This window comes from Homo sapiens, chromosome 14, assembly GCF_000001405.40.
Source record: "Homo sapiens chromosome 14, GRCh38.p14 Primary Assembly".
Classification (NCBI taxonomy): domain Eukaryota; kingdom Metazoa; phylum Chordata; class Mammalia; order Primates; family Hominidae; genus Homo; species Homo sapiens.
In genome coordinates, this window is record NC_000014.9 from 56074220 (window position 1) to 56304940 (window position 230721).

Genomic DNA, 230721 nt, shown 5'->3' on the forward strand with positions numbered 1-230721 from the left:
AAGGCCTTCTGAAATCTTGCCCCTACCATGTTTGTGTCCCGGTCACTTGATGCCCTCACCAACACTCCAGATTCCAACCGTCAAGACCACGACACACTCCCTCCTTCACCCTGCTGTCCCAGTCAGTGCCGACTCATCTTGCAAGACTCCATTCAAGGGCCACGTTTTCCCTGAACCCTTTCTTATTGATCTACATCCCCAACCCTATCTTGCATGTATGAGAGCACATGCGCGCACGTGCACGCACACACACACACACAGAGTTAATTGACCATTTTCTCCTTTTTTTTTTTTACCACATCCAGTAAATATAAATATTTCCAGCAGTAGCAATTGCATGTCTTTATTTTGCTTGTTTGTTAATGTGACAATCTTTTTCCACTAGACACTAAGAGTCCTTCAAGGGCTGGTACCATGTTTTTGTTTTTGTTTGTTTTCCTTTGATTCTCTAACATCTAGCACAGTATCTAACACACAGAAAATTCTTCTTATGTGTTTGGGTTTTTAAAAAATGACAACCAAAGAATGAATAAATTAATGAGGAGAGAGAAGTACACCTATAATTTATTTAAATAAAGTTTCGATTGTAGCACAGAATCATATTAAAGAGTATTGTGGAGATAAAAACACAGCCCCTCTGCAATGTAATTTATTCTTCAACCATTCTGTTGGGCATGCTCCTCAGAGATGAAAGAACTAAACGATGGAGGAGGTCTATATCCTGCTTCGTGTCTGAAGTTTGTTAGAGAGAATCTAGAACTCCATCCTCGGTACCACTGCTGATTTGCTGTGAAATATGTTCTGGGAAATATAAGGCATTGCTGACCCCAGGAACAAATGTTTTTCTGCCAGTAAGTAAGAATTCTAATCCTGTTTGAAACCAATTCCAGGTTTGGAGAGTCAAGGAGATCATTGAGTCAAAGTCTCATTATGTCTAACAGAACAAAATCATATTTTTAGCCTTCTACTTCATCACATCTGTGTTTTCTATCTTCTGACATTCTTACTTCACCTCTAGTCTCTCTTGTTGGCTCAGTATTTCTTCTTAAAGAAATATTCTTCCCACTCACTACATTAATTTGTAAGCAGCCACTGGACAGGACTAAGCTATCCATGCAATTATCCACTGGTAACTGCAGAACTTCTACCCAAATGAAGCATGGTAGGAATGGAATGATGACCATTCTCGTTTTCTAGAATTCTTCCAAATGAGGAGGAAAATTTGATATTTTTTCTTTAGTCAGTTCCATGCTCAGTATAGTATTAGGTTGGTGCAAAAGTAATTGCGGTTTTTGCCACTACTTTCAATGGCAAAAACTGCAATTTCATTTGCACCAACCTAATATTATTCTATGGGCTAACAGTGTTTGTGAGTTTTTATGATCACTATTTGGGGACTACTATCTTCAGAAATATTGTTGCATTAAGATCCCTTGCTGTGTGCCTCTGGCCAGCAGGACTTTCCTTTGGCTGTGAACTGTATGTGAAGTAGCTGGGCAGATGCAACGGCTTTCACTAACTCACTAGAGCAGTTGGCTCCCTTGTTAGGAAGACCCTCATTATCACTAACTTGAGAACTGCTGCCAGGTATAAGACAAATGTGTTGGTGCCATAGTCATTCATCAAATGAAGGGAAAGAGTGACCTTTGCCATCTATTAGGATGAGATGGAATGCTTTGGTGTCAGCTCAGCTAAAGTGGTATATGTGCCCATACCTATCCATTCAAACCCAGAGTCAGGGAATTGTTAGGAGTCATTTGACTGAGCTTTCTGCTCCTGCACAGATGAGTGTTTTATACAATTCAGACTCTAGTTCTAATAGTCCAAAGCCTTTCATTATTGCCTGGCCTGAGAGAGACTTCTCATTCAGTGCCTTCCATTCTTTTAAGGACAAGGGACGTCTTTTGCTAAATGTTGGAATACATTTAGTTGCAGCTTCTCAAAGAAAAAACATCTCTCACCAGAGCTAGCTATCTTTAGCGAGGTCTTCCCTATGTCTTTTTTTGGAAACATGAAGCATATATTTCTCTGGCTAATTGGTATTTCAAAAGCAAGCTCAGAAACAAGGCAAGGACTCCAGAAAGTTTTTGTAGAAATGTTTATTTTTGATGTAGCCAAGGCAATTTAAACACACACTTAATCAGAAGCAGGGATAGGTTGGAAAATAGATCTGAGGTCTCAAGAATTATCGGACGAGCAGACTAGAGAAGTCCTAGGAATATTTTCTGGACATGGGATTGTGGGCTAAGCAAGTGAATTCAGCAAAGGAGGTCACAGGAGTGGATCCTGTCAACTCACCTTCCCGCACCTCCACCTCCACATTTACCTGCTTTGCTCCTTTCCTGCCAACCGGCCCACTAATCCTGAAACCCACCCCATTGCAGGAGCTGGTTTCCTTAGAGACAAAACTAGGGCCAGAGAAAGTAAGTGTGCCGACAGGGCCAGGGTATTGGATGCTCCAAAGTAAGAAATGGTGCTGAGCCATAGGCTGAGGCTCCATGGGGCAAAGCCACTGCCAGAGCCTTGTGCCAGGGAGAAAGTCAAGGAGTACCAGGTTCCAGGAGTGAGAACCAAGCACAAAGACCTGTGCCCAGAGATGCCAGGCCGAAGGGTAAGGGAGAGCAGATCCCAGGTCACTAGCTCCAAAGTCCACGGATGCAACGGCTTATTCAAGAAAGGCTCAGCACTCATAGAGCATGGGCTGAGATGAAATTGGAAGCACTTACTATTTTTCAGCTGTACCTTTCATATATGAGTCAAAGAAATTCATGAGTAGACACTAATTCCCTTCCTTGTATTAGAAACAGGCATCTCTCTATCCTCTATTTCAAAGCTGAGGCCTTCCTCAGCACGCTGGATTCCATGTCCCTCTGCCTTCCCTATTACTGTGCACTAAATCACTCTCTCTGGCTCTGCTATCCTCAATCTTTCTCCCTTGGATCTTTCATATCATCCTATAAACCTATCCCATTTCCCCACACCGGGAAAACCAATGATTTCTTAAATGCTGCCTTCTCCCTTAAGTGACTTAGAGAAAGAGAGAGAGAGAGAGAGAGAGAGAGAGAAAACTCTGCAATGATGCACGTATACATAGGTCATAAAATTGATTTTTCTAATCCAGAAAATTATGACAAAGGTCCAGATGAAGAGGAGCGAGATAGTATACAGTTGGCTTCTGGGCAATTGATATTCTATATCTTAACCTGAGCAGTGAGCATTCAGTATTTATTTTTTAATTTGTTAACTGAACACATAGGTTATATGGAATTTTCTATGGGTAGGTTGCATTTGTAAAATTTAGGAAGTTTTTGAAAACTGAAAGAACAAAACAGCAACAAATCCTGTGCTGGGGGTTCTGTCTCTTCTCCCTCTGGCGACCTTCCCTCTGTATTGTCTGTTCTTTCTCAGGCAGGTTTTCTACACAGCAAGAAAGTTTGCCATGAGCACACCTCACAGTTTGCAATGAGAGTGAAAAAGGGCACGTTTTCCCTGAGATTTGTATATCAGATCTCTGGGAAGACATTCATTGGTCTGCATGTGTTTATGCCCACATTCAGTCGTGTGCCGGTAACCTGGCTCTCGGCAAGGAGGGAGGGACTAATTTTTAGTGTTTGCTAATTTCTGTGGTGTAAATACCTCCACCATGGCTAATTTCAAGCTACTGATGTAATGCCACTTGTGAAGTGGAAGGAGCCCATTCTAGCACGTCACTGCCACATCGCCGATCAAGTCACTGTGGCCAGGGTGATGAGACACATACTCTGTCCATCCTGGAGCAGGAAGCATAGCATAGTTTGGACAGGACACCATGAAGGTTTACTTCAACAGAATTACATGCAGCAGGGAGGTGTGGCTGGCCAAAGGAAATAAAGAACTAACACCAGAAAAAAGGAATGAATGCTGTGCAGCTGAAAAAGCACATGCCCATTGGACTTTAATTTTTTCCTTTTCCCTTCCCTCTTCCCATTCTCTGTGTTTGGTCTGCATGATCTCATCCATCTCCATGGCATCAATTCTCATGAAGTAATGATATCCAAAATCTTCAGTCCTCTCCTGGCTTCTGAGCTCCATCTTCACATTTCACCTGTCAATTGGATATCTCCATCTGCACGGTCCCAGCAACCACAAACCATGCATATTGTTAAGTGAATTCATTCTCCCTCCCCACAAGCATGTTGCTCTGGTTCACTAGTTAAAGACTTCAGAGTCATCTCTGTCTCACTTCACTCTCCCTCACTCCTATCTCCCCACGAACAGCCCGAGTCCTATTGATTTGTGCCTCTACAATATCTGTGAGATATATCCTTCTTCTCCCCTTTCCAGTGCCATTGCCCGAATTTAAACCTGCACTGTCTTGCACCTTGATTTTTAGAGTGACCCCCTTCCTGCTTTCCAAGCCTCCTCCCATCCATCCAAACTTTAAACAACACAACTTTTAAAAAATACAAGTGTGATTATGCCCTATCCCTGGGTCAAGACTGTAAAGGCTCCCTGTGTCCATAGGATGAAATTCAGATCCTAACCCAGCACACCAGGCCTTTGACACCTGCTCAATCTTCATCACCTGGTCACACCAGGCATTCTCATGCTCCTTGGCTTTTACACGTGCTGTTCTTTCTGCCCGGAATTCCTTCCCCATCCATTGTTTTTACTGGACTCTTGCTCATCTTTCAAGTCCCAACATAAAATTGGATCCCCTCTCATTACCCACCCTCAACCATAGAACTATCTAGGCTCCAACATCTTGTGATCCAAACCTTAATAATAATACTTACATTGTGTTATAGTTAGCCATTTATTAATAAATGTTTTGGATGAATGGAATGAATGGGTGGATGGATGAATGAATGAATAAATGAATGAATTCTGGATGAGTAATGAACAGGAAAGGCAAATGGATAATACCCACCAAGCTCTGCAGTCCTGGAGGTTTCTGTTCAGTGATCAAAACCCCTGTTCTCCCTTATAAGCAGTAAAAGTTTTATTTAAGTGTTAAAAATTAAAAAAAAAAAACAGTAAATTATCTACGCAGAGTCTTGACAGTTAGGACCATAAGCTCATCAAATAATTGGGTGAAAGATGCTGAAAGTTCAAGAAGAACACATTTCCTTTTGAAAAAGCATCTGCATTTACACCTTATGTTCAGATAAACACATTTTTCTCCATTTCACTTATAATCAATATGTTTTAATATTAAAGAATTATTTTTGAGATATACCTTCTGCATCCGTCTGCTAGGAGGTACAGTGCTCCATGATGTAACAATAAAACCTTTTTGTAGTAAAGCTGGGATCACCATGAATCCTGAGGCATTGTCAGCTTTTTGTGTGATTCAGTCTACTAAAGTGAAGGGGTATTAACTTCATTTTCTCTCACTGTGCCAAAAGACAAATTTAGGCACAAGAAAAGGCAAGTTTGACTCAAAGGAACATAATTTGATCAGCGTGCTCCTGTTTCTTACTCTAGCTTCTAGGACACACTTGCCTTCTTAAGAAGGATTAAATAACTTCAAGTGGAAAATTAAGTAAAGAGAACTGATTACCACAGAAATAAGGATCTTGTTATTATGTAAATGGTAAGACTGAAGGAGAAAAACTAAAACACAAAACCAAGGATAGACTGTGGAAGGAAAATTGAATCCAACTACAGTGTTTATCAAAATTTCATCTGCCAGTTTTAAGTTCTATAGGATAATATGGTTTTAAATTTTCAGGTCATCTTTGGCTGGGCACGGTGGCTAGCACTTTGGGAGGCCGAGGCAGGCAGATCACAAAGTCAGGAGATCGAGACCATCCTGGCTAACACGGTGAAATCGTGTCTCTACTAAAGATACAAAAAATTAGCTGGGCATAGTGGTGGGTGCCTATAGTCCCAGCTACTTGGGAGGCTGAGGCAGGAGAATGGCGTGAACCTGGGAGGTGGAGCTTGCAGTGAGCCAAGATCGCGCAACTGCACTCTAGCCTGGGAGACAGAGTGAGACTCTGTTTCAAAAAAACAAAAAAAATTTCAGGTCATCCTCTAGTTATAATTTCCTTCTTCATATTCATATTAACATTTGGGTATCTTAAACATGTAAATGAAAATCATCAATAAGCCTCAACTAAATTATAAGAGCAAATACTTGATCCTAGATTGAAGTTCCTTATGGCCCAATCTTTATCTACTGCAATAAAGGTCTGTGGCAGGAATAGGAAATATATGGGAGTTTTGCCATTTTTCTCTTCCTCCCATGCCCAAGGTCAACAACAAAGAATCATAGCAGCACTTTGGGAGGCTGAGGCAGGCAGATCACCTGAGGTCAGGAGTTCAAGACCGGCCTGGCCAACATAGTGAAACCCCATCTCTACTAAAAATACAAAAATTAGCTGGCTGTGGGGCTCACGCCTATAATCTCAGCTTCTGGGGAGGCTGAGGCAGGAGAATTGCTTGAACCTGGGAGGTGGAGGTTGCAGTGAGCCGATATCGCACCACTGCATTCCAGCCTGGGTGACAGAGCAAGACACTGTCTCAAAAAAAAAAAAAAAAAAAAAAAAAAAGAATCATAGCATTTGTTATTGTGATCTGTATGCCAGTCTTCGAATCTTCAATACAACATTATCCGTGGCGGTCACCAGTAATGTATCACTGTTAGCCCACATTTCAGTCAGGGATGAGCAGGAAGCAGCTGGTAGATTCAAACTAGTAATTTTAAGGGTGCTTAATACAGGGACTATTGTTAACCTTTATCACTCTTAGGCCTGAAGGGACAAGTGGTTACAAGAATCTAGAAGGAGTGGCTACATGGAGAAGGCGTTTGACAGGAGCCTTTGGTGGAGAGAAGCAGTCTTTGCAATCAGACAAGGAGGGAGCTGGGGAATCCATACCCAGACCTCACTCTCCTCCCTCCTCCAGTCTCCTGCCAGAGTGTTCCATTAACCAAGCACAGTTGGTTCTGTTGCATGAAGCAGGGTGGAGAGTAGATTTGGAAAGGACAGTGGCAGACATCTGATTGAGATAGGGTTGAAAACATGCTGCCATTTATAATTTCCCTCATTGTGCTGTCTTTGCATGTGAGCACAAAGACAAAACAGATGCCGATGCTAGGATGTCATTGACTTTTCATGTCTTCATTTCCCAGTGGTTAGGCAGGAGTGAGCCTGCAGACCTCTAAGACAGATGATGCAATTCTCCAAGCTTAGCATTCTAAACCAATTGAATTGTTGGCAAAAGACTACCAGCCGATGCTTTTAGAAAGATGTGATAGACTATTTTGTTTCTAACATGTCTCAAGCAAAGCACCCAAGAAAAATTTCCTCCTCTTTTTCATCTGTCTGCAGATGGGATCCTTGTTTCTCCGGAGTCATCTGCAAGTGTTACTGATCTCCCCATCTGAAACCCCAGTCAGTGGAAGAGAGTGAGATTTCAGGGGAGTTTATTCATATCCAGTCTATATATTTTTGATTGAAACCTGATATCTTGACTCCAAGTGTCTCGTGATCTGCCGTCACCCAAATGTGTTTTTGAGGCTTCATCCCAGTGGTGTTTTCTTGTGCTGCAAATAGAAAGCTGATGCTTTCTTTCCTGTTGTGGAAAATGTTTGTATGTCAGTTTTCAGAAATAAATATTCTAAAACTGTCCATGGAACATTCTAGGGTGAATCTTAAGAGTGGAGAAGGCCTTGTTTAAGTAGGGTTTGGTTAGCATCTGGCCTGGATTTAAATGATCACATTAGGAGAGCAGCCTGTGAAATTTCAGCTTAATTAACTATAATATTAACTATTAGTGCAAAGAAAAATGGGAGAAAGAGAGGAACACAGTGGGGAAAGGAAAAGGGAGAGGCAGAAGCTGGGAGACTGACTAGATTCGAGGAAGAGAAGAGGAAAAGTTCAATGCAGGTGCTTAGAGAAAACCATCAAAGATTGGAAGAGAACTAAGGGTTCAGTGACAGGGAGGCTAAGGGATGAAAAATTCCCAAAGGAAGGCATCCAAAGTGAGAGATTTCAATAGAATAATTAGGCTAGATTGCCATAAAAAGACATAAAGGTATTGAGTTTTAGCATCTCGTCCAAAAAGTTTGACACAGTGAAACTTAAGAAATGCAGCAGTGGCTTAATGGATAGCAGGCATTTTTTAAAATTTGAGGCATGAGGCTAAATATGAGCTTGAACATGTGAGAAGAGGTTCCCATTAAAGACATGGGAGGAAGTGGCATCGTGGACACACACAGAAAGGTTATCTTGGAAAGATAAGGGACACAGCTTCCTGCCTCTGAGATCAGAGGAAGGAGGGTGGAATAAACATGAAGCAAATCTGATGCAAAGGGTAGAGGAGTTGAGGAAGTTTACCTAGGATGGCCTCCCTCTTCTCACTAAAGATTGCTAATGAAAGGAGCTAGGAGCTCTGAAAGTAGAGGAGTGCCACTTTAGATCATGTACTTGGAAAAGCTGATCTGTAAAAAGTCGTAAATGTCCACTTGGAATGCCTAAGAAGTATATTTGAGACACAGAATGAAGAGCAAGAAAACAATGCTGCTATGGAGGTGGGGGGAAATGGAAGCTTGTTTTGAAAGCAAGCAATCCCAAAGACCAAAAAAAAAAAAAAAAAAAAAAAAAAAAGCAGCTTCACATTCACACTCTAGTTGTGTGCCTAAACTTCCTTCCTTACTGATTTTTGCAATAAAATAGTAGACCAATGGTTTGGACATGTGTATACCAAAGAGAGCTCTGATAAATTAAAAGTCACCTTGGCAGAAAGCAGTGTTCTGGATCTGGAATGCCCATGGTATATCAAAAGGTTCTTTGCAGAACAACCCCACAGATCAAGGGTCTGAGGTAGGAGTTTCTGAGTTATCTAGAGAGCTAGGCTATGGACAGGGCAGGAAATTCCTTCATAAATTACCGACGTAGTATTTGCCTTTCCTAAATGATCATAGAGCAAAGTACAATGAAAATAGCACAGTGCTGGGCTCTGAGAGTCCAGAGTTCAAGTCTGGGACCCCTACTTACTATATGGGCAAGTTACTTAATCTCTCTGAATCTGATCTATAAGATCTAGATAATCATACCTACCTCATAGAACTGTCAGAATTGGATGACATAATAAATTCCCCTTCTTCTTTCCCTACCTGCCTGAACACTTCGAAAATTTCAAATTCTAAATTGTGGAAAAGAGTGTATTTGTTATATCCATCATGATTCTATAAACATCTCTCTTAAAGATTTAAGGATGAGTTTTTTAAAGTCATGAAAGTAGAGAAAGGAATTATCAGGGACAATCTCAATGTAAATCTGGAAAAACCAGTAAGATACAGGACCTCCCTGAAGTTTCCCTGGGGTTTCCTTCGGTCTACTGTTTGCTGCGACTGCTTCCAGAGCATGCTCTCCTGAATGTCTGAAAAGAGATATGACAGGGAGGGGGAACCTTGAGAAAGAGAAAAAAGGCAGGCACTCAACGAAATCAAGATAATGGAAGGTTTATGTCTCTTCCCCTAGGAATGACAGAATTGGGTATGTGAGACTTCCTCAGAACTGTCTAATCTGGGTGTCAGGAATTTGTTTCTAGAAAGACAAGCCCAGTCCTAGGATAGCAGAGCCATCTATTCTGAAAAGTATGATAAGTTAGGCACAAAACTAACAATAGCTGCACAACTCATTAGGTTTCCTAGTCACAAAATTCTCAACATTGACATTCCTTAGCTTTGTAAAAATGTTGAAAGCAACCTCTTTGCATGAAAAGCACACTACTTCAGCAAGAAAATGGAAGTGATGAGAGAAGAACTGTCATGAGGTTTCTACCTTGCATCTGCCAGCCTACCTGCTGCTGGCCTAGCCTCTACCTTCCCCTATCACTGTGATGACCTAGCCTTGCTCCTGCCCTCAGCCAAAGTCTCCACCTGGGTGCTGGTTCCACTGTCCATTGTACCCAAGGACATTTGCTCCAGCAATTCCCTGCCGCCTCCATCCCCAACCCTGCACCTTCAAGTTCTTCTCTACAGTGGCAGTCCTATCAACTTATAAACATGCTGTTCTTTCCTAAAAATAATTCTCTTCTCTCCCTACTTCCTCTTCCAGTTATATCCCATTTCCTCCTGTCTTTAAGAAGAAAACCCCTTGAAGGAAACATCTGTTCTTGCAACCTCCAGTTGCTTCTCTCTCTTTCTCTCTCTCGTGAACCCAGTTTGGGACCCCCACCTCTCCACTCACACTACTCAAGGTCACCAATGGTCAAGAACACTGCTAACTCTAATGTAACTTCTCAGACCTCCTCTTAATTGACCTATGGGCAGCATTTGGCAAAGTTGGATGCTTTATGCCTTGAAACACTTTTCTCTCTTGCCTCCCAGTTTCTCCCGGTGTTCCCCCAACCTCACTGGCAGTGTCTTCCTCATCCCTCCAAACTCTAAATGTTGGACTTGCCCAGGGCTCATCTCTTGATACTTCGCTTTTGTAATTGCATTTACTGTCTTGGCAAACATTTCCAGTCTTACAACTTTAACACCACCTCTGTGCTGATGACTCCCAAAATTGTATCTTCACTCTGGACCTCTCCATTAAACTCACAACCATCTACCCACTTGACTCTCCAATTGGATATCTAATTGATGTCTCAAACTTAACATGTCTGAAACCGAGATCCTCGCATTCTTCTTGAAACTATCTTTGCCTGCAGTCTCCGGTTGTTGGCTACTCCATTCTTCCAGTTGTTTCAGCCCAAAGATCCTGAGGGCATCCTTGACTCTTTCCTCTCTCACACTCCCTATATATGATCTGTAGGCAAATACTGTTGGATCATATATATATATATATCTATATCTATCTATCTATCTATCTATCTATCTATCTATCTATCTGTCATTCCTAGGGGAAGAGACACCAGGGTCTTTGCACTTGCTGTTCCCTCTGGATTGCTCCTCTGCCAGGTATTCTTATGGCAAGATCCCTCACTTCCTTAGTTACTCCATCTTAGTTACTAGTTTTTTTATATATATAATAAATTATATATATATTTTTAAATTATATATTATATAATATATAAATTATATATATTTATAAATTATAAATAAAGTATATAAAATATATATATATATGTCCTTCACATTCTTCACATCACCCTCTTGCTACCATTCTGTTTCAACTCTTCATCATCTCTCACTGCTGTGGCAGTCTCTAGTCTCTCTGCTTCTATCCTTGCCCTCTGAGGTTTCTTCTCAACCTAGCAGCCAGGGCTATTCTGTTAAAAAACATAAAGTTCAATCATGAGACTCCTCTGCTCAAAACCTTCCAAGGATTCCCATCTCATCCAGAATAAAAGTCAAGTCTACATGATGATGCCCTCTTATCCCTTGACCCCGTTTCCTACTGCTTTCCCCTCAATTATGCCAATGTAACCACACTGGCCTCTTTCCTGTTCTTCAAACAACTGAGGTGTGCTTCTGCCCCAGCGTCTTTGCACTTGCTGGTCCCTCTGGATTGCTCCCTCTGCCGGGTATTCTTATGACAAGATCCCTCACTTCCTTAGTTACTCCATCTCAGTTCCTAGTTTCTTCTAAGGGCTTGATTAGGCTTGGACATCACCAAATGCTAGTTACTCTTCTTTCATCAGATCGGCTTCCTCCATATCAGTTCTGTTCTCATGCCTTTTGTAGTCATTCAGATGTTTGCCAGCAGCTTCCAAGATTATATCCTTCCAAGCTTGAATACAAGAGGAATTGGCAAAGCCTTTGTCCCTTCATTATTAGCAAGCATCTAGCAATTTAGAAGCACAAATCCTTTCCATCTTAGGAAAGCCTATCCTGCTTTTCTGCTTCATTTTTCCCCTCATTATTGTTTATCACTACGTAACTATACATTTTACTTACCTTGTTTGTCGGCTTCCTCACTAGAACATATGTCCCACAGGGTCAGACATTTTTCTCTGTTTTGTTCACAACTTTATTCGAGCACCTAGAACAGGACCACTCATGTAGTATTTGTTGAAAATTTGAAGAAATTGATTTTATTAATTGAATATATTTGAGTAACCAAACATATTGCCATCCAATATTTTTAAAGGTATTTGGGGAGAAATATGGCAGAAATCTAGTTTAAACTTATGCCAGACCTGGGAAAGATACCATGCAGTAGTAACCTTACCCATTATACTCAAGAATGAGATCTCCAAGAATAGCGTTTTCTTCGTTGCAGGCCACTGGCCAGCATCCAGCCAGACGCCTCATTGCCAATGAAAAGCCAGCTTCATGACCCTAAGGATAAGAAAACCAGTGCTCACAACTACCAAGCGAGGCATCACAGACAGGGTGGAATCACTTCTTACCGATTGATAACATCACAGTGATGGGATAATATCTCGGGGCAGTGAGGAAAGGTGCCGTGTTATGGTCTTGGTTATAGTTATGGTTATGGATAGGAAATTTGGCTCTGTCCAGTTTGTGACCCAGTCACATTTCAAGAGCTCAGGTACCTTACTTGAATTAGATTTAATGTTCCTTTTGTATGAGTGAATCATGTCTTCTTTTTTGTTTTTGTTTTTGTTTTATTTGTTTAAAGAAGGAAGCTGTACTTCAAACACCCAGGTATAAGAGATTAGTGGATAATAAATATGTGGTAGCATTTGAACTTACAAAGAAATTCAAAAAAGTTTTTTTCCCCTAAAATATTAATTAAGTGACTAGTTGTGCGATGTTAGGTAAGTCTCCTGATTTTTCGGAACTGTAATGTCCTCATCTGTAATATAGTAGGGCAGGACATATGATCACTAAGGTCAGTTTCTGCCCTTTTGTTCTTTTGTTGTGACACCAATTAACCCTTATAAGAATAAAATAATAATCTTTGTCTTATATATCTCATGTTTTGCTAATGAGGATCAAATGAAATAATGTTTCTGAAAGCTTTTGGTAAACTAAACACTTTGCCTATGCAAAACATTATTACTATTCTCTATAAGTTTGGTAAGATATGTTTACTGTCCCTAAAATATTTTTGGAAAAATATACAACTCTAATGAAGAGCAATTGTGACAATCCTAATACATAAAGTACTTGGATAACTGTCATTTAAATTTCTTAAAAGCTTCAGGTGTGGCTTGATCAGCTTTAAATGACATCACCAGAAACATTACTCTTCTTTCTTCGGGTCAGCTTCCTCCATAGCAGTTCTATTCCCATGCCTTTTGTAGTCCTAAGATGTCTGCCAGCAGCTTCCAAGGCTACATCCTTTCAAGTTTGAATACAACAAGAACTATCAGAGCCTCTGTCCCTTCTGTATAAGTAAACATCTAGCAATTTAGATGCAAACCTCCTGCAGTGTCTGTGACCTAGAGAAATGCAATATGTTTATTGGCTTAGACCTGGGCATGAGCGCTATCTGAAAGCTGGGCAGATCCCTGTCCAGCCCCGCTGGATGAGGAGTGAGTAAGGAGTGGATCCCCCAACAAAAAAAATGGTCCATTGAGAGTGTCCTTGCTGAAGAGGCAGGCCACATGTACACATTTCATACGAAAAATGTGAGCATTAACTTTTGTCATAGCTGTTGGATAACCCCTCCAATTGCCAAGAAATCTGCACGTCGTTTTTACTGTGCAAACGAGCAGGCTGTTGGGAGACTTTTGTTAGTAGAAAGCTCTGAGTTTGCAGAGTAGAGCCAAATCTCCCTCAAGAGCCCATGCAGTCTGCTGTGTTTATTTTGTTCTTGCTTTCAGGTAAGGCTGGCTGGAACAGATCAGCCATGCCGTTAACAGCCATGAGAAGTGCTGTATCATTCACAAGCTTTGGTACAGACAATTTCCAGGCACCACATTTTCCAGGGCACCTCAGTGAGGCATCACTCTCGCACAGTTCAGGGAGGAGAACTCAGTCTATCCTCCGAGAGCACATTAAACACAAGTTTGTGGGTTTGGTGGTTAGCTGCCAACAAGAAGACTGATCTCTGAATAAATAGTTCATGACAGGAGGACTCCAGAGTTCTTGGCAGAAAGAGGTGTTTCCAATACTAATGCTCCTTATGGCCGGCAAGGCGCATATGCTAAGTGGTCCATGTTTACTGGTAGTATTTGCATAAAGGATCAGCTCTCTTATTTTATTCAATGCCAAGATTTCCCAAGATGAAGGAGATGGTGGATCCTCAGCACGAATATGGTAATGTGGCTGGTGCCACTACAAACCCTGTAAACAGTGTAACTGTGGAGGCTGTACCATCAACGTGACAGGTTTTCACATGAGATTACACTGCTATGAATATGAATTTTCCTCTGTGGCATGTGAGAACTGAATCTTACAATGGAAGCTCTGCTACAAGGAGATTTGGTTAAGCTGTCAGACTGTTAAATAAGTGGTCTCTTACAATTTGTTTATACCTCTACTGAGCACAACGTTTCAATAAAGAAGGAGAATTTTAACTGCCTGAAGGGAAATGGGAAAGAGATTAGAGAGTCTCTGTTGGTGGCTGACCTTTATCTCATTTCAGGGACTTTATTTTTCTAAGCATTGAGGAGCAAATAGTAAGAAAGTTGCTTCTAAAGATTCTGAGGAAAACCCCACATCTGTTAAAATAACTAAATGAGCCCCTGTTAGCCAAATCAGGGGCTTTCTCACACTAATTTGTAATGGGAAATAGGAATTAAGGTCCACAGTGGCAAAACGATTTTACCTTTTTCCTACTTTCACTGTGATGCCTTGTGATTTAATATGACTCTAAACTAGTCTCTCGTGTGAAGGCAAGGTTAAAGAACGAGAAAGAATGAAAACTCCTAAGGTCTGGGGTTCACAGGATGTCCCTTGCAAACTATTTGCCTGCCTAAATATTTTGGTTCTTTTGGTTTTTGTGATTGCTAAATTCTGTCCCAGAGTATTTGTCACCAGAACGACTACAGAAAAATTTGGTTAACAATGAAGTGCCAAAAGCAACTGCTGCAGCTAATTCTGATGCTCCCAACAGTCAGAACCAGCTGCTCTCCATAAGGGATTCATCTGTGGCCATGTCTAAACTCCTGTATACAAAACGGTGGGAAGGGATCAGCTGAAGCATGCCAATGTAGCCTTTATTTATTCATGATGGGATTGGAAAAAACACATTGAAGGCAGTTTTTTCTCGAAAAGTTTTAGAGAGACAATTATTTGCCACTTGGCAAAGGCAGGTAGGCAAGTGTCATGGTTAAGTGTTCAGATGCCAGGAAGAGATGGACCTACTCAAGCCACCTACTAGCTGTGTGACCTTAGGAAAATTACTCAATCTCTCTGGTACCTGGTTTTGTCATCTCTAACATGAGGATAATATTAGTTTCTAATGCAGTATTGTCTTGAGAATTAAATGAGATAATGGGCATAAAGTTCTTAGCATAGTTTCAGGCCCATTTGAAGTGCTAGATAAATGTTAGCTATTATTATTATTACCTGATTTACCTTAAATATTAGCTCTTGCTCCTGCTAATTAGAGACTATAAAGGCAGAAAAGAACTACAATAATGTTGGAAGATGCTTGCTTTCATGTTTTCAGAGATGAACATCCAATATGTTCTACTTAAAATATAAGATATTAGGAATCCAAGGTTTCCATTTCAAAAGCCAATTAGAAGTGGTAAGAGATTTTAATTTGGGAGGTAACACAAGGCTCATTCTAGGATTACCCTAATGAACATCTCGTTACTTTTGCTTTGAATGTGCTGTTGCAGAAAGAGCTTGGAGAAAGTGCTGGACAAGCTGTGAAGATAAAGTGTAAGTATAAAAATTTTCCATACATAACACACACACACACACACAATCTGAAGAATTGAATTTTCTGTCTGCTCGGAACAGTTACCTCTTTGTGCTACCCCTAAATTTGCTGAAATGTTTCCCTTAATGGTGGTGCATTTGAAAAGGAGATTTAAAAACATGTAATTTTTGTCTTCATGAACATGACAGAGCCAGTCATGTACTGGAGGCCACAGGGAGAGTCCAGGGGCCTTTGTGGCTGGGATGAAATCCTGAAGGCCCCAATTCCTGCTGAGAATCCATCAGTGCCAAAGGCCCATGGAGAAGGCGAGGAGAGAAAAAGCATAGGGCAGCTGCTGCCATCCACATGTTCATTTTGCCTGGCAGAAGGGTTGACCAGAAAGCCTTTCCTCCAAATGGTATAAAGCAAGTGAAAAGCAAGTTACAAATACATGCACTTTTGAAAATTACCATGTGGGCACAGAAAAGAAAAAGATTCTCCTTGTTCTTATTTTAAGAGAAAAATACTCTTCACATTTCCTTTCTGTGAGAAAGATAAATAAGAAACATTAAGTAGGGAAAATAGGTGGTGAGACAAAAATTATTATTTTTTCCTTAGCCAATGACCTTTGAGAAATTGAAATTTCCTTTGAAGGAATTAAAAAGGAAAAATAAGTAAAAACTAAAGCAGCCTTCTGGCTTTCTTTGTTACCCTACACATTGAGCACAACTGACAGGGTGGCTGCTGCAGGACAATTCATAGGCCTTCATTGTTGAGTCGTGGTCTCAGGTGGTGCATTGGAGGTCGCCGAGGCCTTGGCCTGCAAATGGACTGAGAAGGTCATTGAACAGTGTGGCGCATTGCTAATTAGTGGCAAATTTGGCCAGTTTCTGCGTGTGAGGAAGCTTGAGCTGAATATGGCCCCATCTGCTCTGAAAATAATGATAACCAAATTTTAAGCAAAGGCTTTTCTTTCACAGGGAACTCCTATCTACAGTAATTTTTATTTTCGTCTTTGCATTTTTTTATTTTTTTATTTTTTGGTTTAATGCACAAAGACTGTTTTTTCAGGATGTTGTTGTCACGGGATGGGCTAACAGGCCCCCTAAATTTGAGGAGGTGTTCTTCATTTCTTTTGTTGCTTTCATTGAGCTTTCATTGTTGCTTTCATTGAGAATTATCTCCTTCAACTTCCGAACCCTGCAGAACACATTTTAGAAAACTGGATTTAAACTTAGCTCTGCAAGGTAAAGTAGCTTCCCTTCATTCCATCTGCCTCTGTTCATTTTTCACTGCTGTGCAAAGGCCATGTCTCCAAAAGTTGATTTACTGGAGGCTGACTTTTCCTGGAAAAAAGTGTCAGAAGACTCTTCCCATTCCTATAATGGTTTCTGAACTGGGAAACTCATGTCTTCTTGTTTCTGTGTGTGCTTATTTATTTTTTAGTCAGGCAATAATAATTGCTCATTTTTTCCCTAATTTACTCATATTTACCTGGGGTTTAAAACCAGAAAAAAAAGTAAATAAAAAGAAAACAAGTACCAAGAAAAACACCAAAACAGAGTATGACTTTTCTCAGATCCCACATATGGATTCCAAAAATAAGTAAGTAAGCAAAGGTACAGAACTTTTGCATTTTTCCTCCCTCTCCTAAAGGCCTGACCAGAGAAGGGTCCCCTACCTTTTTGTTGTCTCATCTAATCTTCATGCATTTTCTTTTTTTGCTTTTTTGTTTTTTTGAGGTGAAGTCTTGCACTGTCACCCAGGCTGGAGTGCAGTGGTGCTTTCTCAGCTTGCTGCAACCTCCGCCTCCCAGGTTCAAGCAATTCTCCTTGCCTCAGCCTCCCAAGTAGCTGGGATTACAGGCGCCCGCCACCACGCCCAACTAATTGTTTTGTATTTTTAGTAGAGATGGGGGTTTCACCATGTTGGCCAGGTTGGTCTTGAACTCCTGACCTCGTGATCCGCCTGCCTCAGCCTCCTGAAGTGTTGAGATTACAGGCGTGAGCCACCTTCTTCCTGCATTTCCTAGGAGCTTGCACAAATAACCCTCATTAGCTGAATGGTCCTAATAACTCCCCAAAACTAATTTTCAGCAACTTTAAAAAAATCCACTAAGAATGGAAGTCTTGTACCACTTGCAGCAGATAACCATTTTTCTGTTAATTAAGTTGTTATAATCTTATTGCTATGAGAGGGACTTTGCCTGTATATCCATCTACTCTATGGCCCAGAATAATGAAAATTCTGCAAGAACCTTTGCTGATGGGTGCACCTTTGAGTTTACAATGACAAATGATTTTAAAATGGACTCTATAGACCACTAGTAATGAAATTGACCATATCCAATTTTGAAAGCCCTAAGACCTAGGAGAAACTGCAAATTAGTGGAAGGTAGTATGTTTCTGGTGATGTGAAGCCCAAGCTGATATTGGTCCAGTGAAGTGTTGCAGGATTTGATAGAGTAGGTTAATATTGTCCCACCAGGTTAAAGGTCGACCCAGACATGAAATGTGTAGGCAGCTTTAGGCCTAGTACATTTGCAATTTCTGAAGAACTGAAGTAGTAACAGAAGAGTGGCTGGTATGATTATACTGGTACTCTACGGGCATGTGATACAAATTAAAAGAAGAAGTAGCTTAGGCTATTATCTTTCTTATGTAGAAGTAGTAATGACGGTAGCAACAATAGGAGCTGATATTTATTGAATATCTACTGTGTTCTAGACATGAGGCTTAGCAATTAGTATTCATTACTCCACTTAGTTCTCACTGGAGCCCAAGTGGGAAACACTTATCGTCCCCCATTGTATAATTGAAGAAACTAAAACACAGAGAGGCTAAATAACTTGCTTGGCTTAATCAGCGGTCAAGTAGTCGAGCTGAGACTTGAACCTCCATCTGATTCCAGAGGGAAATCACTTAGTCACTATCCTCCATTACCTTTCTGCTACATTACTCTGCCGCTATAGTTTATAGAATTATGTGACTGGGCAGGGGTTGCCAGGATGGTGCCTACAGCCAAGACTTTCATCATCTGAAAGTCTTTTGAATAACATTTCCAGTTTCTTGTGAAACCTTCTCTTTGTTTAACAATCAACTTAAATTCCTCATACTTCCCTTTCAAACTCTTAGCTGTCACTTCCTCTTGTGCAATTACAAGATCAATCATATGATCATCCTTTTTCTTCAAAGAAAATGGAAGCAAAGATAAGTGTTATGGTCTCTATACCTCCTTAGTTAACATCTCCAGGCCCCAAACTCTCAGAGAGTCCCTGCACATTGTAATATTTGGGCACTGTCCTTGCTGAGGTAGGTAACCTTGGGTATCTAAATCCTGGACCCATAAACGTAAGGTGCAAATGCTAAGGTGCAAAGCACTGAGAGGTAATGTGATGTATAAGTCCTGTTTTACTGTTCTCATGTAAATCAATTTCTCCTTCAAACATTGCAACACAGCATTTGAAATTCAGCTGAAGAAAGATTCATTCAAGTGTTTTCTTAAGTGCACGTTTCTAAGTTGTTTTGGTGTAAGGGGAAAACGCCATTTTAAAGACTTACTTTTATGAGACCTAAAACTTTTTATGTTCTCCTGTTTTTTTTTTTTCTCTTCCCTCTCTCCTCATCCTATTTAGCCTTTCTCAATGGCTTTATTTTCAGCAATACCACTTTTACATTGAACGTATGCTTTACAGTAACAAAAGGTAAAGAGTAGTCTGTGTACTGGATTGATTTTCAATTTCTTTTCAAGAAAGGCTTTTTTAGCTCAAAAGAAGGGCAATCAGAAATAGAGCATTTTCCCTCTTTCTTTCACAATACTCAGTGCTTGGTTGTGGTTCCCTAATTTTTTCTTCTTCGAATCTTGGTACACATTTCGAACTACCCTCACCTGTACTATCTCTCAGGCTTCGCAGTCTCAGTCTTGGCCAATCTCCAAGTAGATTCTCTTTATGTGATATAATTTTAAAAAACAGAAGCAGTTTGTCATCTCAAACACTAGAAGAATGTGCCATGTCACTCTGCTGTAACTCCCTCTCTTCTGTCTTTCTCTCCCACTCCATTAAGTTTCAAGGGAGCAAAAGTACCCAGGAAGTTTTCGCTATAAATGAAGCTCCCTCGAGCTGGACGATAATAAAATGGAACAGATAAATGACCTCCTTTGTCTTTCCATGACTGCTTTATCAGTTTAAGGAGCCAAATGATGTGGCAGATTTGCATTTCTATCTCATGGAAGCTGGCATATTTTTTTTTGTAGCCACGTCATAGTTCATCTAAATTTGAATACGTGAGACACAAGAATCCAGAGTTAGATGCTTTAACTTATTTCTATAGCAACTGGAGTACAGTGCTCTATAGAGGGGAGCCACTCAATACGTATGTGCCAACTTCAGCACCTCTCAGCCTTACAAAGATACTGGAACGCTTGAGCAATTCCCAAGACAGGAAGCAAAAAAGTGATAGGTTGTTGCTGATAGCTTAGCTGCCTGGAGCCTCAGTAAATTATTAATATGAGGGGATCAGCTGATCAGCTTCTGATTTCTATGGAAAAATGCAAGGGGGGACTCCCCCCAATGAATCTACCAGAAAGAAAATGTTTCTGGAACATATTGAAATATATAACCAGAAGGATAATTGCTATTGAAAATTAGAGGACGGGGAGCTGTGACCAAAATTTGGTGATATCATTTAATTAAAAATATTAGTAAGCACAGATGATGATGATGGAATTAGTGCTGCCAAAGTGTTTGTTCACAAATTAGAGAAGGGCTGGGACGTGGTATGAGTTGAGCCCTCACAAAGGGGCATGCAAAAGAAGTAGAAAAACTGTAAATATTTACTTTTTCATATTTGATATTACTTCATGCAGCCTTGCCTCCTTCCCCCTTCTCTCTGAAGTCAGCAAAGGTGGAAAAGCTGAGACTTTAGGGCCTTCAGCTCTGGAAACAAAGTAACAGAGTAAGGGAAGGAGGAGGAATGAGAAAAAAGTTCTTTACCAGTTAAATATGCATTTGGGACTATAGGATCCTCTTTAAAAATAAAAGCAACAACAGTAATTCCTTAGAGAAACTGGCAGAAGAGAAAGGCAGAGAACTGTTTTGAGTCTTAGCTCTGTGTCAGGGGGAAGTGACTGAACCTTTCTGAACTTCAGGCTCTCCATTGGTCAAGATGAGATCAGGAATCTACTTCTGCCCTTCTTAGAAAGTGGCATTGAAATAATGTATGGGAAAGTCCATTTTGGAGTGAGGGGCTGGGGTTGTGGTGGTTGGGATTTCTGAGTGTATTTATGTCCTGTGGCTGCCCTGACAAATTATCACAAACTGGGTGGTTTTGAACAACAGAAATGTATTCTCTCACAATTCTAGAGGCCAGATGTCCATAATCAAGATGTTGGCGGGGCCATGCTCTCTCCAAAGTCTCTAGAGGAGAGTCCTTCCTTGCCTCTTCCAGCCTCTGGTGGCTCCAGCATTTCCTTAGCTTGTGGCTGCATCACTCCAATCCCTGTCTTCTCCTCTTCTTATAAGGACACTTGTCATTTGATTTAGGGCTCACCCAACTAATCCAGAATGATCTCAAGATCCTTCACTTAATTATATCTGCAGAAATTCTTTTTCCAAATAAGATCACATGCATAGGTACTGAGGGCTAGAACTTTAACACATTTTGTGAGGGGGGGCACAACCAACCCACTGCACTGGATTTCTAAGCCTCAAGACATATGGATCATCATAGCTTACTATGAATTAGTCTAACCTAATAACAGATTTGTACAAAGCATAGCAAGGGTGATGCTCTGCTAACTAAAGGAGAGCTGTCTTGGAGCTTAGGATATTTGGAGGAGGGGAGATGAAAGTGGAGTACCCCTGGTGATACATTCAGGATCCTGAGAGAAGTTGGGACCACTGTCCTGGCACTGAAAGAGAGGTTGGGCAGGGGGAATGAAAAGTTAAAAACAAACTTCACCTTCCTTACCTTCATTCCCAAGGATCTGATAATTGCTCCTGTCATGGCAACAGAAAGTCACTTGAGTGCCTCTTTGTCACACTTCTGCCACCTGTACCATAAGGTTGATCTGTTACTTAAATGTAAAATGAGAGACACTGGTCTCCCTGAAGAACAAGCGTACATTTGAATCAGGTAGCCAACCCCTGTGGCAGGTGGGACTGCATCTTCACATAATTTATATATTGTCAGGGGAGTTCCTCACTGTGATGAACAGAAAGCAAGGGTGTGTCTGGTTCTTGAGCCTGTAGTAGGATGCTCTCTAATAGACCACCCGTTCTCATGCCATAATCCTGTTAGGAGCTGCAATGAACACAAAGCACTATTGAACCAGGAATGCACGATCCCATTAGGAGCCTGCCCCCTGCAAAGTTCGTCAGCAGAGCCTTAGGTGCCCTCTGGAGTTGTTTTTATTGGCTTTGACACCTCTGCCTATTTCTAACACTCCTAGAATAACTTTGAAGTCCAAAGGGCATTTGATTGATTGATTGATTGAGAGACAGGGTCTCACTCTGTCACCCAGGCTGGAGTGCAGTGGCACAATCTTGGCTCACTGCAGCCTCAGCAGCCTGGGCTCAAGCAGATCCTGATCTTCCCACCTCAGCTTCCTGAGTAGCTGGGGTTACAGGCATGTACCACCATGACCGGCTAATTTTTATTATTTTTTTGTAGAGATGGGGTTTCACCATATTGCTCAGGCTGGTCTTGAACTCCTAGCCTCAAGTGATCTGTCTGCCTTGGCCTCCCAAAATGCTGGGATTACAGGAGTGAATCACTGTGCCTGGCCCCAGAGGTCATTTTAGAAAGCGGGGCCTGGACTCTAAAGCTCTTGCCTGTTCTAAGATCTATGCTATACATTCATTTATTCTAAAGAATAGCTAATGGGTAGTGAACATTCTAAGCACTGTTCTAGGTGCTGAGGAGGCATTATTTCTTTAATTCTCACAAGAATCTTGCAAGTTAGGGAGATCATTGCCTCCTCTGTTCAGGTTAAGAAATGATGATCAGAGAATTTAGGCAATTTGCCCAAAGGCATATTGCTGGTACGTAGAGAATCCAAGAATTAAATAAATCCAGGTGTCTAACTGCAAAGCCCGTGCTGTAGAACGCCTGGAGGGTGACAGGGGTAAGCTGTTTGCACAGGAGAGAGAAGTGGAGAGGGAACCTGGTAAAAAGAAGTCTTTTTCTAAGAAAGAAGGGCTCAAAAACCTAAAAACTGAGACCAGGGAATTTTCAGACCATGTGACAGGGACAATCTGTCACTGCTTAGCACCGTTGCTCCCGTGTCCTCTAAAACACTGATCAGACAGAATAGATCTGCCCGTGAGAAGGTAGTGAAAGCTGACATATGGAAATGTTTCAGGTCAGCTTTTACTAGAACTTCTGGTTTGAAATCAGGATCGCTTAAAACACACACACACACACACACACACACACACACACACACACACGACAGATGGTTGTTTTCAGGAAATCTTCCCTTATGAAATGGAATTCCGTGTTCTTAATTAACACAGAGCAAACCCTGTTTTGGGTGTCTTGCATACCTAGCCACAATTTTTCCCTTTTTATAAACATAAGATGGGTCTCTCCACAGTGATACTGTGATGAGAGTGGCCGAGCTTACTAAGAGGGATTTGAATACATATAGAAATACAAATCAGTAGAGACCCTTTTACCACTTTAATAAACTGCTATGAATAATTCTGAATCTGAGACCACTAGCTATTTAACATGCCCAGCGATAATGGAATATGGCTCTCTGAACACTTCTAAATGATTTCTATTTCAGAGTTGGGAAACACCAGAGAGACTTTTGTTGCTCCAGTTACAAAAAAAAAAAATTTCTTCTTGGGAACTCCAATTCTAGAAAAGTAATGGATAACTGTATACATGTTGGAAGAGGAGAACCATGCAAGCCTTTTTGACACGTAATATATAAACACCAGTTCTGGGCCCTGCCCATCAACTCATATAAGAAAAATATAATTTAAAATGCCTACTTTTCAAGTTATTCCCATGAATAATTATGAAGGGGGCCATATTTCTTGTTCATCAAAAAATAATTTTTTTTCACATGTTAACTCCAGGAAAGTTCAAATAATGTACCTTTCTGCTTGAAAGAAAGTGTTCCAGATACTACTGCCAACAACAAACTCTCCCAAGATATAGCAGCTTAAAACAACCACCATTTTAATAAGCTCATAGATTCTGTGGGTCAGGAATTTGGATAGGGCACAAAAAGGATGTGTTCATTCTGCTCTGGGACATCTGAGTTCTCAGATGGAAAGGCTTAAAAGCTGAGAGTGACTCAGCGGCTGGGGGCTGGAATCCTCATACCTGGAGGCTGCTTCACTCTCATACCTGGGATAAAAAGGTGGCTTGTAGAGTAGGGCTGCTGACCAGAGCACCTCCATGTGGCCTCCCCATGTGGCTCAGCCTCCTCACAAGCATGGTGGCCTCAGGGCTCCAAATGCATGTGTTCTGGTAGACCAGATAGAAGCTGAATGTTGTGTTGTAACTCATAGAGTTACTTCCACCATGCTGTATTGAACAAAGGTGTGAAAAGCCCACGCAGATTCAAGGTGAGGGGACACCACCTGTTGATGGAGAAGCGGCAGGTCACACTGTAAAAGATAAACGTGAGATGGGAGTTATTGCTTCAGGTGACACATATATATTTTACCCAGGATGCAGGTAACAACAATGGTAATAATGATAGTAACTAAATCTTACAGTGCTCACTATGTGCTGGACACTGTTCCACACCATTCACCTATATTCATTCAATTCAGCCTCGGTGGAAACTGGGATACAAACAGGCTAAGTAACTAGCCCAGTTATACAGCTAGAGAGCAGTGAAACCAGGCTTCAAGCTCAGGCAATTCAGTTCCATTTGCTGTATGCTTTAACTCCTCCATAGTGCCTCTCCAGTCCAATGAAGATACCTTAAGTATAAGGAAACACAAACTATAAAGTGACATTTACTTCTAGGCTATACTAGGGAAAGGGGACAGATCTTTATTGATTATCCACCACATGTCAGGTATTATGCATCACACATTACCTTTCTTAATTCTCCCCGTAACCCTGTGAGGTAGGTATTATTACTGTCATTTTACAGAAGACAGACTTGAGGCTCAGAGATGTTAAGTAACTTGAGCAAAGAACAGAGCTGTCAAATGTTGGCCCTGAGATCTAAAGTCAGATCCATCTGACTTCAATCTACCTGCTCTTTCCCCTTTCCATAGCTACAGTCTGCCTCCTCTTGAGGGTTTTTGTGTCAGGGTCCACTTGAATCCTAGCTCACATTAATTCACTATGGAATCTTTCGAGTCTTGATAACATGGCATTTTAGGAATGTGGCTGGATGATTCGGAGCAGCTGAAATCCCTTGTTTGATTATGGAGCTTTGGGGACTAATAGTGCAACATTTGTGTTTGTCTTCGTAAATTCCTGCTGGGCGTGAACTGTGACTTTTATCTTAGGTAATAAGCCTGAATTCTGGAAGGACTGTCTTTTTTCTCTTTCTAAGACTATGACTTACTGAATACCTGACATTTCCAAGAATGTATCCTTTGCCCTATCAGACCATTAAGTAAGCAGTAACTGCTCTGAAAAGGTCTGTGCTTTGCTTTGTCTTCAGCTATAATTTGATAGACACTCAACCATAACATTATGATTATGAAGCACTTAGGCAGGACTGTGCATCTGCAAGATGCTGTCTAAATATTTTCTGATCTCGTGCTTCTTCCTGTAAGTCTCTAATCCCAGCTGTGCTGGGTCCTTAACTGATTCTGAGAAAGTTCCTTGATCTATCATGGAAGAAAGAGACAATTTGATTTGGGAATCCAGGGATATTTGTACACTCTTTTTATTCCGTTAATGTGACTGACAGCTTCAGCTCTTGCGCCAGAGAGCTCTCTTTCAACTTGCTTCCTGGGCTGACAACTGATGTTTTAACTTGCTCATGACCTGTGGACTCAGAGGGTTATACTGCTTGTCCTTTTCTTCAACGACAAAAATGGCACCAAATCTATCATTGCTTCAAGTCTGACACTGTGCTTTCCAAGGCTAAGATTCAGTGGACTTCCCTAGACTTTGTCCAGAGAGAAAGTTGAGGGTTTTCAGTTATTTTTACTCTTAGGAAGCTATAATGACATTATTTGGAATCACATCTGTTCCTAATGGGATAGAATTTAATGACGGGAGATCAGGTAGAGTCACAAAGGTTTTAGATAGGTACAGAATTCACCAATGCAATATTCAGGCATCAATACACATAGGAAGCTAGTGAGTGAATGATATCTCTTATCAGGATTCAAAAGCCGTTTGGATGTGTTTATCTTAGTTCACTTTCTAACACAAAAACTCCTTGACAAGGTGCCAAGCCCTTTTCATCTTAGTGTAGGCTCACTGCCTAGCACATGGTAAGATTTTAGTAAATCTTTGTCGACTTGTTCAGAATTGTCTCAGAAACTTGCTTACAGGAATTTGTTTAAACTTGGAATCCATGTCAGAGAAATTTAAGGAAGAAAGGGCTGAATTTTTTATGTGTGGCTCAAACCCTTCAACTCTCCGGCCCAGTGCTTTCCTTTTGAAATCATCCTTAGCATTCAGTGGGCTGGAGTGTATTACCTAGTAGCTGTGATTTACTCATTGTCCTACTGGGAACCTTACTTAGAACTTACCTAATCTCCTTGAGGGCTGCAGAACTGCTCACGCAGTGCCTAGCACATGCAGTGGACGCTTACTATAATTTGCTGAGTGACTGCAGTTACTGAACCATCCATCTTACGAGGAAAAGCTTTTCTATTAAGTTCCATCTTGGTCACAGAAGTTACTCATCAAATCCCATTCTGGATGAAACTGCTGTTCTTTGCAAATACTTAAGATATGCATGCTTTGGTGCTTGCCTTCAATTTCCTTCAGAGAGCACCAGAGTGGGTGGAGGCCATTCCTTTCTATTTTTTGAGGCATTACTAAATGCAGTATTCATCCAGATTAAAAATATGCACATAAAAACAGAATTATCTTAATCTCATTATAAGAAAAACAAACACACAAGCTAGTTGAAGTAAAGATAAATGTATTGTAACTGTCAAAAAATCCTATGAATCTAATGATACAGCTGGGGACAGGTGGGAACTTAAATTTCTTCAGGCGGATAATTCCTCTTGGTCTTTCTCAGTTTATTGTCTTCACTTCTCTCTGCAGGTCAGCTCCATCTTCCCTATGGAAACAAACTTCTATAGGTCTTTTAGGATCTGCTTCCCTGTAGCTTCAGCTGCATTTAACTTTGGGATGCTATAAAGCCAATCCTAATATTAATTCTATTCGACCTTATGGCTCTTAAGCCTAAAATGTCAATTTACCCAATCTCTATGTTTCAATTTCTGAAATTTCTGAAAGAGGATTTGAATGGTCCTGACTGGATCATTTGCCCACTCTTGGTCCATTTACCAAGGGCATGAGTCATATTCCTTCAGAGTCCTTAGCAGGAAAAGTTCTCTAAGAAGAGAGTTTGGACAAGGGAAGATGATGGACATATCTAGAACAAGAATCTTCCAAAATTATCAAGGAAATCTGACTTTGGAGGGAGATATTTCTGATTAGATTACTTGTCATGAGAATATTGAAAATAAAAATGATAAAAATTAGCCTCACAGACTTTGTACCTAATACTTTACTTTTTATTGCTAAAATACATCTTTATCTCCAAATCTGCTATTTCCTTTCCAAAAATTATCTTTAGAGGATAATTTTGTAAACGTTGACCTTGTAGGTTCTATGTGAGAAGCCAAACAACAAGGGTAAATCCTTTGAACATTTCTTGTTGCTTCTGGTAGTTTCATTTGTAATGACTATCTGGCCTAAATTAAAGTGAGGTGCGGGCAAGTGGAAATCAAACTCCAGGGAAAAGATTGGAAAAGCTGGGGATACTTTTGAAGTTTGTGAAGATGAAAGAGATTGTAAGTAGTCTCAAACCTTTCTTTGATAATTTACTCATTTAAAATCTGCTTTCTTCAAAGGCAATACATAAATTTATTGAAGAATTAACTTTGGAAAATATGGGTAGGCTTACATCTTAAAGATTATGATATTGATTGATTGCCTAGAAATGACTATATTTGATTATTTAAAAATTTTTAAATGGTCCCATTGTAATTTAATGTAATTATGTAAAATAGACAATGTTAATACCCTAGTAACAGGGTATTAACAGGCTCAAGTTCTCAGTTCTGCCCCAAATATCCCACCTACACTAGACATGTTTACAGTGCCTGCTAGCCCAGAGCAGCTTCTAGTGAAGCAATTTCCACTTGAGAGAAGAGAGAGAGACAGAGACAGAGAGTGCACACAACAGTGCATCATTGGCGGCCACGTGCGGTGCGGTGGCTCACGCCTGTAATCCCAGCACTTTGGGAGGCTGAGGCGGGCAGATCACCTGAGGTGGTCAGTTCGAGACCAGCTTGACCAACATGGAGAAACCCTGTCTCTACCAAAAATTCAAAAGTAGCCTGGCGTGGTGGCACATGCCTGTAATCCCAGCTACTCTGGAGGCTGAGGCAGGAGGATTGCTTGAACCCAGAAGGCGGAGGTTGCGGTGAGCCAAGATCGCACCATTGCACTCCAGCCTAGGCAACAAAAGTGAAACTCTGTCTCAAAAAAAAAAAAAAAAAGAAAGAAAGAAAGAAAAAAAAAAAAAAAAGAGTGCATCATTGTCAGCCATTTTTTCTTTTCTTTTCTTTTTTCTTTTTTTTTTGAGACGGAATTCCACTTGTCACCCAGGCTGGAGTGCAACGGCATGATCTCTGCTCACTGCAACCTCCGCCTCCCAGATTCAAGCTATTCTCCTGCTTCAGCCTCCCGAGTAGCTGGGATTACAGGCAACTGCCAACACGCCCAGCTAATTTTTGTATTTTTAGTAGAGATGGGGTTTCACCATGTTGGCCAGGCTAGTCTTGAACTCCTGACCTCAGGTGATCTGCCCGCCTTGGCCTCCCAAAGTGCTGGGATTACAGGTGTGAGCCACCGCACCCGGCCGGCAGCCATTTTTTTCTACCACTTGACTCTTCCTCACCATTATAGCTGATTGAACCAGGAGGGACAACCCAGCTCAAGGCTAGCCTATAACCTCTGACTTGATGTTCCAAAAAAACGTGTTGAGCCAATCAGATTCCTTCTCTCAGGAATGTGAACTTAGAAATGTCAAGAGAAGGAATTCAGAGAGCATTATTAGGAGCAGAAGCGGAACCGTTTGTTACAACATAGAGGAATTTAATTTCCAGTGTGCTCTGCAAATATGAGCCAATAAAGCAAGTCTGACTATAGAGAGGAGGTGGAGAGCAGGAACATATTAGAAATCAAGCATCTGCTGATAACTGGACAGCCCACTGGCCCCTGGAGCTGCCCCAGTTTCTTTTTCTTTTCTTTTCTTTTTTTTTTTTTGAGACGGAGTCTCGCTGTGTCGCCAGGCTGGAATGCAGTGGTGTGATCTTGGCTCGCTGCAACCTCCGCCTCCCTGGTTCAAGCAATTCTCCTGCCTCAGCCTCGCGAGTAGCTGGGACTACAGGCGTGTGCCACGAGGCCCATAAATTTTTGTATTTTTAGTGGAGACAGGGTTTCACCATGTTGGCAAGGATGGTCTCAATCTCTTGACCTCATGATCCTCCTGCCTCGGCCTCCCAAAGTGCTGGGATTACAGGTGCGAGCCACTGCCCCTGGCCTCTTTTTGATCCAGGTGGAGACTTACAGCAAAATCTCCCTTTTCTTGAAGTATCACGAGTGACTCTCTGTTTATTGTGATTCAAAAGACGTCACACCACAACATCATCTTATCTAGAGTTCATGTAAAAAGGCTAAGGACTGCCAACTTACATTAGGCAATGGAACTTGATAATTTGATATTCAGGTTACTGACATTGATCCTTTTGATAATGAAATTTGAGCAGATTTGGAGTTAGCAGTGTTGTAAAGCATTATGTGCATGTTGGCCTGCTTTCGTGGAGCCAGAAGTTTGTATCTCTCCCTCAACCATGCTGATGTAGGCACTCTCGGCAGCTGGCTATGGACTCAGCTACAGAGGACACACTCACCAGCAGACAACAGACAAACCTGTGTTGCTCAGAGGTGACTGGACCATTCCAGTCTAGGGTCTCTTAAGAACAGATAGGATGATGATTAGGATGCCTTCCCAGTTCCTGAACAAGCAGCATGGTTCTTTGGCAAGGCCATAAACTCTTGCTTAGTGTACAGAGTCAGAAGAGCCCTGAAGTTAAAGAAGGTTTTTAGTCACCCTATGCATAATAGAATTACTCTATAGCTAGGCCAGAAGTGATCTGGTGGGGGAGTTGGATCTGCCAGTCGCTTTTGACAGTGAGGACACAGAATGCCTTTTCCACTGAGAGTGAGTGAGTGTGAGTGTGAGTGTGAGAGTGTGTGTGTGTGTGTGCACGTGCGCACACACATGCACATGGTGCTGAGGCAGCAGAGCAGTGAGCAGAGATTGAGCCTTTAAACACTGGCCCCCACCCAGAGAGAAACAGCTCTCTTGTTTGCTCAGCGAGCGCTTTGGGTACATCAACTGGCCTCAAGGGCTTGAAGTTAGCCAGGTGCAGTGGCCCATGCCTGCAATCCCAGCAGTTCAGGAGGCCAAGGGGGGCAGATCCCTTGAGTCCAGGAGTTTGAGACCAGCCTGAGCGACACGGCAAAATCCCATCTCTATAAAAAATACAAAAATCAGCCACGCCAATAGCCCCAGTTACTTGGGAGGCTGAGGCGGGAGGATTGCTTGAGCCCAGGAGATCGAGGCTGCAGTGAGCTGAGATCGTGCCACTGTACTCCAGTGCCTAGGCAACAGAGTGAGACCCTGTCTCAAAAAGCAAAACAAAACAAAAACCCAAAAAACAAAAAAGGAGCCTGGAGCTCTTACTGGAGGGTTGACTGGCACAGTCTGTGATTCCTCTGTTTATAATACCTTGTGAATAGGTATCTCTGGCCCTGTGCTTTTAGTTACTTTGGGACAGAAAGGTACATCTAGTTAGCTAAATGGTCCTCGATGCTAGAAGTGCATGTGTGACACAAACTGATGTGCATGATAGGCATATAAAAGGACATTAAGATAATATCACCAATAGGTGTAAAGTAAAATTTTAAGAAGTAGTTAATGTCATAGCATATTGTTAAAAGGTGTGGATTCTGGAACCAGGTATTTTGAGTCTAAAGCCCAGCTCCTACCACTTACTAGCTGTAGAGCTTTGAACAAGGCACTTAAATTCTCTATGCTTCAATTTCTTTATCTAGGTAATGAGGATGTGATGCTAATAGGGCCTACCTCATTCAGTTCTTGTGAGGATTAGATATATTATTTGTGTAAAGTCTGTACTATAGCACCTGGTACATAATAAACATTCAGTCAGTGTTAATGATGCTACTATTACCTACTGAACTTCAAGAATAAGGCACAGAGAACTGAAGACTTGTTGAAGGCTCTATGGTGATGAGCTGCAAAGTTAAAAGGAACACAGGTTCCTGTTTGACACTGGTTCTTTTATAACATTCTGCAATAAAACCAAGCTTTGCATTTCTCATGCCTCTGGGAAGGAAGTATAATGTTACACATACTTTATTATCAATTACAGGTGGAGAAAACTAGAGAATAAAAAGGGAAATTTACACTCAAGGTGATGTCCTCTCTGGTTTGCCTTTTTGTGGTCACTGAATTGTTCTGACTCTGTTGCCATTCCCCTTAATAGCATCCAGGAGTAGAGTCCCTTAGCAACCCTCCAGGCAGTGAAGACCCTTCAGAGGCGCTAGAGTATATGACTAAACTAATCCCAGAGCCCAGCACTAGGCCTGGCACAGAGTAGACACTCACTGAATAATTATTTTAAATGCATGAATGTCGATTTTGTTCCTGTTGTTTTGACATCATCACCTCCCATCTCAAAATCTTCAACAAGACCTCTCTCCTTCCAATTCAAATTACTCTCCTATATTTTAATCTTCTTGATCTAATCCTTCACCATTCTTTACTTCCATTAATGTGTCTTCTTTGGCTATGCTCTCCCATTTTTATCCCACACATAGTGCTAAATATAGCTCTATAACATTTTTTGTTTACACTCCATTCTTCCCACTTTCTCTCCATTGGAATGATAGTTGTAGTAGACAGTTTCAAGATGTTTCCCAGCCCACATCCTTTTTTCTCTAAAAATTGCTCCCATAGTAGCTATGTTTGAACTTCATGCCCCTGACTGACCCTTAGCCTTAGCTGATGGGACCAGGACTTGTCACCTGGCCCAAGGTACACCAATCAAATTCTTTGCCTTTAGAACTGGAATTGGGATTGCGAGTGGCTAAGCAGTTTTTGTTAGTTACATGAGCTAAGGACATGTAACTGCGGGAGCTATAGGGTGGCCCCCCTCTGACAGGTGCATAAAGAAACAAAGATGACTGCACAGAGAGAAGATAAAAGTGAAAACACAGAAAGAAGAAAAAGAGGAAGAAAAAAAAGACACAAAGAGAATCCATGCAGTCTCAGAGGAAAACAGAGATCAACTACCTTAGTTCTTGGTCAGATTTTCCATTTTCTGGTTCTGTCCTTGATGAAGCTCAAGTGCACTTCCTGTCCTTCTTTTCCATAAACTACCTACATAAACTTGTTACAAATTCCTCATCTTTAAGATAGGTTAAATGGGTTTCTGATACTTGCAACCAAGAATGCTTAATAAGACTATATTAAATAGGTCGGGTGTGGTGGCTCATGCCTGTAATCACAGCACTTTGGGAGGCCGAGGTGGGCGGATAGCCTGAGATCAGAAGGTCAGACCAACCTGGCCAACATGGTGGAAGCTCATCTCTACTAAAAATACAAAAATTAGCCAGGCGCGGTGCTGTGCACCTGTAATCCCAGCTACTTGGGAGGCTGAGGCAGGAGAATCACTTGAACCTGGGAGGTGGAAGTTGCAGTGAGCTGAGATCACTCCATTGAATTCTAGTCTGGGTGACCGAGTGAGACTGTCTCAAAAAAAAAAAAAAAAAAAAAAAAAAGACTATGTTAAATAAAGGGATAGTGTAGTTTATCTTATTTAATCTATGACTGAGTTACAAACCACCCCAAAAGTATTTTGTTTTGCAGTAATAGATAACTGATACAATCATTATCCTCAAAAGCCGCTTAATAACATCTCTAATTGTGAATGAAAATGTATGCTTAGAACTATAGACATTTCAACTTAATATCCATACTTTTTATTACAAAAGATGATTGCCAGAAAGATTATAAATTTTAAAATGCCTAGAGGAGAGGGCAAGGGATTTAATTTTTAAGACTAAAAAAAAAAAAAAAGCTAGCTTGTAGCATCTATTGGTCTAGACGTAGAAGAGGACACATTTAATAAAATGTTCATTTCATAGAGGAAATAAATTGGGTTCTTTTCTCTCATAAATGAATATTTCTTTAAATGGTAAGTGTTGGAGCTTAGTTAAGATTTCTGACTTTTCTGTTGTGTATTTGTAGCTTGCTTTTGGTCAACAGCAGATCTTTCTGGCATATTGACGTTAGCCAATCAGAACACAAGAACTGAACACAAGAGGGAAGACCTCTTTGTGTAATTGACCAGTGACTGAGCAAAGAAAAAGGTTAATAGGAACTTACATTTACCAGGCGGGTGGATGTTTTGTAAATCAACAGTTTTGATTTTGTGGGCCTTAAAGTGTTTAATTCTCCCATTGCTATGATTCAGCTGCAACCTTGGCTTTAATGCTTTTGAAATAAATGAAAAATGTCATTTTATCTTATTATTTATCTTAAGGGAATAGTTACAACTTCTGCCTCCTAGCTGGTGCACTTTCCTACCTTAATTGTTGACTGTGGGGGTCAGTTCCATCTGGGCAGAGCTGTGTGTCTACGTGCCCTTGGATTTTTCACGTGAACTAGCACGTGGTAATGGAGATTGGGTGGCTCTGCTTCATGTGTTTATTTTGCAGCTAAACACACCTGATTGCTTCACATGTGCAATGATAATGGCGGCATTTAAAAGAATAATAAAATGGTAAGAATCAAATGAGTGCCCTTATTGCACCCAAGTTAAGGTCAAATGGATACTCACGGGCTAGTTGAAGATGATTGAAACATTAGATCAAAATTTTAGAGGCAGCTTCCTGACATAAGCTGATCTTTTAGTATTCTCTCACAATCATGCTACTGTATAGTACTCTATAGTTTAGAAAGCATTCTCATTTGGATCAATTTCTTATTTCAATTCTGAGATTCTAGTTGTCACAACTAGAACATTTCACAACTAGCAGGAAAGCTACAGATTATGTGGACTTTACCAGCCAGATTTCCACACCCTCCCTATTGCATAGCTTTGCACTGTCCCTCATTCTGGGATCAGGATTTTACCTCCAAAGTGTGACCACTGGGAATTCTGGTTTCCTGCTGTCTTACTTGCTGCTGTATCACTTGCTGTATGTATCACCAGGCCTTCAAAATAATAGATACTAAATAAATATTTATCACATTGGCTTATTATTACAGGGCTGAACATACGAAGTACAGGAAGCTTTCAACACATATTTACTGATGTGTTATTTAATAGTTCTACATTCTCCCTCACACAATATTCTTCCTGTAGTTTTATTCAAAAATAATAATACTGTACACATGTTAATACTATGCAGTATGCAAATAACCATCACATGCATTACCTCATTTGATTTTCTGAAAAATGTTGTGAGATACATAGCCAGGAAGTGTTACCTCACAGGTGGGAAAACTGAGGCAGGCAAAAGGAAATTTAGTAATGTCAAACTGAGGTCTCTGACTCCTATACCAGGCCTCTCTCCACTCTATTAGAATCCCGTTCTCAGGCTTCAGGTTAACTTCTTACTTGAGTCCCTGTCTCATTATTAAACAAGTGTAGGGAGGCCCTCTTTCAGGACCATCTCACTGTTACAAGTTTGTCTCTGTTTGCAATAATTCTGGCCTTTGGCTAAGAGTGTAAAAATGAATCCTTTTATTAAGAAATCATTTATTACGCAGCTTTTAAAATGAGTATCTTGATTTCAGCCAAGCATTTTATGGTATCTCATGATATGTATGTAGGTAAAATTGTTAGATGATTTTATTTTTTACTGTTTCAACAACTATTCCCAAATCGCCAGAGAATTCCAATATTGAAGAGAAACAAATCAGATTTTCCCATCATTACCCGAAAGCCCAGTATAATCTGACTCCTATCTACCAGTATAATCTGACTCCTATCTACGTCTTCAACTTTTCTTATATGTCTTTCCTGCTCATTCAGTAAGCTCCAGTAGCATGGGTTTCTTTCTGTTCCTAATATATGCCAAGCTCATTCCCATCTTAGGGCATTTGTACTTGCTGTGCCTTCTGTATGGAATATCACCGTTCCTTCATATCTTGCACAGGTGACTCTGTCGTCATTCATTCATCTGCTCAAAGGCCTCCTTTAAGAGTCTTTTCCTGGTCTCTGTGTTAAGTGAAAAAAGTTAGCATAGTAGTATATATAGTGTGCTGCCATTTCTGTATATTTTCTTAAATATTATTTGCACAATCATATACATACACAGAGGATAATGCTGGAAAAATACACAAGAAACTGGGAATGGTGGTTTCCACCAGGGAGGAGAATAGTAGGTTTAAGACATTTTTTACCCTTTGGTACTACTGTCATTGCTTACCATCTATATGTACTACTTATTGAAATAATTAAAAGCTCTTTAGCAGAATGAGAAAAAATTCATTGAATTGACTGAAACTAACAATTTGGAAATAAGATAGAAATAAATATTTAATATTTCACTTAGATTCAGTAATTTAGTTGCACAGGTTCTGATAAGGTAGACCCTTCTTAAAAGCAATTCATCTGACAAAAATCCAAGATTTTATTAACTACGAGCTCAACCATTTTTGTTTTAAAAAGTGAATGCAGGCCGGGTGTGGTGGCTCATGCCTGTAATCCTAGCACTTTGGAAGGCTGAGGTGGGCAGCTCACCTGAGGTCAGGAGTTCAAGACCAGCCTGGCCAACATGGTGAAACTCCGTCTCTATTAAAAATACAAAAATTAGCCAGGCGTGGTGGTGTGTGCTTGTAATCCCAGCTACTTGGGAGGCTGAGGCCGGAGAATCGCTTGAATCTGGGAGGCAGAGGTTGCAGTGAGCCGAGATCGTGCCACTGCACTCCAGCTTGGGTGAAAGAACGAGACTCCATCTCAAAAAAAAAAAAAAAAAGTAAATGCATCCACCCAACAGCAGCAGAATGCACATTCTTTTCTAGGATACACAGAACTTTCTTCAGGATCAATCACCTGTTAGGTCACAAAATAAGTCAACACATTTAAGAAGATTGAAATAATACCAAGTATCTTTTTGGACCACATTGGGATGAAACTAGAAGTCAGTAGCAGAAGGCAAGTTGGAAAATTCAAATATGTGGAAATTAAACAACATGCTCTGGAACAACCAATTCGGTCAAGAAGAAATAAGGGAAATTAGAAAATAGTTTGAGACAAACAGAAATGAAAACTATCATACTAAAACTTATTGGATTTAGCAAATGCAGTACTAGGAGGGAAGTTTATAGCAATACATACCTACATTAAAAAAGAAGGAGGGGCCGGGTGCGGTGGGTCATACCTGTAGACCCAGCACTTTGGGAGGATCCACTAGGTGGGTGGATCTCTTGAGCTCAGGAGTTGGAGACCAGCCTGGTCAACATGGTGAAACCCTGTCTCTATAAAAAAATTAGCTGGGTGTGGTGGCACAGACCTATAGTCCTAGCTACTCAGGAGGCTGAGGTGGGAGGATCGCTTGAGCCTGGGAGACAGAAGTTGCAGTGAGCCAAGATTGTGCCACTGCAGTCCAGTCTGGGTAACAGAATGAGACCCTGTCTCAAAAAAAAAAAAAAAAAAAAAAAAGAAGGATCTCAGATCTCAAATAAGCAACCTGATTCTATACCTCAAGGAATCAGAAAAAGAAAAACATACTAAGCCCAAACTTGGGAAGAGGAAGAGAATAATTAAGTCAGAACAGAAATAAATGAAATGGAGAATAGGAAAACAACAGAAAAAAAATCAAAACTAAGAATTGGTTTTTTGAAAAGAACAAATGAAAAAAGATTCAGATAAAATCAGAAATGGAAGAGGAGACATTGCAACTGGTGCCACAGAAATAAAGAGGATTATAAGGGACAACTATGAACAATTATACATCAACAAAGTGGGTAACCTAGAAGAAATAGATACATTTCTAGAAATGTAAACTACCAAGACTGAATCATGAAGAAACAGAAAATCTGAACAGACCTGTCACTAGTAAGGAGATAGAATTGGTAATCAAAAAACTCCCAGCAAAGAAAAGTCCAGGATCAGATAGCTCCACACGTGAATTCTTGCAAACATTTAAAAAATAACTAATGGCAGTTCTTCTCAAACCCTTCCAAAAACAATTGAAGACAAAGGAACATTTGCAAACTCATTTTGTGAGGCCAGTGTGTACCCTATGAGATAGTCTGGATATTTGTCCCAGCCCAAATCTCGTGTTGAATTGTAATCCCCAATGCTGAGGGTGGGACCTGGTGGGAGGTGTTTGGATCATGGGGGCAGAGCCCTCATGGCTTGGTGCTGTCTTCTGGATAGTGAATTCTCGTGAGATCTGCTCATTTAAAAGTGTGTGGCACCTCGGCTGGGCGCAGTGGCTCATGCCTGTAATCCCAGCACTTTGGGAGGCCGAGGCTGGTGGATCACTTGAGGTCAGAAGTTTGAGAACAGCCTGGCCAACATGGTGAAACCCTGTCTCTACTAAAAATATAAAAATTAGTTGGGCACGGTGGTGGGTGCCTGTAGTCCCAGCTACTTGGGAGGCGGAGGCAGGAAAATCTCTTGAATCTGGGAGGTGGAGGTTGCAGTGAGCTGAGATCGCACCACTGCACTCCAGCCTGGGAGACAGAGCGAGACTCCATCTCAAAAAAAAACAAAAAAGAAAAAGAAAAAAAGAAAAAAAAAAGAAAAAAAATGTGTGTGGCACCTCCTCCCCCCCAACTCTCTCTCTCTTTTTTTCCTTTCCTTTTCTTTTTTTTTCTTTGTTTTTTGAAACAGGGTCTCACTTTGTCACCCAGGCTGGAGTGCAGTGGTGTGTGATGAAGTATGATTTGTCCCTGAGATGCAAGGATGGTTCAACATATGAAAATCAGTCAATGTGATATTAATAGAAGGATGAAAATCACATGATCATCTTAATAGATACAGAACAAGCATTTGAAAAAATCACATGATCATTTTAATAGATACAGAACAAGCATTTGAAAAAATTCAGCACCCTTTCATAGTAAATACACTCAACAAAATAGGAATAAAAGGAAATTCTCTTAACATATTAAAGGCAGCATATGGAAAGTCCACAGCTAACATAATACTCAATGATGAAAAACTACAAGCTTTTCCTCTAAGGTCATAAACAAGGCAAGGATGCCCACTCTCGCTATTTCTATTTAACATTGTACTGAAACTCTCAGCCAGAACATTTAGGCAAAAAAAAGATATAAAAGGTCTCTGTTAATAAATTAGCTCTGTTCTCAGGTAACATGATTTTATACATGGCAAACCCTAAAGACTTCAGAAAATAACTGTTACAACTAATAAATGAATTCAGTAAAGTTGCAAGACACAAAAATCAACATACAAAAATCATTTGCATTTCTCTACACTAACAACAAACAATCCAAAAAAGAAAATAGAAAAACAATCCCATTTACAATAGCATCAAAAAGGATAAAATACTTAGGAATGAACCAAGGAAGTAAAAGACTTGTACACTAAAAACCACAAAATATTGCTGAAGGGAATTGAAGATACATAAATAAATGGAAAAATATCCGATGTTCATGGATTGGAAGACTTAATATTGTTAACATGTACATACTAACCAAAGCTACATATTCAATGCAATCCCTATCAAAATCCCAACGGCAATTTTTACAGAAATAGAAAAACTGAATCAAAAATTGATATAGAACCACAAAGGAGAAGTTAAAACAATCTTGAGAAAGAAAAAGAAACCTGGAGGCCTCACACTTCCTGATTTCAAAACATATTCAAAGCTACAGTAACCAAAACAATATGATACTGGCATAAAGACAGACATGTAGATCAATGGAACAAAACAGAGAGCCCAGAAATAAACCCATTCATATATGGTCAACTGATCTTCCACAAGAGTGCCAAAATTACAAAATGGGGAAAGTATAGTCTCTTCAACAAATGGTATTGGGAAAACTGAAGATCCACATAAAAAAGAATAAAATTGGACCCCTATTTTATATCATACACAGAAATAAACTCAATAGATTAAAGACTTGAACATAAAACCTAAAATATAAATCTCTGAGAAGAAAACATAGGGGAAAGTCTTCATGCACTGGTCTTGGCAATGATTCCTTGATATGACACCAAAAGCACAGTCAATAAAAGCAAAAATAGCCAAGTGGGACTGCAGAAAACTACAAAGCTTCTGTACAACAAAGGAAACCAGCAAGAGAGGGAAAAAGCATACCAAACATAGGTATGGAATGGGAGAAAATATTTGCAAGACATATATCTGATAAGAGGTTACTACCCAAAATACATAAGAAACTCCTACAACTCAATAGCAAAACAAACAAAAACACAAATGACCCAATGAAAACATGGGCAAAGAACTTAAATAGACACTTCATTAAAGAAGATATAGAAATTGCCAACAGATATAGCAAAAGATACCCAGTGTCACTAATCATCAGGAAATGCAAATCAAAATCACAATGAAATATCATCTCATATCTATTAGGATGGCCACTATAACAAAACAAAGCAGAAAATAACAAGCGTTGGCAAGCATGTGGAGAAATTTGAATCTTTGTGTATTGTAGATGGGAATGTAAAATGGTGTAGCTGCTATGGATAACAGTATAGGGGTTCCTAAAAAAATTAAAAATAGAGCTAACGTATCATCCAGCAATTCTAATTCAATGTATTTATCCAAAACTATTAAAATCGGGAACTCAAAGAGATGTTTGTACTCTCATGTTCATTGCAGCATTATTCACAGGAGCCAATCTAAATGTCTATTAACAGATTAATGGATAAGGAAAATGTATATGCTTACAATGAAATATTATTCAGCCATTAAAAGAAGGAAATCCTGTCATATGCTATCATATGGGTAAATCTGGAGGCCATTATGCTATGTAAAATAAACTAGTCATGGAAGGACAAATGACTACATGATTTACTTATACGAAGTATCTCAAAAAATCAAACTCGTCAAAGCAGAAAGTAGTATAGTGGGTGCCAGGGGCAAGGGGAAGGAGAAATGGTGAGCTGCTGTTCAATGGGTATAAAGATTCAGTCACGTAAGATGAAAAGGTTCTAGAGATGTGCTGTAGAACAATGTTCTTACAATTAACATGCTGTACTGTGCACTTAATAATCTGTTAAGGGGGTAGGTCTCATGTTATGTGGGTTTTTTTCCCACAATAGGAAAAAGTCAATGTATCTTACAATAGCAAATCATGAAAATGCAAATAAAAAATTATCACCCATTAAATTAGTAAGGATTTTAAAATGCTGGTGGGAGTTTCCTGAGGCAGCCTCTCACATACTGCTAGTTACAGTATAAACTGGCAGTCACAACCTTCTGAAAAATGGTTTGGAAATATGCATGAAAGGGTCTTAAAAATATTTGTACCCTTTAATATAATAATTTTACCTATAGAAATATGTCTTCATGAAGTAATAACAAATGTAAACATGTTTATTATTTATAAGAGCAAAAATTAGAAACCACCTACATATTCCATAGGAGGGGAATGGTTAATAAATGTTGATACTTATAATGAAACAACAAAAATATTTTTGAAGTTTTAGTTACAAGAGAAAACTTCTGACAATACAATATTAAATTAAAAAGGCAGGATACACTTTAGAGAGGGTGATTACACATATGTCAAAAAATTAAAAATAAAAAATGAAGGAAATACACAAAAATGATAAATAGGGTTTTTTCTGGGTAATGAGATTATAGGTGATTTAAGACAATTTTTGAATCCTTTTTTTCGTATTTCTAAAACTTTTGACAAAGAGCTTATATTATTCTCAATCAGAAAACTACAAGAAGATAACAGCTTAAAAATGAAATGTAATCTAAAGTTGCATGAAAAAATATACTGTATCTTGCTCGGTTTGTCCAAACATATTCTTGAAAGTGTCTACTTGCTCTTTAGTCTTTCCAAACATAAACATGTAAGGTAGAATGTAGAATGACCAAAAATTAGATGCTTCATTCTAGAAATACTGAAAGGTATTTGACTGACTTTAGGTATGTTTAAAACAAACATACACTTTTTCACTAAATCTTTTGATTTTAACAAAACAGGAAGACACAATTGGGGAAAAGTCAAGATAAAGCCTTACATTATTTATTTGTATAGTAAGCATATGGCCTCTGGTAGCCCAAGAAATAGCACAGACTCCCTCTGGGATGATGTGGGCGGGTCATCCTCTTCAAGAGAGTGGTCTGGGGTGAGGGACATAAATGGAATGGCAAGCAGAGAGAGCAGGGAAGGGTCTGCCCTGGCAATCAAGTCAGCCAAGCCCACCCTGGCTCTTAGTGGGTTGGCAGATGGCACAGCCAGATTGTCCCACCAGCCTGGAGCAACTCACTAAAACAATTACATTCAAGAGAGGATAAATCCATGCTACAATCAGATTCTTAATATTAACTGGGGATGATGGGGTCATGTCCTAATTGGTTTAAGTTGTGAGCAAATAACTCTGATAAGAGATGCACAGAGAAAGTCACACGCTGGCTTCTTTAGGAACACAAGCCATCAACGCTCTGAGAAAATCAAGTTAACACCCCTCACCACTCTGCCATCCCCCCAGCCCTACCATTTGATACCATTTGAGAAGTGTTTTTACCTTTACTCATGTCTGTTTCCTTGAAATCAGAGAAAGCAACTGTGGGGACCTTGGGTACATAGAGTCTAGAAAAACAGACATAGTTTTGATGGGCTCATGCTGTGTTTCAAGAAAATTGAAAGTGTGAATGAGTTGCCAACAGTTAAAAATTGAGAGGTTTGGTGTAATCAGGATTTGAGGCTTTTAGAAAAATTACATCTAGCAAGAGTGAACTGTCATTGTCACATGGCAACAATCAGCTAGAGATGAGTGACAGATAAGCCCTGTAGACGGCACAGACCCTACCAATGTGCCACAGTCCTCACTCAGCCCATTTGCTCATTTGGATTTCCATGCCTGGTCCCTGTATGTATTCTTGACTGTGATCAATAGAATTGCTCTTACCAGTCAGAAGCTTTCAGGGCTCAGAGTGATTCACAGAGCTGATCTAGCCTTGAGCTGCCTAGGATAAAAAGCCTCCATTGACACAAAAACTCATTCACAACAACACTTCCTGTAAGTCAGTCTGATAAAGACAGACCTGATTAAGTACTATAAACATTCTCAAAGACATGTTGGGAGAGTAGAGAGACATGTCCCTCTGGAAGTCAGGGGTGCCACAGGCAGATAGCTAGACGGGGGGGCCTTGGAAGATTGGGATATCCTATGGGAAACTCTCAGCCTAGTGCTGGGAACTTAGTAGGAGGTTAATACATATTTCTTTCTATCTTCCTAAGAGCAGATGCGAAGCACAGCAAGGAGGAAATGCAGCCAGAACAGTATAATGCAATGCAACGCACACAGGCACAGCAGGCCAAGAGAGAAGGAAGGAGGTAATGGTAGCCTAGAGAGCAGAAGCAGCAACAGAGGAGGCCTAGAGAAGCTAGGGTGACAGAGGCAGGCATCATCGTAATCGTGACGGCGCAACTGCAGAATGATTCTGACAGATCTTTGATAGTCATACAATCTATGTGGTAAGTAGATGCACAGAGTACATGAAGACAACATTAATCCAGCAGAAATTTGAAAGAAATTTACATCAACACTGGGGAGGAGACATGATTTATCCCTTTAGTGAAGGAGTGCTGGTTAAAACTGTAACAGATTTTTTATTACATATAAAAAATATAGAGAATACGTAATATATGCAGAATAACTAATATTCATTTGAAATACAGAATTTCTATAGTTAGCTGAAATAAGTTAACTGTTTAATAAAGTTTATTTTTGGCTTACCAGTGGTGTGGCTTTAGTTACTTTGGAATAATTTATTTCTAAAACCTCAATTAAAAAAATCAGTTCCTAACTGAAGTAAAATTATCAGAAACATCATGTCACTACCGTAATAACCTGTCAGAGAATGTTACACAAGGGGTGCAGCACAGCGGAATGGAAGGTTACAGATGCAATTATTATTTTTTCTAGCCCTTTGCTTCGGGTCATAGCCAACCAGTCACTATACACAGGGTAGCTTCTGCAGTATTTATTTCTTTAAATATTTAACAGTGTTGAGAGGCAATGACTCGCAATAATATGTAGAGTTTCTAGCACATTATGAGTGCTTAATAAATGTTAGAACAATAAAATCCTGTATGATGAAAAACAGCAGTCAGTAAAACTATACAGTCTACGATATTTTAAAGCCATAGCAATAACTAGTTTAAAAAGAATAGAAAGCAAACAGTGCATTGATTAAATCACGGTCATAAAGGAACATTTACGTTCACTAAAAAGTCCACCCAGGTAATTTCCCCTTGTATGTATTAGGGGATGGAAAGAAGGCACAGGAAAAGTGGATAAAGTATGGATTAAAAAACAACTCTTCCCCCATCCCCCCGCCACCCCCCAAAAGCCAGGTGGAGCTCTATTGACCACAAGCCGGGGTAGCTACATCCAGTGCAACGGTGGGGTGCTCCAAGCGCCTTCGAAACGTCCTCTACGCCAGCACCAACTGGCAAAACCTTCTAATTTTCTAGACGCCTTTCTGCTTGGTTTTGGAAGGGGAGGCACCCAAGTGGGTGTGTGCGACACCTCTAGTTGTAAGCCGGGACACAGTGACGTCGAGAGAGCGCTATTCTACTCGGAGAGGAAGTTAATCCCATCGAACTCCAGCCAGGAAAACGTGGGCTTGGGAACCGCGGCCGCTCGTTTCCAGGATCTCCCGCGGGCCTTCGCGGCTGAAGAACCAGGCGGCGAGGGCTGAGGACCCCGCGCTCTAAGTTTGGGGAAGGAAGTGAGGAAAAAAAACAGAGCTGCTCCTTTAAGAACTTCCTTTCCCTTTTACTCTATGTTTACATAACACAGGGGCCGAGCCTCCGCCGGGCCGAGGGGGGCGGGGAGTGGGCGCGGACGGCCCCACGCGCCGGGGGAGGGGGCGCCCCGCGGGCCGGGGGCGGGCGCCTGGCTCTGCGTGGGGCGGGGCGGCTCCCACCTGCCCGCGCGCTGGCCCCCGCCTCCCCCGCGCGGCCCCAGCCTCTCGTGCGCCCGCTCCCTCCTCCTTCCCTCCCTCCCGCGGGGCTTCGGCGGCGGCGCTCAGCGCAGGCAGGTCCCCCTGCTGCCGGGTCCCATTTGTTGCCGGCTCTGACTCGGGGCGGCCGCGGCGCGCGGAGCTCCGGGGAGTCAGGCGGAGCAGCCGCGCAGCCACGACGGAGCAGCAGCGGGACTGGCCGCCCCGCGCCCCCTTCGCCGCCGTGCCCTTCCCCGGCGCGCTCACCCCGTTCTCGGGATGGGATTGTAGCGGCGGCGCGGACTCGGCGGGGATCGCGGCGGAGGCGGCGGCGTCGGCGGCGGCGTCGGCGGCCGAGCGGGGCTCCATGTTTTCCCCTGGCCAGGAGGAACACTGCGCCCCCAATAAGGAGCCAGTGAAATACGGGGAGCTGGTGGTGCTCGGGTGAGTCCTGGGGTCCCTGGTCCCGGGCAGCGGCGCGGGCGGGGAGCGCCCGCATCCTGGAGCGGGGCTGGCGGGGTGGCTCGGTGCTCTTTGGGGACCGCCGGGGCGCTCGGGGCGGCAGGAGAGGCTCTCAGGGCCCGGACGGCGGCGCGGGGGCGGGATGCGCCCCATCGGCGCGCGCTCGGGGTGCTGCGGCGGACGCCGGGCTGCGCTGTCCGCGCGGAGGACGCGGCGGAGGAAGTGGCCAGAACTCGGGCGACCCAGCGGGGGCAGCGCCGGGCACCGGGTCCGCGGCCGTATCGTGGGGGCGGGGGCAGGGGCTCCACTTCCCGCGCGCCGCGTCCGGGCCGGGGAGGGCGGGCAGGGACTCCATGTGAGGCGCCGCGGTCGCGGGCGCTTCGCGGGGTCGCTTCCCGAAGCTGAGAGGCCGGCCGGCGCGGAGCCCCGTCTTCCCACCTCCCTCGCGGACCGTGGTACCCGCGCCCCCGAACTCCGAGCGCGGCGCCGTGAGCTTGGGCCGCCGCGGGCTGTGGGATCCCCGGCTGCGCTTTGCAAATTGTTCCGATGACCGCCGCGGGCCGCCGCAGCCCGAGAGCAGTGAACTGTGTGTGACCCGGGCCGGCCGGCCCTCCGCTTCTCCCCGCTTGGAGTGCTCTGGAGGGGAGGGACAGGATGCGGCTGCTCGGGGCCTGGCACCGGGGCGCGGGCCGTATCCCCCCGGTCCCGGCCTCGCTGATGCCCTCCCGGCTGCGGGGAGCTCGCCAGCCTCGCCCGCCTCGGCTCCCTCTCTGCTGGTGAAAGCCGCATCTTGAAGATAGTAATTATGTACAATCGTTAAACGGCAGCAATTAGAGACTTCATCTACTTCCTGAGTTTCCTTGTGACATTTCTATTGTTTACCCTTAATAAGCCAGGAGAGAGGCTTTGCGGGCTTAAAACTGGATATAGTGGGCAGTGAAAGGGGAGGGGGAAGGGGGAAGTGCAGGAAACTGGGGGGAAGGAACAACTTGGGTTTAGTGTTGAAGAAAGGATTATTTTTTCCTTTGGATGTGTCGCTCTGGGAACCCGCGCTTTTGTCCTTCTGCGTTGAAAGACCTGTATTCAGAACATCCTCGGCGCTGATAGGTAGGCTTAGCACACATATGAGGAGTCATGGCTGTGGGAAGACTCAGGGAACTTTGCAAAACGTGTTTTGATAAGTGAGTGCCTTGAAGTAAGTGCTGACTTAAAAATAATTTAAAGAGAGGAGTTTTTGAGGGAAGCTTCCAGACACCGCACAACTCAAAGCTTCCCAGTCTTCCTGACTTTGTTGCTAGTGCATTAAGTGGGGGTGGTATTGGAAATCTCATTACCTATTTTGAAGCTGTTTGCAGATAAGTGTTTTTCTCACCTACATCTTAATTGCACTTCAAAGACAAATATCAGGGTTCACAGGAAGGCGGGAGGAATGACAGGAGAAAAGCCGCAGTTTAGTCTGTCTTATGTAACTTCAGCCCAACCTAATCTTGTGGAGTTTGGTTTTGTTTGTGTGGCTGGCTTCAGTGTGTTTAACACTGTGAACTTGACGCGGAAGATTAACGTATGCCAGAACTTTATTTCATTATTTCCTTTTGAGGAAATCATTGTTGAGATGTTTCAGAAAAGCAGCGAGTGGGCCTGGAGAGGTTTTGTGTTCATAGCTGGAAGTGCAGGGCATTCCGAAGCCACGGAAAGGATTGAAACCCTGGATTGTCCTAGTATCATAGTCTCACTCCACAGGAGCCCGGGATATAACGTTGCAGTTGCATATGGTCTGCCCTTTGCTAATGCTTTTCCAGGAGACCAAAGTATGACATAGTTGGCACTTAGGGGGCGAGACACTCAACCGTCGTTTGTGTACCTACTCTGTGCCTGTGCTGTTTAGGCATTGCTGATGCAGTGAGAACAGGGAACTTTCCTTTTAGAGTGGAGTGACAGGCATAAACAGAAAGAAACATGCAAATAGAGGAGTAATAAGTGACAATTTCAGGTGCAGCCAAGTTCTGAAGAGGAGTTGATAAACTTGGAGAGTGACTGCTTAGGTGGGTATTGGTTTCTTCGGCTGGAAGGTGAGGGAAGTTCTCTCTGAGGAGGTGAAATGTGAGTAGAGGATGCTAGTCTGGTTTTTGAATACTTGAATTGTGGTATTTTTCTTTTTTCGAGGGTAGGTTTCTGACTGTTTACCAATGTTGAACACATTGAAGAGTGCAGGTGAAAGAGTGACTAGGTAGGAAGATTTTTAGAGAGAACCTTATTCATATTCCACCCTTAGGATTTGAGACAGTGTACTTCATCTTAAAACAACAATAACATTCACATAGAATTAATATCATCTTTATGATATTATCTTTATGTCCTCTGGGGTATAAATATTGGAAAACAGAAAATTTCAAGTAGATTTTCTGAATAATGAGATGATTCCTGAGATCTAAAAATGCCTAATATTTGGTATTGATAGAAGCTTTGCTTGTCAAATTCAGTGCTTTTTTTTTTTTTAATGGTTATGTGACTGTCCTTTTTGCTCACTTTCGAATGTCATAGTGAAACATTACTAGGAAATCCTGGAGAGCAGAATGAAGAGCTGATAGATGTCTATATCCATATCTAAATACTTCTATATCTTTTTGTGTGTTACACAGTATTATTAAGAGATTCCACATAGCTAGGATTTTAGTGAGCTCATCACTTTCTGGGCTGATTAGTGGAATTTAATTATTTCATGATTCCAGCCAGTTAATGTATCATAGCCACAACTCTTTGTTGTGTCCACTACTTAACTGAAGGTAGAGAAAAATGACTGGTCTAACCAGCAGGTCTTTTTGCTATAATTTTAAACTTACGTTTTAAGGTTAGGGAAGTGGCTCAGGATTTGAGAGGCAGTTTGGTATAGTGGGAAGAACATGCATTTACAGGTGGGTGACCTGAATAAGCCCTTCTCTCTTGCTGACTGGCTCTGTGACTTTGGCTTAATTCCTCCTCCTCCTCTCTGTTTCTTTATCAATTTGCAAAATATGATTGGATTAGGTAGGCTTCAAGAGCCCTTCCTGGTCTGTGCTCAGTAATTCTGTTCATTGGCGCAAATGTAGAAACTATTTAGTTACATATTCTAAGTTCCCTGACAGTTGTTTTAATAGCAGAAAAGATCAATGCTGTGGTTGTTTTTTATGAAGATGTGCGTAAAAACAGAATGTTTAAAAAAGTTGTAATGATATACATCTGTTTGACTCATTGGTGTTAGGTTACCCATGGGAGCATTTAAATTGTGTAAAACTTTATGTTCCAAGTTTAAGAAAGACAGTGATGTTTTGAAATTTAGCTAAATAGACTGAAATAACCAGCATAAAGAGGAGATGATCTCATGATAAAAATTTAGAACTGAATAGCATTAGGGGAAATTCCTAATGTAGATGATGGGTTGATGGGTGCAGCAAACCACTATGGCACGTATGTACCTATGTAACAAACCTGCACATTCTGCACATGTATTCCAGCCTTAAAGTATAATAAAAAAAAATTAGGACTGGAAGGGGGCCTAATGGTCATGGTATATGTTTAGCCCTTATATTTTATTCTTGAGGACACAGGCTCCCAGAACAAGAGAGGTTCAAGTTCATAGTTGATCTGGGCTGAGCTGGGTGGCTGTACTCCCCTACTCTACCCTTTCCTCACTTTAAGACAGATTCCAGCAGCGCTGTCAGTTCCTCAAAGCATCCTTTCTGGATTCAATTTGAAGCATGTGGCTCTCTTGCTGACTAATGGCCCATGGTGGTTTTTGGAAAAATATTGCTTACTCTCTTAGTTCCTCTCACCTCACAGTTGAATGGATAATGCATTTTGCAAGACTTTTTTTTTTTCTTTTGATGCTTCACAAAATGTATTTTTATTGGCTCTCTCAACCAAGGGTTCTTAACCTAGGGTCCACAGATGGAGTTCGGGACATTCTTGAACTTAGATGGGGGAAAAACATGTCTTGATTTTCATGATATTCAAACTGCAGTTTAGCATTTTCATTCACTTATGAGTGTAGGCAACAAAAAGACTTGCTGCTAGATTTTGTTATTTAATGCATTATTACAGAAGTGCACATGTGTATAGCAATTTAAGACTTTTGATATTTAAGTATAAGTGATTCCAATTGTAATCCTTTGTATTTTATTTTGTATGTTTAAAAACATTAGTCTGAGAAGGGCTCATTACATGTCATCAAACTGCCAAAGGGATTCTTGGCACAAAAAGAGGGTAAGAACCTCTACAAATGAAAATTTATAAATATGACTAAATATGACTGAAAAATGAAGTATTTTAGTAGAAATTGATAAGCTCTACAAAAGGAGGTAGATACCTGCCTCATTTCCTTTGGATGATTCAGTGTTTTGTTAGGTAAGACAAAGAGGGGTATAGTAGCTTGTAGAGTTTATGGTCTTTTTTTTTTTTTTAAAAGCAGGTCCCACTTTCTGTATGCTTTTTGTTGTTGCTGTAACCTCAGCACTTTGCCTTGACTACTCCACCCTTTGGTGGCAATAAGAAACCTTCAAATATACCCTAACACTTTTCCTTTTCTCATCCTCCACTCTAATTTGGGCCCAAAGACATCAAACATTAGTATCTTTTATAGACTAAAAGGTCTTTGAACTTTAAAAAAATTTATAAAACAAAATCTTTACTGTAGCTCAGCATGTGGGGTGATCTGAAGAGCTCAGATCTGTTTGTGTGGATGGAGTGTCTAATTCTGTGGGCTATTAAGGGTTACGGTGTTACTGGCTTTGAGTTGCTATATTTTCCTTTACTAACTTTAGCCTTGTTTGGAATATGTGGCTGTCTGTGTTGCTGTGTGGTTTCTGGTCTGGCTTTCTCAGATTTATTTATTTCTCTCTTTAACACACCAAGACTGAAAGCTTCATTAGGTCTTTTCATTTCTGGTTGTGTTTCATCCTGTGATCAATATTTGGGGATGCTGTGTATAAATGAAAGTAAAACAGGCTTGATTCAGGTTCAGTAATTTTACCAAACATTTTATCGAAAAGATAAAATACTTATGCACAAAGGACCAAAACAAAACAAAATAGCCGTTGCTATATTTGAGGAAGACCAATATTGTCACATTGGAGCACTGGTTTTATATCTGCTGTGCAGGGCTTGCAGTGTGGCCTTCCTGAAAGTAGGTATATGGGGTTGTAGGTTGGCTTTTGAATGGAGACAACAGCAACTTGGTAGACCTCATTGGTATGGGAGAAAAATAACTGTGAAAAGGAATTTATAATGTCTTTTGATTTAATTAAACGTTTCTCCTGGGGTGTGCAGAAATCTATTTTATAAAAAGAAAAGTAAAGGTTAGAATAATTCAGTTATTAGTTCTTACTGAGCTTATTGTCACCTTCATCTTCTGGAAAATAAAATAATAAGAGCAGAAAGTGCTTCATATTTCTTAGCTTTGTCTAAATCACCTGTTCTCAACCACTGTCTCAAGTACCTCATATGTGATGATCAGTCTTGAGGGTATGTGGCCAGTAATTTATGACAAGTAATAAAGTGTGGATCTTTCAAATGATTCAGATATGTCATGTTAATAATGTCATTTTTCACCCTTTTGCATTCTGATGTGTTTTCTCAAGTGGGAGAGAAAGGGGTGGAGTTACATCAGGCAAGCCAGGAATGTATGCATTCAGCAAATATTTATTGGCTGTCTACTCTTCCAGGCATGAGGAATACAGCTAGGACAAGGCAGACACATTCCTTTTCCTGGTGAACTGCTCTCTTATTTTTGTCCCAGCCTCTTTGTGAATAACCGTTACTGATACATGGTTCATTTATTTATTCCCCAAATATTTGAGCATCTGCCACTTGTCAGATGCTGTGGATTGCACTAAGGGATACGCAGATGAACAAGACAGTCATGGTCCCTGCTGCTGCAGCACTGACAGCCTAGCTGGAAGACCTGAAGGCTGGGATGGTGGATGTGTTAGCAGGGTCCCCTAGCCATGTGCCAGGATGAGATGGGGATGACCACGATGGAGATAAGAGGGAAGGAGTGCTTTCCGAAGAAGGTTTGGAGTATTCTGCAACCTAGAGATGAAAACGTGCAGCTACTTTGAGGAACAGAGAAACACTCTTTATGGCTAGGAAAGAATGATTGAATGAAACATTGTGAGGGATGATGATGGGGGGATATCATGAAGGGCTTATAAGATATTGGAAGGGGTTTGGACTTTACCCTAAGAGCACAGGAGACTGTCTCAGGGTTTTGCTAGTATGAGATGGGAGTGAAGAAAGCCCTCTGCTCTTTGCAGAGTGGAGTTGGAAGGCACAGTGGAGTTGGAAGGAGAAACTGAGGCTGCAGCCCAACAAGGCAGAGAGAGAATGGAGTGTGAGCTAGAGGGCAGCTGTCTTGCTTCTAGTTCCTGGTTCGGGTACCTCCTGAGACCTAGTTTCGTGTGATTGACCATTCATTCAGTGACTCAAGATACTGACTGAGGACCAGCACTGCTCCCAGCCCTGGGCTACACCAGCAAACAAGACAGACAGCTGCCCTTCCTGCCTGCTTGGAGCTTACCTTTTTTTGAGAGAGGTGAGCAAGCAAAGGAGTAGATAAAAAATGGAACTTCAGAGACTGCTGGGAGGAAACTAAAGCAGGATAAGGAGGAAGAGAGTTATTGGGTGGGCAGGGGGGGGGTGAATTGGCAGGGTGAAATGCTAGGGATAAGGTAGTGGGGGATCCTTTTGGACAAAATAATCAGGAAAAGCTTTTCCGAGAAAATAGTCCTGTGTCCTTTGAGAGTCCCCACTTCTTTCGGTTTTTACTTACTTTTTTTTCTGTTTAAGCCACCTTGAGTGGGTTCTGCTCTTTCAATCAGAAGATTCCAAGTATCCCGTTAAGAGGCAACGTATATAAGCAATTTACTGAAGGGAAAAATAGAAGTGTAAACAAATACAAGGGCAGATAGTTAAGTATCCCTGGACAAAAACGTGGTTCTGCCCTCTGTGCTGCTTGCCATGTGCCCAGAGTGGCCATTGAATTCCACCAGAGCGTATTGCCCCTTGAGGGTAGGAACCTTGACTTCCCCCCTCCTTGGAATGCTGGGCTTCCCTTTCTGGTGCATGTTAGGTACTCACTGAGCCTCTTGGAGAAATGGATTTCTGTGGCACACCCTAGTTTGCCACCCCACATGGAGATGTGGCCAGGGCTTAGTGAATGTTTCTGGACTTGGAAGGAGCACTCTGCTTCTGTAGCACAACTGCAGTTTTGTAAACAATCCTACCAACCTTTAGGGCCCAAGTCAAAGTTTCCCTGAGAAACTAAACATGTGCTTTACTGACATCAGATATTCCAGTTTCAACTTTTGTTTGTTTTTCTTTTTGTCAGTCACCTAGCAGTCATGTTGTCACCTGCAGAAAGTCCTGCCTTGAAGGGAAGCAGGCCATCTGTTCTGATTCCACCAGCTGCTCGGAGCTGCATTGCAGTGCGCCACAGTGGCGTTGAAAGGCTGTGGTCATTAATGCCTATTAATGATGGCTGGAAATACTGTGGCATACAAGCCTCTTGGATGACAGACCTAATAAATATGCATCAGGGGGCATTTTCAGCAGCAGGTTTAAGGCTATTGCGAGTCATTCTCGATTGAGGTTTTCTTTCTAGCCATCCGCATAATGCTTCTCACTCTCAAACACTTCACTCTGCTTATCCCTGCTTTTCTGCTCATGCAGAATCTGTTTTTAGGATAAGAAATCATTGTTTCAAGCTTTGTACTTCCATTCTTATTAGTACTGGTTTAACAGAATTTAACCAGAGCGAGCAGTTGTGTGTTTGGCTTCTAGGCTATTGGTATAAAACGGCTGATCGTGATTACCAAGTGCCTCGGAGGACCTCGGTGGCCCCCCTCCTTTCCCATCTTGTGCTTCCTGCTCCATGATTATAGAACACTAATTATAATCAGAACTGGTGATGGGTGAGCAATTAGGCTTTTCTGGACTGATGATTGATTGATGGATTGATTGATTGATTGCGTTGGGGAAAGGCCCTTCCTGCGGAAGGATTGTAGACACAAAGGAGTGTGCTTTCACACCAGATCCCAGAAAATTATGCTGACTAGATCCTTGATGTAGTACATAAGATTACATTATGGTTTGGGTACTTTCATCACATGCTGTGGATAGAATTCAAAATGCAACCTGACAAGACTGATAGGAAATAAATTCATTAAGTTTTTATTGAGTTGTTTTTTGTCTCCTCGGGTTGTTGATCATTCTAGTGAGCACAATTTCAGCCTTTTTGATGAGTTATTCCAAACATTAAGTACTGTACGGTTTGAAAATCTTAGCTAACAAAAGCATTTTTGGAGTGGCTTTATAATTTATAAGTCATCTGCAAGTCTTTTTGCATTTGTTAATCTCCAATATTATCTGAAATTTGTTGAGAGCGTGGCAGTTGAAGAATAGCCTAGCTTACTGAGAACCATGCTTCTGGCAGACTGGAACATAAGCAGCTTTCACCCAGGAGAGCTAATGCATGACACAGATTTTCAAGCTTTTAAAGGTCACCTGACATGAAATAACAGAACTAACAGAGATTCGAGTAGGTGGGGTAATCTATACAAGCATCCTGCAGGTACAGGATGGTGGAAGGACCAGAAGAATGTTTTAACACTGCATTTGGGTGGTTAAAGGACAGGATGAAGAGCTCATTTATATTGGTTGTACCTGTCTGTGACTGTCGGCAGTAAGAAGGTAGTACAGTTCCTGAAATACTTTATGTCTCCTCCACACCATGGAGAACAGTTCTGTGTTGGTGAGAAGCAAGCCAAGGCAGAAGATGGCTCTTGTGTGGTGCAGTTTACAAAAGAGAGACAAAATTTGATAGCAGCCACTGCTGCCAGCCACCTGCACAGCACTCAGGGTTGGGAGAGCTACAGGCCTAGAATCCACTGGTTACTGCCTCCAGATTGAACACTTTGCCATAGAAAGAAAATGAAAACATTCCTCTAGTAGCTAAAGTGAACGTAACTTCTGAAATTTCCCCAGATTCTGTTTGGGGAATTTTAGCATTTTTCATTTCTAATGAGAGGGACTAAAAGATGTGAAATCAAAACTTTTGCATTCAAAATTGATCAACTGAGTGTAAAAGAAATTTAAATAATTGAACTTCCAGATGATGTTAAGTCTGTTGCTTTTATAATTTTGTTGTTTTTAAAGCTTAAAATTACACTAAGAATTTTGAGATGCATGTGTGTATGTATATATTTTATTGCATGTGTGTTCTGCATGGGTATATTAAAAATGGGATTCATTGATCCTGCACATGGACCCCTGAACTTTAAGATGAAGAAAAAAAAATGGGATTGCCTGTACATACTAGGAATTAAGCACTATCTAAACATACACACTAAACACTGATCATTCAGTTTGTGTTAGGTGATGCTGTTGTTGCTGTTTTACGAGGCTGATTTCACTTCAGAGGACTAGGGGTGGTGGAGCCTACATAAGGAAATGCCCCCCAGGGGTACACAGTCTAAGGGCAAGACAGATGACTTAGCAACAAATCATTAATTAGGGTGTAGCGGGATGGTGGGCGAGAGCTCTGGGCATACTATATGCCAGGTTCCGTTAGGTGGTTTACATTATCCTTTCCAGGAGTTCAAATTTATTATCTGGGCAATGAGGCTCCAGCTTAATGACTTGTCCAAGCTCACTCCCCTAGTTAGTGGGAATCTGATTAGAAGGTAGGTCCTTGTGGCTCTCTTGCTTGATTATTTCCACCAGGGTGAAGGTGAGAGGCATGTGTATTGCTGGGAGATTGGGAAAGATTTCCTGGGGCAGTTGGCCTTTAGCAGAGCCTTGAGAGGTGACCTGGGTTTTTTATAGAGCAGTGGTAGTAAAAGCATGGCGATTTTGGAACCTTGAGGGGTATGGCTGGAGGCTGAAGTACTTGGGGAGGGAGGTGAAGTTGGAAAGTCAGGTTGGGGTATTGTTGGGGTATTGAAATATTTGGGCTAGGGTTATAGTAGGTAATCTCAGAGTGGTCCCTGCCTTCATGGAGCTTACAGTCCATCAAGAAGGAAGCCCTTTAAGCAAACCTGGCAAGGTGCTGCCAAGGAGAAGTACAGGGTTTCGTGTACAGTAGGGGACAAAATTTGTTTTTGGGGGAGGGCAGGTTTTTGTGGGGAGGGAGGGAATTCTATGTCAGCAGAGGTAGAAAGGGTGAGTTAGCTAAGGGTTAGCAAGGGGAAAGCAGAGTACCTGAAGGCACATCGAGAGGTTGAGGGGCTGAGAGGCTGAGGGATATCCAGTGCCTTTGGAATTGAAGGGGTGAGAGGGCCTTTGTGATGAGAGAGACTTGAAAGGAAGGACCTGGGCCCAGTAAAGGCTGTGGCCTCTGGGAGGGGGAAGCCCTGCTAATAACATTTCAAGGCATTATTGCAGACTCTAGGTAGCAGGCAGTGTCAGCCTTCTGAGTAGGTTAGTGAACTAATCCTTAGGACCCAGTCTTGCTTGAAATCTCCAAATAGGCTTGTTTTCCCTTTTGTAATTCATTTCCCTCCTACCTTTGTCTCTCTTCCCCTGCCAAAGAACAGTTGCTCACAATGGGCGTAGCCCCCTTCTGTGCGATGGCAAGGGTGAGGTGAGATAACGTGATCCATTTAATTATTTGGGCACTCAGTGGTTTGATTTTGAAACTTGTGCTGGAACCAGTGAATGTTTTGGGGTTAAACTCCACTGGCAGAGCAGTTAGTGATCCAAGAACTCTTTCCTGTTACCCATTCAGACAACTGTGCCTCTGGAGCCTTGCTTTCCCTGGAGGCCCAAGGGATGGGGTCCTGAGTGCTTTGTCCCCCAAGAAACGAGGAGAAGGACCCATAGCCCTGTGCTCTTTCCTGCATGGGAGGATGCACAGTGTGCCCACCAGCTAGGGGATCGCCCTCAGGAGGCAGAATGGGCTGCTTTTCCTCCAGGCTGTTGTTTCAAGCAGGGATGGACTTGTCCCTCTGCCTTGGGGTCTTGGCTGTCTCTTGCTGAGCTATGGCAGCAATAGTGTGGAGCAGGTGAGGACTGGCATTTAGCCCCCAGACCAGCCCCTCTGAGGGTGTAATTGATCCCATTGCTGGAGAAAAGAGCAGAGCAGATTTCTGGCCTTGCAGTGTTTGCTGCAGGTGGTGGTCTTGGATCACTGAGGGGCTGCCCTGCTTGGCCTGGTCGTGTTCCCATCTCAACTTCTGCCATTTCTTCAGGGTGCTCCTTTTGAATTGAAGTGGAGGTCCCTGGCCAGAACCTGCAGTTAAAAATGATCCTTAAAGAGGAAGCATCGAGATCTGAGTTTTTTTTTTTCTTTTCCTGAGGAGATGAGGAAATTCTGGCTAGACTCTTGCTGCTTAGTGGGTTGGTTCTTCCTGCTCCTTGGGGGAGGTCCCCAGAGGGCTGGCTCCTGAGCCCTGATGGTATCTGTCCTTTATTGAGTGCTGATTCTTAGCTGGGTTCTTTGTAAAGTGCTATTCGTGTGTGGCCTCTTTAAATGTTTAGCAAGGGAGGTAGGTACCATCACTCATCATTTTATGCATGAAACTGAGTCGTGATGCTTGAGAAGCTTGTTCAGGGCCACATGTGACAGAGTGCTGATTCGAACCTAGGTCTTTCTGACTCCAAGTTGTTCAATCCTGCCTTTACTGTGTGTGTTCCAAAGCAGTTTTGTATGTTTTTATTTTGTTTTTTTTTAACCAAACCCTTGCCATACTGGGTATTCTCATTAAACATAGTGGTGTAAAACTTCACTCATTCAAAGAAGTTACCAGTAAGGTGAAATGTTTTTTCCTTGGGTTTACAACTTATATTAACTTTTTTGGGAAGTTGCCCACATATGCGCTTTGCCCACATAAGTATTGTGCTCCTAGTATGTTTTCAGAAAATTAAATGTCTGTTTTTGAGGAAATAAAAATGAATCCTTATATCTTCCCTATTTACCTGAATATATTATATATAATTATATATCATATTGAATTGATGCATCAATATGATTTGGATGTTGGATAAAGGCAGGAAAAGCTGCCTTTGTCATCCAAAGTAATAAGTTCATTTCTCTAGTTTTCAAGATGATCCATTTTGTTCCTCCTTCCAGAAAAGCTGTCTAACCTTATTAGCTGTGGCATGTACCCTTGAAATCTTTCTTCTTGCTTTTGTTGCTGTCGTTGGTAATTTAGGCTAGCATTTGTATTTCGTTTATAGTTTGGAAAAGGGGCTTCAAGTACTTTTCCTCTCTAATAAAGGTCTATCTTTGCCTGGGACTAACGTCGCTGTTATGTTGATTTTTCCTTTCTTGTCTTTTAATCTTCCTGTTAGTATTGATTAAGGGAAAAGTCCATATAGCTCCTATCTCCTCACTAACAGTACTTGGTATAACTTGTTCCAGCAGTGGCACTTGGTTTAGCTAATCCAAAAAGCATAGTCCAACAGCAGTCCAGGAAAAGTGCCTTTTATTTGCTTATTGTATTAGCTTAGACCAGGTGCCAGCTCTAAGGCTTTGATGAAACTCAGTTGATTTAGACCCTTCTGAGAGCTGGCATAGCTTTACACTGTATAGTTTGAACCTTCCTGTGAGAGCAGTTAAGCCTTTTTGGTTACATAGGTGGTGAGGTACATATGACCCAGAGTTTCTGAAAAACATTCTGAGCAAACAGGCATCTTGAGATATCAGTTGGTAAAATACCAAAGGACAAATACAGCATCTTCATAAGCAGTATTAGATGTTATATGGGAAAAACCAGAGACCTGGAAGCACTGCAGGGAAGTAATTCAATCAGCAGGTTCTGCTAATGTAATAAGCGACACAAGGGTGAAACCTGAGTAGTTTACATGTACCAGAAATGCCCTTCAGTTGAATTATTGTCTTATCATGGTTGCCTGCCTGTGCACTACTGTTATGAATATTAAAAGACAGCACAGCTCACTTTTTCCCCAGATGGAAAAGGCCCAAATCTTCATCACCTTAGTAATTTGTTTCCTCCTCTTCCCACTCCTTACCGCCTTTAGTCAAAGCTCATGCTTTGGGTTTATTACTTAGAAATCTTGTCCGGGATAATAAAGCATACAGACTTGGTGTTGTATAAAAACTACCACACTCCAGCCTGGGCGACACAGTGAAACCCTGTCTCAAAAAAATGAAATAAAACTGCTCTTTAATCGTGCCGAGTTCAGGAGAGAGTTGCTTCTCTCTTTGCGGTAGTGAGGAGGGCTGGGCGGAGGGGATTTCCCCCTCACTGAATTTTCCTTGCTCCTGTGCAATTTACTAATTATAAATTAGTAAATTGAACTGCAAGTCTCTTGCCCAGTGTGAGAGGCTTATAAAGGGGCCCAGGCTCCTGCCACATGCCATATGCTCCTTTACAGCAGCCCTGGAGGAGGAGATGCCATCCCATTGAACAAATGAGGAAATGCTGATGCCCAGACACTGAGTGACTCGTGTGACTCTGCACAGTCAGTAAAGGATTTTGAAGTTCAGGAATTTGAATCCAGGTCTCAGATTCTAAAGCTCAAGTGTATTCCACTTCTCAAAGCCTGTGTATACATCTTATGTTTGTATCAGGACTTTACAAGACTGGAGGCACTTCCCTAAGGCTGTATCATCGTCCATAATAACTTTTGATAGAGACCAGGAGGATGTAACTTAATGTTTTACATTAAGGTCCGAAGTTGTGATGATAACAGTGGAAATGCTGGAGAGTTCCCTGTGGGACTCCTGTCGTGGGGTGGATAGCTGTGTAGGCGGACAGCCCTGCTGGAGTCACCCCCGCCCTGCTGCTTGATGGCTTGGCCTGCTTATGTTCGTGTTCTGTTCTTCCCTCCCAGACCCACGGAAAGGGTCAGAGGGTGCCTGCCCCTGTTTTTCCTGTTACCTCCATTCAGATCAAATCCAGACAATAGAGCTCATCTCCCTCAGGAGAAGGGCTTTCTGTAGCCCTTTCAGCTCAGTTTAAGTGACTGTTTCTCTGATCTAATTGGGTCTTTTTATCTACTTGAACACTCACCATGTTGGTTACCATAAATCACGCCCTCTTTGATTTTGCTTGTGAAATTAATTCACCCCAGTTTTCCCTAGGTTAAGCCAGTTTTAAGTTATCTCTCATTGATTCCTACAACTTTCAGATGTGAACACTAATCATTAACACAGATCATTTAGCTTTCTTCGCTAAAAAATTTGTAAATGGGATTTTTTTCTTAAGGCAGGCCATTTATATTTAGGTAATATTGTATTAATTTAAAAGGCTGTATACTAAATGGTATATTAATGAAAATTTTGGAAGAAAAATTTTTCCAAATTTTGGAAAAATCCTCATTTTTCTTTAATCCATGATGCTAATATTATTTTCGTTTTTTTCACTTTCACTTCTAGTTATTGTCCATATACATATTTTCATACACCTCATTTTAAACATAATATATGTGCTTCTTTTTAAAGTGTTAGCCAACTGACTTTCATTTTTAGAGAATTTAATTAATGCTAAAAATCATTTAAAATAAGCCAAATATATTTTTTCTTGATCAGAGTGAGGTATATGTTAATAGGTGAATACAAGTCTGCTTTTTTTCGGCAAGTTGAGGGGGCAGCATCAGGAATTGCCATGTGATTTCTAAGGTCTCTGTATGTTTTAACAGGATATATGGGAGAAGGAGAAACAGGGTGCTGTCCTCTGAGAGCTTTAGAAGATCTCTGAAAGACTCAGTATGTATGCACAGGGCATGGCTTCTGAAAATAAGTCTATTAGGTACTTAGAGGAAAGGACACTACATTTTACACATGTCCTGCCCAGGCAAGCTCGGGATCCAGTTTTCTGCCCTTGGGGCCTTTCCCCCACCCCCGTTACATGTTCATGTAACTTTCTTCTTTTTCTTCATCTTTTGTGCTTTGGCACATGCAACTCCCTCTGCCTGCTACAACCTGCTCAACTGATAGGATTTAGCCCAGGTGTCACTTCCAGCGTGATGCCCTTCCTGAATCCTCCCCCTTTTCCCTCCAGTCAGGAGCAAGGATCTCTAGTGAGCTTTCTGTGCCCTGTAAATGTCCCCTCCTTCAAGCACCACGACAGGGCAGGATCTGGGGCTCATTCAGCTGCCATCTGTCCCAGTACCTGGTGTACCTGGCACTACATGGAGGGTCAGAATGGATTGGAAATATGAACATTCTTATAAGGATGTCTTCTTCCTTCTTTTTGCTGTACCCTGCTGTAGTTTTTAAGAATGTATTATTTACTTTAAAATAGGTACTTAGCTTATTTATATTTCTTTATAAAGAATGCTTAGTTTATTTATATTTCTTTATAAAGAATGTGTCTTCCAAGGTAAGGTAGATTGTAAAATTCTTCAGCACATAAATATAGTAAGTACTCATTGACAATTGACTGTCTGGTTATAAAGTGAGATGGTGATAAATTTTAAAGTTTCCTTTTAAACTTTAAGAAAGAGAAGGGGTTACAGTCATGAGTACAGAGATGTGGCCTGAAGCTGACAGTAATTTCAGCTTTTTGCCTTAAATGATCTTTCTTAGTATGTAGTATTAAAGTCTCCCCAGAAAAATCAACAAACTGAAACATATTTTGACAGTGATAAAGCTTTATTTTTACTCAAAATTAGTTGCTCTGGTTTCTTATCTTTTCACTCTGAAGTCACAGATAAATACTGTATTATTTTTTCCTGATAGTTATCCATCTGGCTTTTGTATTTATATGCTTGTATTTATGTTTTCACTCTGAATCTTTTGCTTTTCAACTCCTTTCCTTTGATTCTTAGAGAACTTTGTGCTTATAATCTATATGTGATATTTGCTGTTCAGCCAATTTTGATGTATTCTTTTTTCATGTCCCTACAAAAATACTTGCTATTTGTTGACTTTTTTGCCTCCACTCTGCTCCTATGTTGAGTGCAGCTTGTTGTATTTGAAGCAAGACTGCTGGAGTGATAACCGTGAAAGCCAACTTCAGTTTATTTTTTTCTCTCTTTTTTAAAAAAAATCATTATGAGGAACCAGTAATCTTGTCAGTAAACTATTTTTTTTTTTTTTTGCTGGAGAGAGTTGAATATAGCAGGAAAATATAAACCATCTTTTTTGTGTTTTTCTTTTATTACACCATCCCCCAATCCAATTTCCCAACCTGACTTCAGTTCGTAGAATTCTCAAATGAATATTCATCTCCTTTCTCCATTTCTAATCTAGTTTTTATAGGGACCATAATGGATAATGAAATTTCTAAAATTCAACTTACTGATAGGATTTATAACAAATAAAAAGGGAAATGTAATATTTTTAAAAATTACGTGTATAGTGGAGAGCAGTGTGGTGGCATAAATTATTCTGCATTAAAGTTCTTGGTCTTAATGGTGTCTCTGCAACCCCAGAGCTGTAGTATAACTGTGAAAGCTACACAGACACAAATCTGGTTCTGTGAGCATGTGTGCTGCCGCGTGAGGGCCCCGTGAGTAGAAGGGTGAGGTCTGCTGCTCAGTGTGTGTGCACACACCTTGGGAGTAAGCCACAATCCAAATGATTTGTGAATTGTGGCTTTGGGAAGTGGCTTAATGAATTTGTTCATTTAGTTTTGATTGGATTATAATAAGAGACTGTCTTATGGTGAGTATCTGGCCGATTATTTTTTGCCTTGTAGATTTTCTTAATGGTGTGTAATGGGCGCATGCTCTCAATAAAAAATGATGCAGAAATTGCAGATATTTTCTCTGATAAATAATCCTCAAGGATGGTAGCTCAGAGATTTTGAGGGCATGTTGGTGGTTGATGAATCAGTTTATTATTGAAGATCTCTCAAGTGAGATTTCTTCAAGAGGTGACATCTTTTGGCTTTCTGTTACAAATGTATCAGCTACACATGGTGACTATTATTAAATTGAAAACAGCCTTTATTTTTCTGATAGACTATTTTTCAAAATCTGGAACTGTTGTTTCTTCTGGACCAAAAGTAACTTGGTGAAAAAAAGACCAAGACTAACAGTGTAATATGCTGTATGTTTTGCTTGCTAAGAAAACTTGAGTGGTTAACAACCTTGGCTTTATGTAGTAAAGACCTCTGTTAACTGGAATGCTTCAGAAGAGGCATGCTTTTGGACTGTGGAAGTTTTAGGTTAACTGATGATTAAGCAGAAATCTTTGTAGAGGATTTTTTTTAAAATTAGAGTTTGTGATTCTGCTTTTTCTAACACATCATATGGAGTCTGCTTGCATCTTTCTTTGATGGATGAGGCTTACCTCGTTGATCTTTCTGAACATTAGTGATTGTTGAATAACACTGTAAATTTAAAAGATGTAGAAAACTGGGACCCAACAGAATTCTCTGAAAATCCCATTTATACATGTTATTCTTATAGATAAAATTAAAACTTAAAAATCAAGTGTTAAAGGATGTTTAGCTCTCTGTAAGGACAGATTGTAGGGAAGGCATTTCTGTTATCCAGGGTTCCACTGGTTCACTTAGATTCTGCGTATTTGAGTTTTTGAGTATTTTCAAGGGGGTGTGGTGGAATGTTGAGGTCCACAGTGTCTCTGGTCACACCCGGAGGTTCTGGATTTAGATAGCATGGCAACAAAATAAATATGTTTACTTGGTGCATCTGCGGTGCTTATAATTTAGAAGCATCACTGCTGTCAGATTATATTTTTAACCTTTTAAACTGGCATTTCCTTGTAATGCATTGGGCTGTTGAAAATGAGATTAAATCAGGGTTTCAACTGAGGAGAATTGGGACCAGAAAGCAAAGCTGGAGATGTCATATGTGATATATCATTCTTCAGAGCTGTTTAGTTAGAGGGCTGCCTTTTGTTTAAATAAGAATAAAAATAATAATTGGCTACCTCAGCCCACTGACCTTGGAAATTGTTACATCCTCTGATGTAATTTATTAGTGTAACTTAGTGAGTGTCAGGGGTTTTAATTGATGCATAAAGCGCAGAATTTATGTGGGACTCCTGCCATGGGTCTCACTCTAAAGTTGAATGTGTCTTTCTTTTCCTCTTTTTCTCCTCTTTCTCCTTCCCTTTCACCATCCCTCCTCTTCCTCTCCCTTCTCCACTTCTTCTCTTTGTAATTGTGCACTCTGAGATCATTACTTTCCAGGTAGACCTTGGCAGTTTGTCTTTGGCAGTTTCTTCTAGGATACATGTGGAGAAAAACCCACCAATATAGAATTAGTGTGTTTCTCAGCTTCTTGAAAAACTGCTTCACACTTCCTTGCCTTCTAGTTAGAGGTGACAGTGTTATGCCTGGCTAGTGTCTAGTCTTATGTTGACTGGACAGGTTTGCTTGGGTGTTACTGAAACAAAATGAGTTTTCACCTACCCAGTAGAAACCTGTACTGCATAAGAGGTAACAGTGTCAAGTTTACAGCTAGGAGTTAAAGATGGGATTTGTAACCTCTTTCAGAAAGTTTTATGTCTCATCATTAACACAAGCCCATAGTAACCTTTTTTTTTTGTCTTAGAAGAGAAAGGCTGTTGAGTGTGTATAGTAAGATGAATTTTTCATGTGAAATTTGAGAAGTGTCTTTCTCAGTCATTGGAATGGGTAACAGAGAAAAAAATGAGCTTTTTGGACCACATAGCATGTCATTGCTCTGCCTCTGGATTAAAGTGGAGGAAAAGAATGAAACCCTATGCTACCTAGAGCTTAGCGGGTCATTGGATCCTGTCCCATTGCCAAAACAGCAGACTTTTTTCCAGGTTCCCTTGACGGTACTCTGACCCTGGTTCCTTATCACCTCCAGAATGTTGCTGATTTGAATGTCTTAAGTTTGATTCTTCTGCTGGAGATCAGGCTCATGCATATAGAAAGGAGCAATGTAGAAAAGTGCGTCGTTTCCCCTTCTAGGGGAAATTGCTTCATAACTGAGCAATATAGTTATGAAAAAACACTCACATTCGTGTGTGGAGCTCTAATTTGACCATCAGTTGTTTAAAAAGCAAGATTGTGCGATCACATTTGAGGCTGATGGATTTAAGATGTTAAATTGTTCTGAGTTTATTTAAATTGCTGATGTGCTTTAGGGAGTCGAAAACATTGATCGTTGCAGAGAGTTCAGAAACCTTTAAGAGTAGTGCTTGGATCATTCTCGTAGAGCTATTAGTTGATGTCACATATTTCAGTTTGAGGTTGGGATGAGCTTGCTTGCTCTGGGCTGTGGTTCCTTGCCTGACATCACTTCTTTACCTGAGAAGTTATGGGAAGCTCCCAGGTGCACATTTCCCTTGGGCTGTCTTGTGGCTGCTGTCTTTGCTGCCTCTGTATCCGTGGAGGAGGGTGCTTTGTGTGCTCGATACTCCGCGATGTGGGTCAGCCAGGCTGCATGCCTTACCTCTCCCCAGCCCGCTCTCGCTGCACCGGCTTGCCACTGATGCCTGCGTCTGTTAGGTGCTCACCAGAGCGTTACAGGGCTCAGAAAATGGCTTTCTCTAAGAAATGGCTGTTTTTGTTTAAAGTAGTCATTTTCCATGAGGAGGTAAAAGTAACTTCAGGAATATTCTTTGAAAATTGTACATGTATTTGGCAAAAAGTGCCACATCTCAAAACAGATAGTGCATTTCTACATAGATTTTGACACAAATTTCCATACACTTGGAGTTAGAGTCTGATTGTGGAATTAGAAAACACATTTTCCAGGATTTGAGCATTTCCTCTCTTAGGTGTCCCCTGCAACTTTTTAATCAAAGTACAGGTGATTCTGTGGTTCTTTTTTTTTTTTAAAGACTGAAAAGTATTCATGAATTATGTTCTACAGTATCTACCTTTATTAGACTATGAAACGACAGCTGCTTAATAGGAATATTATCGTTTTGACTTTTGTAACTTCGTAAAATGTCCTGTTTAGTACACTTAAGAAAAAGTCAGATCTACGATTAGTGACGTGTGAATAATAATGGAATATTAAAATTTTAGAGGTTTCATCCACCAAGCCTGTCTTAGCATTTATTCCATTTCAGACTATAACTGACTTATGGCATAACTAAAATATATAGTAAGCACATTGTTTTCGCATATTGTCAGTCTAGTAATGTCTGTCATTCATTCACTCAGCTTGTGTGAAGTCTCAATAGTGTGATTATGGAAACGCTCAGTTCAGGTTGAAACAATGATTTCTCCTGTGTTGTTGATTTGTTTCTTTTCTCAGGTGCCTTTTCACAGCCTGACTTTTACTTCTTTCCTGCTGACAAAGTTGATGAACATGTGGGAAGGCAATGGGAAAAAATGGGGATTACATGTGATTCAAGCTGTTCCAGCCTGACAGGGTACTGGAGGGATTTTCAGAATTGTGGAGACAGCTGGGTTGAGGGGGACTCACTGAATAAGCCACAGAATCCTTAATTATCTAACAATGTGCCTTGCTTCTCGCACACCCTAAATGATAGGGCATTACATACCCAATCACTTTCCTTGGTTTGGTGCTGGCTGGAGGTGGAGATAGAACGGGAGGAAGGAAAGGAAGACAGATGGGCCAAGGAAGGTGGAGGAGGAGGGAGAGGATGGGGGAGGAGAGAGACCTTGTGGGCTGCTGAATACAGTGGGATTGAAAAATAGTGGGTTTTCTTTGTGCTTGGTAGTTCTGTGATTTAATTGTCTTAGACTAGTTATGAAACTATGAAAATTGATTGATTTTTATATATTTGCTATGAGATTGCTTATTTTCTAAGGAAAGTACCCTGAAGTTTTTTGTTGCGCTATGACAGTTCATTTCTTATTGAACTGACTTCTTTCCCCCGTTTGTTGCTGCTTATTATTGTTTACTTTTCCTTTTCATTCTTCTTCTTTGGGTACGTTTTACATTATGGTTCATTAAAAAATTTTAGATTTACTTTTGTTAAGTACCTGAAGGTCTTTTTAAAAAAATTCTTACTGCCTTCTATGTTTGCAGCTTGTTCCCCCACCACACACACCTTTTTCTGTTTTTCTATGTTGCAAACTTTATTTTTTAAAGATAATTTTCTAAAAATATGATTCTGCTATCCAGTGAGACTCTACTAGCACAGATGAAAGAAAAACTGGGCCAGAAGTCCTCACAGTAATCATGTCACACACCACTCCCAATTCGGCAGTCTTTATAGCTGGTAAAATTCAGCTCCTTTCTTTGGAAGGGGTGATGCAAACCAGCTTCTTTACTAAAAAAAAAAGGTGAGATTTTAGTATTTGAAGTTCGTCATTTGTAGGGCAGCTCATTGCTGTTAAAATTTCTGGCTTTTCTGGCTTTCATCAGAAATGAATGATTAATTTATTCTGAAAATGGACCTTTCCTCCTTCCCCCTTCTCTTTTTCCTGCCTTGTTAACGTCTTAGCACATGTCTGAATGAAATGGAAGTATAGCTCTGTTGATTATAGCTAAATCACCCGTCATGCCTCAAACATGTATAATTTAGAGCTGGGTGCTTCAATTGAGTGCTGTTACATCTGAAAGGTTTATAATTTTACAGAATTGATGCACACTTCTCATGAATGTCGTCAGGACTTGTAAAGAATAGTTAATAACAGCCTCCTCCTCCCAAAACACAAGCAAATTCCTTCTACCCCATTGTACTTATTCATTTAAAATGAATTACAACCATATCTATGGTCACTTTAAATGAAAGCCATTTGAATATATTCTTGTTAGGTGCAAATTAATCTAATTTCTTCAAAAGTAGTCAAAGCAACAGTAGATACAACAATAATGTCTCCTTAAGTTCTATTTTGCCTTCACAGTGAGGTCTAAAAAGAAAAGGACATTAAATTTAAGCAAACCTTTGAAAACAACTCCTGTTTTGAAAACAAGTTTTTGAAAGTTTCTAAGTCAAGACTACCTACATTAAAGAGTTATATGCAGATGCCATACAATCCTCAGTAGGATCATATGCCTCTTTAAGAGGATGTTTGTCAACTTCTCCTTATGGAATAACGGCAGGGAAGAAGAATATTGAAGACTTAAAAGTACTTTTAGTTTTTAACTTTATCCCAAGGACTTAATAGTGTTTTCAATTTGAAATTTTGGTTTAACCACAAGATGGAAAAATTAATGATGCAAGAACTGGTGCCCACAGGATCTAATGGGCAAGTTGGGGGGTGACTTGGTATTATGGGAGCTTTGCTGTTCATCCTGAGGTACAGGAGGGAAGGCCAAGAGAATGGGAAAGATGCATGAAGCTGGCAGGTTTGCTGGCCTGGGCATGGGGTTGCTGACATAGCAGCTGAACATTGATTTCTATCCTTTTTCCCCTCGTACTCTATTGTTTAGTTGTCCTGTCTGCTGAGGAAAGCATTAGTTCAGGAGTATAAAAATAGTCGTTTTGTCTGGTTTGGTGAGAACCCAAAGGCTATGGCAAGGCTTGGACCATCAGGGAGGGATGGCTGTTCATAGTACTGAACAGTTTCCTGGGAAGTCTGGGATTCCGTTGCATAGATGAAACTAAAACTTGTTTCATTCAACTTAAGACAAAGTTTCCATTTGATTCATAATGAAAATGCTTAACATTTTCCAGGCATTATTCTGTTTACTGTGTGTATGGGTCCGGGAAAATTAAATGTAGGAAGAGACGACATCAGACCAGAATGTTGTATGTGCGCCCCTGTGCCCTCAGGGCTTTTGTCAGGACGGACGTTAGGACTGGCAAGGCAAGATTGGCTGGCACGAGAATGGCCAGTTGGGCAACTAAACATCTTTTCGTCTTTGGTCTGTTAGGTTTTTTCTGAGGTGGAATTTGCCTCACAGTTTTTAGGAGATAACTTATTTCATAGACCAGGTGTTAGCCCATTCTCATGTGGCTATGAAGAAATACCTGAGACTGTGTAATTTATAAAGAAAAGAGGTTTAATTGACTCACAGTTCGGCATGGCTGGGGAGGCCTCAGGATACTTACAATCATGGCAGAAGGCACCTCTTCACAGGTCAGCGGGAGAGAGAGTGAGGCAAGCAGGGAAAATGCCAGATGCTTGTAAAACCATCAGATCTCATGATGCTCACTCACTGTCATGAGAACAGCATGGGGGAAACCACCCCCAAGATTCAGTTATCTCCACCTGGTCCAGCCCTTGACACGTGGGGTTTATTACGGTTCAAGGTGAGATTTGGTTGGGGACACTGAGCCAAACCGTATCAGACCCTATTCCTGGATTTGAATTATAAACATTTCATGACAAGGAAAATTCCTTGTAGCGTTGTACAAAGGCCTTGATAAACTTAAACAAATGCAAAGGGTGTTGCTTGTGGCTATTCAGTACCATATCAGTGTAGTTCTGATCTTTTCCAGCTCTAGAGAGTTCTTTTATTGGCAGTGGTCTCTAAGTTACTGTGATTTGAGTCTGCCTATCCCCCTTGGAAATAAGACGTCACTGTGGGCTCATAACTTCAGATAGCGACACTGATCTCTGCTTCATCTGTAAAATTTTGGCTCACCCTTTAAAGTTAAAACAAACTCAAGGTTTCAAGTAAATAGGCAACAAATATATTACTCATTTAGAAATCTGTTGGATAGAATCAAGACATGCCACTTCTTGAATGCTATTATCTCTAAGTGGAGGCTTGCTCCTACCCACTGCACTGTCTGAGAATATGGTGGGCTTGCGAGAGGAAACTCCCACCGAGCCATTAGGCTCCCATTTACCAGTAACTGGGTGCCTCACAGTTGCTAAATTGTCAGAGTTAGGAATTTAATACTTAGAAGTGGTGGTGAGCTCCCTGCGTGGGGACAACATAGTAGTATCCCTAACCTAGAACCTGGCAGAGGTCTAGAATATTGTGGGGGCTTAGTAGAAATGTACTAAACAAGGAATGAATGAATCAGTCTTCCACACCCTTCTCTTTGCATACGCATTTACACATAATTACATATACATTTGTCCTTTACAAAATTCTCAAGTTTGATTTTTTTCCTTCCAGGCCAGTTTAGTTCCTTTTCATTGTAAATAAATAGGATGAGGTTATGGCATAATTTTTTTTAAACACTAAAGATTGCTATTTATAATACTTATTTTTAATAAAAATAGGAGTACATAGCCTTCATGTTTCAAATAAAAAAGATGAAAAAAACTACTGCCCTATTTTTTTTAAGATTAAAAAATTATAGGACCAGATTTAGATCTTTTTAAACTACAGCTTTTTTTCTTTGCTTTTCATTTTGATCTTATGTAAAAATTGTTCAACTATACAGAGAGTTCCCATATATCCTTCATGCTTCTTCTAATATCAGTTTTCATATTCATGGAAAAATTATGGAACCTGGAAATTAGCAGTGGTACAATATTATTGCTGAAACTACGGATCTTCTATGAATTTCACCAGTTTTTCCCCAATCCTTTTTTTTTGGTTCCACAATCCAGTCTAGTATCTCACATTGCATTGGTTGTCATGTCTCCTTACTCCCTTCTAATCTGTGACAGTTCCTCAGTCTTTCATGACCATGACTCTTTTGTTGAGTACTGGTCGGTTATTTTGTAGACTGCCTCTCAATTTGGGTTAGTCAGTGTGTTCTTGTGGTTAGGCTGAGGCTATCCAGTTTTGTCTAGAAGTCCACAGAAGTAATGTGTTCTTAGTGTATCACAGCAGGATACACTGCATACAAATGATGATGAAATGTCTTACCTTGATCACTTAGTGAAGGTGATGTCTGCTTAATTCTTCTCTGTAGTTATTATTGTTCCCTTGTAATTGATAAATATCTTGGGGGAGACACGTTGAGATGAATTTTCATGTTTTCCCTTAGACTTTCACCAGCTGATTTTAGCATCCATCAGTAGATCTTGCCTGCAAGTTATTTCTGTGATGTTTGCCTAATGGTGATTTTGTATTTCCTTTATTTCTTTTTTTCTTTATTGGAATTCTTCCGTAAGGACGGTCTGTCCCTTCTCCTTCATTTAAATATTTATTCAGTTTTTTATATCAAAATGGAGTTTGGGATATTTATTTTGTCCTATGATTGTAATTCAAAGAAGTAAATTGTTATTTACTTTTTTGCTCAGACTGTTTCAGCTTTGGCCATTGTTGAGTTTCAGCATGTTGGCTCCTGTGTCCTTTTGACATGCCCCATTGGGCACTTCCTTGATTTTTAGCAGCATATGATGTTTTAGGCTCACCTTGTATTTTCCCTGTCTCAGCCTGCAATCAACCACTTTTTCACAGAGCCTCATTTCCTTTTATTGGAAGATGATATTTAGAAGTCAGGATCTGGGTGCTAATTGAACTCATTGCTACTGGATTATCATTGCTTCCAGACTATCTTGGTGGAGAGCTAGGAAAAACATGCATGTATACTAGCATATGCTTGTATATACATCTATATTTATTTCTATATACATGTATTTGTGTGTGTGCATGTGTATACTCATACTGTACTACCGCTGATTCCAGTCTAACACCCTAAGAATCATTCTAGCCTTCTCTTTTCCCTTACTTGTAACTTCTTTCGTAGACAGTGAGAAACTTGGTTCTCATTACTACAGCATATTTACTACCTTGTTCAATCCTATTGTATCATTGAGGATTCAACCAGAGAAACAGAACTAGCAAGAGATATATTAAAAAGATTTCTTGCAAGGAATTGGCTTATGTGATTATGGGGCTGGCTAGGTGAGTCCAAAATCCATAGAGCAGTCTGCCAGGAAAGACAGACTAGAACTCTTGGGCATGAGCCAAAGCTGATGTCCACAGGTGGGATTCTTCAGGGAAGCCAGAGTTCTGCTCCTAAGCCTTTTCATCTGATTCAGTTAGGTCCCCACAGGCTATCTAGGAGAATCTCCTTTATGTAAATATAACTGATTATGGACTTTAATAACATCTACAAGATACCTTCATGGCAGCATGCAGATTAGTGTTCGAATAACTAGGGACAATAGCCTGGCTGAATTGACACATAAAACTGGCCATCACACCTAATATATGCATAATATAGTTACAAAATTGCTAATATGATAGATATGATTATAAAATTTTGTAAAGATGATGTATAAAATTTTGTAAAGATGATTATAAAATTTTGTAAAGACATGATGAATGTAAAATAGCACTGTTCAGAATCTCTAATTATGCATTTTATTTATGATCTTGTTGGGCCTCTTGCCCTGTAACTCCAGCCCTGTCTTACCCTGTAATCTCAGCACTTAGTATGGGGCCTTGTACAGGAATAAAAGGAATAAGGATTTCCATCCTACTATTTCTTTATTACTGACTTTACTCTTTGCCGGTGTTTCCATTACAGGAGAAGAGGGATGTGGAAGACCCAGTTTGGAAGGGGTTAGAAAAAGACCAAAAGGTGGGTGTTAGGTTAAGTCCTGGCTTCTAGGTGTATTGCTATGAAGAACTTCCTGAGACTAGGTTCTTTATAAAGAAAAGAGGCTTAATTGGCTAACAGTTCTGCAGGCTGTGCAGGTAGTGTGGCTGGGGAGGCCTCAGGAAACTTTCAGTCATGGCAGAAAGCAAAAGGCAGGCACATCTTCACATGGCAGAGCAGGAGAGAGAGTGAAGGGGAAGGTGCCGTATACTTTTAAACAACCAGATCTCGTGAGAACTCTATCAATCATGAAACAGTGCTGGGGGATGGTGCTAAACCATTAGAAACCACCCCCATGATCCAGTCACCTCCCACCAGGCCCCACCTCCAACACTGGGGATTACAATTCAGCATGAGATTTGGGTTGGGACACAGCCAGACCGTATCTCTAGGAAAATGTTTCATAAATGTTCTTTTTGCCTCTGGTTAATTTTGAAATAGTTCAGTGAATGACAGATCTGTTTCAGTCACAGAATGCCTGCTTTCCCTCCCTTCCCCACACCTTCTTTCCACTCCTTCTACAAGTTCTGCTTAGTTAGGTTTTATACCTTTGAGAGCAGGATAACTCCCCATAGTTTAAAGCTCCAAAATAGATTAGCCGAGGGCATTATCAGACAGTAGCAGTTCACATTTTTTTCATTTGGAGTAGCAGCAGAATGCAAACTATCATTTATTCAACCATATTTTATGAGAGTTTTTCCTATGCCATGCATTTGGGCTACAGAAAGGAAAAGATACGGCCTCTGCTATGAAAGGGTATATATTCTAGTGTACTGTTTCTCTAATTTGAGTAACATATGGTTCTGTTTCAAAGGGAAAACAATTATCTGAACTCCCAATGTTGACTTACATTACTTTTGTTATAATATTACTGAAGTATGTAGAAACCTGTAACTAGGAGTAAGCACTTTATGCTTACATATTTTTTACAGCTATAAACCAAAGCCAGTTTGTAATGAAATATAAAACTATAAAGTCATTGAAATCCAAATTGACTGTATTAATGTGACAGATGACATTGTTTTGCTAAAACAGAAGGACTGTTTGCAATACAAAATATTGTATTGACTCATCCCGGCAGAGGTTTTTAAGTTCAGACTACCTCTCCTGCGTGGGATGACTCAGTGTTCCTAGTTCTGTGTCGGAAATGCTGAAGTCCTGGTTCTTGTGGAGTGCAGTATGATTTCATTTGGTCTCCTGTTGCCCCAAATGCATCATCTGTGTGGTAGGTCTGCCTCTTGGTTTTTTGTTAGTGACAGACAATGGAAATGGTAATAGTTTGCCCCATCATGACTCTAAATGCAGTACAAACTGGGACATTGAGAAAGAAGATTTAAAAATAGTCTTCTTTACATATTGTGGACCCCTAAGAATAGGTCCATGAATCTCCCTTGGCGATGCATTGGTTCAGTGGAGAGAGAGGTGCAAACATACTTTCACCATATGATGTGCTCATTACTGTACTGGAAGTTCGTATAAGATACAGTCTGATGGTAGGAGAAGGTGTGAACATTAGGTTGAAACTTGAAGGATGAGAAGGATTTTGCCAGGTTGACATGTAAAGGAGAGCATTTCCAGCAGGACTAACAGAATGTACACAGTCATAGGGTCTTGGAGGAATGGGTGGTTCTGTACTATTGGAATATAGTACAAACTTGTGAAGTTGAAAGTAACATTCTAGCACAGTCTTCATTACGGAATTATTAGGTTTGCATGATGAGAGATCAATTTTACTTGTGTTATAACATTATAAGATAAAGGTCTTCTTTTTTTTTTTCTTCTTTACTGAGGTGTTCTTTATATGCCATACCTCACCTACTTCAGTACAGTTCAGTGGTTTAGTAAATTGATACATTACTTTATATGTTCATCACCACAGTCCAGTTCAGAATACTTTCATCACCATACATTGTTCCCTCCTGCCAGTCTGTGGTTAATTCCTGTGCCCGTCTCAGCTCTAGGCAACCACTGATCTGTGCTTTGTCTCTATAATTTTGCCTTTTCTAGAAATTTCATAACGTAGGATCACACAGGATTTAGTCTTTTGAGTCTGGTTTCTTCCACTTAACATAATGTTTTCATTAGTCATCCATGTTGTAGCATGTATCAGTACTTCTTTTTATGACCAAGTGATATTCCATTGTATATCAATGGCCATGCCACATTTTGTTTATGTATTGATCAGTTAATGGACAGTTGGATTGTCTTCAAGTTTTGGCTATTATGAATGATGCTGTTATGAACATTTGCTTGCAACTCTTTGCATGGATGTATATTTTTCTTTGGTAGGTACTTAGTAGTGGAATTGCTAGGTCTTGTGATGAGATGCTGTACCATCTTACTGAGTTTATTGTATTACTGGCAACAAGCCATAGTGTTGTCATTTGCATTTATGGGGAACAGCAGCACATGTACATGGGGAAGAGGGAATGAGAAGATATGAAAATCACTGGTGGGATGGCTTCTTTCTTTGTCTCTTACTTAACATTCTGAATTCCTACACCAGCACCAAATTGCATAGAATGGCATTTTGAGGATATAACATTTTTCTTCCTGAAGTTTAATGTTTATATTAATTCTTTTTATGAGCTCTGGTTTTATGTGAACTATTTGTTGATCCATGAAATCTGGGAAAATACCCCTATAGTGATCCCCAACTGGGCTAAAACAACATCGTTATAATTCTCTGTCTTGTGATGGAATTCTCTGGCCCTAGCCTTTTAGAAAGTTAGGGGAGAGCTATAAATATGTAGGAGGAAGAGAAGATATTTTGAGGTGTGTGGTTTGGGTGTGTGTTAAAAAGGAAAACTAGAGTACTGTTATGTTATTACCCATGTGGCGTTTTGACCACAGGATTATTAGTCTGACAGGTTGTCTTGGAATCAGATTTGGTACAAGACTGCATAGTCTATGTAACTGAACCTGGGAACAGTTCAGTTTAGGTTTGGTGCTTTAATAGCATTAGATGAGAAATGTAGATTACTGAATACTTTTGGGTCATAATGTAAAGTTCAGCACCAGATCGTTATCTTTCCCTGGTAAATCCACTTCCTTGCACTGGATTCTGTCTCAGGGCAGCTGGCACTATAAGCTGTGCAAACCAGAACCTAGAGGTCAGCCTGGATCCTTCCCTTGCCCTTCATATCACATAAATCACTGAGCTTTTTTTACTTCCTTATGTCCAATCTGACTTCTCTTTTCTATCCCAGGCTTGCCTGTAGCCTCCTTATTCCTTTTCATCTTTTCTCCATTCCAGTCCATCCTTCACAGTGCTAACCACAGAGATCTAGTAACAATGAAAAGAGATGTGACCCTGTTAAGATTTATGTAAAAATGTATGCGCATGTGTGTGTTGGCTCTAGGATAAAGTGCAAATGTTCCATGGTGTAAAAGGACCTTCACAGTACAGGCCCTGCCTGCATCAGTTCCCTCTGTGTTCTCATGTACAGCCTGCAGCCTATTCTTGGGGCTTCTCAGGTGGCCCATGTGCTCTTGCTTCCAGGCCTTTGCAGATCTTGCTCTGGCTGTCTGGGACACCCTGTCCTCCCCAGCCCTTGTCTGCTCCGAACATATACATTCAGCCTTTCAAGACTCAGTGTAGGTGCCTCAGCTGCCTGAAACCTTCCCACACACCTTTTCCCTCCTCTCCTCCTTTCTTCTGTGTTCTCTGAGCACTTTTGCAAACCTTCCTATTGTCCTTTGTCCCTAGGGACTGTAGCAGTGTGTTTGCTTCTGCTCCCCTGCTGAACTGTGTTCTCCTGGTAGCAGGGACTTTTCTTACATGTTTGTGATCCTGGTATCTAGTCCTGTGCTTGGCAAGAGTGAACACTCCACAAGGATTTTCAGATGAAGAGGGAAGAGGAGTCAGGGAAAATGGGGGATGGGAGCAGCAGATACTTGTGAGAAGTGAGAGGCAGCCCATGAATATCGGAGGAGGAAGTGTGTGGGTAACTGTGTCTTTCAGGAAGGTTGAGACCCAAACCCATTCACTGATTGAAAGAGCTTCAGGAGAGAGGTCACCTCCTTAGCTTACTTGTTTCAGTAATCCAAGCTCTCATGCTAAGAAAATGTAGAATGACATTTTACCCAAATCCTTTCAACTAGGGTTTAAATCTTTTTGGCTTTAGTATGTATGGATCCTTCTGTGAAGGCAGATAAAACATTCTAACCAGGGTTTTAATAAAATTGAAACGAGTTGTGAAGTTAGATGCTAAAATGGGTGAACTTACTACATAAGCTTTAAACCTCATATCCATGGTTATTGAAAAGTGAGGGCTTTGCAAACAGTGTGCTTTTCCCTGTTTAACTTTCTTCTTATGCATCGTTCTGCTTTATGTATTCTGGTAAGATATTCCGCACACTGCAGCTCGTTCTCTGTCCTTTTTTATTTCTACAACTTGCCAAGTTTAATCACATGTGGAATTATGCCTTACAAAATAAGAATGCCTGCCTCAAGGAGCATGGGAGTCTAGGAAGAAAATGCTATGAGAAAAGAAATGTAAGAATATATCTTATCACCAAGTATTTCTCCATTTGGCTCATGGTTCAGTTTCCTTGGAGATTGGAGCCCACCTTTTACTTTTTTTTTTTCTTTTTTAAAACTACATCACAGTGTGAAATCTTTTTTGTTGCTCTGGTAGATTAATTTTTACCTGACCTTCAGGAGTTGTGTTGCCTCAGTTCATTTCCAGATTATCTCACTTTGCAGCATCTCTGAAAAATATCTTAAAATCTCTAAAATATTGTGTATGTTATATTTTTATTCTTGATCTAAAAGCTCAAGTATCTTTTAGGGATTAATACAAACATTTTGTGTTTTACTTTCGTTAAGGACGTTTAATGTCTTTCCTCCCATGTATATAGAACATGCATTTTTCCTGCCTTCTTCCTTTTTTGGTACTGTTCGGAGATTTAACAGGTCTTGCTTCCCTCTAACTCTCTATGCTAGCTCCAGCTACCTAGTGGATGGGATTAATGGTTTTTCTAGACATCTATGTTATAGACATTAGTAATACTATTATTAAGAGGAAAACGTTAATAACTTTAGTTATGCTTGCTACCTTCCCTCTCAGGCGCTTGAGATATAAGGAAAAATAAGGTAAAGTGCTTTGATCTCTTCAAAAGCAAAATAGTTTGAAGAGGAAATACTGTGGGGATTAAGTCCCTGGCAGCAAGCACGGCGTAACTGTCAAGTGTGTCTGGTGGTTAACATTAAGATGCAGTGTTAACTGCCAGCATGCCAGCTTGAAGGAAACCATTTCCCCACGTATAAGCCAAAATAAAGAAATTCATTTAGACAGAGTTTAAGAATGAAGATGTATTTTAATGAATGCTATGTATGTTAATTGGTCCAATGTAATCTCGTAACTGATCCCATTTTCTATTAGCCATATGTTTGGTTTTTTGAAAAATTATTTTTAAGTATACTCAGTAGTCACTTTAAGATAAGTGATTTTTTTTTTCAGGCTAGCCTATATCTGACACACTGCTGAGTAGTAGAGTATTTATTTATTAATGAGTTTTGGAAGTAGGTAATTAACATAACTAAGAATGTTTAAGTATCTGTTTATATATTTTTGAGGTATTTATAGTACTTGGAAAATATCTTATAACCTCTATTTCCAAGATTCTAAATATTTGAAGGGCTGTCAGCTAGAAAAGTGGCAGATTTATTTGCATTGGTTGAGAAGGCTTGATATGGACACTGAGTAAAAACGACAAAGAAGCCAAGTTTAACATAATATACAGAAAACCTTTACTAGGGATGTGAGCTGGCCTTCTGTGGCTGTGCTCCATCCACTTGGGACAGCTGGTCGGGCAACCCTTTGTCTCAGAGCTAGCAGAGTGGATTCTTGGCAGCATGGAGTGGCTGGACCAGGTGATGCACAGGATTCCTTCATCCTTGACCCTGAGAAATCTGAAGTAACTTTATGGATAAGAAGACTGAAGTTTAAGGGAATGAAATGATTTTGTCTTTTGCATGTTAAGAACTATGAAAATGAAAGATTCAGGCACCCTTGTCATCTTTGTGGCTGGAACTTAGAAATAAAAAGTGAAAAATGAGATTGAAGTAGGTGCTTCTGACCCGTGTTCTGACAGTGTTGCCTGCCCATTCCTGCCCACAGCACCCCGTGTGGCCTCTTTGCAGCATCTTTGGTGACTTGGAGCAGTTGCAGGGGTTTAATGCCACGTGGCCTTTGCCTATACCATTCTCTTATTGCTCCCTCCCTCGGCCCCCATTTACCTGGTGAATTTTTACTTCTAGCCAGTGCATTGTTGTGCAGTTATCACCTCTGTGAACTCATTTTTGATCCTCACTTATCTTTACCCCATGCTTACTGCTCATCCTTGCTGGCCCCAGGTACTTCAACTGTGATGCTTCCTTGCTATTTTACACAGACCTGTTCTAGAACAACATTACTTATTGTAAGTGTTGCAGATTTCTCAAGGGGCTGAACTTCTTCAATGCATTGTGTGACCTTAATAATACCTCAACCATTAGAATGTAGTTGTTCAGCTAGGACCTGATGTCACAGTGTTTGTTCATCCCAGCTCTGCTGCTGCGTAGCTCCGTGGTGGTGAACAAATTACTTAACCCGTGCCTGAGGTTCTCTTCTCTTAGATGAGGATATTAACAGGGCCTCCCCTATAAGTTTGAGATTAACTGAGTTATTATATGTAAAGTGCTTAGAACAGTATCAAGTAAGCATTTAGTAAGTTATAGTTACTATCTGGACTAAAGCTGAGAAACAAGTTTTATTAAGAAACAAATTATTAGTAGTTTATTTAAGAAGACAAAGTTCTGGGCCAAAAGAAAATGAGATTAAGCTGCTCTTAACAAAGATACCCCAATGACACCTAAGTCTTATAGTTGAAATTTAGTAGATGTTTCCTTTCTCATCAAATAGCCCAAAGTTGAGCAGTCCAAGGCTGCTGTAGTCCACAGGATCATTCAGGGACCCAGCTTCCATTCATGCTGTTACTCCCAGGTAGTTGGTCCCACTCACATAGTAGAAGCTGCCCTGTCTCCAGTCTGTGTTCCAGCATTCAGGGAAGAGAAAGGCCAGGGAATGTGCTTTCAACTTTAAGGAGAAGAGCCAGAAGTTGTACTTATGGTCACATCCCTTTGTCCCAAACCATTACGTGGCCACATCTAGCTGCAAGGGAAACTGAGGGAGTTTCCTTCAGATGGACAGGTTAGATTCCCAGTTCTGCCACTTAAGGCTGTAAGACTTTGGGAAAGCTTTTTAACCTCTTTGTATATCCTTTCTTATTCATAAAATGGGGGTAATAGGAGTACCTACTTCACGGGGTTATAGGGGAGGACACATGAAGGATTCTGGACAGGGCTTGACACAAAGGAAGCATTATATAGATGTTAGAAGTTGTAATTATTCTACTAAAAGGAAGATGGGAGGATGAGTATTGAGGGACAATTAACAGTCTGTTTATGAGAGGAAAACCAGAGACTGGAGCTCTGCAGCCTGCCTCATTATTTGAGGTTTCTGGGTGGCCACCAACTTACTATAATTATTGAAGGTCCCAGGAACTTTTAAGCTCTAAGTCTGTCCTGCACAGGTCTTGTTTAGACCTCCCTTGGGTCAGTCTGAGGAAGGTTTATTATCTTGTGTTTATGGTTTTGATCTCTTAATTTTTCATATATATTCTTCCTTCACTATAGCTTGTCATTAATATACCAAGGAAGTAAACATTCTATTTATAACCAAATTAGTTTATAATTAGAATGTTAATTCTTATAGTAGATATATTTGTAAAAAGATGGCTGTAAAATGAAGTTTTCACATACTGAAATTCATTTCCAGTTGATGTCAGTTAGAAAATATGGATTAGTGGGAATGTAGGCAATATGCATTCTAGTTATTTCTCACTCCTTTTTCTGCAAGACATCATCCCATGTCTTCGTCTGGTGAGGTGGGCTTTGTGGTACTGTATGTATACACACCTACCTCTGCAGTTCCAAAATTAGCTGCTTAGAGCACTATTCCAGAAATGATTCTGTGTGCCATGATAGTAGGATAGTGGGTTAAGTACACTCGGGAAATATTGCATGTTGTTTCTTCCACCTGGAGATTCATAACTCTTTGAATCTCATTACATTAGCATTTTAAAAAAAGCATGAGAAAGATCATAAGGAAAATCCTGTTTAATTTTTTTTAGATCTCTTCACAAACTCATTTGAAGATGAACTTTTTTGGCTTATTGGTTTGTTATTGGCTATAGCCATTTGGAAAAACGGGGTTTTTGTATATAATGATTTTGGCAGTATGAGAGATCCCGATCTATCTCTGAGTTGCCTGTGGTTCCTGCTCTTAATTGTCATTAGAGTCAAACTTAAAGATAAAGCTTACTACCCTGTTCAGCTAGAGAGAAAGTAGCAAGAAGATGGTCACTGGTGAGAGAAAAGGGTTTGACATTGCCTGATTCATGGTGCTGACAACTCTATTCTTTTAGGCATTGATCCAAGACAAACTTTTCAGACTGAAATGTTTTCAAAAGAGTGTCCTTAGGCCCTAGAAACCAATTTTGTATGCTAATGATAAATTACATGAGTTAAAAATTTGACTAATATTCTATATAAAAGAATTAAATATATCCATGTGAGGAATCTCTGTGGAAAAAGCAGAAAACTTGAGATTTAATTTTAAAAATAAAGTATAAGAATGATAGGTACATAGAGTTTTTTTGTAAACAGCTTCCCCAACTGTTTTGTATATTTAAAATGGAGGTCATCACCATGCATCCTGAAAAACCGAGTTCTTTTCTTGTGCTAGAGATAATGTGTGGATTAGTGGTGTTTGTGAATGTAGGTATTTAACAATTTGGGTGCATGGTAGCCTTCTACTGAGTATAAATTTAAACCCTCTTCTTATGGTAAGGGTTGATTTTGTTTCTGGCTATTGTTTCAAATCTAAATTGAGTAATACTGTACCATTAGAAATTAAAACAATGAAGACAACTTATTTAACAAAATATACACTTTAAATTCTGATTTAAATATACTCAATATAGACATTTAGAAGATAGAGAAAAATATAAATAATTAAATTACCCATTTCTAATGGCTAGCAACCACTGTTAATATTTTGGTGTGTTTATTTAGTTTTTCTTATGCATATTAAAAAGTTTCAACATGTTTAAGAGATGATGCTATATGTACATTTGTATATTTTGGTTTACATAATTTTTTCATTGGTATTAAGAATTTGTAGTAAATATAATTTCATCATGTAGAATTACACAGTCTACTTGATTCATTGTTATTTGAACATTGATGTGGTTTGGCTCTGTGTCTCCACCCAAATCTCATCTGAAATTGTAATCTCCAGGTGCTGAGGGAGGGACCTGGTGGGAGATGATTGTATTATGGGGTGGTTTCACCTATGCCTTTCCCTGATAGTGAGTGAGCTCTCACGAGATCTGTTGGTTTTATAAGTGGCAGCTCCCCCCATTCTCTCTCCTGCTGCCATGTGAAGAAGGTCCTTGCTTCCCTTTTGCCTTCAGCAACGATCGTTAGTTTCCTGAGGCCTCCTAGCCATGCGGAACTGAGTCAGTTAAACCTTTTTCCCTTATAAATTGCCCAGTCTCAGGGAAGTTCTTTATAGCGGTTTGAAAATGGACTAATACAGACATTCATGTTTACATTTTTTCCCCTTATAAACAGTGACATAATTAACATCTTTGTACATAAAACTTGACTTACATTTCAAATTTGTGTCCTTAGGATAGACCCTTCAAATTAGAATTATTAGCTCAAAGTACGTGAATACTTTTATAAGGGTGTTGATGATTGTTGCTAAATTACTTTGTGGAGAGATTGTACTAAGTAACATTCTTAACGGTAGTATGTTAGAGCACTGTGTCATTTGATCAGAGTTTGGTGATTTGATTGGCAAATAATGAAACCTTGCTTTAATTTGTGTTTTTTTGATTACTAATTGGATTTATATGTTAAAAAATGTTTGTTAGCCATTGTTATATTTTTTCTGTGGATTGTCTATTCATGTTCTTTGCCAGTTTTTCTCTTGTGTCTATGAAGATATCTGTGTCTTCCCTTTATTTGTAAAAATGTTTATTAAAGACACGAGGCTTTTGTCATGTTATTGCCAGTATTTTTTCTAGTTTTGTTGGATGTGTAATTTTATAATTTTTGATATGCAGAAGTTTCAGATTTTTATGTATTCAAGCATATCAATCTGTTGGGTTTTTTTTTTTGGTTAATTTTTCATTGCTTTTATGTTAGGAACATTATTCCTGATTCAGGGATAAGATGAATAATTAACTGTTATTTTATTTTATGACTGTTCAGATCGATCTTTTGAGTATTTTAGAATTTATTTTGTGGTGGAATGTAAGATACAGCTTGAAACAATTCTTTTCTTTCAAAGTAGCTTCAGTTTCCCTAGCACAATCGATTAGATGATCCAACTTCTTTCTCATTGGTGGTCCTCTCTTCATCATACATTACTTTTAATATATCAACAGTCTATTTCTGAAGTGTTTCTTCTGTTCTACTGGCTTTTGGTTTTTGTTCTCAAGTAATACATTTTTTTTTTTTTTTTTGAGACGGAGTCTCGCTCTGTCACCCAGGCTGGAGTGCAGTGGCGCGATCTCGGCTCACTGCAACCTCCGCCTCCCGGGTTCGCCCCATTCTCCTGCCTCAGCTTCCTGAGTAGCTGGCACTACAGGCGCTCGCCACCACGCCCGGCTAATTTTTTTTATATTTTTAGTAGAGACGGGGTTTCATCATGTTAGCCAGAATGGTCTTGATCTCTTGACCTCGTGATCCGCCCCCCCTCAGCCTCCTAAAGTGCTGGGATTACAGGCGTGAGCCACTGTGCCTGGCTTCAGGTAATACATTGTTTTAATTATTGTAGCAACAGTGTTAGTTTTCTGCCTTCTTTTTCAGCAATTAGTACCCCTTATTTCCGTTTCAATTTTATTGATTAAGCTAAAACTTTTATAACAATATTTAGGAAAATGATAATAGTGGACATCCGTGTTTTGTTTCTGATTTTTAATTTAAGTACATCTACTGTTTTATCTTTAATTACGTGAAATAAATATTGTTTTATTCTTGGTTCTTAAAAACAGTAATCTGGAATAATAAAGAATTTATCAAATGTCTTCTCAGTATCTGTAGTAAGTCTGAATTTGGAAGTTGTTTATAGATTGAGTTTTTATAGGTGAATCATACTTTGTGAGTAACTTATATTGCAAATTCCAAAATGTGTCCCTAGAAAAAATGCTTCAACCCCAAGCAAAATATATTTTTTGATGCTGAAATGTTTCCTTTCCCTTAAAAGGCAGTAGGACATTTTCTTAATTACCAGTTAGAGAGAAAAACATCTTCAAGCAGAGAGAGAGAGAGAGTTTGAGAATGTCTTCCAGCCCTCCTGGCATTATTCCAACAAACTATTTTAGAAACATAATGTCCAAAAACTGTTAAATTCTAGAAATCCTGAGGACAGAATTGAACTAGCATTCACGGTTCTTCTGCTGATTGGCTGTGTGACCTTGAGGATGCTTCACTTGACATGATTGAAAATCTATACCAGCACTGTCCAGTGTAACTTTCTGCAATGTTGGAAGTATTACATGTCTTACCTGTCCAGTATGGTAGCCACTGGCCACATGTAGCTGTTGAGCACTTGAAGTATGGCTAGTATGGAGAGCTAGATTTTAAATTTTATATAACTGCAATTAATTCAAATTAAAATTTAAATGGCTGCATATGGCTAGTGGCTACTATGTTGGACAATACGGATCTATACAATGAATCATTATACCTATAAGGTCATTTGTAGCTCTCAAACTGTGCCTCTCTGTGTAAGGCTGCAAATTACCCAAGAATCTTCTTACATTTCACGAATTTGTAAACTGGGAGATTTTGGAGAAAACTGCTGTTGTGTTCTGATTCTTGGATTTTTGATCATGTATTTATTCCCTGTATTCAGATTATGTACATGGCTGTTGACTGACTCCTAGCATCCATGTAAAATATAACATGCTATTTGTGATAATTGCCAAGTTATTGTATTCATGTATTTTCGTGGCGTACATGAAGGGCTTCCCTCTTTGCAGCCAGTGGGTTAATGTGTCAAACTAAAATTAACTTCTAGGTAATATACTTTTGTAACACTGGAGAGTTGGTTGTGGCAAACATCATTTACTACAGAGAGGCTCAGAGGTACTTTTGAGTAATTGACCTGATTCACTTACTACTTTGCAGTTAGTAAGAAAATGTACTTCTAGAGAGTGCTTCGATTTCTTAAAATAAGCTTGAATTTGTATACATTTTATTTCTAATATTTTCTAATCTCATGGTTCAGCTATTAGTTATATGTAGATATTCTAGAAATAGAAGAATCTTCTTTAGAAAAGTCTTATGAAGGGGATGAATCCATGTAGCATCAATATACACAATGTAAAGCTGTGAATGGCTTTATGCTTTGTAGCTCATTAAAAAGTGTTTATATTTCACATAAAATCACTCCCCCCCAAAAAAAATCTCTCAGGGGTAATTGAACAAAGCCAAAATGATTTGTAAAAATTATCATTTTGAGAATTTGTTTCTGTACAATAGCAATTAAGTATCTCCTTAGTAAGTAATTTGTTTGGCTGTTGTCCATTAATGTTCAAAGTTGGATTTACTCGATCTGGCATGTATGTATTTCCAGGAATTTTGAAAAATTCTCTAAGCATATTCAAAAAGTTTAAAGTAAATATATATTAGCATGATTCTTAGGAGTAGTAAGAAAGGCATGCCATGAAATGTTAAAAGGAAAAGACACTGGAAGTAATTATTTTAGTAGTTAGGTATGATACAGAGGATTCCAATGCTAGTTTCAATTTCCGGCTTTAATACCTAGTCTCAAACTTAGGGCAATAATCAGATTTCTGTGTACCATCAAGTTTCTTTATTTGAAATGTTAGATGATAGGGCCAATGTTACTATGTTACTGTTTCATTTATAGGTAGCCTTTGAGATTCTTCTTCTTCTTATTTTGAGATGTAGTCTCACTCTGTTGCCCAGGCTGGAGTGCAGTGGTGCAATCTCGGCTCACTGCAACCTCCACCTCCCAGGTTCAAGTGATTCTCCTGCCTCAGCCATCTTCCAAGTAGGGATTATAGATGTGCATCACCACGCCTGGCTAATTTTTGTATTTTTAGTAGAGACGGGGTTTCATGGTGTTGGCCAGGCTGGTCTCGAACACCTGACCTCCGGTGATTTGCCTGCCTCAGCCTCCCAAAGTGCTAGGATTACAGGTGTGAGCTGCCGTGCCTGCCCAAGATTCTTATTTTAATTTAATTTAATTTTTCGAGACAGGGTCTCACTGTGTCACCTAGGCTGGAGTGCAGTGGTATGATCTCGGCTCCCTGCAACCTTGACCTCCTGGGCTCCAGTGGTCCTCTCACCTCAGCCTCCCGAGTAACTGGGACTACAAGTGCATGCCACCACACCTGGCTAATTTTTATATTTTATTTATTTACTTTTTGTAGAGGTGGGGTTTCACCATGTTGCCTAGGCTGGTCTTGAACTCCTGGGTTCAAGCTGTCCACCTGCCTTGACCTCCCAATGTGCTGGGACTACAGGTGTGAGCCACCACACCTGGCCGAGATTATTTTTTAAGAGACTTCTTACTATAGTAGAAGTTGTATATAAACAGATTTAAAAGAGTCAGTGTTTTGCCAAATAATTAAAAATTTTCCTAATTATTTTGTATCTAAAATTGATCATTAGAGATTAAGATATTTGTGCACACACATTATTTGGCTTATTTGAGGGACCACAGATTTTAAAAGACATAGTGATTTATTGGAAAGAAAAATAAAAGACATACAATTTAATATTACCATCTGTCTTCTTTAATATATACTCATTTTTAAAAAGAATCTGATTTTCTTACAACTGATATTAAAAGGGAGACATTTGAAGTTATCCTTAATTTTAGACTTCTTTCTGAAAGAGTATTCTTTATATATAAAACGTTCAGAGGGTATATATTTGGTATTTTATGTGTATTTAGCTCACAGTCTTTAGATACAGAGGAAGCTGCTTAAGTTAATTTGCATGTGAAACACAGAGTATCAGCTAATTATTGCCATATGATGCTGTGTAACAAATCATCCCGAAACTCAGTGACTTAAAACAATTGTTTGCTCTCTCGACTCCGTGGGCTGGTTGAGGAGGCACTGCTTTAGGCTGTGGTGGAGTGGCTTTGCGCCTGCTGTGTGGATGTGGTCTGGGTCTTCTCCAAGTGTCTCTCATTCTCCTTGGCATGGCAGGCTAGCTGGACATGTTCTTCCTGTGGCCATGGCAGAGATGCCAGAGTATAATACCAACTGCCAGGCACATTTCATGCCAAAGCAAGTCACATGGTCTAACCCCAAAATTATTAATTGGTAAAATATGTAAAGTATGGAGTATAAAAATGGCTCTCATTCAGGAATAAGATATAATAACAAACCTTTACCTGGTGGTTCTTGCATTATACAAATAAGTACTATACTGATCTATTTGTTGCTACACTTTGTTTTTTTCTCTTGGTGTGATATTTTCTCTTCTTTTGGGAATCAAAAATTACTGCAGGGCAATACTTAAAAAATAATTTTTACCCATAGGGTAAAAAAAATTATTTGACATAAAGAACTAATGTTATATTAATATATACTTAAGTGGCGATATTTTGGATTGTTAGAGCCAACAGCAGCATACAAGAAACAGTCTTTAAGAGTAACATAAATAGCCTTCCTGATTCCCAGTACTTTGCCCACCTTCAAGTTGGTCAGTGAAAAGTGCTCTGCTGTTGACCCTCCAGCAATGCTCAGAAGTCAGATTCAGAACAATAAAAACATCTTGTATGATTCAATAACAGTACCTATTTGAGATGAAAAAGAAGAGGAGAAGGACTTCAAAAAGGCAAGCAGCTAAATATTAGATAATATAGTTCTTTTCATAAACAGTTTCTTTGTTTTTTTTTTTTTTAGGTAGACTGGATTTGTTTTGCATGTTCTTTTTGTGTGTGGCCTGGTTGGAGGAAGAAGTAGGGAAATTTGGCTTTCAAGAATTAATAGGGATTGGAATAAATGCAGGAAGTAACAGAGTGCTTGCCCAGGGATTAGTGTTAAGTGTGGTACTAATGAGGCTGGGGTTGGGAGTCAGTCGAGGCCTCCTGTGAGCTAGTTAACTCTGCCCTTACCTCCCCACACCACACTGTCCCAGAACCAAAACCATATGGTGTTATGCTTTTCTACTTTATGAGGCAGGAAACAGACTCTGAGAAGTTAAGGGATATGTGCAAAGTCACATTTGGCATTGGAGGCAGAGCCAGGACACAGTCCTCCTCTTCCCTTTGCACCAGGTCTTTTACTTCGGGTGAGGGTAGGGGGCTGATGAATGATGGTGTGTGGGTACATAAATACAGGAAGAACAGGTTAAAACTTAATGAACATGGGAGTGGTACTGTGTTTCTGATATTAAGAACTTTTTAATAGCCTTGGGAAGCATTTTGGCATGGGGAAGCTGGAAAACTTCAAGATAAGAAAAAGGTTACCTGAAAGTTAACTGCCACATCTCAATTGCTATAAAGATTTGGGGGTCTTCTGTAAACTGCAGCAACATATCAAAGCCAGTAGTTAACCTAGCAATGACAGCCTCCACCTTTCTTAGACGGGATGCCAGTATTTTAGTTGGATGAAACGCCTCCTGTATTGATACTGAATTGAAATGTTTGAAAGAATTTTGGGATCTTTTAAAAACTGAATTTGTAACTGTGTTACTATCTGTGTAGCTGAGGGAACTGGGGCCCATCTTAGTTATGGTTTAGGTAAGTTCACAGCATCAGCTAGGAAAAGAGGTAGAGCTGGAATCCCTCTCTCATGATCCTTAGACCCCTGCCGTTATTTTCACACAAATGTGGTGACTTTTATTGGGCCCCTCCTCTGTTTTAAGGTTCCCTGTAGAGGTAAAGGGGATTATGCAAAGAAATATGAAACCTCTCAACAGCCAGTAGAGATGTGTAAGATAATGGAAGATGAACTTACGTTGTCACACAGGTCTGGCATAGAAGACTGTTATTAAGGTTCCATGACTAGAATCACACGTGTAAGACATGCCAGGAAATAGCCCCTCAAAGACATCAGAGTAGCATCCCAATTCAAAGCTTACTATTCTGCTTTCATTTATTTCTTTTTTTCCTGTTGTGCTTTCTAAGTCCTTTTTATTAGCATTTGTCAGGGGTCTTTCATCTGTTCATCTGTTTTTTTTTTTTTGGTGGTGGTTGTTTTTGAAACAGTCTAGCTTTGGTGCCAGGCTGGAGTGCAGTGGCGTGATCTCAGCTCACTGCAAACTCCACCTCCCAAGTAGCTGGGACTACAGGTACGCGCCACCACACCCAGCTAAGTTTTGTATTTTTAGTAGAGATGGAGTTTCACCATGTTGGTCAGGATGGTCTCGATCTCTTGACCTCGCGATCCATCCGCCTTGGCCTCCCAAAGTGCTGGGATTACAGGCGTGAGCCACAGCGCCTGGCTGGGTCTTTCATATCTGTTACCTTGACTATCTTGCCTACCTGGCTGAGTCTGTCAAAAGACAGGGTGTCTTTTTGTTTCCTAAGCCCCTTAACATCCAGCCCTGGGACTAACATGCCCCATGCACATTATTTGATGCATTTTGAATGAATACATATATATATATTTTTTTTCAGTTATATCTTAAGCAGCTACTTGGAGCAAAGACCATTTCCAGCTAGGAATGGGGACTTGAATCTATTGTAAGGCCAAGCCAGGGAACATATTCTGAATGAACTGATGTTTACAAAGCTGCTGCAGGTTATCTCTAAAAAGTCTGTTGTGGCACTACCATATTAGTTCTCTGGCCAGAAATCAAACCTACGTACTTTGTAAGACTTTCCCATATGCAACATTTCTTTTTTTTCCTTTTTAAAAAAATTTTGGTGGGTGCACAGTAGGTGTATATATTTAGGGGTACATGAGATGTTTTGATACAGGCATGCAATGTGAAATAACCACATTATGGAGAACAGGGTATCCATCCCCTCAAGCATGTGAGTTACACACAATCCGATTACATTCTGTAAATTATTTTAAAATGTACAACTAAGTTATTATTGACTGTAGCCACCTTATTGTGCTATTAAATAGTAGGTCTTACTCATTTTTCTATTTTTTTTTTTAAATACCCGTTAACCATCCCTACCTTCCTCTTGGCCTTCCCAGCCACTGGTGACCATCTTTCTACTCTCTATGTCCGTGAGTTCAGTTGTTTTGGTTTTTAGATCTTACAAATAAGTGAGAACATGTGATGTTTGTTTTTCTGTGCCTGGCCCATTTCACTTAACATAGTGACTTCCAGTTCCATCCACATTGTTGCAAATAACTGGATCTTATTTCCTTTTATGGCTGAATAGTACTCCATTGCGTATATGTACATTTTCTCTATCCATTCATCTGTTGATGGATACCTAGGTTGCTTCCAAATCTTAGCTCTTGTAAACAGTGCTGCAGCAAACATAGGAATGCAGATATCTCTTTGATGTACTGATTTCCTTTCTTTTTGGTATATACCCAGTAGTGAGATTGCTGAGTCATATGGTGCTCAATTTTTAGTTTTTTGAGGAACCTCCAAACTGTTCTTATAGTGGTTGTACTAATTTACATTCCCAACAACAATGTACAAGGGTTCCCTTTTCTCCATGTCCTTGCCAGCATTTATTATTGCCTGTCGTTTGGATAAAAGCCATTTGAACTGGGGTGAAATGATATCTCATTGTAGTTTTTATTTGCATTTCTCTGATGATCAGTTATGTTGAGCACCTGTTTGTCATTTGTATGTCTTTCTTTGAGAAATGTCTATTTAAATCTTTAGCCCATGTTTTGATGGGATTGTTAGATTTTTTTTTTGTTTGAGCTCCTTATATATTCTGGTTATTAATCCCTTGTCAAAGAATAGTTTTAAAATATTTTCTCCCATTCTGTGCGTTTTCTCTTTATTGATTGTATCCTTTGCTGTGCAGAAACTTTTTAACTTGATGTGACAAATGGCGCTTTGGTTGCCTGTGCTTGTGGAGTATTATTCAGGAAATTTTTGACTAGGCCAGTGTCCTGGAGATTTTCCCCAGTGTTTGCTTGTAGTAATTTCATAGTTTGAGGTCTTAGATTTAAATCTTTAATGCATTTTGATTTGATTTTTGTATATGGTGAGAGATAGTGGTCTAGTTTCATTTTTCTGCATATGGATATCCAGTTTTCCCAGCACCATTTATTGAAGAGACTTTTTCCCAGCGTATGTTCTTAGTACATTTGTCAAAAATGAGTTCACTGTGGGTGTGTGGATTTGTTTCAGGGTTCTCTATTCTGTTCCATTGGTCTATGTGTCTATTTTTATACCAGTACCATGCTGTTTTGGTTATTGTACCTCTGTAGTGTAATTTTAAGTCAGGTAATGTGATTTCTCCGGTTTCATTCTTTATACTTAGGACAGCTTTGGCTATTCTGGGTCTTTTGTTGCTCTGTATACTTTTTAGGATTTTTTTTTTCTATTTCTGTGGAGGATGTTACTGGTATTTCAATAGGGATTTCATTGAATCTGTAGATTGCTTTGGGTAGTATGGACATTTGAATAATATTTATTTTTCCAATCCATGAACATGGGATGTCTTTTCATTTTTTGGTGTCCTCTTCAGTGTTATGCAGTTTTCATTATAGAGATCTTTCACTTGACTCGTTAATTCCTAGGTATTTAATTTTATGTGTGGCTATTGTAAATGGGATTACGTTTAAAATTTCTTTTTCATGTTGTTCAGTATTGGCACATAGAAATGCTACTGACTTTTGTATGTTGATTTTGTATTCTGCAACTTTACTGAATTTGTTGATGAATTCTAATAGTTTTCTTGTAGTCTTTACAGTTTTCCAAATATAAGATTATATTATCTGCAAACAAGGATAATTTGACTTCCTACTTTCTGGTTTGGATGCCCTTTACATCTTATCTGATTACTGTAGCTAGGACCTCCAGTACTATGTTGAGTAATGGTGGCGACAGTGGGCATCGTTGTTATGTTCCAGATCTTAAAGGAAAGGCTTTTCCCCATTCCGTATGATACTAGCTGTGGGTCTGTCATATATAGCTCTTATTATGTTGAGGTATGTTCATTCTATGCCTAGTTTTTTGAGTGCTTTTATCATGAAGGGATGTTGAATTTTGTCAAATGCTTTTTAAGCATCAATTGAAGGATAAATCCATTTTATCCTTCATTGTGTTGATACAGTGTATCATATTGATTGATTTGCATATGTTGAACCATCCTTGCATCCCAGGAATAAATCCCACTTGGTCATGGTGAATGTTCTTTCTAATGTATTGTTGAATTAGGTTTGCTAGTATTTTGTTGTGGATTTTTGCATCATTATTCACCAGAGATATTAGCCTGTAGTTTTCTTTTTTTGATGTGTCTTCATGTGGTTTTGGTATCAGGGAAATATTGGCCTCATAGAATAAGTTTGGAAAGTATTCCCTCCTCTATTTTTTGGAATAGTTTGAGTAGGATTGGTATTAGTTCTTCTTTAAATGCTTGGTAGAATTCAGCAGTGAAGTCACCAGGTTCCGGGCTTTTCTTTACTGGGAGACTTCTTGTTACAGCTTTGATCTTACTTGTTATTGGTCTGTTCAGGTTTTGGATTTCTTCCTGGTTCAATCTTTGTAAGTTGTGTGTATCTAGGAATTTTTCCATTTCTTCTAGATTTTCTAATTTATTGGCATATAGTTGCTCATGATAGCCACTAATGATCATTTGGATTTCTGCAGTAGTATCAGTTGTAATGTCTTCTTTTTCATTTCTGGTTTTATTTATTTGGGTCTTGTCTCTTTTTTCTTAGTGTGGCTAAAGGTTTGTCAATTTTGTTGGTTTTTTTTTTTCAAAAAACCAACTTTTTGTTGTATTGATCTTTTGTATTGTTTCTTTCCTTTCAATTTCTGCTCTGATCTTTATTATTTCTTCTACTAATTTTGGGTTTGGTTTGCTCTTGCTTTTCTAGTCCTTTAAGATGCATCATTAGATTGTTCATTTGAAGTTTTTTCTCTTTTGATGTAGGCCATTAACAGCTATAAACTTCCCTGTTAGTACTACTTTTGCTGTATCTGATAGGTTTTGGTATGTTGTATTTCCATCATCATTTGTTTCAAGATATTTTTCAGTTTCCTTCTTAAGTTCTTCATTGACCCACTGGTCATTCAGTAGCATATTGTTTAATTTACATGTATTTGTATAGTTTCCAAAATTTCTCGTTATTAATTTCTACTTTTATTCCATTGTGATCAGATAAGATGTTTGATATTTCAAATTTTTTGAATGTTTTAAGACTTGTTTAACATTTGTTTTCAAATAGCCTGTCTTCAAGCGCATATGTGACCTAACACATATGACCTTGGACAGACCACATAATGTGGTCTATCCTTGAGAATGATCCATGTGCTGAGGAAAAGAATGTGTATTCTGCAGCTGCTGGATGAAATATTTCGTAAATACCTATTAGATTCATTTTTTCCATAGTGCAAATGAAGTGCAATGTTTCTTTGTTGATCTTCTGTTTGGAAGATCTGTTCAGTGTTGAAAGTGGGGTGTGAAGTCTCCAGTTATTATTGTATTGGGGCTTATCTGTCTATCTAAAGGGGCTGAGTTGGCCCCTTTATCGTTATATAGTGACCGTCTTTGTCTTTTCTTACAGTTTTTTTCTCGAAATCAATTTTGTCTGACATAAGTATAGCAACTCCTGCTCTTTTTTGGTTTCCATTGGCTGGAATAACTTTTTCTATCCCTTTATTTTCAGTCCATATGTGTCTTTATAGATGAAGCTTGTTTGTTGTAGGCAACAGATCAATGGGTCAGATCAATGGGTCTTTACATTAAATGTAAATAGACTAAACTCTCATTATTAATAAGGGTTTCTGCCATTTTGTTATTTATTTTGTGGTTGTTACATGGTCTTCTCTTCCTTCTTTTCTTCTTGTCTTCCTCTAGCGAAGGTGATTTTCTCTGGTGATATGACTTAGTTTCTTGCTTTTTGTATATCTGTTGTATGTTTTTTGATTTGAGGATAACATGAGGCTTGCAAATACTATCTTATAACCGGTTATTTTAACCCAATAACAACCACTATTTGCATAAACAAACAAAAAGAAAACTAAGAAAAATGCTATGCCTTAACTTTGCCACCCCTCCACCTGCTTTTTAACTTTTTGTTGTTCTGTTTATGTCTTATTGTACTGACTATGTCTTGAAATGTTGATATAGGTATATTTTTGATTGGTTCATCTTTCTACTTAGGATAAGAGTAGTTTACACACCATAGTTAGTGTTAATAATATTCTGTGTTTTTCTGTGTACTTACTGTTAGTTGTGAATTTTGTACCTTCAGGTGATTATCTATTGCTCATTAATGTCCTTTTCTTTCTGATTGAAGTACTCCATTTAGCATTTCTTGTAGGAGGGGTCTGGTATTGATGAAATTTCTCAGCTTTTGTTTGTCTGGGAAAGTCTTTATTTCTTCTTCATCTTTGAAGGATTTTTTTTCTAAATATACTATTCTAGGGTAAAGTTTTTTTCCTTCAGCACTTTATGTCATGCTACTCTTCTCTGGCCTCTGAGGTTTCCACTGAAAAGTCTGCTGCCAGACATATTGGAGTTCCATTGTATGTGATTTGTTTGTTGATTGGTTTTTTTTTCTTTCTTTTTTTTTATTTCTTGAGACGGAGTCTCGCTCTGTCTCCCAGGATGGAGTGCAGTGGCACGATCTCAGCGCACTGCAAGCTCCATCTCCTGGGTTCACGCCATTCCCCTGCCTCAGCCTCCTGAGTAGCTAGGACTACAGGCGCCTGCCACCACGCCTGACTATTTTTTGTGTGTTTTTTAGTAGAGACAGCATTTCACCATGTTAGCCAGGATGGTCTTGATCTCCTGACCTCATGATCCGCCCGCCTCAGCCTCCCAAAATGCTGGGATTACAGGCGTGAGCCACCGCGCCTGGCCTAGGATCCTTTCTTTGTTCTTGACCTTTGGGAGTTTGATTATTAAATACCTTGAGGTATTCTTCTTTGGATTAAATCTGCTTAGTGTTCTATAATCTTCTTGTAGTTGGATATTGCTATCTTTCTTTAGATTTGGGGAGTACTCTGTTATTATCCCTTTGAATAAACTTTCTATTCCTATCTCTTTCTGTACCTTCTCTTTAAGACCAATAATTCTTAGATTTGCCCCTTTGAGGCTATTTCCAAGATCTTGTAGGCATGCTTTTTTTGTTTTTTATTCTTCTTTCTTTTGTCTCCTCTGTATATTTTCAAATATCCTGTCTTCAGGCTAACAAATTCTTCAGCTTGATCCACACTGCTATTAAAGGACTCTGATGCATTCTTCAGTACACCAATTGCACTTTTTCAGCTCCAGAATTTCTGCTAGATTTTTAATTATTTCAGTCTGTTTGTTAAATTTATCTGGTAGAATTCTGAATTCCTTCTCTGTGTTATCTTGAATTTCTTCGAGTTTCCTCATAAACAGCTATTTTGCATTCTCTGTGTGAAAGGTCACATATATTTGTTTCTCTATGTTTGGTCCCTGGTGCCTTATTTAGTTCATTTGGTGAGGTCATGTTTTCCTGGATCGTGTTGATGCTAGTAGATGTTCTTCAGTGTCTGGGCATTCAAAAATTAGGTACTTACTGTAGTCTTCACTTTCTGGGCTTATTTGTAGCCCTCCTTTTTGGGATGGCTTGCTGGATATTTGAAAGGACTTAGGTGTTGTGATCTAAGCTATATCGGCTTTAGGGGGCACTTCAGGCCCAGTAACACTGTGGTTCTTGGAGACTCAGAGAGAAACTGCCTTGATGGTGTTGCACAAAATCCAGGAGAATTCTCTGGATTGCCAGGCAGAGACTCTTTTTCTCTTCTCTTACTTTCTCCCAGCCATACAGAGTCTCTTTCTCTTCTGAGCCACCTAACGCTGGGGGTGGAGTGACACAAGCACCCCTGTGGCCAGCACCACTGTGACTGCACTGGATCAGACCTGGAGCCAGCACAGCATTGGGTCTTGCCCAAGGCCTGCTGTAACTATTCCCTGGCTACTGCCTATGTTCACTCAAGGCTCTGGGGCTCTGTAATCAGCAGGTGGCAAAACCAGCCAGGCTGTGTCCTTCCCTTCTGAGCAGCGTGCCCCCCCCCAGACCCTGGGTGGGTCCAAAAGTGCTGCCCTGATGTCAGGGACTAGAGTCAAAAACCTTAGAAGTCTACCTGGTGTTCTATTTTATTGTGGCTGAGTTGGCCCTCAAACTAGAAGGTGCAGTTCTTCCTGTTCTTGCCTTCCATTTCCAAAGGCAGAGAAGCCTTACCCCTTAGCCACTGCCACCCTAGGCCATGAGGAGTACTGCCAGACTACTGCCAATGTTCCCTTACGGCCTAGAGTCTCTTAAGTCAGCTTGTTGTGAATGCTGCCTGGCCTGGGACTCACCCTCAGGGCAGTGGGGTCCCCTTTGGTCCAGGGAAGGACCAGAAATGCCATCCAAGAGTCAAGTCCTAGAATCAGGGACCCCAAGATTCTGCTTGGTGCTCTACCCCCCTGTGGCCGTGCTGGTACGTAAGGTGCAAGACAAAGTGCCCTTTGCTTTTCCCTCTGCCTTTGTCAAGCAGAAGGAGTTTTGCCCCATAGCTACCACAGCTGGGAATGTGCTGAGTCTCAACAGAAGCCAGCAAGTCTCACCAGAAGCCACCAAGGCCCTTGATGTAGTACCTGGGTATCACTGCTGGTTATTCAGGGTTCAAGGGCTCTTCAGTTAACAGGTGATGAATTCTGGCAGGACTGGGTCCTTCCCTTCAAGGCAGTGGGTTCCCTTCTTGCCCAGGTTGTATCTAGAAATGTCATCTGGGAGTTAGGGCCTGGAATGGGGACCTCATGACTCTGACTGGTGCCCTATCCTGCTGCGGCTCAGCTGTTATCCAAGATGCAAGACAAAGTCCTCCCCACTCTACCGTCTCCTCTCTTCAGTTGGACAGAAGGAAAGGGTCTCTTTTGGAGCCACAAGCTGTGCAGCCTGAGGTTAGGGGAGGGGTGATGCCAACACTCCCTGGGCTGTTCCAGCTGGTGTCTAAGTATGTCATGTGTCCCTCCTCTCCCTGCCGCCAAGCCCACGGTCTCTGGGCCTAGCTCATCACTAGGACTCACCTAAGAGATGCAGTCCTTCTGGCCTCGACTGCCCTCCAAGTTTACATGGAGACACAGAGCACTGTATCCCTTGGTGGTGAGGTTTGCGGGGACTCAAGTTCAGACCACTGGATAGGCGATTGGCCAGGGCTGGTTTAAATGCTCCCTCCGTGGTTGGGCGTCAGCTGAGTTGGTCTGGTGTTCCTTTTGCTCTAACAGAACAGCACTTAGTTCAATGCCTCACCATTACTGTGCTCTCCCTCCTCAGCTCCCAGAGAAGCTCTTAGCACTAGGCTTGTTGCTGCTGCGTGGGGTGTGGAAGGGATGGTGTCAGTGATTCAGGACTGTTTCTTCTGTCTCTTCTAGAGCCTCTTTCAGTGATAATGAAGTTAAAACCAGGTATTATCAGTGCTTACTTGATTTTTGGTTCTCATGAAGGTGTTTTTTCTGTGTAGATAGTTGTTAACTTGGTGTCCTTGTGAGGTGGGACAATGGGTGGAGCCTTTAATTCTGCCATATTGCTCCGCCTCCTCCTATATGCAGCATTTCTTAAGCAAAGAGAAATAAACGTTGTTGCGTTTCTGGGCTTTATAGTCCATTGGGTCAGGGGAAGTCCATGCATATATGATAGGTTAAATAATAAGAGGGTTGGGACTATAATTTCATAAAACCAATGTTAGGCGCTTATTGGCATATGGGCATTTCCTTAAACGCGGTTGGAATAGTGCATTTATACAGTGAGTTAGGGTGAGCTACCTCAAGACTGGTGCCAGATTGCAGGGTTTTCTCAGAGACTGTGTGCCCTGCCTTTGAGTCTGTCTGTCTCTAGTGTCACGTCCTGTTCATCTGCAGTGTACAGTCTACTTTGATCATAGTAGTTGCTTGTGATTTGTTGGTGCAAGTGACAGAGCAGTTGCTTTGGAAGGAAGGCGGAGTCTTCAGCCTGTAATGAAGAGCTGACCACCTCTGGAATGTGATCCTGTGATGCTGATGCAACCTCCACTTCTGGAGCCCACATCGCTTCCATTCCATGTGGATGTCGCTGTAAGAGTTCAGGCTAGTTAAGATAAACCGTGACGTCTCCAAAATGTGACTGGGAGCACCTAGCATCCCCCTTCTTGCTCTGGTTTCCCTTAGAAAATTCTTATTGACAAATACATTTTTAGGTGGCAGACATCTTTTTAAGACTCCATCTTTGCACTGTATGCCAAAAAATGTCTTGAATTTAAAAACTGTCAGTGTTGTCTACTGGAAAGAGTATGAAATTTGGAGTCAGACAGAACTGATGTAGCTTTAGGTTCTGCCTGACATTTCCTAACTGTGTAAGTTCGTGTGTGATCAGCCATTCTGAGCCTTTTATCTGTCCACTAGGAGTAATAATGTCTCCTTCACAGGGTTTCTTGGCACATAGTAAGTGTACAGCAAATGTTATTAATTCCCATTAATATGTGAATTAATATATGAACTCTAAACTATAAAACAGAAAAACCCTTTATTACTTGGTTAAGTTTCTTACACAGCATTTTCATTATTCTTTGCAGCTCCCAAATACCCTTACTGTAAAGACCAACTGTTTGCTCTGCATATATGAAGAGTTAAATTTTCATCACACATTTATTAAATAACTGTTTTTAAGTCTCCAGAATAAAAAAGAAAGTTAAGCCTGAAAGGCTCTTATGGGCTCGAATTGAAACACCCCTGTTGCAGCAGCTGAAACAGGTGTGGCAGCAGCACTCGGACATTTTATTTCTACAAACTTACTGGCTGAAAAGCGTGCCAGCCCAGGGAACGTTCTGACCTTCTTTCATGGGACAGTAACTTTTTGCCTTTGTAAGCAGAATTTTGTCTTTATGACTGGGCTCTATTCTACTATACAAAAGATGGTTGCTATGGTTTGAATGTGCCCCTCAAAGTTCATGTGTTGGAAACTTAATCCCCAATGCAACAGTGTTGAGAGGCGGGACCTATAAGAGGTGATTAGGTCATGACGGCTCCACCCTTGTAAATGATTAATGGTGTTATATCAGGAATGGGTTCCTGATAAAAGGATGAGTTCAATTTCTTGCTCTCTCTGGTACACATGCTCTCTTACCCTTCCACCATGGGATGAAACATCTAGGGAGGCCAAGCAGGCCTCTCCAGATGCAGGCTCTCTGACCTTGGACGTCCCAGTCTTTAGAACTGTAAGAAAGAAATCTCTGTTCTTTATAAATTACTGAGTCTCAGGTATTCTGTTATAGCAGCACAAAACATACTAAGATAATGGTCCTCTCATCAGCCAGCCAGCTTGTAGGTTTTCATTGCCTACCGTGTGTCCCTGTTACACTGTGCCAGGTGCCAGAGATACAGAAGGCCTCACTTTTTTAGAACTCACATTCCCTAGGAGGCAGATGGGCCAGATGGGGGGTGTGAATAGGCAGGGGAAGATTTGGTGATAGTTTTCAGGAGGAGGTGACAGTGTTCCACTTAAAATAGATTGGGGACCAGCTGGGCACAGTGGCTCATGCCTGTAATCCCAGCACTTTGGGAGGCTGAGGTGGGCGGATCACTTGAGGTCAGGAGTTCGAAACCAGCCTGGCCAATATGGCGAAACCCTGTCTCTGCTAAAAATACCCAAAATAGCTGGGCATGGTGGTGTGCACCTGTCGTCCCTGTTACTCGGGAGGCTGAGGCATGAGGATCACTTGAACTCGAGAGGCGGAGGTTGTCGTGAGCCAGGATCATGCCACTGCACTCCAGCCTGGGTGACAGAGGAGACTCCATCTCAAAAAAAAAGAAAAAGAAAAAAAGATTGGCAGGGAGAGGATGACTGTGGGAAGGGTTTGGGGCTTCCTGTTCCAGGAATCTATTACTGTGTAACCACCTACCCCAAACTTAGTGGCTTAAAACATGTTACTTAATGCACAATTCTGTGGGTCAGGAGTTTGGGCAGTTCTGCCCCATATGGTATCAGCTGAGGTTACCTGGTGGTCATCAGCTGGTCTGGAGTGTCCATGATGGCTTCACTCATGTCTGCTGCCTTAGCGGGGTGGCTGGAAGGGTGGGCTCTGCTGGGACCGCTGAGCAGAGTGCCTACATGTGGCCTGCCCAGCATGGTGGTCCCAGGGTAGTCGGCTTTTCACACTGGCCTTTGGAAGTCTCAGAACATCACTTCCTTTGCATGTTGTTAGTAAGCAAACCACTAGAGCCAGCCCAGATTTAGGGAGAGGGGAGTTAGACTCCACCTCTTAGTGGGAGAAGAAGCCCTCTTTAATCTGCCACACTGGGTTCCTTGATAGGAGAGCGGCTGGGAGACTCTTAAGGAGGGGAGGTTGGTTGGTGTGCCGGCTGTATGATGAATGATCAAATGTACTTTTGGATCTGGGGGCAAAGATTGAATGATAGTGGACTGAAAAGCCAGCAAGTATTGGAAGCAGAATAATGGGTGTGGGTACTTTTCAAGATTCTTGGCTTTGTGAGGAGACAATGGAAATCAGAGTGGAGGCTCATAGTGAAGCTTAGGGTTGGAGGCATTTGCTTGTTTTTGCTTTGTTTTGAAGATGGGTGAGATCACCAATGACTCATTCTTTTCCAAATCGTGGTTGTGCATTTTCTTTCTCTTAACTGACCTCTTAACTGATTAGACACTGTTGAAATTCTTTGGTCTTTGGCGATATAACTTTTTCCTGGTCCTGGTCCTTATGCTTGTGACAAAGAAAGGGCTGTTTCCTTAAATAGTTGAATTTCCCAGGCTCTGTCCCAGCTTTCCTTGCCTCCTTATTCTGCACCTTTTTCTTGAGTAGCCTATATTATTCTCATGACTTTAACTGCCCCTGCATGGTGAAGGCCCCAGGGTTATAATTTCTCTGGAGCTCCAGACCTAACTTCAGTTGCCTCCTCCATGCCTCCCCCCGGATGTCCCTGTAATTCCTGTTCCTAACAATGCTGTCACTCTGGCCAGGCCAGAAGGCTGTATGTTGTTCCCTTTATCCCTCACCCTGTGCATCCAAACGGGTTACCAGTTACTGTGAATTTTGTCTTTAAAACCAGGGTTCTTACCTGTGGCTGCATCACTTGGGGAGCTTTGCAAAAATGCAGACCTGGAGCCTCATCTCAGGCTTATTGAACCAGACTCTCTTGGGTTTTAGGCATTCATATTTTTGTAAGGTTTTTTTTTTTCCAGGTGATTCTGATGTTCACTTTGTATTGAAAACAACTCTAAAATTTTTCTCTAATCCTCCAGTTCATCTCCACCATCGCTGCTTTGGTTCAGGCTTTTATAGTTTCCTGTGGCTGCCATAACACATTACCACAAACTTGGTAACAACAACAGATGTTCATTCTCTTACAGTTCTAGAGGCCACAAGTCTGAAATCAAGGTGTCGGCAGGGCCCTGCTGCCCCTGAAGGCTCTTAAGGGGAGAATCTTTCCTTGCCTCTTCCAGCTTCTGGGGCTCCAAATGTTCCTTGGCTTGTGGTTGCATCACCCCAGTCTCTGCCTCCATCACATGGTCGTCTCCTCTCTATCCCTGTGTACCTCCTACAAAATCACTTGCCATTGGATTTAGGACCTATCGACCTAACAGTAATCGAGGATGATCTCATCTTGAGATCCTGGGCTTAATTACATCTGCAAACACCGCTTTTCCAAAAGGTCACATTCACAAGTGACATGGATGTATCTTTTTCTTTTGAGACTGAGTCTTGCTCTGTCGCCCAGGCTGGAGTACAGTGGTACGATCTCGGCCCACTGAAACCTCTGCTTCCTGGGTTCAAGTGATTCTCCTGCCTCAGCCTCTCAAGTAGCTGGGATTACAGGCATGTGCTATCATGCCCAGCTAATTTTTTGTATTTTAAGTAGAGACAGGGTTTCACCACGTTGGCCAGGCTGGTTTCGAACTCCTGACCTCAAGTGATCCACCCGCCTCGGCCTCCCAAAGTGCCGGGATTACAGGCATGAGCCATCATGCCCAGCCTTGGATTTATCTTTTTAAGGCCACCATTCAATCCACTGTACATAGATCCCCATGGCTATGGTGCTGCTGCTGTCTGATCATCTTGCCTCTAATCTGGTCTGGTCTTGCCTCTAATTTCTTCCAGTTCCTCCTGCACTGTGCCACCCTATGTGATTACTTTATATTTCCAGTCATGTTAGCCATTTGCTTAAATCTTACCAGACTTTTCATTCCCCTTAGGGTAAAAAGCCATAACCCTTAGGGAGTACCAGTGATAGGGTTTAGCTCTGTGTCCCCACCCAAATCTCATCTTGAATTGTGATTCCTGTGTGTCAGAGGAGGGGCCTGGCAGGAGGCGATTGGATGGCGGGGTGGGGGTTGGATTTCCCCCTTGCTGTTCTCGTGATAGTGAATGAGTTCTCACAAGATCTGATGGTTTAAAAGTGTGTGTCACTTTCCCCTTCTCGAGCTTTCTCTCTCCTGTTGCCGTGAGAAGAAGGTGATTGTTTCCCCTTTGGCTTCTGTCATGATTGTAAGTTTCTTGAGGCTTCCCAGTCGAGCTTCTTGTTAAGCCTGTGGAACTTTTGAGTCAGTTAAACCTCTTTTCTTCACAGGTAGTTCTTTACAGCAGTGTGAGAATGGACTAATACAACCAGGACGTTACAGTCGGGCTCCTGCCTACCTTTTACCCTCCTTTCCCACTACTCTCTCCACTTGAACTTCATACTCTCCACAGTGCTGAACTGTGTAGTCCTCCTTGCCTTGCACATTATATCACCCCTTCATTCTCCATTTAGACTTCTTACTTAGATTTCTTTTTCTTTCTTTTCTTTTTTGACAGTCTTGCTTTGTCACCCAGGCTGGAGTACAGTGGCATGATCTTGGCTCACTGTAGTCTCCACTTTCCTGGCTCAAGTGATCTTCCCACCTCAGCCGCCCGAGTAGCCGTGACTACAGGTGCATGCCACCACACCAGGCTAATTTTCGTATTTTTTGTAGAGGTGGGGTTTTGACACATTGCCCAGGCTGGTCTCGAACTCCTGGGCTCAAGCTGTCTACCTGCCTCGGCCTCCCAAAGTGCTGGAATTACAGGCATGAGCCAACGTGCCTGGCCAAGATTTCGACAGTTCAAGCAGTGCTTCCACCATGAAGCCTTCTCTAATGCGTCCTGCCATGTGCCTTGTGCTATAAGTGCATCTTGTTACATGTGTATTTATCATATTTGTTATTGTGCCTTTCTCTCCTTCTGAGCAGAGAGCTCTGTGAAGGCAGGGAAGCTGATATACACCATTGTAGCTCTAGTACTTGGCATTATGAATATTGAATGAATGACCATGTAGCTTAACCTAATTAGAAACTTGTCTCATGGTGACACTGGTTTTTCCAGTGCTACTTTAATTATTTCCAATAGGATTTTTCATCTAGATGTATTAAGTAAGTAGGCAGTCTGTAAGTAGGCTGGCTTATTATTTGCTTAACCTGCAATATCTGTGCCTCTATGCTTAGGCAATTTAAATTAAAATGTTTCTGCATGTGTTAAGGTTGACACTTCTGGTTTTTTTCCCTCCCTTTATATTAGATATGACTTTTGGGTTGTAACTCGTGGAAATCAAATTGAGTTAGCTGAAGCTGAAGGAATTTTGTCAAGAATGGCTGGAGTACATCTGGGCCAATAGAAACCCTTAAGGATCCTCTTTCCATTGCTTTTTGTGCTTGTCTCTGTTCTGCTTCCTTCTTCACTTTGTCTGCTTTTTCAGCCATATAACACTTTATGACATCCCCACAGCTCCTGTGTTTACATTTTACAGCTCTAGCCAGCAACTGAGAATGGATGACTATCTCTCTGTCCCAATTTTGTATTTTCCAAAACTAGAATGTTATTGGCCAGGTTGAGTCAGATGTCAGCCTCTGGCCAGTCAGCCCCAGAGTGGTGGGGAAGATGTTGGCATGGCCATTTCATTCAAACGTGGTGCTGGGGTTCAACTTTTGGAGTTAAGGAATAGATGCCAGAGAAGGAGGTATAGTTGTGATCAGATAGCCAAACAAGCGTCTGCTGCACTCTTACGAGGCTGAGGCCTATTGACCTGGAGTCTATAGTTGAGGCAAGAAAGATGCAGCGCAGAGTTGTGCCAAACCCCTCTCAACTCCAGTGGGGATGGCACCAGATTCAAGAGGCTGAAGAAGAGACTCAGAGCCAGCAGATGAGACATGGAGTTTTGTTGGTGGCTTACATACAGGGGAGAAAGCCAGTGGCGGTGGGTTGAGCGGGAGAACCACAACTGCATATAAAAGGCATGCAGTTAACATAGCATTTTCATTTAACATGCTCCCCCTAACTGCCACCTGCGAACCTTCACTTGACCAAAGCAAAGGGCCGTGATATCCTGGAGAGCCTGCGTTCCATGGGACTGGATGGGCACTCAGATGTTCCTCATAGATAAGGAATGACTCTCTGGTTTGGCCACTCTTGGATACCGTAGCTTGGAACTCTGAACACACATTCAAGTGCATCTACCATACAGGGTCATTCTCAATCACATTATTGCTGTCAAGTGCACCTGCCATACACACAGAGCTGGGTAGAAGTGAAGGGCATACATAGCAAGCCTTGCCAGATCTTGTACTAATTGTGTGTAGGCTACAGTAGTGAAAATGTTCCTCTAAGTTGTTTACAATCCTGGCTGTAATTGGTTCACATATGCTTCCTTTAATATAGAGTGTTCATCTTGATTTAAGTGACATGGAAATATATTAAAACAAAACGGGTTTGTAATGGTTGTTGACTCATGGATACTTTATAGTAGTCATCACAAACACGTTTAAGAAAATAGTGTACATGATTCTGATCTGCCTGAGAAAAACTAGAGGAATAAGACTTGAAATAAATTATCTTTTTATTCTGGAGACATTTTTATATAGCTGACATTCCTTTGTGCTGGAAATGGAAACATTAAAAAGACAATGGGAATAACTTACAGTGATAATTTGAAACCATTGTCAGACTGTGACGCTGACTTGACTGGTGAAACAAACACACAAAGCCCCTTTCTTCCAACTTCTGTTTCCCAGTGGGCTTCACAAGTTCTTGCTTCCCCTGTCCGGCCACTCCCTTCTGGGTGTAGCTGGAAAAGTGGAGAAGGCCCAGGGATCTGTGGGACAGGAACAAGCCACCAGGCCTGCTGTCTCCTAACCTTGGTGTTCTGGGGGAGCCTTGGAGCTGTCATACATACCTCTGTAAATTTTAAATGTTCCTTGTTTTAGTTTTTTATTTTTTTTCTTGAAAAGAACTTCCGCCAAGGTGGAAGCAGAGAATAGTTGTGTTAATGTAGCAATATGGGTCATCAGTAAGAACATACAAGGGCCGATTAATCCAGAGTTAGAAAATACAACTGAAAATTGAAATGCTAACTGTGATCCTGCATGTCTTTTAAGCACTGGTATTAGCTAAATACAGGAAACCTGCTTAAGGACATTATATGTTTTCCAGATGACTTCTAAGTTATTTGACAATTTGTGGACTAAAACTCATGTGTATATTTTTGCAAGCTAATTTTTGCTAACAAAAATATATTTAATTTCTGCAAGCTGTCTTTTGCTAATCTGACAGCGTAGGGTTCAAACAGAAATGAGAGTGAATGTGGAGGATTCTGAACTTTTAAGAAAGCAAGTAACTAAATTGGTTGTCTTACAAATAAAGATCCTGCAGACAACATTAACATGGTTTGAAAGTGAGAGATGAGGTTTAATTAGTATGCTATTTTCTAACTAGTTCATTTAAAAATATTTCTCAAGTGTATCTCTGGGGTCTATTAGAATGGTGCTAGTTGAATTGAGCCAGCCCTAATACAGCCTCTGCAGAATACTCATTTGCTTATTTATACTCTGCCTCTTTCCAAAAAGATTTGAAGACTCTGACTTTATAAAATAGGAAACCTATAATTACTTGTACATCACTCTTAAATTAAGTTCCTAGAAGTGATTTGAATTTCATTACAGCTGAAGTCTGTATTGCAACCCTTTCCTTTTGTGGAGTGTTTAGTGGGCAATTCTTTTATGACCATTCCTGTCTTTTCCCTTATTCAATACCTCTAACTTTTATGTTTAAAGCTTGAAAAATCTGCAGATAGATGAACTCTTTCCTCTCTGTTTCTAGGTACAATGGTGCTTTACCCAATGGAGATAGAGGACGGAGGAAAAGTAGATTTGCCCTCTACAAGCGGCCCAAGGCAAATGGTGTCAAACCCAGCACCGTCCATGTGATATCCACGCCCCAGGCATCCAAGGTAGGTGGGTCTGTCAAGAGTTGGGAGGGTGCTGGCAAACAGTGACTCACAGATACTCCTTGTCCGCTGCTCTCTTTCCTTTCGTCTTTTCATGTAGGACAGTCTCTCAGACCATTTGAGGCTGGATAATGCTTTGTTGTGAGGGGCTGTGCTGTGCATTGTAGGGTGTTTAGCAGCTTCCCTGGCCTTCACCCGCTAAGTGCCAGTAGCACCCCCGCATTCTTGCTCCCCACAGTTGTTAATCACTAAAAATGTCTCAAGACATTGCAGCCCGTCTCCTGGGGAGGGCTGGGCAGGTAAAATCTGTCCTATTAGGAAGCACTGCTTTAGTATACCAAAGCAGCTAGCATTTATTGATTTGGAATAGATGTAGTTGAAATGTGATGTTCTTTATCCTAAAGAGTTTTTGTTTTAAATCTGGGTATAAACCTCATGATTTATTTTCCTTCTGTTAATTGAGTGTAGTAGGTGGTTTTACATAATCTGTATGTACATGGAATTGAATTTGTGTGGCTCATAGAAGGATGAAAAGTATACACGACCAAGTGATAAAAGAGGCCGACTATACATATTTTTTTCTCATAATTTTGAAGTGAATAAAATGCTAATTAAAAAAAACTGGTTATTTGTTTTCTGATCTATAAGTCGAGGAAAAAATCTGAGTTTTTATTCCAATTGATATATGTTACATAGTCGATTTATTACAGTGTTTCTTTAATTAAATAAATTCCTTAATATATAGTCTTATTTTCTATAAAATATATTTACATGAAGCATTTCATACGGGGCTACTGGCTGTACCTGTTGATCATGAGTTTGGACCACCTGGCATATAAATGAGAGTCTTGATTTCCATTTTTCCTGAAAACCCACTTTTGGAAGAAAAAGGAATGGCTTCATGGAAGCATGTGTGATATTTATATGCAATGTAAACATAGATCACCTTTGTTAATGTTTTTATTTTTAAAAAGCTCCTATTTCTGAAGCAGTGCCATTGAAAGAATTTGTTAGGAGGTGCCAATTGAAGCGATCTTGTATTAATGAGGGATGAGTAGATAAGAAAATATCAAACACCACGGAAACAAGAAAGATTAATATTTAGTAGATAAGCCAAAGCTAGAAAAAGAGAAATAAACTAAACATTTTTAGGTGGAAAGAACATTTTATGAGGAAAACAAAGGAAATCCAACTTTACGAAGATTCTGAGGAAAGGAAGAGGTAAAATAACAACAGAATCTTAAGAGGTCAAGGAAGTAGGAGAAACATTTTATACTCCAAAAATATGTGGTGAAGAACGATACCAAAACAGATGTTTTTAAGCATGTGATGAGCACCAGAAATGTTCTGGTATTTAGATGTGGTCCTTATAATTTTGTCTATTTGTTGACATTTCTTTTGTTTCCTTCCTCTTTTTTAAAATCTTGGGTTCGTGTTAATACAATGGCTGACATTTTAAAAAATGTATAGAAATATTGCTTTGATTACTCATGCTTCATGTTGTGATAGAATGAAAATTTGCAACTGTTGAGAGAAAAGTATCTCTTCTTTAATCTTTAGCCACTGCCATCTCCTCCCATTTTAGCCTTTTATGTTTTACTTTTATACCTAGATTTTACTTCCAAGTTATTTAGATTATTAATCTTTTGATAATTGTCATCTAAGTCTGTGTTTAAAAATATTACCCACAGTACTAAAAGTAGGGCAGATTGGGTTTAGGTCTTGACCCTCTGTATTTTATAATCTGGGAAAAATATATTCTCAGGGCCTCAGTTTACTCATTAGAAACTGAGTAAATTGGCTTCAAGCAGGAGCTCTGTTGAATTAGAAAATATACTTTGTTCATAACAATAGAAATTATTCTGGCTAAGATAAAACAGACAAAAGTAAGATAAATTATTATAGGCTAGCCCTCAGAATCAGAGAAAAGTTGAGTAACCAGGTTTTGAGAGAGAGGAGAACTGGAGTATCAACAACAGTGCACATGGATATTTTTTCAAGAGTGTTAGATAGTGACTTTCCTCCAACCAACTTCTATCTCTTTTAAAGGTTTACATTTTCAAGAGAGAGACTCTGATAGGTCTCCCCTGGGTCACCGAACTATGACCAAGGGAGATGGGCAAACTAAGAGCAGACATATTTATTGTGAGCAGATCAACCACACCATGTTGCCTTTCAGACTCTCAAACTCTCGTCCCGGCCAGCTGTACCCGGCCACTCCTGCTGCTTGGTTTGCTCTGTTGGCACCTTCTACCTTGGCGCCCCCCATCTACCTCTTCCGCCCCTTACTCCTGCTCCCTCTCAAACTCTCATCCCTGCCAGCTGTGCCAGGCCACTGCTGCTGCTGGGTCTGCTCTGTTGGCACCTTCTACCTTGGAGCTCCAGCCAGTTGTGAACTCAGCCCTTTACATATTTAACCTTTTCTTCAGATACCCCTCCCACTTCCTGGCTTTAACTGAATCTGATTTTCAATGAATGCACTCTTTTGTTATTTTTTCCATCTTATGTTTGTGGAACATATTTCAGTGACTCGGTACCTACCCCCGAGTCTCTTTCTCCCTGACTCCGTAGCATCTATAGCTTGTAGTACTTTAACTCTTTCAGTTTCTTTGCCACTTTTCCCACTGATATGGTGCTCCTTACAGCCCATTTTCACTTGGAAATGAGAATTATCTCCAGTTCATTCTATTTTTGGATATACTTCCTTATCTCTTATCAAGATATCCAACCCATTAGCCTGTCTCTGTTTGCCACGGTTATTGGCCCACTTGGCCTCTCCAGGTATATCTTAATTCCACTCCAGATTCTCTTTCTCTGGGCTCTATGGATATCCTTCTTCCTGTGTCTCTGGCTCTGGGCCCTTCCTGACCCTGGTGGACTTTTTTTTTTTTTTTTTTTTTTGGTCTTTATTACTCACCCCATGCCCCTTAAGAATGCCAGTAAATGTCATGGTACTTGGCAGACACTGGCCTGAAATGACAGTGGTTTGTGTACCCTGAGATTTTTGATGCTGCAGTATTGGTAATGAAAGTTCATCTTTGATTGTAGTTGGGAAAGTGGGACCTAGAAGGGTAGGTGTGGTTATTCATTGCTAGGATTTAAGCTCTTTGCCTTTTGGCTGTCTTGTTTCTTCCCTCCACCACAACAATCATTCTCTCTGCCCACATTCTGGGGGCAGAACAGGGATATCCCTTTGCTGGTGGTCGTGGCAGCTGGGAAACAGGACCTCTTAGTTTTCCATGCATGTCTATATCCAGGCTAAGTCAAATGAGGATGGCAAGTGCGTGCTACTGTTGTGTAATCTCTATTTGTGTAGTGTTTATTCATGTATGTATTTGCTCTTAGAATAATACTCAGAGGTATTTCTCTGATTATGTAATGTGTGTGTGTGTGTGTGTGTGTGTGTGTGTGTTTTTAAATTAAAAGTCCTGTTTTACTTCTGGCCATTCTGTTGCATAGGCATAGGGCTTTTAGCAATTTATTCACCCATCCATTTATTCAACAAATATTTATTCAGCACCTTCCATGGCCAGGCATCATGCCAGGTATTGGATATTCTGCTGTGAACAAACACATCCACATGGAGCTAAATGTCTAGTGAGTAGGCAAACGAGAAAGAATCATGGGATATACATTCAACTGCGCATTGTGGAAAGTGCTAAGAGGAAGGGGGCACAGAGTTTAGACAAGGTACAAGGAAGGACCTCTAAAAAAGTGGTGCGAGAGCTGTGAGCTGGAGAGGAGAGAGGAGTTGACCAAAAAAGCAGAGATCCAGGGGTCTTGTGGGTCTGGCTGGAAAATTTGGATTTTTAAATAAGGGGAAATATTGAAGGGTGTGAAGCAGAGGGAGTGACATGATGTGACTGAGAAATCAAGTCAGTTTATGTGTTCGTTTACTTTTTTATGATATGGGACAACTATTTTGCTCTTACTTAACCAGTAAATAGTATGATGGTGGTGGTGGTGACGGTGTGGATACTGGTGCCTAATAGGAAATATTTTGTTAGCTGCATGTTTTAAATTTAGCAACATTACTATGGAAAACTCTTCATGATGGTTTTCCCTTCTCAGATTATGCTTTATTGAAATGTCCTTTTTTGGATATTTTACTTTTAAAAAGTAACTGAAAATCACTTTATTCCAGCTGGCCTATTTCCGAATGGAAAATATTAGTGGTCTTTGATAGTTTAGAGAAACATGAGGGCCATTTAATGTCATTGCTACAACCAGGCTGCTCTTCACCGTGTTTGGGCTGCTGTGGCTCTACTGGTTGATAAAATATTGAAACACTTTCTTATCAGTTGATGAATAATACAACAGTAACCGTGAGAAGTGGTAAAACTAACAATATAATTTTCAACATAAACTCATTCACCCTAGCTGATTTTGTAGGATGTGCTGGGGTCCACTTTGGAAGCGCTCACTGTCTGTCTGCCGAGCCTGTGTCTCATGGCAGTGAGTGGCGTTGATCTCCTGCACGTTCATGATGGAGCTGGGGCCTCGGTGCTTCGGGAGAGTCATCACCTTATCATCAGCCTCAGACTTTTGCATTGCTCCTGCTTTTAATAACTGAGTTTTAAATAGGTCTTTCTTTGGTTTCTTTCATTGTTACTGCATTATAACTCTTGGATTGGTCGTGTGTGGTGTTTCATACTTAGAAGTTCAATAATTAATTTGTTGAGTATTTTATTTTAAATAAAGAGGCAATGAAGTTTGGGAAGGTTTTCTTTTTTTAGATGTCATAAACATGAATATTCTGAATCTCTGAGAGAAGAAAAAAATAACAGTAATAAAACACAGTTAAGAATATCTTTAATACTGTGCAGGAATATAAACCTGAAACAAATGATTTGTAGGTCTAGAATCAAGAACAATTTGATTATTTCAACAAAAAATAATAAACATAAATCATTTTCCAAAAAATTGAAATAACAACATCGAAAAACATTTTATCTGAGAGTTTTGACAAGGCAAAGGAAAAAAAATTTACGAAGTATCAATATAATATACTGTATAGTTTAAAATAATTTTCTGACATTAAGTATTTATTAGGACTTCAAGAATTGTTTTTATGTGAATGTAGCATGGAAGTTTGGGTTTATGGTCCTGATCGTTGCAAAACATATATCTACTGAGATGCAAAAATGCATTTTGGAGAACTTATAAATCAGGAAGGTAAAATTTCAGTCATTATTGACATGGCTCCAACAATTTCACATAGAAATGTTTTAATAATTTACTTAAAATGCAATATTCAAGACTTCAAAGACAGTGTGATGGTTTTTATTGATTTCATGAAGCTGGAAGGAACAACATCTGAAATATATTAAACTTTATTAGTCATACTCAAGAAAAATGGTTTCAATGAGAAATACTTACATGAAAACCTTGTGAATGTTTCACAGATGGTGCAAGTATAGTGTTAGGGAGAAAAAGTTGTCTTAGCTGAAATTCTAGAAAAACTTCTAGGTGTTTTCATTTGATGCTGTCTCACTTATATTTGGTTATCTCTGGATGATGCAATAGGAAGATAAGCCAAGTAAACCACTTAACTTTTTTTTTGGAAATTTTACATTTATCTTGTATCAAATAAATACTAGAGAATTAAATAACATATTTGAGACCTTGGAATTGAGATGACTGTTTGGACCTTTAACGGTCAGCCGAAGATGGGAATATTCATGTTAATGGACATTGTTAAAATAGCATTTGGACAATTTTTTTAGCAGTTTGGCTCTATTACATGATATACTAACCAATGTGAATTTTTCCATGGTTTTAGAAAAAAGAAAAATTTTAATTATTAAAATGGACAGATTTATTTGACAAATACTAAGTGATAGAATATATAAACCAAATACAGGAAACTGTGATGGAGAAGAAGGTATTAGAGGAACAAACAAATTTGAAATGAAACAAAATATTAATTCCAAGGGAAAAACTCTTACATTGCCTGGCAAATTAAAAGAAAATGCACTTATTTGGTGACAAATCTAAGGAATACAATTAAATTTTAATAACATCCTTTTAATTTATTGATTCTGAGAACTTGGCTAATTGTTGTTTTCAAAGCACCATAGATTGAAGGCAAACAAAATTTTGTATAATTAAGCCAGAAATGAAACAGAACAATCCAATAAATAAGGGATTTTCATAAGGCTTGGATGGTAATAGAAATAGTGAATATAAAATCTCAGTATTATTAGGGCTGAAAAAATAGAATTTAACTAATATTAGTTCAGTAGAAGGTAATGGAAGATTTACTATGAGCAGTATTATGTGATGGGAAAATCTGTATATATTAAGACTTGGTTTGCCCATTGTTTTAAATTAAATGGGGGAAATTATTGAAAGAATTTGGTTTCGTATATCAATCACAGCTCATATATTGCTTAGCTTGTGACAGATACATCAAATAAAAAGATCATACCAGTAATTTGTAACAATTAACAGATGACTTGGAAATGAGTCACATGATTTGATGAATGGTTGCTGTTAGAACTTACTTCACCTGGGATACGGTTTCATAAAATGTGTAATTCATATTATTTAGAGAACAAATGGAATATTTTACAATTTTTTATTTATATGGCTATTTTTTTATTAAAAGGCTGGTTGTTAAATAATATCACTCCTGACATGAATAACTTTAATAAGTATATCTGTGATTAGGTGATTATCCTATTATATGTTTTACATAGAGTGAGTTTTAGATCAAGAATTGGCTGTTACTAACCCTCTATTACATTTCCATTAATTTTGACTAATCAGTACTTTTCTGTAAAATTTGATTAATCAATACTTTTATGTTTTTATGTAGTTCTTTTGGTAATTCTGTCGTTGCAAATAATGTAAGTATAGTAATTTGTGAGCTGTTCTTTTTCCTTCTTATTTTTGGTTTAGTTTTTCACTTCTGTTACTCACAAAGCAAACATTAGGCTCTCTTATTTAAATACATTTTCTTTCAAACCACCTAAGTAAAATGTTGAGCTTTTTGCTGCTGTATTTAAGCCAGGCAGTGTTACTTTCACTGATTTAAGATCTGAAGCAGCATACCTACTTATCATCATTTCATTATACAGATTTGTGTAAGAGTGTTTAAAGTAGGTTTTAAGATACAGTATGTTTAAAATTAAAATTTGAGGTATGATTTGCAGTGTCCACTGAATACTTCAAGAAAGTAGAAGAGTTGCTTCATTATATCACAGTTTTGTTAGTTTCAGCAATTAATCTAGTTTGACATTAGCATTTTTGTTTTTCTGTAATCTTTTTTTTTCTAGCATATGTAGTTTCATCTTTTCAAGGACCAACAACTAATTTTGTGTGTATGTATTGATACTTAACATAAATTGCTGCTTTGCTGTGTGGTCTGGGTAGAATTATTCATTGTTTTCTAGCAAAAAGGGACATTTGTCTCTTTTTTCCTGCATGTATTATGTGGTTGGGAGAATAATTTCTGTCCCCATTCTCCCAAGATGCTCATACATTAATCACTGGAATCTGTGAATATATTACCTTACATGGCAAAAGGGATTTTGCAGGTGGAATTAAGGTCATGAGACTTAAAATAGGGAGATTATCCTGGATTATCTGGGTGGGCCCATTGTAATCACAAGCATCCTTAATAGTGAAAGGGGAATGGAGAAGACTCATGAGATGTGAGGGAAGAAGGAGCAGGAGAGATTTGGAGCATGAGAGGGACTCCACCTGCTGCTTCTGGATCTGAAGAAGAGGGGACTATGAGCCAAGGAGTGCAGGTGGCTTCTAGAAGCTGAGAACAGCCCTGGCAGCTGTCCAGCAAGGAAACAAGGGCTTCAGTCCTGTAATCACATGGAACTCAATCCTGCCAGGTCCCTGAATGTCCCTGAAAACAGATTATTCCCTAGAACCTCCATAGATGCTGCCCTGTCAGCCCCTTGATTTTGGCCTTGTAAGACTCAGGCAGAGAAATCAGCCAAGCCTGCTGAACTTCTGGCAAACAGATCTGTGACATAATACATTAGTGTTGTTTTTAGCTGCTAAGTTTTGTGGTAATTTGTTATAACCACAAGAGAAAACTTATACATACTATTTTATGGAAAATCAAATGCAAAATACCTCACATTACTGAGCAGCTCTTAATCTCGTGGTGGGGGAAATGAAAGGTTGGGGAAGAGATGAAAGAATTGAGAGGCAGGGAATGAGGTTTTTTGTTTCTTTTAAAATTCTTTTGGATGGAGCATTAGAGCAGGAAAGCTTGACTCTAGCACTCAGTAACTTAATTATCTGTGTAATTATCTGCATTACTGATATACAGTAATTACAATTTTGACTTGATGCATGTATTCGTTGGAAAAATAATTTAATTTGTGTTGTCCTTAAAGCATAATTTTATTAGAGTTGCTTTTAACATGTCAGTGCGGAAAGAATAGTTCTATCTGCATTTATAATTATGCTTCTACTCAAACTTATTTGAATTATGACCCTGATTCAGGCACTTGCAGCCCATCTTTTCATGGAGGAAAAGAATCTTCTGCTGCAAATTAAAAAAACAAACATGGAGCATTAAAGTTCGAAGGAACTTTATTCAAACTGACTGCTCATTCAACAAATGAAGGAGTTAAAAAGTTCAAGGAAGCTCAGTATGTTGACCTAAGTCACTAAGCCAGGTGCGCTACCCAGGACCCAAGAATGTTGGTCTGTTGCTGCAGATGGCAGGTAGAAAATATTCTGAAGGATAAGACCAAAGCTGGGTTCTGCTCCTCATTTTTCCACGTTTCTATACTGTGAATTGGGAAATTTATTCATCTCCAAACTAGAATGCTGCAACCCTAAAATAAGTGAATATGATATTTGCCAATAAAAATGGAAGTTGCCTTGTAGACCTACAAGGGACAAGTTTGTACATTATTTAAGTATCAGTGTTAGGATAAGCTGTCAGTCTAAAATCAGGTGCTCTGTAGAAAGAGCCTGTTCTACAAAAGCAAAAATAATGGAGGCTTGACTTTTAAGTAGTTTGGTTGTAGGGGTAGTTATGACCGCTTGTAGTAGAGAATATATCAGGATAAGTTCTGTATAGCTGAAAAGAAGTCACAGACTTCAAGGGAGGATCATTGAGGTACCAGTGGCTGACTTGGAATGGTTGTGGCCTGTTTTGTTACACCTTTTGCTTTTCACGTTAAAGTGCGTGATTGGCCTTAACTTTTCTGAAAAAGTACTTTATCCTCTTTGAAGTCCTCCCATTGCTGACTGATTCACAGAGATACCTATTTATAAGCTCTTTGTTGATCATAACCGTGTTCCAGGGGAGGCACGAATGAGTGGCTTCAGGAAGATTTGGTTTTGTTTTATTGAAGTTAGAGGTGATGGAGGGCAGCCTAGGTTTGGGAGCTCTCAGATAGGCAGCTCCCTTCTGGTTCACACTGTGCTCATTCTGCTGCCAGGTGAGCCCTGCAGGATCGCCGTGCTCTTCTCTGTGCTCCGCAGGTGGCCACGTTTTCTCTGGCCTGTGGACCTTCGCAGGGGGCGTTGTCGTTGCCCAGGATGATCTTCAGCCTGGTGTACTAGCCCTCAATATCAGTATTCGGAAAAGTTGGCCCAGCTGCCATTTCCTCCTTGGACGTCTCCCCTCACTCCCAGCCTCAGTGAGAAGTCTTTCTGTGAACTCCTAGAATGCCTCTTGTAAATCCCCACAAGTGCTCTGACGCTGCATTGGAATTGGCTGACTTCTCGTGTCTTCCTGGACGGCAGGCTCCTTGAAGGCAGATACTATCTTTCATTTCTGTACTCCCATTGCCAAGCACACTTTGTTGAATGAGTAACCAAATAGTGTGACCTGCTTTGGGACAGTCACTTGTTCTAATGGGTCAATAACTAATGGATTGGTATTCTGCAAACCCACAGGCACATGCATAGATAGTTTATGTATCAGGTGTGCTTGGTAAATTTTGTTCAGGTTAGTTCTGGAATCTTGGATTATACTATGAATATTGCTTTCTATCCTTTTTTCCGTCTCTTATGTTACGACATTTCCCTGTATCATAAAATGACCATTGAAAACTTGGTTTTTAGCCACTGCATAGTATTTCATTATGTTAATGTATTCAGTGTGTTAACATTAAAATTTAACCCTTCTATTGTCGTTTCTAAATTTTTCTATTATAAATAGCATCATGATAAGCAGCTTTGCATAAAAACTTGTGTGTATCTCTGGTCTTTTTTCCTTCTCATTTCAGGCATAGCATTTGTTTTTGAGAGTTTTAAGATGTAATGGTTGATTATATATTTTTTAAATTATGAAAAGCAGAACTGAGTGAAAGTGTGGGCTTTCAAATGTAGATTTTTTGAATGTTTAGTTTCCCTGTTTAATATCTGTAGGCTCTTGGGCAAAAGATGCCTTTTTGTGGCTCATCTTTCACTTTATAAAATAGGGATTTAGGCTGGTCGCAGTGGCTCATGTCTGTAATCCCAGCACTTTAGAAGGCTGAGACAGGTGGATCACCTGAGGTCAGGAGTTCGAGACCAGCCTGACCAATATGGTGAAACCCCGTCTCTACTAAAAATAGAAAAATCAGCCGGGTGTGGTGGCCTGTGCCTGTAGTCCCAGCTACTGGGGAGGCTGAGACAGGAGACAGCTTGATCCCGGGTTGTGGAGGTTGCAGTGAGTCAAGATCTCGCCACTGCACTCCAGCCTGGGTGACAGAACGAAACTCTGTCTCAAAGAAAATAAAATAAAACAGGGATTTATATCAGTCAGTTGAGACCAGGTTATTGTACAGTAACAACTCTGAAATCTCAGTGAGTTGACAGCAATAAAGCATGTTTACTACTCAGTTTTTGTCCATCATGGGTTAACTTGGGGGCTGTGTTCCTTGTGGAAATTCAGGAAGCCACACTGATGGAGGTTCCATCTTGATGTATACTTCAAAGATTATGTAGGACGAGGTAAGAGAGAGAACATAGCTCTTCAAGCTTCCGCCTGGAAGTGACATGCTTTTGTTGCACTGGCTAAAGCAACTTTCATGGCTCTCTGCCTGATTTCACAGGTTGGGAATGTATAATCCCTGCTGGTAGTAATAAAGTCTGCCTCCAGCTAGTGACTCAGGATGGGAAACACCTGGAACGCATCATATGCCTACTACGTGGTAGCAGTTGATTAATGTTAGCTAATATTAATGCTGGTTTCTCTGGGAAGTATTAATGACCTGTTATAAAAGTTATACATAGGTGTAGGATATGATGAAACCTAACATTTGTACTTACTTATTGGCAGTTTAATTATATTAAAAACTTAGCTAAAATGCATTGATAGATTAAAAATTAAAACTGCATCATCATAATTTGAATATAGATTTTCTCTATAAACTTTACAATTTAAATGTATCTTTGTTTTTGTTTTTAAATCACAGCAGTGAAGGTTTAACAATGAACAGTTTCTAAATTAGTTGAATATACTAACTTTGAAAGCCAGTGCCTTTCGTCACAGGAGAATGTACTTACCAATTACAACATTTTGATAAGGCATTCTTATGTGAAAATGCATCTGATCTAAATCAGTTTTGCATTCTCTGGTCTGCTAACATTAGTTTCATTTCTTGCATTTTGAACAAAGAGTTGTGTATTTTTTTCGAATTAGAGTTGGACCTCTAAATTGAGGTTTCATATGAATAGTTATATTTAAAAAAAATCTCTTCAAGTCATTCTGTAGTACTTGATTGAAATCATGAACATGACATACCACTTCATCAGCAGTTTTTCCCAGCATTAAATTATTTTATTATTTTACTCTAGTGTCACAAATCTAAGAATGTCATTTCTAAAAATTTCTAAAATAGCATTGATAATTAAGTCTTACAAGTTAGGTAGACTGAATGTTAAATTTGGTTCTCTTAAAATGCAGAAGAATGAGAATTCTGATAAGCAGATCTTACCCAGCATTTTTTATTTTAAGAAGATTTTCTTTAAAGTACACAAAACATACATGTAGAGTTTGATGAATTTTCATAAAGTGAACACATCCATTTCTACAGTACCCAAGTCAAGTAACAGGACATTATCAATACCCTCAAAGACCCCCTTGCTCCCAGTTACTCTCCCACCCCCAAGCAGTAACAGATAACCCCCATCCTGACCAAACACCACAGATTAGTTTTGGTACTTTGTACAGTTGGATCTATAGTATAGACTTTTTGTTGCTGACTACTTTCATGTATCATTATATTTGTGAGCGAAATAACCTCTGTTGGATATCATAATTGTTCATTGCTATATAATATTCCATTGTGTGAATATTCATTCTGTTAGCCAATATGCTTTAACATTTTGATAACACTAAGACCTGTTAAGTTTTTGCAAATTATTAAAGGTATTTTAACTTAGTTTAGGATGTAAAGTCAAAAAATATGGAAGTCAATAAAAGCTACCAGTGGTCACATTTATAACTTGCAGCAATTTGAATTGTAGTTATTTGTTGCATAAGTAAAAATGTGTCCTCACTTAGAAAATTGGTTAGTCTGCTAAAACAGTAATGATTTTACAGAATTGAATATTTGGAGGATGAACTCTATGGTAAACTCTGGATTTTATTCTGAAAGGTGAGTGACAGTCCCCGATGCCACCCCTTTTGTGAAATCTGTGGTGTTCTCTAGTGTGCCCTTTCCCTACCTTGCATTGGACTTGGTCCTGACAAGTCTCTGTTCCCAGCAGATTGTGAGGTCCTGGACAGCAGGACCCACTCTTATAGGCAGGTACCCAGAGAAGAAAGGCCACATAACTGATGGAATGAATGAGCAACACCCAGCTAGGACTCTTAGAATCTGTTGCTTTTTAGGTAATTTCATGAAGTGCAAAGCAGTTTAATAACTTTTGACCAGAGACAGATGGAAGTTTTTAGTGTTACAGTAAAATTGGTTGAAATATTTTCTTCTCATTTGTGAAAGTTCATCTTTACCTAACACTCGAGTAGAATCCTCAGGTGGGAAAATGCAGTGTGGCTGACTGGCAGCAGCAATGAACCACACAGTGATACCGGGTGGAGTCCAGGCCACAAAGACTGTAACTGCTGTGGAAGGGTTGCCTGCCTGGGCACCTCAAAAGGAGAAGGGCAGCAGGTTCAGATCAGGTTGTCTGCAGCCAGCTGCTGGAAGGGTATTTGCCCAAAGGGTGTTGCTAGTACCCATGAGGAACTCCTTCCATTCCTTGCCCACCTTCTGAGCCTGTGAGATTAGACAGAGGCAGTGTAAATTCCTCTAGTGAAGTTGCTGTGCCACTAGCAACTTCAAAATCTGGCAATCTAAACTATAATTTTGAGAACTTTGTACTTGAGCTATAATACAAAATCATTTTTAGTAAGTTTTGCTCTAGTTAACTACCTTTGTTTTTGTTTTTAAAGAAAAGATTTTATTTTTATTTTTGAGACAGAGTGTCGCTCTGTCACCCAGGCTGTACTCACACTGCACACCCAGGAGTGCAGTGGTGTGATCTCGGCTCACTGCAACCTCTGTCACCCAGGGTCAAGTGATTCTTCTGCCTCAGCCTCCCAAGTAGCTGGAATTACAGGCACATGCCACCACCCCCAGCCAATTTTTGTATTTTTAGTAGAGACCGGGTTTCGCCATGTTGGCCAGGCTGGTCTTGAACTGCTGACCTCAAGTGATCCACCTGCCTCGGCCTCCCAAAGTGCTGGGATTACAGGTGTGAGCCACCGCACTTGGCCAAGATTTTTATTTTTGATTAATGAGAAGTTACTGTTGTTTTTGAAAAATGGAATAAAGTTTTTAGCACCAATTTACTGAAATTTCTTGCATTTTGTCTTTTGTTACACTGATACCTTTCTAGTGTACATTCCCTGTTCATCATTTTCTAAAGTCGAGTCGTGTTAAACTGGGTTAAAGGAGGGAAACATGAAAAGGTTTAGGAATATTATTTCTAATTAAAGGTTGAGAGTTTCTCAACCTCAGCACCATTGGCAGTTTGGGCCAGATAATCTTTGTTGTGGGGCCCGTGCTGTGCCTTTTAGGATGTTTAGCAGCATCTATGGCCTTTACCCACTCGACACCAGTACCATCTCCTGTGCCCTCGTATGATTACCAAAAGATGTCTTCAGATGTTACTGGATGTCCCCTGGAGGGCTACTGATTTAGGCTATTAAGCTCTAATTAGTATGGAATCTGGTTAATAGTACAGGCTCTGAAGTCAAATTCCTTGGATTGAAATTCTAACTCTTCTTTGGCCAAGTGACAACCACTCTGACCCGCAGTTTTCTCATCGCTCACGTTGGGGACTATAATGTTACTCAACTCATAGATTAGAATGAATGAGTTAATACATGTAAATCTTTAAGAATGGCACCTGGTGTGTTGTAAATGCTCAACAAATGTTAACCAATATTACTGTTTTTATTTGTAAGAACATTGGGTATTATAGTACATCTTTTCTTCTTATTTTTCACCATGTCACAGAATGGAGACCTAAGGGGTAATAATAAGTGAGAAAATTTCTTAACAAATTATTCTTCATTTTAAAAAGCTGCATTGCTGTATCCTCTGGCAGGCAGTGTGGCAAAGTGAATGCATATCTGACTCTTCCGACAAGTTCCTTTGCCTTCAGTAACTCTGTGCTGCTTAGCAGAAACCATTGCTTTAAATCAGGCTTTGTGGAAATAGAGGGAGATGACTTACAAATTGACTTTCAATATGGGGTTAATCCATCTTTGTTCTGGATTAAGAAAGGCTGGTCTCAGTCCTCTGAGCCTCTGTCTTCCCAGAGTTGGAGGCACATTTCAAGACCGTCTGTCCCCAGCCCAAGACAGAGGGTAGTGAGATGCCCCCAGATGGGAGTATGGGCTGGAAGAAATGCTGATTTTCTCTATTACCTCGATCAGTTGAAGCTACCTCCTCCTTGAATTTAACCCATTATCTGATTTGACAAGAATTTATTTTGCTAAAACCCTGATTGTGGCCATGATTGCTAATTTCAAAGAATAAAAAAAATGCAGGGAAGTTGGGGAGGGAAGGGCCTACAGAAGGAATAGCAGAGATTGGACAGAAGGGAAATATTGTTTCCTAAAACCTGACAATGGGAAAGGAAAAAGAGAAGAAGCTGCAAGCAAATACTTAGTCATACATACCAAAATAGACTTGAAATAATTTAAATCAGCCAAATACCTCCACTAGTGATACATGCAACTGAATTACATTGACCAGTTTATAGGTTTAAAAAATCCATATGAGTTAATCTCAAATATGTTAATGACCAATATTTTAAAATTTTATCAAGTTTCTGACTTTTAAAACACGCTTCTGATAAAGAATTGGAATTTTTAATGTAGAAAAAATGTTTTAAGTTAATGTGAGATTTTTAAAGGGAAGTCAGCCTCCTTTTTTGCCAAAATAAAGGAGTATATAATTTGCCCCAGTTATGATGCCATTTTCCTAGAATGTTAGGAAGATTCTGATTCCTCCTGTTCACTTTTCCCAATGTGAAAACTGAGACCTAGAGTTACAGGACCTTTCTAGGATTGCTTAGCTAGCTTGAGCCTTGAGCTCTTGTTAATTTTTTCATTGTTGGGGGGTCTTAATTTGGCTTAAGAAGTTGATACAAGTCTTTTACAACGTTGTTCTTTTTTTAAATCTAGTAATTGTTTCTGAACTTTATGGACTTGTACGTCGTAGGAAGCACTGATAAAAATGCAGCTGAGTGTCAGATGCTTTTATTACCTGGAAGCTGGGGCCCTGACTATGAATACACAGTTTACTTCCCACTCGGGCAGCAAGTTTCCTGGCATGTGTCTGCCTCTCTCCCTGCAGGCTCAGGTGCCCCTGTTCCTGTCGTCAGCATCCGGCCCTGCACTGCTGTTGCCCTCTGAATCTCCTCTGTCTTTCCTGTCTTTGGCTGTGGTCTCTTCACTACCTACCCTGTCCAATCTAAGTGAGAAAGCTGCATCACGCTTAAGGTTTTCTTTCCTTAATACCAGGCCCCACTGCCCCAGTGAGTGCCCAGATCCTGCAGAATCTGCTTCTTCACCAGTCGCCATCCCTAGCATGGACATTTGCAGTGGACATTTGTGAATGGACTGATGGATGAGCCACTGATAGTGTTCCCTTCACTGCAGGCCTTAGTATATTCATGCCTGTTAGATGTGACACTTAAGTGCTAAATATACTTTGAAGGTAATGTGGAACCCTCTCTCCATCACATGAAGCATGTCTGCTCAGGGGCATCCCTTCACCCCGCTGAAAAGCTTGAATAATTCTCCATGGTAACTGGATAAGGCAGCCCTGGATAAGGCAGCCCCACGTCCAGAGACTGGCACATGAAGTCTTTCACAGAATGCCCCCCGCCCCGCCCATACCCTTCTAGCCTCCTTTCCACCAGTGCCCATTCCTCTGCCTCAAAATTCAGTCAATGGAGAATTGTAAAAGATTAGTACATTTAGGATCTTGTCTTTTATGTAAGTGAAAATAAGGACCGAGTGTTGATGCTTTGGATTCAAGAGCCAGCTGTGCAAAATTAAAGTATCCTATTATTCACTGTGTGTAATGATGACCCTAATGAATGTGGGATAATTCACTTCCCATTGATGAGAATTCAGTCTAAAACTGTAAACTAGATGCTCATTAATTTAATGCTTTTCCTTGACACATGTTTTGTTTCTACAGCTGTTAGTGAAATGTTTTTAGGCATCTGTGCAGGTGGAAGGATGCATGCAAGCTAAATAAGTCTAGAGGACGAAGAGAATCTCTTTGGTATTCCTTATAACCATCCTTCTAAAAGGGGATCCCCAACCCCCTTCAAAAGCATGCTTCTGGAAGTCTCTTGTGGCTCAGTCTCTACCCTGTTTACTTGTCATATTGTGTCTTTATGTCTGCTTCTCACCATTTTGCCATTCTCATTTTCTAGTAGGGACGTGGGCATGGAGAGACAAAACACCGGAACTGCCAGGAGAGAGCAGAGCTTCCCCTTCCTGTGAGCAGCCCTGGGTGGTCCTACCCCCTCCCCTCACAGCTGGTTTGAGGCTGAAGCAGCTTTCCACTGCATCTGTCCACCGAGGCAGTTCTGAAGCTAGTTGGGCCTTTTAATGGCCGTAAAACAGAATTGCTGTGTGGAAGGCCTTTCAGCAATTTAGCTAAAGGCTTTAGAGGCAGTGGAGATCTTTTCACTTACGAATAGTGGCACTAATGAAACAGGTGGGGATACCTTTCCTCTAAATGCTGCCATTCTCTGTGTTCAAACACTGCAAACCCCTCATCCGGAGAAACTTTCCCACCTTGGCTGTGTTAGTCCATATTAAACCGTTTGTTAAGTTTGGGAGCGGTTCTACAGAGATCTTCTGGTTGTTTAAATGTGAATCAGATGTCAAAAAGCCTAATCTGCCCAGCTGGCAGTTTGGGCCCCAGTCTCAGAGGCTGCACATGTGCGCAAGCCGTGATTGGCAGGTGTGGTTTCAGGCAGCATGTGACAGTGCTCCGGACAGGAGAGCATGGCCTCTGCAAGTGTATTCCCAGCTGGCAGGATGTGGCTTTTATTTAACTGCAAAATGTCAGTTTATCATTACTGGGCGTGGGTAGAGAAGGAGGGACTCTGTACAATTAAGTGTTTACTCAGCAGGTGACTACAATAAGTACAGAAATGGTTAAAATGTTATGACTGTGATTTTTAAGTACAATTTCTAGGATTGTGGAGGTTACATTGTATAAATAGGATTAATACCAAATGAATTTAAAGGCTACAGAGAAGAGATTCCCTAGGAGTAACTCCCCACCCCTCCTTAAAATAACGATGTCTGTTTCTTTCCAAAGCATGTTTTCGTTTTGTTTTTGTTTTGAGGGGTTTTTCGGTGAAATTGTGAACCCTGAAACTAGTGTGTCTGGCATTTATTTCTGGAGAAGGCCCTTCTAAGTCTGTGTTTACTAAGCAATTTGAGCCACAGAAAACTTTTAGTCTCTGATAATTTGATATCTGGTGATGAGACAGTAATTACATCACTATTTCTAGGTTGGTAATCTTTGCTTTGGAAAATGTGTAATCCTCTGCTTCAGACATACTCAGTGTGGATCCATCACAGATGTGGCTGAAAGAAAAAAATCTGCAACCTCTTGCTTTTGTACATTCTTTTCTCTTGCCAAAGCTGTCTTGCCCTCTGCACTGTGATTGTATTATACTGCCCATTTGAAAAATGGCCGATAGGATCATTTTAAAATCATAATCTTTAAAAAATATTTTTACTTTAGGAACGTTTGTCTTAATTTTTGCCGATATGGTGTGTTAAGATTAGAATCTGTTAATTTCCTGACATTTATTAACTACGTGATATTTAAATTCCTTGCCTATTTTTGAATTGTATTGTTTGACTTCTGTTTTTTAATTTGTAGAATCTGTTATATGTGTTGCATATATTTTGTTTATCTTTTAACTTTGTTCATGGTGTCTCATCTCATACTTGAGTTGGGTATAATCAAATCTGGAATTTTCTCACTTAAGCTTTATAAGTTTCTTGTTTTGCATAAGAAGTGCTTATCTATCTCAAGGTTTATGTAACATATTTTTTCAGATACTTTAAGTATTTTATTCTAGGTGTTTAGATTTTTCTTGCATTAGAATTTTTTGTTTATTTAATTAATATTAATTGAGCATCTGCTGTGTGCCAGGCCCTGGGCTCTGCATGGGATGAGTTAAGACAAACATGGTCCCTGCACAAATGGAGGTTGTAGGGTCAGAGGCAGGCAATAAATAAGAAATCAAACAAATAAATATATAATATTCATTGGTGCTCAGCACTGTCAAGGAAACAAACAGTGGAGAATACTGTGAGGGCCAGGGACACATATTTAAGTTTTGATGAGTTATGAAGGCATACATAGAGTTTAGTCTTGCAAACAGAGAGGGGCAGAAGTGTAACTGTCAGCATATTCTAAGACTCTGAGGCAGGCTTGAGGGCTGGTTAGTGGGGAGTTGGAGCTTGGGATGAGATGAGGGTACAGTCAAGTCTTGTTCATGGGCCTTGGCTTTAATCTGGTTGCAATAGGAAGCTGTTGGGTGTTTGGGGAGACATTTATGCATGAAGCGGGTGTTCTGGCTTTGATATGGAAGGAAAGGATGGAAGCACAGAGACCAGTTAGAGCCTGTTGCATTGGCTTAGACCAGAAATGAAGTGGCTTAGACTAGTGTAATGGTTAATTGTATGTGTTAACTTGGCTGGGCCATTGTGCCTAGATTTGTGGTCAGGTGTTATTCTCAATGTTTCTGTGAAGGTGTTTTTGGATGAGATTAACATTTAAATCTCTAGACTTTGAGTAAAGCACATCAGGTAAAAGCTTGCATAGAACGAAAAGATTAACCCAATCCAAGCAAGAGGGAATTATCAGCAGATGGCCTTCAGACTTGAACTGCAGTCTTGGTTCTTTCTGGGGTCTCCGGCCTGCCTGTGCACACACACACACATGCAGACACACACACCAGGAATGGTGACTGGTGAAGACACACACACACACACACACACACACACACACCAGGGATCATGACTGGTGAAGACACACACACACACACACACACACACACACACACACACACACACCCACCTCTTTGGTCCACTTCTCTAGAGAACCCTGACTAATACAACTAGGATGGTGGGAGTAGAAGTACAGAGAAGCGAATATATCTTTGAGGAAGAAGCAACGGGACTCTCTCAGAGGAATAATTAATTGATTGTAATGTATGGATGATGATGCCATTCAAGGCAAAAAAGAGGAGCCGGTTTAAGGAGAAACTCAAAGAGTTTGGTTTGGGTCTTGTGTAGTCTGAGATGCCAGTGAGATATGAGGGGAAGAGTTGAGGGCACAAATTGGATACATGAATCTGGAATTCAACCATGTAGAGAGGGGCAGAAGATTTAGGACTGAGCATTGGTGAATTCATCCTTTAGACAAAGGCTGAAAAGGAGTGACCAGGAAATAGGGAGGAGAACCCAGAGAGCGTGGCATCATGGAGCATGAGAGGAGTGTGCCTAAGGCAGACTGGAGTAGCTGACAACATCACATGCACTGAGTGAGTCCAGTGAGATGCGACTTAAAGGAAGGGACTTAGATTTGACCACTTGCAGGTTGGTGGCTATGGTGGCTAAGGCAAATCTGATGGAGCAGCGGGGACAGTGTCCAGCATGGAGTGGCTGAGCCATAAGCAGGAGATGAGCAAGTGCAGAGCCCACATGTGACAGCTCTTTGGAACAGATGTGCAGTGATGGGGAGTAGCAAAACTAGGGAGGGCTTGGGGGTCATGACTTTTTAATGATGGATGATAGGAGAGCATGCTTATATGCTGATGGAGATGACCCAGTATGGTGGGATATTGATGACAAGTAGAGAGAGGGTATAAATGGTTCTTGTTTTCTATCTATTCATTGGTCAATTTTGGTACTTTTATATTTTGTTAGAAAATCTTCCATCTACTCTGGATTTTTGACAAAGTGAATAATGTTCACTTTATTTTAATCATTAGTGTCTGTAATTATATCACCTTGTCTGTTCCTAATTTTGTATATTTTTTGTTCTTCTTTTCTTGCTTAAATAGCTTTTGTTTTACTCATATTTTCAAAGAGCCAGCTTATGACTTCACTTACTTTTTCTACTGTTATTTTCTTAAGTTTTATTAATTTTACCTTGTATCTTTCCCCCTTCCTCCTACAAGAATTCTGTAAACAAAAACAATTTTATTACTATCATGTGTGAGCCAAAAGTTTCTCTCTTGCTGCCCAAGGTCTTCCCCCATGAGAGTCATCATGTGATGCTTCTGGGTTGTCCTTAGTGATTGTCCTGAGTGTCTCCACATGCCCATATTTGGAAACTGAATGTAGCGGTTCTGCCTGGGCTCTAATCTCCATTTACTTCTGTTCTGTTTTTGTTTATACAAGAGACGGTCTGGCCTGGTCATTTCTCGTCTTGGTATGTTACTGCTGAGTCACAGTTCAGTTAACCAAGAACCATGAGAATGAAAGTTCTCAACTAATCACAGACGGTAGATTCCCCAATGCAATGAAAAACTCTTCTTTATATCAGGAATATTAAAATGGAAGATTACATTTAAAATAATAATTAAATCTACCCAGTGCTTCATGGTTCTTCTTGTTGATTTCTCAGGGTGTGGTTAGCAATGAACTGAGGTTTATAACTAGCAAGTATTAGTGAAAACCCCCTGATAATTCAGTTTAATGGCTACTTTGACACATTCATCCTGATTTAAACACAGACCCTACAGGTTATATAAACGGATAAGATACAAGTTGTTTTGGTAAATTAAAATCTGTAAATATGTATGATAAACCAGCCAGCTATTTCTTAAGTATTTACATGTAGTTTTCACTCAGCTTACCAGGGCCCAGGGATTTAATTAAGCTGTACTGCAAGTTCTGTTTATGGTTGTGCCATATACACAGGTGGTGCTCAATAAATCTTTGTTGACTTGATGTTGATTGAGTGTATCTGGGGTTTACCTTCACTGTAGAAATTACCTTACATGGATGGCAACGCTAGGTGTATTCACCTGGTAGACAGTGGGTCTGTATGAAGCTTAGGTTTTGCTGGCAGTCAGCAGTTTAAGTGATTAACGAAGAGTTCTTACAATACAGGGAGCAACGATTTAAAGACAGAATTCAAGGCCTCAATATAACTGTTTACATTCTTTTTAATCTGTGTCATAATTCATTTTCAAATATTTGTAGTTGTTATTGTAACAGAAGGTATTTCTTCTTTCTTTTACTGCTACTACACCACCTTGCCCTAACAATAATGAGAGTTCAAATACAGAGTGCTTATTCTGTGTCATACAGGTAATATCTATGGCCACCAGATTCTGTGCTAATAAGCACTTTGCATATTTTTTTTTACTTTCCCTCACAACAGTTTCACAAGGTAGGGCTTTTATCATTTCCATTTTCAGATGAGGCATGTGAGGCACAGAGTGTTAAGTAACCTCCCCAGGGTCACACAGCCGGTGAGAAGTGGAGTGAAGACACGCCTGGGTCTGTCTAATGCCGGAGCTTCCTTTCATAACTACCACACTCTACTGCCTTCGTTACCCTATAGGGTACCATCTAGAACTGGAAATGACGACCAAGAAGGAAGGAAATCTCACTAAAGGGCTGGTAAAATAATCAATATAACCACCATTCAGCCAAAAATACACACGCAGTTGTTGAAATATTGGCTTTTTGATTTCTGAAATGCTGATGACTGTAAGTGAACAGCCTGTACTTCAGGCAAAGGTGATTCTTTTTTAAGTAACTGAATTCCTGAATCAGGTCTCTCCTTCTTAAAGTTCCTGTTAGACTGTTTTTAATATCACAGCAGGCCTTAGCAGAAGAACTGTTGGCATTTTCATTAGTTGTCTTACATTTGCATTTCAAACAAACATTCTGATTGTTTGCCTCATAGATTTTGCCTGGTCTAATGGCCATTAGTGATCATTATTAAATGGAACTGTCTAAAGATTTCACAAGTTTGTTTGGATTTCATAGGCCTTCTTTTTAAATAAGAAAGTCACACAGTCATCTCTAATATTAAAATACATTTAATCTAGGTATAAAACACCAATTAAAAAAACATTAAACTTGGTCTTTAAATGTGAACCCAAGGAAGAGCACTGGCCTGTGCATTTGGAGGCCTGGAACATGCGCCCTGCAATGTGGCTCCAGATAAATGTTCACTGTCTCTGAGCTTTAGGGAGAAACCTGTAAAATGGAACTGTAGATAAGTACCGTTTCCATGCAGTTCTTCAAATTCAGTATTCTGTCGAAAGGATGATCCTGGATTTGCTGGTGGTTTTTCCATGAGAGTGTTACTTAGGAGAAATGCAAAAGATATAGATAAAGATAAGCTAGAACCAGTGACAGATTTTTTCACTTAAGTAGGCCTGCAAGCCTCCTTCCACATGATGTGAAATACTCACTCATCCTGGAGACTTGGACAGTAATATACCCAGTAGTGACAATTATCCAGGAAGGAGCTGGGGATTTAAACAACTGTAGTAGTGGTACTCTATTTTTAAGTTCATGTGTCTGTGTACAGAGAATTTTGCATGCATTCATCCATCGTTTTTAAGGGCCTACCACATAGATGTTATTTTTGAGGAAATATTTTTCCCTATATATTATGGATGAATTGTATTGTCAAACTCCACCTGAAACCATTTCATTCTCATAGGCTCTCATTTGGTTAATTGCAAAATATGGTGAACTGCTAAATGTCTTTTGCTTTTAGGGGGTGGCTCAGTTGCACCATAGTTTACCAAGATATAGTTAGTAGTGCTTAACCAATAATTCAGCAAGCTAACTATGTACAATAATTCCATCCATAGTCAATTAGTTCATATTCTTTATCTACAAAAGCTGAATTCTGATGGCTCAAATCATTTTAAAGTTAAAATAGGCTTCTTAACCACAGACTTACAATAATATTAATAATAACTCACTGTGATTACAAAAATCTACTGAATGTTAACTATGTGTTAGATACTATTCTAGCACTTAACATGTGTTTAACTTATCTATTCTCACAACCCGATGAGGTAAATTCTATTGCCCTGTTTGACAGATGTAGAAACTGAGGCACAGAGATGCATGAGACAACCTGCCAGTGTCACACAACTGCTAAGTGATGTTGGTCAGGTCTCCAAAGCCCACATTCTTAACCAACTTAAAATTATCCATCTGGGGCCATAGAAGGTATTTGTTGTTGTTGTTGTTGTTAAAAAATACTTCATTGTTTTCACCAAATAACAGTGGGGTTGATTGTACCATGTTTGTAAAAATGGAAGGAAAAAGCAGATAGCATCACCCCTTTAGTAAAAAAATACTTGAGGGAATGTTGTCTTAAATATCAAAATAAGCCTGCCTTTAAGAGTTGCTTTTTTTCCTTTTGGCTTCATTTTCAGTTTTTCTCTAATGGCTTTACACCTCCTCTGTCCTACAGAAGTGAAAGCCCTCCTTGGCCCATTCTGACTCATAGTTACCTGTCAGTTCTGTTCTCAGTGGAGACAGCTTTCCTGGAACCCTCCCCTCCTTCGCTACACTTGAGCCTGCTCTCCAGGTCTGCTCACAGCCGGGGTCCTGCTGGCTCTGTGTCTTTCCCATTAGAGGCTTTCCCAAGTGTCTGATGATATTTGGATGTCTGTTCACAGGGAGGGCCAGCTGGAGTCTGGGAGTGGGGAAGGGTGGGACTCAAGAAGCCTGGGCCTAGGTGTAGGATGATTGAATTGGGGCAAGGCAGGGTCTTCTGGGGATGCGTCTCCTGATGTTCTGCAGTGGTGGGAAGTACACAGCATATCATCTGTGAAGTCTTTTTGACAACATCTTTAACCAGAATCTGATTATTGAGAAACAGCTAGACAAATCCAGATCATGGAGCATTTTGCCAGATACCTGTCCTGGTCTATTCAAAAATGTCTATAACGAAAGACCAAAATTAAATAAAAATAAAAGGCAGGGAAGTTGCCCTTTATTAAAAGAGATTAAAGAGGTAGAACAACCAAATGCAGTGTGTCATCATCCCTTGGATCCTGAATTTTTCAAAAAAAAATGCTGTTAAAGTACATTTTTAAAACAATTTGGAAAGTTGAAATATGGAGTAATTATTGCACAGAAATTAATTTATTGCATGTGATAATAGTATTGTGATTATGTAGAAAATTGCCGAAAGATCTAGGGGTGACCAGCCTGGCCAACATGCTGAAATCCTGTCTCTACTAAAAATACAAAAATTAGCCAGGCATCACAGTGGCACATGCCAGTAATCCCAGCTACTCGGGAGGCTGAGGCATGAGAATTGTTTGAACCCAGGAAATGGAGGTTGCAGTGAGCCAAAATCGCACCACCTCACTCCAGCCTGGGTGACAAAGCGAGACTCTGTCAAAAATCTAGGGGTGAAGTATCGTAATGTCTGCAACTTAATGTGAATTAGTTCAGCCAAAAAAGGTATGTTTTTTGCAAATATACATATCTTTTTCTCTCTCCACACACATACTAGTGTGTGTGTGTGTATGTGTGATGTATGTATATAGATGTCTTCTGTATCTGTAGACTTTTTTTCTGGGAACTATTTGATTTATTAGGAAAACATTAATTTCTCAGAGTTGGACAGTGAAGGACAAAGCAGTGATTAAAAATGCAGTGAAACAATGAAAACATGATGTTTATGAGGCCATTTATTAGCCTGATAATTCATTAACCAAAGATTTATTGAGTACCTGCTAAGTCTGCCCTTACTGTGCCAGGTGCTCCTGAGCAAGATAGATCTCAGTCCTCATCTTGGTCAACTCTGCAGCCCAATACAAGTACAAGTAATTAGGGCTGTTGTTTTGGAAAGGGATTATGGCTATATATACAGGAGGTCTCACCCTACTCTAAATTAGAGTGGAGAAAATCGGTGACTTTTCAGCTGAGTCTCTCACCCATAAAAAGATTAGGATTTAACTGTTAAAGGGTGAGTGGATAGAAGGGGGATAGAGAAAATGACAAATGAAGGAGAAACAGCCAGTACAAAGGCCCTGCTTTAGCAAGAAAAAATAATGGCAGTTCCCTGCCTCTGGGAGGGGTCAGGAAGGGAGATCTGAGCAGTAAGCAGGGCTGAGCTCCTGGGAGGACCTGCCAGCCCAAATATCAGGCAGGCGTTAGAGGGCTTGTTCAACAGGGGCCGATTGATGGGAACGAATATCCATTTTTGAACAGTCACATTGGTGATTGCTTTGATGTTATAGAGATGATTAAAGATCTCAAAGTTGGTGAATACTTGGAGATCAGTTAGAAGCTATTGTCCAGGCAAGGTGATGTGATTTAGACTGAGTTGTTTTAGACCGAATTGGTGGCAGCAAAACTAAAGAGTAGGTGACAGCTTAGAGCGATATTCATATAGTAGGTTAATGTGGATGCTTGGATCAGTCCTTAGGTTGTCTTGATGTGGCAGCTAAGAGAGCCGGAAAAGGCTGGGGCCACTCTGAGCTTCTGACTTGAAGAAATGGAAGGATAATGTGAATTTGGAGGAGGACCATGGTCTTTTTCTTGGAGGGAGTAGAACAGGGGAGAAGATGACTGCGGTTTGCGGTATGATGAATTTGAGGCATCTGTAAGACCTGAAGTGCTGGCATTCAGAAGGCTTAAAATGTATGGGTGTGGAGCTCGGAAGTGGGGTTTGGGTAAGATTAGGGAGTTTTTCATAAAGATGGTGTTTGGAGAAAGAGGAAATGACTCCCCTGGAAAGGACTTTTAAACTGTTAAGAAGAGGGCCTGGAAAAGAGGTGGGAGTCTATGAGTTAGGGTCTGGAGGGTGGGAAGAGAATCTGAAAGTGCTTTATTAATCCCAGCACTTTGAGACGCCAAGGTGGGTGGATCATGAGGTTAGATCGAGACCATCGTGGCTAACATGGTGAAACCCTGTCTCTACTAAAAATACAAAAAAGTAGCCAGGCGTGGTGGCACGAGCCTGTAGTCCCAGCTACTTGGGAGGCTGAGGCAGGAGAATCGATTGACATGGGAGGCGGAGGGTGCAGTGAGCCGAGACCATGCCACTGCACCGCAGCCTGGGCGACAGAGCGAGACTCCCTGTCAAAAAAAAAAAAAAAAAAGAAAGAAAGTGCTTTAAAACCAGGTAGTGGGTAGCAGACTCAGGCTGCGAGAGGTCAGGAAGAGAGGACTGAGAAGCCTGCTAGCTTTGCCAGTGCAAGGGTCATGGGGACCCTGTGGGGTGCTCTTTGACTAGAACATGGAGCGCTGGAGAAGTTACGGGTACATGCTACCGTGAGTGGACTGTGAGGTGGGAGGCAGTGAAGACATGGAGACGGCAAGCCAGGAATGCATGCAATTTGGGAACAGAAGATCAAAGAGTGATACTGGTAGTATAGTGGAGTCAAGGAAGGATTTACTCATATATATTTTTTAATGTGAACGAGTCTTGCTTAAGTGAGCCTATGGGGTCATGAGCCTGTAGGGGAGGGGGAAGATTGAAAATTCAGCAGGGAAGAGTTGATTGAGCTGGATCCTAGAGAAGGCAGGAGTGACCTGAGCTTAGCTAGGACTGGACTGAAGAAGCATGAAATCCTCTTTTTTGTAATAAGGTTGTCGGGGCGTGGGGTTAAGGGGAAGCTTGGAAGCTTAGATAAAGGCAGTAATTCTATAGAAAGTTAAAATGAATGTTTGAATAGCAAAACTATTTGGTAGTTTTGAAAGTAAATAAAATGTTTTGCTGTCAGATAGTGTTTATGTGGAGCTGAAGACTTGGATGCCCCTTTCAAGAGCACAGCACCATTGCAAGGGGCTGCTGCAAGGACCTCTGATCGCTTTGAGGGCCCTTGTGCTCAGGGTTGCCTCCGTCACACACACCTGACCCTGCACTGGGTGCTGGATGTTGGAGATAGGAAGTAATTGGGAGAAGGAGGGGAGCAATTAACTAAATACAGCTGAAATAAAAGGCTGCTCTAAGTATCATGGGTATCTAAGAGGGTAATTGGAGAGTTGGATTTTTTTTTCCTGTGGACTAATCAGTAACCATTATTTTGATGCATGAAAAGAACTACAGATAACCTACCAAATAGCAGTTAGCTTTCAAACCGGCGCTCCCAGGAGGAAGTGTGGCAACTATTCAGAAGTTCACTGTCTTTTGCAAAGGCTGAGTACTGAAGTGACACACTTCATTTACTAGAGTATTTGCAGTAGGAAGGTGACCTAATTAGAACAAATGGTAACTTCAGGAGCTTTCTCATCTTCTGATTACAGGGTGGTGCTTCAGATTACTTCCCTGTACTTGATCAAAAGAGATGTGTTGTGACTTGTTAGTAGAATTAATCAGAAAAACACAAAAGTTGTATTAGAATGTGGGTCTGCATTTCTCTCTTCCATTTCCCTTTCAAGAAAAATTTTAAGTTATTCTTAATTGACAAAAGTATCTCTTCTACCTGTCCCAACTTTACAACATTCTCCTTCACCAAATGGATTATACTTTGTAAACGTTTTAAGAGGTTCTTTCCAGTTTAACCTTAGTGTTTTGGTCATACGAAGCGCTCCAGTAAGTTGTCATTTCAGAGTTCAGTAAATGACTCTTAAAAATGTGTTATTTCTATTTCCTATATTCCATTAAAAGCCACTTTGTTTTTCTAATGGTTCTACATTCCTAGAATACACAATCAGAGTGGTTTCCCTTCAGATGTTTTAAAATAACATAAAAATCCTGGACTTTATCACCAGCCCGTGCAGTATTCTATGGCTTTTTTCTTTCCTCCTTGATCGTTTTTTTTGTTTGTTTGTTTCCTGCTGTTGAGTATTTTATCAATCTAATACCAATTTTCCTCTTGGTTTATGGCTCTTATACACTGACTGTTAACCTTTGATATGGAACTCTGTCAAGTATTTTCTGAATTCCAAGATCACTGCCACTCCTTTGATTAAACTTGTCTGTATTATCCTCAGAGGGATTTGCTGCATGTTATGTGAGAATGACTTGCCATTCCTGAAAGCATGTTGGCTATGCCTAATCAAAATGTGCTCAACAAGTTATCAAATAAAGGTTCTTAGTTTTCAGTGATTACATGGGTATTCAATTGTAATTCTGCAGAGAAATCCTGGAGAGGTGGTTTAAATTAATAACAAAAATTACCACCCCAGAGCAGAGTGAACATACGACTTTAAGATTCATGAATGGTATCTTTTCTCCTCACCCTTAGACACATGCTAAGATTACTAGATTACTAGTATTAATAAATACTGTACTTTGTACATTGACCACAAAGCTGGGAGAGAAAAAAAATAACTGAATAATCTCTATATAAACCTTAATGTTCCTGTCATTGTCATCATATCAAAATCAGAACAGCTTCTGCTATTGACTGCTGTGTTCTAGTCACTATGCTAATAATTTTATATATATTATTTAATTGCTCCAACAGATATTTTTTGATCACCTACTATGTACCAGATACTATGGTAGCTACTGAGGATATTATACTCACTACCCACAAGGGATTTATAATTTAATAGGAGACTCCAGCAAGAAAATTTGAAGTCCCACTAGAACATGATATTATTGGGGTATATTAGGAACAGGAGCCAACTTTCTAGCATGTTCATTTTCCTTTAGCAAATTGTATTTACATAGAAATGAGACTTACATAGTGTGGATAAAGCACAATTCAGCTTTAACATCCCCTAGACCTACTCAGGGGAAGCAGATAGGGAGATTGCTAGGAAAAGAGGGCTGGTAAGGGTTACAGAGCCCCTCACTCCAGGTAGGATTCAGCACCAGCTAAAGGCCAAAAGGGATAGAAACTGTAAAGACAGCCGAGGCTTTTCTTGTCTGGCCAGAAGGTAAAGAGTGCCTGCATCCACAGGGTTCACCAGCAGAGAGCAGGAACTCTGAGCAGGATGGTACCTCATTATCTTTGGCTGTCCTAGGGACATGGCCATCATGCCTTCTCTCAGGACAGACTGTGGACCTTTATCCAAATGACAGGCACGTTGGAGGTTGTCAGGTATTCAGGCTGGGACTCAGAAGGCAAACATAAAACTCTAATCTTTTCCAGACATATAAGTTGTAAAAGCCAGACATCTCTTGCATGTCAGACACTGCATTGGTGCCTACATTCAAAGTGCTGTGTTATCAAGGTGCATCAGCCAGCTTTATAGCCAGAGCTTTAACAGCTTAGGAGTTGTCTGGTGAGCAAAGAAAGAGTCATTCTTGAGTGCTTGCCATGATGAGGGCAGGCGCTAATGGGGAAGGAATTGTCTCAAGAGCTCCTACTAAAGTCATTGACCATAGCATGCAGGTGCTATGGAAGTGCCCAGGGTGGCAGTCTAACTAGTTTCAGGGAGACAGAGAGGACTTTCCAGAAGAGATGTCATCTAAGACCTGAAAAATAAATTTGGATGGAGGAGTGTGAGGAGGAGATGGGAAATGACTGTTCAGACAGGCACAGCAGAATCTGCTCTAAGAACTAAAAGTATTTCTATTTCACTGGAAGGTGTAGGAGAATGGGGGTCCTGCAATACGATTGCATTTGCCTTTTTTCCTTGTGTTGACATTTGCACTAATGATGCAAAAGCAGTGGTGGGTAAAACTGCTGGCACTTTAGCATGAATCAATGCAGTGGCTCCAAACCGTAGTCATTTTATTCTTCATTGCCACAAAGTATCTGCAGTGAAAAAAATGCGGTTTCATTTGTAGAAGCAATAACATTATTTTTATTAAATCTCCACCCTTGAGTACTCACGAGTTTTTATTATGCATGATGAAATGGGAAGTACATAGATAGAACTTTTGTCACATACCAAAGCATGATGGTTATCTCTAAGAAAAGCACTTGTGCAGTTGTTTTACTTGCAAGCTGAACTCACCACTTTCATAGAAAACCATTTTTACCTAAAAGAATGACATACAAATATGGTTATTCAGACTTGGGTATTTGGCAACCATTTTCTATAGGGAAATTACAGGAAAATTTTGTTACCAGCGTTAAAATTTAAGCTTTCAAGCAAAAATTAGGATTTTGGAAAACTTGTATCTGCTACCAAGACTTGACAGTTCCGAATACTTAATATTTTTCTGATGAAGTTGGTGGTGATATTAATAAATGTGATATTTTGATAAGTATAATGAAATATGTCAACATTTGTAAGACCTGCATAACTCAGTGAATTAATATTTCCCAAATGATCAATGCATGATGTTACAGAGTAGTACATAGTTAAAAGATTAATTCAAAGTATAAATTACACCAATGGATTTTAACATCACAGAGTAAGAAAAGCTCATTGATGTAGTTTCAGACTCCACATTGCAACTGACCTTTAAGAAGTGACCCCCACTTGCTGAGTTTGGTGTAGTACCACAGCAGCGTCTGCCATTTTCTGAAAAGGCTATTAAAAATTACCCCTTTTTCCAATTATATATGTACGTAAAGGAAGATTTTCTTCATATACTTTCAACCCAATCGATGTGTTGCAACAGACTCAGTGCAGAAGCAGATATGAGAATTGAGTCAGACATTAGAGAGATTTGTAAAAATGTAAAACAACATCACTCTTCCAGTAAATTGTTTTCATTTTGGAAAATAGGTTTTTTTAATAAAATATTTCGTTTCGTGGTAGTATGTATTGTGGTTACTATTGTTTTTTGTAAGCGAATAAATGAATAAAAATTTTTAATTTTAATTTATAATATGGTAAATGCCCACAGATATATGAACAAAAGCTTTTGGGGATTTTCCAGTCATTTTTAGAGAGCGTAAAGAAGTCTTGAGACTAACGCATTTGAGAACCAATGATTTGAATATTTGAAACTGAAAAGCATTTAATAAGGGAATTAGTTGCTTGCCAAGCCATTTGAAGGGCTGGAGGACCAATACCTGGGAAGGCCCTCACTAACTCTTAGGTTTGCCACTGGTTTTCAAAGAACTGGGAAATTGCTAGCGCAGCAGGGTCAGGAACTACCGGAAATCCTGGGTAATTTGTACCAGGTGAAAGGAGATAAAGAGTTGAAGTTAAACCCAGGATTCATGATTGGATCTTGGACTGGAGGAAATGCAAATGATACAAGGCATTACTGGGGAAATCAGGGAAATTTGAATGTGGGTGTATATTAGACATTGTTATATTAATGTCAAATTTCTTTAGTGTGATAATGGTACTGTGGTTATGTAGGGTAAATTTTGCCTGGTTCTTAGAAGCATGCCAAAGTATTTAGGAGTGAAATGTCACATTTCAAATTGGAAAAATGAAAAAAAAAATGTATGTTGATGAGAGGGGTGCGGAGGAGGAAGAAGAGGGAAAGAGATCAATCAGTGGATACCGTCTGCAATTGGAACTTGTGCTGTTAAGAATTAATAGTAATTAACAAAAGCAACTGCCACAAGAGTTGAAAGTGGTTTTCTTTGGGATGAGGATTGGGAAGTCAGTGTTGAAGAAGGGGCAGGTCAGTCAGTGGCTTCTGTGTTTTATTGTAAGCCTTTTAGAATGATTTTGGTTTTTTTTTTCAACTATGTACTTGTATTTCTTAAGTTAAAAATTTAAAAATCAGAGGGAAAATCCTAGAGACGAATAGGGAGGGCTTGATGAACTGCAGAAACAAAAATTGTGGAATTACCAAGTGAACAGGAGTTTGTGATCCCATTAGTTCATATTTAAGTTTTCCAGACATAAAGATGTGATGAGACCCAGAAAATGCCCTTGGGAATAGGTGAATAGATTGAAAGTCTCTGCAATTAAGGAGGTCAGAGAACGAAAAGGCTAAGGTTCCATTTGGCCACCACATGTGTTGAAGTTTCCCACAATAATGGCATGATTTGAAGTGCTAGGCAGGCAGTGCTTGTGGTCAGCCTTCAGTCTGGGTCCCTGTGGTCGGTAAGTTGAGGGGGATGGGACTCAGCTATTTCTGTCTGACCTATGGCTGAACATCCTCAGAGTTTTCCCTTGACATAAATGAAAAGAGAATCCTCTTTTCTCTAAATAACTAAAAATAACTTTTGAATAACTTTTGCTGTTCCTTTTGGTGGTAGGTATTGCTCCCACCCTTGGTCTTAAGTAACTACCAAGAGCATTTGGGTGCAGCTCACACATTCTGGGCATATTGTATATGCAAGATTTCTAAGCCATCCCAAAGCTGTTTTAGCCCACCGGTGGTACTTTGTCTTGCTACGCTGTCAACTGAGAAGTGCCCATAAGGACAGATAAAATCTCATCTGTGGTCATTTGCTCCATCACCGCTGTCGAGTGCTTTGATCCCTTGAGTCAATGCTGCCAGTGCTGAAGCAACTTTAGCCAGTTACTGTGAATGCCCCAATTGCACAGTTGCTGGCTGGCTCAGGCCACCCTGAAGGTCAGTATGGAGTCACAAGATGATTGTTTTCTTCTGGCTGGTGTACAGACCTCTGAGTTGAGATGTCACAGAATTGTTGTGGCCTGTCACCTTCTGTGAAGCCTTCCCTGGGTTACCCCCTCTACTCCCACTCCCCTCCCCCATCATGTACTAGCTGAGTCAATGCTCACAGGGTGCTCAGTGTGCACCTCTTTATGCAGTATCTCACATGTTGTATAGTTATGTATTTTTAGGTATCTTTTTCAACCTTGTTGGGATAGAGAATGTGAATGATGCCTGTATCTTCAGCTCTAGTCATAGTACTTGTCATCAAGTGCAAAATATATATTTTTGGGGTGGATAGATGGGTGAATATAAATAAGATGGACATTAGACTTACATCAAAGTTTTAGAGAAATTTCATTATAAAAGTATTAAACAAATGTGTGTTATTTTTGTATTGTTATTTACAGCTGATAAGGTTGCCAGATGGCTGAATTCCAAGTCGCGGGTGGTGTGGAGATGCTATTTAAAAGGCTCTTTTTTTTTTACTTTTTGGTATATCTAGGCAATCCATCTCTTCTTTTTTTAAGAGGAAAAATACATGTGACCAAAACTCAAGATCCATACAGACGCATGCATGTTGGCTCTCCCCCAGGAATAGAAGTGTGATTTTGAGGACCATTGAAGTAGAAGACCCAAAGTCAAATAGCTGACTGAGACCTTCATTTAGTCAGCACATTGTATCAAGAGCCTCTTATGTGCTGGGAATAGTCCTGGTGGTTGCTATTTGGGGCAGAAAAAATTAGAGAACCAGTTGGAGTAGATGTCACCAAAGAAGAGCAAGACAGTGAAAATAGCTGGGGGAAAAATAGGACAGAGACCCCGTTTTCTTAGGACATTAGTATGTCTCCAAAGCCAGCTTGGGGAACTGTGTCTGAAGTCTACAAAACAATCCATTCTCTTACTTCATTAGGTATTGAGCATAGCTGGTTTTTCACATTCTACCCTACGTTGCTTTGCTTTTCACAGATACTACTGCGCTGTGTTTTATTTTATTATTTTGGAAAGTGGCACTATTTCCCCCTGAACTCTCCTGCCAGGGCTGACTTTCAGTTGATCACTGAGCCTTAGCCTCTGCTCCTTAAGAAGCCCTGATGTCGTTGCCATGTGTCTTAGGCATCCCCTCTTCTTTTCCCTGCCTCCCTGGGATTGGGGGGAGAGAGGATCTGTGCCTGGGACCATGGCCTGACCTGGCCCAGCTCCTGCAGTGGAGTTGAAGACAAAGTATGAGGCTTTCTGAGGACAACTGAAGCTCCTCAATGCTGTCTTATTGTTCTCCTTTTGTGGCATGAGGATTCTGACTTTGGGATGTTTGATCACAGTCCTGCCTGTGGCAGCTGCACTGCCAAGCTCGTGTAGCAAGTGTCTGAGTCAATCATGCAGGGCGTTAAGACTCTTCATAACTCTTCAGTCTTCTGTCAGCAGCTCCTTTCCTACAAGTATCCTGGAGGCTGGGCCAGGACAGGGGATGTGTTCCAGTGGCCAGTCTGGGTGTGGACCAGAGGCTGAGCACACACCTGCCCCACAAGAGAGGGGAAGCTTGAGCCATGGCTGAGACATCAAACTAAAGCCAATGGCTAGACTCTCCAGAGTTGCAGGGATGAAAAGCCAGGCTGTAGAGTGGGGTCACGAGGAGGGTCTTAGTCCACACGTGCAGTTCGTGTGCCCTTTTCAGGAGCCCTGGCTTAGAAGTGGATGGCAGGGGCCCTTTCCTAGACCTGCAGCTTGGCAGTCATTGCCCTTCAGTCTTCTTATGGACTCAAGCCCATCTTTAAAATTATTCCTAAAACTAGAAAGTGACTGCAGGTAAACTGTCTGGAGTATCACGTTCTGAAGAATAGGAACTCTGGCACTGGGAGACATCACTTCTGGTGGTTACCTGGATGGAAATGGAAACTGTCAGGGTAATGATATCTTTTCTCCTCCAACATGTGTGGATGAAGTTACAGTTTTTATCATCATGAATTACTTTTATTTCTGTTTTGCCTCTTACTTTTTGGGCCCAGGCAGAAGCTTTGCACAGTGGAGGCAGAAGGAGATCCAGAAGGGAATTAGCTGATTGGATACCCAGAGAGGAGTACACTTTAAAAGCAGAGTCCAAGTTAGCAGGCGAGAGGAGTGACTAGCCCACAGGGCAGCTTAGGGCAGTTCCTGGAGACAGAAAGAGGGAGAGGGACAAAGGCCAGATTGCTGAGAATAAGTAGAAAAAGAGCAAAGCCTGAAGCAGCATGTGGACTGTTGTCATTCAGCAGTTTGACAGTTTCATTGTAAAGAGAAGAATGGTGGTGGTGGTGTTTTAGGATGGAGGAAGCAAAAATGTGTTTGGGGGTGAGGTTAATAAGCCAGTGGTAGGGAGGCAGGCATTGAAGTAGCAAGAGAGGGGCTCAGAGTGAGCAATATTGGTGAGGGGTAGGAAGATGCCAGTAAAAAACTTAAGATTATTTATTTAGTTGGATTTCTCCTGAAGGATATATCAGTTTTCTGAATGACAAATATGTGCCTTGCACAGTGGTTTTATTTTGGTTTTTGGTTTTGGGTTTTTTTGAGACAGGGTCTCACTCTGTCACCCAGGCTGGAGTGCAGTGGCGTGATCTCGGCTCGCTGCAACCTCCGCCTCCCAGGTTCAGGTGATTCTCCCACCTCAGCCTCTCAAGTAGCTGGAACTACAGGCATGCGACACTATGCCCAACTAATTTTTGTATTTTTTGGTAGGGACGGGGTTTCACCGTGTTGGCCAGGATGGTCTCGAACTCCAGACCTCAATGGATCCGCCCACCTTGGCCTCCCAAAGTGCTGGGATTACAGGTGTGAGCCACTGCGCCTGGCCACAGTGGTTGTTTTTAAAGACTCATTTACAAGATTTGTCCTAATGTCACTACAGTATAATTCCCATCTTGGAGGGGTGAGCATCTGCAGCTGTGAGGCACAGAGGGAAGGTTGATGGGGGAGGGGAGAGAGGGTAGAGCCCCTGGAAGCTATGCAGTGGCCTTACAGGATGATTTGGGATAGGAAATGATGCTACTTTTTTGCTCTGAATCCATTTTTGGATGTTGGTGGTATTCACAGGTTGGATTGATTGGGTTTAGGAAGTATTGTTTAGAATATCTACAAATGATAATGTGTATGATCATTGCTTTGGTAGAACATCCTTAATTTTAATCTCTCTTCCTCTCCCAGCCCCTCTCCTGAGTATGTCCAGAATTTTATCAAGTGGTTTCTTCTTGGTTCTCTTAGTAGGAAGAGGGCACAGAACCCTGTGTCTTGGAGGGGACCCAGCTTGGAGTCAGCTTCTGCTGTATGTCAGGGGCAGCCTTGGAGCAGGCTGGAGGGCCCAGCAACCTCTAGAGTTTGGAAGCTGGATGTTCAGCCTTTTTGGGTGGAATACTGTATAGGTGTTTTTCATTTGTAAGATATACATACAATGAGGGGCATAGGGTAGCATTTTGAAGTTTGATGAGTGGGGAAAGGCTGATTGGAAGGGTAGATAGATAGGCTAAGACAGCTCATAGCCTCCGGGATTCCACAGCCTCGGGAGAAATGACCAAGGAGATAAACAGTGCAGTGCAGCATTGCCAGCGTTGACAGAGGAGCATTGCGGACCAGCAGGTGACTGCATAGGCTTCATACTCTCCTGAATAGCCTTTTAAATTTTAATTTAGATATTATGGGCATCTTAGCAAATTTCACTTAATAGTCACACATGTTGGTCAGTAAGTAATAACTGCTTTTTTTGCTTAGCTCTAAGATGTTGGCATATGTCACTCATGAATCACACAATTGAGCTTCTCTTATCTATGTGACAGTCTCACTTCTAATAGAGATAACATCAGAATAGATTTCTATCAGCCTTATTTGAGACTCAGCAATTGAAACTTCTCTTTCCTATCTTCAGAAGTGTATTTGCTCTCTAGGAAATAATTCTGTAGTGATAGGTTTTAATGTGTCTTGGAGGCTACACCCTTTTCATGGGCACCAAGGGGTTTGGACATTTAAGGATAGACAACCCTATACTGTTGCTGTAGCGAAACATAACACACAGGAAAGCCCGCCGGGGGAGCATGCTGCTGAATGCATTGTGAGGGAATAGACTTTGATGTTCTTTTCACATGATTTGGGGTTTCCTCAATAGGTAGGTAGAAGGAAATAATACTTGTCTTTTAGATTTAGGACTTACTTATAGCTTTTTCAAAACATCATTAGTTCATGAACCAAGACTAAAAGACATGATTAGAAACAAAATAACTTAAATCAATTGTTGGAAATTCATATTTGGTGTTCAACTGTAATACTATTTTAATTTAACTCTACATTTTGGTAGCAAAACACATGAGTTAAGGAGCATTTTAATTTCAAAATTAACTGAGTCTTGAGAATCAGAATGAGTCTTGAAGTATAGCCCAGTTTTGCAAATCAGATTTTTAATTGAACTCACTATTGTTTAATTATGCTTGTCAGGTCTTGTCACTGTCACCAGCGGTGTGGAATTTAGGTACCTAATGCTGTGAGCTTTAGTCAGTAGCTTAAAACAGTGTCACTGCAAAGTAATGACACTACAGTGGGTTATAGAAATTATGCAGTTTTATTTTGTAGTCACATTTCACGTTGTTATGTGGTGGAATATATATCACATTTAAGCTAATAATATGATTTTATTTTTATCTGGGAAATACATGCCAGTACTACTCAGGAATTTGCTTAATCTGGCTTATATTTTGCAGAGATGTCATCTCTAAGCTTTCAAGGTAGCATTTAATGTTGCTTTATTTTTTAGTCAGCATTATAGAAAAGTAAATACAAAAAACTTCATGCAGTTGTTTATGTATTTGCTTTTTGTGTACCCATGAAATCATCTTTTATTTGGTTCAGATTTTACATTTGTGGGGCTCCTTGGCCAGGGAGTCAGGCAGAGGCTATTCAAGGTCAAGGGGAAAATACATGTGTGATTGTAGTGTTATTTGTTAAGGTTCTTTTCTGTTTTATGTTTTCTATCTTCTAAGCCAGTCGTGAAGTTACACTGTGTTCAATCTTGTTCTCTAGGTTCATTTCCAGGTTTATTATTAAAGTATATTAAACTTCTTGTTCAGCAAAGTGTGAGCTCCTGTTGTTGGATACTTGAGCAGCACTGTTATTTTGTAAAACACACATACTCATACCCAACAAGACATAGGCTGTTCTGTGCTGCAAGCACAGACACTCCTAAAGGCAGATATTTCACAGGATTTGTATCATTTTTGTCAAATTCTAACTCTCTTATTTGCAGTGACCGAGTTTTCATACATTTGATGATAGTTTTTGAATGAACATTGCTATGTGGTTATAAACTGATGGCAATGGCATTCATTTTAACTTAATTCAGAGACAAGAAAAGAGCAAAACTCTGTAGGCAAAGGCTGTGTTCAGAGTTCCATTGCTTTCAGGATTCATGTCATCAGGGCTCAGTGTTCTGGCTCCCCTGAAAAAGCTAATTCAGTTTCTTTACTTACCCCGCAGACAGTTGGCTGTGTGCCACGAGCTGTTGACAGTTACTGCTTCTCTTGAGGCTGATTAGCATGCAATGTTACACTGTCCCTAAGAATAATTTTGCTTACCTATATAATAATTCAAGAATTTAATCATTTCCAAACATGTCCTAAATTATTTAGTCCTTTGTCAGCATCTCAATTGAGTTCTAGAAGTTATTTTTTTTTAAACATTCACTGTGAGTGTAGTAGTGTGTTAAATACATTAAGGAAAGTGTTTCCAAACAGACTGTTGTTTCTAAAAATAGATTTCCTTGCATTCTTTTGTTACATTATAGTTGCATCTCTCATCTGAGGATAACAACAGTCCTGTGAGGCCAAAATGTTAGCTGTGTCTCCCCTTTTCATAGAGGAGGAAACGGAAACTGAGGCCAAGGTAGGGTAAGGATTTTGCCCAGATTCACGTAGCTGCCTGTGGTCTGCAGCCCAGCGCCCCTGCCCCCTCCACCTCCTGGCAGGCCTGTGGGCAGATCCTGTCTTCTGGGAGGGGAATGGGCATATAACCAGAACACAGAAGAGGATTATAGTGTCTAACCCACCATCATCAGGTGTGCAGAGACCATTAATCTCACAGAGGAGATTCGTATTCTGCTGTTGTAAGAGGAGGACTCCTCTGGCAGTGAGGGGAGGACTGCGTCCGGCTTGGCCAGGGGTCCACCAGAGGTCCCCCGTCTGCCACTTTCTGAGTGACAGCCAAGCCTGGGTCATTCTTTTCACCCCACTCACTGCATCAGGAAACTGTGTAGTTTTTGAGGTTTGCATTAAACAAACATTTGATACCCTTTCATTCTGCTCCACATTAAAAGCTAGACATACATTTCATTATAGGAAAAGCAAAAACATGTAATAGAAAAAGGCAGTTTATTTCTTATTTTCTAACCTTTGGGATTTTAAAATTTTGACAGTCATCTCTCTGTTCTCTCCTCTCTTGGCCCAACGTGCTGTCACTTCTCCGTGGTAGGATTGCCTTTCCCTTCTGCCTGCTCCATACAGTGTTATACTCACCAGCTCGCAGATCTGTTAGCAAATACTGTTTAGTCAGGCTCTTGCTCAGCCAGCTAATACAGAGCTACTATTTATGAAGGGTCATTCACCAGGGAAGCACTCTGCTAACTACTTTTCACATAGGACCTCCTGTAATTCCTCCAACCACCTCATTAAGTTGGGTATTCTAACTATTCCTATTTTATATATGAAAAAATTGAGGCATAATGAGGACACCTGCTCAACATCATGTAGCTAATACGTGATAAAGCTGGGGTTTGAGCCCTGTTTTGCTGGACTCCATAGCCAGTGGTCTACCAAAGAAGAGACTGATTTTGTCCCTTCCTTGGCCAGATTAGGTAGTTGTGATCTATCATTGTTTTCTGGCACATCTCCCTTCAAATAATGTAAACCTTTTCTAAAAAGTAGCTAGCAGCTTTTGCACCTAGAGAATTTTTTTTGTCTGTTCTGATGTTCAATTAAGCAGACTAGTCTAGTGTTCAACATATAAGCCAAGAATTGCACTTTCTTCTTATTTATGCCTTATGGCACTAGAGCAAAGAAGTAGTTCCAGGTGGATCTTCTGATAATAAAAATGATTAGTGTTGAGACCAACATTGTTACTTCTTTACTTGTTGCCAATTTTTACACATTTGAGAACTCTGTAGTTGACTGTGTAGTCAGTTGCATACAAGTTAATGTCTTGTGCGAGATTTTAAGGTTAATTTCTTCCTGCTTACTCTTCCACCTCCCAGATGTTTTCCTTTATTTTCCCTAGGAGATGGAAATGGAAATGTTATTCTTCTTTATTGTTGCGGGTAATGCCTTAAGAAAAATCAGATCCAAGACTGTGTGCATGCACGCACATGTGTGCGTGTGTGTGTGTGTGTGTGTGTGTTTGAGAGAGAGAGAGGTTGGTGGGGAATGAAGAGAGAGGATTTAATTGCCAAGATGATTACAGATTAAGCTACAAAAAGCAAGAGAGCTATTGGTCTGAAACTGTGTTGTGTCTGTAGAGTGCACTCTGATTCACAGAAAATTTTGTCAACATTAAATGCGATGGGAGTTGAGTTTTCAGAGGTGGTAACTATGAAGGGGTTGGTCATGTAATGCTGTGCACATATTAGAGCAACAGGCAGTGCTCTCGCACTGCTTTTACCTGGATTTATAAAATGCCCAGTCCTTATACTCTTGAGCATGACCAGATCCATTTCCTGTTTTTTTCACATTTCTTTTTCTAAGAATAAACAGAACCCTAGGAAGGGAAGGTAGCTTCAAATACAAGCCATTTTAAGTATCCTGGTCTCTTAATTCCTTTTTTATTTTTTTTTGGATGACTTGAGGACAATAAGGTGTTTGTTTATTTATTTATTTATTTTGGTTTTAAGGAGCAGAGAGTTTAATAGGCAAGAAGGAAGGAAGAAGACAGAAGGAAGAAGCTCCCCCGTACAGAGACAGATGGGGGCTCCAAAACTGAAAGAGGAGATCCCCCTCTTAATTCTTAAACTATTTTTAAAATGAATGTTGACTTTCCTGAAGTTATAAACTGTTTTTAACTCTTATCAGTCCTCCTTGATTTTCCTTGTTCAGGTTCCATCTTTTTAACATCCTTTCCTCTCGCAGTAACTACAGCATGATTTGTTTTACCCCTCAGCACTCAGCTATCACAGTCATAGCTCTCTCATCTGAGCAGCCTCTCCCTCAATCTTACAAACAGTAGGCATCCACAAGGAAGTCAAAGAAAGGGTCTCTGAGCTGCCACACACTCATAAGAGGCCTCCTTAGTCCTACTCCCAGGACACATTTGTTCTTGTTTATGGATGATTCTTAACTGGCTGATTATCCCATTTCTATTTCAGTAGCCAATTTAAAAGCAGAAAATTAGATGTGGAAAATTGTACTTAGGTTGGTAAACTGAAAAATGACACGACATGCCTTGACTCTATTCAGTTAGAGTCATTTATTTATTTTTACATGTTTGTAACTTGCCCCATTCCACAGCGGACTTGAGGCAGCTGACATTCTTACAGAAAGAGTCCCTTGTTATGTCTTTAATGGATGCAGCCTCCTTAAAACAGCTCAGGATTGAAAAAACTCTTGTGCAGAACAGTTAATTGAAGTGTTCTGCTAACATTTTTTGTTGCTTTATTAATGCTTGCCCTGGGAATCATATCATAAACAGTTTAGGTAAACAATAAGTTAACAACACTGAGAATTTTCCTGTTTCACCAAACGTGTCTTATCTACAGGCTGCAGACATTCAGCATTACCTTGTCCCTTGCTTCTGTTCTCTTTATAAAGCTCTGGACAAGAGGCACACAACAGACGTGTCCCAGCTGCTGACTCAGTGTGACAGAGCACTGTTGCCAGTGCCCAGGTGACTGCAGTGGGCCACACTGCAGGATTGATGGTTTAACTCTCTGTAGCTTCCAAATCAGATTATTTTCATTTGCGCAAAGGCACACCAGCAGGGGTGTGTACTGTTTGACGCACAGATGACAATCTGGCCGGAAGCTAGTACTTGGGGAAAAAAATAAGGGAAAGGAAAATGATAGTTTTGAAACAACATAGTTATAAAACACAGCATGTATCTATATTTTTCTTCTGAAAAATGTGAAAATTTTCACCCTGGAAAAATACCCAGAAACCAAGCAATAGCTTCCCTGTGTTTTGGCATTTATATAACAGTTTGTATAAAAGGACAACGCTGATTCCAATACTACGTGTGATTGTGCCAAAAAATCATGAGATGAAACAATCAGTATGTTTGCACTTTTGGTTTGAAATTTTTTAAGAGTATAACAATGAAAAGCAAAAAAGGAGGGAGTGAAAGAAGAATCTGCCCTACAGTTGAAGAGCATAGGGGAGGTGGCATAGATTGAAAAGCCAGGTGTCTGCATAACCAATGGTTAGAGAACCACCACCAAGATGAGGAGGTGAAGGAGATTAGCATGAAGATGGGGAGTAGGAAGGAGGAAATGCCGCGAAATGGTGCCAACTTGTTTGACTAAAATTCAGAATCCTACAAGGACTTCCAGAAAATATAAACAGCTGCACAGTTTGAATTATATACTTCCTACATTTCTTCAGTTTTCAGAAGCACGTGATTCTGTCCTTTCAGCAGTGCTGTGAAGGAGAGGAGGCACATAGCCCTCGTTTATAAGCCAGGTGACCGTTAGGCCTCATGACATTCTGTGCCATGGACAGCTGTAACAGACTGGAGACAAAGCCGTGCCTCCACCTGCAAAACTGGCCATGCTTTCTAGAAAGCCGAAGTTGCATTTCATAGACTGCACCAGAGGCTGTAATACCCACTTCTAAAAAGAACAAACACTTTGTGAGGCACTGAATTTAGGCCATTGGGAAGGAGAGGAAGGGCCTACCTAAGGAGGATCTGTGCCCAGGAAGTGTTGCTCAGTCCCTGAGACATTAATAGGAGGGAGTTCAGGTAAGGCAGCCAGTGGTCACTTGGAGAAAGGAGGATAAGTGGGTTCGAGGCATCAGCTTGCCCTGGACCTGCAGTGTTGGCAGCAGGTTCCAAGGATTTGCCTGCCAGCTGTTGAGGCTAAAAATCTAGGAATAGGCACATGGTTTTCCAACCCCCTGTACTCCACCTAACACAGTGCTCAGGAATAATTGTTTCATTTTATAAAACAAACTGCAGAAGACTTGTATTTGCCAGATCCCAAATTGGAAATGAGTGTCTTCTCTAAAACTCCTTTGTCTGACTGCCAAGGTAACTAGACTTATCACGATGAGAGACTAGGCCAAAACACACACCCATAGGGGCCCAGCATACTGTTTTAAGAGTTCTCCCTTTTTGTGTAGATGCTCAAAGGGAAATTGTACTTACGGAAACCTTCAGCTGTCTGAAACCATCGGTGAATGGGTGATTCTATAGAGAAGAGTTTTATAAATAGTTGATAATTTAAATGTTCAGATTTTATTTTAACCTTCTTTTGCATGGTTATGGCCTCCCTTGAGACGAATTGCTTGGTTCCTTTTGTGTGAAAGAGGGATAACAACCCTCAACTGGGAGAATACTGATGAGCTTAGCATACGTATCCTGATAACATGTGACAGCCACGAGAGGAACTCCATGAAGTTTAGCTTCCTGCCTCTTGCCAGCCTCGAAGAGACTACACAGCAAGAAGTCCTTGACTTGAATAACAGTTATTTTGTGTTAAGGTAGATTTCCTCTATGCACAATGGCCCTAGGCTGCTATTCTTTTTTAGCTTTGGACTTTTTTTTTTTTTAATAGTTTTTCCACCTCCTTTTCTTAGTTTTGAAAAAAAGTGTACTGATAAAAAACTTTACCAACTTCCTGCTGTATTATGCTAGAAGCTTTATCTGTGTCACCTCATTTAATCTTCATGGCAAGATGTCTTTTTCATTGGTCTGCATATGTGTGGCTTAATTAAATCATTTCGTAGCTGTGATTCGTTTTTTCCAAATTCCAGAAGTTGTTTTGCTGGATGTAGATCAGAAGTGGGAACAACTTAGTTCCCTTAATTTGCCTAAGGCAGATTTTCCTTAAGTCGCTATTAAAAGTGCTCGCATTGTTAGGTGAACCAAGTGTTGAATGGTACTTTACAAAGGTAAGAACATTAACATCTACCACTTAGTTGAAGCTCACCACGTGCCTGTGCCAGACACTGTCTGAAACCCTTCATGTATTTCCATTAAAACAGCTCTATTTGACTTAGAGGAACTGATATCATGCCTTAAAATGAAAAAAGTGTTTCATCAAAGGCAATATGAAAATAATTTGTTTTGATGGAAAAACTGTCTTTTTAGTGCACAGTGAAAGCTTAAGAGGATAGGGAGCAGAGCCAGCTCTAGTTTGTACATATTAGAAAAGGATGCCCTCTCTGGGCAGACACTGCACAGGCTTGGTGAATGGATGGTCCTCTTGTGCCTCTGATTCTCTGACGCTAGGCTGTGTGGCGCAGGGAGCTGAGTGCAGGGTAGATTTCAGCTTCTTGTGCGCTGTTGTGCATTGCACAGCCTGGCCTAACTACATGGCAGCTGAAGTGTGTGTTTGCATGTTGTAGGTGGGGTAGAGTGGGCGAAGGTGTTGATGGAGAAAGGGCAAAGGATGAACGAAGGAGAAGGGAACACGTACAGGACAAAATGATACCTTGGCAAATGGTGAACAATCGAGGACATTATTTGAGAATTGGGAAGGAGAGGAAGGGGTAAATGGCTGCAGCCGACCCCTGTTCAAGGCCTGTAAGGCAGTTTGGTCCTCCCAGTGACCCCTGATGCTCGTGCCTCCGTCCACCTCTACAGCCTGTGGCCAAAACCCAAAGGAATAAAGAGGGCCCTGGAAAACCCAAGCAAATTGCACTATTCTCACCACCACTGCCGCTGCCAAGGGAGTCTTTCTTTCCTTAACCGTAACTCCCTCTCTGGTCTTAATTTCTAACTTCAGAGCTTAATAATGCTTCTTCTTAAGGGGCAGAGGAATTCTTAGGCTCCCAGTGCTCTCTGGGAGAAGGACTTAGAGACACTGGGGGATGGTGTGAAATACTTTAGAGCTTTGACATTCTCCCCCTTGACTCATATGGGGGTTCCCTGTCACTGAGTAGTATTCAGCCCATAGGTGGTGAGACCCAGCCCTTGGTCTCTGAAGACCATCCTGGTCTCTACTCGCATGTTGTCCTGTTCCCCTATGGCTTGCAGATGTGCAGAAAAAGGCCACAATTGTGGATTGGGTGCAGTCATAATAATAGGAAAGCAAAATATGAAAGCAGATGTAGAGAGAGGAAAATCTAATTGTAAAAGAGCCTGTTTATAAGTTGCATACATGTCTTGATTATTTTTCTTCTTTTCATACTAGAAAATATTTGATCATTTATTATTATTAACTCCATTGAGGGCCAAATGCAGATTTCAATACTGTGTTTAGTAACTCTCTGAAGTTGCAGAAGGGCAAAATAAGTCACAGTAGGTTTTTCGTTCATTTTTCTAATTTAGGCATCATTCACTCTAATTTCATAAGATTTGAATGCAGTTTGCTAAAATTCCAGAAGGAGATTAATTTACCAGTTCGTGTCATATAATACTTGTTTTCCCGTACCATCCAGCACCCATTTTGGCAAATAGAAATATACAAGGATGGTGGAGATCGATGTACTTTAGAGTGTATTTCTGAGAGCAAATGACTTCATAGTCTACAAAATAGTGGGGCAGTATAAATTCATCTTATGTGAAAATATGGATGAACATGGCTTTTAAAAGGAGAAAAGAAAGGAGACCGATGAATGTGTATATATACTTTTAAAAGCTCTGGTTTAGAAATCAGAACAGGTTCAGAAATATCCAGAATAATGCCTAGATGGCTTTCAATATTCATTTGAATGGGCTGATTTCAGGTGTCCATCTTCAGTTATAGGAATACTTGCTTCCATACAATGATTTAATACTGCTTGCAGACCTCATAGAGACGTGATTTAGACTCAGGGAAAAGCAGATTCTGGCATTGTTTACTCAATCTGTCTTGAATCTCATATCCCACCTGGTGGTGACTATGACCTAGTGTGTGGTCTGCACAGTTAATAAGTTGGAATCTTCTCACTTGGAAAGTCCATTGTGATTTGCCCTCTGGTGTCTTTTTAAAAACTCATTAATAGCTTACTCAGAAACTTAGCTGGTAAAATTGTTGCACTTGAGAAAAGGGCCATCTGTTCAAAGTTCAGTAGGGATAGAATTCTTACAGTATAATGTAAAGTGTTATGTATCTTTCTCTCCTTTTAGAAACTGAGCTCACAGACAAGTTCTACCCACTGCAGTTTGTCAGGATTTTTTAAATTATTAGCTCACAAAAGCAAATCAGAATTTAATATATTTTTTGTGTAATAGTTTGATTTCTGTATATATACATGGAAGGAAATGTTTTGCTACATTTTTGCAGGGCTTGTTGTATTTTAACAAGGTAATCTTTTTTTCACTGGACTTGTGAGACTCATAAAAATGTCAACACGTGAAGTATAGTTGAATTAAAATGCAAAAACCTGGCCCCCATACCCTCTTCCTGTCTGCCTCAGCTCCCTTCTCTGGGTCCCCTCCTATTTGGTACATAATCCTGCCATAGCACCAGCCACACTGCCCTGTAATTGCTGATAGTAATTACTAAGTGGTTTCTCCCCCAGTGCTCTGCCTCATTTGAAGTTCTTGGTGTGTGCACATAACTGTATGTTCAGTGGATGTCCCCATAGCCTACCGTAATGCTGGGTGCTTAGTACGCGGAGAGTGAGTAAATACATGTGCGTGTGCATATGTAATCAGTGTTTGGTAAGGATGAACAATGAGGATGGAGGTCTGACCCTGGTAAACAGGGAAACGATGGGGCCCGTCCAGGAATTCCGAGCAGCAGCTGTGTGAACTTTGGACTTCAGAGGCACAGGCTGAGGTGGGGCATCAGGCTGCTGTTAGGAGAGCAGTGTTGGAGCGAGGCAGAGGCTGGCTGCTCCAGGAAGATTCCTGAGGTATCAGGAAGGTTTCTGAGAGCTCCGACTGAGTACAGCGTGTGAAAGAGGTAAGACTACCAGGAGTGATGCGACCACAAAGCTGTCAGATGTGGAGGATGAGGAGCCCGTGATTAGAGGGAGTTGGAATGAGGCTGGTACCACACCAAGTCCCTCCTGGAGCTCCCAGAATGATGGGAGATGGGGCCCACGTTGGGCTGAATGGAGCACATTTTCAAGTGAGGTCCTGTGCTAGCTGTGGGGGTGGCAGAGCCTGGGCCATTCTACTGGGGACACGCCAAGAGGGCTGCAGTGAGGGAAGGGGCAGGGGCAGCGGTCACAACGCCCAGCAGCATCACCTTTTCAGGAGTGGTGGTGCCCACTTTGGTACTTCTCCCTCGGTTTTCCTTGTCCTAGAGGAGGCAGAAGCCACCGAAGGAGAGCCTGGAGAAAACCTATCCAGAGAAGCCTCTGACTAGGGGCAGCCCCAGAACCACTGCACAGCTGCCCTTCCATGGTCTAGCATGTCACCAAGGTGGGCAGGGGGTCCCTTGCTCCACTAGTCCCCATTCTGGTGTTTGGGGATATGTATGTCATGTGGAAACTGAGGCACAGAGAGGTTGCAAATCTTGTGATAATATACTGTGAAACCTGGATTTGAACTCAGTCTGGTTTCAGAATCTGTGTTTTTAACACTAGTCTGCACTCCCTTTCCCAGTGCAGAAACTGACTGCCAGAGTGAAGGTTGCCAAAGGAAGACCCAGCATACCAAACAGGAAAAAAAAAAGAAGAAGAAGAAGAAGTCAGGTCAAGTGAGCCTGAGTCGCTCTCATAGTTTGATTGAGACCCCAGGCTCACCTTGCTTATCTGACATAGGTCTGACCCACCTGTCTCGTTAGCCCACCACTGCCTGACCCAGCAAGGATTTCGCTCCCAGGTTCTTGCACATGCGTGGCTAACCCAGGCCCAGGCTGCTTCTCCATTCCTTCCATTTGCTTTTCACCCCTGCCCACCTCACTGATGATCAGCCTCACTGGCCAGCCCACCAGTGCTGCCATCTGCTTCTTGGATGTATTCCTTGCTGCCAGGCAAACCTTGCTTCCTGGATTATTTGGAGGCAGAGAGGTGCTTTGTCCTTTTCTGGTAACAATTAATGACACAAAGGCAAGGTGAAAAGGCGCTGTGCTTTTTTTCTAATCCACTTGTATGGATTTCAGACCAAATTTTTAAATAAATGTACAGGTAATTAAGTATCCCTCAAATTGTATTGATGGGCATGTGTTTGCACAACAATTACTTTATGAAGTCGTAGTTTACCTTCCCCTTCCAGACGTAGATGCCATGGCACTTGTGTTAAGATTGGTAATATTCTGTGAGCTGTTGGAAACTTTTCGAATGTGCCCTTTAATTTATTTTACTGAAAAAGAAGTTTATGCCCTGGGATGTCTCCATTACAATGAAATGATATTTTGTTTGTTCAGGCATAAGTTTTGAAATTCTGGAGTACCTTGACTGATATTTAGTGAACTTTATATCTTCAGATATTAGCACTTTAAAAACTCATGTTTGGTGATAATCAAATTTTGCAGAACATGTACCTTAGTAGGAATTACTCACATTAAAAAATGACTTTTTACTTTATGAAATACTCACCACAGTGTTTCTTTAAGTAGAAGGCCCCCAGGGCTCTAAAATTTGATTCCTCTATAAAAGTTTAAATGTCTGTGGCAATTTTCAGGAATGTGTCTATTATACAAAATGAAAACAAATTATCTAATAAAATATTAGTTATATTTTATTTTAAAGATAGTTACCAAGTTCTCCTCTTCCAGTTGCTCAACATTTCAGCCCAGAAGTCATTAGGTGGGCCTGGGCAAGGTAACTGTGTGTGTGGGGAGCGGGGCACTGGGCCAGGGCAGGCCAGCTGGGATGACTAGGTTTGGATGGCAGAGCTTGAGAGGGATGAGATGGGGGTGTGTGAGGAGTGGCAGTAGCTGCCCAACTCAGGGTGTTTGAGCCCACTTAGAGTGAGGAGAGTGCCCCACTGGGGCTGGGCCTGGTGGTGGCAGTGAATGAGTGGTTAGTTACATACAGGAAAATAGATCAAATACCTAAGTATATCTGGGATAACTGGAGCCAGATTTCTCACTTCAGAGAAAATAATTACAAAAATGGAAAGGAGAAAACGAGAATGAATGCTGTGGTGGTAGTTTTGAATTGGAGTTATTGGTATGAGTTCATGGATTTCAGTACGTGCAGACATAGAAATAAGTATAGATGCAAATATGAATATATGTGTACATAGCTATAGACTTACATGTAGTCTCTAGCTCTGTTTGCTGGCGAAGCCTGGGAGCAGCAGCACTCCAGTAGCAGTAAGTACAGCGGACATCCAGATCTCGGTTTCTATATATCATTCTGCCCAGAAAGGAACCAGGGCTCCTTGGAGAACTGACCAATTCCAGGGTCTGGGGAGGGAAAGTACAAAATAGACCTGAACATTGTGTTGTGCCAAAAAGTAAGAGAGTGCTCAAAAATTACAGAGGGCTTTCAGAAGGGCTCATAAGCCAGATTGAAGGAGTTCCACCAGCAAATCTGGACAGTATAAGCACCGAAGTAAATTTTAAAGTTACCCACCAAAAAAATGCAGATTCAAACTAAGGAATGAATCTGTGCCACTGCTAGGAGTGGAACTAAAAAGCCAAGGGTTACCCCTTCATTGCTTCTAGGCATCGAAAATAATGTATCACTCCTAATATACGTAGTACAATGCTTTAATAATTTTATCTGAATAGAAGGCCATGCTTTCAAAGAAGGCTCCTGCCCTGTAAAACTTTCATTTCAGGAGATAATAGAACAATAGCCATGTATAAAAGACAGCATTTTCATTTCAAATGGATATTAAGCATTTCTAGTTTGTGACAGGAACATTATTATTTGAAGTCAGCCATACTGATCTATCTTGCTGTGGTTCATCTTTCCCTTTTTCAGCATGATGCAGCCACTCATCAGTGCCACTCTGGGAACCTATATGTAGATCCATAGCTGTTGGAAGGAAAAAGAAACAATTTTTTAAAACCCTGGAGAATTAGACTTCTGATCTATACTATATATCTATAAAGGCCTAATTTTTATTCAAGGATACCTAAGTTGAATATCTTTTATTTATTTTTATTTTGTTCACAGTTAATCATGTATTTTATAATTAGGTGACAAAAATATTCAGTAACTTTATTATGGGAAAATACACGATTATAAACTTAACATTTTTTAAAAACTGGATTAAAAAATTCACCTGCTTAATTTGCGTTAAGATTTAAAAAATGGCTAGGTGGGTTCCAAGATGGCTGAATAGGAACAGTTCCAGTCTACAGCTCCCAGTGTGAGCGATGCAGAAGACGGATGATTTCTGCATTTCCAACTGAGGTACCAGGTTCATCTCACTGGGGCTTGTTGGACAGTGGGTGCAGCCCACGGAGTGTGAGCTGAGGCAGGGTGGGGTATCCCCTCACCTGGGAAGCGCAAGAGATCAGGGAATTCCCTTTCCTAGCCAAGGGAAGCCGTCACAGACGGTACCTGGAAAATCGGGACACTCCCACCCTAATACTGTGCTTTTCCAACAGTCTTAGCAAACAGCACACCAGGAGATTATATCCCACACCTGGCTTGGGGGTCCCACACCCACAGAGCCTTGCTCATTGCTAGCACAGCAGTCTGAGATCGAACTGCAAGATGGCAGCAAGGCTCGGGGAGGGGCGTCTGCCATTGCTGAGGCTTGAGTAGGTAAACAAAGCAGCCAGGAAGCTCGAACTGGGAGGAGCCCACCGCAGGAGGCCTGCCTGTCTCTGTAGACTCCACCTGTGGGGGCAGGGAATAGCTGAACAAAAGGCAGCAGAAGCTTTTGCAGACTTAAGCATCCCTGTCTGACAGCTTTGAAGAGAGTAGTGGTTCTCCCAGCACGGAGTTTGAGATCTGAGAACGGACAGACTGCCTCCTCAGTTGGGTCCCTGACCCCTGAGTAGCCCAACTGGAAGACACTTCCCAGTAGGGGCTGACTGACACCTCATACAGCAGGGTGCCCCTCTGAGACGAAGCTTCCAGAGGAAGGATCAGGCAGCAACATTTGTTGTTCTGCAATATTTGCTGTTCTGCAGCCTCCACTGGTGATACCAAGGCAAACGGGGTCTGGAGTAGACCTCCAGCAAACTCCAACAGACCTGCAGCTGAGGGTCCTGACTGTTAGAAGGAAAAGTAACAAACAGAAAGGACATCCACACCAAAACCCCATCTGTACGTCACCATCATCAAAGACCAAAGGTAGATAAAACCAAAAAGATGGGGAGAAACCAGAGCAGAAAAGCTGAAAATTCTAAAAACCAGAGTGCCTCTTCTCCCCCAAAGGAATGCAGCTCCTCACCAGCAACAGAACAAAGCTGGACAGTGAATGACTTTCACGAGTTGACAGAAGTGGGCTTCAGACGATCGGTAATAATAAACTTCTCTGAGCTAAAGGACGATGTTCAAACCCATTGCAAAGATGCTAAAAACCTTGAAAAAAGATTGGACAAATGGCTAACCAGAATAAACAGCCTAGAGAAGACCTTAAATGACTTGATGGAGCTGAAAACCATGGCACGAGAACTGCGTGATGCATGCAGAAGCTTCAGTAGCTGATTCAATCAAGTTGAAGACAGGGTGTCAGTGATTGAAGATCAAATGAATGAAATGAAGCGAGAAGAAAAGTTTAGAGAAAAAAGAGTAAAAAGAAACGAACAAAGCCTCCAAGAAATACAAGACTATGTGAAAAGACCAAATCCATTTCTGATTGGTGTACGTGAAAGTGAAGGGGAGAATGGAACCAAGTTGGGAAACACTCTTCAGGGTATTATCCAGGAGAACTTCCCCAACCTAGCAAGGCAGGCCAGCATTCAAATTCATGAAATACAGAGAATGCCACAAAGATACTCCTCTAGAAGAGCAACTCCAAGACACATGATTGTCAGATTCACCAAAGTTGAAATGAAGGAAAAAATGTTAAGGGCAGCCAGAGAGAAAGGTCGGGTTACCCACAAAGGGAAGCCCATCAGACTAACAGCAGATCTCTCGGCAGAAACCCTACAAGCCAGAAGAGAGTGGGGGCCAGTATTCAACATTCTTAAAGAAAAGAGTTTTCATGCCAGAATTTCATATCCAGCCAAACTAAGCTTCAGAAGTGAAGGAGAAATAAAATCCTTTACACACAAGCAAATGCTGAGAGATTTTGTGACCACGAGGCCTGCCTTACAAGAGCTCCTGAAGGAAGCACTAAACATGGAAAGGAACAACTGGTACCAGCCACTGCAAAAACATGCCAAATTGTAAAGACCATTGATGCTAGGAAGAAACTCCATCAACTAACAAGCAAAATAACCAGCTAACATCACAATGACAGGATCAAATTCACACGTAACAATATTAATGTTAAATGTAAATGGGCTAAATGTTCCAATTAAAAGACACAGACTGGCAAATTGGATAAAGAGTCAAGACCCATCAGTGTGCTGTATTCAGGAGACCCATCTCACGTGCAGAGACACACAGAGGCTGAAAATAAAGGGATGGAGGAAGGTCTACCAAGCAAATAGAAAACAAAACAAAACAAAAGGCAGGGGTTGCAATCCTAGTCTCTGATAAAACAGACTTTAAACCAACAGATCAAAAGAGACAAAGAAGGCCATTACATAATGGTAAAGGGATCAATTCACCAAGAAGAGCTAACTATCCTAAATATATATGCACCCAATATAAGAGCACCCAGATTCATAAAGCAAGTCTTTAGAGACCTACAAAGAGACTTAGACTTCCACACAGTAAAGTGGGGGGACACTTTAATACACCACTGTCAACATTAGACAGATCAACGAGACAGAAAGTTAACAAGGATATCCAGGACTTGAACTCAGCCCTGCACCAAGCAGACCTAATAGACATCTACAGAACTCTCCACCCCAATTCAACAGAATATACATTCTTCTCAGCACCACATTGCACTTATTCCAAAACTGACCACATAGCTGGAAGTAAAGCACTCCTCAGCAAATGTAAAAGAACAGAAATTATAACAAACTGTCTGTCAGACCACAATGCAATCAAATTAGAACTCAGGATTAAGAAACTCACTCAAAACTGCTCAACTACATGGAAACTGAACAACCTGCTCCTGAATGACTACTGGGTACATAACGAAATGAAGGCAGAAATAAAGATGTTCTTTGAAACCAATGAGAACAAAGACACAACATACCAGAATCTCTGGGACACATTTAAAGCAGCGTGTAGAGGGAAGTTTATAGCACTAAATGCTCACAAGAGAAAGCAGGAAAGATGTAAAATTGACACCCTAACATCACAATTAGAAGAACTAGAGAAGCAAAAGCAAACACATTCAAGAGCTAGCAGAAGGCAAGAAATAACTAAGATCAGAGCATAACTGAAGGAGACAGAGACACAGAAAACCCTTCAATAAATCAGTGAATCCAGGAGCTGGTTTTTTGAAAAGATCAACAAAATTGATAGACTGCTAGCAAGACTAATAAAGAAGAAAAGAGAGAAGAATCAAATAGATGCAATAAAAAATGATAAAGGGGATATCACCACCGATCCCACAGAAATACAAACCACCATCAGAGAATACTGTAAACACCTCTATGCAAATAAACTAGAAAATCTAGAAGAAATGGATAAATTCCTCGACACATACACCCTCCCAAGACTAATCCAGGAAGAAGTTGAACCCCTGGATAGACAAATAGCAGGCTCTGAAATCGTGGCAATAATTAATAGCTTACCAACCAAAAAAAGTCCAGGACCAGAAGGATTCACAGCCAGATTCTACCAGAGGTACAAAGAGGAGCTGGTACCATTCCTTCTGAAACTATTCCAATCAATAGAAAAAGAGGGAATCCTCCCTAACTCATTTTATGAGGCCAGCATCATCCTGATGCCAAAGCCAGGCAGAGACACAACAAAAAAAGAGAATTTTAGACCAATATCCCTGATGAACATTGATGCAAAAATCCTCAATAAAATACTGGCAAACCAAATCCAGCAGCACATCAAAAAGCTTATCCACCATGATCAAGTTGGCTTCATCCCTGGGATGCAAGGCTGGTTCAACATACGCAAATCAATAAATGTGTTCCATCATATTAGCAGAACCAGAAACAAAAAGCACATGATTATCTCAATAGATGCAGAAAAAGCCTTTGACAAAATTCAACAGCCTTCATGCTGAAAACTCTCAATAAACTAGGTATCAACGGGACATATCTCAAAATAATAAGAGCTATTTATGACAAACCCCCAGCCAGTATCATACTGAATGGGCAAAAACTGGAAGCATTCCCTTTGAAAACTGGCACAAGACAGGGATGCCCTCTCTCACCACTCCTATTCAACATACTGTTGGAAGTTCTGGCCAGGGCAGTCAGGCAGGAGAAAGAAATAAAGGGTATTCAATTAGGAAAAGAGGAAGTCAAATTGTCCCTGTTTGCAGATGACATGATTGTCTATTTAGAAAACCCTATCATCTCAGCCCAAAATCTCCTTAAGCTGAAAGCAACTCCAGCAAAGTCTCAGGATACAAAATCAATGTGCAAAAATCACAAGCATTCCTATACCAATAAGACAAACAGAGAGCCAAATCATGAGTGAAGTCCCATTCACAGTTGCTTCAAAGAGAATAAAATACCTAGGAATCCAACTTACAGGGTATGTGAAGGACCTCTTCAAGGAGAACTACAAACCTCTGCTCAACGAAATAAAAAAGGACACAAACAAATGGAAGAACATTCCATGCTCATGGATAGGAAGAATCAATATCGTGAAATGGCCATACTGCCCAAGGTAATTTATAGATTCAATGCCATCCCCATCAAGCTAGCAGTGACTTTCTTCACAGAATTGGAAAAAACTACTTTAAAGTTCACATGGAACCGAAAAAAGAGCCCACATTGCCAAGTCAATCCAAAGCCAAAAGAACAAAGCTGGAGGCATCAAGCTACCTAACTTCAAACTGTACTACAAGTTTACAGTAACCAAAACAGCTTGGTACTGGTACCAAAACAGAGATATAGACCAATGGAACAGAACAGAGCCCTCAGAAGTAATACCACACATCTACAACCATCTGATCTTTGACAAACCTGACAAAAACAAGAAATGGGGAAGGAATTCCCTGTTTAATAAATGGTGCTGGGAAAACTGGCTAGCCATATGTAGAAAGCTGAAACTGGATCCCTTCCTCACAGCTTATACAAAAATTAACTCAAGATGGATTAAAGACTTAAACGTAAGACCTAAAACCATAAAAACCCTAGAAGAAAACGTAGGCAATACCGTTCATAACATAGGCATGGACAAGGACTTCATGACTGTAATACCGAAAGCAATGGCAACAAAAGGCAAAATTGACAAATGGGATCTAATTAAACTAAAGAGCTTCTGCACAGCAAAAGAAACTGTCATCAGAGTGAACAGGCAACCTACAGAATGGGAGAAAATTTTTGCAATCTACCCATCTGACAAAGGGCTAATATCCAGAATCTACAAAGAACTTAAACAAATTTATAAGGGAATATTAACCCCATCAAAAGTGGGCGAAGGACATGAACAGATACTTCTCAAAAGAAGACATTTATGCAGCCAACGGACACATGAAAAAATGCTCATCATCACTGGCCATCAGAGAAATGCAAATCAAAACTACAATGAGATACCATCTCACACCAGTTAGAATGGCGATCATTAAAAAGTCAGGAAACAACAGGTGCTGGAGAGGATGTGGAGAAATAGGAACACTTTGACACTGTTGGTGGGACTGTAAACTAGTTCAACCATTGTGGGAGACAGTGTGGCCATTCCTCAAGGATCTAGAACTAGAAATACCATTTGACCCAGCCATCCCATTACTGGGTATATACCCAAAGGAGTATGAATCATGCTGCTATAAAGACACATACACACGTATGTTTATTGTGGCACTATTCACAATAGCAAAGACCTGGAACCAGCCCAAATGTCCATCAATGATAGACTGGGTTAAGAAAATGTGGTACATATACACCATGGAATACTATACAGCCACAAAAAAGGATGAGTTCATGTCCTTTGTAGGGACATGGGTGAAGCTGGAAACCATCATTCTGAGCAAACTATCACAAGGACAGAAAACCAAACACCATGTGTTCTCACTCATAGGTGGGAATTGAACAATGAGAACACTTGGACACAGGGTGGGGAACATCGCACACCAGGGCCTGTGGTGGGTTGTGGGGAGGGGTGAGGGATAGCATTAGGAAGTATACCTAATGTAAATGATGAGTTAATGGGTGCAGCACACCAACATGGCACATGTATACATATGTAACAAAGCTGCACATTGTGCACATGTACCCTAGAACTTAAAGTATTTTTTTTAAAAAATGTAAAAAGTGAAGCCTGGTGAGGCCTGTGAGTGTATTTGCGCTAATCTGTAGGAAAACTGGAAATGAAGGTGAAGAAGGCAATGGAGCATGGAGTTGGTTCCACTTGTGCATAGCATGGGGATGGAGGGCTGGTTGTGGGTGCTGGCAGGGGCTTAAATTGCCCAAACCTGGTAACAGGGACTAGGAAGTTGGATCTTCCCAACAGAGCTTTGCATGGAAGCCTTTTCCTTCCTACTACTTCACTTTCTTTTCTGAGGGTGTTACGTTTGTTTCACATCTAAGAAAACTAAAACAAGGCTTAGGAAGTATATCAGGAAAAAACTGTCATCTCTACTTCAAAGTTTAGTATTAGCTTGGTGCAAAGGTAATTGTGTTTTTCATAATTACTTTTAATGGCAAAAACCACAATTTCTTTTGCACCAACCTAATAGTTAATATTCCTTTACTAGAACCACCTAAAAAAAAAAGTTAATACTGTGGTGAATAAAATGTTACCTGCTAGAGAAGTAAATAATACAAAGGCCTAAAGAAAAAAGATTATTATAACTACAATGTCAAGATATATCCCCCCAAAATTTGGGGACTTCCAGAGAAATCTTTGAAAATGCACATTGTACTTAAAGGGAACATGGAGAAACTCAGTCTCAGAACTCTGGCTCACTCCCGTGAACTCCAGTTGACATCTTGAGCTTTCATCCTCTCTTCTACGCTAACGGGTGGCATCTTTCTTTGTTGCTCAGGTCACCTTTTAGAGCCAGGCCTAGAGCTGCTGGCCTAACTGTCCTAGTCTCAGACTGCCAGTGCTGCTGTGGTCACCTGTATGCAGGGGCTGGCCCTGCCAGAGTCATGCAGTCCAAGCCTGGCCATCCAGGGATATAGTGGTACAAGCAATACTTGTTTGTAGAACATGGTGTTTATGGCAAATCCGTATCTTTCAATTTTATAGAAGGATGGAAGATGGATATTTTCATTTCCTTATATTATTTCCAATACATAAGCATGTATCCTGCAGAGGAGCTGTCTGCCCAGTTTTCTTGTTGCTCATCCCTGTTAGTAAACCATGGGGAAGACAGGGAAGAGAAGGGCATTTCTGCGTACATTTAGGTACAAAGGCATAACCTAGCTGGTGAGGTTAGATTTCCACTGAGTGGTTTTTGATTCAATTTCATTATCTATGTAAATACAAGGTATCAAACTCATAAAATAATTTAACTGTTGGTCCTTGACATTTTCTTTTGTTTCTCTTTTGGTCCTAGTGGGATTTCACCTCCCTCCCCACTATTACTTTAAAAAAATTATCACTTTAAAAATATGTCACTTAAAAAATTTTTGTTTTGATTTTTTAAAGTTTAACTCTTGTGAAACTAATAGAATTTTTAATTGTTTTTTAATTTCTAAATTGACCACTTTTAATTACTCTAGTATGTTTCAAAGTAAACATACTTGGAGTTGATTTAAAGCACGTGTCGAGAGGTGTGTATATACTGGTACCCACATAGCGTTATTCTAGCTACGGCTCTTTGTGCAGAGATAAGCTGTCATGTCATGAATACCTGGAGGAGGCCTTTATTCTCAGGTTTTAATGACACTTTATGTAATAACTTTTACAGCACCTCTAAAGCTGTGATCTTAGGATGCTTCTGAGGAATGAATGAGATTCCAGCATATCCAGACTTCTAGCTGGCTTTGAGTATTGTGTGTGTGATGCATGCATATGCATGCCTTTAGTCTCAGTCCTGTTTTTGATAAATTCAGTAGCTAAAGCGTTTACAGTTCTGATTCTACTCTCTCTTGTTTTTGCTGCCTTTTACTCATGGTGCATTGGTTTTTGTATTTTTATTTTTTTATTATGAGTTCATATTTCTTGGAAGCCTATCTGGGGTAATTCTCTGAGACAGGAGTTAAGGGCAGGTTCCTCCAGAGAGGAGCTGCCTTTGCTTTTCCCAGGTGACTGGAGCCACCACCCTCCCCTTCCCTGGGGAGCACTGGAAAGTCAACTTTCAACTTGGGGTTTTTTGGACCTCAAGTTATTTCTGGCCACAAACTTTTAGAAGTGCTGGCTTGTGATTATGAATTCCTGGAGGTGCATGGATCTCTCCCTGTTCTATTTGTACCAAGATTTGAGATAGGCAACTTTCTTTGTACTCTGGAGGTGTCAGTTTAATTGTTTTCTTCCAAATACTGAGGCTGTGGTCCTTTGGGATGCCCTATTAGATGCTCCATCTTGGGCAGCCCCTGGGCTTTTCCCCCTGCTCCTAGCACTCTCACAAGACTGTGAAAATCAAAGGAAAATTCTGTCCCCCTTTAGCAAATGTCCCCTCCTTGCTTCTTGAGATTCCTGCCCTTACTTAAGCTTTGACTTCTAATATTCCTTACTCACCAGTCAGGTCCTATTTATTATTGACCTGTTTTTAACGTTGTATACATTTTTAGTTTTCAGTATGAGAATTTATGTAGAATTGGTCAGAGTGCCTACTTAGACAAACGCCCAGAAATGGAAATCCTCAATTAATTCCTAAGAAATCAATTAATTATTTATTTAGCCTGTCTGCTTTCCACTACAGGGGCTAGGAAGATTCACAGAATCCATGGCAGAAACGCATCCACACCTTGCTTAATATTCAGTATTCACTTGTTCAGCATCCCATTCTACTCAGACAACTCTAATTTTTAGATCTTTCTTTCTTAGGTGGAACTAAATTATCTCTTCCATTAATTTCTCCCCATTGTTTAATATTCTGTTCTTTGAAGCAACACAGATGAATCTCCCTTTCCCATGTGGCTTCATGTATTTTGGGCCTCTTCCTTCCTCCACCACTAAGCTTCCTCTTCCCTCGGTGTCTCTAGCTGCTTCTTGGGCAATATGGTTTGAGGTAAATCTCCATCCCCAAGCATCATAATTGCTGGTTATTTCCCTCTATTTGATATCTAGTGTGTCCGTTCCTCAAACACTGCATGTTCATAGTTAGACATACTATTCCAGATATGACCTAAACATGTCAGAGCATGTGGACTGACCAGATACTTCTTTTCATGTTGTCTGTGTCTTTCTGTGTAGCTCTGTGGCACCGTTCATTATGGTTGATAGAACTAATAGTCAATCAGTTCTTATTTCCCCACTCCCTACTCCTCCTACCCCCAACCCTGAGCTTTTTCATGCATACTGTTTTAACTCAGATCTTATTCATCCTCGAATTATGGACAGTATGTCTTTAAAAAAAGATAAATGATGTTGCTGTTATATGATTCTTTTTTAATGGGCATATTAAGGCCCTGATTTAATTCTATTTATCTTTGCTTAAGAATAATTTTCTTGAATAGAAAATTATCTAGAATCTGAAAATCTCCTAAGTTGTTTAAAAGCCTACCACTTTGACTTAACCTATTGTCAGTCAGTTCTGCCTGCAGAAGTTGGTAGGTATTCAGTTATAATTAATAATAACCAACTCTGCTGAGTTAATATGCCTCTTGCAGTTCTATTGACTTTTAAAATGTTATATTTTACAGAGGAATTTCATTTACTGTCTTTAGGGGAAGAGATTAAAGTTCTTAAAATCTCATTTTACCCAACATTTGATGTCAATTGCTGTTTCGTATTAACTGCATTAATTAGCATTCCTGCTGATTTCAGTCTTCCAGTAATACATCCAAAAAATCTATTAGGTATATTTTAGGTTCTTGTCATAAATATTTTTAGGAGGCAGTTCTAGCAGTGGTAATAGCAGTTGAAGATGCTTAGGGTTCTTAATCCATCTCTCTAATGATTTTGCCGCTGTCGTAATAAAACCCTCATCCCTCCGTGCTCTTAAGTAACTTTTGTTGGGTTTCCTGACTTTTGATGGAAGGGTTCACTAGGTTGTGTAGACTTACTGTGATTTTATTTGTAATAAGGTTTGTTCTAAATTTCAGGCACTGAATTTGGAGTAAAATTAATTCATTACTAAGATAGTTCGTGAAACTAATTGTACAGAGACACGAAGCTTGTATCTAAAAGCCAGGTGAGTGGCAGATTCCGGGCCCACGAACATATTTGACAGAGATGTTTAACCAGGAGGATTTGTGGGTTAAAGTTATCTTAAGGTTCACATGAAGGGATTTGTTCAGTGAACTAGAAAAACAATGCTTTTCTAGAGATAAAAGAGGTTAGAAGAGTAACAGGTAGGAAGGTAGCTGAAAACTTCCTTAATGTGATTAAACCAACTCAAGCAGTAAATTAAACATACTTTATTGTTAATGTTGAAAAATGTTTATTTCATTGGGTTTGATTAGAAGCATGAATTGATTCTAAATGTTATCACATTTTTCAGAGAGGCCTTTTTATGCTAATTATGTGTTAGTGAACTGGAGATCTTAAAGTATAAATTCATCTTTGTAAAAGGGCTACAATAATGAAAAACATTAATTATTAAACCACAAATGATATTTATTGCCTGTCTTGCTCTCTGCATTTTCAAAAGTGCAAAACAGTTGCCTTTGTGAGTTTTAAATAGTCTAGAAAGTCTAGAAAGATGAATATGTGTTCATTCTTTGGAATTGAAAATAGGGAAATAGTCCTCAAGAAGAGGCTATCTTAGAATATCTGCTTTTAAAAATTCCTGGACTTTCCAAGAGAATGTCTCCTAACTTTGACTTACTATCAGTTATTTGAGTTTGATAGTCCTACCAACATATGAGAACTGATTTTTTAGAGTAAGTAGGTATGTTGTATAATGCATTATTTGTTTAAGCATGCTCTTCTAGACCTTTATTTTTAAACCTGCCCTTATTAATACTAATTACAACATATTTGTAAGGTATTTTCCTGTTTCTATTCTCGTTTGATTTCCACAAGAGCTCTGAGTGGCAAACAGAGTAAGCCTCCTGTTTATCCTGTTTGTGGATATGCATACAGACTAGACTGGAGCCCAGGTCTTCTGAGTTCAGTGCCCTATGGTCCTTCCCCAAGCCCCGTGCACTTGTGAAGGGACACGACCCCTCAAAGCACTGGTGATTTGGGAAGTCCTTTAGAGAAGCAGTGAGAGCACAGAGCTCAGGGGGAGTCGTGGCTGTTGTGTGACTTTCAGCAAATTCCCCGAGTCTACATTTTTTCATCCATAATCAACTCTTAGTTACATTTATTGATAGAAATGACAAGGAGGATGGATAATGTGAAGTAGACAATAAAAGAAATAATCTATCAGTAGCAGAAAAGAGTAGGATTTGGAGATGAAGACCCAGGTTCAAACTCAGCCTCCCCTTCTGGTGAGCCAACAATGGCAACAAGTCACTGACCCCTCTGGGAACTTCCAGTCCCTTATTCATTAAGATATTTGGGCCAGATCATGAAGGCCTGATAAGCTGTGTTGAGTTTGAAATGTTGTTTCAAGGGCAGTGAGACAACACAGAAGTAGTTTCAGCAGGGATGTGTGACACGATCAGATTTGTGTTTTAGCACCGCCACTCGGGTGCAGTGTGGAGGGGAAGACTGGAGGGCAGGAGACCTGTTAGGATAGGAGGCTGTTAGGGTATCCTGGGGCGAGACGATTGGGGGCCTGACGGTGGAGCAGGAGAGAAGGGGATGGACTCCAGAGATGCGTAGGAGGTAGAAATGACCAACTGGGTAAATGATTGGATGTGGGGCTTAAGGAAAGGGAGGCAACAAGGATGATGCCAAAAGTGAAAGTGTGAACTGGATTACAGACAAGGTTGTGTTAGTGATGTTAGCAAGAATAGTTTCGGTGCAGTTACGGGGGTGAATTGCCATATTTTAGATGGTTGGTCAGTGAGGGGGTAACGAAATGGAGACAGTACAGGAAGACTACTCTTTCAAGGAGTTTGGCTGTGTTAGTCTGTAGTGGTAAGTGGAAGGAGATGAGGAGCAAGAGGAGATCTTTAAGACAGGCCATGTTTGAATGCCAACCTAAGAAGCCAGGGAAGAGGAAACGGAGTAGCTCTAGAAGAGGGGACTAGGGGGTAAAGAGATGCTGATGCTCAGGCTCAGGTGGAATGCTAGCTTTGGATGGATGTGGGTCCCCAAGGCAGAGTAGCTGTGGGGAGGAGCTTAAGGCTGAAGCCTGGATACTTGGATTTGGATCCTGCCCCCATCTGATTAGACCCAGTTGCCTTCTCTGTAAAGTGGGTCACTAAGAACAATATGACATTATGACCATGTTTGTTTTTCCCTGTATTCCACTGCATTATCTTTATACATATTTCCTTAAAATAACGAGAAAGCAAGAACCCATGGGGATTTTTCAAAGTGAAAATCCCTGTGCTGAGTAGTGAGATCTTGACAGTCTCCCCTTGCTTGGCTCCTGGAACACTGGAAACTGGACCAGTATCATCCCCAGGAGGTTTGAGTATTCTTCTCTGAGGAAATCAACCACATGGAGAGAAAAAGACCTTACAGATAGCAAAGGGTAAGGATCCTGCTCCCTCCAGTAAAATGAATGGGACTCCCAATAACCCAGTGTTAGGCCTGCAAGAAAGAACTCCTGAAAACTAAAATTTAGTAACAAAAGATTAAAGCAACTCTTAAGATTTAAAAAAATCCCTCAAAAAGTAGAACAATTGGGGGGGAAAAAGAATATTTGGGAAATTTGGGAATCAATTCAGGAAGTCTGACACCCAACTAATGTGAGTTACAAAGGTAGTAGTGGGCAGAAAGTTATAGAGAAGTAATTCATGAAATTGATGTACCTCCAGATAGAAAGGGTGCAGCAAGTACAGGAGTGTTTTGCCTTTTATTCTACCTGTATTGCCGAGGGCCTACCAGAGGACAGGCTGTGTCCAGTGCACTAGAGGCACAGGAGTTGGGGGGAAGCAGACAAAAACCCGTGCCATTGTGGAGTATATATTCTGTTGGAATTACATTAACAATTTTTTTAAATGACTCACACCAGGGCACTTTATTGTGAAATTTCAGAACACCAGGGATAAAGGGGAGATAGTAAAAATATCCAGAGAGGGGAAAATGAGGTTTGATTTAAACGATCGGGAATCAAATAGCATTGGAATTCCTAATGATAAAGCTGCACGCTACTTTTGAGGGGAAATGAGTAAATGAGTTCCAGCCTGGTTCTGTACTTAGCCCAACAGTCAAGTACAACGGTGGAACTAAGACATTTTAGATCCATAAGGACTAAAATAAACTATTTAGCTGCTATAAGGATACACTCCACTAAAATGAGGGAGCAAAATAAAGAGGAAGACAAGTGATGAAGGAAACGAGATCCAGCACAAGAAGGCGGCAAAGGGAATTCCCAGGATGGTGAGAGGCACAGAGCTCTGTAATGGCCTAGCAATCAGCTTCCAGGTAGGCAGAGGCCTGTGGAAGGAATGGCTGTGTGCGAGGGGTCCAGGGAACAGGAGGACCAACTGAGTGGCCACCTCATGGGTTCTGTACAGAGGATTTTATAGTTGTGTCAGAAGGTTTGGGGATGAATTAGTAATAGGAAAGTAGAAAACCAAGAGACTATGAACAAAGTTATAATTCCAAGAGAAACAGAGTTATTGAGAAAGGAAATACACTCATAGTGCACTACAGACTCTGCTGTGAGCATTATATACCATAGTCGTAGCCATGAAAACAGTGACTATCAATTGAAAACAAAATTATTTTATATTAGCAGCTTGGGGGAGGAGAGTCTGTGTGAGGAAGCTAAAGTCTCATCATGTAAAATAGGAGGTCAAAAGTAACATGTAATCAAAAAGAACTAAAAGTAGAACTGCCATTTGATCCAGCAACCCCATTACTGGGCATCTACCCAAAGGAAAAGAAGTCATTCTATGAAAAAGACACTTGCACATGCATGTTTAGAGCGGCACAACTTGCAATTGCAAAAATGTGGAACCAGCCTAAATGTCCATCAGTCAGTGAGTGGATAAAGAAAATGTGGTATATATACACACCATGGAATACTACTCAGCCATAAAAAGGAACAAAATGAAGACATTTGCAGCAACTTGGATGGAGCTGGAGACCATTATTCTAAGTGAAGTAACTCAGGAATGGAAAACCAATTATCGTATGTTCTCAGTTGTAAGTGGGAGCTAAACTATGAGGACCCAAATGCATATGAAGGATGTAATGGACTTTGGGGATTCAGGGGGGAAGAGAGAAAGGGAGTGAAGGATAAAAGACTACACATTGGGTACAGTATACACTGCCCAGGTGATGGGTGCACCACAATCCCAGAAATTACCACTAAAGAGCTTTCCATGTAACCAAACACCACCTGTTCCCCAAAAACTATTGAAGCTGAATAAATGTATTTCTAACTTCCTTTTTATGACTCCTTTCATCCGTGGCTTATTTTAAAGTATCGAATTTGATTTCCAGATATTTGCGAGTTTTCTAGATGTCTGTCTGGTTGATTTCTAATCCATTGATTAGAAACAGAGAACAACAACAGAAAAAAGAAAATGAAGGGAGTAACTTGGTAGGTCATGTAACACAGAACCAACCTGCCAGGGGAATGTGTGATTCCCCCTTGATATAAGATGCAGAATGGCAGCCATCACTTGGGAGTGTGTCTTTTGAGAGCCTCCAGCTGTTGACATCTCTAAGCAGATTCCAGCTGTGAGGGGGTTGGGATGACGTTATTGCAGTGAGGCCCCTGATGGAGCTAACAGGCACTGATCTCTGCAGGCTTTCTCCTTGTTTGAGAGGGTTTAGAGCATGAGAAGCGCCTGGCCCCAGTTCCTGGCACTTTGTGATCTTGGGCAAGTGAAGTCACAACTCAGTTTCTCTATCTGTGAAATGGGGATAATACTACCTCCTTCTAAGGTTGTTGTGAAGAGTAAATCAGTTAAGGTAATTGAAATCTTTCAAATAGTGCATGGCACATAGTAAGCATACTGGGGTTTGTTATTTGTTTACTTTTGTTAACCTTTGCATTTTTGGGTCATTATTATTGTGTTGTTTTCTTTATCCAGTTCACAAGAATGGATCAGTACCTCAGAAGTGGTTCTTTGAAGTATAAAAGGAGTGACAAAAATAAGAAAAACTACAGCTCAAAATAACATAAGCATAAATAGTGAAGGGAAACCCAGTGTCATTATAAAATGTGAATCTTAACATCCAGGGACCAGTTAATCTTTCAGGTTGATAATTTTAGTCAAGTCACAGAAAAAGAAAAATTGTAAATAGAAAGTATCATAATGACTTTCTGAAAATTGAATTTTACTTGGGAGGTGATTTATTTGTCCGTGGTCTCCAGTGCTTTCTCTTTTATGAAACTTTGTCAAATAGGGGCATAAAACCCCCAATGCTTTTGAGTCATTTTCAGACAGAGTACAGTGGCCTCTCCAGTAAACCAGTTGAGTCTTCCCAGATCAAGTACAAAATAGTGTTTTCCAGGGTGAAACTGATGAATTTTGTTACTAAGGGCCCAGAATATAGAACAAAACCTCAGAGGCATCATTCATAGTTACATTCATCCTAGCAAAAGTAGATTTGCTGAGAAGTTTGCAACATCAACCTCCAAACTGATGGCAAACATATTCAAAAGGAAAGAGGAACAAGCTTTTGGCAAAATCGTTGATCAAATACTGCTGTTGCATGTGACGTAATATCAGGGGTATGCAATGTGGAAAGCAGTCATGCATGAATGAATATTTCACTTTATAGTTTGTTGAATTCACTGTGTAGAATATGAATCAGTCCTTAGAATATGTGTAACACACGAGGGAGAAATGTTCAGTGACTTTCTGTAATCTTTGTCGTTGAAACCCTTCGCTTCAGGAGAGATTCTTTTTGTTGTTTATTTGGAAGGCACTGATAATGAACAAAAGGTTCCCAGACATTCCTAATGACAGGGCACCAGCTGAGTAGGCAGCAAGGAAGATGCCACTCTGCTAATGCTCATCCTCCCTCCACTTCTTCCACCAAGAGCAGGATGAAAACTCCATCACTGAATGTGTATTTTCCACTGGGCTGTGTAAATAGATTCTCAGCAATTAAATAGCTCAGCTTTTCTCCATTGAGTTGTGCTAGCTGTTGAGGAGACCTTTTTGGAATAAGGTATGAAATAAAATATTTCTTCATGGTCTTGATATGAGTAAAGACCATGTCTGTGATAATCAGTTGGCTTAGACAGATGGCATATTGCATAGGCTTTTCTCTTTTCAGACTGAATCTGTCTCTTCCTGGTCAATGACAGAAATAAGAAATAGAATTTTTTAAAACTGGATAATACTGCTGAGACTGGATCACTAAGATCTGACTGTTTACTAGCATGTATGATTTTCATCAAGGAAGCATAAATGTTGGGCATATGTAACAACTGGAGGTAAATATAAGCAATAAATGAATGAAGAATCTATTTCCCACTTCTCTTAATTCGAAACATTGCATCTCCCAGACTTAAAGGATAACTTAGGTTTCCAATAAATTCCAAGCGAGGCGTTTAGTAAATTTTTCCATAATATCTGGGTTCATCCTTGGTGGAAATATCTGTACTCCTTAGTAGAACAAAACACTGCAACAGTTACCAACAGTCTGTACAGTGCATGAGTTGTGATTTTCTAATTGATGTTAATGAAAATATATTAATTAATTAGCTTAGATGTGGAACCAGAATATTACTCAAGCTAAATGTGTCATTGAACCCAAATGAAAGATTGTGCTGATATGGAATACTTAAAATTAATTTAAAAATATATTTTATCAATATTTTTCTAAAACATGTAAAACCATGTATGATAAACATGTAAAAATTATTAATTTTATAATTATCTATCTGCATGTCTACAATATGCCCATTAAGTGAATTCCTGGTTGGCAAAATTTGGAATATATGCCTTAAGGGTTGGAGAGTTGTTATTCTGGCCTGGTGTTTATGTGATTCTATACAGGCAAATTTTCTTTCTTTGGGAACTGTTTCTTCATCTATAAAAATGAGAATAGCCAGATAGTTTTACTAGTCAAAATAGCAATACTACAACTCTCTGTCCACAGGTTCTGCATCTGCAGATCCAACAAACTGAGGATCACAAATATTTGGGAAAAATAACAATACAACAAAAAATAATACAAATTTTGTATTGTATATCAATAAGCATAATAGCTATTAACATAGCATTGGCATTGTTTTAGATGTTGTAAGTAATCTAGAGATGATTTAAAGTATATGGGAGGATGTATTAATACATATATTATATGCAAATACTATACCAATTTATGTAAGAGACTTGAGCATCCTCAGATTTTGGTATCTGCAGGAGTCCTGGAACCAGTCCACCATGGACATTGAAAGATGACTGTAGCTACTAAACTAATAGACTTTTCGAACTGCAGAGTGCCTTTGAATGCCATAGATCATATAAATCTTAAAGTTACAGGAGACTTCAGGAGTAATCTACTTTATCCTTCCTCTGCAAGCATGGATCTCCTCTGGAGTGCACCTGGTGCGTTCTCCATGTACTTTCTCTCATGGGGCAAACAGAGGTTGTAAAGTTTGCTATGACTTGACAAGAATAACAACTCCATTACTGGGCAACTTGGTACCATTTTCAACAGCTGTAACTGTTACAAGGTTTATATATTTACACTCAAATCTGATCCCCCTTCCCTTTAACCGTAACTTTTATACCTTGGTTTTGATTCTGTCCATCACAGCCAAACAGAAAAAGTCAACATTTTCTCTAATGTTAATAACTACTTAAGCTGCTAATCTTCCCCTAAGACATCACTTCCAGGGCAAGTTGCACTAATTCTTTCAACCCTTCCTCCTGTGTTTCCCATGTCCTTCTCCTTTCTGGCCTCTCCGAGCCTCTGCATTTGAGTGCTCTTCAGGACAAGCGTGGTCTACCAGTATTGATTAGAGTGATTTTTTTGTGTTGTTTCTCTGTTAAAAGCAGTGTTTACGGACGTAGGCCAACTGTGTACCAGGAAGTATGGGCTTGACATGGTTATGCATTACTTTATTTAACCCATATTACTTTGCAAATAGTTTTGATTATCTGTAGTACGCTGGGAAACTAAGACTCAAAAGTTAAGTAAATTGTTCAAGGTAATTTACCTAGGAAGTAGCAGCGCTGTGTCTCCTATCCCATTTAATTATTCCATCATACATTGACTTATATTGTGCAATTTTTCTCATACTTACTATCTTGGCCACGTTTCCTTTTTAGAATTTAAGAAATATTACATTCTTCTGAAAAACCTTTAAACTATACAGAAATATATAAGAAAAACCTTCTCCACCCCAGTAACCATGTGGTAGTGTGATACGAGAGTACCTTTTTACGTTGTTGGTCTACTGCTTACTTTCTGTACCTAAATAAAATACAGAGATACGAATGTGTACCTGTGTCTCTGAAAAGATTGAGTTAATAAATATAATGGACCTGTAGAATTGTGTCTGGTACACAGCAAGTGCTCAAATGTTGCTATTATATGTACAAACACATACATAATGTGTGTATGAAAATCAACATACACACACGGAATTCTTTCAAAACCAAAACAGGAATGGGAACAGTCTCTGTATACAATGCTTAAACTACTTTTATCACCCAAGATTTATCGTGTATATTCTTCCGATTATTATTTCAGTCAACTGTAGTTTTTCTTTTTGTTGCTACAAAGTATACTCTATCCCCTTAATTTATTTAGCTGTCCCCTTACGGATGGATGTTTAGGTTGTCTGCATGCTGTTAGAAATAGTGGTGCAGGGGACTGCTTGAGCATAGATCTTTATTCATGAGAGTTGATTGTCTGAACCTACACATATAAATGTACATTTATCACTTTAAAAATGCCTTATCTTGTTACATTTGGCCTGTTTTTATAATGTAGTCATTGGGTAGATTTTGACCCTGTCATCAGTGGATTCACTGTCTTTGGTATTGCTTCATTTTAAAAATTGTGATCAACCTACTTTCGTTAACATCTTGAAAATCATGGATTAACACAAGACAGAATTCTGTAGTTGCCACCAGAGGGCTCCTGTTATGTTGAAACTGATTTTATAGGTATAATCATTCACCCAGGTATAAATCTACTTTGGGTATTATCTTCTAACTATATTTCTCCATTGTATGTATAGAAATGTCGAGACAGACCTTGTCAGATGCCTTCATGGAATCTTGTTAAGAAAGTAGTCATTTAGTGAGTAATCTTTGCTACCCAGTCTGGAAGGATGACACTATATTCTATATTTGGAGAAACTTGAAATATAAACGACAGATGTCTATACTTTGGAAAGTGTCTGAAAAATGTCTAAAAATGCCCACTGTTTTATTGCCAAGAGAAGGAAAAGTGTCAGTGCTATTTTGATTTTGTTAGGCTAGCTGCCACGTAACTGGCTCCAGTGTTGATGCTCCATTTGGCAATTTTTTAGCACGATCAGATTGAATATAATCAGTTAAACTATATTTTCAGAATATTTGGGTTGATTTAAACCATTAAAAGTAGTTGCCTAAATGTGAAATACAGTCCAAAAATAATTTTCAGCGTCTACCATGCTGCTATTATGCAACGAACATGTCATATGAGCCGACCAAATATGTGGCTTCTTTGAGCATAGTAAATAATGAGAACATTAAGTTTCGCGCACATTTTAATTTATTCTTTAACTTTTTAAGATCAAGGACTCTGAAGTGAGAGAATACAGATCATTATTCCTTTTTTTTTTTAATCTGAAAGAATTGAAGCACAGAGAATTAAAACAGCCCAGAAAAAGAAGCGATACATCCCGATCATCAGGAGAGTCAGGGAAAGCTTCACACAAGAGGTGGCTTACCGTTCTGCTGAGGGTGACTGTGAGAAGGAGCCTCCAGGCTGGCAGGGAGCCTTGGTGGAGAGGCACAGGAGAACATGGAGGGTTGGGAAGCAGAAGGAAGGCATGCAGGAGCATGGATGGGGAGGCTGACCTGAAGGGTGCCATGAGGAGGCCGGATCCTGGAGTCTTGAATTCCAGGCCCAGGAATTTGGCCTTGAATCTGCAACATGAGAAGCTGGTTGGGAGGTGTAGAGAAAAGGGGTGACTCTAATCAGGCTCAGGCACAGAGGAGACACCGAGAGGGCTGTTGCTGCTCCTTAGTATTCTGGGGCTTGGCTGTTGAAAACCCTCCCCGGGGGTTGCTGAATGCCATGAGAAGGGCAGTCCATGTGCTGCGGCTGCTCCTGCCATGCCACTTGTAGAGGATATCATGTTTCTTCTTAGGAAGTCTCAGGGAAGCAGGGTTAATGGTCATTTCAAAAAGTAAAATGCACATCTTCTCTCCCAGTTTGTGTCCAGTTTTGGTGTTTGTGTTTCCGTTGGGCCTTTCCCACAAAGGCTTGAGTACTGTTAACAGGTAATCCCTGTCATAGTGGTGCCGTGAATTGGCCATGGGATATAGATTATGTGATGCTCGGAAGTGTGTATTGGCTTCAAAAGATTGGTACAGGTCTCTTTTAGTTTCCAAACATTCACATATGAGAATTCTAAGCTTAAGGAATTAACGTCCACTAAAATTCAAGCGGTATTGAGCATTTACTCTGTGCCAGGCAGGGATAGGGGTGGGAGAGAAGAAAAGTAAGGCCCTGTGCCCTGGGCATTAATGGTTCCCTCTTTCATTTAACATCCTTTACATATATCATGCATTTGCCCATCCACCCTCATCACATTGTTGGTTATTCTTATTTACATGTTTGTTAACATCAGTGTGAAAGCCTCTCCTCCCCCAGATAACGTTTTCCCTCCTATTTAAATCCTGCAGCCTCAGCATCCCCACCAAAGACCACTTCCTCCTCCATTCAACTCTTCCAAGGTGCAGTCAGTTTAATTCAACGGATATTTCTGGGACTATTAGGTGCAGAGTCCCATGTGAGTATCTAAGGGACAAGAACTGTTCTTTGTAACCCCAGTACTGAGCATGCTCCAGGTGTGTCTCATGAACAAGGAAGGGCTTGTGTTCCCCTGAGGAGGCAATATGGGAATACACACAAGGAATTACACAGCATTTGGGGCAGCAAGTGGCTGACAAAATGTGTGGCTCGTGTGTTCAGCTCTGTGGGAACTCAGGTTAGAGACTGAGAGTGACTGACACCAGGAGTGTGTCTCTCACTGCTCTGTCCCATCAATGTGTGCCCTGACTCAGTCACTGAATAAAGGATCACACATGCCTAGCATGCGTCATGCGAATCTTGATGTCACTGAAATATTTTTGAGGTGGGGAGAGCATTTTTGGGAGATCTGTTTGACTTTTGTGCACAGACTAGATCAGAGAAGTGTTTCACACAGGGAGCAAGATCAGTGCTCTCTCGTGTTCTCTAAGGGGCAGAAGTCCCCTTTGCCTGTAGGTTTTGGAATGCCCTATCCTCCTTACTGAGGATGCTCCAAATGGGGCTGTATCCTCTCCCTCTGGTAATGCCATGTTTTCTGCCCAAACTTTGGCTTCAAGCTTATTTCCAAAAGCCATCGGCACTGGCTGGACCTGTGGAGCACTGCCTGATGCACTGACGGTTCCTACTGAGAGCTTGGGCCACACTGGAAACATTTCTATTTGTTGATGGGGGTGAGATTTCAGCCAGGTAAGTCAATACTAGAAGTTATATGGTGGCTTAGATGAGGTTTTCTAGAAGCAAAGTGTATTAGTTAGGGTTCTCTAATGGGACAGAACTAATAGGATAGATGAATAGATGAAAGGGAGTTTATTAGGGGAATTGACTCACATCATCACAAGGTGAAGTCCCACAATAGGCCATCTGCAAGCTGAGGAGCAAGGAAGCCAGTCTGAGTCCCAAAACCTCAAAAGTAAGGAAGCCGACAGTGCAGCCTTCAGTCTGTGACCAAATGCCATAGAGCCTCTGGCAAACCACTGATGTAAGTCCAAGAGTCCATAAGCTGAAGAACTCGGAGTCTGATGTTCGAGGGCAGGAAGCATGCGGCATGGTAGAAATATGAAGACTAGAAGACTCAGCAAGTCTCCTCATTCCACTTTCTTCTGCCTGCATTATTCTAGCTGCACTGGCAGCTGATTAGATGGGCCCATCCAGATTGAGAGTGGGTCTGCCTCTCTCAATCCGCTGACTCAAATGTTAATCTCCTTTGGCGACACCCTCACAGGCACCCACCGAACAATACTTTGCATCCTTCAGTCAAGTTCACACTCAGTATTAACCATCACAGAAAGCCTGTGCAAGTGATTTACTGAAGAAGTACTGTCAGGAGAAACCAGGAAGGAGGTGAGGGAAGCAAGTGAGAGCAAGGGAAGAAGCTGGGAAAGAGTGCTCTTAGCCCAAGTCTAGCCTCAGCCTGACCCCCTGGGGAGCTCTGAGGCCACATAGCCACCCCACGTTGAGCAGGGGCTCAGCCCTCTTTCCTTGGTTCTGAGCTACAGGCCGCCCCTGGGGGCACCATCTCCCAGGCATTTCTGGACTAAGTGGGCCAAAGAAAGTTCTCTGGAGAAGGGTTTGTCTGTGAGCTATTAGTAGCCAGCACTCAGCTGCTCACAGCGGGCAGCAGGAGCTCAGCCTGGGAGGGCCATCGGCAGAGGCTCCTTCAGAGCCAAGTTGACATTGTTACTTCTTCTGCCTCCTTCCATTCACAGATGCAATTATCCTCCTAGGAAGATAGTAGCATAATATTTGTGTAGCACTTTGAACTTAAAAAGCCAAGCTTATTTTCTTATTTTATTTTATCCCTGCAACAATCCTGTAAGGCGAGCAGGGTAGTTGCTGAGTCTTTACAGTCAAGTGTTCTAGTACGCGAAGCTTAAATGACTTAAGATCAAGCAGCCGTAGTTTCTGCTGAGTATTCTGTTTGATCCTTGCAGCAGTTCGTTATTGTTACCCTGTTGGTTGATTGTTGTGATGCAGGGAGGTGGAGTGACACACTTGTGTGCTCATGGTTGGTATGTAGTGCACTTGTAATTGTGAGCCCCTGTTTGATTCCACACCCTGTTTCAGTCTCGTCATACCCTGCAGCCTCTGCAATTGGTAAGCAAAATCAAGTCCAAAACCCAAGTTTTTGACACGAACTACTCTTGGAAAGAGGCTGCTAAGCATAAATGTTGGGGGACATTACATCTAAAATGTTAGCTGTGCTAATTATTTAAAGCTAGCATAGCATAGCATATCAGGACAAGTTGTTAAAGCTTCACATCAAGAGTAGTCACTTGGGATGTTTTAGCTATTCAATTTGTATTCATCTTGGATTCTTATCTAGATTGACATGACAGCTTGAGGTGCCAAACGTATACACCGTAATTCTTTTTTTTAATAGTGAAGCATAAATGGATTATGATGTAGGACTTTGAGAATTGTTATTAGGTGAGTTTGACAATAGCACAGGGTAATAATGTCTCAGACACCTAGGATACTTGGGAGAATAGGGTATTCTGCTTCAATAATTTGTTTGTTCAGCAAACACTGAATGCTCTCTGTACCAGAAATTGTGCAGTAAGGAGGTAACAATTCATAGTCAAGTAAATATAGTTGTCATAGCCTAGGGTAAGGGTGCTATAACAGTAGCCAGACTTGATAAAAAGGAGTTTAGGCCTTTAAAATTATTTTCATAGCTAATGGTAGCACACTCCTGTTTTAGAGTAATATTTCCCAAAGCAGAGGTGTTCCTATACCTTGTTCATCAATATCACAATGTCTTACTGGGACACCTGTTGTATGTAAACTACTGTAACCCATTCTGTTACTTGCCAAATCAAGAAGCTTTGAAAGAAGTCTTAGAAAATATAGTTGTAAAGTTATTTATATAAAATCACATTTAACCTGTAACGTATTGTAAGATGAGTGTTGGTGAAACACCTTCTTTGTCTGGGGAATAACCTGTGGTTTGTTGCCTTGAGCCAGGAAAGAATTCAGAACATGGACACATGGGTGGGTTAAGGAGCAGGAAGTTTAGTAGTGGAAAGGTGAGAGGAAGAGGAGAACAGCTTCTTGCAAGAGAGAGGAGATAGAGGGAGAGCGAGACGTCTGGAAAAAAGGAGGATCAATAACAAGTTCTGAAATTGAGGCAGTAATTAATATCCTACCAACCAAAAAAAGCCCAGGACCAGATGGATTCACAGCCAAATTCTACCAGAGGTATAAAGAGGAGCTGGTACCATTCCTTCTGAAAGTATTCCGAACAATAGAAAAAGAGGGACTCCTCCTCAACTCATTCTATGAGGCCAGCATTATCCTGATACCAAAACCTGGCAGAGACACAACAAAAAAGGAAAATTTCAGGCCAGTATCCCTGATGAACATCTATGTGAAAATCCTCAGTAAAATACTGGCAAACAGAATCCAGCAGCACATCAAAATCCACCATGATCAAGTCAGCTTCATCCCTGGGATGCAAGGCTGGTTCAACATATGCAAATCAATAAACGTAATCCATCACATAAACAGAACCAATGACAAAAACCACATGATTGTCTCCGTAGATGCAGAAAAGGCCATCGATAAAATTCATCACCTCTTCATGCTAAAAACTCTCAATAAACTAGGTATTGATGGATGTATCTCAAAATAATAAGAGCTGTTTATGACAAACCCACAGCCAATATCACACTGAATGGGCCAAAGCTGGAAGCATTCCCTTTGAAAGCCAGCACAAGACAACGATGACTTCTCTCACCAGTCCTATTCAATATAGTATTGGAAGTTCTGTCCAGGGCAATCAGGCAAGATAAAGAAATAAAGCGTATTCAATTAGGAAAATAGGAAGTCACATTGCCTCTGTTTGCAGATGACATGATTGTATATTTAGAAAACCCCATGATCTCAGACCCAAACTCCTTAAGGTGATAAGCAACTTCAGCAAAGTCTTAGGATACAAAATCAATGTGCAAAAATCAGAAGCATTCCTATACACCAATAACAGACAAACAGAGAGCCAAATCATGAGTGAACACCCATTCACAATTGCTGCTAAGAGAATAAAATACCTAGGAATACAACTTACAAGGGATGTGAATGATCTCTTCAAGGAGAACTACAAACCACTGCTCAAGGAAATAAGAGCGGACACAAGCAAACGGAAAAACATTCCACGCTCATGGATAGGAAGACTCAATATCGTGAAAATGGCCATACTGCCCAAAAGATTCAGTGCTATCCCCATCAAGCTACCAGTGACTTTCTTCACAGAATTGGGAAAAAAAACTACTTTAAATTTCATATGGAACAAAAAAAGAGCCCAGATAGCCAAGACAATTCTAAGCAAAAAGAACAAAGCTAGAGGCATCACACTACCTGACTTCAAACTATACTACAAGGCTACAATAACCAAGACAGGATGGTACTGGTACCAAAACAGATACATAGACCAATGAAACAGAACAGAAGCTTCAGAAATAATACCACACATCTACAACCATCTGATCTTTGACAAACCTGACAAAAGCAATGGGGAAAGGATTTCCTACTTAATAAATGATGTTGGCCAGGCGTGGTGGCTCACGCCTGTAATCCCAACACTTTAGGAGGCCAAGGCAGGCAGATCACGAGGTCAAGAGATCAAGACCATCCTGGCCAACATGGTGAAACCCCGTCTCTACCAAATATACAAAAATTAGCTGGGCATGGTGGTGCACACCTGTAGTCCCAGCTATTCGGAAGGCTGGGGCAGGAGAATTGCTTGAACCTGGGAGGCAGAGGTTGTAGTGAGCTGAGATGCGCCACTGCACTCCAGCCTGGTGACAGAGCAAGACTCCATCTCAAAAAAAAAAAAAAATGGTGTTGGGAAAACTGGCTAGCCCTATGCAGAAAGCTGAAACTGGACCCCTTCCTTAAACCTTATACAAAAATTAACTCAAGCTGGACTAAAGACTTAAACATAAGACCTAAAACCATAAAAACCCTAGAAGAAAACCCAAGCAATACCATTCAGGGCATAGGCGTGGGCAAAGACTTCATGACTAAAACAACAAAAGCAATGGCAACAAAAGCCAAAATTGACAAATGGGATCTAAGTAAACTAAAGAGCTTCTGCACAGCAAAGAAACTATCATCAGAGTGAACAGGCAACCTACAGAATGGGAGAAAATTTTTGCAATCTTTCCCGTCTGACAAAGGGCTAATATCCAGAATCTACAAGGAACTTAAACAAATTTACAAGAAAAAAACAACCCTATCAAAAAGTGGGCGAAGGATATGAACAGACACTTCTCAAAAGAAGACATTTATGCAGCCAACAAATACGAAAAAATTTCCATTATCACTGGTCATCAGAGAAATGCAAATCAAAACCACAATGAGATACCATCTCACACCAGTTAGAGTGGCGACCATTACAAAGTCAAGAAACAACAGATGCTGGAGAGGATGTGGAGTAATGGGAACGCTTTTACACTGTTGGTGGGAGTGTAAATTAGTTCAATCATTGTGAAAGACAGTGTGGCAATTCCTCAAGGATCTAGAATCAGAAATACCATTTGACCCAGCAATCCCATTATTGGTTATATACCCAAAGGATTATAAGTCATTCTACTATAAAGACACATGCACACATTTGTTTATTGCAGCACTATTTACAATAGCAAAGACTTGGAACCAACCCAAATGCCCATCAGTGATAGACTGTATAAAGAAAATGTGGCACATATACACCATAGAATACTATGCAGCCATAGAAAAGGATGAATTCATGTCTTTTGCAGGGACATGAATGAAGCTGGAAACCATCATTCTCAGCAGACTAACACAGGAACAGAAAACCAAACACCACATATTCTCACTCATAAGTGGGAGTTGAACATTGAGAATGCATGGACACAGGGAGGGAAACATCATGCACCAGGGCCTGTCGGGGTGGGGGTCTAGGGGAGGGATGGCATTAGGAGAAATACCTAATGTAGATGACAGGTTGATGGGTGCAGCAAACCACCATAGCACATGTATGCCTATGTAACAAACCTGCATGTTGTGCACATGTATCCCAGAACCTAAAGTATAATTTTTTAAAAAGTGGGGTTGGGGGAAGGTGGTGGACCACAGCAGATTGTATAGGCAGGATGGAGGAGATAGTGTTTGATGTACGTAGGGCCCACAGATTGGTGTGATCAGGTGTGTCATTTACATAATGTGTGGGGAAGGCTGGCTGCCCCACTCTAATCTTATTATGCAAATGAATTATCCTTGGCTGGCACCATCTTGTCTGCTCCTTACTGTACATGTGGCTGGCAGAGAAGGGAAGATGGAGCCACCACCTTGAACATGGCTAGTCCCTAGTTCCTGCTGGCATTCACTCGTGCAAGCTCCCAGCTTGCTTGTCTATGCAGCTCAACTTTACAGGGTGCTCTTTGTTAGAAAATGATTTGGGGCTGCTTTTCATTAAAAAGAAAAGCCTTACTGAGGACTCCAGTACCCTTTCTTACTATCTGTCTAAGTAATTTCATCTTAACTCCTGTGTCATCGGTGCTCATGATGGAGTCAGTTTAGGTTAGGCAAGACAAAAAATACCATTTACACTCAGGAGCAGTGGCTCATGCCTGTAATCCTAGCACTATGGGAGGCTGAGGCAGGAGGATCATTTGAGCCCAAGAGTTCGAGACCAGCCTGGACAACATAGTGAGACCCATCTCTCCAAAACACAAATTAAAAAAAAATATTAGCTGGGCATGGTGGTGCACACTTGTAGTCCCAGCTACTCTGGAGGCTGAGGTGGGAGAAGGCAGAGGTGGGAGAATCTCTTGAACCTAAAAAGATTGAGGCAGCAGTGAGTTCTGATGGAACCACTGCATGCCAGCCTGGGCAAAGATCGAGACCCTGTCTCAAAAAAGAAAAAAAAAATACCATTAACTTCAAAGTAAAAATTAACTATAAATGTAAGAAGCCAGGTGTGAGTCTGAAGAAAGCATATATCCGGAAAATATTTATTGAATTCTTATTAAATAAATTTTTTTATTTTAGAATTTTTTGCAAAGATTTTATGTGGAGATGAAGTCTGCTTTTCTTATTTAAGACGTAATTAGAAAATGCAAAACTTCAGTTTTCTTGGGAAGTAACTAATATGTAGAATAAATAAAATTCTGAGTTAACCTAGTGTAGATCCTCTTAAATAACAAAGGATTTTATTTGCAGGTAGATTTCAGACAGATTTCCTCTCCTCTACCCTGCATGCTCTGATTAATGTAGGTTACACCTTTTAAAGTGGCAGCTTTTTAGAATGTATGTAGGCTTCAGCGTGTAGGCTTCCATATTCAAATTCATATTAGTGTGTGCTACTGGAAGTTGCCAGCTGTCTAACTAGCTAGGTAGGATACCCTGCCTTATCGCATATTATTTGCTTTGATAAACATTGAAGTTTATACTGTTATTTTTCTTTTCAATATGAATTTTAACGTTCATCTTTATTCTTAATGTTTGCCTGCTCATATATAAGGCTCTGTATTAATAGTATATAGTGGGCATCAAGGGCAAGTAGGATATTATTTAACCAAAATTACCTTGATAACAAATAAGTATATTTTCTACTAAGTACCTGCCAGATCAGAGAAGAGTTAAGTTAATTGTGTATGTATGTGCTAGGAAATGTTCTAGGTATTGGAGATAAAAGTGTTGAACAACATAGAAGATGATCCTACCCCCTCAGAGCTTACAGTGTAATGTGGGCTGGCAGGAAGAAGTAAGTAAGTAAAATAAACAACAACTAGTTTCTTGTAAATGCTCTGAAGAAAATAAAATAAAATTAGAGACAACTGGATTTGGGTGTTATTTAGTATTTGATGTTATTAGGAGCATAATTCGATGGTGAATTAAGTTTAAAATTGTTTAAATTATTAAAATTATTTAAGTTTAAAATTGTCATCAATTCAGGTGTACTGGACTTTCTCTTTCTATATATATATGTATCTATGTATATATTCATGTGAAACACAGAGGAACAGAAGAGATTCTAAAATGTATGCGAAAAAGAATTCCACTTCCATGCATGAAGAATTAACTGTTACAGAATTCACTGCCTCTCCCTACTGTAAACAACTGGACAAAATATATTAAATGACTGGTTGCAGACAACAGGCAGCTCAGGGCTGTGATCCCTGAGAGAAGGGAAATAAGTGAGGTGAGCCCCAGCTTACTGCCTAAGGCAGTTTTCACAGGCCCAATAACAAGGAATAAGGAACCAAACAGCCCTATGATCTGAGTTGAAGAGACAAAGATTACAGTCTGAGGAGGTGAGGCAGCTGAAATTTGTAAAGGAAACTGCCAGAGATGAGGGGGCTTCATAGAGGCATAGAGCTTTGTAGAGCTACAGAGGATACTCTCTGAGCCCTTGGTCAGGTACTGTTTTGTTTGTGTGCATGGTGAAGCGCCACAGAATGGGGAAAGAACTACTGGAAAGCAATAGGCTGAACAACTTCTGTAGCTCACAAAGGACTGGGATTAGTTATGTTCCCACCTGTAGAGTGAAAAGATCTCAAAATACCAGGGAAATCGGATAGAGTCTGCAGAAGAGTGTCACCTTAGTAATGAGGATAAATTATCCCTAGATCAAAGTGTGCTCTGGACTTGCCCAAACAAAGCTTAAAAGCAAGTCTTGGGAGATAAAACTGTTCTAAAGTTAACTGCCTACCAGAACAAGTCCAACACTCTTAACAAAATCAAGAACCGCCCCCCCACCCCCGCAAAAAAAAATTAATGGCCAGCATCCAATCAAAAATTACCAGAAACTCATGGAAGTAGTAAAATAAGACCTATACCCAGGAGGAAAATAAATCAATAGAAACAAACCTAGAAATTACAGATGGAATTAAACACAGACAAGAAGGTTAAAATAGCTGTTACAAATATATTCTCTATGACGTGGAATGTAAAGGGAAATGTGCATGTTGAGAAGAACAATGTCAGAAAAAAGGTTCAAGTGATGAAACTTCTGAAGGTGAAAAATAACATGTCTGAAATAAAAAAAAAAACACTGGATTGAGGTAGCAGTACATTAGAAACTGAAGAAGAAAAGATCAGTGAACTTGAAGGTATTGCAATAGGAAGTTCCAATATGGGGCAAGAGATGAAAAACTGAAAAAAATAAAGATAGCCATAGTAAATTGTGGGTATATATCAGGTGGTCTCAAATATGTGTAAATGGTGTCCTAGAAAGATAAGTGGAGGTAAAGGTAGCAATTTTAAAAGGCCAAAATTTTTCAAATATGATGAAAATGATAAAAGTCTAGAACCAAGAAGCTCAGTGAGCTCTAAAAAGAATATAAAGAAAACTATAGTAAGACACATGACAGTTAAATTGCCAAAAAGCAATAATAAATAGAAAATCTCAAAATCATCCAAAGAAAAAAGGCAATATGCACAGAGAAACAAAATTAAGAATGAAAAAATTAAACAGAAACACTGCAAGTCAGAAGACCATGGACCAACATCTTTAAAGTACTAAAGGGGACGGACAGAAGTAGGGAGAAACAAAGGGAGACTATCACCCTAGAATTTAGCATAAATTTCTTCAGAAGTGAAAGAGAAGTAAAGACTTTATTTCAGAAAAACAAAAGCTAAAAACAGTTATCACCAGCACACCTGCACGACAAAAAATGTTAAAGTTTTTCAGGCAGAAGGAGAAAACAACAGATGGAAATTTAGATTTATATGAAGTGCTGAGTACTAGACGTGGTAAAAATGAGGGGAAATATGAAAGACACTTCTTTCTTATTTTTGATCTCTTTAAAAGAATATTGACTTTTAAGCCAAATTAATAATAATGTATGGGGTTTATAACATGCATAGAGATAAAATGACAGCAGCATCAAGGACAAGAGAGAGGAGACCATAAGATTCTTGTATTGTTTAACCCAGGAATACAAGGTTGGTTAATCGTTCAAAAGTTAGTCAGTGTAATTCTACAGACCAAAAAGGAAATGGTATGATCGTCTCCATATGCATGCACAGAAAGTACTGGATAAGTTAAACGTTCATTATAAAATCTCTCAGGAAACTAGGAATAGATGAAACTTCCTTACTTGATAAAGGATGTTTTTGAAAAACTTAACAGGTAACCACACTTACTTGTTTTGTTTCACAACAGTATGATTATGCACATAGAAAATCCTACAGTAGAAACAAAACGAGAAGCTATTCACACTAGTAAGTACATTTAGTGGACTTGTAGGGTACAAGACCAATGTACAAAAATAAGTTCTTCTATATTAGCAATAAGTAATAGAGAATGGAAAATTTGAAGGCAAAGCATTTAAGATAGCATATGAAATACTTATGGATAAATTTAACAAAATGCATGTAATATTGCATACTATAAACTGCAAAACATTGTTGAGATAAAGAAGACCTAAATAAAATGGAGAGACGAACCATATTTCTGGATATTATTGACATACCATATTCACTTGATATTATTTAGATACCAATTTTTCAAAAATTGATATACATTCAGCACTATTCCAATAAAAATTCCAGATTGCCTGTTTTGTGACAAAAAATTTAAATGCATATTTGCTGTATGACCCAGCAATCCCCCTCTAGGTATTTACCCAGGAGAAATGTATATATCCCCAGATATATACATTTCTGGGTTATAAACCCCAGCTATATTTGTGAAAGCTAAAAACTGGAAATAGTATAAATATCCTTTAAATGTCCATAGAATGGAATAACTACTAATAGAGAAAAAGGAACAAACTACCAAGACACATAATGACATAGATAAATCTCAAAGGGTTTTGGTAAAGACACTGAGTATGTAAGACTACATATTAAGTTTACATTTGTATGAAATTCCAGAAAAGACAGCTATAGTGACAGAAACCCTATCAATGGTTCCTGGGGGAGGCAGGCAGTTTCAGGGATTGGCTGCACAGTCATGAAGGAACTGTTTGGGGTGACGGGACAGTTCTATGTCTTGACTGAAGTGGTGGTTACATGACTCTTCATTTGTCAAAACTCCTCAAATTGTACACTTAAAACTGGTGAATGTTAGTAAATGTAAACTATACCTCAATAAAGCTGATTTTTAAAGTAGGGAAACAGTTTTTCATAAAGTAAATTTGACGATTTGGTAATCCTTGTGTGAGTAAATAGTACGATGGATTCCTCAAGAAGCGAACACACTCTTTTTCTGAAGTGACAAAAGTAGAACTGTTTACTTTGCCTGGGGTCAGCCCATGTGCAGGTTATGAAGTTCTGTTAATGTGACTTCCTAATGAATGGATATGGACACATCTATGTTCAGCTTAGAATAACCGGGAGAGTAAAGAGATTTGAAGCCATGTATTTTGAAGAAAATCAGAATGAGTGAGAGATGTTTCACCAAGGGAAGGAATCACTGGAGGTGAGGTGAGGTACCGTGAGGCTGTCTCTAGATATTTGAAGGACTCTAGTATGTGGAGGGATTGAGGTATTTTTTTTTTTTTCTTAAATGTTCTGGCTGCAGGGAGATAGCTGTCTACCCACCACGAAGCTTCCCAGTTATTCAAGTTTGGTAACTTTTTAGACTGGATACTATTGACAAGGGCAGCATGCTGTAAAGGAGATTCTAAAAACTTCTGAATAATATGTGCACTTTCAGCTTGCATTAATACTTGGTAACTGTGTCCTGTGATGCCACAGATGACTCAGATTCAATGGCCACTCATTTCTATTGCTTGATCTCTCTGCCCCAGCTGACAGTTTTGCTTACGGCTTGTTTCTGTTCATTCGTTCATGAGTTCATTCTTACAAATTCGATTTGCACAGTACCATTCTTTACTGGTTCTTCTCTTCTCTTAATGTTGTTCTTTTCTAATGATGGAAACAGGATTTGATGGGTGACTGAACTACATCGCTTTCAACTACATCGCTTTTCAAGGTGATTTCCAATCCTATGGTCTCATAAATTATAAATGATTACAAAAGTCCATATAAATTCTGTCCCCCAAACTTGGAAATTCTTTTGTAAAGGAACAAAGAAAAGAGTATGCAGTGCAGTATAGACTTGCCCATCCACTTAGGAAATGTCTTACCCTAAGTCAGTTTCCTTATTTTACAAAATGGAGATAACAATATTCACCTCATGGTGGTTGTGTGGATCAGATGACTGCAGTAAAACAATACATGCAAAAACACTATGCCTTGAAAAAGCACTAACTACGCAGAATGTTCACTGATTTGGTTATTAAGGTGTATATATTTATCTTATAAATCTGTTGTGAGTTTCTTATTTGTTAGCTGGAGTTGTATCCATGTAGGAGATTTTATACATGTAGATGGCTAATCTGATTAAACTTCACACATAAATATATTGACTGAAGATTGCTGACTTTCTGTCCCCCATAAATAAGACTTGTCTGCTCTGGTTATCACATAGTTTGACTCTCGAAAAGTTGCTTTGGTGGGTGATGTCTTTAGGGTTTACCATTCAGCATAGGCTTTATCCGTAAGAGGGCAACACATTATTTGTTGAATTTATTTACATTCTATCTCTTTCCAAAAGTACTAGAAGCAGGGCAAGTGTATTTTAAACTGCAATTTACAGGCAAAATCCTAAGGCAAATCTGTCCTTTCATTTATTTGTCTTGCTTTAGCTAGACAGCAAGTATAATAACCTAACACTAACCCTGGTATTTTTAGCTGCAGTTCCAGGAGTTTTGTTCCACAGTAACACCCAAGAAATAAACATTTTACCTACTGCATGGATAGACTTTTTAATCAATAATAATAGTCATATTGACTTAATAATGAATTAGATCTGAATCCCCAGTGTATTCAATATCAAGCCATTTGACTTTTCCTGTTGATTGTTTTATTATAAGCAAAAAGATAATCAACCACAGATTTTTTTTCATATCAGAGTATTTTCCTTGAGATGTTTCTCACAACCAATTCTTTTCGCCATTAATTTCTAAAGAAATGTAAATTTTAATTTTAATAATAGCTGAGGATGGGATAATAAAAATAATTCTTTACCATAGATAGAATGTATTCTCACAATGTGAAGTAACATTTAAAATCTGTGCCACGGCTTTCCTCTTTGGCCGATTTGTAAGGTTTTAGTCACATGCCAAAGGACTCATGGTTAGTTGACGTTAGGGCTGAGCCTCAAGCTGAGTGCCTTGTTCCTGATCTAACTCTCTCCCCTGGCACAGGATGTCCTAGTGCTGTTGCTGTCACTGCATTGATTCTTGTGTTATATAATATCCCTGACTTTTGATCATATTCTCTACCAAATACAGCCAGAATGTAAAAGTTTTAATATAGAATATGCTCAAGGGAAACCATTTTTGTGTATAATAACTTTTACCCAAATTTTTTTTTAGTGACCTGTTTTATCTGGGGGTTGTTTATAAATTTTCTACACTCTGATGTTAAATGCCTTGATTCTTTTGCTCAAGGATGTGCAGTGGCGTGATCTTGGCTCACTGCAACAACCACCTCCCAGGTTCAAGCAATTCTCCTGCCTCAGCCTCCCAAGTAGCTGGGATTACGGGCGCCTGCCACCATGCCTGGCTAATTTTTTTTGTACTTTATAGTAGAGACAGGGTTTCACCATGTTGGCCAGGCTGGTGTCGAATTCCTGACCTCAGGTGATCCTCCCATCTTGGCCTCCCAAAGTGCTGGGATTACAGGCATGAGCCACCGCACCCAACCTAGTGACCCAAGATTTCTTTACCCCACATTTCTTTTAAATATTCAGCCAATTGACAAATACTGATAAATATGCAAGAATGCAGGATATAGAATTTTTATGAGCCCTTACTGAAGAAATTACCAGAAGACAAATTTCAGCCAAAAAAAAGAGGTGAATGCAAAACTATCATCTAAACATTGAATTACACTCTATCTGAAGGACTAAAACAAATGAGAAAATGATTGCCACAGAATAGAATGTAAATATTATTATTCTGACAATGTAGAAATAATAGAATTTATAAAAGGTGGGCAAGGAAGGAAAGAATGGAGAGAGGTTCTGTAAGCATGCTAATATCCTCAGATTTTATAGCTGGGAGACAAAAATTATCACTTAAAACAGGAAGATATAAATATATTTAAAGGTTTAAAAAGCAAACAGCAATAAACAGTTTAAAAATAATTGAAAGTGTACACAGAAGGATGACAGAAAATGAAAATAGTCTTATTGTTCTTATTAGAGAGTTAATGGGTGCAAACATTTTTATAGTTTTATGCACAAAAGTAGCTGTAAGAATAGAAATATGCCCCTTCTCAGTGATCATATAAAATACAGGTAAGGCAAAGAAAGCACAGATCTTAATGCAGACGATTTTTTTTAAAGACAACAGAAGCTCAGAAATTGAAAAAATTTTTTAAAATACTATTTGCAATAGCATAAAAAATGTAAAACACAGTTGATGCTCATTATTCACAGATTCCATATTTACACATTTACCTACTGACTAAAATTTACTTGTAACTCCCAAATTAATACTCAGGGTCCTTTTGCAGTTATTTGTAGATGTATGCACGGTGGCAAGAAATGTGAGTGGCCTGCCCAGGGCACACATTCCCAGGTGAGGTCCAACTAGGCGAAGCTCTGCCTTCTTGCTTCAGTTCTCATACTGTCAACAAGTGTTCTTTGCATGGTATATTTAGTGCTAAGTTTTTCTCACTTTTTCTTGGTGATTTCACTGTTTGAAATGTTCCCCCAACCATGGTGTTGAAGTGTTCCCCAGTATTCCTAGGTGCAAGAACACTGATGTACCGTACAGAGAAACTACATGTTAGATTATCATTGTTCAGTTAATGTGCTCTTGACTGCGAGTTCAGTGTTAATGAATTAACAATACAGTACACCAGAAAAAGGAGGAGGAGATTTCCCAATACATAGATGAGGCCACACTAGAAAGTGCTACAGTAATATGCACAGTGTATTAGGAAGCTGTGGGAAAGATGGTAAAGTGGCTAAATGATGGGAAAGTGGCGAAATGTATGAATTCATGAGATGAGAGCCAATTTAAAAAAGCATAGTGGACACCATTGTTCTGAAACTGAAAGCCAAAGAAATTTATGGTCACATTACCCAGGGGCAGGAAAATGGTAAACCCAGTTCTTGGTTAGTGTTTCGTTATAAAGATTATTATGTGATTATTTGTAAGAAATATATATTAAGTGAGGTATTTTTAAACAGAAACACAGAAAACAATTATTTGATCATTTGACAAAAATGTTGCAACAAGAGGCTCCTAGGAACTGAATCCTGTATTTTCCTTAGGAGCAGTGGCTCAGTATTCGGTAAATCAATATTTATGACAACTTGATAGAATATAACTGTGAATGATGAGAATTGACTGCACTTAGGGATAAATCTAAGAAAAGATGTGGAAGACCTTTATGCAGAAACTTATAAAAACATTGCTGAGAGAAATTGAGGACCTAAATATGTGGAGAGAGACACCATGTTCATGGATCAGAAAACTCAACAGTGATGTGAATTCTACCAAAATCTGTAAATTCAGTACAATACCAATCAAAATCCCAGCAGACTTTTTTAAGAGAAATTAATAAACTGATTCTAAATTTCATTTGAAAATGTGAAAAACCTAAAATTGCCAAAACTGCTTTGAAACATAAGAACAGAATTGGAGTACTCCCAGTGACTTCAAGACTTTATTTTAAAGCTACAGTAATTAAGACAGTGTGGTATTGGTGTAAAGATAGATAAATAGATCATCACAGTGGAGCCCAGAAATAGACCCATATATATATGGACATGGTTTTTGACAAAGATGCAAAGGCAATTCTGTTGAAAAAGGATAGTCTTTTAAACAGACGGTGCTGTTTCATTTATACATGCAGAAATATGAATTTGATTTATACTTTTCAGCGTGTACAAAAAGTAGTTCATCATGGATCATAAAACTAAATATAAAACTTCTAAGAGAAAACATAGAAGAAAAATCTTTGCAATTTTGAGTTAGGAAGAATTTCTTAGATATAAAACCAAAAATGTGATTTATAAAAGAACAAATTGATAAATAGACATCAAAGTTAAGAACTTACGCCTTTGGAATAAACTGTTCAGAGAATGCAAAGACAAGGTACACAGACGGGTAGAAAATACTTGCAAATCATTTGTCTGATAAAGAATTTGTATTCAGAATGTATAAACTCTCAAAACAACAGTAAGAAAATTCAATTTTTGAAAATGGGCAACAGAATTGAACAGAGACTTCCCCAGAGAAGATATATAGATGTCATATTTACATATGAAAATATTATCAGCCTCATTAATCATTAGGGAAATACAGATTAAAACCACAATGAGATATCACTACACACTCATATGTATGGCTACCATTAAAAGACTGACAATTCCAAAAGTTGGCAGGATTGGATCTAACCCAAAGTTCATCAACAGATAAGTGAATGAACAAATTGTGGTATATCATTAAAACTGAATACTCTGCAATAAAAAAGCAGTGAACTGTTGATACATGCATATGCTGAAAACAAACTATACCTTTTTATAAGCACTTGACTGTTCAAACATTTGGGTAATATTTCTAAACATAAAGCCAAAATCATAGAAATACTAAAGAAAAATGGAGAATTCTTCACTTAATCTAGGAGTGAGGAAAGCTTTTCTAACTATAAAGTAAAATCCAAAAATCATAAAGCAAATATTGATTTGTTTGACTCTAGAAACTTTTTAAAAAATCTGCATGGCAAAAAAACCCACAACACTTTAAAGTCAAAACACAAATGAGTGGGAAGATTTGCAACTCATATCACAGACAATGGAAATCTTTTTTAATATATAAAGAGTGCCTGTGTCAATAAGAGACAAGCAACCCAAAAAATATTGAGCAAAGGGTATAAGCTGTTCATAGTAAATAAAAAAAGAGATAACTCTTAAGCATTCTTAAAAGCCTTATTCATAGAAATGCTAATTAAAAGCACTATGAGATTACTCTTTTCACATATCAGAAGGTAAAGATATCTGCCATTTTATGCTTTACTCCCTATAGTGGGGAGAGTGGGGAAAACATACTCTCATATACTTCTGGTGAGAATGCAAATTGGTGTAACTTCTGTGAAAAGTAGTTTGACAATAACTATCAATATCAGAAGTGGACATACCATGTACCATTTGATTGAACAATTTTGTTTCTAGGAATTTGTCCTATAGATATATTTCCCTGTATGCAAAACGAATATCTGCATATTTGTTGCAGTACTGCTTGTAAAATAAAATTTAAATAATTTAATGCCTGCTAAAAAAGATGCATTAAATAAACCATGCTGCATCTATACATTAAAAAGAATGAGACAACACTGTAACTACATTATATAGACAATTCTATAAGTTATTGTGTTAAAGAAGCAGGGAACAGAACATTGTATGCAGTATGCTATCATTTCTGATGTGTATACTGTGCTGGTATAGGCATAGACTTTTCTCTGGAAGGATATATAAGAAACTAGTAGTAGTGGCTTTCTTAGTGATAGAAGATTGGAATTGGAAGGGAGATACCATTCACTGGTAACATTTAGTAACTTGTGTACATATTACCTTATTTAAAATATCTTTTGCTCTACAAATCAGTCAAGAACCCGAGGGACCCCATAAAATTAAGTGTTATAGAGATTATGAATGTTATAGTAATCAAAATAATTGGCTAATAGTAATTATGTGTTGTGTACTGTCCTTTGGGTACTTTGCAGACATCATCTGAGTTTTTGCAGCGAAACCCTTCAAGGTAGTTGTACTTTTCAGATTAAGAAATAGATTCAGGGTATGGCCTAAGAATACACAGCTAATAAAGAGCCTTTTAAGAAGTTCAGTTTAATGATGCTTGAGGAGTAACATCCAGATATATCCAGGCTTTGAAGAAAAACATTTGTGAATGGCATTGCGTGGCAGCAGGTACTTCCAAGGAAAGACATTCATTATTTTACTCAAAATTTTGTATATTAAGATTGTAATCTGCATGTTTCCAGCAGGCTCAACCTCTTGAAAATACCAACTGCCAAAATATATTTTGCTTTTTGAGAATAAATATTTTCATGGTTCTGTATAACTAGAATGTGGCCTTATTGATCTGGTTTTATTCCATAAAGAAAATGAGATTCTTCAGCAGATGGACAAATTTTAAATTTAGGCCAAGTCTTAAAAAAATTCAAGTAAAATGAGGGAAAAATTGGAATCTTCCCGTTTTTGTTTACATCTTTTAAATGGGGACTTTTGCTTCTATCACTATAACTAATCAATAGGATGTTGTATTTTGTTTTCTTTGGAGCTTATCCTTGTAAGTTTCAATCTTTATATTCCTCAGTTACTCAAGGGATCATTTTGACAGCTGATAAACTGGCTTACATATTAAAACAATTACATGGTAAGTCATTGGGTATCTTAGTATAAAATCGATTTATGTCAGATTCAATTTATAGCATTTGGAAGTTTGCCTGCTCATGCCAACAAACTAGGACTTGCATTTACTACTGACTCACTATAACACACAATATATTGTGGATGCCTATGTACTTTTTCTCCAGTGCTCTTTAGAAACAAGTTATGTACCTTGTTTTAACTAGTAAGTGCATTTTTGAAAGAGCAATAGGCAAATCGAATTATTCAACAAGGAATTTTGCTTTTTCAACTTAGTCATTCGCAGGATGCTTTATTTTTACTTATGATTCATTTTTGTTAGGTTTACTTGTTCAAAGTTTTGCTTCCCATGGCAAGTAGCTCATATATATGTCAATACTTAAATATTTAGAGAAGTAAATGTAGGATGTCACAGCAGGTGATTCATATGCATCCTTTAAAGCATTATCTGTTGACTAGATAGATATCTCCTTACAAAATTTACCAACTCCTCTTCTTACAGGAGACTACGGTTAGATTTTCTCTCTCTCTTAGTCTTAATATGTACAGTAAGAAATCCTATCATTATTTTAATTTTTACTATAGCACTTGGCATTTCACAAGAATGTTGCACCTTCATTTCTTCCCCTGCGGCATTTTGCTCACATCTGGAAACATAAAATGTTCAAAAGCAAATGCAATGCTGTTTTAAAGAATGGGGTTGTTCAGGGTCACTTTCTCCATCTCTTATCAGGTGAGTGTGGCCCTCCCTACCTTTCTCTAGGTAACCATGGGTGGTCCTTACTGCAGGATCAGTCCCTGAAGTGACCAGCAGTTACGATGCCTGCTGTGTGTGTGTGTTGAGATGGGTGTGATTTCAGAGCATTGCCTCACACTGTGGTATGTGACGCTTTCAGATCTGCACCCCTGCTGCATCGTCTCATGCTTTGTAGGGAGCTGCTACACGGAGTCATTGTTGGGAGGTGCCATCAGAGTCTGCATTAAAGTGTGTGCTTTCAAAACTGAGACGAAAAGGCAGAAGAACTTTGAAAGTCCTGATTGGTTTTCATTTATGGTAACTAATGTACAGTGTGTGATTGGTAATGTGAACATGTTTATATAGATATGTGACTGAGTCACAGCATTCTTATGTGGGAAAGCTACACTTTGCCCCTGTTTTCCAAAAGATGTGGGACAAATAAAGCAATAAAAAGAATTGATTGGGTTAGGTGCAATGGCTCACACCTATAGTCCCGGCACTTTAGGAGGCCAAGGCAGACAGATCGCTTGAGCCTAGGAGTTAGAAACCAGCCTGGCCAACGTGGAGAAAACCCATCTCTACAAAAAAATACAAAAAATTAGCTGGGTGTGGTGGTGTGCGCCTGTGGTCCCAGCTACTCAAGAGGCTAAGGCAGGAGAATTGCTTGAGCCTGGGAGATTGAGGCTGCAATGAGCTGTGACTGTGCCACTGTACTCCAGCCAAGGTGACAGAGTGAGACCCTGTCTCAAAAAAGAAAAAAAAAATAGATTGCACATTAGGTTGACTTAATACGTTCTAAAACACAATGAAAAAATCCATACAAACTTCAATATGAACCTTTCACTTATTTAGCAATTTGTCATAAACTGGGTAGATATAGTAGTTGAAACTCAATTCTTAGACAGCAGTGACCTTTCTGGGGACAAGGCCAGCACTTGTACAGGTGACAAAACTGAGGCCAGAGTACTTACGTAACTTGCCCAGAGTCCTACAGCCAGCCCGTGTTGGATTGGAGATTCAGCCCAATCTGTACTATTAGCGAAACAGTACACTGCTGGAATTGAAGGCTGGTTTAAAAAGACTGGAGTTCTTACCCTCAAGGAGCTTTTCATCTAATTGGAAATGGTAGGATTCCTGGGACCAGGTGTCCACAAAGCATGTGAATGTCACCTGCCCAACTCTCTGGCTGCAGCCTTTGGTGTTCATGTTTTCCCAACTATATTCAAGTCAGATCATCTTCTGAAACTGGTACCACCAACCAGATCTAGCTTCTTTGTACTTGAGCGTGACCCCAAATTAGAAACAGACTCTCCTCACATATTCTTACTTTCTCTGGTGTCTGTGCTTGCTGATAGATTGAGCGTGCCTGCCCCAGCCCTGTCCAGCACTCTTGCGTGCCATAGATTCTGTACCAGGGTTTATCGAATAGCTCAGTAAACCAATCCAGGATGGGCTCAGGAGTGGCCCAGGGCCGAGTTCAACGCTATTGCCTCTAACAAATAGGCCTATGATTTTGATTTACTAGAAAATGCTGTTGATTCTGATGAAATCCAAGTTAGCACTTTGTGACTTTCTTATCGTGGCCATGGTTCCGGCGCTTGTTTGAAATATGGTTCCTTGAAAAGGTAGAATATTTTAAAGAGTGTGTTTCATGCAACGTAAATTGTGAATTCCTTTAGCCACCTCCTCTCTTTAGAAATAGTACTCACACATATTTTAAACATAAATTGACAAAGATGGCAGAGACCTCATCTTCCCTGTAGCAAATTGAACCAGACTGATTGAGGATTTATTGCCTAATTATACTTGTCAGCCTGACATAATAGTCATTAGTTCTAGAAAAATATGTTTGTCATACCAGGATTATCTCTAATTAATACAGTCAATATCTAGCATATACTTAAAGCCAAACAGAATAGTGGGGTCCAAAAAAATGTTATGGACTGCAGGGAACTGCTCTAAATACAGGTTCATATTTGAAGGGAGAAAGTGCCATGTTTTATATACATCATTTTCTCTTCTTTAAATCCAGTGAAATCAGTGCTACTGACATTGACTCCCTTTATTGATGAATTATAAAGGTAGTAGTTGAAAGATCAGAGAGGTTATGGTTGGTGAGTAGCTGAACTCAGATTCAAACCTGGTCCAGTGTGTTGTTTTTTTCAGCATCAGAGTCCACTAGCCAAGTTGATCTCTGCAGTATCTACATGTGGTTATTCCATTTTTCTAAAGTACATGTAAAGTTTGAGCTCAGCAGAATAAAACCAGGTAGTCATATTGAGAAAGCCAGTTTGATATAAATGTTTCTTCTGCCCGATGTTTAAGCATTTGCTGGATTATCAGTGGCTACTGCAGTGAGGTGATGCAATTTTAGATGCAGTTAGTATCATGCCTCACGGGATAATTAGTACCTGCCCATATACGTTTGATACCCTCTAGTCCTCACCCTGCTCTGCCCCGACATCACAGTGTGCACAGTGCTCGAGATGGTAAAATCATTCAGCAGTTATTTCCAGGCTGCCGCACGCTCGCTGTAAACTCATTCATTTGCTCATAAATGTGCAGCTTTCTGCCATAAACATAAATATCAGAAGTTGTTTCTGAATAACAAAGGTTCAACTCATTGGCCCCACTCAGACCTACCCCCAAACAGTTTTATTATTATGTTTTCCCATACCGATTAAAATGTTTCTACAGCAATACACCTTGACATAGAAAGTTTGTATTTCATAACCAGAGCCACTGTGAGAGGTCAGTATAGTTATTTTTCCAATTTCGTTTGGCCCTTTCTGTGGTAGTCATTTTGTATAGTTGTTTATTTAGATTTTATAGTGGACTGAAATATTAAATTACCAATTAGATTTAACAGTTAAAGTGGCTGAAAATAAACTTGCCTAAAACACACATCATCATCTGCAGGGGAGCCGATACTTAGTCTGCGATGCCATATTAAATACTGCCATGTTGTGGCCATCATTCAGAAGGCTGTTGAGAACACAAGCGTACATTACGTTTCTTGGTAGAACCTAGAAGACAAAGAGGTCACTAGCTGTCCCAATAGAGCGTTCAGGACGTTTCCTAGCCCTGCTCCCATCGGGCAGGCTGTTAGAGAACCTCTGACTTCTTCACAGAGAGCAGATCGCGTGAGCCCAGGCAGAGTGAGGAGATGCATGCTCATCCCAGAGCACATCCAGCCCCAGGGACTCTTTCTTCCCAGGCATTTTGCGGGGACCTGAAAGGCAAGTGCAGTGGGCAGCCTCAGAGAAGAGCACCACGTTCAGATATGTGGTGCAGAGCTCTTCAGAGCAGCTTGGTATCTAGAAAACGTTGCTTCAGCATACAAGCCACACCAGATCTCTGGCCCTCTATTTTTGAGAGGCAGAAACAACCCTAATTATATCTACACACAAAGAAGACTATGCAGAGTGTGCTCATTTCAAAAACATTCATTTGATTTAGCCAGACTATTGTGTGGCCCAGGAACAATAACTGCAGTTCTATAATAGTCAACTTCCGGGATGTCTAGACAAGAGGGATATTAAACTCCTGAGTCATTTGGTACTAAGAAAGACTTCATAATAGAAAAATTGGTGTCCTTTGAAGAAAAAGAATTTCATTTTATTTGAAATGCAGATGCGAGCATGCACATGTATGTGCGTGCATGCATACACACACGCATGCACACCGCATTCCCTTAAATGAGGCAGACTCTAGTAAGGCATACCTCTTGGTATACAAAGGCAGACCTAGTAAGGCATACCTCTTTGGTATACATCATACATGTAGTTTGCAAAGCAGCCTCATAGTTTCTAACATACATGGTGATTTTCTTCTTCTGCCTTCCTAGTGTCCCCTCTATTCTTGCTCTAAATGTATTAAGGACTACAAAAATGTCCATGTGACACACTTGGTGGCCTTTGTCTTCTCTGGCAATACTTTGAATGATTCACAGATACTTTTTGTAGTCTATAATCATTTTAAATATTAATACAAAATTTTCTTCACATCTCAGTCTTCTAACCAGAGATTATCACAATAAAAATGCATATTTGCTTTAAACACAAACAACCTCTTAACATACATTCAGGAGCACATAACACTTCCATTAGAAACATAGACCCTGCTCTGTGTAGAGACACTGCTGCCTGCCATGGTAGACACACCTGTTCCGTTCTCTTGGGTGTAGGTAAGACGTACACACAGATAACCGTAGTGTCTTGGGTGATGAGTCACATAAGATTTTTTAAAAAGTGCTCTGGTACCAGTAGGCCTTGTAAGCTGATTGTTTCAGTTGTCTTTTGTTGTGTAGAAAACTACCACAGAATTTAGTGAGTTCACAAAAACCTTCTGTTTTATTCATTATTTTGTGGGTCAGGAATCTGGGAAGGGCACCACTGAGTAGTCAGTCTCTGGTCCACATCTGGGGCAGCTGGAGCTGGAGGATCCACTCTCACAGAGGCTTCTCCATGCACATGTCTGCATCTTGGTGCTCCCAGGCCTCCCTATCCCCATGTGGCATTTCATTCTCCAGGCCCTCTCCCTGTGGCTTTGGCTTCTTGGAGCCTAGTGGCATGTACGTAGTCAGGCTTCTTGCCCACAGCTGGGAACCCCCAGAGCGGCAAATGGAAGCTGCAAGCCTTTCCTGACCTAGTATCAGAAGTCCCATGTGTCACATCCACGGCATTCTCTTGGTCATTGAGCAAGCTACTGAAGCCAGCCCAGATGCCAGATGATACATGATGATTGCACAAAAGCATCTTCAGGACAGAAAGTTAAGGGCTGCAAAAAAGCTGATTATAAAATTCCTTTGAGGAATAAATCAGTTTTGTAGCTACTGGCTGCCCAACAGCTACTTTGTATTTGAGGAGAAAAAGTGAAATGTTACACATTGTTTTGCATTTGATTTTTGCCTTAATACAGTGAAATCAGCCCGGCTTTGACTCCCTATTGGATTAATTATGAAGGTAATAATGCTAACTGTATGTGAACAACAGTGGCAAGAGAGGGCTCAGGGGTGACATGAAGTTTTTAAGTGTGAGTGACTGTTGTGCTATTGACTGAAATAGGAAACCCAGAAGGAGAAAATGTTTGAACCAAACCATGTAATGATGCTGTACACTGCAAGTGACAAAATGCCTAACGAAAAGCAGCCTAAAACCCTGATTTTTATTCCAGAGGTCTGGGGACAGGTAGTTCCACGTTTGATTCAGCATCTCAAAGATGTCAGGGCTCTGAGCCAACTTCTGTGAGAGTCTTTTGACCTTCCTCTCACGTTGCAAGGTGGTCTACTTCAGCTCCAAACATCATGTCATATTTTAGTGACAGAGAAGGGAAGGAGTCTCTCTCAGTGTCTCTCATCCCCAGGAGCTCCACACCAGATGTCTCCTAAGTCCCACTGGCCGAAAGTGGATACATTTCCATGCGCTAGCCTCAGAGGAGAGTGGGAGAGCTAGCGTGGATGTCGTCAGGCTTTTTCGCAGGAAGCCAGCTCAGCCAGCAGGGAAAAGGACATTAGTAAGGCAACCAACAGTGTCTGCCACAGTGATAAATCCCATTTTCTCTCTCCATACAGTTGATAAAGGCTCACTTAGCAGCCTTATAGAGCTTGAATTAAATGGGCTAAATCATAACTATAATAAATTAATATTTTCTGGATATGTGTTAGTTTCTCTATTGGCTTTCACTTTGTGGTTGAGAGCTAACACTGCTTCTTAACAAATAAAAGATTTAATTATTTATTTCCCTCATACTTTAAAATTTGGATGAAAATTCTTTGGCTGCCATTAAGACATGTTACCCATTGTTTATCCTGCAATACTGCCTTCTGTTATCATTACATTTTATATAAGTGCCTTTACGTGTGTATATGGGTTTATAAGAGGAAGAAAATTCTCTAGACGTATGAACCATGTTTGTTTTAGAGTCTGGAGACTCACAAAACTCCCTGACATTAGTTTTGAGTTGTAAGTTGAAGCAGGACAGCCAGTTCTAACTGTTCTCATCCCTGAATGGCAAAGGCTGGCAGAGCTGAGCCTGTGACACAAGCAGCATAGCTGTAAGAAAATACATATCCTCAGCTGAGAAGAAAATACTTGACTCACATCTGGTCTGGGCATCTGGGATTGCAAAGTAAGGCTTAATTTCTTCAGCTGGATAAAGCTGAAATTCTTTAATCTGTTTATCTGTAATTGCCCAGTTATATTTTAACCTAATAACATTTATACTGTAATAAAGTGGTTTTTATAGACTCAAAACATTTGAGCTGAGAGTGTCACTACTGGTACCTTTGCTAGTGAGAAGTAGGGAAGGTGAGGGGAAGACCTGAAGAAAGAAACTCTAAATCTCATCTTGTATCTGTAGCAGTTCATTCGTTCATTCATTCATTCATTCATTCATTCGTTTGACATTCATTGAATGCCTGCCACACTGTTGATGCTGGGGTGGAAAAATAAATAAGACTGAACGTGTGTTCGAGGCACATGCAGTGTTATGAGAACAGAGGTGGCGACCTGCGTTCTCATCACAGCTGCCCAATAGAGAAGTGAATATAGGAAATCATTATTGTCTACACCAGCAGTCCCCAGCCATTTTGGCACCAGGGACCAGTTTTGTGAAAAACAATTTCTCCACGGACCGGGGAGGCACATGGTTTTGGGATGATTCAAGCACGTTACATTTGTTGTGTACTGTATTTCTATTATTATTTCATTGTAATATATAACTAAATAATTATATAATTCACCATAATATAGAATCAGTGGGAGCCCTGAGTTTGTTTTCCAGCAACCAGACAGTCCCATCTGGGGATGATGGGAGACAGTAACAGATCATCAGGCATTAGATTCTCATAAGGAGCGCACAGTCTAGATCCCTCACATGCGCATTCACAATAGGGTTCACGCTCCTATGAGAACCTAATGCCGCTGCTGATCTGACAGGAGGAGCTCAGGTGGCAATGATAGCAATGGGGAGCAGCTGTAAATACAGATGAAACTTCGCTTGCTCGTCTGCCACTCACCTCCTGCTGTGTGCCGTGGTTCCTAACAGGCCACAGACTGATAGCAGCCTGTGGCCCAGGGGTTGGGGACCCCTGGTGTACACAGCAAGCTGCTTGAGCTGGTTTTCTTTATGATGTTAAAGAGCTTTCTAAATTTGTGTTGATGTAGTAAGGTCACAGCATTATGTTACAGTAATTGTGTTTGAACTAAGTTATAGTGAATGCCAAGAAAAGACCCTACCTGCTCTCCTTTCTGATATTTTGGAAATAGATTCCAAAACAACTTAGGGCCTTGGAGAAACTTTTATTTCCAAAATACTGGAAATGATTGGCTCAAGTCAGTGAATCTGTCATTTACTAGAAACTCTATTTCTGAAAGTCATATTTTAAATGTTAAAAAATATTGTTGAACAATTGATACTTCTAACAAAAAGTTCAATGCCATATGTACTTGCAGACTTTTCCGTAAGACATGACCCAAGAAGGAAAGTGAAAATTGATCTCAGGTTTAAACTCTTCTTTAATTTCCCCTAACCACCTAAATCTGACTCTATTTTAGACTTTAATACATGGAAACAAGGTCATGTGAGCCCTAATTCATGTAATTGAAGGAAGTCTACACTTCCCCATTTATTGACGATGATCCTGCTGGTGGCCTTAGGCGCCCTGGTTTTTACTGCCACCAAATCCCAGTCCTGGCTTTAGTCTCATCTTTTCAGGCCAGCCCAGCCCACGTTTCTGCTTTCCATAGGTGCAGCATGTTGGACCCCAGGGCACCAGTACTCCGGGCCTTTGTAGGGTCAGGACTCTTCTCCTGGCTTAGCATTACCAGAGGGAAATCCTTGCCAGAACTGGAAGTGACTTCGAGGTGACTATCATGCTAGTTCCGAAGTTCCTCAGCCACCCATGCTGCAGGGTGTGCATTACCTGCTGCCCCGGAGCCACTCCCCACCTTCATGGGATTTGTTTCTGCCTGCAGTCTCTTTTCCCACTTTCATACCTTCCCCAAATTCCAAGGCCTCCAAATCACAGCCCTTGGCTAGTACTTTTTTAATCTAAAAGACACAGAAAAGGCATTTTCCTAACCTAAAAGCATTCCCCTTTCCTAACCCTGGCCATTTGCCTTAAGCAACGTACAAAAATGGCAGAAGTCTGATATCACAGATTTTCTTTAAATGGGCTCAACATTCAAAGCATCCTACATCAGTGTTTTCTTTCCATTTTGGGGGCTTGGGTAAGACTCCCCTTTGCTGTGGGCAGTTTCCAGGTAATGTGATGCTTTCGCTATAAATACCCTTTTTCATGTGCTACATAGTCTTATAGTTTGGGTCACAAGAATATTTTTATAATGAAACACCTTACAATAATTTGTGTCCAGTAACAACTTGCAGCCTATAAAATGGCTGTTTCTGGTGTTTTCTAAAGTGGCGAGGAAGTGTCTCTAGGACAGAAATCTCCAAACCCCAAGGTAGTGGTCTGTGGCCTGTTTGGAACTGGGCCGCACAGCAGGAGGTGAGGAGCAGGTGAACAAGGGAAGCTTCATCTGTATTTATAGCCGCTCCCCATTGCTTGCATTACGGGTTGAACTCCGCCTCCTGTCAGATCAGCGGTGGCATTAGATTGTCATAGGAGCACGAACCCTATTGTGAACTGTGTGTGTGAGGGATCTAGGTTGCGTGTTCCTTATGAGAATCTAATGCCTGATGATCTGTCAGTATCTCCATCACCCTCAGATGGGACCATCTAGTTGCAGGAAAACAAGCTCAGGGCTCCCACTGATTCAACATTATGGTGAGTTGCATAATTATTTAATTACATATTACAATGTAATAATAATAGAAATAAAGTATACAATAAATGTAATGTGCCTGAATCATCCCCAAACCATCCCCCTGATCCAGTCCATGGAAAAATTGTCTTCCACAAAACCAGTTCCTGGTACAAAAAGGTTGGTGACCACTACTCTAGAGCACCCTGTCCATGGCTGTGCTAGGCCTCAGGTGACCAGAGCGAGTCTTCATGAGACAATGACTTCCCAGTGAATTTGGGAGAAATACTTAAATGTTAAAATAGCAAATGTGTTAGGGAATAAAAAACAAAATTTATAATTTAAGGTAAGCTGTTTTAAGCATGAGCAACTCCATTTGAGGGCTGCTCCCCAGACATCTCCAGGTTCAGGTAACCCTTCCAATTCAGGCAAATGGAGTGGAAGTTTGAGAAACACCATACTTAAGCAGGTGCCATTGTACAAAAATGTATAACCTTTAAAAGTATTTCCCATTATTGCACTCGTTAACTCCTTGTTTTGCAGATCATTTGTACACTATAGACATTTTATGCAATATGTATATGCCATGAAAGTTGTGTTGGAGTTGATATATTTGTAAATTGAATGCATTTAAAATGCAATAGATACTTTATAGGAAACCCTAAAATAAATTATTTTGTAATCAACTCCTGATTGTTAGTTTTATAAGTTTGAGTTTAATAAATTATTTTTCTTAAAGTAGGTTTCTTCACTATTAAGATAAACATGTACTTTTTACAAATTGTTTTTCAGTTTTATTGAGGTATAATTAACAAATAAAAATTGTATATATTCAAGGTGTACAGCATGATGATTTGATATATATACACATTGTGAAATGATTACCACAAAAGTTAATTAACACAAAGATTACATCCACTTAAATTGAAAATAGTTCTTTATAAATTTGGCTTTCAAAAACAGTCACTCTCAGTGAATTTATCTGACTCAGATCAATGAAAATTTAAGACGATGTCTGTTAGTAGTGTTGAGTACTTTAAGAAGTATTTTTTAGATTCCTGACCATGTTAAAGAAGTATTATCTTAAGGAAGCACATAAAATAAAACATCAGCTCAATCATGAAATTCCTCAGGGCAGATTATTAAATAACCATGAGATTAACCAGGCTAACTAACTTCAGAGTTGATTTGGAATGTTTTACTGTTTATTGCTGTAAGGAATTACATTAGTCAAATATAAATGTTTAGTACATTTTCATTAACATGCTGTGTGTGTCCAGTTTCTTCTAGATGCTTTCTTGGTCTTCATACAGTGTCATCATTCAATAAATGTGTAATAGAAAAGCTTATTAAAATTTTGTTATACTTAATGTAAAAGATTAAAAATGAAGATAAGTTAGATTGAAGTAGAATGAATAGAACACAATTGAAATAATTTGGAGTCCACTTTATATCGATTTATTTGTTAATTTAGAAACATTAAAAGTATGTGACCACAACTTTTTGTTCAAACATATCACTATGGACAAAATAAGAATGATATCATATTATTCCTAGGCTATTTGAAAAAGAATATTAGCTTTTTCTGGCCTAAAATTTGAAAAAAATAAAATTGCTAGTTACCTTATTTATTAATAAAGTAAATATCTGACTTAACTAGTTGCTTATACAAGATTTAAGTGAGATGTAGAACAGAATACAAATATGGTTATCATTGGCTAGGACGGTGTATTATGATATTGAAATCTTAATTAGAACATTGACAGATTTTCCAGTGATTCTTTTATGATGCTGATAATCTCTATCACCTAGGAAAAATAATAATATGTGACTTATCTGTTGTGTGAAATCTTAAAACTTGAAATAAATGACTCTATTAGTCTAAAAATTCTATTTCTGAGTTTAGGTAATATGGAGAAAGTGTGTGTTTTTCTAAGAATGTGATTGAATCGAGTCTTGCAAACTAGTAAATAAACTTTGATTTGATTTAATAAAATATTGTTCACTTTAAGACAGAATATTTGATAAAACCAGAATTGTGACTCTTGGCTTGTCTGTGATTGACGGAATAGAGCATAGGGGAAAAACCTGACTGTGTGGAAAATGCTGGCTTGTGCTGGGCTTTGCCAGTAGAGTGGTGGCTCATAACTACAGGCAGAATTGATAAGTTGTTGAAATGGAATTGTAATGGATTTTTTTAAAATTTTATTATTAGGCTATCAGCTGCAAAGGTCAACACAGTATATCCTACACTTTGTCAAGGAATCAGACTGTGGTGGTGGAGTACACACATGATAAGGATACGGATATGTTTCAGGTAATATTTTTCTTTTTTAATAGAAATTTTAGCACGTTTTCCTTTAATTCTCTATTTTTTATATGTAATCAGATCTTCCAGCCCAGTATGTCCAGGGGGAAAGAGTTGAAGATAATATAAAAATTATTCCTGTTTGGTTGTTGAAAGAATAAGAAAAAAACTTAATTCTTTAATTGTAAAGGGAAATTATAAAGGCTACATTCTCAGACCTCAGTGCAATAAAAATAGACATTAATTAAGCAAGAATAAAAATTTTAAAAGCTAACCACTTTTAAAAGCCAACATTTTCAGAATACTTTCTAAGTAGCATTTGAATGAAAGGGACATCCAAACTACATTTATAGGTCTTTTCAGAAATAACTGTGGGAATATCATGTAGCACAACTGACAAGACGAGGCCAACATCTTACTCGGAAGAAAATGCCTTACGTGCTTTCATTATTAAGAGGAGGGAAAGAGAGAGAAAGAAAGAAGATCAAGGGACTAAACATTTATCTCAAAAGTTCTTTTTTGACAAAGTACAGCAATTAAGAAAGTACAGGATGGGTTTGGGCATAGTTTTAGTGGTATATAATATAAAGTCTAGAAGCACATCAAAAGAGCAGAAGGAAGGAAAAAAACATTCGTCAGTTAATGAATTTAAAAAAAAGAGAATTAATGAATATATTCCAGATTTAGTACTTTAAAACAACAAACAATTAAAATTTAGACTAATAACAGAAAAAAGCAAGCATAAGTTGGAATTGATGAGGCTTTGCATTTCCATATGGAGAGTTAAATTATTACATAAATGATGTCGAAACAAACATCAAAAGAGTATGATAGATACTAACATCATACTCTGCTAAAGTAAATTCTAGAGAATAAACATTTAAATATAAAACTGAAGGAACAAAAAGTTCTAGAAAAAAACTTAGGAGAATTCATATTCTTGGAATAGGGAAGGATCAATAGTAAATGAAGAAATAGATTTTACCCTACGCATTTTCACTTCTTTTTTAAATGTCACAAAAATTAGAAGTCGAACTAGAGACAATTAGGGCAACAAATCAAGTAGACAAAGGATTGATACCTACTGTACAGTAATCACTTTTCCCATGCTTTCAAAAATGGACAAAGAACAAAACATATAATTCTCAGAAGAAGAAATATAAATGGCCAATAAATATATAAAATAGTTTTTAAAATACCAAATGAATTAATAATAAAATACTCTTTATTACCTATTAATTGGAAAATATTAAATAATACAGCACTGTAAAACATTGTATGGAATTGGTCCCCCTGGTGGGACTGTGAATTGGTGCAACATTTCTATAGGGCAACATTGCAGTACTACCATGAATTTCAGCGCTCAGACCAATTGACCCAGTAATTCTAACTTCAGTCATTTTTATACGTAAATAATTAAGGAATATGAACAAAGATTTAACCAAAAAGTTGTTCATTGTAGTGTTGTATATACTAGTAAAAAACTAAAAATAAACCTATACTTCCAGGAGTAGGTAAGAATGATTACAGTATGGTGCATTTAAATGCAAAATACCATGCAGCCATTACATGATTATTAAATGGGAAGCGCAATAAAATAAGTGAAAAAAGGCATATGTCCACTTCATGCTTTATTTTTATATGCACACACATAAACATAGGTATGGAAGAGAGATGGGACTAGAAAGAAATGCACCAGCTCTTTTTCCATTTTCTGTAACATTGTAAAGTACAGGCCTAATCTGGATCACCTAATTCAGTACTTTTGATTGAGAAAGAAAGAATATTTTATGTGGTTTTTAAATGTATTTGCAGTAGTCCTGAACTTCAGCACCTCAGACTGATAAGAAGAGCCAAAGGCAAATTACAAATTGGGGAAATATTTACAATTTGTATCACAAAAGGTTAATGTCACAAATATATAAGGTACTCTTGGAAATCTCTTTTTAAAATACCTACAATCAGATAGACAAATGAGCAGAGGATTTGACAGACAGTTCACCAAAAAAGGAAACTAAGTAACTCTTAAAAATAAGAAAATATGCTCAACCTCATTTACAAAAAGAAAAATGTGAATTAAAACCACATAGAGATACCACTTTTCACTTGTCAGATTGGCAGAAATCCAAAAGGTTTTGTCAAAGATATGGGGAAAACAGACATTATCCTACATTCTATAAATTGGTATAGCATTTATGGGGTAGCAATTTGAAAATAGCTATGAAAAATACAAAATGTTTACATAGTTTGACTCAGCTCTTTTCTTTGTAAAGCTCTTCTTTCTAGAGACTTACCCCAGAGATATCCTTACCTACATGCGCAACGCCATTTGTACAGAGTTATTGCTCAAAGCATTGCTTAATAGGAAAAGATTGGAAACAACCTAAATGTTCTTCAGTAGTGGACCAGTTCAGTAAATTTGGGTACAGCTATACAGTGGAGCCCTCCAAGGGTATAAAACAGAACAAAGAAAAGCTGTATATATAGCCACAGAAAGAGCTCCAAACATATTAAATGAGTTAAATATTAATATTATTGAGTATATGGAGTCATATTGGTAATATATATTCCATTAATTTAAAATGCTACTAAATAAAATGTTATTAAATAATATGAAATATTACATTATTAAATGTTAATTTAATATGGTAAAATGGTTTAAATCATGCTTATATGCATTAAAAAATCTCCAAAATGATTAACAAGACATGAATGTAGCAGTTGCCTTTGTGGGGAAAGGGACTGAGCAGGTGGTATACAGGGAGATATTTTACACTTTTCGATTTTTGGAACTATGCGTATGTGTTAGATATTTAAAAACTAAATAATCTTAGATAAAATATATAGTCATATTTATAAAAATAGTTATTAAAGTGCCAGTTTGAACTCAAAAATAAGATTTATCATGTTTGGGCAAAATACTAAATGTGGTTTTACTCTCCATGCCATTCCATTATATAATCTTATAAATGTCTTCTTATTCTGTTAAGGAAAATATCTTCCTACATAAGTATATGTATATTCTCCCCTGTTGATATTTTTATGGAACTTTATTATTATATCTTTTTAATACTCATTAAAATTATTTTCAATTTATAAGTTTTTTTACTACTTACAGTAGCAGTGAAGATTTTAAAGATTTTTTTTACAGAGAGAATTCTTAATACTAAAAAAGTGAATAAAGCCTATTTCACAATTGTCAGTGATACTTTTTTACCACTTAAATTCAAAAACTACTGTGATGGTACCTGTTATAGGTAAGTCAGGTACTCTCAAAGTGTGAGACATTAAATTCCTTTAAGAAGAATCTTGTTTCTTCGGAATTTTTCAGAGTTTCATAGATATTCTTTAGCGACGTACGTGTCACATAGTGTATTCCGCACTGTTGAACAGTCACATTCGACTCACATGCTCACTTTCTTCCCTCTCATCTCTGCAGAATGAATTAAAAGATTTAGTTGGACTTTTTCAGCTTCCCGTTACTAACTTCTGAGTACTTTATGCATACTTCCTATTTTGTCATACAGAATATCGAAAGACTCAAGATTTAATAAAGTTCATAATTTTTAACTGCAAATTCACAGCAATGAAAAATACAATGACTGCTAATACAGTTTGGTGCCACTGCTTTGAATCATGCCAAAGCACCAGCAGCTTTACCCACCATTGTTCTAGCACCATCAGCATAGAGACCAGCACAGTGGAAAAGGCAGTTAACGTCTTTGTATTATTATGAAGGTAATTTTGGCCTCATGTACCTAGACCCCATGGCAGGGTCTCAGGGACCCTCTGGGGTTCATCAACCACATGCTGAGAATACTGATTTGTACCAACCTCTTAATTTCATAGCTGAGAAATATGGGTGTTTGAAAGGAAAAGTAATGTAAACTAAGGCCAGAAGAGAAGAGGCATTAGGGGCAGAGCTAAGATTTAGGTCACTGAGCTCTTCATTCTCTGAATAGTACCAGCTCAGCCTCTTTAAATAAAGTATGGTAAGCCAAGCAAGAATTCACATGTTTCTTAAGGAAATATAACACATTACATTCACAGACTCACTGGACCTGTTAGAAGGATCTGTGGCAGATCATTTTAAGCAGAGAACTAAGCAACTCTCATAAGACCTTGAAAAGACAGGCTTGTTTCCATTTTTTCCTCCTTTTAACAAGTTTATATTTCCAAAGCCTACTACTGACAAAAATCACTGAGCAAAAAGCGCGACAGCACTCATAGTTCTGAAGTATGGACCTCAGTGTGGAGAGTTTGTTCGTTTTAGTCATTCCCATTAAAATGATTTCTAGGGTTAATTGAGTATTTAAAGGCAGAATATCAGAAAGAACCAAGAAAGGGCTTTATGCTGCATTTCCCACTGTTGGAGTCAGTTAGTAGACTCAGAACTCAGAAATATTATTGCCTGAGGAGAAAAATCAAAGCTAGATCTGAATTTAAGGTATAAGAAATTGTTAGTTAATATAATCAGAGTAAGATCTTGGTCATTATTTTCTGGAGTAGGCATAAACAAGGAAAGAAAGAAAAGTCTAACAAGAAAGTGAAACATAAAAGAGAAAATAGTTAATGGAAGGAATTAGAGGGGTGCATTGTCTTTACAGTGTCCCTAGAGTAACGTGTGGTGCCAAGTGCCTTCTGACCTTAGGGGCCAGGAGACTGACTGGGCCCTGCAGCCGGTGTTCAGGGGCCCTTTCTCTCAGATTTCACAGTTTCACAGGCTTCGAACGCGGTGCTACAAGGCCTAACAGTTTTGGGTTTTGGTTTTTTGTTTGGTTTGGTTTGGTTTGGTTTTCAATTTAGTTGATTTACTGTAGTTTTAGATGATAACATTTAATTAGTATCTATTAAGTTAAGAGGAAAATATTAAAGAATATCTACATTTTCTAGTGGGTATTTCTACAACCATTGTACATGAGCATGCATGTGCAGGTATGTTTGTATCTCATAGGATTCAGCCTCCCTGTCATAATCTTCCAATTACTAGTTTCATCTCTTGACCATCTGCTGTGTCAGAAACTCCTTTGATGACTGGGGAGAGATAACTAAGGCTCTCCTCTCAAGGAGGCTACATCTGGAGAAGGCAGACCACAAATAAACAAACCCTCTGGGCAGAGGAAACAGTGAGCGCAAAGGCTCCAAGTCAAGATCACAGTGGAGAAGGACAGCAGTGAACTCAGATGGACTTGGAAGGGCAGGTAGAGGCTGAGACAGGTAGGACCTTCAGGCCAGGTTGAGTCTGAGATTTATTCTAGGAATTTTGGGAAGCTGTTGGAGGATTTTAAGCAGGAGAGAGGTATAATCTGATTTATGTTTTTGTACGATTTCTCAAACTACTGTATGGAAAAGAATCTAGGTGGCAAGTATGAAAACAGGGAGACCAGTTTGGAGGCTAAGGTGATAGAACCCAAGTAAGACATAATGGTAACCAGAACCAAAATGGGAAAAGTAGAAGGATTGAGGATGTGTTTGGAGGTACAGCTGACAGTGTTTACACAGGGCTAATGTGGGCATGGAGGAAACTGAAGAATCAGGTTATTCTTGGGTTTTGACTTTTAGCTTGAGCAAATTGGATGTCAGTCAGTCATTGATATAGGGAAGCCCCAGGGTGAAGGGGGATCCAAGTTCTGTTTGGCATATATTACATTTGAGATATTTATCAAACATACAAGTGGAGATTGGGTGTGCCGGTCTGAAGCTCAGGGGAGAGATGAAGACTTTGAGCTGTTAGGTGGGATTTGGTGATACTATTTAGGGAGAGAACAGAAAGAAAAGGGAAGGGGGGACTATTTACCAACTGGCCTGAAAGTTTCATTATTTTAGTACCAGGTAGAGATGGACCGGCATATGCTGGCTCAGCATAAGCCCTGGATTTAGCAATATATTGATTTTTGGAATCTTAGCATGCGTGGTTTCAGTAGAGTTGTGGGGAAGGAAGCTCAATTGGAGTGGGTTGAGGAAGAAGGAAGCTAAAGATATGGGTGAGGAAGTGGAGGAGATAACAGGTTTTCCAAGAAGTCTTGCTGTTAAGTGAATCAGAGAAACAGGGCTGGAGCCTGGGGCTTGCTTGCAGGTGAAGGAAAGCGTTTTTAAAGGTGGGAGACTACGCCAGAGCAGGGCTACTCAAACTGCACTCCCTCTGCCCAGCAGTGAAATGTTTGTTAAAATACAGAATGAGATAAGCATACAAATTGAGAGGAAACTTTTATGACAGTTTGGCATTGCGGAAACATCCAAGCAGATGATCATTTCTCAAGTACTCATTTTTATTGTATGTTTAAAAGGCATCAGTGATGGGTTAAAATTTAAAACAACAACAGCAACTATACTGGTCCTTTAACCACAGAGTTTGAGAAGCTCCAGAACGTGTGTGAAAGCTGATGGCATGATCCAGTATAAAAGGAGAAATTGGTGACTCAAGAAAGAGAGGAGATAATATTAGGAGCAAAATCCTTGGGAAAGGGAGAACATTGGAATACCAAGTGTCAATGGAAAGATTGCTTTTAGATGGGAGCAACAATATTTCATCCTTATCCCAGGAGGGAAGTCAGAAAATAAAGTGATTGATGCAGGGAGATGGGAGGAATTGGTTGAGGGAGGTGAGAAAAAGGTGAGGCCCTTCTAGATGCTTTGATACCATCTTACCTGTCCTGGCTTCAGCTGACATCCAGGCAAACCCAAACTTTTCTTATATATATAAAATTTAACATGCTGAATGGAGCAAAGTTATCACTGTAGCTAGTTATATGACTACCGGCATTCTGTGACTATCACATGAAATTCAGAAGCACCCTGGCTTGCGTGCTATATGAATATCAGATGAAATTCAAAAGCATCTTGGCTTGTGTGCATGACTGCCTTTAAAATAATGTAGAGTTGATCCAGTAGTCAAAAGAAAGGGCAGGCTGCAAGTTTTCCACATTGAGTGATTTTTCAGCAGGAAAGTGACTTAGTTTTGTTTTTTTGTTGTTTTTTTTGTTGTTGTTGTTGTTTTGTTTTCCTGGAAAAAGCAACATGAGGCTTGTGTCATAAAGTATAAAATTTTACCAGCACTCTAGAGGTTAGATTTAAGTGGAAGCAAACTGATAAGTCATGTGTATGACCGATCAAGATAAGTGTCATGACTTAAAATCATTGATCCTAGCAGGCTGTTCCAGTTAGAATAAAATTTCCTCTTTTTACAGTCAATTTCAATTACTTCATCAAGACATTAATTTAATACATTTGGATGAACTCAGAATGTGGCCCTTCTAGAAAAGAGTAATTTCTGTACACAAGAAGGAACAGTTATGAAACATTCAAACCAGCAGAGTGGTTTTGGCTTTGAACTTAGAGCTTGAAAAGTCATTGCCCTCTTCCATGGAGATGGACAAATCTTGTGACAGTGACTGTCGCTATGAGGCTCCAGGTTTGGTGAGATGACTGGGAAATTCTAGAATTTATCACATTTTACTCCTAAACTTCACTGGAATAGAGGCTCAGGACAGGTTTACGCCTAAGTTTGAAGTTGGCTTTGTTTTCGCCTTTATACTTTTCTCCATTTGTTAAATATTTTGCAATAAGTCTTCATTACTTTTCTAATTTTCTTGTTAAAAAATGTTTAACAAAATTAAAGCAGTCTGAATCAGTAGAGTTTCCAAGTTACCCAGTTTTTAAATGAATCTAGCAGAGAGGAGATTTTGCAGCTTTAGAAGGATGAATTATATGATTTTATAATACATCTAATTTAGATTTTACATTGCATTTTTTAACAAGTTATGTGTTTTCAAAACCTGAAATGCATATATCTAGGCAATATGCATCTGTTCAAATTGTTAAGTTTCAATGAAACCAGCAGTTTAGTTCATTCCAGGCACATTTCATTAGGGCAAGAAATTAAGGGTGATAAAAAAACAAAAGAAAATAGATGTCTGTGGTCTGCTGGTTTTAGAGAGATAGTCTGTGCATGAGAACGTATATATGAGATTTACAAAAGAAATGTAATATTGTTCCAGGAAGCAAGCTGAGCTAAGTGATACAAGATTTTTTTTCTACTTTCTTCATTTGGATGAAAAATGTATTACATTGCCTAGTTTGTAGATAGAACTTTGAGACCAGAATAAAAATGCCTTGGAAATTGACTTTTGGGAACTTTATGTGCATACATCACAGGCCTCTGCATTCCTCCCATTGGCAACTTCAGAATCAGAGTTACAGTTGTTGGGATAGAACATTAATCCAAGAGATAAAATCTGATGAGTGGCCAAAGATCTACTCCTGTCCTCTTAATTGAGCTTTTTCTCAATACTTAAAATCTAATGAACTAGTGAGTGGCATAAAGTGAGTTAAGCAAGATGAGTAAGTTCTAGAGAGTTGCTGTGCACCGTTCTGCCTGTAGTCAACAATGACTGCATTATGTGCTCAAATATTTCAGAGGATACATCTCATATTATATTCTTAGCACAATACAATAAAATTAAAAATAGGTATCTCTAATATTTGGTTACCCTAATATCTTCCCTAGTTAAATAGGAAAAGGAGCACGAATGAAAATCTTGCATTAAATTCTAACCCTCAGAACAAGGATAGTGAATGTTAAAGGAATCCTGAATGCTTTTTCCTTGTGAATAAAATACGGCACCCTGCTATTTTCCAAGTGAATCACGAGTACATTTGATTTACTTAGGTGGGCAGATCAACAGAAAGCCCTATCGACTTCGTTGTCACAGACACGATTTCTGGCAGCCAGAACACGGACGAAGCCCAGATCACACAGAGCACCATATCCAGGTTCGCCTGCAGGATCGTGTGCGACAGGAATGAACCTTACACAGCACGGATATTCGCCGCCGGATTTGACTCTTCCAAAAACATATTTCTTGGAGTAAGTACTGTCAAGAAGTACACGATTTCTAGAAAAATGCTTGTGATTATGATATGGAACATTTAATTGGAGCAAAAAAAAATTGGCTTTGTATGTTGCCTCTAGTGAGATTTTGAGATTTTAGTTTTCAGGTGGCCAGTTTGAGAAACTTGTTATTAAAAATCTGAACATTAATAAGCATTGCTTGTTATTCATTATATTTTTTATATTGTAATATTTACAGTAAGTACTTTTTTTAAAGTATGCCTATAACATTGTCCATAATGTATTTACGGCAACGAAGAGGTTTATTTCAGAGAGAAAAATAAATGGGCCAAATTTAGATCATTAGGGCTTAGAGGAAAATGTTAGTGATTCACTCATTCAAAAATGTTTTATGAGTGTTTGCTATGTTCCATACTGGGTGTTTTAGTTATGGGATTACAGAGAACAACACAGACTTGAATCCCTGCCCTTATAGGGTTTCCTTGTAAACCCCAGAAGTTTTAGTGAATATCCAGGTTTAACATAGTTTCCTTTTGAATTAGGATATTTTTGCAGGAAAAAACCCACTCAAAATGATCTAAAATCAGTGAAAATGTACTATTCCCACATAAGAAGTGCCGATGAAGGCCAGCTCCAGGGTTGGTGGTTCAGTGGTTCTGTGACATCCAGTGCACTGGGTTCTCTCTGTCTTGCCTTCTGCCTCCCGTGGTGCACCAGCCTCTTCCTGGGAGGTCTTCTTGTGGGTGAGAGCTGGCTCCTGCACTTCCAGATGTCCCCTGCCACATGACAACTTCCAGCCAGAGAAGAGGGTGGCAGAAGCACTGTTTCTTCCTTGTCTCTTCTTAGAGCACAGACACCTTTCTTGGAAGCCTCCAAGAAGATATCATGTGTCATCAGTCAGAGCCCAGTCATGTGCTGTGCCCACCTGTAAACCAGCTATTGGGAAGAGGGCTGGGAGTGTCATGTTGGGTTAATCAGGATTCCCCACCACCCCCCAACCCCCGCCCCAGCCACATGAACAGTAGCTGAGCTCTGTCACCAAGAAAGCTGAAGGGAAGAGCTGTGGCACAAGCACCCAAGAGTGTCTGTCCTGTCGTCATGTCAAGCTACATGCGCCATCTACCTTTGAGAATTTAAACGGTGATTATTATGAAAACATAATGACCCCGACTTGTTGGCTTAACATTTTTGGAATTTTCTAGCTTTAATAAAAGGTCTTTCTTTATGACTGTCCTTTCTCTTCTCTATCCTGACAGTGAGAACATAGAAAGTACTTTTAGATAACAGGATAGGAGCATGGCATAAGTATAACTGAAAAGAGAAAACACACCAGATTCCTGGAATCTCATGGGGTTGTGGGGAAGGTAAAAAGAATCTTAGAGGGAGAAGCCCAGGCCTCGATTTTTTGCAAGTTCTTGAGAACTATGATGTGTGTCCAGTGATAAGTCATTCATCCATTCAGCACTTCTTTTATATTGTCGAAAGGATGGCATATGTTATCCTTGTGATTATTAGCTTTAAATAGAAAATGAAAATTCATCACCTTCCTCCCCTCTGCCTCTATGCAATGTATTAAAGAAATTCCAGAATCCTTTCCATTTCAACATCATCTTAACCTACTTTTTCTGTTCTGCTGTGTTCTCTCCAGGAAAAGGCAGCAAAGTGGAAAAACCCCGACGGCCACATGGATGGGCTCACTACTAATGGCGTCCTGGTGATGCATCCACGAGGGGGCTTCACCGAGGAGTCCCAGCCCGGGGTCTGGCGCGAGATCTCTGTCTGTGGAGATGTGTACACCTTGCGAGAAACCAGGTCGGCCCAGCAACGAGGAAAGCTGGTGAGTGTGCTTCACTCTGCAAGTGTGAAGTACGAAACTACTCAAGCCTAACTCGAAGGCTATCATTTTCCTCCCCTGATGTTCAGAACCTTTGTGCAGGTCCAAGCGCCATGTACTGTAACTCAGGAGAAGCAGAATTCCACAAGCCCCTGAAATCAAGAGGGAAATGGCCTTATCTCCTTCAGGGGTTCAACTTTTCCCATAGTGGGAGTAAATTGTGTTTTGCTCCTTACCACCTGAAGAGCATTATCTTTTATTATATACCTCACCACAAAAATCTACTTAAATTCACTTTAAGGAGAAGAAACTTATTTTTAGTGTAAAACTTTATTGATTTGGAAAACGTTTGAGCAGTCCAAAAACAATTAGTAAAAATTATGCATTAAGGAATTATTTACTAGACTTTCTGGAAGTAAAAAATAAGTCAGCTGGTTTTCCCTTTGAATTCCTATATATTAAGGCAGAATTCTCTATACTGTCCACCAAAATCATAGTTACAACTGTTTACTTGAAATGATTTATATACTGCATTGACCTGGCATGTTAATATTTTCCTATAAATATCACCACTTATCCCCATGCCCTAAAGCAGTTTTTTTAAACCCATTCTTTCTTGGAGAATAATTATAATACCTTAAATATAGAACTTTGGGTTTCTGATCTTGCCATAGCCATGTAGCACAGCCACTGATTTTTAGTAAGCTGTCCATTCCTGTACTTTTCTTAATTTGCTAGGTAGAAGCTAGAACGAGAGAGAACAAATGTCTTTTTCTAGAAGCTAGAAAAGAAGGAGTTCTTCAAAACTCCCACAGAATAAAATGTATACAGAATAGAGGATTTGACCTAGCACTTGTCAGAGAGAAAGATCATCACCAAAAATGTCTAAGATGGAAAAAGAAGTTGGGGGCTGTTTCACTGACCTCATTTGCTGTTCTCTACTGGATGTTTGTGTTTAGGGAATGGTTATTTTTATTTCTATTTTACACCATTTTTCAGCTTCAGGCACAGCGTATGCGTCTTACAGTGCACCATGGCTGAATAAATATGAGAAGCATTTTCTAAAAAAAAAGCAAATTCAATAAATTTTGTATGAATGTTTTCAAGAAATTGTAAACAAAGGAGGAAATGTGAAAGCAGTTTTTCTAAATAATCTTTTGTTTCTGATCACTGGATAGTTTTATACAAAACTGACCTAGATTGGCCAAACTGGTTATTCATCATTATAACAGCAAGAGTAAGAAGTCAGTAAATGGTTGCTGGGTGCAGACTCTGCGTTAACATTTCCGACATGAGCTCACTTCATCTGCACAGCAGCCCTCTTAGGGAAGTAGAGTCATCCCCATTTCATGGATGAGGAAGATGTGGCGTGAAGTTAAAGATTGCCCAGTGTCACAGAGTTAGCAGGTGGCAGCCAGTGGGATTCAAACTCAGGTCTCCCTGATGGAGAGCCTGGACACCTAATACTACTCAGTACCATGTTGTGGGGAGCCAGGGATGGTTTACACCTGAGCATTTGCCTCCCTGGGTGAGTATAAAGCATACGCTGGAGTCCGTGGGGAGCGCCTTTGTCCAGGAGGGCATATCACAGGATGAGTTTCTCGTCCACTCTGGTTATTGTGTAATGACCCTTCTCAGGCTGCTATGTGTGCTGGAGAATTTTACAGTGCGACTGAAAAGAACGAACTCCAAAAATGGCTTGTATTAATGAGTTGTATTAAATATACAGGCTATTTTTGAAGTTAGTCCCTATAAGCGACACTGAGAACTATGTAAAATTGTGCTGTCCTATTTGATAGCATCCGATTAACCTGGCCAGTTACAAAGGCTTCTATCAGCCTGATCTTGGGCTTATGGGACACTGAACGGATACATTCTTCCTGCAATCTCCTCTTGTTAACCTCTGGAGAACAGTTTTTGTCTGTCTTCGAGGAAAGCTTACTGACTCTTTGAACTTCTGTTTCAATTCATGACTCATTGGTCCTGTACATGTTGCTGGTAGCATTTGATATAAATTATGTTTATCTGGAGGTTAGATTTTGGAGACAGTCTCTGGCAGTACTTGTCATTTGCAGTCTAATACAGAAATATGAGAAATAAAGTGAGCTGCTAAAAGTCTAAAATATTTGTTAAAACAATAGTAGTCACATTGTGGAGCTAGTGCTGGTGGAAGATTATGTATTAATATCATACTGAGCATTTGATATGAATCAATATACTAATGTATGTGTAACAAGAAATCACCGTTGTTTTTCATTATTACAGCAAATGATGGAACCTCAGAACTGTGTACTAATCAACAAAATTAATTAAATATGGGGGAAATGTCTTTTCAGGCCTTTAACTCCCTGAATAAATAGGTGAATGGAGTTTGAATTGTGCCCTCCTTTTTTAGCTAGTTAATGATAACATATGGTAACATTTATAATATTACTCCAGGAGGGCCTTGAGTATTTAATTAAATTATATATGAAGTATTTTATTAAACTAAACTGGCTTTGTATAAAATTAAGTAAATTCAGTTAAGTTGATTGCATACCTAATTTTAGGTGAAATTATAAAAATAACCATAGCGTAGCTATGGTCAGGCTCTAGCAGGTGCATTACATTAATTGTCTTTCCAGTGTTGCTTAAAATAACCCGTGAAGTCAGTGTTGTTATTGTGTCCGTCTACAGATGAGGAAACCTGGGCTTTAAAAGGTTAAGTCACTTGCTAATAAGAAGTGGTGGATGGGGGGTTGAATTCACTACCCTGTGCTTAGATAGTTGCTATGTAGGGGCCATTAGTTGCCATGGTAGAGGCCAAATGTCTCTTGCTTCCACAATACTGTCAATTCCTGTGCCTGCTCATAGCTTTTCTTTTGTGGTAGAATTTAAAAAATAAAATCTGAATTCATGCCTACTAATGATTGCTAAATCAGGCCACCAGGTTCAAGTCCTGGTTTCACCACTTAGTTCTGTGGTATTGAATTGACGACGTAACCTCTCTGTGCCTGGCTTCCACATCTCCCAAACTGGAATAATATTAATACATGTCTAATAGGACTGTTGTGAGAACTAAATTCAGTAGCTGGAAAGGATTGGAACAGTGCTGGACACAGTAATGCCCCATGACTGGCTGGTTGTTATTACTAAGCAGGGGTTGCAAACTGGGGATGTGGCAGAAAACACCAAGTCCACGCTCTGCCCTCTAATTGCATGGTCTGGAGGAGGTCACAGACTAGGCAGCAGATCAGCAGATACTGTGTGATGAGCACAGTCATGAGAAGGTACCGAAGGTACTTTCCCTCCACAGGACACCTACCCCAGATGTGGGAGTCAAGGGTATGTGGAAAATAAAAAACCATACACCCCAGATTTATAATAAGACTTTGTTGTTTACCAAGAACTGCCCTGCAGGAGGAAAGGGGGGTTGTTCCACAGCCAGAGGCTAGGCCACCACCATACCTCAGCTTCTTACCACATCAGGGTGATCCTTTAGACACAGTTTTATCCTGCAATGAGGCCTCCTCTGAGAATTGCCTGTGGTCAGCAAGGTCAGGAGCCTCACGTCACCAGTTAGAGGAGAGGAGACCATGGGATGCTCGGTATGGTGGTGGGGCGGGGAAGGAGCATCAGCAAACTTCAGGCTGTCTGAAAGGAGTCACAGTGTATGTCCTGTACAGTATTAAGATTTATCATTTGTTGGGACCTTAACTTTTTCTAAAAACTAATACTTGGGAAGGGCTGATTTCTTCATGACAAGGAAAATGTCCAGGGCAAAGTGACATCCAGGTGAGACCTGGATGACAAGTAGGAGTTTGCCAACCAGGGCTCAGCTGGAGCAGGGTGTACTGGAGTGGAGTATTCTAGGCAGAGGTTGCTCTTGCACCTGCCTGTGGGCAGTCCGAGGTAGTGCGCTCATGGACTCCAGCTCCTTGCAGCTCATCGCAGGACAGTCCTGGTTTCCAGTTAGGAAGGGAAGAGCTACAGCAGGAGAAGTCGAGTGACTGCATTGGGAGTGACCTTTTAAGTGTGTTAAGAAGCTTGGGCTGTACCCCAAGGGCAGCAGAAAGCCGCCAAAGTCCTTTGAACCAAAGATTGACAAAATTTCTGGTGCTTCCCATACCTCTCTCTTTCCCTTACATGGTTCTTTTCCTCCACCCCAGCTCCTGGCTCTGTCCTCAGTCCTCTCTGCCCTCCCTGGGACCCTGCCTGGGCAGTGGCATCCATTCCCACAGCTTCACCTAGGTGCGGATAACATCCCAGATATGTTTCTTCGAGCCTGATCTGTCTCCAACGCTGCATCACACGTGCCTTGTATGCATTACCACCACCGATACTCTGCACACCCTCACATTCAGCACACCCAAAACTGAACTGGCCTGGCTCTTGCTGTTGAACTTATTTAGTTCTCACAACAATCCTATAAGACATGTATTGGCATTATTCCAGCTTAATGGATGTGGAAGCCAGGCCCAGAGAGGTTAAGTCGTTGACTCAAGACCACAGAGCTACTAAGTGGTGAAATCAGGATTTACTCCCTCATCTGCCATTTCTCCTGTGTTTCTGTCTGTGGAAAGCACTGTTCTACCCAGACAACCAGGCACGTAAGAGGCTCTTGCTCAGATCAAGAGCTGAGTGCCATCGAGTCTAATTTCTTTCTCTCTAGTCCCTGTGCCTCTGTCTCTTGCCACTGAGACTGTCTTTGTTGAGGTGTACTCACCCTCTCTACCCAGAGAGAGCACCAGTTGCCTCCTTCACAGCTCATCTTTACCCCTCCAACCCACCCTCCAAAGTTCTAGAAGTGACCTTTTTGAAAGGTCAATCAGTTCTTTTATAGTTACCTAAACCCCCTACCAACTCCCTCTGGGCATGGATGCCAGCCTCCCTCTCCCGCCTGGGTCTCTCGTCCCCCCCCACCCAGTGCCCTGAACTGCGTCCATCCTTGTTCAGCCTGGCTGCACAGCCTCATCAAACTCCCTGTTGCTCCCTTGGTGCATATGCCATTTGGCCTCTCCTCCTTCTCCCTGCTGTGCCTTCCTGCTATCCTCCCTACTGAGGCCTGACATCTTTCTCAAATCTCTGTTAAAGAAAAACCTTTTAGAAACCATTTCTGACCGTCTGTCATCATCAGAGTAATAGTAGCAGGTATTTACAGAGTGTTGACTGCGTACCAGACAGTGTTCTCTAAGAACTCTTTGCATTTACTTATCTAACACAACCACCTTTTCTAAAGTTTAAACAAGGGGAAACTGAGGCACGAGGAGTTTAAGTAATCTGCACAGCGTCATACAGCTAATAAGTGGGAGAGCCAGGGTTCAAACCCAGAGTCCACACTCCTGGCTGCTATAAATTTGTGGCCTTGAACAGTGCTTTACTGGCCTTCATGCACTCTGAGCTCTGGGCATGTCTGCCTTCCACTACTGAAGAGCAAGTCTCAGCAGGATGGGGAAGAGGTTTTATTGGCCTTTGGTACCTCCAAGGCTTAGCATGCATCTGGCATGTGGAGGCAGCGGTCACGTTCTTGCTGACCACGCCTAGCTGCTGCTTGTCAGCTGTTAATCAGTCTTATAAGCACTTAGTGCATAGCACAGGCCTCCTTCTAAAAATGAAGGCTCATGTTGAACTGTTTAGCTTCAAACCTTAAAAATGAATGATGAAAGATAGATTCAAGGTGGAGGAAGCTAAGGGTCACCAGGAGTGCTTTGGACCCTCCAGTAATGACTGCAGGCCCCCCGCAAGATCTTCTGGATTGGCTGTCATCAAGATGAGGATGAGTCTCCACTGGATGGACTGGTAGGACATCTCTCATCCTATGGGATCAGTGAGTCATTGTGTTACTGACTTAAGGAGTTAAAAAGAAAATCTTAGGAGATTTGTGAAGTTCATTAAAATAACCACTACAGTAATTGAACATGTAAAGCTAGGTATACATACTGTGCTCAGGGCTTTGTACATACGGCATATATGTATCATATCCAGTGATCAGATGAGGAAGATGAGGCTCGGGGAGGATAGGTTACTCCCCCAGTTCTGTTTTTGTGGGATAAATTGCTTCCCTGTGTTATCTTCAAATATTTTTTTGCTTGTTCTGAGAGGAAAGAATCTTGGAGTGATTTGCTTGATTTTGCTTTTAAAAGGCATGTGTCTCAAACTTGTTGTAGGTGGAAAGTGAGACCAACGTCCTGCAGGACGGCTCCCTCATTGACCTGTGTGGGGCCACTCTCCTCTGGAGAACAGCAGATGGGCTTTTTCATACTCCAACTCAGAAGCACATAGAAGCCCTCCGGCAGGAGATTAACGCCGCCCGGCCTCAGTGTCCTGTGGGGCTCAACACCCTGGCCTTCCCCAGCATCAACAGGAAAGAGGTGGTGGAGGAGAAGCAGCCCTGGGCATATCTCAGTTGTGGCCACGTGCACGGGTACCACAACTGGGGCCATCGGAGTGACACGGAGGCCAACGAGAGGGAGTGTCCCATGTGCAGGACTGTGGGCCCCTATGTGCCTCTCTGGCTTGGCTGTGAGGCAGGATTTTATGTAGACGCAGGACCGCCAACTCATGCTTTCACTCCCTGTGGACACGTGTGCTCGGAGAAGTCTGCAAAATACTGGTCTCAGATCCCGTTGCCTCATGGAACTCATGCATTTCACGCTGCTTGCCCTTTCTGTGCTACACAGCTGGTTGGGGAGCAAAACTGCATCAAATTAATTTTCCAAGGTCCAATTGACTGACGCCCTTGACAGCCATCTACGACTTTATTAACAGGTTACTGTGAAGATTTTGCCACTAACTCTAGATTTTACCTTTTTGTAATGCTGTTTATCAGAGGAGGGTGACAGGGGCTGGAAATAAAGAGAGGGGACATGGTGATGAAACATGGCAGGAGTGTAACAGATACCAGTGGTGTGTTGCATGCTCAAAACAGCAGCGTCGTCATTGAAGTCTGCTTGATTAAACCATAATATCTTTGTAATAATTGGATTTAAAATGCTATGCTTCTATTTTTAACCTTGGGTTTTTAACCAAGTTTTTTTTTTTTTGTAATCTTGGACAAGACTTTAAATCATATTTTACAGATGTAGAAGAAATTTATTCAAAAGTGTGGGCTCATGAAGTTCACTTCAGTGCAGTGTGGTGTAGGTGTTACGCGAAGGGCGCACAGTGTCTAGAAATACTTGATCGTGGCTCAAACCTGACCAGACAGCAGAGGGGCGGCTCTGTACAGTGTGACTGGTGGACAGATGGCCTTAGGCACAGGTGGTTTTGAAATCTGGGGCTTTTTCTGATTTATTTTTCTGACTTGTTGGGGGAGAGAATATTCATAACTTGTGGGCTTTTTTTTTTTTTAACTTCAGTGGAATTTACTTTAGATATTCATTCATCAAATACATGGGACTTCACAAACAATTTTCCATAACTTTTTAGCCTGTCTTTTGTTATTTCTGCCTAATATGATTTGCCCCGATACTCATCTTGCACGGCCAGAACTGTTTGGTTGATTAAAATACATCAGCTCTTAAAAACTCATTAACTGAGGGTAATTACAGTAGTAGACATGGTCTGGGTACTATACTACCATGTTTATTTGCTGACTGAATTAAGATTTAAGAATGATTAAAAATAAGCTTTTACTTTTTAAAACCACTTGAGGTTTCATAAAGCTTGGGGTTTTTTTTTTTCCTTTGTTAAGAAAGCCAACCAATCACAATGATATAGTCATTGTTGTGCACTCCCTTTTCACCATCTGTCACCTTCCCTTGCAGCTTAAGGAGCCCAGTAAGTTTTGAAAATGTTTGCGAATCAAACTAAATTTAAGTGGGATGATTAGATATACACAACACCAAGTGGTACATCTGCAGAGATAATTCAAAATTCCTGCTTTTGAGAGAGCAAATGAGTGTTGCTGAGGAATAATTAAATGAGAATTTCATAGGAGCTCCACCATTCCTGTTACTTTCATTTCATTTTGATTAATAATTCTTGGATGCTTGGCATCGATCGTATCACTGCTCCTAGAAGGTAAAGATCCTTTAGGACATGAGACTGGTAGAAGCTGGCTGAGATAAAATAAGTATTTATTTAAACTAATGTTCTCTTAATTTGACCATTGCAGATTTGGGTGACTTTTTTTTAACCTTTGTACATATACGTAATTTATATGATTCTAATGTACTATATCCATACTTGAATTGGTTTTTTCGTATTTTGCCTACTGGCAAATATTTTGCCTATTTTCAGTCGTTCTAACCTATTTGAATACGCTTTTCCTTAAAGTGATACGATAATATTACTCTTGATTGCTGCTGCTTAATTTGATGTAATATGTTTAAAGTTCAGCCTCTCAGTTTTAATATAGCTTTATTTTTCAGTGGAGATCATTGTTTAGGATGAGACATTTTTGGTTTTGGTTTTGTTTGGGTAAATTTTAAATGGTGTGAAAATCGATGACAACAGTCCTCTTACAGATAGCTTGCTGTATTCTGTATAGCTTACTCTACCTGCAGACAGAAAATGAAAGAAAAAAATGGACTTGCCTAGAATAATATATTGAATGCCTTTTGATTTAGCCAGAGTCTCTGATGATTAGCTTTCACTGATAGAGTATGTCTTTTCAGCCTGTAATTCTTTGGGCCCCAAAGAATGACAAAGGAGGCACTCGTTCTCTTTTCTTGCTGTATGCCTAGAAAGTGGTTGAAGGATTCTTGATGCCCTAAAACCATCTTGTAAGCTAAATGGTCTTGCATCCAGAAAGGCCAGATTTTACCTACCAAGAAAAAAAGATATTTTTCCAGAGAGTTAGGTATATCATAATTTTCCATTTCAAGTCCTGTTTATAAGTCTAGTCATTCTGCAACGTGACATATCCCCCAAAATGAAGTTACCTTCCAAGTTGGACACGTCCCGTAGTTGGGCATATGTCTAACTAAAAGTTTCTGACTTTTAGTAAATTCAGCTTAAATATAAGTTGAAATTTGGGAAATAATTTCCAAGCTCTTGGAAGGGGTAACAGTGAACCGCCCTCCATGGGCTCCACATCTTTTCCTTTGGCTTCCAAAGTCAGGTCCCGCCCACCCTGCCTAAGGAACTGCAGAGAGGTGGCAAATCAGCAAAAAGGACACCAGGCTCTTCTTGGCCACTTGTAGGAAGATCCCTTTACAATTTTGACTAAGGAGATTTTTTTTTTCACAGTTGAGTTAGTTTGTGAAAATAAAGAACTCTGTAGCTCACCAAGGTGGAGAAACGCAATTCAGAAAAGTAATTTCTCCAAGGTCACTTCTTTTTTTATGTCTTGCCATCACTTTAAAGGACTAGCCCCACTCCCCCATGTGTATACACAAGGAAATTGCAGACCAATTAGTTGTCTTGGCCTGACTCTAATGCCTTTTGCAAGTAGCTTTCCAGAAGTAAAAGTCCCAGTGATGTATTCCCATAGAAATATTTTTCAGTTGTTTATGTCGTTTACTACAAAAAAAAAGATTCAGAGTGGATGGAGTACAACTCTGAGTATTTTTCTAGTCCGGAATTTTTTATTAATAATCGGTGCTGCCGGGTCATGCATGCTGCAACTCTCAACATTTCCCTTATTTGGTTCAGCTTTTAGCAAAAAGGGCTACAGTTCACCCTGCAGAGTATTAAGGTTTCTGGATTTTTTTCTCCCAACTGTGGCCCAAAAGAATTAAAATCTGTTAATATAAATAGAGAACATATTTATCATTCCTCGATAGTTAATTATAGACTTTGGTACCTTTGTGCCTCAGGGAAGCCACGTGATATAACTGGTTATAGAATTTCAGGGTTAGGGTTTAAAGAAAGGAGAAAGCCATTGGAAAAATGATGGGCTCCATTAAGGAGACTAATGAATCTGGATGCAGAAATATGTCAGAAACTGGCATAAACATGATTGTAGTAGAATTTATTTTCCAGTACCAATAGGGAAATTATTTTAAGTTATTACATTTACTGTATTGGGAAACTTGAGGAGAACTCTTTAGTTCATAAAGCTTCAATGTCTTTTTTTTTTTTTTCATGGAAAAACTCAAACCTCTGTTATTTGGGAGCTCAGTATTGTGTGGACACTTACGAGAGTTTTCTGCTTAATTGAAGTGTAATATAGGTTGTAGAATTGTTACCTGCAGTTCTATGGTTTTGTTTCACTTCTTTTCTTTTTTAAAGCCATTCTGTTCTTTGGATGTGCTTGAAAGGGTGTGTGATTACACCATTGTTAATGCTGGGTAAAAACTATCTTCTTGCAGCCTTGCCTCATAACAGTGGAATTTCTGATAGACAAACCACAGGACTTTGATTTTAAGCCAAATCCATCTCCATCCCTTTACTGTCAATCTTCTGTCCCAGTAGTTTAGCCTTTGTGGCTTAGGTTATGATGCGCCTCCTTCTGTGCGACCAATGAGACGACTTCAGCATCTTTTTAAAATAATCTAAGCATCATTGAAGCAGTAACACAAAAAAAAGGTTCAGTATTTTCTTTTTAGTATAACTTACATCCTTTCAAATAAGTCTTTGCCCTCATGAAGAATCCCTAGAGGAAGATAAGGAAAATAAGTATTTTCCAGTTTTGCTTGACAGTTTCTAAACAAACAAAAATAAACTCAATGAAAGGAAAGATGTTTCTTTTTAGCTGAGATGACAGATTGCTTCTCTGTATTAAATAGTCTAGAAGTTAAGGGGATGGTCACATTTACCATGTATTGTGTTATTAGCAGTTAAATTTTATGAATATGTTTGTAAAATTGTTGTTTTATATTTCATGTCAAATTGAAAAGTTTATTTCTTCACTATTGTACCTGTGGAAATACAAGCCATTTTACAGGAAAAAATCTTCAAAAACTATTAAATGGATATCAGCCTGTTTGTGAGCCATTGTCTTCAGATTCTGTGGTTGTCACTGAGTTCATTAGGACATTTAGTAGGTTGATACGAGTAGAACTGATTTTTTTCACTTCTCTAACTTCCAAGTTAATCTCCAGCTGTTGAGTTTATTAATTGTTTTATATTCTGCACAATACATATTTAAACCTTGATTCTGAAAATCCCCTACATTTTTTAATTAAAGAAATTTCCTTGGTGCCTATATTACTATTTCTCGTGACATTACATCACTGTCAAATAAAGTTAACTTCCAGGGGAATTTAACCTGACTTGTAGAATTAATGGATTTTTGTCATGATCATTTCAGCCATATTGCTGCTCTTGTGACAGTCTTCATTCACTTTTAACAACATAATAAGGATTGTGTATAAGCCTTCAAGCCTTCCTTGAAGCCTTAAACTAATATATCTATCATAAGAAAATGTATATATTTATGACAAATTTTGTTCTCATCACATTGATATTCAAAGAGTTTTAGTATTATTGAGAGAAACAGATTTTTCATTTCCAGAAAAAAAATGCACATTTATATAGGCTTTTATTTCAGGGGATAAGTGTTCCATACTTTGTCAAATCTAAGATGCCACGAATTGTGAGATGTGTTATAGAAAATCACAACTGGTTATAATTGTAAGTTACATTCCATTGGGCAAGGAATACACCTCACACAGCATACAAACATTAAATCAAAATGGGTCAAAGAGCTACAACTATAGAACTCTTAGAAGAAAACATAATGTAAACCTTTGAAAACATAATGTAAACCTTTGTAACCTTAGATTTGTCAGTGATTTTTGACATACCAAACGTAAAAACACAAGCAACAAAAGAAAAAAGGCCAGGCACAATGGCTCACGCTTGTAATCCCAGCACTTTGGGAGGCCGAAGCAGGCAGATCACTTGAGGTCAGGAGTTCAAGACCAGCCTGGCCAGCATGGTGAAACCCCGTCTCTGCTAAAAATACAAAAATTGGGCGTGGTGATGGGCGCCTGTAATTCCAGCTGCTTGGGAAGCTGAGGCTGGAGAATCGCTTGAACCTTGGAGGCAGAGGTTGCAGTGAGCCGAGACCGCACCATGCACTCCAGCATGGGCGACGAGCGAAACTCCGTCTCAAGAAAAAAATAGAAAAAATATATAACATTGGGTTTCATCAAAATTAAAGTTTTGTGCATGGAAGGACGCTGTCAAGAGAGTAAAAAGACAACTCACAAAATAGAAAATATTTAGGGATTATATATTTGATAAGGAACTTGGGTCCAAAATATGTAACAGGCTCTTACAACTCATCAAAATGCAACCTCTTTAAAAGACGATCAAAAGTTTATAACTTTTCAGAACATTTTCCAAAGAATGTATTAAATGGCCAGTAAGCACATAAAAACATGGCTCGACAATTAGCCATCAGGGAAGTGCAAATTAAAACCACACAATACCACGTTATACCCACTAGGATGGCTAAAGTCAAAAAGACAATAATGAATGTTGGCATGGATGTTGAAATACACTCATAAATTGTTGGTGGGATTGTAAAATGATGCAGCTGCTTTGGAAAAAATAGTTTGGCATTCCTCAAGAGGTAAAATGTATGTACAGTTACCATGTACTCCAGCAATTCCATTGCTAGGTATATACACAGAATTGAAAACATGTTCACACAAAAATAGGTACATGAACGTTCATAGCAGCATTATTGGTAATAGCCGAAAAGTGGAAATAAATGTCCATCAGCTGAAGAATGGACAGACAAAACATGGTATATCCATACAATGAAATATTATTTGACAATAAAAATGAAGTACGATATTGATACATACAACATAGATGAATCTTGAAAACATGTTAAGTTGAAAAAGCCAACATATTATATGTAACATATTGTATGTAAGAAATAGGCAAATCCACAGAGACACAGAGTAGATTCATGGTTGCCAGGAGTTAAGGAAAGTGGAATAAGGAGTGATTACCAGTAGACATGAGGCTTATCTGGGGGAAGATGAAAATGTTCTAAACAGTGGTGATGGTTATACAACTATGTGAATATGTGAATGGACCAAAACCCACTGAATTATACACTTAAAAGGGTGAGTTTTATAGTGTGTGAATTAACATCTCAATAAAAATTAAAAGAAAACATGCATCCTAAATTCAGAGATGTTAGATTATGAAGAGTTTGTGTCTTAGAAACCACCATGCTATGATCTTTACTTAGTCCTTCAGGTAAAAATATTCAGGATTATCCAGTTTCTTGCTGCCTTGAGATGTTTTCCACAATGTGACAACATAGCTCAATTTCCTTACACTTTTACTTGTCATTAAATAAAGTGAACATCATATAACCAAACACCACCTGTTTAAAAAAAAGAGAACATACACATAAGTCTTCCAAAAAAAAAAAAAAAAAAACCACCAGACAACTCATATTCTAAAGGATCTACCTAAGATTTTTTTTTTCTTTTTTTTGAGACAGTGCATTACTCATGTATTTGTGGTGATGCTAGTATGCTAGTGTACACAAGCCCACTGCACTGTGATATAAAAGTATAGCACATGCAATTAGTACAGTACATATTTGATAATAACTATGTTATTGTACTTTTTATAGTTATTTTAGAATATACTCCTACTGTATAACAGGTTAGCTGTAAAAACAGGAGTTCTTCAGCTCCATCAGGATCTTATGGGCTCACCGTCATATATGCAGTCCATTATTGACTGAGGCATTGTTATGTGGTGCATGACTCTGTCTTTCTGAACTTAAAATAAGAATTTTAAATTGGATGTCGGTAGCAGGAATGTGTCTGAGGCTTGCAAAATGGGGCCGTGCTTCTTATGGCTGCGGAGCTGTAAGCCTGAACAAACTGTTTTCAAGCTGTTGTGCCGCCCAGAACACCCACTGCTAATTATGGGATGTGCATTGGAGTGCCCAAATGGACCATTCTTAAGCATCACTTCCTTCTTTTGTCTTCTAAACAGGTTCTAGTTGAAGAATACCAAGGTTATTCTTGTTAGCTAAAAGAAGTATAATGAGTTCTTTCTTGCCTAATTTCAGGTTTGAACTTAAGCTTACATCAGAATTTCCTGAGGTTTGCTTAAAATGCAGACTCCTTAGCTGCGTCTACAGAGGCTGATGTTGTAATTTTCTAGGTTTCTCTCCATGAATTTTCACTTTGGACAGACAACCTAGATGATGTTACAGGTGATCCATGTTCTATACTTTGATAAATTCTTCTTCGGCTAAATGATTGTATTGACTGTATGCCTCTGCTGTGCAAGTTACTAAATTCCCATTGTGCTCATTGGTTTTGGCACATCCAATGTGGTTTCCTGGGAACTTGAGGCATGTGGCCCCACATGGAGATGGGAATGGATGGCCTAGCCAAACAAGGGCCCTTCCTGCCCCGTCAGTCTAGCTGCGATTTTCTCTTAGGTGAATGGATCTGACTCTCTTAACTCCTTTGCCTCTTTTCTAAACTTGCATTCCCCATCCTTTGCCATTGGTTTTTAGTTCGTGCCTTTAACCATTTCCACTCTACAGGAGAACAACCTCCAGAAATTTTCAAACTGGTTTGAAAGAGTTCAGTGTTAAGGATGAGGTTTTTTTGTACATAGTGCGGGAAG

General features: G+C 39.9%; 1 protein-coding gene and 1 long non-coding RNA gene across 10 annotated transcripts, besides 8 other annotated features; one reads left to right on the forward strand and one right to left on the reverse strand.

Moving 5' to 3' along the window:
• Positions 1-21609: 21609 nt before the first annotated feature.
• LOC105370513 (uncharacterized) lies at positions 21610-35633 on the reverse strand. 2 transcript variants are annotated; one of them, XR_007064184.1, is made up of 3 exons: positions 24401-24475; positions 24029-24291; positions 21610-21716 (listed from the first exon to the last, which is right to left on the reverse strand). It is a non-coding gene; the product is annotated as an uncharacterized LOC105370513 (long non-coding RNA). The 2 variants fall into 2 exon arrangements; XR_943901.3 differs by lacking the exon at positions 21610-21716 and adding an exon at positions 34077-35633 and having other exon boundaries at positions 23834-24291; positions 24401-24612.
• Positions 43580-43819: an enhancer, noted in NCBI's record as "active region_8436". NCBI's record gives its function as "activates an Ori minimal core promoter by ATAC-STARR-seq in GM12878 lymphoblastoid cells {active_cell/tissue: GM12878}" and the evidence as "EXISTENCE:reporter gene assay evidence [ECO:0000049][PMID:35858748]".
• Positions 43950-44009: a silencer, noted in NCBI's record as "silent region_5787". NCBI's record gives its function as "represses an Ori minimal core promoter by ATAC-STARR-seq in GM12878 lymphoblastoid cells {active_cell/tissue: GM12878}" and the evidence as "EXISTENCE:reporter gene assay evidence [ECO:0000049][PMID:35858748]".
• Positions 44050-44309: a silencer, noted in NCBI's record as "silent region_5788". NCBI's record gives its function as "represses an Ori minimal core promoter by ATAC-STARR-seq in GM12878 lymphoblastoid cells {active_cell/tissue: GM12878}" and the evidence as "EXISTENCE:reporter gene assay evidence [ECO:0000049][PMID:35858748]".
• PELI2 (pellino E3 ubiquitin protein ligase family member 2) lies at positions 44192-227305 on the forward strand. Of its 8 annotated transcripts, none has more exons than XM_011536990.3 (7): positions 44192-44518; positions 70728-70781; positions 104116-104245; positions 205457-205558; positions 214218-214415; positions 216049-216237; positions 222381-227305. In XM_011536990.3, exons 4-7 carry the CDS (start codon positions 205550-205552, stop codon positions 222945-222947), a joined length of 963 nt encoding a protein of 320 aa, XP_011535292.1. In that variant the 5' UTR covers positions 44192-44518; positions 70728-70781; positions 104116-104245; positions 205457-205549; the 3' UTR covers positions 222948-227305. The 8 variants fall into 8 exon arrangements, with proteins under 8 accessions (XP_011535292.1, NP_067078.1, XP_005267947.1 ...); XM_017021479.2 differs by lacking the exon at positions 44192-44518 and adding an exon at positions 60575-61139; NM_021255.3 differs by lacking the exon at positions 70728-70781.
• Positions 44600-44669: a silencer, noted in NCBI's record as "silent region_5789". NCBI's record gives its function as "represses an Ori minimal core promoter by ATAC-STARR-seq in GM12878 lymphoblastoid cells {active_cell/tissue: GM12878}" and the evidence as "EXISTENCE:reporter gene assay evidence [ECO:0000049][PMID:35858748]".
• Positions 124973-125162: an enhancer, noted in NCBI's record as "active region_8437". NCBI's record gives its function as "activates an Ori minimal core promoter by ATAC-STARR-seq in GM12878 lymphoblastoid cells {active_cell/tissue: GM12878}" and the evidence as "EXISTENCE:reporter gene assay evidence [ECO:0000049][PMID:35858748]".
• Positions 153341-154540: an enhancer, noted in NCBI's record as "BRD4-independent group 4 enhancer chr14:56694278-56695477 (GRCh37/hg19 assembly coordinates)". NCBI's record gives its function as "activates an origin of replication core promoter dependent on BRD2, P300/CBP, MED14 and CDK7 cofactors, and independent of BRD4, by STARR-seq in HCT116 cells {active_cell/tissue: HCT116}" and the evidence as "EXISTENCE:reporter gene assay evidence [ECO:0000049][PMID:35650434]".
• Positions 176351-176851: an enhancer, noted in NCBI's record as "H3K4me1 hESC enhancer chr14:56717288-56717788 (GRCh37/hg19 assembly coordinates)". NCBI's record gives its function as "activates a minimal SCP1, AML or CMV promoter by ChIP-STARR-seq in naive H9 embryonic stem cells {active_cell/tissue: H9 hESC(naive)}" and the evidence as "EXISTENCE:reporter gene assay evidence [ECO:0000049][PMID:30033119]".
• Positions 222630-223129: an enhancer, noted in NCBI's record as "H3K4me1 hESC enhancer chr14:56763567-56764066 (GRCh37/hg19 assembly coordinates)". NCBI's record gives its function as "activates a minimal SCP1, AML or CMV promoter by ChIP-STARR-seq in primed H9 embryonic stem cells {active_cell/tissue: H9 hESC(primed)}" and the evidence as "EXISTENCE:reporter gene assay evidence [ECO:0000049][PMID:30033119]".
• Positions 227306-230721: the final 3416 nt, after the last annotated feature.

Bases quoted from the DNA above. Each gene is read 5' to 3' on its own strand.
- PELI2 (NM_021255.3), top strand. From the start codon at position 44,442: ATGTTTTCCCCTGGCCAGGAGGAACACTGCGCCCCCAATAAGGAGCCA. The intron at 44,519-104,115 runs GTGAGTCCTGGG...CTCTGTTTCTAG, and splicing joins GGGGAGCTGGTGGTGCTCGG to GTACAATGGTGCTTTACCCA. The intron at 216,238-222,380 runs GTGAGTGTGCTT...AACTTGTTGTAG, and splicing joins CCCAGCAACGAGGAAAGCTG to GTGGAAAGTGAGACCAACGT.